Genomic DNA, 250047 nt, shown 5'->3' with positions numbered 1-250047 from the left:
CTAGAAGCTCGGGTTCATTGTGCTAGTCTACTTTTGCTTGTATTTCAAAAACCCTTGATATTTCTGAGAAACTGGCTCTGGCCATTGGCCAACTGGAAAGGAGATGGTTGCTTAGGACGTTATGACTCTATTTAAAAGAATAACTTTGCTTTGAATCCTAAAAAGAACGACATGTATAAGACTTCAGAAAGGTTGTTGCATATAATTCACACATACCTTGTTAAGTTGCAGGGCCGGGCTGGGGTGCCGGGGGCTGGTGTCCATAGGGTAGGAAGTTATGTGATTGTCTAGAATATTTGTTAGCACCATGTAAAACAAATTTTATTAAGCACATGGCATTGATTTGTACATGTAACTAATTGAGGCGAGTGAACCATTTCAGGCTTTACTGCTTCAGTAACTGTTTTCTTCATAATCACCAACCACTTTTGAGTTTATTTTTATCTTTGTTTTCTTTCCTTTATAGCTGTCAAACTAGAGCTGGAAACCAAGAAATATCTACCCTTTGAATAGTGCTCCTTACCCCATTGGCTAGAGCCTTTGTGAAATGAGGTAAGGATATGAAATCAAGCCAATTCTTATTAATTCAAGCTAGTCAATAAATGCAAATATTAGGTTTTACTCTAGCCAGACAGCATTAGTCAATAGGATTGATTATTTTTTTTTGTATTATATAAGCCCTTAGTCTCCTCACCTGATAAGTAGCTAATGCTTTTCCTGCAAATTTCTGGTTTTCCCCCAAACTATATAATACAGGTTTTCAAATCACTTGCAGAGTTGTAGGAATGGGGACAAACAAAACAAACACAAAAACAACTTCTATCCCAGCCTAATCCATTGCTGTTAAGTCAGTTCCAATTCATGGGAGCGCAGTGCCTTAGAGTAGAAAGAACTGTGCTTCCATGGGGTTTCAATGGATGGGGCCATCCATAATAGGTTGCCAGGCCTAATGTCCTAGACCAAGACACTAATGTTTTCTTTCCTTGCTGACTTACTAGCTAGTTCAAAGGGACATTATTTTGGGTTTGATCTTAAAAGCCATATTCAGTCATTTTGCTTGTTTCAGCATTTGACTTTGCTTGAATTTTCTCACATTGCCTTTAGCTCTGTAGAAATAGCTTCCAGCGAGAGTGGGGAGGGAGCATTAGAACTGACTATGATGATGGATGTAAATACAACTCTTGCTTCAAAGCGATTTGACTATGGAAGTGCATAATATGTGACTATTATATCAAGAAAACGGCTTTTTAAAAAAGGAAAAAGAAAACATACCAATTCTTACCATGGGTGAAGGAGAAAGTTGTTGCTTAGGAGGCATTGAGTTTATGTTAATAGAGGTGGAGTAATTTGGAAAAGGATAACAATAATGATTGTACAACAGGATAGTATGATCGATAGCACTGAATTATACATGTAGAGGTGGTTGAATTGGGGAACCTTTTGTTGTGTATATTTATCCACAATTGAAAAACATAATTAAATGCATAACAATTAGTACAAGGAAGAAAAAATGTTCTAAAACTGATTGTCATGTTCGTACAACTCTTCTTGATATGATCGAACTATCAAATTCTATGTTATGTGGATGAAGGGCCAAAAAATGTTTAAAAAATAGCTTTCACTATTCAATAAGCCCACCTCCCTTCCACCCCACTCCTGATTTTTAGGACGCAAACATGAAATCCACTTGGCTTTTGTTAACTTAGTTCCTCTACAGGTTATTTATGCTTTCCCACATTTCAATATGAAAAAATTTCCAGCGGCCTACAAGTTGAAAGCATGTGCAGCAAGCATCCATTTGTCCATCGCCTAGGCTCTGCACTGCATATTACTCAACCTGCGTCACATGTCTACTGATCCTTAACTTTGGATGCATTTCAAAGAAAAGACATTCAGTACAGGAGCAGGTAGATTGGTAACTAGAGTATTAACTGAAGTATATGCTAAAGGTTCTTTTAAGGTAATGTCCACAGGCAACAAATGACTGCAAATCTTGAAGTGTGTGAGTTTTGACCAATGCATACTCCTAGAAACCCCAACTCTTTGCCCAAGTGGCATTCGCATTTTTGTTGATCAGTACCGACTTCCACCCCCATCGTCAGAATTGTTTCTCCCACCATAGATTGTTATTGCCTACTTCTGAACTGTTGTTTAAAACGAGTCAAAGGATGTGCCCTTCTGTGCAAGGCTGCCTTTCGCGTGTGAATGCTTTTGTGATCCATCCACGCTGTGTGTGCCAATAGTTTGTTCCAGGGCATGGCTGAGTAATGTAGGAAGGGGCCTTCCCAAAATTTCCTGGACAACCCCATTATCTTTTCATTCCATTTCTACCGCACAAACTCTCTGAAGTTCCCTTGCATATATAGCTTCCTTCCCGTGGATGGATATCGGCCATTTGAGGTTTTTAAATATTGCGAGTATAGCTGCTGTGCACGTTGTTTTCGTTATGTTTTGGTAAACGTCTTTGCGAGCATTGCCATTCCTCTTGGAACGGAAGTGATAGATCCTCGGTGAGGCGAATGTTTCCTTTGTTAAGGGGCTGCCAACCGTTTTTCGAATGTGGTTGGACCGAATGACTTATACTAGCCCTGTCCTAGAATTGGTGCTCTTATGCTCATCACCGTTGGGTATTATGAGTCTGTGGATTCTGGCCATTCTGGTGCACGCCGCTCCCTCCGGAGTTTGGTTTGCATTTCCCTGGTGATGCTGAGCGCTGCTAGAATGGTTGAGTGCCAGCTGTATGTGTTCCTTTGTGAAGTGCGTTCTAATCATTTATAATTTTACTTGTGGGTTGTAGAAGATAATTTGCATTAATGAGTCACATGTCCTAGATGCCCATTGTTGCCTCACATATGACTACTTTTTAAATTGCCCTTATCTAACCAATGTGTCAATATTATATACAGGACCCTCAAAGAGTTCATGGAAAAATGGAATTAAACGATTATCCCACAGTTTTTGGAAGCACCCGCCGATACTCATGTATACTTAAAAATAAATAGGTGGCTTGCTGATGCGTTATTTAGATGAAAGTTCACTTGTAGCTGCTCGGCTTACCATTATGGTGTTCTAGTAGTCTGAGAATAAATGCTCATTATGAAAATAGGAAAAAATGCTGCAACCATCTGGATTAACTGGGATGAAGCTAATACTGAAAAATGTTGTTACTACAAAAATAATCTTGTAGTGTCCATTGATAACCTGGGAAAGTATTGTTTCAGTGTACTTAAATGAAACTAACTAAAAAATAACTAACTTAACTAGCTTAACCTCTAGTTCGCTGATCCATAGATTCAAAGTATATAGCATGTGATAAAGAATACCAAGTTGACTTCTGCTTCTACTCCCAGCTCTGCTGTGAAGAGATTTCCACAGTGGGTCTTCCTGCCTTTCTCCCTTCCCACCACCATCCTAGTGGTTGCTCTTCTTTGGCGGACTCCCCCCCCCTTCCTAATACAGGCAGATGGTGGCTGCAAGGAAGATGAAAAAGTCACTGGATCCAATCAACTCTAGGTTTCAACTCGTCATGAAAAGTGGAAAATACGTGCTGGGCCACAATCAGACCCTGAAGATAATCAGGAAAGGCAAAGCAAAACTGGTCATCCTCACCAACAACGGTCCGGCCTTGCGGAAATCTGAAATCTAATACAGAGGCCATAACATCGAGTTGGGCATGGCATGCGAAGAGTACTGTAGAGTATGCGCACTGGCCACCATTGATCCAGGTGATTCTAATATCATTAGAGGCATGTCAGAACAGACTGATGAAAAATAAATCCTGCAATATTTTTAATAAAACTAGCCAGAGCTTGCTTTTTAAAACAAGGGTAAAATTTTTCTAGAAGCAGGCCTGCAAGGTTTCCCAGTGTTGTAACTTTTATAGAGATTTATTAAAAATTTCAATACTTTTGTTTTCATGGGAACTATAGAAATTAGAATGATACTGTTTATGTTCAATCTACATTTCAAAATATATTGGACAATGATACATATTTAAATCTACTTTTCCTAGTATATTGGACTACAGCAATCTCTCCGGTGTTTCTACCAATGAAAGTATAGTGAAATCTGTTATTATAAACCTAACAACAACAACAACAAAAGCCCTGTATGGAGAACACTACAGAACATTACTACAAGAAACCAAAAGGGTTCTGCACAAATAGAAAAATATCCCATTTTCGGGATTGGAAGATCCAATATTGTGAAAATGTCAATACTACCTAAAGCCATCTACAAATTCAATGCAATCCCAATCTAAATTTTAGCATCACTCGTTAAAGGAATGGAAAAACTGATTACTAACTTCATCTGGAGAGGGAAGAAGCTCAGGATAGCTAAAGAACTCCTCAAAAAGAACAAAGCAGGCAGTCTTGCACGACCTGACCTCATAACCTACTCTACAGCCACAGTTGTCAAAACAGCTTAAAGACCAAAAAAAAACATTACATGGGAGGCAGATGCCCTCTTCAATAAATGGTGCTGAAAAACTGGACATCCACCTGCAGAAGAATGCAACAAGACCCATATCTCACCGCATGCAAAAAACCAAACTCAAAGTGGATCAAAGACCTAAATGTAAAATCTAAGGCTATCAGGATCATCTGTGAGAAAATAGAGACAGATCTAACTGGCCTAGTGCAGGAAATACACGAATAACAAATGAAACACACTCCATGCTGAGTGGGACTGATTAAAAATAAAGCACAGTGTACACTGAAATACTTCATTAAAAGAGTAACATGAGAGCCCATGGATTGGGAACAATTGTTTTGTAATGATACAATGGACAAAGGGCTAATTACTAAAACCTACAGTCTAAGCCTACAAAATGAATAACCCTCTGAGAATATGGGCAAAGGATCTGAATAGATGATTCACAGAGGATGACACTCGAAGGGCTAATAAACACATGAGAAAATGTTCCTTTTCACGAGCCATCCGGGAGAAGCAAGTCAAAACAACCAGGAGATACCATTTAACATTCATAACTGTAGCCCAATTTTTAACAAAAAAACAGAATCAAAATTGCTGCAGAGGGTGTGGTGAGACTGGAACTCTTATCCACTGCTGGTGGACTTATAAATACATACAGCCAATGCAGAAGGCGATATGGTAATACCTAAAACAGATGGCAATTGAAATACCATACGGTCCAGTGTGGGGTATAAAAAGGCTGGTCCCCATTTCTTCTCCCCCAAATATATGCCAGAACTAGGATACTGCTTGCAAACAATGGTAAATGATTGTCAAGTTATCTCCATGAAGGCATTCAGCCATGCCATGGGGCTCACATCCTAAGGATAGGATAGTGATTGTTTTCCTTAAGAGCATGGAAAAGGTCAAAACTGCTCAGTGGCATCCAAAGTTAGGCTGCCCTGCTGAATCTAGGATCCACCCATCTTGTCACATATGTGCCCCCAATCCCTCCCCTTCCTATTGCATATATACCCCTAGATCGGCCCCCTCCCATTTCTGTATTACCTATAGTACAGCCCCTTCCTGTGACTTATGTCTTTACCTGTAATCAGGGGCCTTGCACACCCCCAAAGATACATAAGCCTTGGTTAGAAATAAATCTCTCCTCTCCAGCCCTGTCCTCTCTTTTCTAGTCCTCCTTTCCTGCTAACTCTGCCTCTCCCTCTCTTCTCTCCTCTCTCCTGCTCGTCCCACCTTCCGCATCCCCATGTGAACCACCAAACAAGGCCGAGGTGAGCATGCTAGCATGAAATGTGTCTGACTCCTTTATTATACTCTTTCTCCTATCTCTTTTATTCTCTATGACTTTCCTATAAACTTTATATATTATAGCTGTACAATTGTGCCTACTGGACCTGTGATTATTTGTTAGGGGCTGGCTACATAAAGCACCCATCACATGGGGCCCAGTAGGAAAATAACTCTTTTGACTTATATCTTGTGTACCAATTGTATGGCCTCATCAGAGAGTGATGAATTGAGAAAAAAATTGTGTGTTTTCAGTCTGAGTGAGATATGGGTCAGGTGAAGAGCAAGGATACAGAGTACTGTATCACTCTTAGCCACCACTTGAAGAAACAAGATGTAGTGATAATGAATAAGAAAATGAAAGAGTTTCTTCAAGTGGTAAAGAAATTTAATCCTTTTCCGGATTTGATATGGAGATCTGGGACATGGCAGCTATTAACTTAAGAAAGGCCCACAGAGCATACCTATGGAGACCTGAGCCTTGTGGGTGCAGATTAAGACAGTTTTAGAAACTTTGCAGGAGGAAGAGAAAGAGGATTATCAGTCTAGTGAGAAGTCTTGTGTCTATCCAAATCTAGAAAAGCAAGCTGAAGTCTCCGAATGAGTATGACTCAGGTGATGAAATTTTAGAAAAGACTAAACAAGCAGGGACTGATTTGTTATCTAAAGCCTCAGATTCTAAAGGAAACCTCATGGCCAAAGCCTCTATGCCCTCAAGGACTGCAGCCTCTGAAGGTCTAAAGGTGAAAAAGCACTAGAGAAAGTGAATTCCAAAACCCAGAGTGAGGCTATTATGCAATGCCATGAAGCTCACTTGCTTTCAAAGGTAGAGAAAGCAAAGAAACAAAACCAGCAGAGTAGTGAGAAGCCTATACACTACCCAAACTTAAATCAGGTGAAAGGCAGGCAGAATGGGTATCAGACAGAAGAAGCGATTTTAAATCGAGCTGAGAAAACTTAAGCCTGAATCAGAAGGAGACATCAGATTAGAAGCATCTTCCCTGCCAGAATATAGTGCAGAGAAGCCTAGGAATCACAAAAACAATCAAGCAAGTCAGTGCTGGAGGGAGAGATGAGATTAAATCCACAGAAACGCAAACTAAGAGAGCTGACACAGCAGGTGAGGTTCAGAAAGTGAACTTTGGAGATATATCAGTCAAGAAAACCAGCGCAAAAAACAGAAGCAGACTATAGAAAAGTGCCTTTACTTTCAAGGGTAGAAAGAAGGCTTACAGAAGGAGACTTAGAAATTAGAATGCCTTCTTCTGGAAGGGAGTGTCTTTGGTGGTCTGCACTGAATGGACCACGCAGACCCAGGCTTCTGGTTGCATCCTGGGGACCCAAGCCAGGTGTGTAGAATGCTGGGACACTGAATCTTCGAGGTGCACAGCATTCTGCAGAGGCGGCATCAGTAAGATCCCATGCAGAAACCCAACTGGGTGAATAGGACTCTACTTCAGACACACTTGTAAACTGGGGACTTCAGTTGGAAAATGGTGTCTGAGGAAAAGGAAGAAAGCTGTACCCAAATTGTTGAACTGTTGGTAGTTGGACAAACATGGTCTTACAACATCATTGCCCTAACTGCGGTATTATCCCGGCAACCTGTAGAGGACATTCTGTTTTATTTTGTTTTGGTTTGTTCATATTAGAGTGTATCTCAGAGGTGTTATGTCATTGGAGGTCACCCTCATGAAGTTGTGTTATGTACTTTTATGCGTTTCAGTCTATGAAACCCAGGATTGATGAAACTATAGGAACAGCAAGTAGAATAAAGGTTTTGGGGGGAGAGGGGTATAGTGGTGGTGGTGGCGGTCATGTAAATGGAAGACAATGTCAAGGAGTCCAGGAAGAAAAAGACAGTTTGGAAACGGATTCTGGTAGCAATTGTATAATTCTGTTTGACATGATTGAATGATGGAATGATATATGTATTAACTCCCAATTAATAAAAAATGTAAAGATATCCATTATTCTTCATAAATGTTTATTAATAATAGGAGGCTATAAATGATTACATTGGAATACAGAGAAATGAAACATCTTACACCTTAAGAGCCATACAGAGAGGAGAGTAAATGCTTTATTTTTTTCTCATACTGAAACGAAAAATACACAAAATTACTTCATTGTACAAGATCCTTTTTCACACAGTTAAGGATGACACTTTGCACTGCTTACAGAAAACATTTAAATAAAAGTAATCTTTACTCAAGAAGTTAGTAGCTTTTAAGATGATAGTTTTTAAAGCCAAAATGCCGTTTGCACAAACACATTTAGAATTTTCCCTTCTCATGATTAAGCTCAGGAAATAGAATTTTAAAGTTGATAGAAACATTTTCTGTAAGGTAATGTCATGATTGGAGCTTCTAACTAATCTAAGAAAGTGAATCATTTACTTCAATGTAGGCTGTATTTTACTTATTTATTTTACTATTCTTTATATTTCCTGCTATTAGCCTGTTACCTCCAAACTACATTCATTGTTTTGCGTAGGACAAAACTTGCCATTCTCCATTTCAACCTCTTGTTCAGACAGAGGGAAACAATAGAATTCGCTGCAGAGTTTAAACGCTGCTACCTTCTTGAGTACTGTTACCAGGATGCATTCCTCTGTTGGTAATCAACCAAGGCAAGTCTACCTGTTTTGGGATGTGTTTATCCATATCTGAACTGAACCATCCACCCTAGAGATCTGTGTCTCCATAGTGTTGAAAAAGGAGAACAAAGGAAGTTGCTTTCCCTATGTTCAAAGACTGCTTTTTGACATTTAAAAATCTTTAAAGAATTTAAGAAATAAGATTTTCTTTAAGAAAACCACTTGCTGATGTGTTAATCGTTTGGATTTAGAAGTTTCCTCAGGAGCTCATACAATAGTAATTGTAGTGTCAGTAGTACAATGATCCTAGTCAACAACATACAAAAAACAGCAGCTGTCAACAGTTCAAACCCACCTGTCACTGAATGGGAGAAAGATGAAGCACCCAACTCCCATAAAGAGTTACAGTCTCAGAAGCACACAAGGGCACTACTGTCCTATAGGGCCACTGTGAGTCAGTGTTGATTTGATGGCAGAGGGTTTGGTTTGTGAGTTTGTGGGCAGAGACTCACAGGCCTTTTCTCCTGCCGGAAGCATCTCTGGTGGATTTGAATCACCAACCTTTTGTTCAGTAACGGAATGCTTAACTGTTTGCAACACCCAGCTCTCCAGTGAAAATTCTCTTTCCCCTCTCAATGTTAAATAAAAGGTTTCACTTGGTTTTTTGGGTAGTTACATAATTTCATGTCTACTGGTGAAGGTTAGCCCGTGAATCAAGTCATCGCCTGATGGTGACCCCTTGTGGACATGGCCCATAAGGAGGTTCCTAGGAGCCCCTCTGTCTTCACCTTCCTGCTGGCTGACACTCATTGCTGCTGGAGTCACCACCATTTGATCCACAGGACTTTGCACCCACTGGCCTCTGATCTTCCTACTTTCTGCATCATGCCATGTGACTGTGGGAGTCAGAAGAGGGACTTATCGACTAGTATCCGACCTAAAGACTTTAGTCAGACTGAGCTGGGCTGCTTTCCTGTTATGCAGAGCTTCTTGATCTAAACCTCTTTCTTAACGTATATAGTCCTTGGATTTGTTTCTCTACTTAACTGGGTCTACCATAGACAATATTGCTGTGATTATGTGGATGTGTCACTAACTATGTTGTGAGAGGAATTCCTACAAGGTGTGGCCACCTTGAGCAATGAGAGTGTACTTTGCCTAATATGACCAGATACAAGGAAGGAACCACCTCTTATGACTTTGAAATGATCTGAAAATTCAGCTAGCTGCTGTCATCCGACCACTACAACCAGCTCCCACTGCTTACTACCAGAGTTGCCCCTTCATCATTTCTCTGGAGAGGCTGTGACTTTTCTTTACTGCCACCTCTTTCAGTTCGCTGAGCCTCTGCTAGAGCAAGTGTCATTTGTCATGGGACAAGTTAAGATTGTAGGAACCCATTGTGAATTCATTGGCAACATAAGTCATTGGAAACCAGGATGTGTTTTACCATAGAAACACAACATGTTTCTGTGGCTAAGTCATTTTGATGTTTTTCCCGAATCAGTAGAGATTCTGAACCTACACACAGTAAAACTGCAAAAGATGGAGCCAGTGCAAGGCAGAAAAACTGGCAGAGAAGGAAAATGCAAATACGTTCTACCAACAGCAATAGGAACGTAGTGGGACTACATCGCATCAAAGGCAAAAAACTTGTCAGACCTGGCAAAACAAACATAAACAAACAAACCAACCCAGCAAATTTCGGGCTCTCAGATGTGTCACTGTTTGTAAAGTATCCCTCCCCTTTGGGAGGCAGTGTGTTTATTTCATTAAGACTGCCATTGCTCCAAGCATGTGTGATGTTCCAGACTACAAGGAAATGAGACGTATTTGGAGGGTGACAGCATTGTTTAGAATCATAGTCTTGATGGCTGTCCAGGGGTATATTCAAATGTCAAAACTCACTGAAGTGTATGCATTACTGAGTCCAGGAAATACTCCTCAGTAAATTTTATAAGGAAAAGCAAAATTTAAGACACACACGCAACTAGATGGCAAAGAGCTGTCTCAGAGGCCTCACTATTTTCGATTTCTACCCATCCAAGGGCCTTTTATGTAAGAACACTGGAAAAGCAATTCTCTTTGACCAGAAAAAGTATTACACCATTTGCTTAGCTGACATTTTATCAGCTAGGACACTCAGATTGCTTTTCACAATTTATAAAAATGTAATCAACTCCTTTTGATGGCCTAATATTAAAGAAATTCAAGGTAGAGTGTGGGTGTAGGAAATAGCCCCCAAAGCCAAAGTCTAAAAGTGGTCTGTGTATCAGCAGCAATATTAGAATATGGATGTAACTGCTTCAGGTTGAAAGACAGCATTCCTTTGTATGCATTCATTGTGGTAGGCTTCTGAGAATATCAAGCTCATCTTTTTATACCTTATATGCTTCTCTCACAGCTGTGAGGCTAAACTACCACACTACATCGGATCTATCTTTCTTCCTTGTGACCCCCCCCCCCCCGGTGCTAACTTTTATTTCTTTTATGACATTTGACAAACTCTTTTCCTTTCTTAGGTACAATTTGAAGAATTCAATCCTTTCCGTTAAGGATCAAAATATGCATATTTATGAAAGCCAGTCAGTGATGCTGTACAGTGTCAGCAGTGCTTGGCTGTGGGTCTGCTGCACTGAGTTGAGGAATAAAATGATGCCGAGGTGAAAATCTGGTTTAGCTACAATCTGAAATTTAAGCTAAATATGACCCCACCTTTGTAAAATGACTTACAGTTGTTGAGAGTTTGTTTGCATATACCTTTCCACTTCAGGGTCCTGTTGAAGGGGAAATGTTTACTGTTTTAATGAGGAAATGACATTTTCTCGGCCTTCACCTTGGGGAACGTCATCTGCATTTGGTCATCCAAAATGAACAATGTGGTGCTTTTGGCTCAGTTTGAAAGGACTTATTTATATTAGGTTTTACTTAGAATTCATTCCTGTGCCTATGGTCTTAGGTGACACCTGTGAAAGAGTTGTTTGACTTTCCAAGGGGTCACAAGCCACAGGTTGGAAACTGCTGTAATAGGGGATGTGACTCAAGTACTCACTACTATTTCTTGGGCACATCCTCTGAAAAACAAAGCAGGTCTTGTGGAGGCTTCCTGACTGAGAAGTGAGGAAACTCATTTTATAAAAGAAATTATTATTCCAATAGTCAACATATAAGAAGGTAGAAATGCCCTATCTGGTTTTTCTGGAAAGCATATTATGAGGTCCTCTTTCCATGGAATTACCAAGTACCTTTCAGTTATCAGACTAGCAATGAAGTTATTACACCATCAGGCTCTTTGCCAAATAACTAGGGTCTGGCACTTCAAAAATCAACTAAGTCGTGGTCCCTACCCTCAAAGGGCTCAGGGTATAGTAAGGAAACATGACAAATGAGTTTGGTATCATAAGACCTAATAAAAGGAGCGCAGTGCAATTCTCAGTCTGAGACACAGGCAACATAGAGGTAAGTGTGCCAGTTCAGAGGCCAGAAGGTTAATACAACCCACTGCTAAAACGTCGACTCCAATTCATGTTGACTCTAGCAGACAGATTTGATCTGCACTCCTGGGATATTTATGACCAAGGCCCTACTTTGTGATTTCTATTCCTTCCTAATGTGTTTCTAATTATTGAAAGCCAGTCAATCCTAAACAGGTTGAAAATGAAATGTATTGTGAGTCCCTGATTTTAATGTGTCATTAAGTCACTACCTTTTTCCTTGGTGGATTAGTCTGCAAAACTAAAAACCACACATCTAACGAAGCCATTCTTTTCATGACTTCCCTTTCCTGACTGAGCAGAAGGAAGGAGACTTGCTCATTATATATAAATGAGAGGGTACTGCAAAACAAACAAACAAACAAACTCCGCTGGGTACTTTTGTTGTACACATTTGTCCCGCTAGGTGAGGATCAAGCAACTTGCTCTGCGTTAGTGCACACAGTAGCGTCGCCTGGGAAGGTTCTCTCTGGTCACTGAATTTTTTCATAAAACCCATTTCGCTAGAATTTCTTTTTTTTGTGATGCCTGATTTCAGAGAACAGTGTGCGGCTATGAAATCTTGTTTCCTGCTCTGGGAAAATGCCACAGAAACTCCTGTGATGTTGAACACAGCTTACAAGGACAGCACTATGGGAAAAACTCAAGTGGTTTTCTCATTTCAAAAATGGTGAAATGTAGATGAGAAATTTCGTTCTAGACATCCTTCAACTTCCCCGATGGATGAAAATGTCAACAAAATTCACCCAGTAGTGCTCAAACATCGATGACAGACCATTGAAGAGATGGGGAAGTTAGCTGGACTATCTTGGAGCTTGCTAGAGCAAATTTTAACGGAAAGATTTGAGAATGAGAAGGGTCACTGACATTTGTGCCTTGGTTTCTGACTGACTAGGATAAAGAGTGCTGAGTGGAAACATGCCGTGCTGTAAAAGAATAGCTCTGAAGTGACCCAGACTTTTTTCCAAAGTCATTACTTGTGACAAGACAGGGTGTTATTCTTATGAACCGAAAGCACACATCAACCAAGCCAGTGAAAGACATTATCATCATCTCACCTAAAAAAAGTGAAGTAAAAGATCAAGATGAGGCTCATTTGTTTTTGTTTTTATGTGAGGGGGATAGTGCATTTATTGTTCATTCCACCAGGTCAGACTGTTAATCAAGCTTTCTATTGAGAGGTTCTGAAAAGATAGCATAAGGTCTGATTTGTGGCACATGGTTGACTGGATTTGCCACCACGACAGTGCACCTACATAGCCATCTCAGTGTGCCAGTTTGGGGCAGAAAGCAGCATGCTTCCGTTGTCCCACGCACATTACTCACCTGACCTTGCCCTCTGTGACTTCCTTTTGTTTCCAAGAATGAAGAGGGACATGAAAGGGCAGGTATTTGATGATGTAAAAAGAGGTGAAGAAAAAAAATGAGGGAGGTGCTGCCAGCCTATCCAAACAGATGAGTTTGAAAAAAAATGTTTCCAAGAATGGAATCACAGATCTGACAGAAGTATTAAATATAGTGGAGAGTACTTTAAGATGGTAAGATTGTTTTGTAAAAAAATTGAAATACATTGCTTTGGAAAAAATTGGGGTTTTATTGGGTACCACCTCATATATATTTTTGTAATAGTCATCATGTGACAGGGTTGCAATGGTCAAACTGGTGCTCTTAGAAAGGAAAAGGCCAGATCTGCTTTCTGTGGAATGACTGGGTGGATTCAAGCTGTTACCCCTTTCAGTTAGCCAACCAGTGATGAACCATGGCACTTTCAGGCTCTTTGAAAGATTGCTAGGTCTGGCATTACAATCATCACCTAATTTGTGGTTCTTAACTTCGAGGGGCACAGAGTACAGTAAACAAACATGGAAAAATGATGAGTTTGATATCATAAGACCTAATAAAAGGAGCATAGTGTGAGCCTCAATGTGAGAGACAGGGAACATAGCGATATATACACCAGGCAGAGAGCCCACTAAGTAAATCCAACCCACTGTGATAGTGTCAATTGCAACTTCTGTTGACCCTACTGGACAGATGAGATATGCCTTCTTGGGCTGTTTATGACCAAGGCCCTACTCAGTAATTTTCATTACTTTTTCTTTCATTCTAATTTTTGATTTTTCAAATCCTAAACAGACTCAGAATTAGATCTGTTTTACTTCTCTACTTGATCAAAAGTTGCGACAAAGTCACTCTGTTTTTCCCTATGTGGTATGATCTGTGTGTTAGGCTGGGACTGCCAGAGAAACAAATCCAGAGACACTCAGATGTGAAAGAGAGAGCATTATATCAAAAAGTAATTATACATCAAGCAAACATCTCAGCCCACTTCAGATCAAGTCCACAAGTCTGATACTCATCGATAAAGTCCTTTTTCAGATGCACACACCCATATGCAATGATGAAAAATGCAGGAAGATCACAGGCCACTGGCTGCAAAGTCTTGTGGCTCCAATGGTGGTGGTTAAATCTCCCGGGCTCACACAGGTCTCCCCATGGTGGCAACAGGAAGGTGAAAGCAGACAGACAGAGGATGTTCCCAGGATCCTCCTTATGAGAAGGCAACACCCACCAGGATGTTCCATCAGGTTGTGACCTGATTGACAGGCTACACTCCATATTTTCTTACAGGTGCCATGTTGGCACACACAAAAAAGCCTTTTCACTGTCTACCCCTGGCCAACTTGGCACTTGTACACAATTTTTAGCCACATTTAATTTTTAAAAGCAAGGGCAATAGTAAAATAATTGTGGCTAATAGGATAAAACTAAAATGCATACAACTCAAAACATGCTGACCTCATTTAAACATAATTCTCTATAAGTGAACAAAACAAAATAATCTATACTTTAACAATTGCAGTTATATGAACACTTATACCCTGATCCTATAATCCCATCAATATATTCCCCTGCCCATTAAAGTTTTTAAGCCAGCCACTTCTTGCCTTTATCCTCCCCAATTTGGATATCCAATTTCTATACTGCCCACTTATATCAACCCAGTGTTCTCAGGAGACAAGCATGTTTGATATGAAGAATTTTCATTCCAGTTGGAACCGTGTGAGTCGGCATCCATAAGCAAAGTCAAATCAGCACAGGCCATCCATAAAGTCAGCAGCAATATGCACCAGTTCACAGGCTCAAAAGTCTTACCGTTATCTGGTCGGGTTCTGATCAACTCAATATGGGCTGCTTCACCAGGGTGCCCATTGGCGGCCTCACCTTTGGACCATGGGTCCCTTCGCAAATTCTCAACAACCTTAGCCTCTTGGGCTAGGTTATGCTATAGGCTCCGGTTACTCACAACTCTATACATTTCAGACCAGCCAACCTGTTCTTGTCTTCTGGTCTAGTCCCTGTGAACCAGGTCCCCAGGTGTCAGTGGCCAGGCTCCACCCATCTCTTTATTGCTGCTTCTCTCCCACTTCCACTCAGCAAGTGGATCTAAGTGGTTACCTAGCCACAGGCTACCAAGAAGGCTAACGAGATGAAAATTTCTTCGTGGCTCCCAATTTTTCCAATTTCAGGCACATAGTTCTAGCTCAAAATGCCAAATAGCTCCTTTTTTCCCCTTCAGTCTTTCAACATCTCACTCAGCAAGTCTTTTCAATTGCAAATGTCTAGAGCTCACAAGGCACTGGGTGGGGCCTATCTTTTCAGTTTTCTTTACAAGCAACCCCTATACCAATTTAAAGATTGGGCTTAATGGCTTAAGGCAGTAAACTTACAAATTCTATTTTCATACTTCCTAATAATCATTTCTATCACACATTATATCAATAGCAATAAATAAAAGGAACCAATATAATCTTAGTACATCCAGATTTTAAACACATTCTTAAAACAGTCAAATTCAATTTTTCCTTATCTAAACTATCCCATTCATATGCAATATGGCCTCTGGCTGCCTCATGTCAGGGTGGGGCCTTCTGCCAGTTGTTTGACTAAGCAGCATGGCCTCAGAAGAAAAGTCCAAAGGGCCATTTTGCCACCTGAATTCAAATTTTAGTTATCACATTCATTGGCGTCATTGAAGGACGATTTAAATAAAGGCAAATTCTAGGAATCAAAACCTTCACATCCCATGACCTTTCCAGAAAACAAGTGAGTAAACAGGGTGGCTTTATGTGACTTCTGGCTTGCCCAAGAAGAAAAACTACCACAAAGCAGAAGTCAGATAAGTGTCCACTCTCCATGCTCATGATTTGTTTTGCTAGTACCCCACTCCAAAGGTACCATAAGGTGTTAGGGAGGGTTGACCAGAGAACAAAATTCAGTGACACTCAGATGAGTGAGGGAGCATGATATCAAGAAGTACTTATACATCAAGCAAATATTCCAGCCCACTTTAGATCAAGTCCATAAGTCAGATACTAGTCCATGAGTCTCACTTAAGATTCACAAAGTCACATGCAATGATGCAAAATGCAGGAGAATTACATGCCAGTGGGTGGAAAGTCATGTGGATCCAATGGCTCTCATGCATCTCCGGGGTTCACACAGTTCTCCCTTGGTGTCAACAGGAAGGTGAAGGTAGAGCAAGGGAGAAGTTCCAGAATGCTCATTATGAAAAGGGCATGGCCAGCTGGAGGTAACAGCATGCTCTGATCTGATCTACAGGCTACAATCCACCCATCTTACAGGTGCCATGTTGGCACTAACAAATGAACAATAAGGGGATGCAAAAACAAACCGCACACTGAGAGAGCCATATTTTATAGGGCCTCCTTTTCCTGACTGAGAAGCAAGGAGAGCTACTTATTTTCTAAAAAAATAAACCGGAAATTTCGCAGTAGTAAATATGTGACACGGTTGAAATGGCCAAACCGGGGTGCTGAGAAACTAACAGACCAGGTCTGCATTCCGTGGGATCACTGAGTGGATTTAAAGTGATGAGCCAATGCACGATTTGGATCTTATACATATTGCAAGATCAGGTTTAGACAACTGACCTATGTCATTGTCCCTGTCCTCACAGAGCTCGTGTTACCATAAGGAAAATGGGTGAGGGAAATGAGTTTGTCGTCATAAGACTTCATAAAAGGAGCATAGTGTAAGACTCACTCTGGGGGCCAGGGAACACGGGGATAAGGATGCCCGGCAGAGAGCCAGTAGGTTAACCCAACCCACTGCTATAATGTCAATTACAACTCATGGTTGACCCTACCAGATAGATTTCATCTGCACCACTGGGCTTTCTATGACCAAGGCTTCCTTGGGTAATTTCCAATCCTTCCGAATTGCTTCTAACTTTTTTGAAAGGCAATCCAACTGTAATAGGTTTAAGGTGGGATACGTTTTGTGTCTCCAGGGACTAGAGGGTGTGACTGAAGTCACCAACATTGTTTCCTCCATCATATGGTCTGAAAAAAACCAAAAGGACACATCTAATAAAGCCTGCAGCCTTCAGTTCCTGATGGCAAAGAAGAAAGGCGACATCTAAAGTTTCTAAAAGCAGTCACTATGGCAAGAGTCACTGTGACAGCATAGATATGCCCATCATGGTAGCTCTTTTTCCCAAGGGATTACTGAGTGGATCCAAACTGTCAACCTTTCAGTCAGCTGACCAGTGATCGACCATGGCTCCTTTAGGCTCTTCAAAAGATTGCTAGGTCTGGCATTACAAAAACCACCTAATTTGTGGCCCTTGCCCTCTAGGGGTGCAGGGTACAGTTACAACCATGACAAAATGAGTTACGGTCATAAGACCTCATAAATGGAGCATTGTGTGAGCTGTATTCTGGGAGGTAGGCAACAGAGTTATGCATGCCAGGCAGAGAGGCCACTATGGCAATCCGTCCATTGCTAGAATGTCCATTCCACCTCACAGTGACCCTACCAGCCAGCTTTGATCTGCACCACTGGGCTGTCTATGACCAAGCCTTCCTTGGTAATTTCCATTCCTTCTAAGTGTTTCTAATTTTTAAAAGCCAATAACCCTGATCACGGTTATGGAGGACAGTGGTAACCCAAAATCCATCCTCGAAGTGTCTAGTCAGATTACACCTCAACAATGGAACCAATGATTTTGGTGTCGAAAAACTTCATAAAGGAGCATAGTGTGAGCCTCGGTCTGGGTGCCAGACCACGCACAGGGCTAAGTTTGCCAGGCAGATTGCCAGTAGGTTAATACAAGTCCCTGCTATAATAGCAATGCCAACTCCTCTGGACCCTACCGGACAGATTTGATCTTGGGTGCTCTATGACCAAGGCTTCCTTGGTAATTTCTAATCGTTCCTAAGTGTTTCTAATTTCTGAAAGTCAGTCCATCTTCAATAGGTGTATGGTGGGATATATTTTGTGCCTCCAGGGACTAAAGTGTTACTCAGGTCACTAGCACTGTTTTCCCAGGTGTTTTGTCTGAAAAAAGCCAAAAGACACTAATAATGCCATTCTTACCAAGGCCTACAATTCCTGACTGAGAAGAGAGGAGACCTATTCATTTTCTAAAAGCAATTATTTTTTACAATCGTCACCAATTGTCTGCCTAAACACACTCGATTTTTTTTTCATTTCAAGAAGAGAATGTCTTCTTTCCATCGAATTACTAAGTGGATTTGAACGCAGACCCTTTAAGTTTTCTGACCATTGATTAACCATTGTGTCATCAGGCTCTTCAATAATGTGCTAAGTTCTGGTCATAGGAAAATCACCTACATCATCATCTGTGCCTTCAAAGGACTCATGGCATGGTAAAGAAGTAAATACAGAAGGAAGTGTTCATTTTTATAAGTGCTAATAAGGAGCATACTGTAGTACTGAGTTGGGAGTTAGGCTCAAAAGAGATGAATGTGCCAGCCAGAGAAATATCCCTGGTGGCATAGTGGTCATGTATTTAGCTGTGACTTGCAAGGCTGACAGTCTGAATCTACTAGCCACTCAACTGTAGAAAGACACAACTCAAAAGGGGCAGTTCGACCCTGTGCTGTAGGGTTGCTCTGAGTTGCTGTCAATGCAATGGCAGTGAGTGTGGCTTTGGTATGCCAAGTTAACCAGCAGGTAGTCTACTCAACTCACTGCTTTTGCAACCATTCCCATTCATGTTGACCCTATCAGATGTATTGCGACTGTTCAAACTGGGCTCCCTATTATTAAGGCAATATTTTTCAAGTACAGTTCCTTCCTCTCTGTTTCTAACTTTTGGATCTGTATCAGTCCTAGATAAAATTAGATTGGTCAATCTTCAAGGGAGCAGCAAGCATCATCTTTCTTTCTTGGAGGAACTGGTGGGTTTGAACTGCTGACCTTGTGGTTAACAACCCAACGTGCAGTCCACCATAGTGACTCTTCAACAAGCAAGGGAGAATAAATACTAATGAAACATAGTGTACCCATGTTGTATAGCAATTTAGTCCTAATGGCTCCACGTTTTTGAAACATGAATTATGCATTTGTGAACATTGATTAAACAAATGAAATAAGCACCAGTATAAAGTATATCATATCTCTTCACCCAAGAGTTTCCATAAGAAATATTCTCATGCTTCTTGTTTAAAAAAATAGTCAAGGGGCAGCAAAAAAAAAGAGGCAGACCCTCAATGAGATGGATTGACACAGTGGCTGTAAGTATAGGTTCCAAGATAGCAATAAGCGTGAAGACAGCTCAGGCCTGGGGAGTGTTTTTTTGTGTTGTACACAGAGCCATATGAGTTTGAACTGACTTGAGAACACCTAGCCACAGTCATGTCAGTAGCAATAATGATAGTCCCTCTGATGATCTCTTTAGGTATCATCTGAAATATGTTTTCAAACAACGTCTTAGGCAAGGATTTCTTGGTGAAGTTTGTTCTCAAAACATTGATCCTATTTCCCTAGATATGAGCTTTCTTCTTCAACACTTACTCCCACACCCCCACCCTGCTAGTTTGTCTTTTCTCCATGTGAAACATTTTGGGTATTGATCATCAGCACTAGTGATAGAAATGGTAATCAATCTAAATAGCACACACTACCGTCTAAAGGTAGTTGGGAGCATTCTGTGCCTTCAGTGGAAATTTCTCATTTCTCTTTTACCAGAAATTATATGAATTCAGACCAATTCCAATTATGACTGCTATTTAAAATAATAGGGTGGTACTTGATTAGATTAACTCTCTTCTTTTCCTGGGTAATGTACTGTTGTTATTTTAATCTCTAGAACTGTGTTGTAATTGAGAGTACCTTTTTGCTAATGTTGGTAAAAAAAACACCCTTACCTCCAAAACATTAACAACAGCACCAAGCTCGTTGCCATCAAGTGCTGTGTGGTACTGCGCTTGTGGGTTTCCAAGACTCCAAGTCTTCACAGGCGCACAAAGCCTCCTCTTACACTGCTGACCTTCCTGTGAGCAGCCCAGTTTGTAACCCCTCGTGCCACTAGCTCTTGTCAAGAGATACCCATTCCCAATATGGACCTCGGTTTTTAACGGAAACCTCTGTACTCTGCTGAGATATCAATAAGCTGTGGGGGGGGGGATTTGAATGTATAAATGCAGCTTTCTCAGAAGACAGCAGGGTTGGGCTCATGTTTACGCTCCCATGAAATCAGGGTAAATAATGTTAACTAGCAGTTTTACACGTGCAATTCCATTGCCCAGTGAGCACGAAAACTGCAACCTGAATTCGGTCCCTTACACCCAATTTCTTTTTCTTCAGAAAGTGTTCATTAAAGCGGAGAGCCTCCTTCTTCACCCAGATAACGACACCTGATCAAAATGTCATTTTTCCGATAAAGAGTTTCAAATCCAGGCTGTAAACTTAGCAAGGTCTTTGCTAGCAATAACGTTGGCACTTGTCAACAGTAGAGAAACTCCCTCACTGTCCTTGAGTTGACGCTGACTCACCAGTAGACAGGGCCCTGTCGATTGACGAGCCAGGCGTCTTTACCTGCAACTCGATGAGACGTAGCAGCCTTTGGTTAGAGTGCAGGAGAAGATTTCTGGGGGAAAATATACACATCCTAAATACTAATTTCACTACTGTCATCTTTTAAAAGGGAACAAGTTAGCAAAAATCACAAACACAGGAAAGGAAGTTAACTTATTAGCAAGGACATACACTATGTGGTAAATATCAAATTGGCACAAATCAGCAAACTAACACACTTTGAAGGAAGAAAGTGCAGAAAGAAGGGAGAAATAAGACAATAACAACAACAGCCCCCAGACTAAGAAGTTGTAATGTTTAGAAAAAAGAAAACAGAAGGCCAGTGATACCTAAAAGCCACAAATCGACAATTCTTTGGAGTCTGGTCAGTCTCCCTTTGACGCTATTGACTGAACCCGAGTGGGCTGCGCGTAGCATTACAGGGCAGCAAAGACAGGTGGGTTAGTTCACCTTCTGTGACAGCTGCTGGGCCTGCTGACCATATCCTCAGCCCTGGGGTTGGGGGAATGGTGGGTGCCGGCAGACGAAGGTGAGGAATCTGGGTGGCAGCAACAGTAGCTAAGTGGCACCTGGAGCTTCAAGGAGGCAAGGCTGAGAAGCAACGCAAATGGGTTAAGCACCTGACTGCACCTCTGCTGCTGAGGGGCAAAAAGCCCCTTGAGTTGCTTGTGAAATGAACTTAGTGTTTATAGGTATAAAAAAGCAAATCACCGTCCCAATCATTATCACCATCAGAACCATGAAACGAAAACAAAGTGGAGCATGTGGTTACAAAAGACGCTGCAAATCATAGGAGTGTTGCTCTCCTTCCTTGGGCCCAGTGAGGGAATCATATTCATCTTCTCAAGGCAGACCTCTGAGAGCAGAGACTTCACAGGTTTCTGGTTGAGTGCCAGAACAGGAGCTGGGGGCGGGGCAGGGCTGGGGTCTTGGTCTAGAGCCGAGTCGTCACTTGTTCTTCCTGTTCATCACCCCATTTGTGCATCAGCAAGTCACAGGCCTCCCCCCAAGTTTCAAACACATCCTCGGAGGAGTCTAAAAGTTTGGAATTTGAGGAGCAGATGCTAGAGGCGCAGTGAAGAGAGCTGGAACAGGCTAGCGGGCACGCCGGGCTTGGAGCAGCGCCGCGGGCTTCACCTAATTCTACCTCACTGAGGTTCATTTCACTTTGAGAACAAGCCTCGGCTGCCCCTTTCTCCATCTGAGAATATCTGATGTCCTGCCACATGTAGTGCTGCTGCGCGATGCCATCCGAAATGGTATACATTGGCTCAGAACTCGGTTCAGACATGTGACCATGAAACTTGGAGAACAAGAGACCCAGTTTCTTGAGCGGAGGACCCACGAAGGAGCGTTTGCCCGATGACTCAGCTTTTGCTTTTCCTTGGGCGCCACTGGCTCTGGGGATGGTTCTGATGAGAGGCGGACCATGGCAGGCCTTCTTCTTGCAGCCCAAGTTGAAAGAGACACTCTTGGATTTGGCCCGCGCCCCTCCACGGCCGTCGTTGGTATCATCCCGCTGAGAGAGTTCAGTGCTGCTAGTGGAAAGGCTTCTCCTTGGGTGTTTCCTATTTCCTAAGAGGTCAAGCACTTCATATCGAAAGCTCGAGATGTCCTGCTTTAATTCCTACGGCAAGAGAGAAGACATGTGATTGTGAGGAGCGTGACCGTCGCTTCAAAAGAGACATGACTGGCATGTTCTAGGTCTTGTCTGGTGACGAACCAACCCTAAAGCGCAAAGACTATCAGAAAAATCTCATCTTAAGTGCAAGAGAAGCACTAATTCCTGCAGTGGCAGAGCTGCCCATTGGAAAACAGCGCTGTTGCTTTGGTTAACTTCTGCCGATCCCCATCCAATACATCCCAGCATGCTACTTCATCCCTGGTAAAGTGCTAACTAACCGCCAAGATGGTAGATTTGGACACGGGACTTCCTAGACATAAACTGCTTATCAAACGATTGCAGAAGAGGAAGAATGCCTCCAGGACTCACAAGAATGAGACCCGAGAAGTGGAAAGTCAAGCGATAAGCCTCCTGTTGTGGAACAGCAGCCCTATGCTGTCAAATCCCTGATGCGATTTCTTGTATGTCTAAGGGCTGCCTAGTGAAGCTCGCTCCTGTAAAAAGAACTTTTAAAGCTTAAATCTGAGCATGTCATTTCCCTGCTCAAAACTCTCAAAGCTTGTTGCTGACCATAGGCAACCAAGATAAACATCCTACAATGGACTACCAGGTCTGTCAACGCTCCCTGCCATAGAGTCGATGAAGACTCAGTAACCCTACGGGGCAGGGGAGAACTGCTCCTGTGGGTTTTGGAGAGAGAAACTCTTGACAGGAGTGGAAAGCCCCATCTTTCTCCCATGGGACAGCTGGTGATTTACAACTGCTCTTCTAGCTGCAGTGAGCAGCCCATGGTCCCCACTCTACCACCTGGCCATCTCCCTCTACCCATTTCCCAGGCTTAGTGTCCAGCCTTATGGAACCGCATTCTGGACCTCTGTGTCTTGTACCCTCTGTTCACAAGGCTCTCCTTTGGTCTGATCTCTGCCTAAAACAATGCTTCCTCAGGTAAGCCTGCCTTAAGTCCCCAAGTCATAATTAGTGTCCATCCTCTCTGGGTTCCCACAGTACCTTGCACTCTCCCTGTCAGAACATTCAAGTCACCCATTCACCTCCTATTATCATTGGGTTTGTCACTCCATGAAGGCAGGGCCTCAATGTGTACTTGGCACATATGTACTTGTCTATGTACTAGGCCCTCAGTAGATGACTTCTGTGTCTAGATTAGGATAATAACCTTCTATGAGCTTTGTAAGATCTAAGAGGACTTTTAAAGGTTCATGGAAAAAGTGGAATGAGAAGATGATAGAGAGTTTCTCTCGGCTTTTTGAAGCCCCCTCATGCACACGTGATCTTGCATATGGCATTGTCAGCCTCGCTAGTGCGAACATTGTGGCTAATGATTTGTTTTAGCCCCCCCCCTTGTGCTTTGTAGGCGGTTCAGTAGTATCGCTAACCTGTACCCACTAGATGTGCACTCCCCCTGAGGTGACAATCCCAAATGGCTCCCGGCATGGCCAAATGTGCACTGGTTGAGAACCTCTGTTTTTTTTAATTAATAAATAATTTTATTCGGGACACTTGTAACAATCTATACATCAATTATACCAAACACTTTTGTACATATGTTGCTATTATCATTTCCAATACATTCTCTTCCTGCTTGAGCCCTTGGTATCAGCTTCTCTTTTTACTCCTCCTCCTATCCCCATGGACCCCTGATAAATGATCAACTCTTATTATTTTCATATCTTACAACGTCCGCTGTCTCTCTTCGTCCCCCTGGGTGGGGTGGTGGTGGGGAGATGGCCTCGGACTTGCGGGGACCCCTTATTACAGAGCTAAAGTGTTCCATGGGATGTTCTTGGCTGTAATCCTTAAGAATGGCAACAAGTTGCTCAGAACTTTTCTTCTGCAGAGCTGCTGGCTGGATTCACACTACTGGCCTTCCAGTTAGCAGCTGATCACAGGCAGATTCAAATATGAGAAGGACATGTCTTAGTGCTAAGTGTCTTAAGACCTTAGATTTCAGAACAATGCCTTTGGTCTTTATGTCTTTGGAGTAAAGCCGGTCCATAAGTCATGAGCATCTGCCTTTTGCTAGCTGGCAGCTTTGCTGCACCATTTCAAGTGCTCAATTCCAACACAGAGAATCACCCAGTATTTTAAGAGTGCCCAGGAAAGATTGCATTTAATCATAAAGCTGATCATGCTGTGACCGACATTAAGAAAAATCCCTCCATCTACTGAGTATCACACAATTCTACGAGGAAAGAAAGAATTGTTGCTGGGTTTGCTGTTATATAATTAAAAACCCAAAGCAGATCCAGGCCCATAGCAACAATACAAGGTAAGAGTCGAACTGCCACCTCGTGTTTCTGTGGCTGTCATCTTTACAGCAGTAGGATGCCCTGCCTTTCTCCTGGAGAGTGACTGGCAGAGAAGAACCACTGCCCTTCTGGCCAGCCGATGCTAACCACAGTGGCACCCGAAGTGCTTCAGAAATTCCATCATCAGAGCCCTAAAACTGTGAAGGTATCATGATGCTTAAGCAATGTGAAATGGAAAGTTAAGCCACTTTATGTTTAAATTACCTTAAAATTTTCTTCTGTCAATCCCTCATTGGTTTTGGAATTTCTTATCATAGCAGCCACATATCTCTTGACTAAATTCCGGATAACTTCCTGGAATTCAAAGAAAGGGGGGGGGGCATTAAGTTTCTTTCTCAGACTCTCAGTAAAGTTAGAACCCTACCTTGGAAAAAAACATGCCTTGACCATCTTTGCAAAAGAAAAATCTTACAGGACCCAGGCATGTTTCTGCATTAAAAAAAGCTAAGTTAATTGGCCAACTGAAGAATTACTTAGTCTATGGCAAATTTGATTGCAGACTGGGCCAGTTAAATTAAACTCACCTTAAAGTAAAAATACAAGTCCCCCAAACATAAGGTTAATATGAATTCACATTTGTAGAAGAATGAGAGTGAAATAATCCCTGTGACCATAGGCATGATTCTTTCCCTTCAGGAAGGATTAAACTTTAAACTCCAAATAAGATGCGTTTTTCCCTGTTTTTTTTTTTAATATAAGAGTTGATAGTCATTCTTCAAAGTCACTGTCTACTAATTTTAATACTTTTCTTCATCTACACATCTCCTCTATCAGAACGGTCTCTTATTGGATGTAGAGAAATTGGAAGCCTGTTACACTGCTGGTGAGATTATAGAATTGTGCAGTCGCTATGGGAAATGGTGTGGCGCTTAAACAAGTACAAATAGAACTATCATGTGACTCTGTAATCGCTCCTTGGTGTATCCTCCAAAGGAAACAAGGTCAAAAGAACAGATATGTGCACACCCATGTTCATCACAGCAATTCCTACAATAGCAAAAAGATGGAAACAACCCCAAACCCATCTATGGAGGAAAGGAGAAATAAATTCTGGTACACACACACAATGGAATTTTATGCATCTGTAAAAAAGCAGTGAAACCATCAAAGGTCTGATGATGTGGACAAATTTGGCATACAATATGCTCATCAAGGCGATTCAATCTTATAAAGACAAATACTACAGGACACCACTATTATCAAAGAAAAACCATGAATATTTTCTTACCAAAGAAGGAGACTTTGAAGGGGATAGTGAGATGATGAGAGGGGCATGGGGCAGGGAAATAATGAAAGACTGCTTTGCAGGGGCGCCACAGTCTTCTGATGAGTCGGGATGTACTTTTTGGTCAACCTGTGTTTTATATGCTTTCCTTTGTGTGTGATACACTCCAAAATAACAAAAGGGAAAAACAGGAAGTGATCTCTTATTTAGCATCTGGAGGAATGGTTCCTAGTGTAGGCAGGATGAGGGTAGCATCCACTGCTTGCAATGTGTCAGGCGCTGCCCCAGGCAGTCTATAAAAATGAATACAAACGACCCTTATTAACCCCACCTACAAAACCCTTACTAAACCCACTACAAAACCCATACTAAACCCACCTACAAAAAGAAAAAAAATCAATACAAACATGCCTAAATATTCACCACTCAATTCTTATACCACTACTTTCAGCTTTATCTTCTGTTTTGTGGATGAGGAAACTGAGGTTGCAGTGGGGTTAATGGGCCAGTCCAAGGTCATCCAACATGGGTGAATAAATGGCAACATTTAGTTCTAATTCAATTTAATTTCTAATTCTAGTTCAATCTGATTTCAAGGCTTACAGTAATAATAATAATGATGATAATGATAATAAACTCACTGCCATCAAGTTGATTCCAACTCATAGTGAGCCTACAGGACAGGATCTAACTGCCCCTATGGGTTTCTGCGATTACTAATTTACGGGACTAGAAAGTCTTGTCTATCTCCTCAGGAGCAGCTGGTGGTTTTGAACTGCTGACCTTGGTGTTAGTAGACAACTGGTAACCATCAGGGCTTCCTATTAATAATAGCCAGTTCCTATCTACCCTTGTTGTAGCAATGTTAATTTGAAGAATGCTTTAAGATTCCCAGGAACATTTTTATGAGGATGAGTGTGAAGCAAGCAATGAAATTAGTAATGAATTTCACACAATTCATCACAGCAAAGATAATGAGCGTTGGAGGCAGGAGAAGAGAACGCTTTCCCACCAAAGGCTGCTGCTCTTGTCTTCCTAGGCTCCTCTGCATGGGTTTGAACCACTTGGTGGCTAGCAGTAAAGGACTTCTCATTTGTGCCACTCAGGGGTTTCTGTCTCTGATGTTTGGAAGCTTGTTTTTTTTTTTCTTCCTTTTTTATACTGGTTGATGTGACAAACACACTCTAATGTTTAAGAGGATAATTACTTTGTAAAATGCTGAAGTGCTTATCTATTTCTTTGATTAAAGTCGTGTTTATCATTCATGGAGACCTAAGTTCCTAACATCCAAATAAGGTTTGACTTCATTAAGGTTAGTTTCCTCCTATCATATATTCTTTACTTAGTATGGAGTCTCATAGTCCTCTGTACAGGTTAGACTCCTGTAATCACTTACTATTTGTAATGATTGGCTTAATGGCTTTATTCTGTACTAGATAAATATTTTTCTAAGGGCAAAAACATGTGTTTCTTGTTCCCAGGGATTTTATTTCTATCTAGCCTAGATGTATAGTAAACCCGCCACCATGGAGTCAATTCTGCTACCTAGGGTTTCCAAGGAGGAGGAGACAGCCTCCTCTTTCTTCCATGGAGTGACTAGTGGACTCCAACTGCTGACCTTGTGGTTGGCAGCCAGCTACACCATCAGGGGTCCTAAGCTCACAGTAAGTACTCAATAACTAACCGTTGACTACCTAAACAGCTGTATGTGCTGTTTGCTGTGATCTCTAGTACCTCAGCTTTCTCAATCACAGGTATTACTAAACAAAACCAAGCCACTGTTCAAAGGGCTCACAACAGGATCCTACACCGGTAGCAAGTGTTCTCATGCCGAGGACATAATCATACATCAGCTTTTGATGCACTACAGCCCCAGTGGTGTAGTAGGTTACAAACTGAGCTGCAAACCAGGTCAGTGGTTCAAACCCACCAGTCTCTCGGGGGAAAAAGTTGAGGTGGTCTACTTCTGTAAAGATTTAAAGTCTTGAAAACCCCTATCGGGGTAGTTCAACCCTGTCCCTATAGGATTGCTATGCGTCAGAACCAGCTTGCTGTCAGTGAGGGTTGTCAGGGACATTAGTGTGAATGTGCCCTGTCCAGATACACGAGCCTAACCTAAACTCACTGCCAGAGTCAATGCCAACTCATAGTGAGTCTATAAGACAGGGCTGAACTGCCCCAGGGCATTTCTGAGACTGTTACCGCTTATGGGAGTAGAAAGCACCATCTTTTTCCCGAGGTATGGCTGATGGTTTCAAACTGCTGACCATCTGGATTGAAGCCAACCTGTAAGACTGCGCCACCAGAGCACCTATGTCCAGATATAGCCTAGCTCAAATTCATTTCTACTCAGGGCTTTGAATTGTTTTATTCTGTTTTAATCCTTCTTTTGAGAATTTGCCTTTCTACCCCAGATACACTGAATCAGAACTAATTTTAACGCGATTGCCCGGTTGATATGAATCTACTTTGATGTCACCCAACCAGCCAAGAACTACTGTGAGGAAGCTTTTTTACCTGGTAATGTTGGTTCTGTATCAGGCTGTCAGCATGACGCTCCTGTAATTAAAAATGGACAAAAGAGGTTATGTTCACAGTCTCGCAACATACAGCCAGTCCCGCCCATACATATCCAGACTGGAGGATGCTGCAGTAGTTCCTGCCTGCGAGACCCTACAAACCTTTGGAGGCTGGACTAGTTGTTGTTGTCTACTGAGTATCACAAAGGGGGAGGGAGGGAGGAAAAATTCATTCTTCAAAAAAGCAAACATTTAAAAAGCCTTACTGTGAAACTTCTTAAGTTGTGCCTTCGCCGTCTCCCATCAGGGTCTCTTTTGGGGCAGAAAGTGTTGTTGAACCAGTTACCAAGGTAGAGAAATGACTTGGGGCTGGGAATGATGTTAAAAGGAGGTGGTAAGGTGCCACCTTCATCAAAATAACTCATCCAGAGCTTGGTCCTTGCAAACTTCCATTCAATATCGGCATGATCCTATGAAAGACAGGAGTGCAAAGATTTAGGATGGGGAAATTAAAAAAATGTGCCTAGGGATCTCTAATTTCAAAAGCTCAACTTGTTTTTATAGCTATAAAAATGCACCATCATACCGTACAGGTGCCATATTTGTAACCCAGCAATCCCATTTGTAGAACTTTATCAATAGACCTGCACAAAGGTGTATGCACAGGGACATTCTCAGTCGCATGGAAAAACCCTGAAACAACCTCAGTTTCCAATGGTAGGAACCTGGCCAAATAAATGAAGTTACGCACATACATTATTATTAAAATTCAACTATAAATATTCTAATGCAGAACTTATATTCCACACACATTCTCTCTAGCTCTCTCTTTCTAGTTGAAAAGCAATGTAAACTACATATTGTGCATAATAATACCATCGATGGAGTCCGAAAACCTTCATATTGCATGCTTACATGTACTTAACATGTAACAAAACTGTCAAGCAAAAAAAACCCAAAAACCCATCCCTCCCCAAACCGATGAGTCAACACTGATTCGTAACAATCCGGTATGGAACTGTCGAAGCTATAATCGTCCTGGGAGCAGACAACCTTATCTTTCTCCCATGGAGCAGCTGGTTTGGTCTGAACCTGTGACTTTATCTTGCGGTTAGCAGCTCAGCACTTCCCAGTCATCTCCACCAGGGTTCCTTTGAACTGTTGTTCTTTTTAAGGGGTGGCTGGGGGAGACTTTCACGTTTCACTACAACTGTATTGGGGTGTAACTGACAGAAAACAAAATTCACCCATTTGAGAAGTTTTCGTGGTATGTGTTTATATATGGATATATACATATGCCTTGGCTATGGTGTGTAAAGAACACTCATACATGTAAATCTGGAGAGGAGTTTTAAGACCTGAATGGACACAAGTAACTATGAATACCATGCCGATTAGATTAATATCCCCCAAGTTGCATAGGGTTGCTCTTTTTTAATCAAACCATTTGCCGATCGCTACGCAGGCAACCACTGCTCTGTGCACTGTTCTTTCAGATTTTACCTTTTCTATATAAATGGAATCATATTGTAGGTGACCTCTCACATCTGGCTTCTTTTATAATGCCTAGGAGAATCCGTGTGGTGAAGTGTGCTGAGTGGTAACCATCATAAGGCTGTATCACAGTATATTTATTCATTCACCCACTGAAGGGTATCTGGGTTGTTTCCAGTTTTTAGCACTTATGAATAGAGCTGCTATAAACATTCTTGTATGTATTTTTGTGCAGACATAAGTTTGATTTCATTAGGTTAAATATCAAGGCATGTCATTGTTTGGTGATGCGTTCAATATATCCTTAGTCTTGCCAAATTGTTTTCTAGGGCGGCTGTACCATTTTGCCTTTCCACCTGTTTCTCTATCCTGGTCAGCACATGCCGTTAAAAACAACAACATTCTAATAGGTTTAGGGCAATTCCCCAAATGGCTAATGATGTTGGACATCTTTTCATATGTTTACTTACTATCCATATATAATATATCTTTTGTGGTAGTGTCCACTCAGATCGTTTCCCTGTTTTTAATTTTGTTAGTTTTCTTACTGTCGTGTGTTTAAATGGCAAGGATCAGGGTTTATTTCAAACACAGCCTGTTTCAACATGTCTCTGTGACCGGGGAATGGTTGTGGACAAGTTGTGTCAGTGATGCACATGTCTTAGTTTTCCTAGGGTGCCTTAAAAAAGGATACTTTCTTGTGTCGTGGAAAAGCATGGTTTTGAAGGCAGAACTAAGAAAAACTTTCAATAAAACTCAAATGACTATCCACTTCATTGTAGCTTTTCAACAAATCTACAGTAATGTTGCCTCACAAACAACAAAAGATTTTAGAGAGATTAAGCATTTTAAGGAAGGTCAGAAAGAACTCAAAGATGAACGAACACGGTGAAGACTGTTAGCCTTGACAAATTAATCTGTGGTAAAAGTTCAGAAACTGGCGGGAAAAGACTACAGAATCACTATTGGTGGGATAGATATTGAAGTTGGGATCACATATGGTACAGCATTTTCAATTTTAAGCAAATATAGTAAGTTTAGCAAGCTTTGGACTCAATGGGTGCCAAAAGTGTGTGAAAACCAGCTGCCTCACTGAGCTATTCTTTCCATTAGTCTTGGAAGCAAGAGATCTTCTCTCTTCCACCTTACAGCCCTGGTCTTGCCCCTTCTGATTACTTTCTGTTCCCCAAACTCAAAGAACATTGACAAGATATATAATTTGAGTCCCTCAAGGATGCTCAAACGATCATTTTGACCTGATATTAAGTCTAAGAACTTAGAAATCTTCTAGGAAGGGTTAGAGAGATAGTAACACTGCCTTTGGAAGTATATAGACCTAAATAGAGGATATGTCTAAAAACAACAATTTCACACTTTGAACTCTTTGTTTAATTAAGATGGGTATAATTTTTATAGTAATAATTTTTGACTTACCCTTGTGTGTATATATGCACACATATATATATTTATAACACTTACACACCAAAAAAGTCCACTAAATTTACAGCTCTTGAGTTGATTCTGACTCACAACCATTCTATAGGACATTGAACTTCCCCTGTGAGTTTCCAAGACTGAAAATCTTTATAGAAGTAGAAAGTCTTGTCTTGCTCCTGAAGAGCAGCTGATGGTTTCTAACTGCAGACTTGTGGTTTCCAGTTCAACTCAAGACCACGATTCCGGAGGGAGGGGAAAAAAAATAAGGAGACCTGATGCAAAGGGCTTAAGTGGAGAGCAAATGCTTTGAGAGTGATTGGGGCAAAGAATGTATAGATGTGCTTTATACAATTGATGTATATATATGTGTGGATTGTGATAAGAGTTGTATGAGCCCCTAATAAAATGTAAAAAAAGAAAAGAAAAAAATGATTAGAGAAAAGAATGTACAGATATGCTTTATACAATTGATGTATGTATATGCATGGATTGTGATAAGAGTTGTATGAGCCCCTAATACAATGTTAAAAAAAAGACCACGATTCCACCAGGGCTTCTTGTTCTATGTACATATATAGTGTATTGCATAACAAATTACATATGTTGTTGTTAGTGTTGGGTCCTGCCCCATCCTCACAACTGCTCCCATTTGTATATTTTCTGTAAAACCTTCAAATGGAAAAGAATCAGTGTGTGAAGATAAGAAGTATTAATTAAGAAATCTATGAAGATCAATATCCTGGACATTAGTGTGCTGAAATGGACTGATATTGGTCATTTTGAGTTAGAAATCTTATTGTTTACTATGTTGGGAATGACAAATTCAAGAGGCATGGTGTCACATTCAGTCTCAAAAAGAATATTTGAAGATCTATTATTTAGTACAATGTGTATTAAGACTATAGCTATCCAACTACAGGGAAGTCCAGTTAGTGCAACTCTCATTGAAATTTATGCACCAATTATGTCTGCTAATGATGAAGAAATTTTACTCTCTTCTTCAGTCTGAAATTAATCACACATACAATCAAAGCATCTTGATAATTACTGGTAACTGCGATGCCAAAACTGGGAACAAAAAGAAAGTATTGGTAGGAGCCCTGGTAGTGTAGTGGTTACATGTTGGGCTGCAATCTGCATGGTCAGCAGTTGGAAACCACCAGCAGCTCGCCAGGGAGAAACGCTGGTCTTTCTACTCCCATAAATGGTTCCAGTCTCAGAAACCCACAGGAGGGTCACTCTGATTCTGCATTGACTCAATGGCAGTGAGTTGGGTTTTTTTCAGGGGCGGTGGTGGAGGTTGCAAAATATGGCCCTAGTGATAGAAATGAAGCAGGAATTTATATGACGGAACTTTGCAAAGCCAATGACTTCTTAGTTGTAAATAGCCCCTTTTATGAACATAAATAGTAAGTATACTCGTGGACCTCACTAGATGGAAAACACAGGCATCAAACTCTGAGAAGAGATGTTGAGGAAGTACCATATCACACTTAACACCAGGTCAGGGGCTGACTGTGGAACAAACAATTGCTCATATGTGACTGAATAAGAAGAAAATGAAAACAAGCCTTGGAGGACAAAAATATGCCCTTAAGTATATCACACCTGCAATTAGAGAACATATTTGATGCATTGAACACCAAAGACGCTAGAAGCTATTGGATGATGTAAAAAAAAAAAAAAAGGAAAGAAAGAAAGAAAAGAACCAAAGTGGATGTCAGAAGAGACTGTGAAACTTCCTCTTGAATATAGAGTATCTAACACTGGTGCAAGAAGTAATGAAATTCACTAAAGAGAAAATGCCAGCTGACAGCTAAAGAAGAAAGTCACAGTGCTGGCTCTTAATACTGAAAGTACCATGGACTGTCAGAACAACAAACAAATCTGTCTTGGAGGAAGTGCCGCTAGCATGTCCTTAGCAACAAGAATGGTGAGACTGTCTCACATTGGGCATATTTTCAGATGGGATCAGGCCCTGGAAAAGGACAACATGCTTGGTAAAGTAGCGCATCGGTGAAAGAGAGAAAGTCCTTCAGTAAGATGGAATGACACAGTGGCTGCATCAATGGGCTCAAACATAAAAATCACCGAGGATGGGATAGGCCCAGGGAGTTTTGTACTATTGTGTAAAAGGTCACTACGAGTCACTGTAAGGCAAAAAGTACCTAATAATACACAGTGGTCTGGCCTGTTTACTTAATACCACCTGCCATGACACAACTGTAATTCACATGCGAACTCTGCATTGCCTCTGAGATGGGGCCATCTAGGGCATCATTTATTTTAATTATGTTCTCAGCAACAGTGCGATGTACTGTGACTATTGAACATACCTTCAAAGACTGTTGACTTGCTCAGATTCAGAGCACATGGCCATAGCTGGGTCAAATCAACACGTCTGCTCAATTTCACATTTCACAACAAATCCCAACTCAAGGTTATTTTCCTTGCAGTCAAACTATAAGGCCAGTTTCTGACCAGCTTTTGACAAAATCTTATGCACTCTCTCAGATCTCCTGCCAGCAACCATCTTGCCCTAGCAAATTGGAAAGCTGTATAGTATAACGCAAAGGAAGGGCGACAGACACAGCCACGGGAAGACAAGACCTAATATTAACCCTCAAGGAGAAAGGCTACTCCTAGGAATTTGGACCCTATGGTGGGTTCCTTGGGAAGAGGGCACCTTGATATCCTTTATATTCACTGGTGGTGTAGTGGTTACCTGTTAGCCTGTGATCTGCACGGTCAGCTCTGTGGGAGAAGACTGGGCCTTCTACTCCTGTAAGCAGTTACAGTCTCAGAGATCCACAGAGGGCTGCTGAGAGTCAGTAGTGAGTTTGTTTTTTTGTTTTGGTCATATTCACTAATAGCTGCTTACTTTGTTTAGGTGTAAGGGCACTTCTGGTTGCCTGTGGTGGGAAGACAACTGGCGGTGTTTTCCAGGGTGACAGACACATTGGACAAAGAGGAGGTGCGATAAGTCATTTTCCCTTACATGTAAAGTCTGCTTCGCTTGGACTGCTTTCTTCTCTTGGAGGAATTCTGGACATGCTTCTGACATGCTGGCATGCATTAGGATCATATGGAGCATTTGTCAAAAATTCTGATTTCTGGATCTCACCCGAAGTTATATATTGTATTGCAGTTTTGCATAAGGGTTACACATGTAATTGTTTTTAAAAAAGTAAGACTAAAAATATACCATAGCTTTGTACTACATTTTGGTATCCATTCATTTAAAAATGCATAGTAATCTTTCAAATATGGACTGATTCTGAATTACTCGCAACCTCTAGGGGGCTCTGAAGTAAAGAATTTCCCCTGAATGAATATTACTATACTGCTTCTTGCCTTCCCTTGCAACCTACAATTTCATGTGCAGTGATTTAGTGAGAAGCCAATTCTCTGTTATTAATCTTCCCTCCTCTACTGATAGTTACTCATTCTTCTAGTCTCACTAAAATGATGAGCTGGTTAGAATTTATGGTTCCCATTATTATGGGCCTGCTTGGAATGATTTGGGTATTGGCTTTTCTGCAGTAGATCCCTCATATCAACGACTGTTTAAGCACACACACTCACCTGCAGAGCATCAGGGCAGCAGAGAGTCTTTCCATCAGTTCCACCTATTTTCATCCATTTCCCCCTTGTGACTTTTCATCCAACATGCCCTTGTGACAGTACTTTTGCCTCCCAGTAGCCTAGTTTAACCTTGCCAAAACAAAGACTCCCTGAGCAGATATTACACACATGTCCTTGTCCCTTCTGAATATGTGCAGTCCTTATGTCTGTGTAACTTCAGTCTCCAGTCATGAACTGGATGATAATCCCTGTCCTCAGTTTATGTTTTCTCACTTCACTGTCATCGACTTAATTCCAACTCATAGTGACCTTATAGGACAAGGTAGAACTGTCCTGTGGGTTTCTGACACAAAAACTCTTTTAAAAAATCATTTTGTTGGGGGCTTGGACAATTGTTATCACAATCCATACAAATATCCATTGTGTCAAGCACACATATACATTTGTTGCCATCATCATTCTCAAAACATTTGCTTTCTACTTGAGTCCTTTGGTATCAGCTCCTCATTTCCCCCTCCCTCCCCCTTCCCCCTCCTCAATGAACCCTTGATCATTTATCAATTATTATTATTTTGTCATATCTTACACTGTCTGGCGTCTCCCTTTACCCACTTCTCTGCTTTCCGTCCCCCAGGGAGGAGGTTATATGTAGGTCCTTGTAATCTGTTCCCTCTTTCTCCCTCACCTTTCCGGTATCGCCACTCTTGCCACTGGTCCTGAAGGGATCATCTGTCCTGGATTCCCTGTGTTCCCAGTTTCTATCTGTACCAGTGTACATCCTCTGGTCCAGCCGGATTTGTAAGGTACAATTGGGATTATGATAGTGGAACTAGAGGAACTAGAGGAAAATTGTATGTTTCAGCATTGCTACAATGCACTCTGACTGGCTCATCTCCTCCCCGCAGACCTTCTGCAAGGGGATGTCCAATTGTCCAAAGATGGGCCCTGGGTACCCACTCCGCACTCTCCTTCATTCACAATTCCATGATTTTTTTTTTTTTTGTATTTGATGCCTGATACCTGATCCCTTTAACGCCTAGTGTTCTCACAGGCTGGTGTGCTTCTCCATGTGGGCTTTGTTGTTTCTCAGCTAGATGACTGCCTGTTTATCTTCAGGCTGTTAAGACACCAGATGCTATAACTTTTGATAACCGGGCACCATCAACTTTCTTCACCACATTTACTTTTGCACTCATTGTCTTCAGCAATTGAGCCAGGAAGTTGAGCATCTCAGACTGGTGAATTGTTAGAACAAAGTGTTCTTGTGTTGAGGGAGTACTTGAGTAGGGTCCCACTGTCCATCTGTTTCCTTAATACTAAACCTATAAATATATAGATCTATGTCCCCCTCGTTGTATATGAATATATTTACATCTGTATATGCCTGTAATTAGATCTCTATAAATGCCCTTTGCCTCCTAGTTCTTTCCTTTGTTTCTTTGTACTTTCTTCTGGTTTCATTATCATGTTCAGACTTCATTTGGGTCTAAGAAATTCTGCTCAGTCACATTGCTCTTGATCCAGCCCTGCAAGACCACCTACACCATCCTTGCCACTGATTTTGGATCAGTTGTTTCCTTGTCCCTGGGTTTGTTAAGCCCAACTTCCTTTACCCTGCCTCCTCCTCTTCAATGTCCCCCCAGAACTGTCACACTGTCTTCTCTCTTCCGGCTTGTTTATTCCTCCTATCCATTCCAGGTAGACATGCAGCAACAACAATGTGCACCATCACAAGACGGAGTACAATGAAGCAACAATAGAAGATAAAACAATAGCTACAACAACTACTAGAACAACAACAAAAAGCCTGATAAATAGTACCAGATCTATTTGTTGTCCTTGACGAGTGCTTTCCAGTCGAGTCTGATGTGTTGCCATGCCTTGGCCCCACATCAATTCCTGGAATTTCCTGGGGACTTCATTGCTTTGCTGCATGCCCCCAGAAGCTGGCTTCTGCGTAGTAGGCTCAGGGCGGGCACAATTCCTGTCGTGTGTTCTCTAATGTTGTCCCCAATGGTGCTATGGGTCAGTGAGGAACGCTGTGTCCTGTGGTTGTCTCTGTGCATTGCTGCTCTGAACAGAAACATTGTCCTCAGGGCTTGGTGAGCCAGGATGTACTTCACTCTTTTATTTTCTCTTCTTCCCCCTCGTTGGCTCCTGTGTGCTCTGATGAGACAAGTCCCTCTCCTTGAGCTATAGCTTCAGTGCTGTCCTCTGAAGGGAATTCTTCTGTGAGGAGTGTGGTGCTGTCAACTTAGTCGGTAATGGGGCCAGCCCCTGAGGCCTCTCTATCGGCTCCCTGCTTCATGTCAGTGTGTTGTGTTCTTATCAGGGTTGAAGTCTGGTCCCTCTTTCCCTGTGGAGATACCATCAACACCTACCCCATGTATGGATTAGTGCCCTGTTCCCCTGTCTATCCAAGTCTCCCCCCCCTTCTTTTTAGTGGGCTACCGTATGTATCCCTGATGTTAGTCTGTCCCCTGCCATATTACCTGGGCCTCAGTATACATACAGCATCTTCTTTCCCATGCTCCTTTTGAATTTTTTGAACTGAACTCAGCGGACTCTTGTAGTACTTGTCCTTCTGTGTTTGGCTTACTTCACTTAGCATAATTTCCTCCAGCTCTTCCCATACAGCGATGTGCTTCATACGTTCATCACTGCTTTTTAGGGATGAGTAATACTCTATTGTATGTATGGACCAGAGTTTTTAAATTCATTCATCTATTGAGGGAAATTTGGGCTATTTCCAACTTCTAGCAATTGTGAACTGTGCCGCGATGAACATTGCAACACAGATGTCTGGCTGTGGTGTGTTTCTTATCTCTTCTGGGTATATATGCCCAGTAGGGGGATTGCTGGATCATATGGTAGCTCAATTTCCCTTAGATATCACCAAATTGATTTTTATAATGGCGGTACATATCTACAGGTCCACCAGCGGACAAGAGTTCCTATTTCTCTGCATCCCCTCCAACACTTGTTACTTTCTGATTTCTTAAAGTGGGCTATCTTTCAGGGTGTTAGGTGGTATCTCATAGTTGTTTTAATTTTCATTTCTCTTATGGCTATAGATTTTAAACAGTTTCTCATATATTTATTGTCCATTTGTATTTAAGCCCTTGAGAAACTCTTGCTCAGGTCCTTTGCTCACCTCTTTAGTGGATAGTTGGTTCTTTTCTTGTTGAAAGTTATCAGAGTATTGCAGATTTTAGTAATAAGGCCTTAGTCTGATGTGTCATTGCTAAAGATGTTTTCCCATTCTGTGGTCTTTCTTATTACTTTATTGGCGAATTCTTTCGATGTATACTAGTGTTTTATCTTTAGTATATACCACTGGTCATTTTATGCCTCCTCTGTGTTTGTGTCCTTCCCAATTTCCGTTAGCCTATGTATTCCTTGTGCCACAGTTCTCAGGTTGCGACAAAAACTCTTTATGGGTATAGAAAGCCTCATCGTTTTCCTTCAGGGCAGTTGGTGGGTTAGAACTTCAGACCTTGCAATTAGTAGCCAAACTCATAATCCACTATGCCACCAAGGTTAGGCAGTTGAAATGTACTGACCATTTAAGGTTGTAGTATGTGCTGCTTTTATTTAATACTGGTTCAACTGTTTCTTGCCTTAAAACAATGTCAGATATAGCACACAAAGTGAGGTGTGAAGCCTCAGAGAAAAACCTCATAGCTCATATTTCAGCCTCATCCAATTTTCCTGGTACTTTGGTTGCCAATGCCCTGCCAATACTTTACCCTATTGCTCCTCCAGAGATCAGAGCTGTTTGAAGATCAGAGAAGGAATCAGAGACAATATCACAAAGGAATTTGTATTTCAGCTGAACTTTGAGAGAGTGCCACGATATCTTTAATGAGCAAAAGGGAGAATTTTTCAGAAATGGGAAAAGTATGACAGGCCAGGAAGAGTACAGAGGTTGAGCTTGGATTTGGAATAGAATGAACTAATAAAGACTGGTTTACAAAGCTCAGTAAGCAGATTCATGGGCTCTGTGACCAGCTGCTAAAATTGATGCTCTGGGCGTGTGATACTTAGCATATTGATCACTCAAACCCCAACCAAACTCACTGCCCTTGAGTCATAGCTGACTCATCGTGACCCCCTGTAGGTTTCTGAAAATGTAACTATTTATGGGAGTAGAAAGTCCAGTTTTTTTCCCACAGAGCTGCTGGTGATTTCGAACTGTCGACCATGCGGATCACAGCCCACCCTATGACGATTACACCAGGAAGAATCCTTGGCATGTTGATAGTTATCTTAAGTGCAGAGTTGAGTTACTGAAGCATGGAGAGGGAAATGTATTCAATGAGGATCACACTTCGTTTGGTACAAAACAGACCTAACATCTGAATTTTTTATTCCTTTTCCCACACGAATTGACCACATACTTGTTTCACTCACTACACGTAGGGATACTCTAGCGTTACAGCATCTCTGATAGCCATCAGTGGACTAGTACCTGAAAAGCTCAACTTCTTTAACATCTTGCCATACCTCACTCCCCATCTGTAGTGCATTGAATAGGGTCCCCCCTTTGAAAGGGCATGCCATACCCAGAACCAGTAAACGTGATGCCATTTGGAGAACTCTTTGTAGATGTAAAGAAATTCAAAATCTTGAATTGAGATCATTCTGGATTAGCTTTGACCCTGAATCCAATGACAAATCCTAGTAAGAAACAGAAGAGCCGAAGACATGGATAGAGGAAGAGAATGGAGTTACTGTACTGTTGGTTGCCACAAGCCAAGGAATACGGTGTCACCAGAAGCCCGAGAGGAGTGGGGGCAGGTCGGCTAGAGGCTTTAGATAGAAAGTGTGGCCCTGCTGATCCTTTCTTTCACATTTCTTGCCTCTGGAATTGTGAGAGAATGAATTTCTATTGTTTAGATTCATCTTGTTTATGGCACTTTAAAAATCATTTTATTGGGGGCTCTTACAGCTCTTATGACAATCCATCCATCCATTCATTGTGTCAAGCACATCTATAGGAGCCTCGCTGTGTTACAAGGCGCCATCAAGTCAGCTCCGACTCATAGCAAACCTGTAGACAACAGAACGAAAACACTGCCACTCCAGCGCCATCTGTACAATTGTTCTCACAATTGTTTCAGCTCCTCGATGCTGCCACTGTGTCAATGCATCTTGTTGAAGGTCTTCCTTTTTTTCCCTCCCTGCCCCACTACTTCACCCACTAACCACGATGTGCTTTTCCAAGTACTCGTCTCCTCTGCCACATGTCCAAAGTATGTGAGTTGAAGTCTCTCCATCCTTGCCTCCAAGGAGCGTTCTGGCGGTACCTCTTTCAAGACAGATCTTCAAGATTCATGATGGTCAGAACCATAATTCAAAGTTATCTATTCTTCTTTAGTCTTCCTAATTCAATGTCTACCTTTCACATGCATGGTGGACAATACCATGGCTTGGGTCAGGTGTACCTTGGTCTTCAAAGTAACATCGTTGCTTTTCAACACTTTAAAGTGGTCTTGTGCAGCACACTGACCCAATACAATGTCTTAATTGATCTTAAGTCTTAATTGACTGCTGCATGCATGAGTCAAGTAGCCTTAGGAAACTAATATACGGTTGAACATTCCAGATAGCCCAAAGTGCCTGTGTCCTCTCTCTCAGATCCATGTGCCTGGTCCTCACTCTCCTGCCAATGCTTCTGAACCTGTGTAGGAGTTCAGCCATACAAACAGCACAAATGCTTCTGTTCCTTCTCACATCCCCAATTAAATTGCAACTCAAGAAATGTCTTGAGTGACTTGAGATATTAAGGCCTAGAAAAAGGGGCCCAGGGATCTTGTGGAGTTTTTTTTCTTATAATCTTTTCATTGTTACTTTTATCTTCAGAGAATAGAGCTTGCTCATTCTTCTCGGCCAGTTCTCACATTCCCAAAGAACCCCTCCCTCCCCGAGGTCCCAACTCCAAGTGAGCTTCTCTCATCCATAGCACCCTGCTCTGTCCTGGCCGACAACATCAATCAGAAATCTGCACTGAATGTGTCCCTTTGACTCTGCTTCCTTAGTCTTAGGGTCCCCAACTAGAAGGAAAGGCTATGTCTTCTTCACTATGAAACGCTTAGCACCCAGCACTAGAGCCTGGTATTCAATAAACTTTGTGCAAGGAATTAATTGAAGATCCAAAGGGAGCACTACTATTTTGTTGCTCTTAGGTGTTGTCAAGTTGGTCTGACTGCTAGCGGCACTACATTCAACAGAATGAAACTAGGCCCCATCCTCACAATGGTTTGTATGTTTGAACTCATTGTCGTAGCTACTGTGTCGCTCCATCTTGTCAAAGGCCTTCCTCCTTTTAGCTATCCTTCTACTTCAGCAAACATGATGCCCTTTTCTAGGGACTGGTCTCAATTTATAACACGTCCAAAGTATATGAGATGAACTCTTGCCATCTTTACTTAAAAAAATCATTTTTGGGGCCTCATACAGATCTTATCACAATCCATATAGCCACCCACTGTGTCAAGCACATTTGTTGCCATTATCTTTCTTAAAACATTTTCTTTTTACTTGAGCCCTGGGTATCAGCTCCTCATTCCATCCTCACTTTTAAGAGGTACTCTGGCTATACTTCTTCCAAGACAGATTTGTTTATTGTTCTGGCAGGCCCTGTCATTTTTAACATTTTGAGCCAGTACCAGAATTCAAAGGCATCAGTTCTGCTGCTTTCTTCCTTACTATTTATCCAGCTTTCACTTGCACATGAGATCACTGACAATACTGACTTGGGTCAAGTACACGATAATCTTTGTGATAGTTAGGTATTGTTGTCAACTTGGCTGAATATTCAGTGGTTTGGCAGTTGAGGCCTTGTAGTCTGTGCTTCCAGCCAAGATCCATGTGACAATGGCAACGAGTGAGCTCAAATAGACTGGCATTTGTCACTTTGGAACAGACAATCATATAACCTAGTATGCCAGGAATGAGAAAATTCAAGAGGAATGGCATCGCATTCACCCTCAAAAGAACATTTCAAGTTCTAACCTTAAGTACAAGGCTGGCAGTGATGGATAAATCCAAATCCCTACTGCTAGGAAGACCAGTTAATATGACTATTATTCAAATTTGGACATCAACAAATAATGCCCAAGATTTTTTTTATCATGGTCTGTAATCTGAAATTGATCGAATATGCCATCAAGATTCATTGACAATTACTGGTGATTGGAAGGCAAAAGTCAGAAGGAAAGAAGGATCAGTCATGGCAAAAATATGACTTTGGTGCTAGTAACGCCTCCAGAGATAGCATCACTATATTACCGACATTTTCCTAGCATAACATCGTATTCAGTATTCATAACAGCCCAATGATACAGATTTTATTACCTGTTCCATTTATTCGGTGAGTCAACAACCAATAACAGGAGTCTTCGTAGTGTAATGATTATACATTGGGCTGCTAACTGCAAGCAGTTAGCAAACCACCAGATGGTCTGAGGTAGAAAAATGGGGCTTTCTACTTCTGTAAGGAATGCCAGTCTCAGAAAGCCACAGGGGGCGGTTCTATCCTATTCTATAGGATTGGTATGAGTGTTGATTGAATCGATGGCAGTGAGACTACTGTTGGATTGACTCAGACTCACGTTGACCCCAAGTGCATGAGAAGAGAACTATTTTATAAAGTGTTCAATGGTCTCATTTTTGGAAGTAGCTCACCAGGTTTTTCTACAGATGTACTGGGGTAGACTCAAACTGCCAACTTTTTGGTTAGATCCAAGCATCTTAACTGTGATGGACTAGAATTCATATCTAGAACAGCTATACTCTACAGCTCAAAGTCTTAACTACTCTCATGGATATTGTCTTCGTGAAGTGAACTGGATAGATTCACACAAGAAAGAACAGGCTCTCTGCTTTGTTTCAGACAGCCACCTTCGAAAGACAAAGAACCAGATCTAGATGAGGGTTTTGAGCCAGGAATGTATTCTGACATTTTAGCAAACAGATATTTCTGTCTACTCAGCCAGACCTCTAATTGTCTGATTTTCTTCCTTTCCTTTAAACATCATTTTATTGGAGGCTCATACAATTCTTATCACAATCCATGCATACATCCATTGTGTCAAGCACTTTTGTACATTTGTTGTCATCATCATTCTCAAAACATTTACTTTCTGCTTGAGCCCTTGGTATCAGCTCCTCAATTTTCCCCTCCCTCCCCACGACCCTCTCCCCCTTTCTCTCTTTCTCTCCCTCTCCTGCTTTTTTTCTCCCTTTTTCTTCAGCTTTGTCTATTTCAGAGTGAACTTTGCAAGTTTCTTGCAGTCAGCCATGCATGTTGTAGACTGAACAATTCTAGGAGTACGTGTCACAGTCTATGTGGAAATATTGTATGTGCAAAGCTGGAGCCCAGTGAACTGCTTGTCAGGTTTTGGGGTGGGTGGGGTTGGGGGTTGCATACTCCAGAGAGATAAATGGAGCCCTCCAAACACACACTGTTCTGTTGGCTTGTGTCTGTCAGCTGTGGAGCTAGGGAACTCTTTCTTTTGGGAAGGCAAAGCATTAGAGGTGGTGAGCATGTTTGCTAAGCTCAGTTTGCAGTTTTAAGAAATAACTGGGTTGTAGTCCATCTGGGCCTCCATGTCTGCGCCTAAGGAGAAGGGGAAGGTAGGTCTTATCATCAGGCACCAAGAGAAATCTACAAGTCTGTCCCCATTTGGGGGTATACCAAGTCATAACATGTGTCTTCGAACTTACTAGGAACTTACTTTTAACATCCCAGGTCATCCCTCTAACTTCCAAATAGCTTCTAAAAATTACTTCTGAAGTTACACGACCTGAGTTTACCCTGCTGTACATCTTTGTACACAGGAAAGTCTCAAGTGATTTTTTAAAAGAATGAATGGAACTAGTGATATAACCTAATGGCACTGGGCTGTTGCGAAGATTTCCTTTTAATGTAGAGTAGAGCAGTCTCTTTCCTCATTTGTAACCTGCAGGTAATGGTGTCTACTTCCACAGACTTCTTATGAGGATAAAATAAGAGACTCTATTCAAATGTGCTTTGGAAATTATAAAGGCACTGTATGCAAAAATGAAACCTATCACACCTCTACAGATTTCCGCCCCCCCCATTTTGTTAATGGCCCTAGCCATTGCTATAGTCGATTGATCTCTAAACATGAAACACTTGGATATATTTATTATATTTAATATATTATTGTGTGTTATGTTTAACATGGTTGACAAATCATTTTGTTGTTATTAGCTGCTGTCAAGTGGATTCCTGACTAATGACAACCCCAGGCACAACAGGGTCGTGGCAATGGATCTATACCATTTTCATTGGTTGATTTTTGGAACTAGATTTCCAAGCCTTTTTTCTTAGTCTGTCTTAGTCTGGAAACTCCATTGAAACCTTGCCAGCATCACAGCAGCATAGAAGCCTCCACTGACAGATAAGTGGTGGCCATACTTGAGAGGCATGGCCAGGGATCAAGCCAGGGCCTCCATCTTGAAGGTGAGCATTCTATCCTGGACCATCTCTGCCCTCTGACAGATAAAGAGCAGAGATTTCTTCCAAGCTTCACTCAATCAATCAGTAAAACGTAAGGGGCCTGGGAGCGGGGAGGGTGGGGGAAAATGAGGAGCTGATGTCAGGGGCTTAAGTCGAGAGTAAATGTTTTGAGAATGATGAGGGTAACGAATGTACAAATGTGCTTTACACAATTGATGTATGTATGGATTGTGATGAGAGTTGTATGAGCCCCCAATAAAATTATTTTTAAAAAAGTACAGCTGAGTTACCAAGGGCAGGTAGGAGGAAGAAATGGATAATGATGAGTGTAAGTAATGTAACATAAAATGGTTAAATGGTAATTGGTGATAGAAATTTTACCACCAAAACAATAATGATAATAATAAAGCTGAGATATCTCTCCTGATAAAAAATGTAAGGGGTCCTGGTTGCACAGTGGTTAAACATTTAGTTGTTAACTGAAAGCTTGGTGGTTCAAACCCACTAGCTACTGTATGGGAGTAGGATGTTGTAAACTATTTCCTTGAAGAAAGGTGATGAGGCAGTTCTACTCTGTCCTATAGGAGCAACACGAGTCAAAATGACTTCAATGGTAGTGGGTTTGGATGGTTGATCTCACATTTTATTAGACATCAAAGAGAATGTCAAAATGAAAGTGGAACCTTGACCTTCACGGAGGTTTGTAGGAAGAAGAGAGACATATTTTGAAACACCTGTAGTAGATCAGGAACCCTGGTGATGTAATGGGTTATGTCTAGGACTGCTAACCACAAGGTCAGCAGTTCAAAACCACCAGCTATTGCCTCAGGAGAAAATGAAACTTTCTAATCCTGGAAAAAGTTAGTCTTGGAAAGCCACAGGGTATGTTAGTCTAAGTAAACTAGGAAAACAGTTCCACAGAAACTCATAGGCATGACAGAGTTTTATATAAAGGGTAAGTGTACATTAAGAAAGCATTCCAACCCAGTGTTGTCCAAGTCCATAAGTCCAACATTAGCCCATATGTCTGACACAGATCTACAAAGTCTTCCTCAATCTCACAAAACACACACAATGCAGCCAACTGCAGAAGGAAAATTGAATCAATGAGTGTGTAAGCATCTCACCACTGGCAGGGGTCTCCACATGGCTGCTCCAGCACCCAGGGCTGCATCAGGGTAGGTCCATGTGGCTTCTCCTCAGGGATGTCTCACAAGAAGTGAGCCTTGCCAGCTGCAGCAGGGAACTGGCTAAGGCAGCTGCACCCTGGTCTGACTATCAAAAAGCAAGAGACCCAATAACTGGAAAGGTGAGGCTCACCTAGCTATTTATTCCTCTGCCCTTCAGTTAACCCCATATGTGTCTATCAGCCAGTTGGACACAATAAACCTTAACTATCTCAATCCATTCCTAATACATTATGGTACTGGGGTGCGTGTATTTTGTGAAATGGAGGAGGACTTTGTGATCTATGTCGGACATATGGGCTAATATTGGACTTATGGACTTGGACAGCACTAGGTTGGGGTACTTTCTTAATGTACACTTTCCCTTTGTATAAAACCCTCTCATATATATGAGTTTCTGTGGATTTGTTTCCTTAGTTTACCTAGACTAACATACAGGCACAGTCCTATTCTGTCCTACAGGGTCACTGTGAGTCAGAATCAACTCCATGGTCATGGCAGCGAGTTGAGTCTATAGTAGGGGATGGCAAAATACAGCGTACATGCCAAACATGGCCCAACATTTGTCCCGGAACTTGTTTGGGGGCGTTTTTTTTTAAGCAATGCAACTTTATTGAAAAGATTTGCCTAGCCATTGCCAGTACAAAATAATTTGCATCATACTAATATTCTTTTATCTTTTAACTCTTTTATTGACATGTACTATACAATTCAAAATTTTAAATATATTAAAAATGCACTTGTTTTTGTTTGAGCTGTGAACTAAGAACAGTTTTTAGGTTTTTACATGGCTGTGAAAAAAATCATGACCCATGAAAATGATATGAATTTCAAATTTCAGTGTCCATACAAACATTTATTGGCATGCAGCCGTACTCATTCATTAGCACCTTCTGTCGGATTGCTTTATGTTACAACAGTCCATTTGGGCACTTGTAGCAGAGTTTGGTCACTGTGACAGAGACTGTATCACAAAGTCTAACATATTCAACTGTGGACTTTCATAGAAAAAGAGTTGCCAGCCCTGAAGGAGAGGGCAAAAAGGATAGGTTTGATCCACTTTGTCATTTACTCTGTCTTCACACTTTAAAGTATTCTAGAAAGTTGTATCTATTCAAAATTCATTAATGTGTTCATTTACTCAGTGGTTATGAAGCCAGAGTCTACTGTGTGCTTGACAGTATATTCAGGTTTTAGAGAGAGGAACTTCAACTTCAAATATCTCTGAGAAAGTGAGTTTGCTTTCATGCCATGTACAGAAGAGAGTAGTCCAAAGAAAAGCCTTGTGGTATAACCTTCTGGAGAATCTTTCAAGTGATGGAAACTTCTCTGGACCTCCCAGAATCTTTGTTGCTATGGATGAGTGTTGTTGTGGATAAGTGACTCAGAATGACCTTCTGGACAGCACATTGAAAGGTTGCCTGGTCCTACACTACTCTCCCATCACAATGTTGTGCTTGGCCCACTCTTGCAGCCACTGTGTCAGTCCTTCCCCTTGCAGACCTTCCTCTTTTTTGCTGACCCTCTACTTTTGTACATGACAGTGTCTAATCCCTGTTGTCCAAATCCCTTTTTTCATTAATTGCTGTCCATTTCCTAATGAATGAGGAATCTTACTTTCATTTTCTCCCTCTAATGGGGATTCCTGTAGGAGGTGGAGCAGCGTTGAGACAAAAATGCATTTTCATAAGGCCTTTGTGATTTAGTTAACAATTTTATAGGCATGCCCAAGGGAAATTGCCAGAGTACAGAAGATAAAAGCAAAATCCTGTGAGGGAAAAGAAAGGACTGCATTTCCTCCCTTTTCATTTTTCACTGTTAGATCTGTTTGAACAAAAGCAGATTGACCTTGTCAGGTGAGATGAGGTACCGTATATACTTGATTATAAGCCGAGTTTATTCAGCACATTTTCTTTTTTTCCCCATTTTTTACATTTTATTAGGGCTCATACAACTCTTATCACAATCCACACATATACATACTTCAATTGTATAAAGCACATCTGTACATTCTTTGCCCTAATCACTCTCAAAGCATTTGCTCTCCACTTAAGCCCTCTGCATCAGGTCCTCTTTTTTCCCCTTCCCTCCCCGCTCCCCCCTCCCTCATGAGCCCTTGATAATCCACAGATTGTTATTTTGTCATATCTTGCCCTATCACATTTTCTTATGCAGTTTTTGTGGTAAAATTAGGTGCTTTGGCTGATATTCGGGTTGGCTTTTACTGAGTATATATGGTAATTCTCCCTTCAGATCTGAAATAAAAGACAAGGTAATGTAGCCGGTTGTGACTGCTTACCATACTTGTGAGGCATTTTGACTTCTATCTGGTAGCTACTAACCATAAGGTCAGCACTTTGAACCCGTCAGCTTGATCCATGGGAGAAAGATGAGACTTTGTGTCCTCTAAAGATTTACAACCTTGGAAACCACGGGGACGTTCTACCCTGCTTTATAAGGGTGCTCTGATTTGGAATCAATTTGATGGCAGTGAGTTTGGGTTTTCTGAGTTTATTCTGTAGCTAAAGAACACTTCTGGCCCATGACATCTCTTATATCGAATTAGGCTATGGCTTGGGGTTCTAGTGACCACAGGGAGAGAGAGAGAGATCTTATTTATAGTAATAATTTGGAACTTACGTGTAATTCTTAGTAGCTTTATATATCTCAAGCTACTAAGAATTACAGAATCTTTGTATCCCTTGGCTTTCCAGTCAACTGATTTCTGGCACCCAGAACGAGAGCCATGAGAACAAGACAATTCATACTCCTTGATGATGAGAAGAATCCCGTTCCTTAGCAATGACCCATGGACCACAAGCAATGGATTTTTCCACAAGTGGAATTTAGGTGTCTACACAGAGACCATCAAGAGACCAACCCTTAGGAAGGCCATATCTTCCTATATCTGAGCCCTGAAAGCTTTTGAAATGCAAAGGAAGTCCATTCTATTTGAGGAATGGTCGTTGCTAATTGTTAGTTTATGTAGGAGCTGAAGGCACTTATGCCTTAAGGACTGCTGCCCAGAGCTGGTCCTCTACAATATTAGGATGATGGTGACCTTTACCTTCAGCTCCTCTCATCCACCTCCCTCTCGCTTTCCTTGATGTGGTCCCCTGTCCAGTCTTCCTCAGGGACATTGGCCGCATGGTCTTTTCACTGGCTTGGCACCATATAAGAGACGTTCTCTCAGTAAGGAACTGCTGCCATTAGTTGCCGCGAGTTGGCTAAGGCTCGTGGTGACCTATGTCGAGCAAACAAAATGCTGCCTGCTCCTGCACCATCTTCATACCACTAGGAGATTTGGGTCCATTGTTGTAGGCTTACGTGTCCAACCATCTGCCTGAGGATTTCCTTCACCTTTGTTGATCTCTATTGTACCAAACATGATGGGATTTTCTATTCCCCTTACAATTGGCCTTTCTGATCACGTCCCCAATGTATATGAACCAAAGTTTAGCCAGCTTTGCGTATCAGTAGTAATTAATTTATTTATGAATCATTTACACTGAGTCATGAGTGACCTAGTAAAAGCATGACCTTTCCCAGAGATGTCTGCCTTATAACTGAGGACACAAGACTAAGGTGCAGGATGTCTGTCTAAGAACTCTCCGGGCAGTGCTCCCAACTTTCCATATGTTTATTCCAAGGGGCACTTTTCTTGGGTTCGGGTCCATCTTCATCAGAGTCCATAAACTAGTAAATATTAGGAGCAATCTGAAGGGACAGAAAATAGTTGCCAACAGTGGGATCTGCAATTGTAGATTCGTGATCATAGACTTCATGGGAACAGGGACGCAATCAATCTTGCTCACCTATGAACTATTGCATCTCCAGTGCCAGGAACATAGTGTGGTATCCAGCGCTCCAAAACAAAAACAAACCCAACTCATTGCCATCAAGTTGATGCCGACTCAGATGGACCCTGTAGAACAGGGTAGAGCCGTCCTCTGTGAGTTTCTGCGGCTGTAAATCTTCACAGGAGTAGGACGCCCCACCTTTTTCCTACAGAGCTGCTGGTAGTTTTGAATTGCTGACCTTGCCGTTAGCAGTCTAATGTGTAACCACTACACCACCAGGGCTCCTATGTGGGGTACAGTGGTGGCCCAATAAAGGTGACTGTAATTTACTTATCCACTCAAGAATGTTGGTGATTAAGTGAATTAATGAAAAGGTAATGGACATCAGCTAGCAGATGGGGAGCGGTGTTCTCTGGGCATTAGGTGGAGTCTCAATGGTGATGACGATTGTTCCGCACGAGCATCCAGGCCAAGTGCATCTGGGAGGCGGAGGAGCACTTAAGGCATCTGCCTTGTTAGGGTGCCCTTTAGCACAAGGAAGGGAACCCCGGTGGTGTAGTGCATACGGCTCCATTGGGCTGAAATTTGCATGGTTAGTCGACAGCTGAAAACCACCAGCCACTCCGTGGGAGATCGGGCTTCAATATCAGAAACCCATAGGGTTCTGTTGCTGTGAGTCAACACTGACGCCATGGCAGGGGGTGGGTGAGAGTCAGCACAAGGAAATAAAAGCCATCTCCTCTTCTTTGTCCTCTTCCCATGCCCATTGGCATCTCTGCCCAACATCAATGTCCTTCACTGCCAGGAAGCAGCAGGCGGCAAAGGCCATGCTGGTGTTAGAAGTATAGAGGCTGTTACTTAGCAGAGGCCTGGACATTTTGAAGTGAAGGGCTCTCGTCCCCAGTATCTGCAGGCTCTCAAACAGCTAACCAAACTGCCAGTAGGCAGGCATTGATGTACAACTGTGAAAAACAATTCTGTGTCAGACCACCAGAGGGAGGGCTAGGCCTAAGCAGAATGCAGACATCTGACAAATGAACCTTTGGGATTGCAGGCAACTTTTGCAAAGAGAATGCTTCTTCCCTGATGCCGGTCATTGGATAGTCCTATTTGCAGGTGTGGGTATAAAGTTAAGAGAGGCTTTACGCAGAAGCGGCATCCAAAAGTTCCTGGAAAAATGCCCTTATGATATTTTTGCTGAGAAGTCCCTAGGCTCAAACAGAAACCAAACTTCCTGAAATCGAATTGACTCATAGTAACCGTGTAGCGCAGAGTCAAGCTGCCCCTGTGGATTTCTGAGACGGAAACTCTTTACAGGGGTATAAAGTCTCATGGAATTCTTGTCATGCCAATAAGCAGGGTGGCTGTAGACTTTGTTAATTCTGGGTGGGGGGGGGTGGTGGCAACTCCTGTTCTCTTGCCTGAAAGTGTCAGGGCTGCTTTGAGAAGCAAGGTGGTATTTACAGACCTGATAGGTGGGCTAAAGGAGAACAGACAACTGAGCAGGAGGGCCCTTAGCTGAGGGAAATAGAATACAGAACTGAGTGCCCACAGCCAGTGCAATGGTCCTTAGAGAATCCTGCCCCTTCCAACCCAGGGGACGGGGGTGAGGGCAAGAACCAAGCGAAAGGGTGAAGCTGGGGAGACCCGAGGCTGTGAGGAGGATGGTGGGGTCTGTGTGTGAGGGGCTGGGGCAGGGGATGCAGGCATGCCAAGAATCCACTGACTGCCATTGAGTGGATTCTGACTCCCAGCCATCTTCTATAGGGTGTCTGAGACTGCTAATCTTTCTGGGAGTAGACAGCCTCATGTTCCTCCTATAGATAGGCTGGTGGTTTTGAACTGCCAGGCTTGTACTTAGCAGTTCCAAACCTTAACTGACAGTGCCAATGGGGTTCCTAGACAGGAAATGAATTGCCCCAAGTAACAGTAAGTGGCAAAGTATGATTCAGATCAAGGGGGTCTGACTACTCCCTTCTTTCATTAATGTACTTAACTTGTGAGAAGCGCAGGGTTGTCATTTTACTTACGGCGGACCTTCTCCAAGCTGGGCTTCACAAACCTCCATTATAAACGTTCGAACGCCAAGCCCCTGTATAGTTTATAGAAGCTAGCACACACCAACCAACCAAGGAGACAAACCTGTAGGTGACTGGTTTAAATGTACGATCAGTGGGTTTTCATAGGATCCACATCACCCAAGAGAATGGGCACTATTAAAATGGCCTCAGTGGTTCTGAATGTTTGCTTTCTCCTTAGTGAAATGTAGCAAGCCCTGATTGCATTCCTGACAATGGTTTGGCAACAGGGAAAAGTACAAGCTGTGATGAGAAAAAATCAATATCTAGATTGCTTGAGGGCATCCCAAAGGGAAGAGACAGTTATTAAAATTTGAAAGGGCGCTGTTCCAAAGTCATAAAATTTCTACAGCTGGAATCGAGCAACTCTTTCACTGCAAAGAGGCTATGCTGTTCATTAGACTGATTACAGCTTCTGTGGTTTACATTGTTGTGTGAGTCTAGAGGCTGGCAGCATTTATGGTTTATTGTGTGTGGGTTGGCTTTTATTTTATATTCAGAGAGACAGCTCTTGGGAGCTAAGAGAGAGACACAGGTATGTCATAAGCAGCATCAGCGAGTCTTGCTCTAGAAGTTAGGGCAGATATAAGACCCCTTTGTGTCCTGCAAATCATAATGAAACCTGAGTTGCTGGAAGTGGCAAGTTCAGAGAGAGACAGTTCAGTGTTACTAGGCCAGGAGCGAAGGTGTGCCAAGGACCTTGAAGTGAAAGTGTGTCTCAAGTGCTTCCTGGCCTCGATCTACATATCTATATGGGAACACACTTGTTCCTTGTGTGGGTCTTGGGCTTAGGTTCAAACCCCGGCTCTCCCACTGGCTAATAATGTCTAACCTTATCACTAGACTGTGTAGTTCTGGATGGTACAAAAAAGGGCCTGGTGATTTATGAGGGGACTTCAAAAAGTTCATGGGAAAATTCTATTATCTGTTCATTCCATTTTTCCATTAGCTTTTCGAAGCCCCTTTGTCCTTCCGATAGATCACAGTCATTGAAAATCATATGGAACACAGGTTGATTCTCCCACACATGGACCAGGAGTCCGAACTGAATTGCTGGCGACTGATACAGGTCCAGGCTAAGGAAGGACAAGGTGTGATGAGGGAAAAAAATGGTCCTGAGTTTTCTTCTACTTTGCTGGCTCTCTATCAATCTCCATGAATGGTTTATTTCCATCTTGTCCAAGCTCTAGATCAGGAGAAAAGACTGGGCTTTCTCTGCAGTGCATCGCTGTGAGTCAGCATTGACTGATGGCAGTAAGAATCTCTCAATAGTGGAATTGCCTGCGTCTCGAGTTTGGATCCTTTCTGTTTGCTGTCCCCAGTTACTCCCTTAGTGATTCCATCCAGTCTCCTGGCTTGAAGTATCATGTATTTGCTAAGGACTCCAGCCTGGAATGGGCCTTCAGACCTGTATCTCCTATTAAGCAATGGCAAGTCCCTAAGTCGAGGAGCTGACTCTTCTTGTCCTCCATCTTTCCTTTTACTTAGGCCCCAAACCTTGGCATCATCCTGGTCACTCACGCCTCCCATCAGCACCGTATGCCTTTCTTTCCAAGAGACTCAGAATCCAGCCAGTCATTCTGATCTAAGCTACTCTTGATTTTTGTTTGGTTTAATGCACTTATCTCATAACTGGACTTTCTATGTTGGCCCCTACCCAGCCTCATCTTTTTCTCAGTCAGTGCCTACAGTGATTTCTTCAAACACAAGTCAGGTTGTGCAGCTTCTGCTGACAAACCTCCTATAGCCCTCTACCACACTCAGTGTAGGAGCCAAAGTCCCCACTAAGTGCATTCCTATAGAGATTTCTCCTGACCCCAGTACCTCTCAGACCGTCTGTCCATCCTACTTCTATGCCCTTGGTTTATTTGACTCCAGTCCTGCTGGTCTTTACAGAGCGTACTCACTAAGGAGTGCAGTCGGAAGTGGAAATCCAGGTGTCAACATAACTGTAGACTCTGGAGAAGAATCTTCCTCCAGTTTGATGTCTGTTTCTGGCAAAATCAATTCCCTTGGGAAGTAGGACTGAGGTCATCATGCCCTTGCAGGTGTCAGCTGAAGCCACGACATTTATTTCCACATGGTTCTCTCCACCTTCACATCAGCAATTGGGTTTCAAATACTGCTTACATTTCAAATGTCTGACTTTACCTTCTGCCACCCGCAGGAGAAAACGGTGCTTTTAAAGCATCCGGGAGATTATAATAGGTCTGCCTACACAATCTTCCTGAATATTAATCTTAATTACATCTACAAAATTCTTTCCTGCCTTCTACCTACTGTATTCTTCAGTGTGCAACTGCACCATATATTCAGTCCTGAGGAGTGGGGTTGGAAATGTAGGACAGGGTCGGGGACCATCTTAGGCTTCTGCCTATTATATTGCTAGGAGCCCTCAAGTTGGCTCCAACTCATAGCGACCCTGTGGGCAAGAAAACAAAACCCTGCCTGGTCCTGTGCCATCCGCACCATTGTGGCGGCGTTTGAGTCCATGGTTTCAGCCACTGTGTCCATCCCATCTTGTCAAACTCCTTCCTCTCTTTTGCTGACCTTTATCAATCATGAGGTCTTTCTCCAAGGACTGGTGTCTTCTGAAAACATGTTCAAAGTACATGAGACAAACTCTCCCCATTCTCCCTTCTAAGGGGCATTCTGGCTGCACTTCTTCTATGACACTCTGGCAGACGCTGGTTTTTTCAATATTCTTCAACAGTGTCATTATTGAAATGCATCAAATCTTCAGGAGTCATCCTTATATATGGTCCAACTTTCATATGCATATGAGGTGTGTAAAAACACCATGATTGGGGCAAACACATCCTGGTCCTCAAAATAACATACTTGCTTTGCAGCACTCTAAAGAGGTCCTGGGCAGCAGACTGTCCAATGCCACACATCATTTGATTTCTTGACTGCTTCATGAGTACCGACTGGGGAGCTAAACAAGATGACATCCACAATTCCAACCTTTCTCTCCTTCTCTCATGATATTGTCTATTGGACCAGTTGTGAGGATTTTGGTTTTGAGTTGCAATCCATTCTGAAGGCTGCAGTCCTTCATTTCCTCAGCATGTGCATCAAAGTCCTCATTTTCAGCAAGCAAGCTTCTGTCATCAGATGTTTTTCTCAGTGTGCACATTAAGTACGGTGAAAGCTTACAACGCTGACACACACCTGTCTGAGGCAAGGGTAGCACCTGAAACCGAAGGTAGTTGCCCAACCCTGGTCCTGTGAGATAGCTGGTCTGAATATCATCATGCAAGACAGAATCCTTAGATTCTGGACTAGAGAGCACCTTGGAGACGAGGATAGTGAGACTTCGTCTCACGTACTTTGGACATGTTGTCAGGAGAGAGCAGTCCCCGGAGAAGGACATCATACTCGGCAAAGTAGAGGGCGGTGAAAAAAGAGGAAGGCTCTCGGGGAGATGCACTGACACAATGGCTGCAACAATGGACTGAAGCATAATAACATCTGTGAGGATGGCACGGGACTGGGCAGTGTTTCCTTCTGTTGCACATATGATCAATCCTGGTGAAAAGCAAAACAACCAAACTCACTGCCACCAAATTGATTTCCGCTCACAGTGACCCTAGAGGGCAAGGTAGAAATGCCCCTGGGGGTTTCTTCTTTTTTCTCCAGATTTAACAAATATCATTATATTGGGGGCTCATACAACTCTTATCACAATTCATCCATCCATCCATTGTATGTCAAGTATATTTGTACATTTGTTGCCCTCACCATTCTCAAAACATTTGCTTTCTACTTAAGCCTTTGGTATCAGCTCCTCATTTCCCCCCCTCCCTCTCCATCCCCTCCCTCATGAACCCCTGATAATTTATAAATTATTATTTTGTCATATCTTACACTGTCTGATATCTTCCTTCACCCACTATTCTGTTGTCCATCCCCCAGGGAGGAGTTTATATGTAGATCACAGTTATCGGTTACCCCTTTCCACCCCACCCTCCGGATATCCACCCTCCTGATATCACCACTCTCACCACTGGTCGTGAAGGGATCATCTGTCCTGGATTCCCCATGTTTCTGGTTCCTATCTGTACCATTGTGCATCCTCTGGAGACTTGAACTTTTTATGGTCGTGGAAAGCCTCATCTTTCTCTCATGGAGTGGCTGGTGGTTTCAAATTATTAGCCTTGTGGTTAGAAGCTGAACAAACAACCCGATACAACCTCACCCCTTATCAGTCAGGTTTACAGGGTAAGATATAATAAAATCATGATGTGTGTGTGAAGTTCTATCTTTTTCTTTGACCTCATAAGGTCTTAGGTTGATCCTCGGTACCTAGGGGTGGTAGGGAAACCACCTAACCTCTTGGGTCCTTTCTGTGCTAGTGTTCAGCAGGGCCTTTCACATGTATCACATGGACTTTGCTGCCTCAAGCCTTGCCTAGCCTTGTCAGCTGTGTCCCAGTGAATTTCATCATTGGAATAGCTTTCTTCTGCAGTGAGAGAAATCACCCATCCAGAGAGCCCCCAATTGCTGCTGTCCTGAAGGGGACACTCCTACATACCTCAGTTCTCCCCAAGCCACCTAGCTGATGTGGCTCTTGATGAGGCAAGTGCTGTCCATTTGCTCTTGGTGTTAAGAGTGAGCACTCCCCAGCAGCCAAAGAAATGAGCGCTCTTGTTTGCTGGCTGCATCAGGCCATACACAGACCATCCCGAGTCTCATGTTTTGCGAGGACCAATGTCAGGCAACATATGCCCCATGGGGAAGTGATGAGGATAAGATCTAAGGGAAATACACTATTTGAGCTTGTCTGTCTCTTCCACCTACTATTATTATTATTTAATTATTTTCGATAGTTTTATTGACATAGAATTCACATATCATACAATTCACAGGGATGGCAGGGGTGGTGGTGGTAGGAATGGGGATCTCATAATGAATGGAGAAAATGTTCTAAACTTGATTCGTGGTGATGATTGTACAGCTCTTCCTGATGTAACAGAACTATTGAATTGTATGATAAGTGAAGTATATGCCAATAAGAGTGCTGAAAAAAAAGGAGTTTTACAATCTGCCCCACAATTTTAGAACAGTTTCTCCTTTCTTGTACTTATTGTTATTAGCTTCCCATTTGTCCCCAAACTTCCTTACCAGATCCCTAAGAAATCATTAATCCAGTTACCGTCTCTATTGGTTTACGTATCCTGGATTTCAGAGACAGGAAAACATACAAAATCTTAACAAATGCAACCAACCCAACAATGACAGGGTAAGAGTAAAGAACCTCAATAGAAAAGAAAGTAAATATTAAAAACTGGATCAAAATAACAATGAGTCAATAGGGACATCAAATGGTGAGGTGTCACATTTTAACCTGACTGCATCTGCGTGAGTCCACTTTCCAATGAACTCCTGACAACAAGGCTATTCACGCCCCTGGTCAATGGTCAGAGGGGATTCCCCGGAGGCTTAGTCCACGTGGGGACCCTGCAAATGGATTTGGGGCTTTCAGGGTCATCCATAACCTTCTGCAAATTGGGTGGTACGAATTTAAGCTCTCATACTGTTCCCTCCTCTGGTTTTGAATTTTATTACTCAATCTGAAGGCATCCAGGGCAGCTTTCCTTGATGGGACTGGGAGCTTCCACAGCAGGAAGAGCACAAAGAAGGCACAAGAAGGGTCAAAAGAGGGTAATAAGCAACTTGAAGAGCGTAAAAGGGTAAAATGAGAAGTAAACTTCTGCTAATATATATTATATTTGGCTTTGAAAAATTATTAAAATTTAATCACTTAGGCTTTGCCATTAAAATACAACACACATTTTCATCTTCTTTGAAACCAGCAGGGTGAGGCGCCCTGGGGACATCAAACTCTTGCTCTTTTCCTGCATCACCTGCCCAGACCTTGCTGTGCCATGAAGCCCTCTTGCGAGCACTTGCTCCCCTTGTCCTCTGTGCAGCCCCACTGCTATGGCAGGCCCTCTTTCCACCCCAGGGATGGGAGCGCAGCACTTGGACAGCCTGGCTCCTTCCTCTCAGCCCCTATGTAGCTCACTGCACCCACCCAGGCCCCAGTCCTTCTGCAGGTGCTGAGTCTTTGGCTCCTTACCCAGCACACAGCTCTGCTTGCTCCCAAAGTATATCTTTCAGGTCAATACAGTGAACGCCCCGGGGATCATTGTCCATACCCCCTGGTTCAGCATTCAGGCTACAGAGGTAAGACGGGCCCTTCCCTGGTATTGGAGAGTCCTTGAATCAGATCCTAGGAAGCTAGTCCTTTTGGGCTCCCCCTGGACGACTTGGTCCCACTTGATGCTCTAGCAGCTTGGACTGACTTGCTGTAGGTGTACCCTTTGGAGCGTCTGAAGACGTTCTTACCCAAGAAGGCCATGCAGTGGATTTCCCCAAAGGGAATTCAGTAGACCTTGAGTTCCCTGGTTCCAGCCCCACCGTCCATGCTACTCACCTAGACAGACATGTGTTGGCTTTTCCCTTTGGGGGAGTTCCAGGGAACTGGGGTCCCCTATCTCATGACTCAGCAGCTGCAGGGCCAGCGCAGCCTGGACAACACATCCTCTCGTGGAATGTCCCACCATCACTACACAAGGAGGGTATTGCTGGCAGCTCCCTAGCCTGCCCCTGGCCCACACCTTCACTTGCTGTCCTGACCAGGTTTTGCGTACCCCGCCAGCTTTTCCCTCTCTGAGAGACAGAGGGAAGCATCTGTCTTTTTGCTTCTGGGCACCCCTTGGCTCCAGAGGGGCTTCCTGGTCCTACCACCAGCCTTAGGCCTGAGGGTCTGAGGTTACTCCCTAGAGTAATCTAAAGTGAGACATTAAACCTCGCCTAATCTAAACTACCCTCTCTCACCCAGCTATTAACCCAGCTATGGTCCTGGGTAAGTGACCATGGTGCTGGAATCCATGCGATGAGTATTTCTCCTGCCTGCAGGGTTAGCCGGGGTTGATCAGTGTCAGTGGGGCTGCTAGAATCAGACTGACTAGGAAGAAAGAATAGGGGGACAATTTCTGACAAACTGGCCCCTTGTAAACCTCATGAATAGAAGTGGAATACTGTGAGACTTCTATGAGGGAAGACTAGCTTCTGTTGGGTGGTCCTCCTTCCTATAACTTTCCCTCCTATCATTGCATTCACTTGCTTCTAAAGCGGAGACGCTGCCAATGGCATCAAATCTACCTGCTGCCCTTCGCCACTTCCCACCGATGCTTTTGGAACCAGATTTCTCAATATGAGGTGCCCAAATTGGTCCCATTTCCAATGATCCAGATACATTCTCAGAGGACCCTAAAGTAGCAGGCAGGATTCTGAATAAGTGGACCTGGCTCTAGATATTTGCAATAAAGTAGACTCCAGTCAGACGACCTCTCACAGCTCTATCCCAAGCCAAAATCTTTTCTTCAGGTGCAGTAATAAATGGAATGAAGAAAAAAAAACAGTCAAAACCCAAACACACATCTACTGTCAGCAGGTAGTGACAGAATAGCAGGAGCTGAAGATTTTCACCCTTCAAAGCAAATGTCACTGAGCACAGTGGGAATCACCAGAGCCCTGCATTCAGTGACAAGAAAATCTCTCCCTTTTCTCCTGTCACCAAGAACAACCAGCCACCATACACCCGAAGGGAAAATGACAGAGCCCTTGGCATACTGCCATCTGTAGGCTAGGACGTCAGGCACCAGAAGTGCACAAATCAAGCCCGGAAGTTCTTTGACTCTCTCTCTCTCTCTCTCTCTCTCTCTCTCTCTCTCTCTCTCTCTGAGAGAGAGAGAGAGAGAGAGAGAGAGAGAGAGAGAGAGAGAGAGGAGAGAAATGAGAAAGCTATATTTCTTCTCAAAAGCAACAGATGAGTAGAATTTCAGAGCTAGGAGGGAACTTGTGAGCCCATCCTGTTCATTGATCCACACTTAGCACTTAGGCTCACAGGCTATATCAGCTGACAGGGACATTAAAGATCATCATTTTCACATGTACTCTCCCTCACTTTCTGGATAAAGAAACTGAGGCCTAAAAGGGGAAAGTGAGTCATACAAGGTCACACAATATAAATGACAGAACTAGGACGACAATCTCTCACAGTCTAATTAATAGTATTTTAAAAAGCATGTATTCCCTTCCTTTCTATCCCATTCTTAGGATGTACACCATCCCAGTACAGGACTGAAAAAAGAAAAACTCTCCAATGAAAGAGATTTTACAGACCCACACAGGAGAGCACACTTCATTGCCGTTACAGTTGGAGTAGATTTCATTGTCATTTTCATACCAAGTAGATAACTACAACGTCTCCTGTTGCAACCGAAACCCTCTTGTCTTTGGTTCTGTCCTTAGTGGAAATGGATCACAGGCGTTCATGTGTTAACTAATCATATTTAACAAATATGGGCAGGATGTTCCCTCTCTCTCTCTCTCTCTCTCTCTCTCTCTCTCTCTCTCTAGCAATATAATACAAATAATTTAAGCTTCTCTTTATTAGGTTCAATGACTTTTCAGTAGCAAATCCAACCTGAGACATGGCATCTAGGAAGGCAGACATGAGTCTGGGCTCTTCATTCTGCACCTTCTTTGTGAATTTTTCCAAAAGCACATGGATTCATAGGAGTGAGACAACAACGTAGTAGTAACAGGACATGAAAATTATCTGATACAACTCTAAATATGACCTCAAAGAACCACAGACCCTCCTTTGCGAATATTCTTTTCCTAGAAATGATTGACAAGTCACTAAACAAGGTAAAGTTACATAATTTGGGTTCAAGTACCAGATCTGGCCCTAGCCTGATCCCATATTCTTTACCTCTACCATTGACAGTCTAAGGTAATGAACACTGTTAATAAGATGTTAAAACTGTCATAAAAAGTTTCACATCTAATGTCTGCTTGAGAGCGTCCCATTGTGGGGTTCAGTTGTTCAAATATTCTTGATGAAAAATAAATAAATAAAGCCAAACCCACAAACCAGCCACTCACTGTCTGAGGAGATCATCTTTGTTCTTGTCAAGGCAACTTTGGGAGGGAGGCATCTACAATGAGGAGGGAAATAGGGCCCCATGCCTAGAGAACACAATCAGCTGGGGCAACTGTGGTGAATAGTAAGGTGACAGACTTCAGCCAAATTGTGCTCCTAGCTTTCGAGTTCATTTACTAAGGCAAGTCAGTGAATGCAGAGATATTAAAAATATTTAATCAGGTAGACAAATAGTTGTATCAACTTGAACAGGTGTCCTTAAACTACGGCCCGTGGGCCACATGCAGCCCGCCGAGGACATTTATCCAGCCTGCAGGGTGTTTTTGCCCCATTTGGTTTTTTACTTCAAAATAAGACATGTGCAGTGTGCATAGGAATTTGTTCATAGTTTTTTCTTTTAAACTATACTCTGGCCCTCCAATGGGTCTGAGGGACAGTGAACCGGCCCCCTGTTTAAAAAGCTTGAGGACCCCTGAACTAGAACATCCTTTTGTAGATGATCAAGATTCAATGGCCTAAGAGCCTAAGCAAACACGGTTGCCTTGGCAAGCAACAAATAGTCTCACAACTAGGAATCTGCATGTAAAATAATGGAAGCATGCTGATGCTTTGATTGCGCTTCCAATGGACTTCGGGTCAACATGACCACTTTTAAAACCAAGGTAACCAGCCTTGAAAAGCAGCGAGCTACTCACAGCAATCAGTTGGTAGGAGTTGTTCATCATGGCGATCAGCATGTTCAGTAGCACTACCAAGGAGATGACGTTGTAGGTTCCAAACATAGTAGCTCCCACAAACTCTGTAAACTCGTGCCTGGCTTTCACATTAGTGACATAGAGATTCAAAAGGCCAAATACAGACCAGAAGAGTGATTGAAGAGTTTCAAAAAGCCTAAAAGAAAACAAATAACAGATTATTCAATTCCCATGGAAGATCACGAAAAGAAGGAAGTAGTGAGGTGATTTGCTTAATAGGGTAGACACCAAATTTGTAACTTGGCAGGTAGACTGATGTACTTGGATAGCTTCTCCCACACAAACCACCAAGGCCAGTCTTCTCATTCTTCCTAAGCTCTAATTTTTGTTTCCTACCTCTATAGCTTCTGTTTTGCCCTATTACCTGAAAGATCATTTTTCTTCTCAAAGCCTATAATTTTTCAAAGTTTATCTCATCAGCTACTTCCTCCACCTTTCGCTTTCATCTTGAACTCATGTGATTTGTCCTCTTTCCAATTACATAAAGGCAGTAGGTGCTGTAGTAAAGAATATATTGCTTGGGTTAGATTGTCCCAATTAAAAAATCTCAGCTCTGACATATGACAGTTTGTTGAGAATAAGCCAGTTACTTAACTCCCCGGTGTCTATTTCCTCAGTTTCTTTATAGGGTTGTTATGAGAGTCAAATGATAAATACAAGTAGAGTGTTTTCAATGCTTCCTGGCATATAAGCGCTCAGTAAATGGCATCTGCTCCATATGTAGGTCTTTCGACATAGTTCATTTAGTAAATCAGTTTATTGTGCTATTTTTCAATTATTCTATGTGCTTCTTTAAATATTGACCATAAATTACACTTAGTGTAAAGAAAATCCAAATTCTCACAACCGGACCAATAGATAACATCATGATAAACAGAGACTAGATTGAAGTTGTCAAGATTTCATTTTGTTTGGATCCACAAGCAATGCTTATGGAAAGAGCAGTCAAGAGATCAACTGACATATTGCAGTGAACAAATCTTCTGCACAAGACCTCTTTAAAGGTTGAAAAAGCAAGGGTATTACTTGGAGGACTAAGCTGCACCTGACCTATGCCCTCATAGCCATTTTCAATCAATTCATATGCATGTGAAAATTAGACAATGTATAAGGAAGATGGGAGAAGAACGGATGCCCTTGAGATACGGTGTTCGTGAAGAATATTTCAAGCATCATTGGCTACCAGAAGTACAAACAAATGTCTTGGAAGCAGTACAGCAAGAATACTCCATAGAGTCGAGGATAGTGAGACTTTGTCTCATGTACTTTGGGGATAGTATCAGGAGAGAACACTCCCTAGAGAAGGACATCATGCTTGTAAAAATGGAGTGTCCATGACAAAGAGGAAGATCATGAGATGGCTTGATACAGTGGCTGTAGCAGTAGGCTCCCAGGTAACTGTTGTGAGGATGGCATAGGACTGGGCAATATTGTGTGCTGTTGGACATATAGTCTCTGTGACTCTGAACTGATTCGATAGCATATAACTACAACAGAAATGGGCTACACAGGGAGAGGCTAGTTCCTTCTGATGAAGGCTGTACTCGGCACTGGCCTAACTCGCAGGAGCGCTCTGGATAATATGGAGATGGCTGTTTGTGGCCATGCTAATTTTCATCCACAGTTAATCCACAAAAATTTGAAAAAAAATTGATTTCTTGTTTGATGAATGTAAGTGCCATTTGACCAATCATTTGAGAATCAACACCAAGAAAACAATGTACAGTTCATAGGCCAGGGCACAGAAATCAGAGGATGGGGAGTCAGATTTATCAAAGGGTTTCCATTTCCAGGAAACATACCCATTAGGGCCAGGCAATACAGTAAATCATAGAGCTAAGCAGAGTGTCAAAGCCTGAGGCTCAGGAGTCCGGTCTTGCTAGGAGGGCACAGTTGGGAACTGGCAGTGCACACAAAGTATCAGTTAGACAGGATGGGCAGGAGGTACAGCCCACAGTGGCACACGCAGCAGGCATGGTAGGCTGGACAGGAGCAGTCAGGATAGATGTGGTTCAGAGGGGGAAAAAAACCCCAACAATGTCAGGCAGAAAGCAACTGTGGTTAATAGTAGGGGTATTCTGAAGTCCAAGTCTATGGATGTTGAAAGACCTTGACTATAGAGTGCATTCAATATGTTATTTGTTGATTGAATAACAGACTGCAAATGTACAGACAGGGCAATTGTGCCATCAGGATGTTGGCAGAGGTTTACCGAATCGGTTGACATTTCTGAAGGGATGATGTCATACTCCTTCCTTTCACTACCAGTCCAAGCTCAGTGGTTAATGCCTGGATGTAGAGTTTACCACTAGCTGTTCTGTTGACTGATACAAAGATTGCCTGAAAGTGAAAGTGATAATCTGGGCATTAAAAAATGTGGCCTCAACTGTGAAGGAGCACTGGTGGTACAGTGAGGTAAGTAATGAGCTGATAACCAAAAGGTCATTGGTTCAAATCCATCAGCTGTTCTCCAGGAGAAAGATGAGATATTCTACTTCTGCCAAGATTTAAAATCTTGGAAATCCCAATTCTACTCTGGCCAATAGGATCTCTATGAGTTGTATTCAACTTGACAGCAGTAGCTGTTGATTTTCTCAACAGTGGTGCTATTCTAGGCAAGGGAACCCTATAGGTATAATTGTGCAAGAGGGGAAGAAGTGGGGAAAGAGATTGTTCCTCAATCTCGGTGGTTGGTAGAGAGAAAGCACTCAACATGGTCCACAACATATCACAGAAAAGCTGGCCTGATGAAAATATGCCTAGATCAACTGGGGGAATGGCATGTGAGCAGGCTAAGAACATTCTGATAAGACATCTACAGAAAGTTTTGTGGTTTTCAGACTCAGTTGAATTCACAGGGCAAAAAGCTACCATTTAGGGGTAGCACATTTTTGGTCACTAGGTTTATAATAAAACCACTAGAGGAAGGGAAAGACTTATTAAGCATCTCTCAATGCCCTCATTCCAAAAGAATATCTTTTAATGTTTAAAGGAGGTGATCTTAGAGAAGTCGGTCAATCTAGTTTTATTTTACTGCCAGCAAACCAACATATGGAAGCTGCTAGCTCAGGTTAGGACACAGACAGAAAATACAAACATCTAAGAAGATTTGTTATTAAAAGGATGGAAGACACACCCATGCCAGGGGGAAGTCACACATGTTGGGAGCCACCCATAGGTAAATGACAACACTAAGAGGGGCAGAACAGAAGTGAAACAGGAATGATTGCAGTCATGTGGACATTTGCTAAAAGTCACATTAAAAAAATAATTCATCTTTCAGGAGGAGTATGGAGAGGATCTATTACTCTGGAATTAATTCTGAGCAGTGACATAGCCCTGGAGGGGGAAGTGCAAGGGGCAGCTTCTTTAGGAGAAAGCAGTGACAACATTGTGTATTTCACAAGCAGAGCGTTGGGACCCCAAATGGAGCCACAGTAAGTTTAGCTCACCAGCTTCAGTCCACAGTTCTCTAGAAACTGATTGGTGCTTCTGTTTTTCCATCTGTAAAATGAGGGAAGACTAATAGTAATTACCTCCTACTGAGGGGATTCAGTGAGTTAATTCAGGTGAGACTCTTGGTCAAAATACCTTATCCAAACATGCACTAAATGCTATTTTTATTACTAGGAAATCTTGTATTAAGTATAGCCTTGTTGTTTTACTTTATTTTCCTTTTTAGCTAGGTCATCAAGCATATCATATACACATCAAGTTGTACCTAGTTGGAATCACAGTATAGCAATTTTGTGGGTTTTAAAAAGAGATTAAACATTTTAATTTGCACTGTTAGTGTATAATGTAGTCCTCATATTTATCATTTTAATAGCGGTCTCATATTCCATGTGGTGAATACCAAACCTGACATTTTTACCAAATGCCTTGGATGTTAATAGATGGTATGTTTAGATCTTCAGATGATACAAGACTGGGGAGGGACAGCTAATAAAGTGGATGACAGGATCAAGGTTTGGAAGGATTTCAGCAGCCTGGAGCAACCGGTTGGAATTCACGACGCAATTTAATAGGGATCAATGTAGAGTTATGCTCTTGGGGCAAGTACCCAAGTACAGGCTGGGGAGTTAAAAGAAAGGTCACGGGATTTCACTGACAGAAAGCTCAATATGGACAAACAGATTGTCAGAGCTGGCATATGCAGATGATCTAGGGTGAATGACAAAACTGCTAATCAACTTCATTGTTATCTCACGAAATTGTTCAATACATATGCTGAGCACTGAATATGTCTTAAGCTCTTCTTTGGTAGGTACAAGGGGCACAAAAGTGGGGGTCTAGCTTGATAGTCAAAAAAGACAAGAAACAAAACAAACAGGATAGGTACTGTACTAGAGATGTGCTTAAGGTGCCATGAGATACAGAGGAAGAAACATGTAACTAAAAATGAGATCGGAGTAGGTAAGAAAAAGTCTTAAAAGAATGGGTAATATTATGGCAGAGCCTTGAAGGGCTCATTTATCAGGCTGGCCAGCAGGAGATGAGTATATTAGGCAGAGGAAACGGAATGTGATCATGCAAAGGACTGTAGGGCTGAAGCCCTCTCCTGCCGCTGAGGAACCACAGGATCTTGATTATGGAGAGGAGTGAGAAGCTAGGAGAGGCAGGGTCCCAATCACCAAGTTTCTCTGTTCTGACACAGTCTTTATTTATTTATTTAAAATTTTTGAGTCTTTTATACTGGAGAAGATTAGGCTATCAGGGCGGGCAATGAAGCAAAGGATGACCGGATGAGAGACTTGTATCTGGAAGGAATTTTCTCCATGGCAGATGTGAGATTGTGTAGAAGACAGCTAACACTGGAGACAGGTTGGCCAGTTCAGAGACTGTTGTATTAGCCCTTAGCAGGAACCTTAGGCTTGAACCTAAGCAATAATGTGTGCACGTGCACACGCGCGTGTGTGTGCATGTGCACATGCACGATGGATTAGTGATCAATTTAGGAAGTAGAACTGATAGATTTGGGTCACAGATGACACATGATTCTGGCTGGCGTCATTTACTGAGATGTGAACTTATAAGGAAAATAGGTTTGGGGCAAGACTATGGAGATGAGATGTCTAATTGTTCACAGTTTAAGTTTGAAGTGCCTATGACAAAGCCAGGGGTGTTCAGGAAGAACCTCAGGGTGAGGGCCGGGACCTCAGAGTGGGACTGGCAAGTTAGTGTCCTGCTGCTCCTATATATTTGTCCTCTCTCACAGGTTCGGGGCCATCAGAATTATAGCTTCTCAATGTATTGGTTCAATAATAGATAAAGGTCAGATATTCCCAGTCTGGAAGACTAAACTCCAGTGACCAATGGTGCTTGTATTTGCCACCAATAGTGCTTTGGTTGGCACCAAAGACAATTAGTTCATTTTTGAGTTGTATGCCTTGGGGATTTTTTTTCTTTACCTGAAGAACAATAATAGAATCCCCTTGTTCTGGTTGAACAACTATTCGTGATCTATGTATAGGTTCTGTATGAGCACAATTAAGTATTCTGAACAACCCATTCTTTGTGATGTTATCCATAGTTTGTTATGATCCACACGGGTGTTACATTTACATAGTCAACAAATGCGGGTCAACATCTTTTTGGTAATCTTTGCCCTCAGCCAAGATCCATTTGGCATCAGCAGTAGTATCTCACATTCCAAATCTTATGAGTCAACCTTGAATTTCTGATACTGCCCTGTTGAGTTACTACTGCAAATGTTTTAAAAAGACCTATAGCAATTTCTAACATGTGTGTTAGAGTAATGATATTGGTTATAGTTTTCTCATTATGTTAGATCATTGTTTTCTGGAAAGGACAAAAATATGAATCCCTTTCAGTTCGCTGGCCAGTAGCTGTCTTGGTATAGATAGGCATTGCATCCATTTACTGAAACACCTCAATTGATATATCATCAGTTCTTGGAACTTTGTGTTTTGCTGTTGCCATCAATGCTGCGTAGGCTTCTTCCTTCAGTCCCATGCCTTCTTGATCATGTGCTACCTCCTGCTAATATGGACTGTTGACCAATTCTTTTTAGTGCCGTGACTGTGTATTTCTCCCATCTTCTTTTGATGCATTTTACATAATCAAATATTAAGCCAATAGATTCCTTCAATATTCCAACTCTTAAGTTTGATTTTTTTTCATTCTTTCAGCTTGATAAATGCTAATGATGCGCATCCCTTTTGATTTTCTAACTCTGGGTCTTTGCATATTTCATTATAATATTTTATAAGGCAATTTTTGCCTTTTTCTGTTCAGCTCTTTTACTTCATCTTTCCTTCCATTTGCTTTACCTTACTTAAGAGCAAGTTTGTGAGACTCTTACAACATCCATTTTATTCTTTTATTTCCTCTCTTTTCTATGACCTTTTGATATCTTCATGTATGATGTCCTTGATGTCACCCTACAACTTATCTGGTCTTCATTCATTAGTGTTCTATATGTCAATCTTTCTTCCTTCTGTTCCTAAAGAGGGATCCAAATAGTTGAACTGAAGGAAGAAGCCTACGCAGCATTGATGGCAACAGCAAAACACAAAGTTCCAAGAACTGATGATATATCAATTGAGGTGTTTCAGTAAATGGATGCAATGCCTGTCTATACCAAGACAGCTACTGGCCAGCGAACTGAAAGGGATTCATATTTTTGTCCTTTCCAGAAAACAATGATCTAACATAATGAGAAAACTATAACCAAGTGTGTCAAATCGATTCTTGAGATTATAATGTCTAAATTCAGGTGAGATAAGCTCAAGGTTGCACTTTGGCATTTATAGAATTGCTTTCATTTTCTTCAGCTTCAGCTTGAACTTGCATCTGAGCATGTGATGGTGTGTTCTACATTAGAGCACCTGTCTTGTTCTGACATGGTATTGAGCTTCTGAAAATAGTCTCTTTTAACAGATATAGTTGAATCGATTACTGTGCGTTCTATTTTTTGAGAACCATGAGTATATTCAAAAAAGGTATTTCCAGTAAGCCAGTAAATGGGCTGTTGCTCTTCCAGAATTTTATTAAGCAATCTCCGGTGTTGTTTCTATCCACAAGAGTAGTGTTTTCCAACTACCTATTCTTATCTCCAACTTTTGCATATGAATAACTATTAATTGTTAATGCATACTAATTGCCTGCTTGATTATTTTGGTAAAAACCTCCATTTCTTCATCCTTGGCATTAAGGATTGGTGTGTATGTAAATTTGAACAATAGTTGTGTTAACTTTACTTCCTTGTAGGCATATACACACTAGTGTATCATTGACAGTATTGTACTTCAAGACAGACTTTGAAATTATTTTGACAATGAACGTGATGCCATTTCTCTTTTACTGTGCCAGTCTTGGCACAGTAGATTATATGACTGTCCAATTAAAAATAAACAAGAGATATCTATTTCAGTTCACTAATGCCTAAAGCTATCTTAGGAAATTTTCCAAGGTACAGATTTTTTTTATCACTCCCATGTTCCCTAGATTGATACTTTCTCCATTCTAATTTATTCATGGATTTTTGCACTAGTTTCTTTTCATTTTGAGTCATCCCATACCAAGAAATGAAGTCCTGGATACTTTATTCCATGCATGAAGTCTGGCTCTATTTTGAGGAGCAGCTCTTTACTATGTCATATTTCAGTGCCTTCCAACCAAAAGGGCTCATCTTCCAGAAAAAATATAAAACAATATTCCATGGTTATTCATAAAGTTCACAATGACATTTATAGCCCCCAGAAGTAGATCAGCAGGTTCTTCTTAGTCTTAGTCTGGGAGCTCTGATGAAATTCGTCTTCCATGGGTGACCTTGCTAACTTCCAGCATCACAACATGTGAAGCCACCACAATACATTGACAGATGAGTTAAACTCACTGATTGCCATCAAGACAAAGCTGACTCCACAGCAACAATGTAGGACATGGTAAGCCCGTCCCAGTGGATTTCCCTGGCTGTAAGTTTTGATGAGGCTTTCTACTCCCATAAAGCTGCTTATTAAAAAGTTCTAGTCCACAGAGGAACTTAAAAAAAAAAGCCTGCCTATCTACTTCTGAAGAACAGCTATTGAAAACTCTACAGAGCACAACTACACTCTGACTTCCATGGAGTCACTGTGAGCTGGAGGAGACCCACTTTGGACTCAATGAATGCTGGAATTGGTGCTTTAAACACAAAACCTAAATATGAGTCAAGCCTCGAGGGAGGGGAGCAAATAAAACTATCAACAGGTACAGAGGTCAAGTTGAGGTAACATTACTGCTGATTAGCCCCAGCTCTGGGATACTGTTTCATACTTGACACCCCCAGGTATCTGACAGGTACCCATTCTGGTCAATTGTCCCTGCTGGGCAAGCAATGGGAACAAAATGTCAATTGGCAACAGGGGTGTTAATAATCACCACAACCTTTCAAGGAGGTAGTGCATAGACTTTTCAGCACAATTCACATGAAAGGGTAATTGGTAGGGACCTGGCCTCCTGAAAGACATTTCATATGCAGGTGTTCAATTCTGCCTAACAATTTGATGGGGACAAATGCAGTCTCCTGGAGCGCAACCCATGATGGAATGGCACTTTATATTGAAAACAGGCTGATGAGCATTCTGTCTCTACAGCAATTCAGTAGAGGAAAGCAGTCCCTAGTCCACAGGGACTAGCAGGATGCAGAGTTTACCGTTGCGCATTCTTGGTTGCCAAGCCGTTTGGACCTATATTTCACAGAAGTCTGGTTTGTCCAGCCAAGATTTTTGTCCTGAGCGCTGGGCTAGTGATGGTACCAGGTGCTGTAAAAATGGCTCATTGGAACAACTTTGTGATGTGCTTTGCCAAATAAAGGGAGTGGTAACCTTGGCCAACATATTTTGGCAACATTTGGTACTCTATTCCTACTTTGTACATCACAATGCACAAATGTCTCTGCAGTGAAGAAACCTTTTAAATGTGTTCCAGCCATTTTCCCAAATCATTTGATCATAGATAGCATTTGCATCTCTAGTTACAGCTCATTGAACTAGGGCTATTTGGAAACCATTTTACGAAATACTCTTGGTAGGGATAGGCTAAATCATGTTATTTTTCTTCCGTTTGCTCTGGGTATAGCTAAGGAACCCAGGTGGTGCTGTAAAACAAGCACAAGGTCAGTGGTTCAAACTCACCAGCCACTCTGTGGAAGAAAGGTGAGGCTATCTGCTCCCATGAAAATTTACAGCTTCAGAATTCCTATATAGAGTTCCTACAAGTTGGAAAGGACTTGACGGGAGTAGGTTTAGTTTTTTTCAGTTTTAATCAGGGTAACTAAGGATTCTGCCCGGGCCCTGTTGGCATAGTGGGTTATTTATTGGACTGCTAACCAAAGGCCAACAGTTCAAAACCATCAGCTGCTCCTTGGGAGAAAAGTGAGGTTTCCTCCTCCTTTAATGATTGCCAGCCTCAGAAACCCACAGGGATATCCTATCGGGTTGCTTTGAGTCAGAATCAACTCTATGGCAGTGAGAGAGGGCAAGAGTGAGTGAGTGAGTGAGTGAGTGAGTGAGTGAGTGAGTGGACCCCAGTGGTGCTGTGGCATCAGTGGTGGGCTGCTAATTGCAAGGTCAGAGAGTCAAATCTACCAGGCATTGCATGGTGAAAGATGAGATTGTCTACCCCTGTAAAACTTTACAGACTCAAATACCCTCAGGAGCAGTGCTGCTCTATCCTAGAAGGTCACTATGAGTTGGAATTAACTGGGCAGCAGTGAATTTTGTTTCATCAGGGTAACTCACGGTCAAGCAGAAACCCTGGTATTTGCTATTACAAATGGTTCTAGAATATCTGAGTCCATTGCAGACTTTGTTTATATGTTAAGGAACAAAACATGTACCTTAGTTTTATGACAAAGAAACTTGCCTGGTCGTTATGGTGAACACCAGCTATAAATTGCACTCCCCAGCACTGAGGGTAGAGATAAGCAAGATTTAAGACTCTGAGACCACACACATTTCCTGACAGGTGCTTACTTTCAGTGTTGCTCCCTAGTTTTTAAAAAATGGATCAGTCAGAAAATGAAATGAAACCTGCACGTCCTACAGAAGCAGAAGTTGCCTTTACAAGGACATAGCACAGGGGTTTGGTGGACAAACAATCATGAACTATCTTCTGTGACACACATGGCAACGAGAGTCATTTCCGATCCATGCTGGTTGCTTCTCAACTTTCAGAGCTCTCATTCCAAGAGGGAAGCTGACTCTAATGCCCTTTCAGGTTTACTCCTGGGCAAGAGGGTGTGTTAGGCTACTTTTGCCCTGTTTCTTGGACTTGACTCAGAATACAGTTGAGTTAGCATTGGTCACAACTGGTTGCAAGAAGTGGCTTTGTTGTTCAACTTTCTTTGTGCTCCCCCCAAGTGACAAATTATTTACCTCATCCCCATTAGTTCCTTTAAAAATAGAAAGGATGTGACCAACATAACTTAGAACGAAATCTCCCAAGAGTCCCACGGTGCCCATGTGTGTGCTTGTGTCTCTTCCCCTCTCCTGTAGTCCCACACCTGATGTGCCTGTCCTGTAGTAAGAGGAAGACTTTCCTTTGCTTCAGACACCTGTGGGTTGATTCTGAAATGAGTGGTGCCCGCACTTTGTGGAGTGGCAGGGCCAATGCTGGAGACTGAACATAGGACCAGGAAGGAGAAGGCAGAACAACAGGCAAAACAAGAGAAGAGAGAGTCTTACGTGGAGAAGGCGTTGTTCTGTTTCTCACATCGAATCCCCTTGCAGTTGTTAGGCTCATCGATAGCTCTGGTCTCATAATAAAAGTAAAGCTGGTTCAATCCATTGGCAAAAGCTAGCAGTACCAGGCAGTAGATAAAGAGGAATTTGAGGATATCCAGCAGCATGCGCCCCAAAGAGATTTGCAGGGGTCCTAAGTGGGAGTTGGCTGTGAACAGGGATATGAGACGCAGGGAACTTAAGATGTTTGATATTGCAAAGAGGGCTTCTGCAATCAGAGTCGGATGCCACGTTTCCCATTCCTCCCTTGGACGAGAACCATTATACTGAAAGAAACAAGAAATGCACAACAAGAGGGACAGTGAGTAGTTATAAAAATGTTCTCCTCTTCTCTCCCTTCCAAATCCAAACAAAGCCACCAACATAGGATTCGAACATCCCTATCTATGACAGACCCTGCATCAGGCATGGATGGTTTATTCCCCCCCTCCCCTCCTCCTGGCAATCAATACATGATACTGGTGGACAGTGCTCATCCTTCCATGCCCATCATACACGCATATAAAAACGCACTTCTGAGCAATCACTTGTGGTTTATGAATGGACATTTTCTAATGGTGAGTGTCTAAGGTTGTTGGGGAGGTCCAATGATATGCTTAATATCATTGTGGATAACTTGACCTATTTCTTAATAAGTTTGCAAAAGAGATCTATGTCTTAAAATCCCCCGCTCCTCTCAATTTTGTCCCGAGTCCCATGAGCTTTTTATACAAGGACGTTTCTAAAAGCTCATGAGGAAAAAAAATCTGTAATCTTGTCATTCAACTTTTCCATGAACTTGCGGAAATCTCCTCAGATTCACTGCAGGGATCGAGTCATCCCGCCTCCCTTACCAACTGCGATTTAGGGCCAACATCAGCATCCTTAAGCACTTCCTACTGAATTTTTAGCAGAGGCTGTAATGCACACCACACTATTGCAAATGGTGTGGCATCTTGAAGGTAGTGAACTTAGTGCTGCCTCACACAGTGGGGTATGGATGTAGTTTTGTTTGTCATACTGTTGACAGCCCTACAAGACAGAAGGTCTCTCTAGAACAATGGTTTTCAACCTTCTTCATGCTGTGAACCTTTCAGACAGTTCCTCATGTTTTGGTGACACCCCAACCATAAAAATATTTTTGGTGCTACTTCATGACTATAATGTTGATACTGTTATAAATCAGGTGACCCCTGTAAAAGGGTCATTGGACCCTCAAAGGGGACGTGACCCACAGGTTGAAAACCACTGCTCTAGAACAAATGAGGCACCGAGGGTGAGGCTGCACATGAAGTAAGGGAAGAGTTAATATCTAAGTGGTTGATTTCAGTTTCTTTGTCCATTCCTCGACCATAACCGGGGCTTCTGGATCCTGTAATATTAGGGGGTAGCTTTGCAGAAAGATGACTTCATGCATCGTGGTACCCATATTCCAATTCAGGCTCTGCCCTTAAAACCGCATCTCCATTTCACCCTGGAATGAGGATAGTACCTATTCCTACACACTGAGTGCACTCAAAGGGCCACATCCACATGTGAAAGCCTGTGTGCTTCATAAGGAGTGATAGATGCTATAGAGATACAAGGAATGGCTTCATCCTTTCTGTGGGGGCAAAAAATGGGGAGCTTCTGCTTGGGTTTCGATTTGAACCACATTGCTTCAAGCTTTCACCTAAATATCACAATTTCTTGGGACTAAATGTAAACAACTGTCTTGAGAAGATGTTGCACTTGGGGCAAAATGAGAAGGCTAGCAAAACTAAAATGGGCTTCATTCCCAAGCAGAGGAGAAAGCTAGTGGGAAAGTAAGTGACGCGGATTCAATAGCTTCACTGTCCCTTTAAGGCTCACTTGTCCCGCAGCACTTCTGTCCTGCCTCAATATAAAGGTGATCCAAGGCGCTTCAAGGTACCGTTGGAGCAGCTCTTATAAGTCTCTTTCACATAAATGGGCTTCATCTGCTTGGGGAAGGGCATCTCAGAGAGGTCTGCTTCTGTAGCTGTATTAGCTCAGAGTCGGCCCAGTTATAAGTGCACTACAAATGCAAATCTGGCGAGTGGAATTTCTTGCTCTTTAAAATCCCATTCATGGACATGGGTGCCCTTCTTTGCAAAGGTCTCCTTGGAATTAAGTGTTTGTCCATTGGTAGGTCTATACTCAGTTTAATTGAGCTGACTTATTCTTGGACTCTGGGACGCGTAAGTGACAGACTCTGTGGAAGCCATACCACTGACGGTGGGTGGGTTACATGATTAAAGCTGGACACCTACATACATTTTTCACATCTCCAAGAATTAATTCTTTGCCACTTTTGTTCGCATTTCCCCGATTTAAATAAAACCCACCAATTTGATATTCTCTGGGCCCTGCGGTACATACATATATACTACTTCCAACCGAAGAAATATCTTTTTAGGCAAACAGGATTACTTAGTCAGCAGAGTGCCAGAATGACCTTGATTTTGCCCAGGTACATTAATCAGAGAGCCAGACGTTTTCTGCACGAGCTCTTTCTTGTAAGGCAGTTGTAAGAACGTGTTAAACCATCAGCACATATATAAGGCATACTTGTCAGCTCCTTTTAAAACTGTTTCATGACCGCACTCAATATTCATCTGCCACATAACTCCCAACACCTTAAAATTTATGCAACATGCATATTAGGAGAATAAAAATAAACGGAGTTGTTGGAGATTTGGGGAACAGCCATATTCCCATTCTGAGGGATTTCGTGCCAAAAAGCATGACTGACTAGACCAGCTTTGAGACAGAATTGCCAGCCTTTCCTCATGCTGGAGAAGTTAAACTCAGAGTGGAGGGAAAATTGCCATCCCACTAGTTAATCATCACGAAAGCTGAACTCCGAGGCTGTGAGTACCTAGTGTGGTCTCAGGCGTGTGCAATGCGCATGCGTGTGATTTGAATTGGTTGGAAAGCACAGGTAAGGTGACAAAGAGTGGGCTGCATAACTAACTGCTGGAAGAGTCAGTCGAGTGATGGAAGTGATGAGGGCAGCAGAGCTGATTAGAAGATGGTGTCTCTTTCAGGGAAGTTTGGCGAGTTCTGCTACCTGGCCTATCAAGAAGAGTTACAGGAAGTAGGAGTGTTTCACTTTGAGAAGAGATTACTCAGGTTAAGGAGAAGTGACTTCATATCAGAAAGCACCATTATGGAGAAAGACTAGCCATTCTGTGTGACCTTAGAGGGAAGGAGGATTGCTAATGAATGTGTCACCGGGAGAATGACATTGGGAAATTTCAAGTAGCCCTTCTTAATGGGTGGAAAGAGGCTTTTGGAAATAATGAATTGCATGGATTGCCTGTCTCCATCCTACGTAAGCACTAGCAGGTCATCTTCTTGGCAGGCATTATGTAGAGAGGCTTTAAACACCGATTGGCTGGGGAAATGGCTTTTTCCCAGAAAATGTAAGCAGCGAAGGGATTTGCTGATAATCGCTCCATTCTTCACTTTCTTTGGTTCTGTGCACTCTGATTTAAAACCAATGTAGTAAAGTCTATCTACATATAAAACCAAATGTTTATCTACATATTTCCCCTGAGCCTTTTAGGCTCCTAACACTAAAGGGTAATGCAACCCCAAACCATTGCTTTAGAAAGATGGTTGACATTCCAACGTACCTTGACATAGGCCACAATCTTCAAGGAGATAGTTGCCAGGTAGAGTGAGTTCATTGCAAAATCCATCAGGTTCCACCAGTCATGGATGTATTCAGTAAATCCACCATCCCACATCTCTTTAATTTCCCCCCAGATGAAACCTGAGCAATGGAGGCAAAAGTTTTCTTTTTACACAGGGTTTATCCTGGTCATCACAGGAGGATCCCCACAAGTCAAAAAAAAAAAAAAAGAAAAAAAAAGATGAAATCAATGAATTAACTGGGGCCAGTGAAGTCCCTAGAGATAGTCATCACTTAGCTTGCTTACTTTCTTACCCCACTGCCCAGTCTTGAACTTGACCAAAGATGATAGCTTTTACTGGATGATGAACACATGTACTTTTCTAAATATTACTCACATATAGCATCAACACCATAAATACTAGAATGCTGTTTGGGTGTCTGGCTCTACCCCATTCCAATTTGGGAGAGGGAGCAGTTTCAGTGGTTCTCAGCTTCCTAATGCCGTGACCCTTTAATACAGTTCCTCATGTTGAGGTGACCCCCCCCCCCAACCATAAGATTTTTTCCATTGCTACTTCATAACTGCCATTTTGCCACTGTTATGAATCAGGTGACCCCTGTGAAAGGGTCGTTCAACCCCCGGGGGGTCACAACCCACAGGTTGAGAACCCCTACTGTAGTTTCTTAGTTCTCACTGTGTGCTAAACGAACAACTTTTCAATGGGTGTTGATGTGAGCAAACTGACTATGGCCCAAATGACTGGATGGTGAACCTAACACAGTGGGGCTTCCAAATAATTTAGGATCCTCTTTCTTTCTCTCATTGTGTGAAGGTTTCACAGAAGCCCTCTTGGTGGCATAGCTTTAGCCTTGGCATGTAGAAAATAATCAAATGTGTAGCTGTGCTTCTGTGTACATGTGGATCACATGAGGATCATGGAAAAGTGCAGATTCGGATTCTATAGATCCAGGGTGGGACTTGAGATTCTGAACAGCTAACGAGCGAAGTTCGCAGGTGCTGCGATCCTGCTGGCTTGGTCACAAAACTGAGCAGCGAGGCGTGGGGGGTAGCAGTGCCTGGGAGACTCCAATGCAACCTAATTACCACATATATGCATGTATAAGTTGAGTTTTCCAGCACATTTTTAATGCTGTTTTTATGGTAAAATTGGGTGCCGTGGCTGATATTTGGGTATGCACAGTATCCCTGCAAACTACTGAGATAAGGCTATTATTTTTAAACCACGATGTGTGTGGTATGACTTTCCCAGGTTCACCTCTTGAATGTGGACTCAGTATCCGAATAGGATGGCGGGTCCCGAATGAATACCGAGTCAGTGTCAAGTTACCCAATAAGCAAGATAAACACAGGTTTACTTGTGGTTACTTACTGATCATGTTTTCACCCCATCCAACATTCTGTTTCGGGCATACCTCACAGCACCTTGCTACAGATTCCAAACCTCTGACAGGGATGGAGTTCCCAGTAAGCAAGGTAAGCATAAACTTCCTTGTGCTTATTTACTAATCTGAATTCTACAGTTTCACATGCTTGCTGTGGTAAAGAATTTATTTACCTTGCTTATTGGGAAATGCACCCCAGACTGAGGTGGCATGTAGTAACTGTGAGACGCACAGAACCAAGTGCTCTTGCTTATGAGTAAGTTCATCGGGACTTACTCTGCCTATGTCACTTGAGGCTAATCATGCCTGATACTTGGTTTTCCATTGTAACCAACTGACAGACCACTCCTCTGTCCCTGAAGGTTAACAGGAGCACGTTATACTCTGGATGTACTGCCAATCTCGCTACGGAGCATACAATATGGATGGACCAGGACATGGGGCAGAAGGGAAGGCATTTTCAAGACTCCTAACACAGGAACGCCCTACAGCACAGATGGCAAGCATCCTCATTCAGAGGCAGACTAACTCCCTGTCCCATTTCTTCAGGGGGATTGGGAGGAAGTTTGACCTTAGCTCCAAGGCCCTTGAGCTCACCTAGAACCCAAGGCAAGATCATCCATTCCACGACAGTTGGCGGTGGCCCTTGCACATGGAGGTCTGTTCTGACGATATGCTGAGAAGCCAGAAGAAGCATGAAGAGGAAGGTGAGATAGGATGCTGTGTGGCAGATAAACTTGATGAAGGGTTTCTTGATGAACAGTCCAAGGTTGCTCCTGGGTGAGATCAGATAGGCTATGGACAGCATGGGAAACAGGAACCCAATGGTCATGCAGGTCAGAAGCTTGACTACCCAGTGTTTCCGCCGCCAGCCCGGGAAGCCGTCATACCACAGGGTGGCAAGTAACTGTTGGCAGTTAGGCTGAGCAACAAACTAGGGGGGGGAAAAGAAACAAGTTAGGCATATGGGATGTCCAGAGGAAGTCTACATGTATTAATACTTCTCCTAGTTTATAGGCACACTGTGCAAACAACTACATAGATCAGAAAAAGGCTTGCCTCCAGGTTCCCATAAACTGGTCAACCCTGGGATAGCCCTTCACGTCAAGCTATAAGACTAGTTTTCTTTAGGGCTGATTTTTATTCCACATACTAAGAACCCCCTGTTCCATCTATAATATTTTGGCATGCCTTCTTCTTCTTCTGTCTTGATATTAGAGCAGGAATTCCCCAAGCTGAGCTCTCTGTGTAAGAATAAGCAGGGAAGATTTAAAAATTCTGGCTTCCCAGATCACACTACAGACTTCCTAAATCTGAATCTCCGGCAGGTAGAGCAGGAGCTGCAGCTTTACAAAGTTCTTCTGGGTTTTGCCTATCTCTTACCAGGGTCTCCTGGGGCGATTTCATTTCAGCTTGATTGACTATTCTCGCTCCCCTTATCTATATGGGGTTGCCAAGAACTTCACTGTGTCGGGGCAAACACACACGGACAGGGAAGAAACTCAAGCCTGTGGCTATGGTTTGAAAGACAAATGAGTTCTACTTTAATTTTTTTTCTCCCCCCACTTTGGTTTGCAGCAACTCTCGGTTGGCTCGCCATGAATTAGGTTGCCCCTTTGCCATCTATTTAGCACCCTCTCTAGTCTAGACCTGCAGAGGAGGAAGAAATATTTGAGGACCAACATTATAATATTGTATACTAACCCAGCTGGGGATTTTCCTTAAATGCAATTTACAAAGTGTCAGTGATTAATAATTAAGGAATCATCAGCACTGCTAGTCACTCTCCAGCTGCTACTTCCTGGTAAGTGACTCAACAGGGAGCTCAATGGTCTAGCAGGATTTAAAATCCTGCTTACACTTGACATATTTGTCCCCACCTATGCATGGGGCAAAGGAGCATTGACAGTGCTGTTGGGTTAAGCACTGGATCGCCAAGCGTAAGGTCAGGGATTCAAATCTACCAGCTGCCCCTCAAGAGAAAGATGAGGCTGTCTGCAGTACCCATACAGATTTACAGCCTTGGAATCCCTGTACAGTGGCCTTGGAAGTAGGATTCAACTTGACGGATCAATGGTATTGTGTTGGGTTTGGGTATGCATGGGCTAGGCTAAACTTTTGCTGTATATCTAAATAGCGTGCTAGTGCAAAGATCATGAAAGAAGCCTCTTCCATCATTTACCCAACACCCAAGGTAAACAGGAGCCCACGGTTCTAGTTAGTATATTGACAAATCTCACTAACTTCCCATCAAAACCATTTGTTCTCCTCTTGAACTGACGTTTGGACATCACCCAGTCTCCCTTGCAGTGAAGGATGGTCACAAGTATATCTTCTCTCCAATGGAAGTGGAAAGGAATGACGTGTGGCACTGCCAGGCCTAGTCTAGGCAAGTCTTCTGTGAGGGCTCCTGTAGCCTGGAATGCATTAACCCAGGATGACCTGGAGGGTCTGCCATCCTGTGCCCCTTAATGAATATGCATTTGAGCCATTCTGTATGTTGGAGTTTTACTAAAACAAACTATTATCATTGGCTCCAATAAAATTGATGGTAATAGTTTTGACGTTTTGGTTGTGGTTCTTCAGTGACTTCCACTATAGAATGGAAATCATAATTGAATCTACCTCATTAGGATAGTGCGAGGATTAAGATGAATTACTACATGGAATACACTCCAAACTATGCCTGGCAATACAGGAAGGACTCTGTCTTACTTCGCTAGTGTTGCTGCAATAGAAATATCACAAGTGGAGGGCTTTGATGGACACAAGTCTATTTTCCCACAGTTTCAGAGGCTAGAAGGCCAAACTTAAAGCTACAGCTTGCAGAAAAGGCTTTCTCTGCTGGTTCTGGAGGAAGGTTGCTGTTTCCTGAGGTTTCACTTCATATTTCCTTAGAGATATTGGCATCTATGTTATCCCATCTCTCTGCTGCCTTTCTTAATCTTTTTCTAGGTAAAAAGCAATCCACTCAAGATACACACTACATTAATCGCGCCTCATGAACATAACAAAGACAACACAATCCCAAATGGGATCATAACCACAGACATAGTGGTTAGGAATTACAACACATATTTTGTGGGACCATGATTCAATAGATAGCAGACTTACTACATCTTAGCCATATATATTACTCTACAGGTGACAGAAATAGATGTATATTTAGAAAGATTTTCCAGCTAGTTACTGAGAGATGAATTGGAGGCAGAGGGTGAACAAAACAAGAGGGTGGGAGATAAAAGAGAAAAGTGTTGTCAATCTCTTACAAAGTAATTGTGTCTTGAACTAATGTAGGGGCAGTTGACATTGAGAGACATAACTAGATTCAAAATATAGTAAGGAGATATAATTAGTAGGATGTGGTGATAGAAGGCAAGATGTGTAGGTAAAGGGGAATAGGTGTCTAGTTTGGGAGAATGATTGAAGACAGAATAGGTGTACAGAGGTGCATGCATTTGTAACCCTGTTGAACTATTATTTTTCCACGAGACCTGTAAATGGTGATAAAATAAGGAGCTGATATACTGATGTTATATAAGAGTCAGCAACATTTTTTCTGTAACGGGCCAGGAAACAAATATTTTAAGCTTTGTAGAATATATCCACCCTCTTACAACTCTTCAATGCAGTAATTCTATCACAAACTCAGCCATAAAGAAGACATAAAGGAGTAGGCTTTTCTTTGTGCCAATAAAATTTTATTTACAGAAACAACCAGCAAGCCATTGTTTGCCAATGTTTTGCTATGAGTTTGTTCCCACAGCTTCCAGAACAACAACAAAAAGTTCTACACAGATTTTCAATAATAGTTTTCATAACTACCTGGGGTTTCCCTTATGTGTCTCTAAAATCCACGACCTTTGAAATCATGGTATAGAAAGACGACTGCTTTTAACTTAGATGAATTTGTGTATCAACTTCTTTGTGTGTATTTTTAGGATAAAATTGTGTCTTTTGTAGTATAATTTCACTTTCCAAACTGGATTTATTCATTTTTTCTTATTTAATTGTCCTGACAAGAATATGCAGTACAACAATGAATAAAAATAGTGAAAGTGGGAACCCTTGTCTTTCTTCTTATCTTAGGAAGAAAATTTTCTGTTTTCTTTCATTAAGTATGTCAGTGTGTTCATCAATTGGAAGACTTGATAAGGTTAACAGAACTATTGTAAATATGTCAATAAGCAATCTCTAAATTCCTATTAGTCCTGATTAATATTCCAACAGTCTTCTTTACAGAAATGAAAACAAATAACTTATTTTAAATAGAAGAGTAAAGTAGAGGGACTCACACCTCCTGATTTTAAAACATACTTAAACAGCTCCAGTAATCAAAAGAGCTGGATACTGATATACCAGTACACCAATAGGCTAATGGAATAAAAGATACTTTTTGACAAGGCTGCATAATCCATTTTATGAGGGATAGAAGAGTCTCTTCAGTAAATGGTGCTGGAAAAAAATAGATTTTCCCATGCAGAAAAGTGAAATAGGATACATGGATTACCACATACACACAAAAAAATTCAAAGTGAATTAAGGACCTAAACGTGAAAACTATAATCATAAAACTCCTAGAAGAAAATGTATGGGTAACACTTTTAGATCTAGCTTTTAATGCTGGGTTATCTAATTTAAGAAAAGCATTTTTAAACAGACAAAATTAATATATGGTACCTTATTAAAATAAAAAAATGTTTGGTTCATTAAAATACATTGCCCCTCTTTCGCCCACCAGAGTTGACCTCGGGAAAGCAGTTCAGGTGCAGGCAGCGTGTCTTCACACAGTTGGACAGAGAGGGTAGAGAACCATGGAAAAGCAGCACAGCTCACTAGTGCCCCTGCATTGGTTTGGCTTTGGCTACGCAGCACTGGTTGGGGCTGGTGGGATCATTGGCTACGCGAAAGCAGGTAGTGCCCGGTCCCTCGCTGCTGGACTTCTCTTTTGGGGGTTAGCAGGCCTGGGTGCATATCAGCTCTCACAGAATCCCAAGAACATTTGGGTTTTGCTAGCTAATCTTGAACCTTGGCTGGCATTATGGGAATGAGATTCTACAACTCTGGGAAATTTATGCCTGCAGGCTTAATTGGAAGTGCCAGTTTGCTGATGGTTGCCAAAGGTGGAATAAGTATGATCACTTGACACCAATTTAGTCCTGTCCCAGCTTGAACCCAAGAAGAATTATTAAAAGTCTTCAGACTTCTATTTTTATTGTAAAAAATATGTGTAAGACTTAAGTGTTTTCACGTATTCTCTCCTTTTACTTTAAAAAAATAGCACTGAACTTTGCAGGAAAAAAATCTGTCATTATTGTTACTGCCCTACAGAGGTGATTATGTACCATCAAGTCAATGTCCACTCATAGTGACTCTGTAGGACAGAGTAGAACTTTCCCAATAAGTTTCTGAGAATAAGTCTATGGGAGTAGAAAGCTCCATCTTTCTCCTGGGGAAGTGACTGGTGGTTTTGAACTGCTGACCTTGTGGATCAGAGCCCAACTCGTAACTCTTATACCACCAAGGCCCCAGTTAGATACCCCAAGAGCTTATAATTAAAGCATCGAACAATTTGATTCTTGGATATTGACATCAACTCTTTCAGTAATTATATGTTGTTGCTTCTAAACTAGATGGCCGCTTGTTTACCTTCAAGCCTTTAAGACCCCAGACGCTATATCTTTTGATAGCCGGGCACCATCAGCTTTCTTCACCACAATTCACCCGCTTTGTCTTCAGTGGTTTTGTCGGGAAGGTGAGCATCGTAGAACACCAATTTAATAGAAGAAAGTATTCTTGCATTGAGGGAGTACTTGAGTGGAGGCCCAATGTCCTTCTGCTACTTTAATACTAAACCTATAAATATATGCACATAGATCTATTTCCCCATCCTCATATATAAATATATTTGCATTGTTGCACAACTCTTATGAATGCAATTAGACAGTTGAAATGTATGATATGTGAGTTGTATGTCAGTGAAATTGATAAAATTAAATAAAGTAATCATTAAATTAAAAAAATACTTTGCCTAGAATGTAAAAATGTAAGCTACTGACTGAGAGACTATCTTTGGATACCAGATAACAAATCATAATAGAATGATTACATATAGATGTGTATTTTACAATTTAGCAACAAAAACACAACCCAATTATAAAATAGGCAAAGGCTTGAATAGGAATTTCCCCAAAAAAGACATTTGAATGGTCATCAAACACATGAAAAGATACCATAAGAGAAATCCCAGTCAAAATCTCAAATGGATACCCTTCCACTCCCACTAGGATGGCTAAGAATCTAAATGAACAAACAAACAAAATCCTTGCATGAAGGAGAAGACAGTATACAGGTTGGTTTTTAAAAAATGATGGCAGATCAATGCATTGAGAGATTTGTAAGAGTTTAAGGCAACAGAAACAAATACTACTGTATACATGATCTTGCCATAGTGGGGATCTAGCATGCAAGCTGAACAGGTGTGGGAGGATGACTGGGACTATACCTATAAATACATAAAATATATATTTGACAGATATATTTTCAAATATATGTATATATTTGCTACAAATATATCCAAGAATATGGTAGAGCATGGAGGAGGCAAAGTTATGAATACTTCTTGATGTAACCAAACTCCTTGAAGGAATAAGTTGCTGTGGCTGGGGGATCAGGGCTATAGTCTTGGGGAACTCCAAAGTGTATGGGCACAAAAGAGTTCACAAAGACAATATTCTACAGTCCACTTGGGTGAGTAGTGACTGGGGCCTTAAAAGCACATGAACATCCATCTAGGGTTCAACCATTGATGCTTCTCTATCCAGAGGAAAGAAGAAAGATGGAAATCAGAAGACATGGAAACAATTTGTCCAAATGAGTCCAAATGACCACACAAACATCAGTCTCCGAGACCCTGAGACCAGAAGAACTGTTCGGTGCCTGGCTACTGTTAGCACCTGCTTGGAAAAAGGTCCGACTAGAAAGTCTAGGACAGAGTCAGAGAGAAATGTGGAATAAAACTCAGAATCAAGAGACCAGGCTTACTTGTTGGATAGAGACAGGCGAGATCCCTGAGATTATGACTGTTAGTCACCCTTCAGGCCCGCAATTGAACTCGCCCCTGTGGAAGACTAATGAACCATTTAAGATCCAACGGGCAGCATTAACCCAACGGCAAAGTTTAGAGGGTTAGGAAAGTAGGAGAAATAGAAACATGGAGAAATTGGAATAAGTAATGGTACATTGACAGGATTATAATGGATGAGTGTAAGCAAAACGTGTATGAATTGTTCAATGTTAACCTGATGGGATTCTTTGTAAGCCAACTAATCCACAATAAAATGCTTTGTTTTTTTTAAAAGCACAAAACAAGACCCCCAGAAAATTAAAAAATAGTGGTAAGGAGGAGGCGAGTACATAAATTAGAGCCTTTAGCCATTGCTAGTAGTTCTTATGGAAAACAATATGGTGCTTTCATTCAAACTAGAACTCCCATGTAATCTAGCCATTCCACTCTGTGGTCTATTATAGACCCCAAAGATTTGAAAGTTGAGACTCAAAAAGAGACTTGTACACTAATATTCATCACAGCAATTCACAATACCCCAAAGATGAAAACAATTTAAATGGCCATCAATGGATGAATGCTTACACTAAATGTGGTACATATATACAACGGAATATTTACTTCTCAGCCAGAAAGAACAATGAGGTCTTGATATATGCTACAATGTGGATAAAACGGACAGGCATTATGTGGGATATAAGAACCACAAAATATTGTATGACTTCACTTATTTACAAAGACAATGACAGGCAAATGTATAGAGACTGAAATGGCTTAGTGGTTAACAGGGATGAGTCAGGGGTTGGAAATTTATTGCTAATGGAGTGCTGAATTTTGGTTTAAGGTAAAGTAAAACTTATATTGATTAAGGGTAGGATTGTACAACTGATTAATGTACTAATTGCTGTCATAAGTTTTATACCGATAAGGAAGTTGTGTTATCTACATGAGTATTTATTACAATGAAAAACACAAGCAAGCAAGAAAGAATAAACAGGTATAGATATTAAGATTATGTATAACCAAATACTCAATGGGATGTAGTTTTTTAGTTTGGAGGTTTCATGGGCCATCACAGTTAATTGGCCTAATGTTGTGTTTAGTGCTTCTGTTCTATCTCCTCATTTGTTTTGTAGTGACCAAACAGAACAGAACTTGACTTGTTCACTGCCAAAGGTCTGCAAAGTCGATGTGATTCCACCTAGGCCTTTCACTGCATGTTTCTAAACACTTGCCCTGTGCCTAGCTGTGTGAGGGACTGGTGGTGAGGGGGCGGCAGTCACAGTGAGAGAGACTGTGAGTCTGGCCTGCAGGATCTCACTGGAAGACCTGCCTAACTGAAGGGAAACAAGAGACAGGGCAATCAGGTTTGTGTTCAGATGTCTGCATAAATAGTACAGATGGTAAACATGTGAGGGTCCCAGATGTTTGGCTCTCACAGGCCAGTGAAAGCCACCTCCTGCCAAATCAGAAGATTCCTTTGCCAAGTAAGGACATTAAATATACAAATAAAAAGCCCCCCCCCCCCAAGAAAAACACAAACTGGACACTGAGCACCCTTTAGATTTCCCAATATCATCGATTTATGAAAGAAAGGGTGGAATAAAGGTCAGCCTTTAAACTTGAGTACATTTTGCTTTAGGGAAAGCTCACTATTTTATCATGAGGCACCACGCCATGGACTAGAGACCTTGAGAATTCAGGGCATTCAGAGCTCAGTGAAATCAGCAGGCATTAGAGTATTAAGGAAAGGCTTCAGGGATTCAGCAAATCGGCAATGCTGTTTCCTTTCATGAGTTTTCCCTGATTGCACCACCAAACTTAAACCAAACTCATTGCCACTGAGTCGATGCCGACTCATTGCAACCCTCTAAGACAGGGTAGAACTGCCCCTGTGAGTTTCGGAGATGACACTCTTTATGGAAGTAGAAAGCCCCATTTTTCTCCTTTGAAGTGGCTAGGTTCATACTGCTAGTGGTTTAGAATTGCTGACCTTGTGGTTAGCAGCCCAACTTATAAATACTCTGCCACCCAGCCATGTGCTATATTCTTCTTTAAGCTGCAGATCAATTTGTGTCTTGCCTGTGGCACCCTTAAACACTTACAAGCCCTGTTGGTGATGCCGTGGCTCAAGAGCTCACTTGTTAACTGAAAGGCTAGTGGTTCAAGTCCACCATCTACTCTCAAGGAGAAAGATGAGGCAAGCTGCTTCTGTAAAGATTATAGCCTTGGAAACCCTAGTACTGTTGGTATTGGGTAAGTTGGTTCTGACCCATAGTGACCCTATGCACAAAAGAATGAAATAGTGCCGGGTCCTGCACCATCCTCACAAAAGTTCCTATGCCTAAGCCCATTAATACAGCCACAGTGTCAATCCACCTCGTTGAGGGCATTCCTCTTTTTCACTGCTCCTCCACAGGAAACCCTCAGGGCCAGCTCTGTTCTACTTGATGACAATGAGTTGAGAGCCTACCTTGTGTTACACATCTATGGAGAAACCATTACTCAGCCTTCTTAGTAGATTGTACCTTCCCCCAACCCCCCAGGGCTGTTATAACAAAGTACCACATATTAGATGGCTCATAAGAATAGAGGCGAGGATGGTGAAACTTTATCTCATGTACTTTGGATGTGCTGACATAAGAGACCAGGCCCTGGAAAAAGATCCCATGCTTGGTAAAGTAGAGGGGCAGCACAAGAACAGGAATTTATTATGTTAAGGTTCTAGAAGCTAGCTCAGTCAGGGGCAGCTTGGAGATGCTTCTGGATGATCCATCACGATGGCCGCCCAAGGGGAACCCAGAGTCCAGTTCAAACTCATACTGGTGGGTGACGGTGGTACTGGAAAAATACCATTTGTGAAATGCCACCTGACCGGTGAATTTGAGAACTATGTAGCTACCTTAGGCATTGAGGCCCATTCCCTTATGCTCCATACCAAGAAAGGACCTATTAAATTCAATGTGTGGCATGCAGTTGGTCAAGAAAAATTTGGAGAAGTGAAAGATAGCTATTATATTCAAGCCCAGTGTGCCCTTATAATGTTCGACGTAACCTCAAGGAATACTTACAAGAATGTGCCTAAATGGGATAGGGATCTGGTTTGAGTATGTGAAAACATACCCATCGTGCTGTGTGGCAACAAAGTGGGTATTAAGGACACGAAAGTTAAGGCAAAATCTATTGCCTTCCATTGGAAGAAGGACCTTCAGTACTATGACATTTCTGCCAAAAGCAACTACAACTTTGAAAAGTCCTTCCTCTGGCTTTCTAGAAAAATCATTGGAGGTCCGAACTTGGAGTTTGTGGCCATGCCTGCTCTTGCCCCACCAGAGGTTGATATGGACCCAGCTTTGGCAGCACAGTATGAGCACGATTTAAAGGCAGCGCAGACAACTGCTCTCCGGAGGAGTCTGGTTTTACAGGCAGCTGTCCTGTGATGTTAGTTGTGCAGTCTTTTGTCTCTCTTATTATAGAGTTCAGCAGAATGCACTCATCTTTGGGACGCTGAAGGAGATGGATTGGCTTCAGAGTGAGTGTGGCAGTTAAAAACCTTCTCTCTCTCTTCTCTCTTTTCTTCTTCTTCTTCTTCTTCTTCTTCTTCTTCTTCTTCTTCTTCTTCTTCTTCTTCTTCTTCTTCTTCTTTCTCTCTCTCTCTCTCTCTCTCTCTCTCTCTCTCTCTCTCTCTCTCTCTCTCTCTCTCTCTCTCTCTCTCTCTCCCTCTCCCTCTCCCTCTCTCTCTCTCCCTGTCTCTCTCTTTTGACTGCATATCTAGCTGCTTGGGAAAGCATTTTTCTTTCCTGAAATTCAAATTGAAGACTGCTACAGTCACATCAGTGGAGACGTTTTGTTTGTTAACTGTCATTCCCATTCCTTTTCGTTAGAATAGAGTTGTATTTCAAATATGTTTTAAAAAAAAGGTTCTAGAAGATAGAAGTCAGATTTCAGGTGAGTGGGGGTCATGTTTTCTGGAATTTCCAGGGGGAGATCTTGTCTTGCCTTTCCTAGTTTCTGGTAGCTGGAGGTGTTCCTGAGCATGCTGATGGCATCTTCCTTTGGCAGTTCCTCCACTGTCTGTGTGTTCTTCTGGTATTTTACATGAAACCACCCAGACTGGATTGAGGATCCACCCTACTCTGTTCTGACAGCATAGAATTGAAAAGTCTGCAAAAACCCTATTTTCAAACAAGGTCAAGTTCATGGGAACAGGGATTTGGACTGCATCACAAATTTTAGGGGGAGACAATTCATTGCTTAACAGATGGTAAGCTTCTTAAAGGAGAAAAACATTGCCTATATCATTTCAAAGCCCATAAGGCTTTGTAAGACTTTATCGTATTTGTGAAAATGAGGAAATCTTCTCTGCCTCTTCCCTAAACTCCAGACTGCCCAGTGACCATTTCTCCTTGGCTGTGAAAATGTACTGTAAACATAAAACCCAAGCAGAACTTCCTCCCCTGCAAACACCGTACACAAGCCTGTAGTTTTCAGCTTTCTTAAAATTTCTTGCTAATGAGTCTCTGAGATCATACTGTCTCCTTTGAGAATATCTATCAAGATGACTCTCTTTGGAGTCACCCCCCCCCCACACACACACATCCCTATAACCTTATGAGTTGGCATTTTTGCCTTGAATGTTAACTGGCCTTGTAACAGAACATCTGGCTGTGATTAGAAATAAGTCTGCATTTTATACAGTCTCTGTAGATCACAATCAGATTTTTCTCATTCAGACCTCTTATTTATAGTACATTTTATGAGAAAATATATATCTGACAAACAACTTGTAACAAGAATGTATGTATATGAGGGTAAGTCAAAATGCACTGCTACCAACTCATAGGAAACTAAATTAAAGAAAAAAATATCACAATGGGAATCTACTGTCTCTTGATATATTCTCTGTGATAGTTACAAAATTTTTATGTAAATCTGAAGATATATAGAAGTGTAGGGGTGGTATCTAAGCTGTCAATCAGGTCAGGGTCTGATGCTGTCTCCTTGTGCGCATGGCCTTCTCATGAGGTTGGCCCCAGGGGAACCCCCCCACCCACCCTGCCTTCTCTTTCCTGCTGGCTGGCCACCCTGAGAGCTGGCAGAGCCCTGCCATGTTTCCACTGACCTTGGATTCACACCACTTTGCACCCACTGCCTGCACTCTGCATCATTCATGGCATGTATCTGCATGAGTCTGAACAGGGGCTTATGGACCAATATGTGACTAAGGGACTTGAGTTGGACTGGACTGGGCTGGTTTCTTGATATATAATTACTTCTTGATATAAAGATCTTTCTTGCACCTATGTCTCTGGATTTTGTTTCTCTAGTCAACCCAGCCTCCCACATCCTATATCAAGGCCCATGCACTTCTGAAGGTGATGTTTACATCTCTCCAACCCTTCCCTGATGAATGTTGTGCTCTTTCTATGACAACAGCACAAAATGGCTGTTTTGGCAACTATTTGGGCATCAAGGAAACCAAAAAGGTGAGAGCGAGTTGCAAAAGGGGAGGCATAGCAATCTGTTAACTCTAAGGTCAGCAGTTCAAAACCACCAGCCACTCTACTAGAGAAAGATGGAAGTTTCTACACCTGGAAAGATTTACAATCTTGGAAACACACAGGAGCAGTTCTACCCTGTCCAATAGGGTAACTGTGAGTTGGCATCAACTGGATGGCAGGGAGTGAGTGAGGTGGAGACCATGGCAACTTTCTTTTCCCCCCTTTTTAAAAAAGGCCCATACAACTCTTATCACAATCCACACATGCATCCATTGTGTCAAGCACATTTGTACATTTGTTGCCATCATCATTCTTATAACATTTTCTTTCTACTTGATCCCTTGGTATAAGCTCCACATTTCCCCCCCTCCCTCCCAGCCCACCCTCTCCTTCACAAACCCTTATAATTTATAAATCATTATTATTTTGAATTGTCTTACACTATCTGATGTCTCCCCTCATTCACTTTTCTGTTGTTTGTCCCCCAGGGAGGGGGTTATATGTAGGTCCTTGTGCTTGGTTCCCCCTTTCTACCCCACCCTCCCTCCATCCTCCCAGTATCACCACTCTCACCATCGATCCTGAGCGGATCATCTGTCCTGGATTCCCTGTGTTTCCAGTTCCTATCTGTACCAGTGTACATCCTCTGGTCTAGCAGGATTTGTAAGGTAGAGTTGGGATCATGATAGTGGGGGTGGGCATTAAATAATTAGAGGAAAGTTGTATGTTTCATCATTTCTACACTGCACCCTGACTGGCTCATCTCCTGCCCATGACCCTTCTGTAAGGGGACATCCAATTGACTACAGATGGATTTTGTGTCTCCATTATGCATTCCCCCTCATTCACAATGATAAGATTTTTTTTGTTCTGGTTCTTTGATGCCTGATACCTGATTCTATTGACACCTCGGGATCACACAGGCTGGTGTGGTTCTTCCATGTGGGCTTTGTTGTTTCTCAGCTAGATGGCCACTTGTTTACCTTCAAGCCTTTAAGACCCCAGAAGGTCTATCTTTTGATAGCCAGGTACCATCATCTTTCTTCACTACATTTGCTTATGCACCCACTTTGTCATCAGCAATCATATTGGGAAGGTGAGCATCATGGAGTGACCATGGCAACTTTCATAGGAGAGCAAGTACCTGCGGGTAGTTTTTTGTCACTAACCTTTTGGTTTGTAGCTTAAGTAGGGCTGAACCTTTGCACCACCGGCACTTCTTGGAAGGGAGAATCCTGAAGGAAAAGGGTGGATTCCTTCTGGCTATGATAAGATCTGAGATAAGGGTCTTTCATGGTAGTTTGACAAAGTCTCCTTACCTTTCAAGAGTCTTCTCACACTCTGTCTCTATATGGCTGCACACTACAATAAATATGCCCAACCCAAGATATCAGCTCTTCAAAAGTGTGTGTAGAAAGGTGTTTTGTTGTTTTAAAATGCAGTGGAAGTGCCAGGAGATAGAAATGAATTGTGCTTGTGCTCTGATGAGGAAGGAAACTGGCAAAAATGAAAAATTTCCGGAAGAAGGAGATGTTCAAAGCACCTTCCTTCCTTCATCCTTGCTGTGCGTGTGCTGAGCTACACTTCCGTTACGCAGTGCAGGGAAATTTTTGTTTGGGAAACAACTGCAGCGGCTATTTGACAGCGAGAAATAGGTTTAGGCAAACGTTGAGGCTCTGATTACGGTTAGAAATAGGCCGTATAATTTGCATGTAGTCTCTGTAGACCAAAATTGGATTTTGACTCATGCAGATCACTCATTCCTGGTGAATTTTTTGAGACTAGGCCAAGTGTGCTTACCTAGGGAATACAGAAACATTTTGTACTCAGCTGCTTCTGTTGTTGCAATTAGCTAGCCCACTTGGTTCTCCAGCCTGGCTGCCAAGATCGCTGGCAACACAGGTGCAGATTCCGCAGTAAGTCAAGTGGAAGTGACGTTTCTACTTTGACCCTGCAGTGAGGTCACATTTTTGAGAAAAATGGGAGACAGACACGTCTAGAAACAAACACTTTCTTTTAGAAGTGGGTATGAGTTGGGCTGCAACCCTGAGGACCTGCAGTTTGAAAGGGCCAGTTTTCTACCCTCATAAATATAGGTAGAGTTTCAGGAACTCAAGTTCCACCCTGAATCAGCATTGATTTGATGGCAGTGAGTGGTTTTTGCTTTTTGGTCCCTGTTATAAAAATGGATGTAATTTTCCTTCTGTGTGCACGCAAACTTGCCTTTTCTGGCAGATTTCTACTTAACCTACACTAGAGATGATGGGCTCTGCAAAGCAATGAAAATTGAGTTGCTGCAAAGTCAATGCACACGAAGGGCACTTTTACATGGCTGAGAGTAGAACTGTACTTCACAGCATGTACAATGGTTGATGTCAGCCTTTTCTTCTGAAGTGCTTCTGTGTAAATTTGAACCTCCAACCTTCCCATGAGCAGCCAACCATGTGAACTGTTTGCACCACACACAGACTGTCACATGTAACTTGGTTTTGCTGTGCTGATGAGTCCAAACTGTTGCCCTTCCATTTGGCAGCCTAGTGCTTAACCATTGTGTCACTAGGGCTCCTTGACAACCAACTAAAACCCATGATTGTTGCCATTGCATCAATTTCAACTTGTAGCAAAGCCTACAGACAGGGATGAAGATTGCTACACCTCTATTCCATTTCAAAACGGCAACCTTTTTTTTTTTCCTGGCAACCTCTCTAACCACTGTGCCACTAAGGGTCTGTGACACGACTAACCCGATTGACTGCCATCCCAAGAGTTCCGACTCGTAGTGCCCATGGAGGATAGGCTGGAACTCCTCCCGAGGGATTCTGAGACAAAAGGCCCAAGCAGAATGCCTCATGCTGTACCCCCACCCCCAGCCCTGCTCTGTGGGTTGTTGGAACCTCAGGCTTTGTGGTTAGCAAGTGTTGTTTTAGGTGCTTTCAAGTTGGTTGAACCCAAAGCAACAACAGATAGATACAGTGCCTGGTCCTGTGCCATCCTCACAATTGTTTGTATGTTGGAGCCCATGGTTGCAGTCACTGTGTCCATCCATCTCGCCAAGGGTCTTCTTCATTTTTACTGCTTTTCTACTTTTACTAAGCATGATATCCTTCTCCAGGTGGTGCTTGAAGCAAAATTAAACCCAATGTTGTGAGATGGCAGCAGAAAGTGATTGGAGCTCGCTTTTTAATTTTCCCATAAAACGTGGAGGTTATCAGAGGAGGTACCCTGAAAAGACTCAATGCCAGCGAAAGATGTTGATTCATAGAGAACCGATAGGACAGGATAGAACTGCCCCATGGGAATGTCATACAGGAATTCTTTGATAGAGTAAAAAAAAAAAAAGAACACCCCCCAAAACCTGGACTTTCTCCCTTGTAGCAGCTGATGTTAAAATGCGTACCTTGCAGTTAGCAGCCCAACATATAAGCACTACACCACTAAGTCTCTTGGTATATTAGGAAGGAGGTTGGTATTAGAAGACTTCTCACCATTGAGGACCCAAGTAACATACTAAGGTAGCTGTCAGGCCAATTTTAGAAGAGAGCATAGAAATTCACTAAAGTCCAATAAGTTGGGAGTTGCAGTTCTAATGGTTTAAATCAGGAGGCTGGAGAAGGAAATATCTTGAGGTATATAAAGGGGTACCCAACAAACTAGATTTTTTTGTGAAAGCTATGTATTTAATTTTTTTTTTTTTACAAAACAACCTTATCACCTTCAAAGTCCTTTCTTTTTTTTTTTTTTTTTTTAAACATTTTATTAGGGGCTCATACAACACTTATCACAATCCATACATAGACATACATCAATTGTATAAAGCACATCTGTACATATTTTGCCCTAATCATTTTCTTTTTTTTTTTTTTTTCTTTTACATTTTATTAGGGACTCCAACAACTCTTACCACAATCCATACATATACATACATCAATTGTACAAAGCACACCCATACACTCCCTGTCCCAATCACTCTCAAGGCATTTGCTCTTCACCTAAGCCCCTTGCATCAGGTCCTCCTTTTTTTCCCCCCCTCCCTCCCTTTTCCCCCCTCCCACATATGCCCTTGGTAATTTATACCTCGTTATTTTGTCATATCTTGCCCTATTCGGGGTCTCCCTTCCCCCCTTCTCTGCTGTCCCTCTCCCAGGGAAGAGGTCACATGTGGCTCCTTGTAATCAGTTTCCCCTTTCCAACCCACTCACCCTCCACTCTCCCAGCATCGTCCCTCACTCCCTTGGTCCTGGAGGTATCATCCACCCTGGATTCCCTGTATCTCCAACCCTCCTATGTACCAGTGTACAGCCTCTGTCCTATCCAGCCCTGCAAGGTAGAATTCGGATCATGGTAGTTGGGGGGAGGAAGCATCCAGGATCTGGGGGAAAGCTGTGTTCTTCATCGATACTACCTCACACCCTAATTAACCCATCTCCTCTCCTAAGCCCCTCTATGAGGGGATCTCCATTGGCTGACACTTGGGCCTTGGGTCTCCACTCTGCACTTCCCCCTTCATTTAATATAATATATATATACACATACATATATACATATACACATAAATACACATACATACACACACATATTTTTTTTTTTTGCATGATGCCTTATATCTGGTCCCTTGGGCACCTCGTGATCGCACTGGCCGGTGTGCTTCTTCCATGTGGGCTTATTTGTTTCTGAGCGAGATGGCCGCTTGTTCACCTTCAAGCCTTTAAGACCCCAGACACTATCTCTTTTGATAGCCGGGCACCATCAGCTTTCTTCACCACATTTGCTTATGCACCCATTTGTCTTCAGCGATCCTATCATGGAGGTGTGCAGTCAATGATATGATTTTTTGTTCTTTGATGCCTGGTAACTGATCCCTTTGGGACCACTCGATCACACAGGCTGGTGTGTTCTTCCCTGTGGACTTTGTTGCTTCTGAGCTAGATGGCCGCTTGTTTATCTTCAAGCCTTTAAGACCCCAGTCACTATCTCTTTTGATAGCCGGGCACCATCAGCTTTCTTCACCACATTTACTTGTTCACCCATGTAGGCTCCAGCTGTTGTGTCGGGAGAGTGAGCATCATAGAGTTCCAATTTAATAAAAGAAGGTATTCATGCATAGAGGGAGTGTTTGAGTAGAGGCCCAAGGTCCTTCCGCCACCTTAATACTTGATCTATAAATATAGACACAAAGATCTATTTCCCCAACCTCCTATATATATTTGCATGTACATGTCTTTGTCTAGACCTCCATGAATGCCCTCAAAGTCCTTTCAAATACACGTCATAAATTTGTTAAATCTACGATTTCATTCTTGGAAACATTTTTCAAACTCATTTGTTTGTGTAGCTGACAGCACCTCCTTATTTATTTCTTCACCTCTTCTATGTCATGAAAGCATTGTCCTGTCATGTTCCTCTGCATTTGCAAAAACAAAAATAAGTCCCATGGAGTGAGGTCAGGTGAGTCAGGTGCTTGGGGAAAGCGAGGCATGCTGTTTTCTGCCCAGAAATGGCGCCCTGAGATAGCATGAGCAGGTGCATTGTTGTGGTTGCAAAACTAGTCCACAGTCCGGTAAAAATCAGGCCTTTTTTGTTACACACTATTTTGCTATCTTTTCAAGACCCCTAAATAGAAAGCTTAATTAATAGTCTGACCTGGTGGAAAAAACTTCAAATGCACTATGAGTCACAATTTTCACCCGGGAGGTTGACAGATGTTCAGAATGAGGTTTGTCATCAATTATCACTTCACCTTTTTTGAAACTAGAAAATCACTTGTACACTTGAGGTTTTTCTCCTAGTGTTGTCCTTGTAAACTGTGTTCAACCTCATACCAGTTTCTTCTGTGGTATTTTCCCTGAGCAGGAGAGAAAATATCACAACTGTATGCTCTTCTGTTAAATCAGCCACCACAAAAAACAAAACAAAACAAAAAACCCCAAGGTTTGAGGGGTCCTGGTTAAGATCTCGCCAAGGTAAGCAGCCCATTCGGGGAGTTCTGGTGAATCAGGTGTCCGGGAAGTCAAGTGGAAGTGTTCTGGTGAGTGGAACAGTCCCTATGAGGGGTCCTCCTTGTCTAGGAGGGGGCCCTGAGCCACATGTGCTTTTTTCCAAGCCCCGGAAAGCAGGTTCCATATATCAGGAATTTCCTGCCTGCGGTGCGACCCTTGTGCGCCTTGCCACCAACAAGTGCCACCTCCCATCCACCCCCTTGCCTGGTCGCTGCCCCAGGAACAGGACAGCTATTGTGAAGAGTTCCCCAAGGCCTGGTCTGACCACCACATAGCAGCTGTCCACTCGTGGCTTCCACTTGGGTCCCATCTCACAGGGTCCCCTTCCCTCCACAGGGCTAGCAGCGATTGTGTCTGTCAGCTCTGGTCCCTCCTGGCAGCCACCCAGGGCCTCAGGGCCTCACCCACAATAGGTTTGAGTGCCTGCGGCTGGGTGCACCCAGCACCAGTGTCTGGGTCACGTCCAATCCCACCCAGTTGAGCCCCAGCCACCGCCATTTCAAAGCTGCCTCAACTTATTGCAGTCCCAGCATCTTGCCAGCCACAGGGAATGACACCCACACTTCCCGGCCACCATTTCCCTTGCTTCTGGCAGCACCTCCATCTCCCAGCCCAGAGAATTGTACTGCACCCTGACTTGGATCTGCCAAAAAAAGAAATTTTCAGGCTGCTTGGAGTAACACAGGATATGAGGGAAGCCACACAGACTAAAGATGCAATGATAGAGGGAATTAAGAGGCCATGATAGAGGGGATGAAGTTCACGATGGAGGGAATGAAGTCTATGCGCCAAAGGGAAATACAGGAGCAAACGGGTGAAGTAGCAGAAGCTGCACACAAAATCACCGATCTCACGAACAGGCTAGAGGAGGCTGAGAAACGTTATTGGTGATCTTGAAGACAATCAGGCAGACCTCAGCAAATGAGAAAGGTAAACAAGATAATAAAAGAGGCAGAAGAAAACCTGAGATCAATATCTGATGCTATGAAAAGGGACAACATCCAAGTTATTGACCTACCAGAACAAGACACAGCGAAGATGTCACCAGCTATATTAGTAAGGGAATTTCTGGAAGAAAATTTGCCTACCCTAATGAATGAGAATCAGTCACTCATACAGGAAGCAGACAGGACACCAAGTAGATTAAACCCCAGGAAGAGCTCACCAAAGCCTATGATAGGTAAACTATCCAACTTTGAGGAAAAAGGGAAAATCCTAAGAACAGCAAGAGAAAGGAAGACAGTCATATACAAGAGTTCTCAGGTAAGAATATACTCAGACCTATCAACAGAAACCATGAAGAGGAGGAGAGAGTGGACTAATATCTTCCAAAAGCTGAAATAAAACAATACCTCCCCTAGAATTCTTTACCCTGCCAAATTATCTATTAAGATAGAAGTAGAGAAAAGGGTTTTCTAGGACTAGGAAAAACTTAAAGAATATGCTGCAAGACACCCAACCCCGAGGAAGATCCTTGCCAACTCAGTATGGCCAGAAGACCAACATCCACCAAGCACAAACAGGAGAACACCATATACCCAACGCCAACCAGAAGCCAACGAGCTGACACCAATCACCAAGATAACATGGCCACAGAGAGAAAGAGGGCAATAAAGAAGCCCCCTACTAAGACACAGCTCAGTGATAAGAAGGGTGATAGGAAAACACCCAAATCAAAAGGCAAGAGATGTCAGCAATGAATCCACAGATCACGTTAATAGCGCTGAGTGTCAACGGCCTTAACTCCTACATTAAAAGAAAAAAGGCTTGCAGACTGGCTTGGAAAACATAGCCCACAGATCTGTTGCCTGCAGGAAACACATCTTACACTTGCAGACAAGAATAAACTAATAAAAGGCTGGAGGAATATATACCAGGCAAACAATGATTCTAAAAATATAGGACTTGCGATCCTAATCTCAGACAAAACTGATCTCAAGGTTAAAACCATAAAAAGAGATAAGGAGGGGCACTTTACAATGCTCAAAGGATCACTTTACCAGGAACCAGTGAGCATAATAAATATATATGCGCCAAATGAGAGACCCGCAAAATTTGTCAAACAATTCATAAAACAAAAAAAGATATCACAGACTCAACAATTATAGTAGGGGACTTTAATACACCGCTTACAAAGATAGATCATTGGGAAGGAAACTCAGCCAAGAGACTATAGAGCTAAACACTACAATTAGGCAACTAGATGTTATAGACATATTTAGAGCTTTCCATCCAAATGCAAGAAATACACATTCTTCTCAAGCGTGCATGGCACATTTTCTAAAATAAACCACCTGCTGGGACACAAGTCAAACCTGAGTAAATTCAAACACAGGAGATTATACAGCCGTCCTACAATCACCATGCCATAAAGCTGGAGGTCAATAATAGGACAGCCAGGAATATGAAGGCAAACAATTGAAGAATGAATAATAATATTCTGCGACATGAGTGGGTACTGACCCAGATTAGAGGGGAGATCAAAATGTTTCCAGAAGCTAATAAGAAAGTGAATACTTCATATCAAAACCTATGGGATATGGTGAAAGCAGTTATCAGAGGTAGCTTTATTGCAATAGGAGCATGTATGCAAAGGCAGAGAGACTTATGATGGAGATACTCTCCCAAAACCTCCAGAAATTAGAACAGAGTCAACAGAACAATCTTGCCAACAGCAAAAGAAATAATAGAAATCGGGGTAGAACTGAACCACTGGGAATACAAAAGAACAATGCAGAAGATTAATGCAATAAAAAACTGGTTCTTTGAAAGGATCAACAGAATCGATAGACCACTAGCAAACCTAACCAATGAAAGAAAAGAGCAAACAACAATAGATAGGATGAGGAATGAAACAGGGGTAATCACAACAGACCCTAATAAGATTAAAAGGTTAATCACAAAGTAATATGAACGTCTGTACTCTAACGATCTCAACAAAGTAGAAGACATGGACCAATACTTAGAAAAACAATCCGTCCCAAAACTATACCAGATAGAGGTCAAGAACCTAAACAAACCCATAGCAAAAGAAGAAATAGATATGGTTTCAAGAAGCTACCAATAAAAAGAGCTTCAGGACCAGATGGCTTCACTGGAGAAAGCATTCTGGGAAGAGCTGCCACTGATCCTCCACAAAGTATTTCAGAGAGTAGAAAAGGATGGCAAACTGCCAAACTCATTTTATGAAGCCAGTATAACTTTGATAACGAAACAGGGCAAAGATTCTACAGGAATGAAGAACTATAGACAGATATCTCTATTGAACATAGATGCAAAAATCTTCACTGAGATATTGGCCAATAGAATTCAAAAGTAGATATTGTCAGTATCATAGAGCACCAAAGAGTCAATGATTCTTACATGCAATGATGATGAGACTTTGTCTCATGTAGTTTAGACATGTCAGGAGCGACCAGTTCCTGGAGAAGGTAATCATGCTTGGTAATGTAGAGAGGCAGCGAATAAGAAGAATCCCTTTGATAAGATGAACTGACACAGTGGCTACATCAATTGGTTGAATCATAATAACAATTGTGGGGATGGTGCAGGACCAGGCAGTGTTACACTCTGTTGTGTAAAAGGTTGCTATGAGCCAGAGCCCACAGCAAAGAATATAGCCTAGAAAACCCTATGGATCCCAGTTCTTTTCTGTCACATGGAGTTTCTATGAATCAGAATCGAGTAAACTGTACCCAACAATTTTTCAATAAATATTTATTCACAGAGATCTATAACTTGCTCATGCCTTCAGTATATCTAATTCTTTAGGGTCCAAGGCTCCTCCCATCTTTATTCAGTAGCTACAGATCCTGAGGGTTTAAGGTACCTGGAAGACTAAATCCTGTATGACTGAGTCATTTTCACATTTATAACAAGGTTTGAAGATTTCATTGCCTGCTGTGGGCTGCAAAGTGAACATTCCATTTCCTTGTAAATCTTCAGCATCAAATAACAATAAAGGAGATGAAGGAAACTAAACACCCACCTATACTAAAGAACAAGGCATTCATTCATGGCGGTCAAATATTCACCTTCCATTAGAGAAACAGGTTTTATTTTTGCCAGTTCACTTCATATACAGTTCAAACCTTCTCTGTCAGCAGAGGCTTATATGCTGCAATGATGCTAAACAGGTTTTAGAGGAACTTACAGACTAAGATAGACTAGGAGAAAAGGTCTGGTGGTCTACTTCTGAGGCTCAACCAGTGAAAGTCCTATGCATCCATCTATGGTGAAACTCTTATTCTCTCTCTGTCTAGAGGAAAGAAGAGTCACAAAATTCAAAGACACATGGAAATAATTGGTCCAATAGATCACAAAAACATGTCTCCTCAGCCCCGAAACAAGATAAACTAGAGATATTGCTACTAATTGCTCTGAAAGCGATTATATTTGAAGGTACTAGAAAGAATGGGAGAAAAAACTGTGGAGAAAATTCAAAATCATAAAAGAGGGAAAGTTTATTGGTCAGGTAGAGACTGGTGGGACCCCCAAGATTATGATCTTCACTCACCCTTCCAGTCTGGACTTGAACTCACTTTATGTTAGAATATTTATCATTGAAGATCAGAAGGGCAACATTTAACCAAACATAGAGGGTTAAGAAAGGAGGAGGAATGGAAACAGGACACACAGGAAGGAAGTGCGACATTGTGTGGATTGCAATGGATAAACTGAAATAAAATGAGTATAAATTGTTACAGATGAAGCTATGATCTGCTCTGTACACCTTCACCTATTTCAATATATATATATATTTTTTCTTAATTAAATAAATGAAACCCTATAGATCACAATGTTCAGATGCACACATGGATCATGGGAATGGTATTTTGTTCCACTCTGCATGGAGTCACAATGCGTGAGGAGGCTGACTTGACCACAATGAATAACCATTTTGAAAACATATGTTGAATGTTGACGCTGAATTGGTCTCTGTAGTGAGATGTGAAGGTACAAGTGGGTTGTGATAGTCGGGTTGGGGAGAAAGAAGCATTAAAGAACTAGAGGAATGTTGTGTGTTTTGTTGGTGCTATACTGCACCCTGGATGGCTTGTTCCTTGTGCTACTTCTGTGAGGTGATGTCTAATTGTCTACAGATGGGCTTTGGCTCACCAATCTGACTCCCCTCATTTGCATTGATATAATTATTTGTTTTGGATGCGTGATACCTGATCCTGTCTACACATCATGATCGCACAGGCTGGTGTGCTTCTTCCATGTGGGCTTTGTGGCTTCCCTGCTAGATGATCACTTGTTCAACTTCAAGCCTTTAAGACCCCAGACGCTATATCTTCTAATAGCCAGGCACCATCAGCTTTCTTCACCACATTTGCATATGCATCCATTTTGTCTTCAGTGATCGTGTTGGGAATGTGAGCATCACAGAATGCCAGTTATTAGAACAAAGTGTTCTTACATTGAGGGAGAGCTTGAGTAGAGGCCCAATGTCTGTCTGCTGCCTTAACATATAAATATATGTATATGGACCTGTATCCTTATCATTATATATTAATATATTTACATATATATGCCTATATTTATACCTCTATAAATGTCTTTTGTCTCCTAGTTCTTTCCTCTATTTCCTTTTACTTTCCTCCTGGTCCTAGTATCATGTTCGACCTTCATTCCTCTCAGCTACATTGCACTTGATCAAACCCAGCAGTCTTTCTATGCCATCCCCATCATTGATTTTAGATCTCTCATTGTTCCCTTGTCCCTGTGTTTGTTGGCTTCCCACTCCCTTTCTGCTGCCTCCTCCTTTCCTATATCCAAACCTGCTGTTCCCTTGTTTTTTCCTTTGGGATTGTTTATCCTATCTTATGTAGATATACACAAGAGAAAATAAAAGCCTATAATAGTTCCAGGCCTGTCTGCTGACCGAATATCTCTATTTAAAAAGAGTTTTTAATATTAATACCTTTTTGTTATCAAACAGTCTTTGTCTTTGGTTGTAAACATTACATATAGATTCATAGAGAATGATAACATCAGTAAATCATATGTTGCAATCTTATATGTAATATATATTAAAAATAAGCTGTACAAAAATAAGACACTCCCCAAAATTAGACAGTCATAACTGGAATACATCATAAATTGGGGACCCTCCTTGGGTTGCTGGAATGATTGAATTACTCTGCAACAATCGTTTCTGGATGCTTCACATATAATAAATGATTATAAATTATTTGAGGAGTAATGATACATGTTTGCTTAGCTATGTAATTGGCACGAAGTAAATTTTCACAAGCACAGCAAATACTTATTTTCTGTTCTAAGGCCTTAGATGCTGAAGGAAAGATTAGAGTGAAAGGCTAGTAAGCATTAAGGGTAGATGGGTTAGTGACAGTAAGAACTTCACCCCTGGAACAAGCTGTTTAATCCTTTAGGTCTGAATCATATTGCATGGTGGATCCCTGGTGGCACAAGGGTTCAATACTCAGTTGCAAACCAAGAAGTTGGTGGTGGTTCAAACCCACTCAGCAGCTCCACAGGAGAACAAGAATCTGGAGATGTACTACCATCACAATGAAAACCCGAACCTGACCACTCACCGCCATCAAGTCAAATCCAACTCACAACAACCCCATAGGACTCAGTAAGCCTTCTTCTTAAGGGTTTCTAAAACTATAAATCTTTACGGGAGCAGCCTGTCTCATCGTTCTCCCACGGAGCAGTTGCTGGGTTTGAACTGCCAACCTTGCAGTTAGCAGCCCAACTCTACCTATTATGAAACCAGGGTTCCTTCTATGTACAACAAAAAAAAATCAAAGTCCCTGCATGGAGTCAATTCTGACTCATAAGCAACCCTGTAGACAAGACTGTAAATCTTTACAGGGATAGAAAGCCTCATCTGTCTCCCTTAGAGTGACTGCTGGTTTCAAACTGCTGATATTGTAGTTATTAGCAGCCGAACACTATACCACCACTCGGGCTCTTTCCCTCCTATAAATGCCAGAAAAATCCCTATGGGCCAGTTCTGCATTGTAATTTGAAGTTGATGGCACTTAAGGACAATATATTGCATTGTCACTTGGACAAAGTGAGGAGTGTGTGTGTGTGTGTGTGTGTGTGTGTGTGTGTGTGAGAGAGAGAGAGAGAGAGAGAGAGAGAGAGAGAGAGAGAGAGAGAGAGAGAAAGCGAGCCAGACTCCCCAATCTTTTCTCTGTGTTTTTGTTATCTTCAAAATCTTTCCCCCTATGTTGCCTTTGAATAGACTCACATTCGTTCTTTTAAAATTTTAAAGTGTTCTGAAACATTTCAGTGCATGGTGTCCTCCTCTTTTCTAAGTACCTAAAGAAACTTTAGGGGGAAAGTATCATGGGCTCTATAGGGGAAAAAGTATCCCAGGAATATCTTTACCCTCTGCTACCATATGTTTAGTCTCCAAACTCATGCAGGGTAAAGACCATGGTTTACATCTCTCAGGTTTATGAAGAGGGTTGTATTTGCTACTAAAACACAGGTGTGTATATGTGTATTGCTTTGACTGGGAAAGCTCTTGTGGGAAATGGAAGAATGAATTATGGTTTGCACAAGAAAGGGTGTTGGAGGATAAATTAAATATCTCTACATTACACTTCTCTGTTGGTAACAGAGAAAAATTGGACAAGGAACATGGGTGAAAAAAGGCAGCCTTCTGTTTGGAGACTATATCTCTTAATGACATAGATGGAAGAAGATTCCCTACAGTGTCATGAAATTCCAGACCAGGACAGAGGAAAGAGTTTAACTATTAGTTCTGAGAACTGTCTTCTTCTAATTCTTCTGCAGAGGCCAGCCTTTCACTCCTAAGGGGACTGCCCTGTCACTTCATTAGCGTGTCCGTTTCAAGGTCTCTGAATGGAGCCACAGGAGAGTAATGTTTTGATGAAGGAGGAAGGGACGAGTTCTCTTTCCCCTTTAAGAAAGTGGCCTTCTCCCTCGTCTGGCAGCTTTCCCTTCTCATAATCTAGAATCACAAATCTCCCCAGTCTCCATTATGCAAATGGGATACATACTTCGTGCCACTCATAAACATCACACAAGTAAATTCTCTCTTTTTTCCCCTTCTCAGCTTGGGATGGAAAGTCTATGGCTTTTTGCAGCAGGGGTAATTTGGGAGAAGGAGTCTAGTTAATGCCTCCCTAGCAGTCTAAGGAAGCATAGGGATTCTTTTGACAATCTTAGTTTCTACATGTAACATCTTAAAAACGAACAAGTCAAACTCACTGCCATGGAGCCGAGGCTCACTCATGGCCACCCTAGAGGACAGGGTAGACTGCCTACCATGAGTTTTCAAGTCAGTTAACTATTTTCAAGTCAGTTAACTGTTTCCGGGAGCAGAGGGACCTGTCTTTCTCTCATAGAACCTCTAGTAGGTTCAAATTGCTGACCTAGTATTTAGTAGCCCAAAGTGTAACCACTGTGCCACCTGTTCCAGGTGTTTCCCATTCATTTTTAAAATTTTGATTTTGCTGTTTTTGAGAACACAGCAAAACATACACCAATTAAACAAGTTCAACATGTATAATTCGGCGACATTGATTTGTACTCTTCCAGTTGTACAACCATTTTCACCCTCCTTTTCAATTTGTCCTTTCTCTATTAAAGTCAACCCACTGCCTCCGAAGTTTATCTAATCTTTTGAATTGCTGTTGTCAATGTGATCCCATAGATAGATATTTAAAGGGCATAATGCTTAAGGTAGACATTCTTTACTAGGTAAAGAAATTACTTAAGGGGCCACGGTGGTGTCATGCTTTACATGTTGGAGCCCACCACCCCATCTGTTCCTCAGGAGAAAGGTGAGAATCTCATTTCATAAAGATTTTCAGCCTCAAAAACCTTAAAGAGTAGTTCTACCTTGACCTGCAGGGTTGCTATGGGTCAGAATTGACTGGGTGGTAGTGTTTGGTTTTTGGAATTATTTGATTTTAAGAAGAATTCTGGAGAATTGGATCAAGGTTTGAAGAATGTATCAGAGCAATTATTTCAGGAGTTCATGCAACCGCCTTGGTTACAGAAAATCTATGAGATTTTTAAATTCTGTTCTACATTTTCCATCTCTTCATAAAGATTATTCTTTTATGAAATGTTCAGTATTGTTAGCTGGGCACCGTGCAGTACTTCTGGTCTGCTGGCAAAGGAGGCAATTAGTCACATATTCCATGTTCTCTTCCTAATCCAGGTGAAGAGAGACCAGCTGCTATACTCATAGGGGTTTCAATCACTGTAAATTTAGGGAAGGAGATCACCAGTCCTTTTTTCTGAGGCATGTTTGGATGGACATGAACCTCCTATCTTTCTTTAAGTAGCCAATCCCAAACCATTTGCACCACCCAGGCACTTGAAATCAGATCTCAAGGTACTGACTGAAGAGTGAATGGGAAGAAAGGAGTATGAGCAATGAACAAAGATTCATCTTGTTCCAAGTGGTGAAGGGAAGGTAAAAAGGAGTAGCTTCCTTCAAATACTGGTCAAGGCCAAATTCTTCTTTGACGTTCTCCTAAGTGACTTCATTGCTTATTGTAGTTCTTCCCCTCAAATATCCTATAGAACCTAGGCACTGTACCACACTATATAGAAAATTTAATGATGTGATATATTTCTTTGTTCTATGGTTATCTGGTTGTACTTCTTTGGTCTCCCAATTAAACTCTAAGCTTCTATAAATGAGAAACAATGGCTCACTTAGTGCTACACAAGAAAGACCTTTAACATTTTTTGTTAGTTGTTAAGATGAGAAGGGTAGACAAATCCTCTAGGTCTGATTTGCTCACTCTCGGGGCTACTGACATTTTGGGTGAGATATTCTTTGTTATGGGAACTGTTTTGTACTTCACAGTATGTTTAGTAGCACCATTGACCTCTCCTCACTAGTGGCTAGAAGCACTCTTTCCCACCCTCTCATCTTAGTACCAGATGTGGCAACTAAAAATGTCCCCAAGAATGGCCAAATTAACAAGAGCAGTTATGAATCAATGTTCTACATAATTTGGGGCTACCATATTCATTTGTTTTTCAGCAGTGGCCATCCAAAGCTATTTCTGAAGGAGAAATATTGGTATCCAGCTCACAGTCTTCTGAAAGAAATGTGTAGCCTGCTTTACTTGCTGGTTTTCAGTTCTGATATGCTGAAACTCATTCATTTCATTGCCTCTCCCCGGACTAAGTAAATGATCCAGTACTTGCACTTAAACAGCAAGTACTGAAAAGATGCCAACACACTTCCCTTAAGATCCGTAGCAAAAGAGAGCTAGTGAAATCTCTTATTACAGTAGTATGTTGAAATATTTCTCCAGTGATAAGGGAAGTATTCATTTGTTTTCAAAGAATAACTAGTAGTACATAATTTTCCCTTTCCAAACATTATTCAAATATTAGATTGAAACTCTATCCATAACCTCCCCAAAGATTGGCCAGAGGCTAGGGAAATCAGGGGGAAAAACATACAACTTTCCTCTAGCTCTTTGCTGCTTCCTCTCCCCCACCCACTATCATGACCTCAATTCTACCTTACTAATCGATTTAGACCAGAGCATGCACACTGATACAAATAAGAGCCTGCAACACAGGGAATCCAGGATAGATAAACCCCTCAGGGTCAACAAGGAGAGTAGAGATACCAGGAGGATTAGGGGTGGGTGAGAGGAGAAAGGAGGAATCTATCACAAGGATCAACATATAACCCCCTCCCAGGGGGAAGGATAATGGAAAAGTTGGGGAGGGGTGATGGAGGATGATGTAATATATGGAAAAATAATCTCTAACTTATCAAGGGTTCGTGAGGGAGGGCTGGCGGGGGAGGAAGGGGGAAGAAATGGAGAGTTGATATCAGGGGCTCAGGTAGGAAGAGAATCCTTTGAAAATGATGATGGCAGCATATGTGCAAATGTGCTTGACACACTGGGTGAATGTATGGATTGTGATAAGAGATGTAAGAACCCCCAATAAAAGTATTAAAAAATAAAATAAAAAATTATTGTGAAATAAAGAAAGAGGTTTTAGGGCCAAACCAGAACAGAGGACCCTGAAGTTATTAGATCTCATTCTGCAGGTTAAATCAACTCCTTGATTCTTTTTTTTTTAATTTTAACAATTTATTAAGGGCTCATACAATTCTTATCACAGTTCATACATATACATACATCAATTGTATAAAGCACATCTGTACAGTCTTTGCCCTAATCATTTTTTTCTCCTCTTTTCTTTTTTTACATTTTATTAGGGACCCATACTACTCTTATCACCATCCATACTTATACATACATCAATTGTATAAAGCACATCCATACATTCCCTGCCCCAATCATTCTCAAGGCATTTGCTCTCCACTTAAGCCCCTTGCATCAGGTCAACTCCTTGATTCTTTAATACTCCCAATGGGACCCTGGGTTCTTAATCAGTTTCTTTTTTGTCACTATAAGAAATGAATGGATGTGGGTTTAGCTCAATAAGGGTTGAGAATAAGGATGAGGTGTGGGGTTTGTAATGTTTAAGAGCAACTCTGGTCCTTTTCATGTTCTATCACAACATTGCAGGCTTTCCAGATTTCTTGGTATTGCTTTGAACAGTGCCAGATTGCCCAATAGGCAAGATAAGTATGAGCTGACCTAGGCTTACTTACTAATCTGTGGTAAAAAATTTCACTTCCTACCCTCCCCAAGATTCTGCTTAGGGATGACTGGTATCTGTCTTTCTTTCTCCAATATAATCAGTCTCTTTTCAAATTGACAGTCGTTGAAAGGGATGGAGTACTCAGTAGGCCAAGTAATCACGGGCTTACTTGTGCCTCCTTATTCATCCGTAGAGAACAGTTTCACCTTTTTTTTTTAACCCACATCAAATAGATACTTAACTTGCTAGTAGGCTCTAAGTGGGGCTACTTTGGGGAGCTGCAGGATCTCCCAGAAAGATTGGTAAGACCAAGGAACATACTGTAATTTTCGATCAAGGCACTGAGCCAGAGTTTTGTTGCCATAAGAGAGATTTGCTTTAGGATTACTAAGGAGGCGGGGCACAGAGGAGCAACACAGAACAAATGACATCTTTCAACAATAAATTAAGACTGGTTGGAAACTGGAAACAACCATGGCCTTGAAACAGGTATCTTTCTTACACGCAGAAAAAGACACACATGGGAAAGAAGGACCTAGGAGGTCATGACAAGATTTGATAAAGAAATCTGAAGATGCCTACAGTTCTCTGTTTCCTTTCCTGAGATTCCTAGGGATGAAGAGCCGTCCTGGGGTGAGGTGGCACCGTGTGGGGTGCTTTCCTTTGAAGTAGGTCAGTCAGTCGCAGCAGGTTTTAGAGTCAGTTCTAGCTTGGAATCCTACCCTGATGTTTGGTCCTAATCCCATATGTATAAATTGAGGATAACATTTGTTACTGCTATTGACCTGAACACACAGTCACATGGCTAGATATAATACTGATAGCAGTGAGCCCTGGCGGCTTTTCAAAGCCGTAACTCTTTTCAGAGTAGAAAGCCTCATCTTTTCCACACAAAGCAGCTGGTGGTTTTGAACTAAACTTACACAAGGTTAGAAACCCAATATGTACCCACTATGCCACCAGCATTCTACACTCTTTGAATTATATCTAGGTAAACAACGAGACTTTCTCCTCCCCCGAAGAGTTGCTACTTCTTGTCTGCCCATTTTAAAAACTGTGGTAGCTTGTGTGTTGCTGCAATGTTTGAATTGATGTCAGGAATACTTCCAGGCTCAGAACAAGATGATGAAGAAAGGTTCCGTTGCCTACTTGGGAGGAAGTAGTCACTGAAAACCTAATGCATAGCATGGAAACATTGGCAGCTACTGAGGGCCCAATGAATGGAAGCAGAGCCTTGTGAGAGGACAGGCCACTCAGGTCAGAAGGCACTCAGAGTGTGACTGAGGAGGAGCTGCTTTCTCTGAGTGGAGTCCACCATGGTGACTTGAATGGAGTAAACGTGAGAACTTATAATGGACAAAATATAAAGTTAGGAAAATTTGAAATCATCAAAAAATGAAATGGAATGCACAACGATCAATATCTTAGGTGTTTGTGAGCTGAAATGGACAAATATTGGACTTTTTGAGTCAGAACATTATGTGGTTGACTATGCCAGGAACGACAGGAATGGTGCTGCATTCATTGCCCAAAAGGACATGTCAATATCTAAATAAGTTCAATGCTGTCCTTGGTAGAATTATGTATATCTACAATAATGGAAACCCGATCAATACAACTATTATTCAAATTTATGCACCAACCACCATAGTTCAGAGTTTTCCCCTTTTTTGGTGGTATCTCCTCATACTCCCATACATGTCTGGGTATTTTGTTGTGTTTGGTTCTCTGATCTCTGAAATCCATCAGGCATTTAACTGATGTTTGTATAAAATGTTCCCAGATAAGGCCGTGGTATAAGATCATCTGGGGACCAAAGAAAGAGACCAAAGAAAGAGGCCACCCTCCTGTGACCTTGGTCATGTGGGTTCAGTTGCCAGAAATATGAGAATTTGGCTTGCATTTTATCGAAGTATATGGAGTCCTGGTGGCTTAGTGGGTGTCATGTTGGGTTGCTAACCACAGGGCCAGCAGTTCGAACTCACCAGGCTCACCATGGGGAAAAGATGAGACTTTCTGATCACATAAAAATATACAGCCTCAGAAACCCAAAGAAGCAGTGATACTGATTTGAAAATTTCCCGACTGTGTCATTTCTGTCACCTTCTTTGGGTTTATCAGGGTTGAGAGACATCTCTGTGAACAAGTCTGTACAGGAGAAAATAGTTGACACCTTATTGAATGTGGAAGCCTCTAGATTGGATGCCGGTGGTAGCAGCATGGGAAGTATGAATTATCCAGAGCCCCTACCAAATAAACTCCGGTTTCCCATTTGATAGTACATTTAAAGGGACCGTCATCACTTTTTGCCCGGCAGTGGCGGAAGCAGTGGGGGAGTGCTTTTGCCACAGAAGGTTAATGGATTAGATGGTGATCCAGTGTTAGAATCCATTAGGACGTATTTTGGGTAGCAGATCCCTGCTTGCTTGTTTTGTAATGTCCCTCTTTTTGCTGTTATGCAGCTTTGGAACTGTTTAGTTCTAAGGGGGAGGCAGAGTTGGTTAGCAAGAAGCAAATGATTTATTCCTGAGCAGCTGGGATATTCAAATGGTGCTTTCGTTCTTGGAGAGAGTGCCATTTGGCAAATCGCCCACAGAAACTCACATTTTTAGATGACTTCATGTGCTTGTATTCCTGTGAGGAAGTGAAATACATTCAGCTTCCAGACACCAGGGTAATGGCATAAGCAGGACTTGGTCTCTGGCCTAACAAAGCATCAGAAAGCCCTTTCTCAAGGGTCTTTGAAGTATAAAGTTGGAGGCTTTGAGAAGAGAACACGAAAATCAGTTCCTGGTTCTTTATTGCTTCGACGTGGCTTAGGGTAGATCAGTTTACCTGCCTAGACTTTAATTTGAGGAGCCCTGGTGGCATGGCGCTTACATACTGGGCTGCTAACTGCAAGATCAGCGATTCAAAACCACCGGCTGTTCTGGGGAGAAAGACAGGGCTTTCTACTCCAATAAGGAGTTACAGTCTCAGAACCCCACAGGGGCAGTTCTGCCCAGTTCTCTAGGCTTCACTGTGAGTTGGCATCGACTTGATGGCAATGAGTTTGGCAGTGATTTTGGTTTTGTTTGTTTTGACTTTTAATTTTTACCAAATGGAAAGTGGAGATAAAAAGTTCTGCATTGCCCTACCCACATATGACAATCGTGAGGGTCAAATGAAATGTGATGTGGAAACACTAGAAAAAATATGCTGTTGTTCATTGCCATAGTCAGTCCCAACACTTACTGACTCCAAGTGATAGTAAAACTGACCCCCAAGGCGTCCTACACTGTCATCGTTCTGGCAGCATATTACCAGCGCTTTCTTCTGCAGAGCAGCTGTCTGGGCTTGAATGGCTGACCAGCACTTGGCAATTTCTCCAGTAGGACTCCTTATTGGTTTCTGGAATTAAAATATGTATATATGCAAATCGGGAGTCCTTGGGCGGAGCGAATGATCAAAGCACGAAGCTACTGGTAACTGAAGGATTGGCGTTAGAAACCAGAGGAACCTCCATGCCGATTGGGGGCGCAGTTCTTTTCTGAAAACACGCGAGGTCACCAGAACACAAAATGGATTCCTCGGCAACTTTGATTTTTAGTTCGAAGCCTTTTATATAACCTTATACAGTTTAAATCCTTTTATATACGCTCATATATTTTAGAATTATTTGGTTCCAAGTGCTCTTTATGAATGCGTTTGAACTTGGTAGCTCATTAGGCTCATACCACATGCTCTATTTCAAAATGCAAGAAAGGGTTGTCGGGTAAACTATTTTTAGTACCGCCCCTCTCTCCCCCCCGTCGCCCTTCCCCCCACTTCTCTGAAGTATCGCGAGGTTGTCGGATGTATTTTACCCTTTTAACCTTTTGCAATGAGCTCTACTGGGTGCGCAGAGTTCCGCTGAAAAACCAGCTCGGCTTGCGCCATGCTAGGAACTCCTGCCTCTGTGGCCTTTCAAGTTTTCTGTGCCTTCTGAAATCGCCAAAGGTCTGTTGATTTTTTCTTCTTATTAAAACCTCTCTGCCTAGGGCCAATCATTAACATACGAATTCTGGACTGGGGCCAGAATTATCGAATAAGGGCCGCGTGGGGGGAGGGGGAGCAAACATCTCCAGGGACAGCACGTTGAGAAAGCACTCTTGGTTCTTTCAGAGGTTAACTTATCTTGTCCTTTCTGTCTTCGCAGTTGGTGGAAAACCTTTAGACATCGCTTTTTTGCCACATATATAATGCTTTTGTTTTTATTTGTATTTTAGTTGTGGCAATATCATCCCGTTAGAAAGTGTAAGATTCCAGAAAATGCATCGATTGAAACGAGCCTTGGTCATCTCAGATCTCTCATAGGTGCGTAGTTTTCTGAGTATTTAGCCAATTTCATAGATCAGTGGAAGGACAGACTACATTCACCTCCCGGGCATTTCCAGTCATTGGTGTTAATCATCTCTTAGGCTCCCTCCATCCCTCTCTCTTAGGACTCGCAATCAACTTGGAATTCGGCTTGTTTCTAGGGCTAATACATAGTTTCCATTCTGTTTTTTTTTTTTTTTTTTTGGTTAGGAGAATGCTATTAGCTCAAAAAACCAAACAAACCACAAACTGAAAAAATCAGAAAAACCAAATTCACTACCACCAAGTCCCTCCCGACTCATAGCGACCCTACAGAACAGGGTAGAACTGCCTCCTTTGAGTTTCTGAGAATGTAATTCTTTACAGACGTAGAAAGTCTCATTTTTCCCCTGTGGAGTGGCTGATCCCTGAGGTTAACAGCCTAACACTTAGCTCAGGCCCCTAAAAATGGCAAATTGGCTCTTGAAAGTACCCAGATTTCTGTCCTTTACCATAGCGCTTTTAGAATTCAGACCTGATTTTAAAGTCCTGGTGGCCTCGTGGGTTCTGTGTAGGGCTGCGAACTGTGAGGCTAGCAGTTTGAAACCACTGAGCACCCTCTGTGTGGGAAATGAGTCAGAACTGGCTTGATGGCAACAAGTGCTGCATGTTGCTTGTCATCTGACCATGGATAAATTACTGTATCCCTTATGCGCAGCTCTGCCACCTGTAAATTAATGGGATAACTGGGAGGATTAAATATACTAAAAAAAGAAAAAGTGGTTTATCAAGTGTTTCTAGGACACACAGTACACATGTTAGTGTTTACTGGAATAATTGGGATGTAATCTCATCAGATGAATATTTTTTTGAAGCTGAGGATTGGGCTTGGGTTGTGTTTGAGGGAGGTGCACAATTTTCACATAGTCAAAATTTACAAATTCTGAGTCTTATCTAATGAGTTCCCCCTGGTGGTATAGTGGTTACGCTTGGCCTGAGGGCCGCAGTGTTGGCAGTCTGAAACCACCAGTCAATCTGTGGGAGAGAGATGGACTTTTAACTCTCAGGGACTAGTTACAGTCTCAGAAACTCACAGGGGCAGGTCTGCCCTGTGTTACAGGGTTTTGATGAGTCGGTATCGACTCAGTGGCAGTGAGTGAGTACACCCCTGTGTCACCCAATACTTTATCTAAGACAAGAGGAGCACCATAACTCTAGAACGTTCTCTTATGCCCCTTCCCAATAGTGCCTGGTGCTCCAGGTATAATCGCATTCTGATTTTTTCCCATCACAGACGATTTCATTGTTAAAAACAGTTTTCTGTGAGTTACATTGTGATGGTTATTGGTTGTGACTCACAGCGGCCCTATACAGCAGGAGGACCCACTGCCAATCCTTTGCCATCCTCACTAGTGCTATTAGGTTTGAGCTCATTGTTGCCACCACTGTGTCAGTCGATCTTATTTCAGGTCTTACTGGCTCTGCACTAAGCATGGTGTTCTTTTCCAGGGACTGGCTTCTCCTGAGAAAATTCCGAAGTCTCGCCATTGTTGTTAAGGATTATTCTGGCTGGGCTGCTTCAAAGACAGGTTGGTGAGTTCCTCCGCCAGTTCTCGGTACTTTTAATCATACAGTATGCTCTTGTGTCTCGCCATTTGTTTTCAGTTTACTGTTTTTGCCATTCCATCTATGCCGTTGCCTTCATCCGTAGTTCATTACTTTTTATTTCTGAAGAACATATTGTATGAATATACCACAGATCGTAACTCTATCCTGTTGAAGAACACCTTTTCCAGGTTTTTGATACTGCAGTCATTTTCACAAGAGGCTTTTGGTGAACATGCACTTATGGTTCTCTTAATAGTGGAATTGCTGACTCATCAACAAGGGTACGCTTAGCTTCAGAAGAAATTTCCAGATGTTTTCCCAAAGTGATTGTACCATTTTATATTTCTAACAACAGTGAGTGGGAGTCTACTTTGCTCAATTATCTTTATCAACATTTGGTTATCAGTCTTTAATTTAACCAGCCTGGAGTCTTTAATTTAACTGCCGCAGGGAAAGTGTTGTAGCATTTCCTTGTGATATTAATTCATGTTCCTTGGTGATGAATGTTGTTGAGTATGTTTCCATGCACTTATTACTTGTCAATTTTTCTACACTTGTGAAATATCTGTTCAACCCCTTTGCCCATTAAAATTATATTTTTAACCAAATACACATTTGGTTAATACATCATTCTCTTAGTCTCATTAGGGTACCTTGAAAAAACATCCAATCAAATCAGTGACTTCTGGGGGGAATCTGCTAGGTTACTTAAATTCAAGGAAGAGAATTCAGCTCAGAAGGATCCAGTTGCGACTGTTATTTGGGATCTTGATTGATTTTTTGTGAAGGACACAGGATGCTCACGGGGGTTTATTATGAAGAACTTTTATGAAAATTAAAAATGGTCTTGGTGGGGGAAAGGCCAGGAAAGTTGTCCCAAGGAAGATATCTTTTCTTTCTTTTTTTTTAACATTTTATTAGGGGCTCATGCAACTCTTATCACAATCCATACATATACATACATCAATTGTATAAAGCACATCTGCACATTCCCTGCCCCAATCATTCTCAAAGCTTTTGCTCTCCACTTAAGCCCTCTGCATCAGGTCCTCTTTTTTTCCCCTCCCTCCCCGCTCCCCCCTCCCTCATGAGCCCTTCATAATTTATAGATTGTTATTTTGTCATATCTTGCCCTATCCGGCGTCTCCCTTCACCCCCTTCTCTGCCATCCATCTCCCAGGGAGGAGGTCACATGTAGATCCTTGTAATTGGTTCCCCCTTTCCAACCCACTCATCCTCCACTCTCCCAGCATCTCCCCTCACACCCCTGGTCCTGAAGGTATCGTCCACCCTGGATTCCCTGTACCTCCAGCTCCCATATGCACCAGTGTACAACCTCTGCCCTATCCAGTCCTGCAAGGTAGAATTCGGATCATGGTAGTTGGGGGGAGGAAGCATCCAGGATCTGGGGGAAAGCTGTGTTCTTCATTGGTAATACCTCGCACCCTATCTTTTCAAGCCAACAATGCACCTGTTCATTTTTCAAGGATCAACACTCACACTAACTGTCATAGGTTCTACTGTGACTCATAGCAACCCTGTGGGACAGAGTAGAGCTGCCTCTGTGCGTTTCCGAGACCATAAATCTTTACAGGAGTAGAACGCCTCATCTTTCTCCTTCAGAGCAGCTGCTGGGTCTGGACTGCTGACCTTACGGCTGGCAGCCGAACACGTAACCCACGATCTTCAGAGAATTTTTTTTTGAAACTTTACCCTATCTATCCTATAGAGCCGACTTTTCTTGCCCCTTCAGAATTCTTTTTGCTCCGCAAACTCAAAGAATATTTAAAAGGAACACGATCTGAATCCCTGGAGGATGCCCAGACTGCCATTCTGACTGCTGTGGTTAAAAGGACACAGACTGAGGACAGCGGTAGAGAGATGAAAGCAGTACAGAGATGAAAGCAGTACCTTCCGGTGTGTATAAACCTAGCGGGAGGATATGTTGAGAAACAATTGTTTCACCTTTTAGTATTTTTGTTTATTAAAGGTATCTATGATTTAACAGCAAGACATTTAGACTTACTCTTCTGGTAACTAGTGGTGCTTGTTTTTTAACCAGCAGCTTGTGTGTTGACTTCATATATATATATTTGATTTCATTTTATTGGGGGATCTTACAGCTCTTATCACAATCCAGACATATATCCATTGTGTCAAACACATCTGTACATATATTGTCATCACTTTTATCAAAACATTTTTTCTACTTGAGCCCTTGGTATCAGCTCATTGTTTTTCCTCCTTCCCCTTAGTCCTCTTGATAATTTATAAATGATTAGTTCCCCCCCCCATGTCTTACACCAGCTGCTGTCTCCCTTCACCCACTTTTCTGCTGTCCATCCCCCTGGGAGGGGGTACATACGTTCAATTATTGTGATCGGTTCCCCCTTAACCACCACCCCTTCCCTTACCCTACTAGTATCGCAGCTTCCTTCATTGGTCCTGAGGGGTTTCTCTGTTCTGGATTCCCTGTGCTGGGAGCTCTTACCTGTACCAGTATGCATGCTCTGGTACAGTCAGATTTGTTAGCTAGAAATGGGGTCATAATAGGAGTAGAGGAAGCATTGAAGAACTAGAGGAAGGTTGTATGTTTCGTAGGTGCTATACTGCACCCTGACTGGTTCTTCTCTTCCTTGTGGTCCTTCTGACAGGGTGTGTCCAGTTGTTGAATGGTGGCCTCTTTTCCCTGTGTCTCCGTGAATAAAGGCTTACTAACATTTACTGAAGGAGCGACCTATAAGTTGTTCCTCTCTTTCTCCCTCATTCCCCTCCTTCCATCTGAACGCTGTCCCTGTGTAAATGGTACCTTTAAAACCAATCTCAAATGGTTGCGTGTTCTACGGAGGGTGCCACCAGCAATTAAAAATCCAACAAAACCCCTCTTCGTGGCTGCAGTTTTTCACCACTCCTCATCCATCCACAGGCTCCTGGGTTCCAAGGTGCTTTTCAGTTAGGCAATGTCTAAAAGGGTTAGTGGGTTCAATGAATTCCCAGTTAGGTACGGGAAGTTTGTTCCCTCCTCAATCAAAAGGGGTTTAGCCACTAAAAACCTTCATAGAAGGCTATATTAGTAACCAATAATTAAATTTGACGAGAAAAGAGCAAAATATGAGATGCTCTTTTGAGTTTTACATTTACATCATGAAAATCAGTAAAGATAATATTCATTTGATGAATGAAATAGAATCAGATTTCTCAGATTATGTAAGGAGATGGAAGACAAGATGATGGAAAGTATAGGGGAAGAGGTAAATATCGTGTGGGACAGGGTGAAATACAAAGGTGAATGTATTGACAAAGAGGGAGAAATAAAAGAGGTCTTGGTGGTGTAGGAGTTATGCACTGAGCTGCAGGTTGCAAGGTCCACAGTTAACAACCTCCAGCTTCTCTGCAGGAGAAAGACCCAGATTTCTATTCCCATGAAGATTTATAGTCTCAGAAACTCACAGGGGCAGTTCTGCCCTGTCCTAGAGTTGCTATGAGTCCACATTGACTCAATGACAGCTTTTTGTTTTTTTAAAGGGATGGTGCAGGACCTGGACGTGTTTCACTCTGTTGTGCAAAACATCCTTATGAGTTGGAATGAACCCGATGGTACCTAGCAAAAACAATAACATAGAGAGAGCAAAAGAATCCTGGTAGCACCCAGACAGCTGCTAACTGAGAGTTGCATAGTTGGAATCCACCAGCTGATATGCAGCAGAAAGATATGACAGTCTGCTTTTCTAAAGAATTATAGCCTTGGAAACATAGTGGGGCAGTTCTACTCTGTCCTATAGGATAATTGTGAGTTGAAATAACTCAGTGGAAATGAGATTATTTGTTTTGTATTTAAATAGGGAACTAGAGAAGCTGAGAAAAGCAAAACAAATTGGGGGAGGGACCCCAAAACTAACAAAGAGAAAATAATTGCTATAAGGGAAGCCAGAAGTTGCTTGCCGTCTTTTAAAACTCCTTACTGTTTAGCAATGCTTACACACCTTTCTTTTGTATTTTCTTTCTAATGTGTCAATACTTCACTGCAATGCACCATCCCTTTTCCTCTAAATCAGAAAAAATATAAACAAAAATAAACGATTATGCTGTTTAGTGCCCTTTCTCTCATATTTCATATGGAAAAGTTACTTCCATCCACAATTACGGTTTCTGGTCATCATGATTGTGATCCTCATCATCAGAGAAAGGCCCAAATGTATGTCTTGGATTTTGATTATCGACCAAAAATGTGGTTCTGAAAAAGACAGATGCTAACAAAAGACAGTATACTCATATAAAACACAAGTGCGTTACACCAGGTCCTGTGGAGATCAACAACAACTTCATGTGTAAGATGTGGATCATCTGTCTGGCTGAGAACTTACAGCATTCACGAAACATGTAAGAGGTTTTGGTAGACTTAGCTGGTTCAGTAGGTTTCCGTTTCAGAGGGTTAGTAGATTTCAGATTTCAGTAGGGTTACCTGAGTGTTAAATCTGTGCATTCAGTGCCGTACTCTGTCCCAAACTTCTGGATACTGGGCAATTAGAAACTTGGAAATATCCTGCCAGGATGAGAAAACTGCTTCTAAAAAATTCTCCACTAGGGAAAGCCTGAGTAAGGCTGGAATGAGGGAGGAGACAATCTGGCACCCCCCCCCCCAAACTAATATAGGCTCTGTAGCCTTGGGGAATCTTAAGTCGTAACTCAGCTAGCTACCTTATTAGTTCAGTTTAGAAATGCCAAATGGGCACTTGAACCTCAGGGCATATAAGGGCTTAAAAAAGATTGCATAAAAATTCTATTAGTTTTTTTTTCCATTTCTTCACGAACTTTTTAAAGTCCCTTCATATAGATATGGGTGCAAGAGAAAGTACGGGTGAGGGAGAAGCTATTTTATCCCTTAGAATAAAAAAATGGAGTAAGCAATATGGAATATGTCAAATTACTAAAAATTGGATATTGAGGATGGAGGGGAGAATTATGGGGAAATAAAGAGAAACCCATTTATGGAAGCATTTAATGGGATATTGTTGATTTTATTGGTTGAGATGGGCTTTGTAACTATATGTAGTTTGCTTCTTTAAAAACACACACACACACACACACACACACATATATATATATATATATATCCCTCTAATTTCCTTATTCCTCAGACCTAAATTTTGGTCTGACTTAAAAATAAAGGAAAATTTTTTTAAAAAAAGGACAAATAAAACTGAAATGAATTTGGACTATTTCATGACAAGCTTATTTCAAACATAATTAAAAATTACTAAAATTTATTGCTTAACAAACACATTAGGAGTGGAAGTAGACCAGATAAATATAATCGGTATAGTATATTGGATATATATATGTATATATGTCTATTCACACACTTGTATCATTGCATAACAGAAGTGCAAGAGGAGTTACATAGCATAGCAAACATGAAAATTTAACACAAATTTGGCTTTAGACAAAGAGGAACTAGCTGCAAAAATATGGAAGACTGACAATAATAGGAAATGACCAAGGATGCATTTTTATAGCTACATTGTCCAAAGTTTGTCAAATGATAGAGATTTGGGACTTTTATTAACCACATACTTCCTAGCTTGCAAGTGCAATTGGAAGAATGAATTCATGGATTATAAAAAATACCCAACAAAAGCATAAATGGCAAAGATGTTAATAAACAGAGAGTTAATTGTCAAACTCCAGTGAATGTACTTTCTTCAATAGAGATGTTTAAGAAAGAGAGAAAAAAAAGCTGGGTATCCTCATTTGCTCTCAAATCCCTTAACCTGAGCTACAGACCAGGAGAAGTTCAAAGGAAGGCATATCAACAATAGTGTCACATAAAGTCATCAGAAAAGGAGAAGTAATAAGTAGGGAAACTCCTTCAACCTTATGAATAACTCCTGATAAGGGGTATCCTGTACATAGACCCTGTAAGATGGATACTAATTTAAAAATACTAATGTTTATGCTTCTCTTTTCGATTCTTAGATCTGTTTTGCTGGTTTCTCTTGGCTGTGGCGATCTGACTGATGGGACTGCTGGCCTCATTCTCATCACGATAATAGTAACAATCTCTTTTCTCATCTAAACCAACCACAGAACTACTGCCAGTCCCCACAGGATTTCTTGTCACTAAGAGCCTATATACTACAGCTTTTAGTGAAAACAAAATAGTGATATAGTGTCCAACCAAGTTCCTATACTAGTTGGTGAGATTGTTGATTGTTGAGCCCAGTTAATAACATTATCTGAGAAGATTTTACAAATGTCTGCTAACGAACAGCAAGTGCTTTCAGTAGAACAAGATGACAGAGGGGAACCTGCACGTGCAGATGGCTCACACCTTGAGGAAGAGCCATTACCAGAACTTAGTGATCTTGATGCAATACTTACAAGAGACGATGAAGAGTTCACCTTTGATTTAGATCAAATTTTCTTAGACATAGATGACTTCCATAGTGATGGACTCACTGTTGTAAATGATAATTTACGAAGTGACTAAGGTACAAGTTGATCCCAGAAGCATGCGAGAACAGTTCATTAATCTGTTTCATACATATTCTTGTTTTTTCTCTATATAGAAAAAAGTTCTTTTTTGTTCAGGTCCTGTACATTTTCGTTAGCAATACCTTCTAGAACAAGTAGCTTTTGATTTGGTTCCAGCAGCAACTGTTCTCTTTTTCTTTTTTACCCTAAACCTAACCCTTTCATTTACCCTAACCCTACCACAAACCCTAACCTTAATCTGTTCTCTTTTCTTGCCCCACCCCCCAACCCTGGAAAGTTCTCACTTTTGTAATATGCTTCTTCCTTTGCATGTATTTATTGTCCATAGCAGAAGAAGAGAGTAGTAGCTAAGGCAATAAAATTTGCACTTAATAATGGGGTTTGGTGCTGATATAGGAGAACTTTTTAACTTGATCACGTTCCTCTTGTGATCTAATGTTACTCTCCTACAATGAATGAAACTTGAAACTCTCCAGAATGGCATTACCGTGAATATGTTTGTGTTTACCATACAATATTGACTCCTGTTTACCTGAAAAGATATAACTCCTGGCTGTGTCTTCAAGTGAGAATGTACTAAATGAAGGATGGATGTATTGACAAACTAAGGGAACTAATTCTGGGAAAGCAACATTTACTAAATAAACTGCAGGATGTCTCACATGATAGTTGTCAAGGAGAAACCTTTAAAGTCAATAGGTTCCAATATGCTTCAGGGCCTGTGTGATGTTACTATGCTCCCTAAATGACATTTGCAAATTATACCAAATCACAATGAGATACAAACACTGCTGTCAACATTAAGTGGTGTAAAAAATAAAAGAGAATGAAGTTAGACTGCATAACCAGAGCTTACTTAGGCGAAAAATAGTGGAAGAAACATAATATCTCTAATTCAGTTAGGTCACTGAATTTCAGGATCCTTAAACCAAACTAATTTAAGGAAAGACTACTGTATGATAAAATAAAAATACATGACTGAACACTCTTGGAAAATCACAAGAATATGGAACTTATAAAACATTAATGTGAAAGTAAATTAGAATCTCTCTGACTTGGGCCAAACAAAGAGACACATAAGAGAAATCAAACGTGTGTGACTACTCGAGATCTTACAACAAGATGAAGATCGGAACCCCACTGAAAAGCAACTAATGGCCAACACAGTGCTTAGATTTGAGAGCAGGATGATGGTGCAACATCATAATAAGTGGAGCTGGCTAGCCTTGTGCCAGATGGGTCACACACACAAAGTACCTAGCTAGATGAAATGGCACTTCACGCTGGATAAAATATGTGACAGCATTTGCCTCGATGCAATAGATATATTTAAGAATTGTTAAGACTGTGACAAGGAATGGATTTCTGTTATAAGTCTGCTACATGTAACATTTAGAATCAATAGTGATAAATAAGATTAGGAAATAAGAAAATACTTAGGAGCAAGAGCTAGTAAGAATATGTTTTTCAAAAGAGAAGAAAAATAGCTGGTTAACAATTACTAGTTAATGATTGTACAAAGTTAGTTTATGGTATGGAGTTAGTAGTTTCTAAGCCCTGGTTTTGTCATACAAATGAGCCAAATCCTAAAATGTTTATACTGGTAGAAACAGCTAGTTGGTATGTACCTTACTTCCTTAAAGGAAGATATATTAGTTAACTTGTGGAGTTACCACCTCTGTTTGGAATCCTGTATATATCCAACAGAAAAATTGAGAGAAATAGTGATACTCCACCCACATTAAACTCTTTCTGAAACTTGAGACAAATGCCAAAGTGTACTATTGTGTATAATGGACTAGTAAAGAGAGAGAGACAGGCTCATTATTTTGAGACAAACTTGAAGGTATAACAACCAAGGGAGATAGGTTGGTGGATGGCAGTGAATTGGACCGTACAAGTCTTTGCATGCTATGGCTGAAGTGTGTGGGCAGTTGTGACTACGTACTTGCATTCTTGAGACTTGTTTGGAGGTACTGTCAGGGGAGCACAGCTACTCGTATACCCCTGATGGAAGGACGGTCCTCTTTCTATCGGGGAAGATCGTCCTCTTCAACCGAGCCACATGGAGCGGTGAGGGAGGAAGGGGACACCCACCTAGCCAGCCAGATCAGCAGAGTCAACCCTGGCGATCAGTGGGGTGACAGATGTCACAGTCAGATTTCCCTCATATCCTGTACTTAAATTCTTATTCTGATCATTACTGTCATTTATTAGATGATGTATATTGTAGCCCTTACTATTGGTCCATCCCATTTTACTATTGTATGTTCAAAAGAATAAAAAAATGTTGTATGCAATAAACCTTTATTTTCTTTACAAATCAAAGAACTTGTGGTCATCTTACGTTACCTGGTGAATTTGAGGGTTACCACATCACTACTATATTTTATTTCACTTAATTGATATTTAGAGAACTCCATCCAACAATTATGAACCCATTGGTTTTTCAAGTAACACCTTCACTTAATATGTAGATTAAAAGAAATCAGAAGGAAAATCACAAAAATATTTTAAGCAGAGTTATAGGGAAAATGCATCATTCTTTGTGAAAGGAATCTAAAGCAGTACCTAGAAGACAAATTTAGATCTTATAAGTTTAAAGCAGAAGTCATCTATTTTCCTTTAAATTTTTAAGTTAAAACTGCTTTATTGGCATATTATGCACCTGCCATATAATTCAGTGGTTTAAGTATATTAAAAGAAGTTGTACAGTCATAATCACTAAAATATTTTTTTTCATTCTTGTACCATTACTTACCCTCCAACATCCCCTGCCATAACTCTTAAGAACTATTAATCTACTTCATGTCTTTATGGGTTTACCTCTCCTGGATTGCTTATGAAGAAAATCATACAAAACCCAAATGTCAACAAAGTCAGACACATAAACCTCAATCTTAGAGAAAGGAGAATATGATGGACACTAGAACATGTGAAAAATGGGTCAAAAGGTGAGGTTGTTAATGTTAAGGTTTATTGTGCCAACCTGGCTGACAAACACATGGGTTAATTGAAGGGTAGAGAGAGAAATGGCTCCATGAGCCTCACCTTTCGAGTTCTCAGGTCTCTTGCTGTCTGATGGTCTGACCAGGGTGCAGCTGCCTTAGCCAGTTCCCTGCTTCAGCTGGCAAGGTTTACTTCCTGTGAGACATCCTTGAGGAGGAGCTGCATGGACCTATCCTGATATAGCCCTGGGTGCTGGAACATCCATGTGGAGACCCCTGCCAGTGCGGAGATGCTTACAAACTCACTGATTCGGCTTTTCTTCTGCAGTTGGCTGCATTGCGTGTGTTTTGTGAGATAGAGGAGGTCTTTGTAGATCTGTGTCAGACATATGGGCTAATGTTGGACTTATGGACTTGGACAGCTCTGGGTTGGGATGTTGTCTTGATGTGCACTTAACTTTTATATAAAACTCTCATACATATGAGTTTCTGTGGATTTGTTTCTCTAATGTACCCAGACTAACACAAAAGGGAAAACAGATAATGGATTAAATTTTAACCTGACTATATCTGTAATAATCCACTTTCCAATGCACTCTGTCTCAGGGCAAATCTATTCACACCACTGGCCAATGGCCCAAATCAGGATCTTAGAATTGCACTCAGTGAAAGATAGCACAGTGTACTTGGGACAATATTGTATCAGAAGTCTAAAGTTCACCTTTGGGATTTTTCAAATGACTCTGAACAAATCTGAGCACAGTTCTTCCTCACGTGTAAATGAAAGCTATTATGGTTTTCTGCCCACTGTTAATGATAAGAAGAAAATGAAAGAATACAGATTTCAAAACCTTTGGAATGATCTGACAATTGAATAGACAATCTATGAAACCAGTGCTTTTAATGTATTTGGCACATAAAATGATCTAATAGTTTTATATCTTTAATTAGAATTTCTTGATTTTGTTCCATGCCAGAGTAATAGTTCAGAATCAGCCCCCTACCCGCCACCCCCTCCCACTTCTCCCAATCTCATTTTTCACCACGTCTTTTTTTTTTTTTGAAGTCCAGTTGGATTCCAGTAGAAATAATAGTGAAAACCTCCAACTCAAACTCACTGCCCTGGAGTCTGTTCCAACTCATGGTGACCCTATAGCACAGAGCAGAGGAGAATGGCCCCTGTGGGTTTCTGAGTCAGTCTTCACAGGAGTAGAAATCCTCCCCTTTCTCCCACAGAGTGGCTTATGGGTTTCATTCAATTGCCGACCTTGTCAACAGCCCAACTTGTAACCCACTACATACCAGGAGTTCTGGGATAATAGCCAGATGGAAAACCAAGTTTTAAAACCCTTGCAGATATAGGGAAATTATATTCCATTTAAGGCTACAGTTTTGTTCCTGAGAGGATTATGTAAGTATAAACCTACTATGGTCCAACTCGATTTATTGATAGTCTCATCATGATATAGATGCAAGGTATTTAGTGTTTCTTCGGGAAGAGATTTCTTGTTGTTTTCATTTCTCTCGGGAAACTCATTGCCTCCAATTCAAAACTAGCAGTTTCTTCTTTTATAATACCCAGCAAGCTCACAAACACCAAGCAAGCAACAAACCAACTAACAGAAAACCCTCAAAAAAATGAAATCACCCCTAGTACCTTAGGTTAAATAGGAGTTGTCTATGGCACCAATACAACTCTCCAATGGCTGTGCACATCACAGATTTTCAGGGTAATGAGGAATCCATGAAGGTGAGTGCCTAAAATGGTATGGGCAGCCATTATTGCTCTGACAGATGGAGCTACATTTTAGTAAGGTAAGGAAAAATAAATGCGTTCTTTACCCCTTGGAACAATTTCAGCTTAAAGATCCTGGAAATAATGAAGTTATCTCAAGGTGTTTTGTTTAGTTTAAGTTAAGGTGAATTGGGCTTGGGAGCTACAAGTATGAAACACCGCTTCAGTGTACTGCAGGTACCTTTCATCAAAGGTATCATTTATGAACTCTGTGGAAAGCACATCAGTACACATCGTTCTAGATTACAACCAACACTGGCAATATCAGTCATTTCTCATAATATGATTCTTACAGAACGTGGAGAAACATCAGGCTTTCTTGAAAGCATCTACCTTATACAACTTCGTATTGGTAACCCCGTAACCACGTGCTTCTTTTGTTGAAGCTCATTTACGAAAGTAAAAAAGTCTGCTGCCCCACCCCCCACCCCCTTTGGTGGCATGAACCTTCTTAGATCAAGTTTAAAGAGGCATGTCTGTTAGAAACATTAGGTATGAACATGTTTATTGTTGGGTACTTTCGCCTCATGCAGGAAGCCGTGATGCTGACTTCTCTCCCCCAATACCTCCTATTGGGAAAGTTTCCAGTTGTACAGTGTAAAGCTTTAACCACACTTTACAAGAAAATTGACCAGGGTATCAGCCGGAATGGCATCAGATAGTGAGTGGGAAAGTGACATTATCTGCTCTTTACTGTTTCTGCCTGTGGACATGGAGGAAGTAGCCTATCTGTTAACCCCCAGAAGGATGCTATTAACAGTAGCGTTGGTAATATTTTCCCAAGTTAAACATTTGGATATTGGTTATGCTTGAGTCATAAAATTCTAATATAGCAACAAGGCTTTAAAGTGGTCTGATGATTGACAGTGCCCTTTTCTCAATTAGGGTCACCAATTTGGAATTGACTCAATTGATAGTGGGTTGGGTTTGTTTTACACAATTAATATTTAATGACAACTTCAATTCTCAGAAAGTCTTACTATAAACCAAGAATTCATGTTGTTAAAAAAAATCCCTGGAAGAATGGAAGTACAGGGCTTCACTTACAGGAGAAAAGCACTTAAATCTGTGTTGCAGAAAGAAGCAAATCTGACTTGCTGGGACAAGAGGCGAGTGAGTAGTGCAGGGTCAGCTGATGATGGTCGCTGCCCTGGTTCCCTCAATCAAAGCAGTCTTTGTCAGGGTGGTGTCTGACTATTACTATAACCGCTCCCAACTCTCTTCCTTACTATTTCAATCGGGGAATATTTTTTCATTTATTTTTCTCCTATCAGTTAAAGTGCAAATGGTCCCTGAACTGGCAGGCTCAAAGAAAATGGATGCTTTATGATCGAATAGTCTGTCAGGTTATACTTAGCATTAATGGAAGGGTTTTGGGAAAGAGTAAAAGAAGCATCTTCACTCCCATGATATTAGGTAGTGTGATATGATGACATGAAAGTACATATTAAGGTAGTATCCTTGAATTAAGCTCTTTTTAATCCCTTGGGTAGCATCTACCCATGGCTACTGGACCTTTTAATGTTACTGCTTTAATCATATTATTTTGTTCTTTAGTGGTTTCCCTATGACTATGTAAATGAAGTATTAAGACACCAGGTGCTATATATCTCAATAGCCGGGCACCATCCGTCTTCTTCACCACACTTACTTATGCACGCATACGTCTTCAGCATTTATATGGGGAAGGTGAGCACACAATGATGATGTTTGTTCTTTGGTGTCTACTACCTGATCCCTTCAACACCTTGTGATCGCACAGGCTTGTGTGCTGCTTCCCTGTGGACTTTGTTACTTCCAAGCTAGATGGCCGCTTGTTCACCTTCAAGCCTTTAAGACCACAGACATTATCTCTTTTGATAGCTGGGCACCATCAGCTTTCTTTGCCACATTTGCTTATGCACCCGCTTGTCTTCAGCAATCATGTCGGGAAGGTGGGTATCATGGAATGACCATTTAGCCGAGAAAATTGTTGCTGTATTAAGGGAATGTGTGCAAGGAGGCCCAATGTACACCTGCTACCCTACTACTAAACATATAAATATATTCACATAGATCGATTTCCCCCATAATCATAAATAAATTTACATATGTATATGTCTGTAGTTAGGCTAGAATGAAGGCTGAATATGGTAGTGGGACAGGAAGAAAGCATAAGGAAATAGAGGAAGGGAGTAGGAGGCAAAGGGCATACATAGAGACCTAAATACAGACATGTACATATATAAATGAAGTATTAAGTTAGCTTGCCCCACTTGTTTTGGTTTTTCTGGGTCTGAGGAGCTCCCCTGGACATGAAACATTCAGCTGTAAAACGGGGAAAGTTATGGTCAAACTGGGTAAAGTTAGTCATTCTATCTTAACTTCATCCCCCTGACCTCACTTTTCCAGTCTCAGGGATGGTTCATTTGAGTCCCATATCCTAGGATGTTATGAATTCCCATGGTCTTATCCCATTCCCAATTAATTTTAATAAGATTCAAGCTATAGACCTGGGCTGTATTAGGAATCAGTGAGGGCTTATGAACCTCTAAGACAGATTCTGTGGTCCAATTGGAATCACATGTGAGATAAAAGGACAATTCTTTTTTTTTAACTCAGTCATCCCGCTTACATTTAGAGATTGCTACTCCATTGGTTAGTTCTGGGCCTGGAACTAATTTCTCTTCCATTCTACTACCAGCCAAGACCTGAGTTCATCTGAGAAAAATGGCCTTTGAAAAAATACTCTGCAGTGTGTTGTGAGAGCTACCAAGGAGCAACCCTCAGACAAAATGTGCTTCACTAGATCCTGAGGTGTGATCAATTTAAGATGTCAATATCTTTTTAATCCTGATGAATAGTACACAAAAACTGTATGCTGCCATGTAATTTGAGGAACAATATATTACTTGAAAAATTTGAGTTCACTTGAGGTAAATATAATGGGATGATAAAATTAGATTCATTTAAGAACAGAAGAACGTAAAAATTATACATATAGGTATAACTATGGATATGTATATATGCAAATATATAAATGAATAAAGATAGGTATATATACACACACCGAAGCACTGGACTTTGGGCCTCTACTTAAATCTTACGTCCGTACAAGAAAGGTTTGTTCCAATAATGTGGCACTGTATGATACCTTCCTGACATGATCACTGAAGACAAAATGGGAGCATACATGAATGGGGTGAAGAAAGTTGATGGTGCCCAGCTATTAAAAGTTACAGTGTCTGGGTTCCTAAAGACTTGCAGTTAAACAAGCGGCCATCTAGTAGGGAAGCAGCAAAGCCCACATGGAGAAAACACACCAGCATGTGTGATCATGAGGTGTTGATGGGGATAGGTATCAGAAGTTCAAAAACAAGCCATGAAAGTGATGTGAAAGCATGGGCAAAGTGGGGACTCAAAACCCACCTGTAAGATAATTGGACAGTCCCTCACAGAAGGGCCACATGGAAGGGATGATAAATCTAGGGAATAGTATAGCACTGATGAAACAAATAACTATCCTCTAGTTTTTTAATAGTTTCCTCCCCTTACTATGATGGTTTTTGTTTTACCTCATTAATCATGTTAGAATTGCATATGTTCATTTGTATATTTAAGATCATGAGGTTCATGAAAGCCAAGACAGAAACTAGAACAGGAGGAATGGCTCCCTGAGGGTCCAGGAGGAGCGGGGGATGGGAGGGGGCGCTGGGGAGCTGATGGTACTAATGGCTGTATAGCCCCACTCCACGGGAGTGGACAACAGAATTCTCTGTACATGGATATGTTGGATTGTGTAAGATATGGCAAAAAAAACCCCACAACCCATTATAGGGAAAGATAATTAAGCATTCCTGGGATGGTATGGTGAAGGAGGAAGGGGATAAAGGGGAACTGATATCAAAGAGTTCAAGAAGAAATAAAATGTTTTGAAATTATATTGGCAGCAATTGTATAATGATGCTTGAACTAACTGAATTATGGATTTTTATAATATCTGTAAGAACTCCCAATAAAATAATGAAAAATAAAGAAGACATGGGATGTCAAAAGAAAATGTTACAAAACATGGTTGGCGGCAGAGTTATAGTTACTAGTGGGACTCCTAAAGTGTGATCAGGCCCATGACTGGGACATTATTTTAGACACAGGTGCTTACAATATTGGTTCAAGGGCTTCTCTGAGGCAGCCAGGGCACGAGTCATGACTATGCAATCTCCAGCACAGTGATCTTCATGAAGGACACACCTAGGTAAGACCCTAAGGGATACTGCTCCTTCCTGGCCTGAGCAGAGGGCTGGAGGTAATCTACTTGCCAATGCAGATTCATAGACATGCCCAGTCCCAGCAAATTCAATGGAAACTTAATCTATGTGGGGACTCTGAAAATGGATTTTGGACTTATCTGTAATCGATACCCTTCTGCAAATCAGATGCAACAACATCTTTGCCTTACTCTGGGGGCAGGCTTTAGGACTGCTTTTCCATTGTCACTGACTATATTTTTTTAAAAATTAAATGGTGCTACTTTGCCATTGTCACAGATAAAATATGTTATTATTTGGATGCTTAATTCAGTGAATAAATGGAAATATACCCCTTGGCACATTCAAGGGTGTATAACGCTTGCTGAGAAATAACTGCCTGAACATATAGTAGTGTAGACATATTCTATAAGGGTAGTTTCAGGAAATTTAAAGGACTAAAACTGGAGAACAAAAGTGATGAAAACTTTAATGAACGTTGGAGGGAAATTAATGTAGGACCCAATGATGATTCCACAGTACAAATCCCCCACGAGATTGAAGAAGTCATGCATTGTTTTCTAAATGGAGCAATAATTTAAAATGTCGATTGAAGGTTATATGAGCAGAGGAAGCAAAGTGACATAGTAGTTGTGAGATGATCAATCAATACAAAGGCGATGAAATACTGCAGTGAAATTGTTGGAAAATAAATGCTAGGTCAAATTTTCAGGAGTATGTAAAATGCTGAAGTTAATCTATCCTGTGAAACAAAAAATGTTAACATTGGATTTTTAACACTTCTGTTTCCATGAACTATTTTGTCACCTAGAAACACTTTATGTTCTAAAATGCACTTGGAACTACAAAGAATTAGACAATACACTATGGGTGCTCTCTGTGTAGCACTGAAAATGAATAATAGCAATTCATATGTATATAGTGCTTACTGTACCTGGAATACTGTGCTATGCATACCAGCATTATCTGCTCTATTTTATTTTACCTTTACATTTCTCTGGGGAGATAAGTACTCTTGTTGTCCCAATTTTTTTTTCAGAAGAGGAAAGTGAGGTTAAGTGACCTCAGGCTCAGCAAAAGAACTGTAAAATATTAAGTGGCAAATGCAGAGTAAGGATATCCAGGGTTCTCCTTATAACCACTCTACCATACTGCATGTAAAAAAAAATCCCACACACTGTTAGATACATAGTTTTTAAAAATCATTTTTGGGGGCTTATACAGTTCTTATCACAGTCCATCCACCCATCCATTGTGTCAAGCACATTTGTACATTTGTTGCCATCATCATCCTCAAAACATTTGCTTTCTACTTGAGCCCTTGATATCAGCTCCTCATTTCCCCCCTCCCTCCCCGCTCCCCCTTCCTTCATGAACACTTGATAATAGATACATAATTTTATGTCAACTTGAAGATACAAAAATGCAGAGGTGCTAGCCAACCTGCCAATCAGATTACACAGCCTGATGGCTTGGGAGTGTGACCTTCTCAGAAGAAGGGCCTTCACTGGAGATCCCCTTGCAGAGGGGTCTCGGGGAGGAGACAAGCCAGACAGGGTGTTATGTAGCAACAATGAAAAATACAACTTTCCTTTAGTTCCTATATGCTCCCCCCCTATCATAATCCCAATTCTACTTTCCAAGTCTGGCTAGACCAGAGGATGGACACTGGTACAGATAGTAACCATAAAAACAGGCAGTTCAGGGTGGATGATCCCTTAAGGACTACTAGTGTGAGTGGCGATACTGGGAACGTCGAGGGGTGGAAAGGGGGAACCTATTACAAGGATCCACATGTGACCTCCTCCCTGGGGGATGGACAACAGAAAAGTGGGTGAAGGGAGACGTCGGACAGGGCAAAATATGACAAAATAATAATTTATCAATTATCAAAGATTCGTGATGGAGTGGGGAGGGGGGAAGGAGGGGAAAATGAGGAGCTGATGCCAGGGGCTTAAGTAGAGAGCAAATGTTTGGAGAATGATGAGGGCAATGAATGTGCAAATGTGCTTTACACAATTGATGTATGTATGGATTGTGATAAGAGTTGTATGAGCCCCTAACAAAATGATTTAAAAAATGACAAAAATAGAAAAGAAAAAAAAGAAGGGCCTTGGGAAACAACACCCCCCCGCCCCGCCGCCTTTCCCCTGATTGCTGCTGGAGTCCTGCCCTGTTTCTACTGAACTTGAATTCATGTGACTTTTCACTCACTAGCTGTGATGTCCCTATATTCTTCATCATCGCATGTGGTTGAGTGAGTCTGATGAGAGACTTATGGACTACTTCCAGACCTATGAGTTGGGCTGGGATGGGATGTTTTCTTGATAGATAACTACTCTTTGATATAAAGCTCTTTCTTACATAGAAATGAGTGACACTGGATTTGTTTCTCTAGTCAACCTGGCCTAATACATGCACAATACAGTATATTGAATACAGGAGCCTTAATGGTGCAATGCTTGAGTGCTTGACTGCCAACTGGAAGGTTGATGGCTTGACTCTACCTATCAGCCCACCCCAGCTGTGGCCATCTGCTTCCATAAAGATTATGGCATTGAAAACCTTACGGGACAGCTCTACTTTGTCCTATAGTTTTCCTATGAATCGGAATCAAATGGATGGTAGAAAACAACATACTGCATATATAGTACAATCATTTCCGACTCCTTGTAGCCCCTTTGTCCTTAAATATCGCTTACAAATACTTGTTGTGCCTCATTTCAAAGACATGGTAGTTGTGTGTGTGTTTGTGTGTGTGTGGGTGTCTAAGAGAAGGGATCAGGTTAGCACACAATGTGATTTGCATCCAAACCTAGACCTATGAAGAGATGGCGATGCCAGTTGCCCTTGAGATGACAAGCACCTGTGGACTCAATCTGTTCTGGTCTGATTCTAGATAGCATGGGAACGAGATTGAAATGGACATCAAAGTACTTTATAGGGCAGGCTAACAGTAGTTGGATCCTTAACCAAGTTTGCTCTACAAGGGACTTTGTGGTATGGTGAGGCCTCTATTTTATGGATAGCCACAGTAATACATGGCCTTTGAAGCCAAATAGAGTTCACTGTCTGTGTGTAGGAGCCTGTGTGGCACAGTGGTTTAAGGCTAGGCTGCTGACTGAAGGGTCTACAGTTTGAACCCACTAGCTTGTCTGCAGGAAAAAGATTTGACAGTCTGCTTCTCAAAAGATTTATAACCTTAGAAACCCTATGAGATAGGTCCCATTTTGTCTGATAGGGTTGTTATGAGTTGATATCAACTTGACATTAATGGCAGTGGGTTTTGATGCTGTGATAGTTATGTTTGTTTTTTTTTTTTTGCCAACATGGCATCAGTAAAAAGATATGCATGTAGTTTAGCCATATAGTTCTCTGGAGAACCCCCACCCCACCTCTCTCTCTGCCTTCACTTTACTTCTTGCTGGCTACCCAGAGAGCTGCCCAAGCCCTGCAATGCTACCACCAACATCTGATCCAAAAGACTGTGCACCATCCACCCACCCCCAGCCTGTGATACTCTTGCATTCTATAGCACTGCATGTGACTGCGTTGTCTTCAGAGGGACTTATGGACTAATATCGGCCTTATGGACTTGAGTTGGACTGGGCCGGGATGCTTTCCTGATATACAGAGCATCTTTATATAAAGCCCTTTCTCACACATAGATGAGTGCCACTGGACTTGTTTCCCTAGTCACCCGGCGTAACACAGGTGCCATGTGTTTGCTGCTGTACACTAGACTTTCTCATTTTGCCCCAACAGCCTATGCGGGCGAGGAGCTGCTATCATTTCCATCTTATAAAGAAGAATGATGCGCTGACAATGTGAGGGAATTAGCAAGTTGGAATTATGTCCTCAGTCACTCAGGAATCATAATTTCTGCTCTTTTTATTGTACCATGCTGTCCCCTTAAAAGAACCAAATTAAGATTACGATTTCCCAACATTTTTTGATAAAATACCATAGCTTGTAAATATGGAAGCCAAGCCTGGTTTTTCAGTGAGTTGTATGAACTGTTCTCCTGCCCCACCCTCAGCCTCAAGAAGGGAAGCTCTTTTAGCCTAGAAATCATGCCATCTCAGACAAAGGTACAGCCTCCATAGAAGATGCTACACTAACCTCAAACAGGAGTAGAATGCACTGAGTATGATTCCACCTTTCGAATGCATATTTTTGCCTTCCTGCTTAGGGACTTCAGTTGTGTGAAGATTTACCAAGTATTCAAACAGTGAAACTTCTCAGATCGCAAATACATAGGGCCCCAGTATTTAAGGTAGAATGAATTTTGATCATTTACATCATCTCTAACCACTAGCTTGTAAATTGCAGAGGCAGTTTCCTGTATCCAAACATCTAGAGTAGCACTTCATAGGCATTTGCTGAATGAATGCTTTCCTATCAAGGAACCAGATGACCAGTATTTTCCCCCACTTACCTGGCCATAATGAAAAAATGCAGAGGCTGTAGGTGCCTTGAATGAATGGGCCAAGTTGTTTTTAAAGCCTATCTAACCCTTTGTTTGCTAAGTGATAGAAACATCCTGACTCTGGCTCTTTTGTTCTGTGCTCTGGACAGCTGAAGTAAACTTCACCCAAAGCAAAATGCTCCACTTACCTCTTTCTGGTGGTATTTGATAGCCACCTTCAGTTTGGCCAGGTCATGGTACTTCTGAGGGTCAAGTTCTTCACTGTGGTCATCTCTATGGTTGAGGATGATTTCCAGTTCCCGAGAGCTCCGAGCTTGGTCAAGCAAGTCCTTGGCAAAGAGCTTGCATTGCTGGGACAGCTCTTCATATTCAGCTTTGAACTCATTCTCCACCTTGCTCAGCTCCTTGAGTTCCCAGCCCAGACGGAAGGCGGTTAGAATGGGATCCTCACTTGACAAGGCGATGAGTGAAGGACTTGCCAGAGCCTTATAGATGTTCAGCCGGGAGCGGGAGTGGCGCAGGCTGTCCACCTCAGAACTGGACACGCACTCCACACAGTTGCAGCGGATCTGGTGGGGCCGTGGGATGGTGACTCGTTTTTGGACAAGCAATTTGATGATTTCATAGTTATTGGTGTGGGCAGCCAGCATTATAGGAGTAATATCCGGCGTGAACTCTGAGAATTGGGTGTCCATCATCAGAGTGGGGACCTAGGTTCAAGAAAACAAGAAGCATCAAAAAGCAGGATAAAGGCTTCGAAACGATTACAAACACTTCCATTAAATTGATTCTAACTCACAGTGACCCTACAGGCCAGAACAGACCTACTCCTGTGGCTTTCCAAGACTTTAAATCTTTACAGGGCCAGATAGCCTCCTCTTCATCCCATAGAGCAGTTCATCTTTTGTGAACAGCTCAGCATATTATGCCCCTCTAGCTGCCATTGAGTCAATGCTGACTTAGATCGACCCCCTGTGGGGGGGGGGTTTCTGAGACAGTAACTGTTTCTGGGAGTAGAGCACCCAGTGTGTCTCCCTGAGAGCTACTGGTGGTTTTGAATGGCTTACCATGAAGATCGTAACCCATCTTCTATCCACTCCACCCCCAGGGCACCACCTGGGCTCCTTCGGGAAGCAACAATAACCACAATGCCGCCCAGTCCATTTCAACTCACAGCAGCCCTATGCTGGATTTTGTAGACTTTAGATTTTAATGGGAACAGATAGCTTCATCTTTCTCTCAGGGAGCAGCTGGTGGGTTTGAACTTGCAACCTTTCAAATAACTGTAGAACATTTCCCCAACAGCCTAACCAGAACCCCTTAGGGCCCATCCAAATATTGATAATTTAGGAATTGGAATCACCATTCACTTGGTCAATTCCCCTCTTTGACCATTAATTGCTAATGTAGGGCTTCGTTGCTAACTGAAAGGCTGACAGTTTGAAACCATCAGCTAGTTCATGAGAGAACGATGTGTCACAGTCTGTTTCTGTAAAGATTTATAGCCTTAGAAACCCCACGGGGCACCCAGATAGCCTGATTCTAAACCTTGGCTCAGAAACTACACAACAACATATCTAGTTAATTCTATCTTAGGCATAGTGGACAAATAGAGAACAAGGGATATTTTCTCTTGCCGGTCTGGTTCTTGATTGGGTAGATTACACTGATATAAAAATGGCACATTGCAGTACAGAGTATGTGTTCAGGTCCAATTGAGAAGTAGAGATTGCAGGAATATTTGTTCAAAGGTCTAAAGATCATGCCATGCCACTAAATAAAGTCCTGGGGAAGAAGAAAAGACTCCCTCAAATTGCCTTTGTCAATACCGGGGTATGGAAATAGTTTGTAGGAAAAATTTTTTAAATTATCATTTTATTAGTGGCTCATACAACTCTTATCAAAACCCATGCATCCATAAATTGTGTAAAGCACACTTGTACATTCATTTCCCTCCTTATTCTCAAAACATTTGCTCACAACCTAAGCCCCTGGCATCAGCTCCTCATTTTCCCCTCCCTCCCTGCTCGCCCCTCCCTCATGAACCCTTGATAATTTATAAATTATTATTTTGTTATATCTTTCCCTGTCTGACGTCTCCCTTCACCCACTTTTCTGTTGTCCGTCCCCCATGGAGGAGGTCACATGTAGATCCTTGTAATAGGTTCCCTCTTTCCAACCCACCCTCCCTCCACCCTCCCAGTATCGCCACTCACACTACTGGTCTTGAAGGGATCATCTGCCCTATATTCCCTGTGTTTCCAGTTCCTATCTGTACTAGTATACATCCTCTGGTCTAGCCAGATTTGTAAGGTAGAATTGGGATCATGATAGTGGTGGGGAGGGAGAAGAATTTAGGGACTAGAGGAAAGTTGTACGTTTCATTATTGCCACATTGCACCCTGACTGGCTCATCTCCTCCCCAAGACCCTTCTGTAAGGGGATGTCCAGTGGCCTACAAATGGGCTTTGGGTCTCCACTCCACACACCCCCGTCATTCACAGTGACATGACTTTTTGTTCTGATGATGCCTGATAAATGATCCCTTCAATACCTAGTGTCTCACTGGCTGGTAGGCTTCTTCCATGTGGGCTTTGTTGCTTCTGAGCTAGATGGCCGCTTGTTTACCTTCAAGCTTTTAAGACCCCAGATGCTATATCTTTTGATAGCCATGCATCATCAGCTTTCTTCGCCACATTTGCTACTATACCCATTTGTCTTCAACGATGGTATCATGGAGGTGAGCACACAATATTATGATTTTTTGTTCTTTGATGCCTGATAACTGATCCCTTCAGCACCTCGTGATCATGCAGGCTGGTGTGCTTCTTCCACGTGGGCTTTGTTGCTTCTGAGCTAGATGGCTGCTTATTTACCTTCAAGCATTTAAGACCCCAGATGCTATATCTTTTGATAGCTGGGCACCATCAGCTTTCTTCATCATATTTGTTTATTCACTCGCTTTGTCTTTAGTGATTGTGTCAGGAAGGTGAGCATTATGGAATTCCAATTTAGTAGGAGAAAGTATTCTTGCATTGATGGAGTACTTGAGTGGAGGCTCAATGTCCCTCTGCTACCTTAACACTAAACCTAAAAATATATGCACATAGTTCTATTTCCCTATCCTCATATATAAATATATTTACATATGTACATGCTTTTATTTAGACCACTATAAATGCCCTTTGCCTCCTAGCTCTTTCCTTTATTTTCTTTGACTTCCCTCTTGTAGCACTATCATGCTCAGTCTTCATATGTGTTTCAGTAATTCCTCTTGGTTACATTACCCTTGATCGCACCTTCCAGGCCTCCTACACCCTCCTGAACACTGATTTGGATCACTGATTCCCTTTTCCCTGGATTTGCCAACACCACTACCTTTTCCCCCACCTCCTCATCTCCCATGTCCCCCTGTTGTTTTCTCCTCCAGATTGTTCATCCAGCCTATCTTATATAGACAGACCTGCAGAGATAATAACACGCACAAAAACAAGACAGAGCAAAACCAAGCAACAATATACAACAAAACATCAACAGCAAACCAATGCCAAAAAACCCCAAAACAAAACACAATAAGAAAAGCTAGTTAGTTCAAGGACTGTTTGTTGGCTTTTAGGAGGGTTTTCCAGTCCAGTCTGTTGGGGCACCACGTCCTGGCCCCAAAGTCCACTTTCAGCATTCCCTTGCCACTCCAATCCCTTGCTTTTCTGTTGCACCCTCTTAGTGTTTTGCCTCGGTGTGGTAGGATCAGATCGGGCAAAATTCCGACACTGTGTCTCCAGTGTTGTCCCCTGTAGGGCTATGGTTTAGTGAAGGACGGTGTGTTTCATAGTGGGGTCGGCCATGTGGTCCTCTCTGTGGACTGGCTACTCTAATCAGGAACATCATCCTCAAGGCTTGGTGGGGAAAATTTTTCTTTTAATCCAATTTTTATCCCATTATGTTTTTGAAGTCCTTTCATATGTGGGATTTGAGAGGACCAAAGACCAAAGCCAGACAGTTTGTCCAACTTCCTGTAGGTCCCAGGGAGGTAGAGATAAGTCATTCTTTTTTGGAAGGTGTGCTCCATCAGCGAGGACTTCCTGGCTTAGAGAAGTTACTCATAGCAAAGGAACTTTTCTACGAGGCAATGCATGGTGTCCCTAAATGGTGTAGTTAAATGCTTGGCTACTTTCAAAAGAATGGTGGTTCAAATCCAACCACAGACTCTTGAGAAGGCAAGTTTGGCCAACTGCTTCTGAAATGGCACAGCTTGAGAATACAATGGACCAGTTCGACTCTGCTCTGCACACATGGACTGACAGCAACTAACAAGAACATGTGGCATAAATACCCATCAGGGGTGATAGGTACGGGGGTTCTTTGTTTACTCAGAGGCATTTCTGGTTGAGCGTGTCAGATGACCTTGCAGAGTCTCCTCAGAGACCTGGCAAATGCTCAGGAACTGAGGCAGATCATTAAACTAAAATCAAGCCCAAGCGCACTGCCATCAAGTCGATTCAGCCTCACAGCAGCCCTATGTGATAGAGCGTCTGTGGCTGTACATTCTTTATGGGAGCGGGAAGTCTCATATTTCTCCCAAGGACTGGCTGGAGGGTTCAAACTACTGACTTTGGACATGGAAGCCCAAGATATAGCCTACAAAGGCATCAAACCCACCAACCCACTCACTGCCAGCGAGTCGATTGTGACTCATATTGACCCTGTCGGACAGGATACAACTGCTCCTTTGGATTTCATAGACTCTAATTATTGACAGGATTCAAAAGTTTCATCTTTCTCCAACTAAGGCGCCAGGGCTCCATTCGATCCACAGAAGAGTTGAAATGTGGTTGGATCAAGAGCACCTGGCTGGGGAGAACTGGAAAAGTCAGGGCCAGGCGCCTGGAGGGGTGCAGCCCTTTAGTGCATGGGCCGAGGATGGTGGAAGGCTGATCAGAATTGATCTTAAGGGGGGCAAAAAGCAGTTCCAAATACTTCTTTTATCTGAAGAGACCAGGGGTAATTGAAATTCTCACAGAATAGATACATCTTGTTCCAATCAATAACTTCTTTCTCTTTACCCTCAAAACTGCCTCTTTTTCTTTCAGGTGAAACCCACAGCTGCTGGAGACCTGACAAACACATGAGTTTCGGTTTTTCAGCATAGGCGCCTCCTTCCCACCTTGGGTTAGGGCCTCCCCACCTAGGAAGTGGCCTGAAGCAGGGTGTTGGAAAAGGTAGAGGAGTGGGAGTTCGATTGGTTTCCTTGACTACCTTTTTGGATGGCTGGGAGCTGGCTGCACTTTGGTCATCAATTGTTTGGGTGAAGCAGCGAGTGAATGTTGTTAAGCATTTCGAGGAAGTAGATACCAACAAGACTGCCGAAAATGAGCAATGGGCTTGTAAAGTAAATGAGACATTGGAAAGAATAATCTAAAAAATTAGCCTAAACTACAGGCTAACCCAGAAGTCGTTCTGAGTGGACTTGGAAATGAAAATCAATACCACATCCAGCACAAAGTCTCAAGTTAAGAGCAATTCATCACAGTTTGTCCAGGAGGAAAAGAGCTTCGATCTGGGAATCTGCCCTATCTCAGTGAGCAGTGCCCTTCCCCAATCTCTGCCTTGGACTAGAAGGATGGGGAATCACTTGCAGCACAGGATTCTTTGCGATTTGAGGCGTGTGACAGTTCCCTACCACGGTTTTGTTCCATTCGCTCTCCTTCTTGGCTCTATAATGCTTGCTCTTTTCTACTATGTGCCAAGGATGCCAGGCCTGGCCCAGAAACAAAATGGTACCCCTGGATCCTGTTTAGTCCCACTTAAGTCATGAAGTGGAAAGGTTGCTCTTTAGACCTATGAAATGCTCTCTGGTGCCATCTAATCCCACTCCTTCATTCAGTTTCCTGGGTATGTGGCGCCAAAGTGGAACTCTTTTCTCAGGTCTGTGCTGATCCACTAAGTTCTCCATCCTACATTTTTTTCTCCTGAAATCACTTTGATCACCTCATGGGTTGGCACACCCACCTTATTGCTCTTTGGGTTCCCATGATCTTGTAATGCCCCGGGTAGAAAGGACCTCTCCCCCTTTTTCTCTGCCAGCCAAAGGCCATTGCCACCCCTAGCTCCTTTCATAGCTCTTCCTCCTCACTTTGATCTTCTCTCTTGCTGATCACTCTAATGTGAGTACTAGGTTGCACCTGCGCTCTCATGTCTCTGGCATTGCCTTTTACTCTTCTAATCGCCTTACACATGTCTTGGCCCTGAGTGAGAATGCGACCTCCTTAAAGGCAGAGCTGTCTTCGTCTGCTCTTATTTGCCCACAGCATCTGGCACAGGTCTAGACACAGATTTATAATTTAGCCAAAGACGAGCCCCTTTCCTCTTCGCAAATTAAGAAATCAACTCTCTTGCTAACCAATCTGGCCCCTACCATTTGTGTCTTTCTTTCCCATCGCCACCTCAGAAGGCAGAGATTCCAGGAATCTAAGGGAGAGTTATCAGAGGGACTCCGCATGGAACTCACTTGAGGTCTCGCAACCCAAGAACAATCTCTGCCTGACAGTTTAACGATTTTATTGCTTGAAAATGGAGATTCTGCTGGACTCCTGTAGAACACAGTTTTCTACTCCTTTTCCTCCTGATGCTTCTCCCTCCCCGCCCCCATCATCCTGTTGCTTTCATCTCCCCGTGCTGCAGGGACCATGAACTGTCAGGAGGACAGCATGGTAAAGAAAAGGCTGTGTAATGAGGGTCAGAGGCTTTTGATAATCATCTGGACTTCATGCTATGGTTTACAAAAAGGGCCCAAGAGGTCAGGGAAATGAGGGAAGAAAGCCAAGTGTAAGTATATAGAGCAGTGCATCGAAGGAAAATAGCATTTATGGCAATTTGTTTTGAATTGCTGAATTATATCTCATAACTGGTGATGGCAACAGTGAATGTCACTAGTAACTGCTCATTGATGCCCAACCTTCAGTTGGCATTCAGGAGAGGTGCCACACCTGTCACACTGGAGATATTGGAACTGGAACTGGAACACACTCTTGAAAGGGGAAAGTGGGTACTCTGTTCCTATCAGTGGTCATAAGAGGTCCAGTGTTTAATTTTTAAAGCGAAATAAGCCATCTGGACTTTGTGGTAAGAGCTCTTGAAGTTTTAAATGTTGGCTCAAAAAAAGAGAGACAATGTTCAGGACAAATGAAACAATAATGACAGACACCAAAGAGTAGCTGTTGAAGTTGCTTCCGGATTTTTATATATAGATTCCATCATCACCCACTACCATTGAATTGATTTTGACTCATAGTGACCCTGTACAGGTTTCTTAGATGTAAATCAATATAGAAGGAGACAAACTTCATCTGTCTCCCTTGGAGTAGCTGGTGGGTTTGAATCACTGACCTTGTAAGTCGCAGCCTATTCCATAGCACTACCAGGGCCTCTATATAGATCATGAAGCACTGGTAGCACAGTGGGTTTTATGTTGGGCTGCTAATTACAAGGTCATCAGTTCGAAACCACCAGTCACTCCATGGGAGAAATATGTGTAAATATAAACATTTACAGACTCAGAAACCCTTAAGGAATGCTTTACTCTGCTGTACATGGTCTCTCTCTCTCTCTCTCTCTCTCTCTCTCTCTCTCTCTGTAGTCATATAGGGTCACCATAAGTCAGAATCGCCTGTATGGTAGTGAGTTTGGTTTTTGTTGAATCATTGAGTTTTATCAAATTTCTCACCATGGAACATTTGGGTCTTCTAGGTCACTGATCAATTAACCTTGGAAAACTAACCCATTCCAAAGTGTTAATCACTGAAAACATCATCTAGAACTATACCACACCCATTCCACATTTTAGGTGAAGGTACTAAGAATACCATGAGTTTAAAATGTCAAGAATTAGTAAAAGTTTTCCCAGAGGCTATTATAATACACAGGAACCCTAGTGGCATTGTCAGGTAAGCGTTGGGACAGCTAACCACAGGGTTAGATGTTCAAACCTACCAGCAGCTCTGTGAAACAAAGAGGAGACTATATGGTCCCATGAAGATTTATAGTCTTGGCAATCCTCCACAAGTTTGGAATCTACTCAGCAGCATGAAGTTTGCATTTGGGTGTCACAAGACGCCATGCGGCATCCTTCCTATTCTCTGATCAGATGAGGGGGACCTTGACTACTAGTAGGGGTTCCATACATGTGCTTTCCCTAGCAGATGTTCACAAAAATTGTGAAGACTTGAGTTGGTTAAATACAAAGGCAAAATCAAAACCAAACCATTTACATATTGCAGGCGCTGCGGTTCACGCACCTCTGCCAGTTTAGAAGGAACATCATACACACTGATCAGATCAATGAATGGACCTGACTGTGCTCCAGTAACAATCTACTTTCAGAAATAGGTGACAGGCTGGCTCTATCCCACAGTCTGTTGTTTGCACACCTCCCTTGGGTAGTGGTGCTCTCACTGATGAATGGATTAAAATGAAATCTTAGATATATATATATATATATATGAATTGGTTATGATTTAACCTTAAAAATAACAATAATATCCTTTCGCTGCAATTTTCTGTTCAGATTGAGGTCAGCTGGAAGTGTTTATGTCATTCTTTGCTTATCCGGTTTTGACTTCTCTTTGAACTCCAAAATCATATTGAATGGTATTGAGCTCCCCATTACAAATCACGTATTAGAAATGAAAGGCAGAAAAAGGTGGTGCTTGGGGAAGGAGAATGAAGAACATCAACAGGCTAAGAAATTAGATTTGGTTCGTAATTATCAACAACTGTACTTCTAAAGCAACCTGGGGCATGAACCGACTTGATTGAGTTTTAAAATGTGCCAGGCTGCAGGCTAAGAACAGGTCCAGCAAAGCAGTAGCATTGCTTGCCTCTCCCTGGGGATTTGCCTTCAGGTCCTGGTGCACTTGCTCCTGGATCTACCCTAGGACAGCTTATTGAAAAGCTAGCAGTAGATGCCGGGATCATTTTGGATTAAGGAGCATGGGGCTAAGCTGCTTGGCTCAGACCACATCACATAAAACAATTGCAGCACAATGAACAAAGTGAGATAAAGTCAGCTCCTTTGTATTTTCAGCTAAATTCCGTGAGCAGAGGACACAAAGGAGGAGACAATTCTCTGCTCTCAGGACTGGTTAGAGCTTTTACAAGATTACTGTTCTCAAGGGGCCCCAACAATACATTCATTTCCATTAGCTTCATCACTGGACATAATCTAGTAATTGGAATTTGCCTGATCCCTATGGTTACCAGCTTTAGGCAGACACTCTTGGTGGAATTTATCACAGACATCTGAAATTAAACCCTCCATTTGTAATTAATGGATAGACCCTTATCAGGATCCACCTCATTCAGGCTCACAATGCCATCTGCTCTTAGAGTGAACCTCCCCAATTGGCACTATCTCCCACAGCTGGCCTGATAGCATCAATGTTGGAAATGAATCCCCCGACCTGTGCTTGGATTTAGTGAAATCAGTCTCTCCCTTTCTACCTAATTGGGTCTCCTCCTCTCCCACCTGGTCATGACAGAGAAAAATCAATGTTCAGTTGTTTGTTGTGTTTTTTTTTCTTCAGCAGCTCAATGAACTATTGGAAACCAAATTTCTTTTTCTTTGTTTGTTATTACTCAGAAATTGAGAACACTGGCATCTGATCAGGTCACGTTTCCAGCTGCCCACTCTGCTGACCTGTAAGGTCAGTGAGCTGGTAGTGGTGACGCATGAGCTACTTTGGAGCAGCCACTGGCATCAGATGGGAAAAAGCTGTTTCCCAGACTCTTGTAAAATAGAAACGATCAGAATTCAGGTTTGCCTATATATCAAAGGAGCCGGGGTGGCACAGTGGTTAAAGCATTCTGCAGGTAACCAAAGGGTTGGCAGTTTAAACCCACCATCCACTTGCCAGAAAAAGGTTTGTTTCCAACGAGATTGTCAGCCTTGGAACTCCCCTTAGGGAAATTTCTACTCCGCTTTACAGGGTTGTTCTGAGTCAGAGTATACTCGGCCATGCGTTATACTATCCTAGCTGATTTCAAGTTGTGTAATTTAGATCGGAAAACTAAAGTTGACAAAATTCACTTGGGGACAATGTCACAGAGCCTGGAGCCCCTGCAGTTACAATGTCTGCCTTCAAACCCAATAGTAGTTTGACGAGAGGAAGATGTGGCAGTCTCCTTCCATAAACACCCTAGATTCAGAAACTTTGTGAGGGTAAGTCTACTCAAAACAGACCCAATGGCAATGGGCTTTTGGTTTTGGTTGTAGAACCCACATTTTTGAAAAAAATAATACAAAATTGGTATGTTAAAATCAACTCTGTATATAATGACCAGAGTTAGCCTGAGTAACAGCTATACTAATGTCTATTGGCTATTGAATCGGAGCCCTGGAAGTATAATGGTTACAAGTTAGGCTGAAATGTGCATGGTCAGCAGTTCGAAGTCACCGGTAGCTCCATGGGAGAAAGTTTGGGTTTTCTACTCCCACAACCAGTTGCAGGGGCCTCTATGAGTCAGCATGGACTCCGTGGCAGTGAGCTTGGTTCCATTTCCTGATTTGGGGCTCTCTCCATATGCTAGACCCATATGCTGTGGTCACGGGCCACTGAGTTGGATCTGACTCCTAGGGACTGTGTGTATGACAGAAGGAAACAATGCCTGGTCTGTGGACGTCCTCACAATTGTTATGTTTAAGCTCATTGTTGCAGCCACTCTGTCAACCTATCTTGTCAAGGACCTTCCTCCCTTTCACGGTCCTTCTACTTTACCAAGCTTGATGTCCCAGTCACATAATGGAGTATTTCATTTGGCCCTCACAATGGCTTTTAGGACGTGGGCATACGAATTATCCCCATTTGACAGCTGGGGAAACTCTACGGACGAAGGCTAAGGGAATGGCCTATGATCACGTAGCTAGGAAGTACAGGAGCCAGAACTTGAACTTGGCAGTCTAGCTCCAAAGGTTGTATGGGGAATGAGCAAACTAGTCAGCAAAAGACTGACAATTTGATTTATTATACTAGCAAAGAAATCTACCATCAAAATATTGGGTAATCAGAGAGATCGAGTATTATAGCTTTATTGGATATTAATTAGCTTTATGAATGAATGCTTTCTCTCAAACACACATAAATATATAAGTAGCACTGGTGAAGGTTTTGCAATTCCCAGAACCAGTGTTGATTTCTCACTGGACGGGGGCACCTAATTCTTAATAAAACAGCAGCTAAGTCTAGGAGAAAATAATACGCGGCTAAACCCTCAGATGGCGAGTTTATAATTTCAGGGTTTCTTTCAGAGGAAATTTGGAAAGGCATGTTTCTCAAGTCTAGATTTTTCAAATAAGGGCTAAAGAAACCATTCCATACATTTTTTTAAATTTGCAAGCCTAGGTTTTAATGAGTGGCAAGGAACCACTGACTCCAAAATTAAAGTGCACGCTGGGAGGGGTATTTGGAAGCAAGGGAAGGGAAAAGCAGTCATGGTAAGAAAGGGTTCTGTGACAGTTCATCGCTGAGGAGCGGATCCTCTGCGCACACCTTTTGTATCATTAAGAAATGCTACGCTCCCAGGCAATTGAGAAAATGATGCAATGAGTGGAAACTCTGTAAATCACATGGAAATGGTTTCTGAGAACCTCTACTTCATTTCAAGAGATTCACAGTCATACTAGTGAGAAATGGTAGGTCTCACCGAGAGTCTCCGGTAAAGTCAAAACGAGCGTGGCTGATACAAGCTAAGCTCAGTCGGGCCTCAGAATGAAAAAAGAAAGTTATCAAAGGGCGATTATCATCAAGACTCTCGAAAGCAGCGTGAGATAAGAGAGCCTGGAGAAAAAGGCCTAAAGTGGCCTTGTGGTAGGTAACAGGCCTTCACAAAAGGCATAAAGGAAGGAAACGAAATCAGATACCTACAAACAAAATTCATGTTAAAATAATGTCATGAGTATTCTTTTGGTGAAGTGTGGTTTCCATCTGACGCTCCGCAGGTTACCTGCATGGCATTTTGTTTTAAGGTAGCTCAGTGCACACGAAGACATTCAGCCGAGGGGTATCAGGATGAGGCTGAAGAGAAGTGACTGACACATTCATCTAGCAATTATTGAGCATCATATGCCTGCTTCTCTCAATTGTCCACACCACCTGAGGTAAAGCAGACAGCAGGCAGGAGTCTCCCAAGGTAGACTTGTCTCATCTGTTGGCCCAAAATACCTCCTTGTCATTGAATCAATGACATAGTGACAGGGCACAACTGTCCCTGTGAGGTTCCTATACAGGGGAGTAGAAAGCCCCATCTTTTTCCAGAGGAGCCAGCCACTGGTGGTTTCGAGTTGCCAGCTTTGCAAATTGTAGCTGGAATCTGAGCCACTCCATCCCCAGTTGTCACTCCATGGATCTGTGACCCATTGGAAGCAGTGACCTTGTCTTTAGCATGTCATTGCTTACCCAAGAGCATGGGGTTGTCAGTTTTAGGCATTGGACTGCTAGCTGCAAGGTTGATGGTTCAAACCCACCAGCTGATCCCAGGGAGAATGATGAGACTGGCTGCTCCCATATGTTAATCATGTATACACTAGAGAGGAGTCAGAACTGCCTAAATGGCCTTGCTTCAGGTTTCTTCCTTTAAACCCTGTATAGGGAGCCTATGAGGCGGCTTGTCTTGTTGGCCCTGGTTCACCTGGTAGCAGCTACTTTAAATGGGGGTATAATGGGGGTAAGGGTGCAGTTATTTGGAGTTCATTTTCATGTGGCCAGCATTGATTTTTTTAGCCAAAAAACATTAGAAGGTAGGCAATTATCTTTCATCTTTCAAGTCTCCAGCTAGTGGTGAGGAATCTGCAGGATGGTCTTGGCTCTGCTAGCCTGGGTAGAGTTGTTCTGTGGATGCTTGTGGTATGTGGCTGGGCAAAGTCCAGAAGAAAGTAGCGGGTGATGATGAAAGAGAGTTCAGAGATTCCCCAAGTTCAGAGTAAGGAAAAGAAAAATGTGTTTATGATCTGAGTTATGCAGTTGGATACATGGGATGAATATGGTCACTTTTCAATGTTCTCCCTCAAGATCAAACCAGAGAACTTCTATTTATGTGTCAGCATAGACAATTCAGGAGAACTAAACAAACCTAGTAGCTCAGCCTCCTGGGTGAGTCAGCCTAGAGTCCTGTTTTGTTAGAGACTGAGAGACACTTGGAGGAGAATAGGAATCTCATTCATGCTGTCAGTTTCAAAGTATCTCATTATCTCAGGCTTCCATCAACATTTCTTCATGATTTAAGAGGCTGAAGACTTATCTCTATCCAAACCTTCCTTAGAACATCACCAACCTCTCTCACTCACCGTGCCACTGTTTATTATACACCATGGAAATCATAATGGACCAATTTTTCTAAATCTCTGATGAGATTCTTAAGCTCTCTTCTATCTGATACATTAGCAAGCAATGAATTAGACTCAGTTCGTCTCTGTAATCCATATAATTTGAAAGCTTCTCAGACTGCATTTTTCCTGATGGAAGGAATTGCTGCTTTGCTAGCCACCTATTTTGCAGTTCGATTCCATCAGCCACTCCTTGGGGAAAGAGGAGGCTTTCTACTCCTATAAACAGTTAATGTCTGGGCAACCCATAGAGGCAGTTCTACCCTGCCCTATGGGGTCACTGTGAGTCAGGATTTTCTCTAAGGCAGTGAGTTTTTGAGTTGGAAAACGAACATTTCCTTTCTGGTAACTTGAATAAACTGGGAGCAATGAGGCTGTTTGGGTTTACTGGTAGAATCTCACCCTCTTTACCCAGTAACAGGTTAGATTCCGTGACAATGCCTCTCATGCCTAGACCCCTGTCATTGGAAGGTTGTGTATACCAATAACACTGAACACGTTTCACTGGACTTTCCAGATTAAGATGGACTAGGAACAAAAACCTGGTGATTGACTTCTGGAACGAAAGCTTGTGGCTCACAATGGTCTTCTTTGGTAGAATTGGGCAACATTTTGTTCGACTGTCACCGTGAGTTGAACCTACTCAATAGCAGCTAACCACTACAACAAACTCTGTTTGTGTTTTTTCAGTGGGTGGGTAGGTAGTATAAACAGGCCAACAATTTACCAAATTCTCCAAGGAAGTTAGAGACCTGCAGCTTTTGAAAGTTTCCTAGAACATTTGATGCTCATAAAAATTTTGAGATTACTTAAGGATCTCTGTAGGATAATTTGTCACCCTCAGCATTACTGATATTGGGGCTGGGCAATTTTTGTCTGTTCTGTGCATTAGTAACATCCCTGGTCTCTGCTCAGTAGAGGCCAATAGCACCACTTTTCCATTTTGGACAGCCACAAGTATCTCCAGACATGGTCAAATGTACCTAGGACATAAAATGATTGCAGTTGTAAAAACACGGTGTTCTACGTTGTGAAGCTCATCTGTCAGTGGGCTGACTGGAGCTGAGAGATGAAGCACTAGCCAGAAGTAGTCACAGGAATCTTCACTTCTACCCAAACGCACCCGAAGATTGCACACACTCCTATCAGGACAGTCAACTAGGACCATGATTCTCGATGCTTGGAAGGAAAGAGTGTAGGACAACTCCTGTCTTTCCCAGGGGGGGGGGGGGTTATGGGAATTTTATTTTGAATGGGTACTTTGCTATCCATTACATTAGATACTGGCCATATTGACTATTTAAATATAAGTTAATTAAAATAGAACAATATCAAAAAATACAAATGAAAAATTAAATATTATAAAGGACAGCATAGAGGACATTTTCACCACTGCAAAAAAGTTCTATTGACCAATGATACTCTAGGATATTGATCATCACTGAACAAGAGAGACCTTCTGAAACAATCCAGCAAAATCTTAGTAATAGTAAATCACTAATATTTATCATATACTTAAAATCATGCTAGACATTTTACTAAGTAGTTGACATGCACTCCATTTATGAGGTAGGAACAACCATTATGTGTATTTTATAGATGAGGAAACGGAATCGCAGAGAATAACTTCTCTAAGGTTGTTCGGCTAGTAAACACAGAAGCTAGGACTTGAATCTAGCTGGTTTGGATCCAGAGCTTGGGTTGTCAACAATATGGACTCAAGATGATCAGGTGGAATGATCTTCAGAAGCAGTCAAGACATATTGGTAGTGTCTAAGAGAGAGGTATCTCCTAGGTGTGTGGAACATTGTCTCAAGAGGCAAGTGGTTGATATTCTGCAACTTGGAATAAACTTGATGGCTCTAAGTTTGTTGAGAGCAATATGCAGAAAAGTACTGGCCAGGCTGTCTGAGGGATTCAATTATTGGAACTGGTCAAAGGTTTATCACTCTTGGTGCTTTTGACATTTTAAGCCAAATGATCCTTAATTTTTTTGTAGGGGACTGTCCTATACATTGAAGGACATAGAGCAGTATTCCTGGCCTCTACCTCTTAGATGCCAGCAGCATATCCCTTTCCCTCAAGCGTCATGATAAAAAAGTGTCTCCAGATAATATCTCCCCCACTAAGAATTATCGAATGGTAGTGTAAGGCAGGGTCTTGGTGACATAACAACAAGGCAAGGACTCAGGTATAGATGTACAAGGGCAGTGATCTGGAAACGTCGTTGTGGATGGAGATCAGCTGTGATAATGGTAGGGTCTGTTAACCACAGATACACATAAAAGGAGGCAGAGACATGTATCATATGATAACGCCACCGTTAGGGCGCTCGTTATCATCAGAATGGAAATGCCATGGGCTTTGAGTTTTAGATGTTTCAGGCAAGTGTGGGGCAAATCAACAAGTGCTGCTATAGCAGGAAATGCAGCCATTCCTCCACTCCTTGTCTAGACAGATGGGTACTTTCCGAAGACCAGGGCATTATGCAAAAAGCATGATTATGCAAACAGAGATAACACAATGGCAGATGACTATATCATTACCCGACTGACAAATGACATCACACGTAACTGCCAGACCACTTGAGAATCCGGGATTAGCCAAGTAGACACAGAACCTCTACCACCACAGTTGCACAGCTGTTGCTACACAACTCTGCCTTTGTTGTTGTCAGCTGTGTCATGAACGCACAAGCTAGAGAGTGAATGTTTTACTATTGTCAGCAATGCAAAATGTGGGGTAGTAAGAGAATAGTTAAATGAGGAATGTGTGTAATATTTGAACAACGAGAGTAGGTGTCAAGGCAGAGAGAGAAACGAAGGGACTATTTCCTTGATTTGTTTTCCCCTCGCCAAAGGTGATAGAAGGCAAATATATGCGCATCCACAGTACATGAGTCTTGGCTTGTTGAAGGCACTGCATGCAAAGAACTTGCCTGGAATGGAATGGTGCCCACATGGGAAGCATAGGTTCAATGAAGAAGTGGCTTATTATTCTCCTTTCCCTATCAACCAGGATTGAATTCTGTTTTATAAGTGGCCCAGTAATTCATTTTTGGCCATTGTATTGGCAGCACATCATGATGTATGCAGTTACGGCCACCAGAAATATGTGAAGCCTGTTTTAATGCTAATGAGGGAAGAAATACTCCTGAAATGTGTCCCACTGAGCTGTCTCTCCTGGTGAGTTGACACTTCTTGCCAGTGTCCAGGCTTACACTCCCTTTCCAAAAGGCTATTCAAACCAACTTAAAGCCCTGCTGGAGAAGCCATGCAGAAGCTCAAGGTGGGCTGTACAAACATAGAGAATCTGACAACAAATTTCCCCAGCAGTATTTCCAGTTTTGAGCTGATTCATTCATTCTTTCAATAAAAAAAAAGAAAAGATACTTATGGAGCATTTGCCATATCCCAGAAGTCGGCTCAGGTACTGGGCATTAAAACATGAACAAAAGAAACCTTGGGTTTAGTAGCTGCCTTACCAGAGCTCCTACTTTTGAATAAAGGAGTCGTTAAATAAATGTGGTTTATTTATACAATGTAATCCAAAACATACCCAAACGCAAACCAAACTCACCACCATCGAGTCGATGCTGACCCATAACAATCCTGGAGGACAGGGTAAAACTACCCCTGTGGGTTTCAGCAGACTGTAGCTCTTTACCGGAGTAGAGAGCCTCATCTTTCTCCCAAAGAACATTGCCATATTCTTACAGGGAAAGGTGTCCATAATGTATTGTTAAGGAAGAGATTCAAGGTGCAGAACATTTGTGAAAAAGGAAAGTCTGTATGTATATTTAAGTGTGTGTGTGTGTATTTGAAAATACACAGAATGTATTGAGAGGGCTATGTCTACAGGGTTCACCATGATTATTTCTGAGGAATTGTTTCAGAGAAAGGCAATGGACCAATTTCCTTCATGTTTTTTTCTATACTGTTTACAGTTGTTAGAGTAAACATATATTAATTTTCTAACAAAAAAACTCCCAATTTACAAATTGAATGTTGAGTAAAGTGGTGGTGACCTCAGATCTTGTTGCTTGGATAATTTTACACTTCAGTTTGAGAGCTGAGAAGTTAAGATCAACAGAGGGAAAATATTGCTTGAGTAATCCTGACACATCTTCATTTTGGTTAGGTAGAAAATGTCCAAACTCTTCTTATCTCTGGTTGTCTGTGGGGATTTCAGCCTTCTCCGTGTAGGCACTGTGGAAGGTGGTGGGTGAGATATTGTCTGCCTGGGAGTCCGAGTAAAAGATCGATTTGGAGACAAAGGGATGGACTGGAGGCTCCCTGTAGTTATCTCTAGCTCCAAAGGTCTATTCATGATTCTGAGGTGGAAGATGGAGATGATGAGGGCTGCAAACAGTGAAGCACTCTGCGTTGGCTCTGAAGAGTTGAGGATGATCTAGACCAGAGGTTCTCAACCTGTGGCGTGACTGCTTAAGGGGTCAAATGACCTTTTCACAGGGGTCGCCTGATTTATAACAGTAGCAAAATAACAGTGATGAAGTAGCAACGAACGTAATTTTATGGTTGGGGGGAGGGGGGCACAACATGAGGAACAATATTAAAGGGCCATGGCATTAAGAAGGTTGAGAACCATTGATCTAGACATTCCATTCTAACCTTCAGGGCAGTCAGGGTAGTTGGTGTACCCATCACACTTTTCTGGGGGAAGGGTCAAAGATGGCATATACAGAAGCAATCTGTCATCAGAGGACCTGATGTGATGCTCTTTGGAATGCTCTCTCGGTGATTTTTTAAATTCTCTGTTTCCCAGATCTCTCAAATTCACTGTTGGGCAGCCCTGTGAAACAAGAGCTTTTCCTTTGTTCAAGTTCCTGCTAAATCTCTTCTACCAAAGACTTCAGAGAGCCAATGGATGCACTTCTTAGAACCAAGAACTGCTACTGGATTGGGGGAGGGGGTGCTGTCACTTAATCTTGCCAGAGGCAACAAGAGTGTTTGGCTTTTATCAGTAGACTCTTGGATCCAGAATGCCTCTTGTTAATGTGGCTCTCTGACTTCTGGTTAATGGGACAAGAAGCCCCTTTATTTCCTCTGCCTTGTCTGTTGACCTTGTCTGTTGGGCTGCATTTATTGGCAATATTTTGGAGTAGGTGGAGAAGGAGCTATGATGTCTTTCACCAAATATTCATTCTATGCCTATATGTGGAACTTGACTTTACAGCAACTAGGGAGAGCAGCTGCGATCTTTTGAGTGACATGAGCAGATGCCTATGTTCACACAGAGCACTTCACCTTTGTCTCTCACAGCTATAGAATATTGCCATTAATTGTTTATATATTTGCCTCCTTGTCTGAATGAAATCATTCCGAAGCAGTTGATATGCAAATGACTGTGGTGAGAGATGTGGAGATTGGAGATGAGAAGTTCAAGGTTTCTTACACTAAGACGAATGGAAAGATATTAACACCTAAAGGGACACCCACGATGAGAGGATTTAGAGGGTAAAATTAGGTTAGCACTGGGGTCCCGAGCACAAACCCTGCTATTAAACTGCCTGTGTTTGAATCTTAGATCCTGGACTTAGTAGCTAGCTGCATAAACTTAGGTAAGTTATTTTTTTTCTCCATTGATCATATTGTTAATTTAAAAAATCATTTTATTGGGGCTCGTACAACTCTTATCACAAGCCATACATAACATCAATTGTGTCAAGCACATTTGTACATTTGTTTCCATCATCATTCTCAAAACATTTGCTTTCTACTTGAGCCTTTGATATCAGCTCCTCATTTTCCCCATCGCTCCCCCTCCCTCGTGAACCCTTGATAATTTATAAATTATTATCATTTTGTCATATCTTACACAGATACTTCCCTTCATTCACTTTTCTGTTGTCTGTCCCGAGAAAGAAGGTTATATGTAGATCCTTGTAATCGGTTCCCCCTTTCTCCTCCACCTTCCCTTCATGCTTCAGTATCGCCACTTTCACCACTGGTCCTGAAGGGATCATCTGTTCTCAATTTCCTGTGCTTCCAGTTCCTATCTGTACCAATGTACATCCTCTGATCTAGCCAGATTTGTAAGGTAGAAAGGTAGAATTGTGATGATAGTGGGGTGGGGGGGCAGGGGGAGGAAGCATTTAGGAACTAGAGGAAAGTTGTATGTTTCATCATTGCTATACTTCACCCTAACTGGCTCATCTCCTCCCCATGACCTTTCTGTAAGGGGGTGTCTAGTTGCCTACAGATGGACTTTGGGTCTCCACTCTGCACTCACCCTCATTTACAATGATATGATTTTTGTTCTTTGATGCCTGATACCTGATACCTTTGACACCACGTGGTCACACAGGTTGGTGTGCTTCTTCCATGTGGGTTTTGTTGCTTGTGGGCTACATGGCCACTTTTTTATCTTCAAGCTTTTAAGACTCCAGACACTGTATCTTTTGGTAGCTGGGCACCATAAGATTTATTCACCATATTTGCTTGTGCACACATTTGTCTTCAGTGATCATATCAGGAAGGTGGGCACCCACTGATATGACTTTTTAATCTTTGATGCCTGATACTTATTTCCTTCTACACCTCGTGGTCACACAGGCTGGTGTGCTTCTTCCATGTGGGCTTTATTGCTTCTGAGCTAGATGGCTGCTTATTTATCAGCAAGCCTTTAAGACCCCAGATGCTATATCTTTTGATAGCTAGGCACCATAAACTTTCTTCACCACATTTGCTTATGCACACATTTGTCTTCAGCGATCATGTCAGGAAGGTGTGCATCATGGAATGCCAATTTGATAGAACAAAGTGTTCTTGCATTAAGTACTTGATTAGAGGTTCTATGCCCATCTGCTGCCTTAATACTAAACCTATAAATATATGCACATAGATCTATTTCCCCACCATCCTATATAAATATATTTACATATGTACATGCCTGCATGTAGACCTCTATCAATGCCCTTTGTCTCCTAACTCTTTCCTCTATTTCTTTTTACTTTCCTCTTGTCTCACTATCAAGCTCAGCCTTCATTTGGGTTTCAGTAATTTCTCTTGGTTACATTGTCCTTGCTGATCCCCTACCAGGCCTCTCACACCCTCCTTGCCACTAATTTTGGATCACTTGTTGCTCCCTTGTCCCTGGGTTGGTTAACACCACCTCCTTTCCCCTGCCTCCTCCTCTCCCATGTCCCTCAAGAATCACTGTTCTCATTGTTTTCTCCTCCAGACTTTTCATCCAGCCCATCATATCTAGATATAATAATATGATAATAATAATATAATAATATGCACGAAAACAAGGTATAGCAAGGTATAGCAAGACAAGGTGACAAAAGGGATCACAATGATGACAACAGAAAAGAAAACCAATAACCCAGAAAAGAATACGTTAATTAAAAGAAAACGGAAAAAAAGAAAAAAATCAAAATTTTAAAAAAGAAAAACCTGTAAATAGATCAAAGTCTGATTTTTGACCTCGAGCTGTGTCCTCCAGTCTAAGTGCCTTGATGATACCCCCATTCATCAAAATAAACAATCATAGCAGCCTTCTTTACCTGGTGGTTGCAACATCAACCATGCAAACATGCCATGTTCTTATAATGGTGCCCAAAACATAGGAAATGCTCAGTAAACATGTGCTACTACTATGGTTATTTTCAGTATTATTAAACCATGAATTTTAAATGTTTGAGTTGTGTCTAGATAAGCCAAGGTTTGTAACCTACTTTATGGATCTCATTAGAGATATACAACTACAAAGAGAAGTGGCAGTAGCCTGGGGACCGCCAATGGCAATGAGATGAGCAAAAGATGGGGATCTGAAAGAAGGGAGTCAAGAGACCATGGTCAGCGAAGAGGGCCATAAGCAGGCAAGCGAAGTACATAAGCCAAATGCATCAGCCAATGAAACAAAACCAGGACACTGGTATTGAGCCTAGATGAACCTATAGGGGTAATATGGGTCCTGGGAAGATGAAGGAGGGCGTATCAGCTAGAGAACTAGAGCCCTGGGGAACGTGGCAAGCATCTCACAACATTTTGCTAATGGAAGACCTGTCTAACCAGCACTGAGGGAAGCAATGAGTTCAACCTCTCCCTTTTCTGCATTCCAGAACTCTCTGCTTTGACTGTTTGCTAGCAACTAGTTAGGACGTTGGTGCCTATTCACCAAAACCAAACTCAAATCACTGCCATTGAGTCAGTGCCAACTCCTGCCTAGAGGACAGGGTAGGACTTCCCTTGTGAGTGTTTCTGAGACTGTAACTCTTTACAGGATTGGAAAACCCCATCTTTGTCCATCGGAGCTGGTAGTGGTTTCGAACTGCCGACCTTTAGGATTGCAGACCAACGTGTAACCACTACACCATCAGGGCTCCTACTGTTCACCAAGGACCCGTCTCAAAATCAGTGTAATCAGAGAATCTTTCCCCTTACTAAGACAAAAAGGCAGAGAGTCACCAGAACACAAGAAGTACTGTTTATAATCAGCCTCAGGGGCCACCTGGCGCAGTGTCTTGAGTCTGAGCTCAGCATCTAGGGCCTGCCTCCATGAAGGCAAATTTACAAGGGTAACAAAAAGCCACAAGCACAATACCTTTACTTGCATAATTAGGGCGAGCAAGTCCCCATCCTCCCCATGGTGTTGCTCATTTAATTCCTTTGTGAAACTTCTCTTTTTGCTAGTTCTCAGAGTGGGCTCCTTTATTGTCCACATTACACTTTTTACACCCTTTGGTGATTGACTAACTTCACTCAGCATGTTCTCCAGCTCCATTCATGTCCTGAAGTGCTACATAGTTTCATCATTTTTTTCTTTTTAGCCATGGATAGTATTCCACTATATGTATGTACTAAAGTTTCTTTACCTATTCTACTGATGGGCCTTGGGGGCTGATTGCAATTCTGTGCTATTGGAAACAGTGCTGTGATTAACATGGGGATGGGGAGTGGGCATCTGTCTGTTCATCTATGTCTCTTACTACTTTATTGTATACACCCACCTGATACATTGCTGGCTTGTATAGGATTTTTATTTCCAGAAGTGTTGGTTAGCGCTATCTTGCTGTCCATCATGGTTGCACATATTTGCAGATGCACCAGCAGTATATGAGCGTTCTGGTCCCTCACCAACCCCTCCAGATTTTCTTGTTTCTTGCATATCACACATTTTGGATTACATTAACACCAATTTTTTGTCCCATGTTTATTGTTGGCATGTGATATAGGGCAGTGTTGTGACTGAGATAGGACAGCTGAGAGGAGAGATGGGAAGGTGTTTACAATAAGGGCAATAAGCTGCTAAATCTCTAAGAGTGTAATCTGATGAAGGCTCTGGGTGAAAAGACCAAATGGCTTCTCAATAGATAAGTTACTGTACAGCCTAAATGAGGGGGAAGGGGGTGATGTTACGCACAGGGACTGACTTGCCCAGGTGCAGAGAACAGGATACTTCCTCAGTACAAATGCATGTGGGGCAAGCCTATGGAAAATCAGCAAGCCTGAGGCTCAGGAGTGGAATCCTGAGTTTGCAGTGTCCCTGAAGGGATGGAGGTCATGGCTACAAAACATTAGGGGTTGTCATTTAAAGAATTCCTTTCGAAATTTGTTCATGCTTGCTTCCTTGTTTAGGGTTGGGCAGCCAGTACCCTGGACCTATTTGAGACCAAGCTTACATATTTGTTATGTTTTCAAGTCAATATTGTTATGTGTAATAATGGTATTGAAATTGTGTAGAATATTGTGTGTATTTTTAGGGATCAAGTGTTCCATAATTTGTAAGTCTTTTGTCACCCTTGGCAAAGCAAAGGCCACACTTATGAAGAAGGGTGGTTGGGGTGGAAAGTCCCTATCTAGTCCTCCAACATGCCTAGAAACTTCTTGGGGGCATTCACTGTATCTCTCAATTATTTTGTGGGGCATACGATTAGTAGTAAAAAATATTTAGAAATGTGAATAGAATGAATTATCCTCTGCATTCCTGTCATCCATGAGTTGTTCTAACTAGACATTTTTTGTAGCTGCATTATTTATTTTCAGTTTTGTTAAAAACACTAACCCTTTGATAATTTCTCAGCGGCAGGGTGGGGTGGAAAGAGGGGATTTCATGATAGGAGCTCTTTGTGTCAGTACAGGCCTAGGTGAATGGCCTTGGGCAAGACCATTAAAATCACACGATCTCCAAACACGACAACTCCTGTCTACCTAAGTCAGCGCAGACACAGGTGAGCAGGGAACTTAGTGCACAGGGCTGGCCAAAATGATGCTGAGTGGTCTTCCCCCCCCCCTTTTTTCTCCAAATGTATACAGACCAATTCATGGTCATGACTTTATTGACACAACTCATTGTTTCGGCTTAGAATACAGGTTTTCAAATTTAATTTGGCCTGTTGCCCCCTTTCCAGAAAAAAAGATTCAGCCCCGGCAATTACAATCTTCTGTGTAAGCGCCCATAAGTTAGCATAAGCTATAGGTTATCTGCTTTTCCCACCTTTCTGGACAGTTCCAGGGCCCCACAAGGGGCGCTAATTTCCATTTTGGGAAACACTGGCCTAGAACATTGATTTTTGAATGGGAGTCGAAGTAAATCATAGAAGTAAAGCTGTTACTCAGTTTATTATAGAGGTAAAGATCAATTCTTGTATAGTTCAAGGAGTTAATAATATATGACTACTTCTTTTGTATGAATGATAAGAATCCAGGTATATCATATATTAAATGCTATATGCCACAGATTTTGTCAAGTGTTTTAAATATTCAGATAACTTAATTTTCATGACCTATGATAACCTTATTAAATAGAAAAGGAACCTGATACTCAACAGAATAAATAGCCTTCTTAAGGTTACCCACTCTGAACTACTGTGTGAGAGTCGGTGCTCAATACATTTTTTGAATGAATATATGACAATAAACAGCCGTGGTGGCGTAGTGGTTACAAGTAGGGCTGCTGACTGAAGTATTGGGTCTGTAGCTTGAAAGATCCACAGTTTGAAATCAACAGTCACTCAGAGAGTGAAAGATGGGGTTTTCTACTCCCATAAAAAGTTATAGTGGCAGTGATATATACCCTCCTGGCATGGTGGCTAAGGACAAAATAAGCAAATATGGTGAAGAAAGCTGATGTTTTCCAGATTTCAAAAGATATAACGTTTGGGGACTTAAAGTTTTGAAGGCAAACAAGCGGCCATCTTGCAGAGAAGCAACAAGCCCACGTGGAAGATCATGTGTGATCATGAGTTGTCAATAGGATCAGGTATCATGCATCAGAAGATCGAAAAGCAAACAAACAAAAACAAACCATACTGTTGACAGCAAGGGGGGTTGGAGCAGAGACCCAAAGCCCATCTGTAGACAATAGGACATCCCCTCACACAAGGGTCACAAGGAAGGGAGGAGTGAACCAGGACACAGTAAAGCACCAATGAAACACACAATATTCCTCTGGTCCCTTGAGGCTTCCTCACCTCCCATTATCATGACCCCAGTTCTTCCTTTCACTGCCAGCTAGACCAGAGCATGTGCACAGGTATGGATCAGATATAAGGGCTCATGACACATGGAATCCAGGAGCAAGAATGCGAGTAGAGATACCAGATAGGTAGGGGGAAGGTGGAGAGAGAAGGGGAGGAAGGAGGAACCGATCACAATTTTCAGCACATAACACCCACCTCCCAGGGGAACAAACAACAGAAACCATGGGGGAAAGGTAGACAGCAGTGGCTATAAGATATTAAAATAATAATAATTTATAAGTTATCAAGGGTTCACAAGGGTAGGAGTGGGGAGGGAGGGAAAAAAGAGTAGCTCCTATCAAGGGCTCAAATCGAACGTAAATGTTTTGAAAACAATGATGATAACATATGTACAAATATGATTGATACTTAACTATATGGATTGCTATAAGAGCCTCCAATAAAATGATCTTTAAAAAGGTGCTTGCTTTGGCAGCACATATACTAAAATTTGAATGATACAGAGAAGATTAGCATGGCTCCTGCGCAAGGATGACATGCAAATTCGTGAAGCGTATACCTTATTTTTTAAATAAGGTATAGAAGCAGAAATTCACAGGGACAATTGTGCCCTGAAGAATAGGGCCACCATGAGTCTGACCTGACTTGATGGCAGTGGGGTTTGGGGTGTTGTGATACGGCATTAGCTAGCAGATGATATCAATCTGGCTTAAACTTGTACTCAGACAGAACCAAAACCAAAACCAAGCTCACTGCTGACAAATTGATTCTCAATACACATCGACCCGATAGGACAGAGCAGAACTGTGTGTGGGCATCAGAGACTTTAAAGCTTTATGGGAGTAGACAGCTTCACGTTTCTCCAAAGGAATAGCTGGGGCCTTTTCAGGACTGACTTCACGGTTACCAGCTAAATGCATAACACACTATGACACCAGAGACTCAAACCCAAACCCAAACACTGTCATCAAGTTGATTCCCACTCAGATACACCCATAGAACAAGGTAGAACTGCCCTAGTGGATTTCTGAGACCTTAAGTCTTCATGGCAGTAGAAAGTCTCATTTTTTCTGAGAACAACTGGTAGTTTTGAACTGCCAAATTTGCAGTTAGCGGCTCAATGTGTAACCATCATGCCACCAGAGCTCCTTCCCATCAGCCAATAGCTACGATTTATCAACAATTTAGTACCTGTTGTCTTCCCCGGGTGGGGTAGTGATTAGTACACTTAGTTGATAACTACAAGGTTGGAAGTTCCAGTCTACCCTCAGGTGCCTGCGAAGAAAGGTATGGTGATCTACTTTTGACGATCCGCCATTCAACGTCATTTGGAGCCCATTTCTACTAGGCACACTTGAGTGCCACACGTCTGAATCAACTTGACCGCGCTTTGTTTGTTTACTAAGTGGCAGACATTTTTAAAGAGATATTGATATAGTCTTTCATTAAGTTCTTCTTATTCTATGGTCATTCCCATTTACTGACTAAAAGATGCATGTGTGGTGCAAGGAAGCGATTTTCTAGGAAACCGGCCTAATATTGGTGGATACCCAACCCCATGTTTCTTCTATTACTGCAGGCTGTCCACAAATATCAAGGTAGATTTTGTAATTCTTTCCTTTCTGTTCTCATACTGAGTGTTTGAGATGGGTAAGGTAGCCTCTTTAGGTCAGCATTCAATATTCTAGTCACCTTTACATGACCACACAGTGTGTCCTCCCCAACTCCCTCCTTCCTGGACCATCTCACCCAGAGGCCCTGGGCACAGTGGGAAGAGGAGTGTGTTGTTGCTGGTTTTCCACACTCTCAATACACACACTCTTCAGTGTTGTTGAGGTTTAATCTCTGTAGCTCATCTGTGAGACCAATATTAATTTGGAGACATCTGCCACAGACAAATGAGTAATCACCGTAGAGCACAGAAGTGCGGGCCATGGGGAGAAGGTTGGCTTAGCCTCTTTCCGCCTGCTTGCATTGACGCAAGTGACCAAGAAGGAAAATTACTTGGGTGGCTCCAAGTTGATGCAGAGGCCAGCAGTTCTACCGTCAGGTGCTCAAGTCCTTAGCCTCTGGTAGAAAAGGAGGGGTGACCTTGGGGCCTCGCAGACTGCCGGACAGTAGAAGGGAAGCCTTTTATTTCGGGGCCAGACAGGAGCTAAACTGAACCAAGCCAGCCCACTCATCAGCCATTCTCGGTCCCTGTACTGAAGGTGCTTTGGGATGAGTGCCACTTGCTAGCTAGCCTCTCCCACACAATATGACATGCGAAGTCAAACTGGCAGCACTCGAGCTGAAAATAATAGTCATCACTTCTGTGTGGTGTGTTTAAAAGCATTTCTCCTCTTCCGAAGACTTTGACATACCTTCATGTGATTTTCTTCCGTATAATAGGCTTCTGGAATAAGCACGGGAAAGATTATTTTTAACTTCATTTTGCAGATGAAGAAGTGGAACTTGAGAATAAATTTATGACTTGCCCAAGGTCACCTTGACAACTACAGGCTGGCTAGCACGGCAAACTCAGAATCTGGCTATGCCACTCTCACCAGTTGATTGTCAGCTACTCTTGTTCCTTCGAGACCAAGTGGGCACAGGAATATGTGTGTGTGTGTAGGGGGTGACAAGTAGGGCTTTGGGCTTCCATCTGCATTTAGAAGTGTATGATTAGCATGTGGACAGGATTTCTTTTAAAGGGAAGCTCTGCTGTTGAAAAGGCTTGAAAGCCACTTGCCCAGACCAGTATTTCTCCCGAGACCTCTTATCTAGGTGGGGGTGGGCTTGTTAAAATTCTGATTGAACATAGGAAGAAATAAATAAAGCAAAAGGCTGATTCCAAGCTTAAAACCCAAGATTTCGATTTTGTAGGTATGTAGCGAGACTTAGGGGTCTGCATTTTGACTTGCTCTCTACATGCATAACACTTAGTTTTGCGCTGGTTTTGAGTGCATGGAAATACAAATCTCTTTGGTGTATAGCTCGACTTGCTCTCTTTGCTGATAATGCTCCTCTCTCTCAAAATCCAACCCACCCACACAATAAACAAACCCACTGCCATCGAGTTGATTCCAACCAATAACGATCCTTCAGGGCAGAGTAGAATTGTCCTTGCGAGTTTTCCAGACTATAACTATGGGTGTAGAAGTCCTTGTCTTTCTCCCACAGAGCGGAGTGACAATGGAACCCTCACCAGTTGATGGTCAGCTACTCTTGTTCCTTAGAGACCTGGTCTCACAGTTGGCAGCCCAATGAGTAACCACGATGCCCCCAGGGCTCCGTACTATGCTCTCCTCTAGTGTCTCCCAAAGTCATTGCTCCAAAAGGGGCAAGCTTGATAGAAAGGAAAGAGCTAGCATTAGATTGTCTGTAGTCTAAAAAAAAACTAAGAATCAGTGTGTTTTAATTGTGGTGCTAGAGAAGAATATTGATAGTACCATGGACTACTAAAAGGACAAACAAGTCTGTCTTGGAAGGAGTATGGCCCATAGTGCTCCAGAGTGCTCCTTAGAGGCAAGGATGGCAAGACTTCACATGACTTACTTTGGACATGTAGTCAGGAGAGCTCAGTCCCTGGAGATGGGCATCATGCTTGGTAAAGTAGAGAGGCAGTGATAAAGAGGAATTCCTTCAACAAGATGGAGTGACACGGTGGCTGCAACAATGGGTTCCAGCAGAGCTGTACCGTAGGCAGTGTTTCATTCTGTTGTGCATCGGGTCACTAAGGGTTGCAACTGACTTGATGGCACCTAACAAGAAGGCCCAAAATGCTGAATCCTAAGAATATGAGTGTCAACAATCCTTTAGATCACCAAATCTACCGCAAGGTTATACGCTGTAGTGGTTAAGAAGCAGACACTGCTTAGCAGATTTGCTTTCTGAAGCACCATAAAACCCAGAGAATAATACACCCATGCGCACAAGAGCACACACACATATTCTTCCATTTTCAATCTTGTATAGAAAATTTTATCTTTGATAAAGCATAATCATTTTTACTTAAAATGTTATGCTTATTAAAAACTCAAGTCTCAGAATAGATGACTGGGCCCTCCTAAAACAAAGAAATATATGCATCAAAATATTGCACTGAAAGATTGAGAGGATAACCTACAGATTTGGAAAATCTTTTTTGCATGCGACAATGTCATAGTCGACAAGGAACTAATCTCTCAAAATCTATAGAAAAAGTCAACATCTCAACATGAAAAAGATGAATAACCCAATTAAAATAAAGGTAGAGGACATGAACAGGTAGTTCACCAATGAAGACATTCCAGCAGGCAACACACATGAAGAAAAGCTTGGACCATTAGCCATCAGAGAGATGCAAATCAAAATGATGAGAATACTAAGCCCACCCTCACATTGATCACAGTTAAATAACCAATGCTGGAGAGGGTACAGAGAAATTGGAACCCGCAGACACTGCTGGTGGGACTGTAAAGAAGGACCAAACACTGTGGAAAGTGATGTGGCACTTCCCAGACACTCGGGGGTAGAAATACCATCAGGGCCAACAATCGTGCTCATTGGTATATAAGGGGAACAGAAGTCAGGAGCAGAGCACGAGCAAATAGATATGTAGTCATGCGTGTGGCAGGATTATTCGCGACAATAATAAGATGAAAACAACCATCTGGGGAAGAACGGATAAGGAAACCTTGGTTACCTACACACAATGGAATCAAAGCGAGGCATCGTGAAAGAACAATGTCGAGATTGTGAAGCACCTCACTACACGACATGGATGGATTTGGAGGACATTACGCTGAATGATGTCCATCACAAAACAACAAATAGCGTATGAGACCACTGTTACAACCACAACAAGAACAACAAATTCAAGAAAAGGGTTTCATACCAACAGATGCCGAGTTGAATGGTGACCAAGAGTGGGAGAGGAGCAGAGGGAGGAGGAAGCAAGAGGCTAGAGGGTAGACAGGTGTTACCCTTGAGAGAAAGATAATGTCTAGCAGAGGGAGAAAGAGGGGAATGGGGCAGGGGTAGCAAACAGGGCAAGCTGTTGGGAGATTTGTTAAGTTGTTGGATACAAACATGATGATTTGATAGCAAACCTCCACCTAATTCAAACTAAAAAGGTTGGAAAAATAAAAGTAAAAATGCAGGTCTTTATGAGAGGGTTGATAGGCAAGAGGAGGAAGAAGAACATCTAGGGCCATGTGCTGGCTTGGGAATAAACTCCACAATACAAGTCAGGAGAGGTAAGGCTCTACCCACTCAGGATTGTTGGGCGTCAGCTAAACCCAGAGCCCAGGTGAGATTGGCAGGGCCTCTGAGAACATGGACGACTGTTTGGATTCTGCCTTTGCGAGCAGTGCCTGAGCGTGGCCTGCCCAGCTGGCTCCGGGCTCTATCAGGAGGCTCCTGTTTGCTCACGTCCTTGATTTCTCCCAGGTAAACAAAATCTTGTTTTTGTCTCCCAGAAAGGCACGGTCCCAGCACCGTGGAAGCCTGTTGTTATAGTTACTGATGTATGACTTATCACAGCGATTGTCAGGGCAATGGCAGAAAATGGGATTTAGCAGGGGCTGGGGGCGGGGGCTGGGGAGGAGAGGAGGAAGGGGTGAGAAGTCCGCTGATGACTCTGCAGGTTTGTATCTACGGTGGCTGTCTGTGTATAGGAAAAACTCAAAGCTCCCTGCCATCATGTTGATTCTGACCCATAGCAACCTGATGGGATAGAGTGGAACTGCCCCAAGGGTTTGCAGAGGCTGGGAGTTTTTGCTTCTCCCACGGAGTGGCTGACGAGTTCAAACTGCTCGACTTCCGGTGATCTCAACAACCCCTACCATGAAGAACCCACTATGCCACCAGAGCTCATGCATGGACGGAGGAGGTCTTATGTTGGCAGTGCGGCTGCAAGGGTCCATCTGGTAAAGCCTGCCAGCCCCAATAGCTTCACCCAGGTTCCTGCCACATGCTGGACATTGCACCACAAGCGGTCCATCCCTGGGAGTTAAGCTACACCTTTCTCCAGAATCCATCCTATAGATTGCACTCTAGTGGAACTGTTGTTGGTGCATTTTTCCTTGGCAGACAGCACCCCAGGGTTTGTCAGAGCACTGGAGAAGTAATGGGGGGAAACGGGACCACCACATGAGGATGTGGCCTCCTTTAAAAACAGATAGGGCTGCTATTGCTAGACCTCTTCCTTGTACCTCCTCTGTGATCTCCTCTGTCTTAAACTACTTGTGAAACTTCCGGCAGTCAGCAGGATATGAGCGCAGTCTGTCCAGGTGTCTATCACTTTCTAAGTAAATGAGAACAAGTGTGTCCAGAATGCAGGCACGCATGCACATGAGCTTATTGGAAGTGAATGTGGCCAGACTTCGTCGTACATACTTTTACCTTCTCCGTGTGATCAGGTGAGACTAACCAAACAAATAAAATCAGTTGCTTCCCACTCATGGTGACCTTATAGGACAGGGTACAACTGCCCCTGTGGGTTTCTGAGCCTGCAACACTTTATGGGAGTAGAAAGCTTTCAAATTGCTGACCTTGTGGCTACCAGCCCAACCTGTTACCACTAGGCTCTCAGGGTGGGGACCAGGTCCTGGAAAAGAATGTCCTGTTTGGTAAAGTTGAAGGGAAGTGGAAAAGAAGAAAATCATTGGTTAAGTGGATTGACACAGTGGCTGACAACAATGGGTTCAAAGTGGACCATGGGACTGTGTTTTGTTCTTTTGGACAGAAGTGCTCCATGGGACCGTGTTTTGTTCTTTTGGACAGAAGGGTCACTTGAGTTAGAACTGATGCAACAGCACCTAACAAGATCAACAAATGAGATTGTAAGTCTTTATGGTAACAGACAGTCTCATTTTTCTCCAATAAGTGGCTGCTGAGTTTGAACTGCTAACCTTGTGGTTAGCAGTATAATGCTTACCCAACAGTGAAAGCCTCAAAGCCTTTTAAGTCCTTTAAAAGTTGCCCATGTAGCAAGTGAAGGTGATTGTGATGAAGAATTAAGGATTTTTTGGTTCAATCATTTCAGAGTGAGGACAAGGTTAGTTAGTTACATAAGATTAAAGGGAAGTAGGAGTTGCCTGTAAATTGAAAGTTTATAACCTGGGAATTCACTGCATGGGATTGAACATGAAGGTCCACAAAGTCCTGTGCAGCCAACTATCCATGTGTTTTTTTCTGACAGGGACACTTTCATCCTCTGTCTAAATCAGTAGGTAGCTATATATCACCCATTATAGACTTGGCTCTGGTTTAGGTACCGATGAGGGAAAGGTGGAAGCAGTCAGGTATTAGATGAACGCTTGATTATTAAAAAAACAAGGTGCCCTGATGGTGCAGTAGTTACTCATTAGGCTGTGATCTGTTTGGTCAGCAGTTCAAAAACTACCAGCAGCTCTGAGGGAGAAAGTCTGGGCTTTCTACTCTCGCAAACTGTTAAACTCCCAGAAAGCCTCAGGGAGGGTCACTGGGATTCAGTGAAGGGCATGAATTTGTCCGATTTTTTGAGGATTCAAGAAACACTCCAGTTACAGAGACAAGGCATTTACACAGGTAAAGCTAACCAACAGTCAAAGTGGTAAGTGATGGGTGCTAAGTGAAAGGCAGAGGCTGTAAGACTTCCGAGTTAGCCAAGGTCATGAGGGAGTAAGGTAGTAAGGAAAGCATTAAGTCAGATTAGCACCTTAAATTGTGTAGGCACTTAACGGTGCTCAGAGGGAAATGGAGCCAACACAGCCATTTGATAGGAATGGTGACATGGAGCAAGCAGGGATGAAACATGCTCACATCTGTGATGCTATGTACCCATGTCCTCTAGGCTCATCCTTTCTGGGGAGAAATCCCACCCTCCACTGCTCTGTCTTGTCTCTGAACTCCTGTGCTGGAAATCCTAACACTTGTACAGGAGGTTAGCCGTATAGCCTAGTGGTTAAGGGGTTGTTTAAGGACATAGACCACCTGGGTTTGAATCATGGTTTTGTTATTTCCTAACAGGGGTAGTACTGTATATACTCGTGTATAAGATGTTTTTTAGCACATTTTATATGCAGTTTTTGTGGTAAAATTGAATGCCTTGGTTGATATTCAGGTTGGCTTATATTCAAGTACATATGGTAAACAATTAACTTCCATCATCCTGTGACTTGCTTAATCTCATTGGTAAAATGGGAATGGTGGTAATAGTGTCTATCTAACACATGCCTCTGGGTGGCACAAATAGTAAAGCACTCAACTACTAGGAGAAAGATTGGTGGTTCGTACTCATCTAAAGGTGCCTTAGAAGACCAGCTTGGTGATCTATTCCCAAAGGGTCACAGTCTTGAACACCCCATGCCACTGTTTTACTCTGCACATCTAAGGTCACCAAGTTACAATTGACCCACTAACATCAATAACCGATATGCTGGGAAGATTAAATGAGTTAAGTCCTGCAATATGTCTAGCATATGCCATTAACATTTTATTCATTTATTAAATAAATACTTATTGGGTGTCTGTGATGGTTCTCAGGCTTGGATAGCAGTGAACAAGAGAGACAAGATTTCTTCTCCTGGGATCTGTTAGATGCTGATGGGGAAGGGCCTGAGTGATTCAGGTCTTGTACCAAGGAACTGCTAATCTAGTATCTAACTTTCTGCTCTATCAATTCCAATTCATTGTCTGTGACTCATCACTTAACTTATTATGACTCCCTTGTGTTACTTAGAGAAGGATCGAAAGCTATGGTTGTCTTTCAAATCCAGCTTTGGCCATATCCTGTGAACTTTTAGGTTAAATGCTTCTCTTGTCAGTATTTTCAAAGTGCTTTGCAATTCTTATTTTATTTTGTATTATTTCTCCATTTGTGCATGTATTAAAGAACCCTTGTGGTGCAGTGGTTAAAGCACTTGATGGCAACCAAAAAGTCAGTGGTTCAAACCTGCTGTCCTGTAGGGCAGATATAAGTTGAAAGTGACTTGATGACAGTGGATGTTTTGAGGAGGAGGAGGTGTAAAGTGTTGAAGTAGTCCATTCCTGTTGATTCAGTATTTTCTTTCCCTCCCTACTCCATGTCCATTACTTTGCTCATAAAGAATAGACAGTGAAGAGACCTGGTTGTCTTGAGGGGTGGAAGACAAGAATGGGGAAGATCATTATATGTAGGAGATTATTAGGCTGCATGGCTTAGTTTCATATCTAATAAGGATCCATTGCATTTAGTGAAAGGATGGGTGGAGAGGACAGGATCATTATGATTCTTTAGGTAGGATAAACTAGCATCATTGTTCAGGATGCCGTGAAAGAAGGGAAGAGGCTAGAGACAAAGAGTACAGTTAGAAGATTTTTCTATGGTTCTCGAACTGTGGTTCTTAACTTTGAATAGACATGAAAATCCAATAGAGGGTTGGTCAAGGCATACTTCCCAGAGTTCCTGATTCAGGAGATCAAGTGTGGAAAAGGGCAATCTGCAAAGCCCATCAGTTCCAGGTAATGATGGGGATAACTTATGGTCTAAGAGAGTTAAAACAAGAATCAGATGCAGAGTGATGAGAACCGCCTTAGTGAGGAAAGAAAGGATGGGAAAGATACTGGAGGGAGGAGAAGCACAGCACGGGAGAGGGAGGAATGAAAACGGAGAGACCCAGGAAGTCAGGAGAATTAACGAGGCAAAAAAAAAAAAAACATTTTGGAGTGGAATGCTCAGATCTATGTTTGGTATCTTCTGCATGGTAACCCATGAATACAGGAAGAAAATGAAGACAAAAAGCAGAGAGTAGAGGAGTACTTGGGTGGAGCAAATGGTAAGCACTGTGGACTATGCACCCCAGAGTTGGCAGTTTCAAACGCACCCAGAAATGCCTCTGAAAACAGACCTCCTGGTAATTCATTACTGAAAAGGCACAGGCTTGAATATCATATTGGGCAGTTGTACTCTGACACACATGGAGGTTGCATTGCAGGAAGGTGGAAACTGAGAACAAAAACACCAGGAAGTTTGGAAGGAGTCTGGATGCTATGAAAACGGAGAGCACACGTTGGCACGACAAATGATCATTTGTAGATGGGCAAATCTTAATAATGAAAAAGCAAAACTATGCTAAACTCCTCAAGGACCAGGCTGGGTAACTCTATGAATACACTTGAGATCCCGCATGCAGTGTCTCAGGACAGAGGGTGGCTGGGATGAGGCCTTTTATATCCAGCCTTAGTTTCATAGCTGGTGACCCTGTTGTCCCTGGCTATTTCTCAGCCTCCAGGGGTTTTCTTACCTGCTTCTCTCCACTGGGCCGCCTGTAGCTAAGCAGCAACTCCACAGCGCCGACCACTTCCTTGCGGATGGCGTAGAGCAGTGCATCACCCACGTACACGCTGTGGTTCAGCAGCAGTTCCATGATCTCCAAGTTCTCGTTCTCAATAGCGATGAGGAGGGCGCTCCGACCCAGAGGGTCCATGCAGTTGATGTTGACATTGTAGTAGATTTCAGCCTCCTGTAGGGCCTGCTTCACTGAGGCATAGTCCCCCTTCTCCACAGCACTGAGAAAGGCCTTCTCCTCTGCAGAGAGCTCTGTCTCTGCCCTCACGATCTGCAGAGGGATGCGGTCCCGGTACGGTGAGTAGTTGACCTTTTTGTAGTACAGTTGGGCCATGATGGCGAGTACTTTGTACACCTGCAGGAGGAGAGAGAGGGAGAGTGCTGATGTGCTTAGATATCGGCAGGTGTCAAGTGGTCAGTTGTGGAGGCGGCTTTGACAAGTGCTTGGAAAATCTCAAACTCTCTCCACCTACCCCCTCTTTCTGTAACGTGGTGTAGCAGAAAAATCCCAAGTTTGGGGGATCAGCAAGCCCTAGGCTCAAACCCAGCCTTTCCCATTTACCATCTCTGTGGCTTTGGACACGTTATTTCAGGCCTTTGTGCTATCCATGTTGCTATTACCAGCAGTTATCATCATGCGGTTCCTTTAACTGTGTTCCAGGCATAGTGCTGAGCCTAATTCCACATGGCAAAGCTGCCGCCAGAGCTCAGTGAGATAATAAATACACTACCACATTGAGGACCACCTGGGAAACCTCTTGAGACACGCCACAAAGTTTAAGCCTTCTTTGTCTCCCTTTTGCTATCTGAAAACATTCCTTACAATACCTCTGATCCAGGGTACAAAGTAAGGGCTCCTCTTCGGTCCGTTTCCTTTGGGTCCTGGGCCTGCGGGCCTGGGCTCACTGTAGTGATTCTGTTTGCAGCTGCCCCAGACACAGAGACTGGACTGACATTCTGTTGCTCTAAGAGGAGAGGGGCTATTGGCCGCAGCAGACCCAGGTCACTCGCAAGGGCAGTCACAAGAGAGGAGGGTCGACCACTGTCCAACTCTCAATTTCCGAACCAAGAAGGTAACTGATTTGTTAATTTGTTTGATTTAATGCTACGGAGTGAATGGCCTGTTATATGTGGACTCCATCCAAAGCCACACTAGATGTAATGGGCTAGATTTCAAAGGGAAAACCTCTGTATTGCACTCTATCAAGGTGCTTCAACGTTCGGTGGGAGAGTGGAAAAGGAGGCAGCCTTTGGCTGCAATAGCATAGCCGGAGTCACAATATTTTGCCCCGTAGTTTACAAATCAAACTTCGGCACCTTCTTCAGTGAGTCCTCCAAGCAGGCCTTGGAGAAGTAAGGCTTATCCTCACCAGGGGAAGAGGCCCAGCTTGGACACGTGAGGTGATTAGCATTCCTGGCCCCCCATCCCTGGAGGAGCAGTGGATTAAGCTGCTGACTATAGGTCAGCAGTTCGAAACCACCAGCTGCTCCACAGGAGAAAGAGGCAGTCTACTCCTGTAAAAAGTTGCAGCCTTATTCTGCCCTGTCTGATACAGTTGCTATGAGTCAGAATCGATGGCAGCAAGAGAGTGTGTGACTTTTACCATGACCGAGACCTCCATGACCCTTGCTGTCACCACCCCCATCCCCACCCCCCAGACTGCTACAGATTGGCCCATTTAATTGTCTTTCCTTTCCAAACTTTCCTCAGCAAAAGGGATGGGGATTTGGTGGTTGGGGGGGGGGGGGGAGAGGATAGCTCCTTGTCTCATTTTCTGCATGTAAGAGAAGATGAAGACAAGAGGCTTCCACAAATAATTTCCTCCCTCTTCTAGGTAATTACCTCCAAGTTTTGACAAAGGGAGGAACACGCAGTAGTATACCAAGTAACATGAGCCTGTGATCTTTTGGGAAGGTAATATTTAAATGTGAGTATTGCTTCTTGCCCAGACAAGTCCAGAGAACAACTTTCTCCGTGCATCTAACATCTCAGGAGATCACGATGCTGCTTGGCTGCCTCAAGAAGTCCTGTTTATTTTCTTCTTGTACATGCAAGTAACGCCGTAATGGCTAAAGGAAAGCATCATTTAGAGTAAGCACTTGACCCTAAATAGCAAATGCGTTTAATAACACTGATTGTAGAATGACTCCCTGCCTCTTCTTGTAACCCAAAGGGGGAAGGAAGATGAGGCCACATGGCCTCCTGAAGAGTGATCCAACAACCTGACTCAATTTTGACTTTGGTACTGTAATCATCACATAGTGTAATGAATATATAGGAAACCCTGATGGTGCATTAGTGGGGTGCTAATCCCAAGGTATACAGTTCAAAGTCACCAGCCACTTTTGTAGACCTCCAAATTTTTTTTCTTATATCCTCAGAAACCCACAGGGGCATTTCTACTCTCATTCTATGGAATCACTATAAGTAGGGATCAGCTTAATTGCAGTACTTTAAAATAAAATTTTAAATCAACATATATGCTCTGAGTGTCTTCAGTGTGTCTAGAACCATGCTAGCTGCTATGGGTGGTGGGGAGGCTTAAGAAGAGATCCAGGCCTTGTGTTATCTTTCACCTGGACCATTGCCACAGCCTTTGAATGGATCATCCTAACTTCATTCTAGAAGCCCTGGTGACACAGTGAGCCCCACCAGAGGAATATGGGTTCTCTACTCCCATAAAGGCTCACAATATCAGAAACATACATGGGCAGCTCTACCCTGCCCTATAGGATTATGGAGTCTGAATCAACTCATTGAGGATGAGAACGAGAACTTCATTGCCCCTCCTCCAGGTCGTTTTCCACACTGCCCCAAGTGACCCTGTGAAACACAAGCCATTTCACTTCTGCTTGGTTGTTTTCCTGCTGCTTTTGTAAAATCAGAAGTCCATCCTAATGGCAACACTCCTTTCTGAGATCAAGGGAGAGTTCTAGTGGCACCGTGGGTTATACAATGAGCCATTAGCCACAAGGTCAATGGTTTGAACCTGCTCTAAGGGAGACAAATGGGGCTTTCTACTCCTGTAAAGAGTTACAACCTTGGAAACCTAGAGGCAGTTCTACTCTGTCCTATAGGGTATTTGTGAGTGGGGAATCAACTCAAAAGTATGGAGTTTGGTTTTTTTGAAGTCTACAAATTCTTGTGTTTTTCTCCAACCTCATCTTAAGGCTTTTTCTCAGTCTCATCCACTATTCTTTTAGCCTTATAGATCTTCTTTGAATTCTTCCAACTTGCCAATCTAACTCCCATCTCAAGCCCTTTGATGATGGCCTAGAACACTCTTCTATCTGCCCAGTCTCGCTTAGAGGCTGCTTCCTTAGAGCAGCCGTCACTGAAGCATTACCTTCTCTTCACTGTACCTGGTTTGCTTCCTTCTTAACAATTACCTCAATTTGTAGTTGCATACCATTTTATTCTTACTGACTGATTATCTTTCCCATACAATTAACCTGAAAGATCAAGTCCAGGGATATCACATTGCCTGCTACTCACTGGACACTTGATATAGAGTTCACAAATGAATAGACAAATTGCCGTACCAAACCTAAACCAAACTCATTGTCATTCAACTAATTCTGATGCAAAACAAAACAAACTCAATGCCACTGAGTCGATTCCGACTCATAGTGACCCAGTAAGACAGGGTAGAACTGCTCTTGTGGGTTTTCGAGGTTGGCAATCTTTTATTTTTTTTCCATTTTTTTAAAAAACATTTTATTAGGGACTCATACAACGCTTATCACAATCCACACATACATCAATTGTATAAAGCACAACTGTACATTCTTTGCCCTAATCATTTTCAAAGCATTTGCTCTCCACTTAAGCCCCTTGCGTCAGGTCCTCTTTTCCCCCTCCCTCCCCGCTGAGGTTGGCAATCTTAAAAGAAGCAGAACACCTTATCTTTCTCCTATAGAGTGGCTGGTGAGTTAGAACTGCTGAACGTGGGTTAGCAGTCCAACCGTAATGCACTGCGCCACTGAGGCTCCTAAAACCTTCCACAAAATAATATAAATGGATGAATGCACTCATTTCTCTCCATCCTACCCTGTTTTGACCATACTGTATTCTTTGAGTTGCTCACTATGACAGTGTTTTCATATATGACTTTGTCATGTTCCCTTCATTTAACAGACTCCTATCAATGCTGAAATACCTCACCCATAGGTCCCCTACTCTGTTACGAAGTTAGTCTCAGAAACTCCCAGGGGCAGTACCCCCTCTTTTGGAGGGGCTCTGAGTTGCCATCGACAGGATGGAGTGAGTTTGAGTTGAGGAGGCTTGCTACGGTCTTAGAGTGAAGTGCTAAGTTATGTGGTACTCATTTGATGCTTCAGGATTTCAGAAACAGGAATGATCTGTTAGGGCTGGAGGGGGTCTCAGATGATTTCTTGGGGAGGTGGCTTTTGTCATGTTTTAAATTAATCATTTTATTGAGGGGCTCTTACAAATCTTATGACTATCTATCGTTCAATTGTATTAAGGACATTTGTACCTATGTTGCTGTCAACATTTCTAAAATGTTTTATTTCTACTTGAGCCTGTGGTATCAGCTCCTCTCTCTTCCCCTCCCTTCTCAACCCTCCCACCGTTGTGTATCAATTGTATATTATTGTTATTTCGTGTCTTACTCTATCTGTTGTCTTCCTTCACCCACATTTCTATTATTCGTTCCCCCGGAGGGTGGGCTGTATATCTAATCCTGTGGTGGGTTCCCCCTTTCTCCCCTTTCCCTCCCCCACCCCCACCATCCCCTACCCTCATGATATCCCTACTCCCACTTTTATTTCTGAGGGTTTTATCTGCCTTGAACTTCATGTGTTGAGAGCTCTTATCTGTACCAATGTGTGTACTTCAGTCTAGCTGGATTTTTAAGGTGGAACTGGGTCAGGGTAGTGGTTGTGGGGGAGCATTCAGGAACTAGAGGAACGATGTGTGCTTCATTGGTGCTATACTGCACCCTGGTTGAATTATCCCTTCCTTGTACTATGGGGGGTTGTCCAATTGTCTACAGATGAGCTTTAGTTCTTCACTCCAACCCCGCTCAATCACATTGTTATAATTGTTTTGTATCTTTTGATATCTGATACCTGATCCCATTGACACCTCATGATCACACAGGCTGGTGTGCTTCTTCCATGTGGGCTTATTTTCTTCCCTGTTAGATGGCTGCTTGTTTATCTTCAAACCTTTAAGACCCTAGAGGATATATCTTTGGATAGCAAGGCAGTATCCACTTTCTTCACCACATTTGATTGTGCACCCATTTTGTCAGGTTATTAGAACAAAGTGTTCTTGTGTTTAGGGAGGCCTTGAGTGTAGGCCCAAGTCTGTCTGCTATCATAATACCTTAACATATAAATATATGTACATTAGCCACTATCCCTTTCATTATAAATTAATATATTTACATGTATACATGCCTATAGCTATACCTCTATGAATAGCTTTTGCCTACTAATTTTTGAGGAGGTGGCTCTTAAGCTCGTGTGTGATGGAGGCATTAAAATAGGAATAGGTGAAGAAAATCCAGGTACCATAGATTATAAGAACAAAGGCCTGGGGGTGAGATTGATCAGACCCTCACTGGGAGATAATTGCAGGAAAGTATACCTATTTTTCAGGCTCTAATTGAATTCAGGGATCAGAGATGAGATAAACTTCCAAGACTTTAATGTGTTCTCTTGTTTATAAAATGACCTCAAACACATGCTACCTGCTTGCCACTCAAGAGGCTATCATGAGAGGGAAGGATGGATGAGTTTGTCATCAGTGGTGTCCCGAAGTGAAGCGTTATGAATACGGAAAGATCTGCAGCCACGTTAGTAAAGCGCAGCTTCAGGGGAAACAGACGCAGAGAGATCCCAGGGAAAGGTGAGAAGGAAGGGAGTTAGCTCAACCAGTGCTCTGTGATGTTCCAGGCACAATGCCAGGAGCGGGCGCAATAAAGGTATAAAAATAATAATAATAATAATTTTTTGAATACTTAATATGTCCCAGGCATTGCGCCAGGCACGAGGGTTGTATTATTACGACTACTGCCTCTACCAGTAATAATAATGAAGGCAACAAGGACAGCCACTCAAGGAATTCACTACATGCCAGATGCTTGGGTTACAGCAGTAAAGCGAGAGGGCCATAAAGGCGTGGTCCTTTGAGACATGACATCAGTATAACTGGCAGATGCGCAGTCCATTAAAATCTAGCTTTGTTCATCTCTTTCATTTGGAATTAAGGTGGTCGAACCCACTGCCCTCAGAGCCCTGGTGGAACAGTAGGCTCAACAGTGTCTGGCGGTTCGAACCCACTTTCTCCCTGCTTATGTAAAGATTACAGCTTTGGACACCCGTTAGAGCAGTTCTCTATCCTGTAGGGCTGTGATGAGTCACCATTGACTAGGCGGCAAAAGATAGTACATCACCTCATAATATCTCCTTGCGGAGAAGAGTGTCTCCCTCAGAGGTGTGTCTGAGATCCTACAAACTGCACTTGACAGGATTAGCAAATCATGTAAGGAAAGATTCTGGCCTCTCAGAAGTACAGCGTTGTGTGTCTGCATGGACAGACAAGATGTGATGCAGGAAAGGGGATGCCTGGTGCCTGGACTTGGCAATCTCCTTTAAGCAGCCATGCCCACCCCTATACTACATATGTGGAAATGATCGTCTAGTTTCTTGCCTTCTTTTAATCTGCATACCTGGGGCCCCTTGAGCATAGCCTCAGCTTCCTTGCACATTCTGAGAGCAATGTGTTTTTTTCCAGACACTGCTATTCCTATTTTGTCATTATTCTGAGAATAAATAAGAAATTATGGAATTTCTGACATCTCTTGAGGATGTATTATTGGGAAGATTCTTTCCCATTACTCTATATCTTTATTACTGGCAGGTTGCGCTTATCCGTCATTCTCTTAAGCCAAGAGACAAGGTTGGTTTTCCCTTCATTCTGCCCTGGCCTTGCAGTATATTCTTAACTAAAGTAACCTAAACCAGCCAGCACTTCAGGCCATACTGCTAGTGGACCCCACACCTAACGTTGTTCCCTAAGCCTAAAAGATTACAAATGGTCTAACTGGCTGCCTCAGGGGGTTTATGTAGTTCTCTCCTTTCTGTGTTGCTGGCCAGAGAAGTTTATCTAATGGGATCTGTAACATTTGTGGGCTTAAATGATATGATTTAAAGAGCTAAATCAATGGGCTGGGCTGGTGGCCAGGGCATAAAGTGGCACTGCCAAGTCCCAGCCCAGATCACTGCCCAGCACAATACTTCATCGGTGAGAGCAGGCTGGGTTTTCACCTAACTGGGAGGAGCTAGATGGATGGTGGAGGAGAGAATACCTTTGAATCGCATGGTGTCCCGATGGTGTCCCTACACAGTTTATACTGTATGCCAAGGAGGCTGGAGTTTGATTGGTGACGTCCTTATGACCTATGACCTTTCAACCGGTATCCAAGCTTATCTGTCCCCTTCTCTATCTCTTGAGGACTCTTCTAAGGCAAGTGAAATTAAGCAGGTAAACTTGTACAATCTAAAGTTTGAATGGCTGATAAGCCCATCATATAAATAAGCCCTACTATATAAACCAAACAAGGAGCCCTGGTGGGACACTAGATTATGAGTTAAGCTGCTAACCTAAGGTCAACAGTTCAAAACCACCAGCCACACTATGTAAGAGAGACGTGGTTATCTGCTCCCATGAAGATTTATATCCTCAGAAACCCACGGGGGCAGTTCTACTCTGCCCTACATAGTGCAATCGAGTCTGAATCAACTTCATGGCCGAAATTTTTCTTTTTATGTACCCAAACACTGTAATAAAACATGCTGGTCATGGCTGTGTGGAAACAATTTGAACAGACCCCTTGAAGGCCAAACCACACAGGTGCATATTTCTTCTACAAAGGCATAGGTATAGGCTGGTCAGAGGAGGGGGGCAGGGAGGGAAGGAGGGAGGGAGGGAGGGAGGGAGGGTGTGTGTGTGTGTGTGTGTGTGTGTGTGTGTGTTACATTGGAATCAGCTGTGGATCTAAGGCAGCTCCAGAGATTCCGTCCGATTCCAATGGGGGCCAGGGATCTGTAGTGTTGCACCAAGTCCCCAGGTGCTTCCAATGATCAGCCAAGATTGGGAACCCAGATGCAAAGCAAATCCCTTCCCAATAAAAACGTTCCCTTGGCAGTCTCCTTGTTAAGTGGCAACATATTTCGTTCAGGATAACCCTCACTGAGAAGATTGTCATTGTCTCACGTGTCTTTTAGCAAGGGTTCTCTCTGTTCCAGTGGAATCCCCCTGCCTTCACTTTCTGTTCACTCACCCTACTCCTGTTCACTTGCTGCAGCAGAGAACAAAGTGTTCCTTTCTTCCACAGAGCAGCTTTAGACATGGTTGACTATCAGTCCTCATGCCACCTTCTCAGGTCTTTCCATCTCCACAGTTAGCATTCTCAGTTCCTCCCATTGTTCTTCATGTTAGCTTCTAGATCTCGGAGTATCCTACACTAGACATTTGTTTATGATGCTCTGAAATGAAGCCAGTTTTTCTGAAGTGGTTGGGCCAGCAGGCACTGTTCTCCTCTCCTTTCCCTCATTCCAGCGGTGCTTTGTGGAGGCCAGACAACCCTAACATTTGGCTTTGGACCACATGCAAACTAGTTCTGGCTAGTGATGCACTTGCAGCAGTATGCTTGCATGTGTATAAACTTTTCCCAACAATTTCACTGGTTTATAGGTATAATCATATATTAACATTTAATCACTGCCATCAAGTCAGTGCTGACTCATAGCGACCCCTGTGGGCTTCTGAGGTAGTACCTTTCTCCTGGGGTAGAAAACCCAGTCTTTTTCTCTTAAAGCTGCTGGTGGTTTTAAACTGCTGACCATGTGGATCCCAACACATAACCACTACACCACCAGGACTCCACCTTGTGACATGCTTATAAATACTAAATCAAAGGTTCTCTACCCTGGCTGTACAACAGAACCATCCGAGAAGCTTTTTAAAATACCCATCTTTAGGTCACAATACCAACCTCCTTTCCATGAACCCAAACTCACTGCCACCAGTCGATTTCAATTCCTAGCGACTCTTATAGGACAGACTAGAACTGCTCCTGTGAGTTTCTGAGATGGTAACTCTTTATAGGAGCAGAATGTCTCATCCTTTTCCCTAAGAGCAGCAAGTGGGTTCAAACTGCTGAATTTTCTGTTAGAGCAGCCTCCTTCCCCTACCCCAGCACTGATAATCAGCAGTGCTTCCTAGATGATTCTACTGTCACTATGGAAAATACAATATGCTCACTGTGTTGGGGCAGAATGACTCTTGAGTGTGAGGAAGGATCTGTCCAATATAATCACTACACGTATGTAGCTCTTACAATTGCAATAAATCAAAATGAAAACTCAGTTCCTCAGCTGCACCAGTCACCTTTAAAGTGCTCAATAAAGCACAGATGGCTCATGACGACTGTAGTGGACAGTGCATCTGTCAATCATCTTCACCAGCACAGAAAGTTCTCATGGGCAGTCCTGGGTGTCGCTGCCATCTTGGTGTCTCTGTGGAAGTTTGGCCCTTGTAAAGTTTCCATAATGTATGTCCATAGCTGTGTACATGTGGTCTTTGTATTTTCCAAGGCCTGTAGTCCTTTTCATCTACTTCATTTTGATGCACAAAGGGGTCATGTAAAACCTCTGGCAGCTGGATTAAATGAGCGCTTTTCATTTTCACTAGAACAAAGACAATATATATATATATTTGTCTCCCTCAAGTCACTCAGCTGCATGGGAGAGCTTAAATCTGTGGTTCCGTGCACTCATGATCACTTTGTCTACAGCATATTCCTTGAAGCAGCTAAAGAAAAGGCAGAATGGAATGACACTGATTACAGCAAATAATAGGCAGTGTAATTGGTTAAAAGTCTTGCATGCATCTGATTATTAGTCTTAGAGCTGGCTTTCATCCCAGATTTTGACGGCCAGGAGAAACAAATATATGTCCCTCTTCCTGGTACCCATTCACTTTGGGGTCTAGTAATAATATTCTCAGGGAATTTAGTGGCCAAATGATTCCTTAATGGGACATAGGGAATCTATTAAATACTTTTTAAGCTAACAATTGTGGGAGGTATGGGTGAAGGGTACATGGGAGGTCTTAGTCTTATTTCATTTGTTGATGTGTCTGAAATGATTTAAAAATGAAAAATATTGAAACCAGAAATCATGAATATATTTGCATTAAAAGTGTCAATATGGTTTAAGAAAATCTGCTCTTTTTGTCTCCATGTATTTATATATAATGTTTTCTTCAATATATATGTAATATATATATATATATATTTTCCCCTCAGCATTATTTCCCCTAAAAACACTCTTTGCTTCTCCTTGTCTCTATCACTTTCCTTTGTGGGGAATTGGCTCTTCCAGGTGATACTAAGAGACTATGTTAAAATATCAGGTTAAATGGTGACATGCTATGTCATTGGTTCAAGTCAGATATACCATAATGTGCTTAACTTGTCTCCAGTTTGGGAATCTTTAAGGTTTCTTCTACCTCCCCCATTGTTATAAAACAATCTGTAAGGTGTACTATGGTAAGTCAACATTTTTATGTGCATTTAGTATTTGGTCAGCATAGCTTTTCAGAAGCAAAATGAGTGGGTGAGAAAAAACAGCAACAACAAACCAGGCGAATTCATAAAGCTATCGATACAAACCACCAAGCTTCATTCTAAAACTGGTTGACCAGTTTTCTAGTAGTGGCTTCCTCAAGGAAAGAAAGCAAATAGGAAAGGCCCCTAACCAGTTGCCATGAAAGCAGTTCTGACCCAGAGACCTATCGGCAGAGAATGGCCCTATAAAGGTTTGCATGGTGGTAGGCATTACAGAAGCAGACCGCCACATCCTTCTATGACTGGCGGGGTAAAACCATCAACCGGTTGGTTAGCAGCTGCTTGCTTAACCAGTGTGCCACTAGGGCTCCTGATCAAAAACCCAGGAAAGTGAAAGATGTGGGTAGGAAATCCTGAAAACCATAAAAGACCAGACTTACTTACAGGTAGGACAGTGATTGGTGGAGTCTCCTTTTATTCTGGAAAGAAACTCACCTCGGTGGCTCAATTTTCAGTCAAACAATGAGATCTATAGGGGGAACAATACCACTAGTGAGGTGCACACACCTAGGAATTATCAAGTATTGGAGATCAAAACGGTAGAATTTACCAAAGGACAAAATTTGGAAGGGATAGGAAAGGAGGAATGAAAACCAGAAGCCGACCAGGGAGAAAGTGGGATCAGTGATGGTACATTGTGGGGATTGCTATCAATGACAGGAAACGAAATGTGTGGCTCTGTGGAATGGAAAAACGAAGCTTTGTCAACCTTCGCCCAAGCCACAAGAAACATTTTTTTAAAAGACAAACCCAAACCCAAACCAAGGTACTGAAAACGGATCACTATTTTCCCCTGTGTATATGCTTGTTGATCTCACCCTTCTCACCTATTGCAGACTGCTCTCATCTGTTAACACGTGGGCCATGTATCCTGAATGACGGACATTTAGATTTTAATACAAGCAGTCAACCCCTGGGTCATGAACACCATGTGTTCCTGACTGGGTCTTTAGGAGCAGAAGGCCTTTCAAGTGCAAGAAAAAACTTGAAGCCTTTTCAAGGGTTTAAAGGCTGCATATATTGTGTTAAAGTCATTGTGTTAAAAAAAACTGTTGTTGCCAGTAGGGGTTGGTTCAGTGGCTTCAAAGTGAGGGCAGATTTATATAATAGTAAAGCAGGACTTCAAAGATGGTCCTGCCACACTCAAAAAATGTTAGCTGACCTCACTGCAGTCAGTGGGTATGGCTCTTCACTGTCCTGCCAAAAATCCAATCTCATGCATTTAGATCTCAAGAAGGCTCACTATGACTCTTCCAAGTCAGTCTGCCATTCCAGGGCTTCAACTTCTAAGTTTTTCCATTCCAGTTACTGTGATGAACCACTCAAACGACAACCACCACCAGAGACGGCGTGCTAATGATGGCCGAGTATTCTTCATAGGAGCAGGATTATCGATCCATCCACCTGCTGCAGCAGTACTAAATCTTGTTTTCTTCATTCATCCACCTGTTCATTCCCCATCCCTCCCCATTGCTAAAAAAGCTAGGAGATCAGGGCTTTGAGCATAGATTCCATAGATCAATATTATTATCAATATTTGATATCAATATTAGTAGTTATGACAGGTTGGTTATGTGGAAAAGGCAGAACAGGAAGTGGGCCTTAAAGGTTAGTTCAGATTTAAATAGGCAGATGTAGAAGTTAGAAAAACAATTTTTAAGTATCTGTTATATGTGAGGTTGGGCTGAGAACCAAGGGTGGGAATTGGCATTGTCTGGGGTAAGGAAAGCATGACAACCTGCTTTTTAATTTTTTTTATAGATTACAGTCAAAGAAATCCTCTGGGGCGTTTCTACTATTAAATACATGTGGATGATAAGTTGGAATAGACTCGTTGGTGATGCGTTTGGTTTTGGCTTTGGGTGGGGTACTGTTTGGGAAAAGAGAGAAGTATTTTGGAGTAGATGAGCTAGATGCTTCTGTTGGAGGATACTGAACATTGGGTTGAGAAGCTAAGATTTGAACTTATAGGCATTGAGGGGCCACCTGGTTCTTAAACATAAACTGGTCATGAAAGTTGTGCATAATATGGTATTTCCATTAGCTGTGTAGCAAAGGATGAGGTAGCAGAGGAGAGAATGGGGTCACAATGACTGCTGCCATAAGATGATGGGATCACATCTCGTATGCTGGGAAAAGAAGATAATTGTAGAGTCATTTTGAAGAGGACCCCCCCCCCCGGAATCTGAGACCGAGTAAGAAATTATAAGGAGAACCCCAAGATGATATCCAGTTTCAACCTGTGTGACTAGTCGAACTGAACTGCTGCCAGCCTTGTGATGGAGAAGGGCTTTTTACTAGGCTGTTTCCTAGGGCCCTGATATTTTCAGGGTAAATCGAGTTTATGGCAAGGAGATTCTATTTTCTCATGAAGAAGATGCTTTTTTGCTTTTTTCTTGGTCTTTTTTTGACAGTGGCCCTACCATTTTAACTTTGTTTATCCGCCCCAGGGGATTGTGCCAAGTAATGATCTTAAATGCTTAGAAGCAGTCAAGACGTTCTGCTGAGTATTCCCTCAGAATGCAATCACCTTCAGTGTGGCTGTTTTGTAACTCTCATTTTGCATATTGGGTTCTCAGAAACCAGGTCACCGCATTGTCAGCTGGTGGCTGGCACTTTTGTTTGTGGTGATGTTTCCTGCAAAGTTGGCTGATTTCTCCACCTCCTTATTTGCCTTAACATACAAAATTAGGATTTAAAAGAATTCAGTGGTGGGTACAGTCCCGAAACAAAATAGAAGCATTTACCATAGGGCTGGCCTATCAACAATGGTTATTGTAGTTTTGTGCAATCCAGTCAATTTTTGTCATGCTAACTTTATATATGACAGGATAGAACTGCCCCACAGGGCAGATTGCCACATCTTCCTCTCTCAGAGCAGCTGGTGGGTTAGAACCGTTTACTTTCCAGTTCGCAGTCATGCACTTAATCATAGCACCGCCTGGGATCCTTGTAAGTAATGGTACCTACCTCTATGTGTGTGGGTGAAAGATGAGGTTTTCTCCTCTCCAAAAGGGTTACAGTCTTGGAAACCTACAGAGGTCATTCTACCCTGTCCTACAGTGTCATTATGAGTTGGAATGGACTCGAGGGCAGTGGCTTTGAGTTTTTGTGTTTGACCTCTATGTGTAAAGTGGTGTGGTTTAAAGAACTGTGTCTCTGGGAATGAGGAGTCCTGGATTCTACTTCTAGTTCTTTTGCTTATTTGAAGTATGAACCAAGGAAAGATAAATTACATCTTCCCTAGGTTTCTGTTTGCTTGTATATAAAATCAAATGGTAGACCAGGTGATTGCTAAGATCAATGCTGGTCCCCCAAATGAATTATCTATTAAATCAGTAAATGTCTGCTAAGTATCCACCTAGTCTATGATGGATAGGGGTCACTGGGTTAGATCAGCAACTGATGGACACATTTATTAGCTTGCTTACTTCATGAAGACAGGCAAACAAGATGATTCAGATTAACAACAACAATAAAAAGTTTGAAACTGACTTATTGGCTCAGAGTTTTATAGATGAAATGTCCCTTCCTTTTGACATGGGGATCCATTCAGCATTTTATGCCTGGACTCCTAAGGTAGAATGGAGTAGGATCCCAAATGGGTTTGCTCTCATTTTCTGAGGTCTGTGTCTATAACCTCTTGATGGCCTGTTTCCAGAAATAGCAGTTATGCTGCTTATCTTAGTGAATCATGGTGACTTCCATCATAAGGGGAACAAAAACCAAGATAGTTCCATTAGTGGGCTCTTCATAGAGTATATTGGAAGAAAGGGCTTTTCTGTATTGTGTCTTTTCCAAGGATTAGCATTATTCCCAATCCCAATCAATGGCTGCCCATGGCTCCACCATTCACAACTTCACCTCAAACACAAAAGCCACGGTCATCAAGTAGATTCACAGGGTAGAATTGCCCCTTTTGAGTTTCTGAGACAGTAGCACTTTAGAGTACAAAGCCTCATCTTTCTCCAGCCGAGTTGAGCTGCTGACCTATTGTGTGACAGCCCAATGCGCCACCAAGGCTCCTAACCATCATCTCTGTGGCTCTCAAATCTGAATGACTGACCCCCTGGGAACCAGGGTGTTCTCTGTGAACCACTATCAGTCATCACCATAAATCTGATTCAAGTGAAGCGTGTGTGTGTGTTCCATGACCTCAATATTCACTGAGCATCTTGTCAGTAAGGAGACATGTTAACATATAAAAATGCCTTCCTTAGCAAGGTTTTCATCTTCCTGTCTTTTTTTTTCTCCCAGCCTCTAATCCCATCCACACTTTCCTCTCTGGATTACATGCTGAGGTCAACTGTGTTGTTCTTAGCTGCAAATTGAGGCTTCTTTCCAGAGTTTCCCACCTCTCATATGAATTCAGGTTACCAATATCCTGCCTTGTATCTCCGTCCCTGCCCCTTACTACTTTTATTTGTGGGGAATGGCAGTGAGTTTTACCATCACATAGGGTCTTTTCAGCATGAGGTTTATTGGTGGTCGTGTAGTTTCTTTCCTTTGTCAAAAATCCTTGCAGTATTAGACTGTTTTCAAGGGCACGAACAAACAGAATGGTCAGCAGCCCATATGGCTTCCCCTAAGCTAGGGGAAGGCACTCACCATTCTTTTAGTGGGGTGAAGTGAAATTACTCGGTGTGGATCTTCCATTCGTAGTCTTTGTAACTTGCAGTAAACGATTGTGTGGAACCCTGCAAATAGGATGTGTGAACAACTGTAATAGAGGGGGTTGGCCACCAGGACTGAAAGACATCTGAGTTCCCTGTGTAGATAGGCAGTAAAGAGGCAGCATCAAGATCATGAGACAGAGCAAAGAACATTGCTGAGACCTGGCCCACAAAACAAGTGAAGCTGATTGTCTTTGAGCCAGAGGCTGCCTTGCAAAGTGGGATACCTTTTGGACATGTATCAATGCTAAAGGAGCTTGGTAGCACTTACACAAGCAGGCCCAAAGCCAAGAGACCACTTGGCCGAAAGCTCGGTGATCAGAGAGAAGTATACCTACCAACATGACTGAGAAGAGGCACTGGGCCGAAAAATGGTATCTTTAACATTTTGTAACCCGTTAACTTCCATCAGTAGACCTCATAATTGTGAACAGTGTCTGTCAGGGCTATGTAGCCAAAGCAATGGATTATTGAACCCAGCAGAAAAGTAGAATGCCGTGGGAGGGATGATTGGTGTCAAAATTATGCAAACAAGGTTGGAGGTTGGAAGCATGTCTAGCCTGTGCCTGTTGGGAATCTTCCTTGGGCAGATATGGAGCTGGATTCTCCTTTTCGGTTCTGTAGCCAGAGGAGGTCAGACATGGTTTCCACGCCATTTTTCACTTAATATTTAAAAACACAGTCCTAAATGTGGACATACTACAAATGGTCTACAGAAAGACTATGGAAAAGGTTATTTTTAAATATTGTAATCTTTCTCCTTTCCATTTTTATCCTCTTCCTATATCTACCCCCACCTTCCACTGCATTCAACAATCGCAGATCCTATGGGTCCATGACCCAGAGCCTTGTACTCTCTTAGCCGTGTAATCTCTCTAAAAGTGTAGTGTTACCAATGAACAGGATAAAAGTATTACTGCTCCCAGAAAATACCTCCCTATTTTTAAAGAGGATTCTTAGACATCAAAAAGACTTCAACAACCATAGTAATGCATTTGTAATGGTAGAATTTTGAGGGAAACTATTTTTGGTCTGGAGAGGAAAAATTGTTCAAATGCCCGCTTAAATTTGTTCAGGTGGGCTAACACCTCTGTTGAGCAGGGACTACTCCAATATATCTCTTGGTAAGTGAGTTCTTAGTTCTTATACGGGCTTATATGGGTGCGTCCACAGTGATTGTAATCTCCAGAGATAGAGGCAGTGGTGTGCTGCATATGGCTTGGACTATATTGTAAGAGCTGGTGATTAACATTTCAGGAATTTTACAAGCTGATTAATCAACACAGCAATTATTAAATGTTAAATTCTCTCAACTTAAAGCTAAATAAATTTATTTCCAGAATGAGAGTAATACCCCAAACGCAGCATTTCCTGAGCCGTAATCTATGCTCTCGAGCCAGCATCCATTATACTAAATTGACATAGTAGCTGCAACAATGGGCTCAACAGAGCAAGGAGTGTGAGGAGTGACTGGGACCTGGCAGTGTTTCATTCTGTTGTACGTGGGGTCACAATGAATCAGAACTGATCCGATGGCACCTAGAGATAGTACCAACAAACTCTTCAGGTTGGTTTCATCTATTCTACCTCTGTAATAAAAATACATATTTTGATAGCTTTTGATTGAACATAGTAGGAGTAATTACACCACAAAAATGGTCCAAATGCTACTTATCAGGGAGATTTATTGTGTTGCTGATGGTCTCTAATTAAGGATGTTATAGGTAAAATATTAAATCCTATAGATTAAACTTTACTTTGAATTATATTGCCACATCTGGTTTAGGGCCAAACAGCATCACAAAGACTGTATTTTTCCTCGCACTTGAAGCATTCAAAAATGAGTCAAAACATAGGGCACAGTGAATTTTAGGACACTGAACAGCAACCGGTAAAGAGCAGTGGTCTCTGCGATGGTTGTTGTTGGGTGCCACCAAATTGCTCCTGACTCGGAGAGACCCCATTTACAACAGAATGAAACACTGCCAATTTCTGTGTCATCCTCCCAATTGTTGTTTTGCTCGATCCTATTGCTGCGGCCACCATGTCAGCCCATTTCATTGAGAGTCATTTTCAGTGGTTTTCTGGTTGACCAAGCATGATGACCATCTCCATGGACTGGCCCTCCTGATAACACGATGTCCAGTTAGATGAGATGAAGCTTCACCATTCTTGTCTCTAGGAGCATCCTGACTTTTTTTCTTCCAAGACATACTCTTGTTTTCTTCTGGAACTTTTGATATTCTTGAAAACCCTATAAATTACGGGGGGGGGGGGGAGAATTAGGAGAATTGAACTGCTGTCCCAGTTTATTGCCCTCAAGAGTATCCGGGCTACAGTGCATGGCTAAGGAACTAAGGTAGGGTCTGACAGACATCTTATTATGAGCACAGAGAACTGAGACACTGAACCAATGTAAGAAGCTACAGATTGCAGGACAGACAAGAAAGAGGTGCACAAAGAGAAAATCCTGAATATCTGCATAGATGTCCCATAGGTATTAACACTGAACATTACATGCATGCAAGATGAAAACTGAAGACAGCTCTGGTAGATAAGCATTCTGTGATGCTCACCTTTCCAACATGATCGCTGAAGACAAAATGGGTGCATGAGCTAATGTGGTTAAGAGAGCTGATGGTGCTCAGCTATTGCAAGATATAGAGTCTGGGGTCTCAAAGGCTTGAAGTTCAAAAAGCTGCCATCTAGCAGGTAAGCAGCAAAAGCCACATGGAGGAAGCAACCCAACCTGTGTGATCACAAGTTGTTGATGGGATCAGGTATCAGGCATCAGAAGATCCAAAACAAACAACCATTTTGATGCGAATGACTTGGGTGGGAATGGAGGCCCAAAGCCCATCTGTATATCCCATCAAAGAAGGGTTACAAGCAAGGGACAAGTCAAACAGGGTGTAGTATAGCACCAAGGAAATATATAACATTCCTCTAGTTCTTTAATGTTTTCCCCACCCACCCACCCACCCTTCACTATCATGACCTCAGTTCTACCTTACAAATCTGACTAGACAAGAGCATATACACATACAGATAAGAGCTCTTGACACACAGAATCCAGGGCAAATAAACCCCTCAGGACCAATAATGGGAGTAGTGATACCACGAGGGTAGGGGGAAGGTAGTGGGAGAAGAGGGAGAAAGGGGGAACTGATCAGAATGATTGACGTACAATACCGCTCCCTCCTTACAGGGGCATGAACAACAGAAACGCAGGTGAATGGAGTCAGCAGATTGTGTAAAATATGGAAATAAAAAGAATTTATTAATTATTGAGGGTGGGAGGATGGGGAATGGAAGGGAAAAAGGCACTGACACCAAGGGCTCAAGTAGAAAGAAAATGTTTTGAAAATAATGATGGCAACATATATACACATGTGCTTGACACCATTGATGTATGGATTGCTATAAGAGCTATAAGAGCCCCCAATAAAATGATTTATTAAAATTATAAAAAAGAATAAGAAATAATAAAATATTGGCCCAACTGGCCATGGTAGTAGGAAATAAATAGCCCTGTTCTTGTTGTTCAGCGCTGTCAATTCTGCCTCCACTCATAGCGACCTTATGCACAACAGAAGGAAACACTTCCCTGCCCTCTGCTACTCTCACAATTGTTCTTAAGGTTGAACTCTATGTTGCAGCCATGCTGTCAATCCACCTCCTTGACCGACTTCCTCTCCTTTGCCGTCCCTCTACGTTACCAAGCATCATGCACTAATCCAGGGAATGGTCTCTCCTGACAACATATTCAAATGGGTAGAACAAAGTCTATCAATGCTTGCACTCTGGCAATACTTCTTCCACAACAGACTGGTTTGTCCTTTTAGCAGTCCATGGTGTGCTCAATATTTTTGGAAGGAACACACTGGAAATGCTTTGATTTTTCTTCTGTCTTCCTTATGCAACATCCAACTTTCACGTGCGTAATGGGGTGATTGAAAATATCAGGGCTTGGGTCAGGTTCATCTCACTCCTCAAAGTAACCCCTTTGCTTTCCAAAACTCTAACGAGGTCTTGTGCAGCAGATTTACCTAATGCGATGTGCCTTTTGGTCTCTTTACCACTGCTTCAAGGGCATTGATTGTGGACCGAGCAAGACAAAATCTTTGATAACGTTAAATCTCTGGGTTTATCCTAATGTTACCTATTGGTCCATTTGTGAGACTTTGGGTCTTCATTACACTAAGTTGTAATCCATACTGAAGGCTGCAATTCTTGAACTTCATAAGCAAGTACTTCAGGCCTCACTTTCAGCAAGCAAGGTTATGTCCTCTGCATCCCACAGATTGTTAAGATGCCTTCCTTCAATCCTGATGCCACATTCTTCTTCATATAATCCAGCTTCTCTGATGATTTCCTCAGCGTACAGATGTAACAAGTATGGTGAGAAGAGAAAATACAACCCTGATGCACACCTTTCCTGATATTCAACTATGCACTTGTTCTGGTCACATAATTGCCTCTTGATCCATGCACCGGTTTCTCATGAGCACAATGAAGCGTTCTGGGATTCCCATTTTCTCAAGTTTATCCATAGTATGTTATTATACACATAGTTGAATGAGTTAGCATAGTCAATAAAACACGAGTAAACATTTTTTGGTGCCCTCTGCTTTGAGCCAAGATCATTTTGACATCAGCAGAGATGTCCTTTGTTCTACTTTGTCTCCTCAGTCTGAACCTCTAGCAGCTCCATGTGAATGCACTGCTGCATCTTGATCTTCAGCAAAATTTTACTTGCACGTGGTATCAGTGACATTGTTCTATATAGTTTGAGCATTCAGTTTGGTCACCTTTCTTTGCAATGGGTACACATATGGATTTCTATCAGGCAGTTGGTCAAGTAGCTGTCTTCCAAATTTCCTGGCATAGAGAAGTAGATGCTTCTAGGGCTTCATCAGCTTGTTGAAACATTTCAATTGGTATTCCATCAATTCCTGAAGCCTTGTTTTTGGCTATTTTTTTCAGTGCAGTTTGAACTTATTTCTTTAGCACCATTGGTTCTTAGTTATACGCTACCTCCTGAAATGGTTGAATGTCAACTAGGTTTTTTTGGACAATGGCTCTGTGTATTCTTCTCACCTTCTTTTGATGCTTCCTGCATCATTCAATAGTTTTCCCAAACAAACGTTCAGAATTGCAATTTGAGGCTTGACTTTGTTTTTTGAGTTCTTTAAGACATGATGAGTGTCTTCTTTTCTGGTTTTCTAACTCTAGGTCTGTGCACAGTCATTGTAGTACTTTGCATTGTCTTCTCAAGCTGCCTTTTGAAATTTCAGTTGCAACCAGAACTTATATTTAAGCAACTGATGACCTGTTCCAGTTCTGGCTTTGTTTTAGCTGCGAATACTGAGTTTTTCAGCTTGCATTCTCATCGATGTAATCAATTTTATTTCTTATTTATTTCTCATCTGGGTGAGTCCATATGTATAGCTGCTGTTTGAGTTGTTGCAGAAAGGTATTTTCTATGAACAAGTTATTGGTTTTCCAAAATTCAATCGTGTAATATCCAGCTTTCTTTCTATCACCAAGGTCACATTTTCAACATTTGTTCCTTCTTCTCTGTTTCCGACTTTTGCAATCCTATTGCCAATAATTATCAATGGTTCTTGATTGCATGTTTGATCAATTTCAGACTAAAGATTTTGGTAGGATTTATCAATTTCTATAGTGGTTGGTGTATAAATTTTAATAATGGCTCTATTGATGGGATTTCCTTGAAAGAGGATAGGTAAAATCCCATCACAGATAGCATTGTACATCATGATTGATTTTGAAATGGATGTAACTCCATTCCTCTTGATTGTGTCCTAACTGGCATAGTAAATCATATGATTTTCTGATTCAAAATGGCCACTATCAACCCATATTAACTCACTAATGCTTTGCATATTGATCTTTATGTGATATATTTCATAACTGATGTCTTCCAATTTTTCTAGATTCATATTTAGCACATTTAAAATTTCGATAATTAGCAGGTATTTGCAGCTGTCTCTTCTTGAGTTGTACACCATCAGCAAATGAATATCGTACACCATCAGCAAATTAATATCCCAAAGACTCCCACAAGATGTATTCAACTCACATTACCAGGGTCAAATCCACTCAGAAATCAATTCCTTCTCAGAAAAATCTCCAGCCCCTCTGGCTCAAGGGGCCCATCCTCAGACAATGTGCTGCTTCCATTCATTAGGCCTTCCATTCACTAGGACAGTGCTTCAAAGCTTTGCATAAGGTTTTCAGCAGCTCCTTCCTTCGAAGTGGAGTCCTCATTCATTGTTTCTTCTTAGTCTGGAAGCTCTGCATGAAACCTGCTTCTCTGGGTGACACCACTGACATTGGAAATACCAGTGACATAGCTTCCAGCATCACTGCAACCCACACGCCACCACAGTATGACAAACTGACAGGCAAGTTTTGGATAAGTAGCCCTAGATGAACAAATATTTGGTTCCATCTAACAAATCTTAAAAGAATGGTCAGAAAAGATTGCTCTGTTCCTAAGTATTTTACCTGCATCTCAAAAAAACCTCAAGAATATGTATAGGAATATGAAAATACCCAGGAAAGGTGTAGTACTTCGGGAGTGTAAGAATGTCTCAAAACGTACACCATAAAATCAGGAACACTAGAACATTCTAAAACAAATGTTTTCATGGAGTTCTAGAAATTAATGCAAAGCTTACAAAAAATTTGATATGTTTATTAGGAAACAAACGAACAAAACATGAATCTTAGCAGGAATAAAAAATTTCCAGTTTTTACCTCATCCTATTCCCATCCCCTTCCTTCTAGATTTATCTTTGCCTTGAAAAGCACCAGCCTTGGAACCAATATCACCAAAAACTATAGCAATCTGTCAGTGACTAGAGAGAATGGAATGGGCTTGGAGCGTCCCAAGGGCCCACACCCAAGAGAACTGTCACTATTTGATCTGCTGATCAACTCTTTAGAAAATATCCAATCTTGGAGCTTGTCTCTATTTCATCTGACTTCAGAGCTCTCTCCAGGAGAAAACTCTTACCTGCATTCTTTCTATCTCAAAATAAACAAACACCTAAATCAATCTAAAGCCAGGCAATTGTTTAACACTAAGAAGAGGTTTTCTCCTTCTGTGAAGTGTTGTATTGGACACCCCCAGGGGAACAGCACTACTCTGTCCTGTAGGGTGACTCTAAGTTAGAATTGATTGCATGGCATTAAGATTTTAGTTTTGATAGTTGCCTGAGGAAAATGATAACAGTTGAATCAGCAGGGGCTGATAAAATTTAAAAGGAAAATATTGGTATTGAGGTATTATATGGCCCTTTGAAGAGCTCTTACAATTTCTGGGGAATCTAAAAGGCAACACACTTGTGCAAAACTATGTATGTACCCAGGTAAGACCAAGAAAGCACTAGCTCTCATTTACAAGCTTTTTTACAAACAAGAATGAAATGGTAAGGTCAATTTGTTAAATGCCATCCACAGTGCGAAAGGTTTCCTTAAACACACACTCAGAGCCACTAGATTTTTTTTCTTCTTCTAATCATTTAAAAAAATCTCTGTACAACATGTAGACCTAATAACAGCAATGAAATAGATGAAAGGAAAACAGACAGAATTTAATGTAGAAATACAAAACTTAACATTAATATTTGGGTACTTAAATGTCGTACTCCATATATTTTTCTACAGGGATAAAGAAAAATGAAGCAGAAGATCAAGAATGAAGTAGATCATTTGAATAACAATGTAAGACAAAGTAGGTGCATAAGAAAATGTGAAGAAAGTTGATGGTGCCTGGCTATCTAAAAATATAACATCTGGGGTCGTAAAGGCTTGAAGATAAACAAGCAGCCCTCTAGCTGAGCAGCAACAAAACTCATCTGGAAGAAGCACACCAGCTTGACTGAACACGAGGTGCCAAAGGGATCAGTTATCAGGCATCAAAGAACAAAAAATGATATCATTGTATGCTCACCTCCCTGATACAATCGCTGAAGACAAATGGGCGCATAAGCAAATGTGGCGAAGAAAGCTGATGGTGCCTGGCCATCAAAAGATATAGCTTCTGGGATCTTAAAGGCTTGAAGGTAAACCAGTGGCCATATAGCTCAGAAGCAACAAAGCACACATGGAAGAGCCATAGCAGCCTGTGTGATCACAAGATGTTGAAGGGATCAGGTATCAGGCACCATCATAAGAACAAAAAATCCTATCATTGTGAATGACGGGGAGAGTGCAGAGTGGAGACCCAAAGCCCATTTGTAGGCCACTGGACAACCCTTTACAGAAGGGTCTTGGGGAGGAGATGAGCCAGTCAGGGTGCAGTGTAGCAACGATGAAAAATACAACTTTCCTCTATTTCCTAAATGCTTCCCCCCACCCCGACTATCATGATCCCAATTCTACCTTACAAGTATGGCTAGACCAGAGGATGTACACTGGTACAGATAGGAACTGGAAGCACAGGTAATCCAGGGTGGATGATCTCTTCAGGACCAGTGATGTGAGTGGTGATACTGGGAGGGTGGGTTGGAAAGGGAGAACCAGTTATAAGGATCTGCATGTGACCTCCTCCCTGGGGGATGGAAAACAGAAAAGTGGGTGAAGGGAGACGTCAGACAGGGCAAGATCTGACAAAATAATAATTTATAAATTATCAAGGATTCATGAGGAATGTTGGAGCGGGGAGGCAGAGGAAAAAATGAGGAGCTGATGCCAAGGGCTTGGTGGAGAGCAAATGTTTTGAGAATGATGAGGGCAATGAATGTACAAATGTGATTTACACAATTGATGTATGTATGGATTGTGATAAGAGTTGTATGAGCCCCTAATAAATGATTAAGAAAATACTATTACAATGAATGCCTCTAAACTACTGAACGTGACTCAAAACCAAATAAACAATGTGAATAGACCTATAAGAAGTAGAGATATTAAATTCCTTATCATAAATTTACCCACAAACAATATGTCCAGAGGGCTTCACTGGTAAATTTCACATAGGTCTTCAAAAGAATTATTAGCATTCATCCACAAACTTACTAAAAACTGTGGGAGAGGAAATAATTTCCATCCTATTCTATGAAGCCATTATTACCTTAATACCCAAACCAAAGTCATCCCAAGAAATGAAACTTCCAGCATATTCAATAAAATACTACAAACTGAAGCTACACAACATATAGAAGGAATTGAACAACATGAAAATTGAGCGGTTCCCCCCCCCCAGGAACATAAGGTTAGTTTCACATAGAAAAATCAAATAATTTAACAATGTTTTACATCCTACTTTTTGAGTAGCTTTTGGAGTCTTAAAATGATTGCTCGCAGCCAAGATACATTTGTTGGTATCTACCCTATGAAAAAAAGAACCAAAGGAAAAGTAAATCCATGGGATATAGCCTTTTCCCTTCTGAGACTAGAATAAATAGATGATGACAGTTAGCAGTACCAACTGTGCTGGCAGAGAGACACAAGACACGTTCCTTTAAAGAATAAGAGAGAAACGTAATCTCAAACGCAGTTTTCTAAAACAGGCCCGACTCCAGTGACCCTAGGGAACATCTTTCTCCCATGGAACAGCAGCATATTGGTTTGAGACACTGATACTGTGGTTAGTATCACAATGATTCACTCCCTGTGCCATCGGGTCTCCTTGTAGAGATGAAAGAAGTTTTCAACAAATGAAGACACACCCTATATTCCTGTATCAGAAAACTACTATTATTCTTTTGGCAATTTGGACAGTCTCATCCTAAAATTCATATGGAATTTCAAGGGACCAAGAATAGCCAAAGCAATCTTGAAAAAGATGAACAAAGACAGAGGAATCATCCTCTCCAATTTCAAAATTTATTAAAAGCAACTGTTATGAAGACAGTGTGGAATTGAGCTAAGGATAGACCTGTAAATCCATAGAACATAATTGAGATTCAAGAAATAATACCCTATGTCTATGGTCAACTGGTTGTTGACTAAGGTGCCAATACCAAACAATTTGGATGATGTAATGTTTTCAACAAATGGTACTGGCATAATGCCATCACAGTTTGCAGATGAATGGTTTAAGTTTCTTACCTCATACTATACACAAACCTAAGGCAAAATGGATCAAAGACAGACGTTTAAGAGCTAAAACTAAAATACCACATACACTCGAGTATAAACCAACCCGAATATCAGCTAAGGCACCTACGTTTACCACAAAAATGGCATTAAAATGTGCTGATAACTCAGCTTATACTTGAGTATATACGATAGCTTAGGAGAAAACACATAGGTAAATCTACATAACTGTAGATCTGGTAAAAATGATCATTCATGTATGATACACAAGGCATAGTTATACTGGACTTCAGCAAAATTAAATCTTCGGTGCCTTGAAAGAAACCATAACAAAATGAAAAGAAAACTAATGGAATGAGAGAAAATAGTAGAAAACTATAGATCTTACAAAGAACTTACATCTAAATAAACAACCCTTACAACTTAATGATAAAAAGCCTAACTTAATTTAAACTATCTTTTTGCCAAAGAAGAAAAACTGCCATAAGGCCAAGGTCAAACGTTCATTCTCCCTCTTCATGATTTGTTTCTCTAGTAGCCCACTCCTGAGGTACCAAATATGTTAGGGTGAATTGTATGGAGAAACAAATCCAGTCATACTAATATATGCGTAGCAAAGAGCTTTACATCAAGCAGTAATTATATATCAAGAAAACATCCCAGCCCAGTCCAACTCAAGGCCTTAAGTCTGATACTAATCCTTCTTCAGACTCATTCCGTCACATGCAGTGATGGAGAATGCAGGAAGGTCACAGGCCGGTGGATGCAAAGTTCCATGGATCCAAGGTCAGTGGAAACATGGCAAGGCCCTGGCATTTCTCAGGGTGGCCAGCCAGCAGGAAAGTGAAGGCTGAGAGAAAGTGAGGTTCCCTGGGCCCATCTCATGGGAAGGTCATGCCCACAAGAAGGCACCATCAGGCCTTGACTGGATTGACAGGTTGAATACCACCCCTACACTTCTATAGATCTTCAAGGTGACAAAAAATATGTAAATACCACACCCAGGCTGGCTAAAAATAGAAGCTTCAGGAAAAAAGTATTCTTCTTCATGTAACTGGTGATGGGAAATTTATAATAGAGTATCACATATTTGATTGGTATATATAAGTTGTCTTCTGTAAGTTCTTTATAGCAGTAACTTTTGGAATAAATCTACAGAACTTATAAAGTAGCATGCATGTTTTATAACTGAAGACATAGATTAGTATTTTCACACAATATTGAACTAGATGGACAGCAGATACTGTATATACTTGCGTATAAGCTGAGTTTTTCAGCACATTTTTTTGTGTGGTAAAATTAGGTGCCTCAGCTGATATTCGGGTTGGCTTATATTGAAGTCTGTATGGTATTTGGTTTCTGGTCAGTTGCTCCTAAGTGTTGTTAGGATTTCTACCTCTCAGGCCGATGTTTTTCTTTGCTCTGGATTTTGAGAGGGGACAAACAACAACAAAGCAGCCCACATACAGACCTGCTGGCAATTCCTTTGCAAATTTGCTTCTTGTCAGAGAACAAGAACCTGCTGATCCATTATGTCACTAAGGTACCATCTGCCTGACAGTCAGCTGGTGAAAAACCTGGCTTGATATCCCTAGTTCTATTGATCAAACATATTATAAAGGACTGCATATTCGTGGGAATAATAGTTGATATTTTTGTCATTTCCTACCTATTTTCTCTTCCCTTCTTCTCGCACTCTCCTTGGCACAGATTTTCCCTTATACTCCAGAAGGCAAACAGCTCAGAAACACATGCTTGTCACTAGGACTTAGGTTCTAGGCTGGTGTGCAATAAGCACTATTAGGAGTAGGCACTTTCATTTTCATCTTTTTATTCCTCTACAGTGTTTAGCACGTTGCCTGCACACAGTAGCAGCTCAATATATGTATTTGTTGAATGGATAAGGGACTGAGACCAGAAGGCGCTTATAGCTAGTCAACAATTTATGTTTACAGTAGCCAACCCTAATGATCTGACAATGTATGCATCACTTTGTCAGCACTACAGAAGTTCTCATCATTTTAAGTACAAAAGGGCAGAAACTTGGTTGGTTATGTCCACGGGTATATTTCCTCACCTAGCACAGCATGTGACACATAGCTAGTAAAATGATTGCTCAGTAAAATTGCATTGCTGTAAAATTTCATTGACAATATGAAAGAAAGGTCAAATGAACACTGGCCAAGTTATTGTAACTCTGAGAATTTTTGTTTATTATTATGAAAAATAGCAATAATAATTCTGTTGTGATGATACAAGTTGTGCAGTACTCACTGTTTAACATATAGTAGGCATTCAATAAAGACCTACTTTATTCCAATATTTCTCCCTTTAATTTAGCTAGACCAGCTATTTTGTTGCCTATCTTGTGTTCATTTTCCAGAAAGATTTTGTTCTGAGCAAGCAAACTAGTAAACCAAGCTGTTAGGTATCTGCTGATGGAAAATATGACCTTAATTTAACTTTCAGGGTAGGCCCAGGGAATGTTTATGGGTGGAAAAACTTTCAAGATCCTGAGCTGTAAGTCTGAAAGGGAGGTTTATCACGACTCATGAAAGGTAGAGGGAACAGTGTGGGGTAAGGCATGATGCTTCTCAGAGCTTGCACTGTTCTAGTACACTTCCATTTGATCGGAAGTATTGCTCTGCTACTGTTATTTTTCCCAAGGGATGAGGCCTAACGCTGTTTTGTAAACATAGCCATTAAGTAGCAGTTCTTTGGCTTGCCAGCTTGGAGAGGTACAGATGTTCAGAATCTTTCATACTCTGTGAGCTTCAAATGCTATTTGACCAACTAAGACCCATATATGGACTTGGACAATCATCTTTTTTGAAAAATTCATCTACCTCTTATCTAAGATAGAGATTTTAGTTCTAAACATGTCAAAACCTACTTTGGGCCAATCATATACCTTGTTTGAGACCTCAATCTTCTCTCCGTAAAGCATATTTGTATATGCCCAAAAATAGGGAAGTGGATGAAGAAAAGTACAATTCCATGGAATACTGAGTGCAGTTAAAAATAATTCTCCAAAGAATGACATCTACGTGGATAACAAGCACAGGAGGAAATGCTCTTCCCTTTACTAGCCATCTGGGAAATGCAAATCAAAATAATGAGATGCCCTCTAGCACTCACAACCATAGCATGATTAAAAAAAAACCCAGAATAATGCATGCTGGAGAGAGTATTGAGAGATTGGAACGCTTATACACTACTGCTGTGCTTATAAATACTTATGGCCATTGTAAAAATTGATGTGGTGATTCCTAAAATAGCTGACAATATGAATACCATATGACCCAGCAACACCATTGTAGGGCATATACCCAAAGAAATGAGACACATGACAAACAAACACATGCTCTCTGACGTTCACTGCAGCACCCTTCACAATAGCAAGAAGTTGGAAATAGTCCAAATCCCCATCAGTAGAAGAATGGATAGAAAAACACATTTTGGTACATACATACAATGCAATAGTATGCATCCCTACAAAACAATGATGAAACCAGGAAAATCCCTCATGACATGGCAGGCTCTGGAAACCATTATGCTGAGTGAAGTTAGTCAATCACAAAACGACAGAGACAGTGTGAGTCTAATGTTGTAGGAATGAACCCCAAGATAGGAGCAGGCTCAGGCTTTCAGGCCATCTACTCTGCTGGCCAGGAGGCCCAAGCAGCTCGGTAGAGAGCCTGACTGGTGCCCATGAACCAGGCACCATCCTCTCTCTGTGTGTACCTTGAAGGTCACTTAGGCAGAGGGCTCTCACATCAGCTGGAGTCAGATCTTCCAGAGGCGGGGTGTTCTTGCATTGAGGGAGGATTTGAGTAGAGGTCCAATGTCTGCCTGCTACCTTAATACTTAACCTATAAATAATGGCACATAGCTCTATTTCCCCATCCTCATGTGGCGAACAAAGCGGATGGTGCCCAGCTATCAAAAGAGATAGTGACTGGGGTCTTAAAGGCTTGAAGGTGAACAAGCGGCCATCTTGCTCAGAAGCAACAAAGCCCACATAGATGAAGCACACCAGCCTGTGTGATCACGAAGTGCCAAAGGGATCAAGGATAAGGCATCATAAAAAAAAACAACATCTTACTATAGTGAATGAAGGGCGAAGTGCAAATTGGAGACCCAAAGCCCATTTGTCGGCCACTGGAGATCCCCTCACAGAGGGGTCTAGGGGAGGAGATGAGTCAGTCAGGGTGTGATGTAGCACCGATGAAGAATACAGCTTTCCCCAAGATCCTGGATGCTTCCTCCCCAACTACCATGATCAGAATTTTACTTTGCAGGACTGGATAGGGCAGAGTTTGTACACTGGTGCAGATAGGAGCTGGAGGCACAGGGAATCCAGGGTGGATGATAGCTTCAGAACCAGTGGGTGAGGGGTGATACTGGGAGAGTAGAGAGTGAGTGGTTTGGAAAGGGGAACTGATTACAAGGATCTACATGTGACCTCCTCCCTGGGGGACGGACAACAGAAAAGGGAGTGAAGGGAGACACCGGATAGGGCAAGATAAAACAAAATAATTATCTATAAATTATCAAGGGCTCATGAGGGAGGGGGGAGCAGGGTGGGAGGGGGAAAAAAAGAGGACCTGACGCAAAGGGCTTAAGTGGAGAGCAAATGCTTTGAAAATGATTAGGGCAAAGAATGTACAGATGTGCTTTATACAATTGATGTATGTATATGTATGGATTGAGATAAGAGTTGTATGAGCCCCTAATAAAATGTTTAGAAAAACAAAAACAAACGGGATCTTTAAAGCTTGCTTGCAAGCAGGCACACATCTGAGTGAGCTTTCAACTATGTCCAAATGGAAGAAGCACAACATTTGTGATTCAAGGACTGTAAATGATATAATTCAAATCTGAAGAAGGGAATAGTATCTGAACTTAAACGGTGAGATTCTGGTGTGTAGAACACGATTGTTGACAGTAGAAACCCAAAATACATTTGCAAAATCGCCACAGGGTTAAAAAAGCCTCTAGCAATTTCCTTCTAACCATAATTGATGGATGGGAATAACCTGCTGATCTCCAGAGAGTACTGGATAGACGACTATAGATTAAAATGATAAATTTGACTTGAATGGCTAAAATCGTGTCATTTGATCTCCCTGTTCTTACATTTTGTACTTGATCTGATATCTATAGTTTCTGTTTTGATTTTGTTCATATTAGGGCTTATCTTTGTTGTATTTTGTCATTGTTTGTAGCCTTCTTGACTCTATTTTACATTTTTCTATGTTTCTAGTATGTGAAACCCAAGATAGTTGAATCTATAGAGACAACTAGTGAGTGTTAAGGGGCAGCTGATATCAAGGAGTTCAGGAAGAAAGGAACTGTTTTGAAATTTATTGTTGTAGTGAAAGCACAACACTGCTTGATATGATTGAACTATGGAATGGTATAATGTCTGAATTAACCCCTAATAAAATGGTTTGGGGAAATAAAGCTAGATATATATATTTTTAAGTTGAGTGATGAATGTCAGATTTATAGCAGATATATATATCTGTACATTCATTGCACTCATCATTTTCAAAGCATTTGCTCTCCACTTAAGCCCTTGGCATCAGGTCCTCTTTTTTTAAAAACATTTTATTAGGAGCTCATACAACTCTTATCTCAATCCATACATATACATACATCAATTGTATAAAGCACATCTGTACATTCTTTTCCCTAATCATTTTCAAAGCATTTGCTCTCCACTTAAGCCCTTTGCATCGGTCCTCTTTTTTCCCCCTCCCTCATGAGCCCTTGATAATTTATAGATTATTATTTTGTCATATCTTGCCCTATCCGGCGTCTCCCTTCACTCCCTTTTCTGTTGTCCGTCCCCCAGGGAGGAGGTCACATGTAGATCCTTGTAATCGGTTCCCTCTTTCCAACCCACTCTCCCTCTTCTCTCCCAGTAGCGCCCTTCACACCCCTGGTCCTGAAGGTATCATCCACCCTGGATTCCCTGTGCCTCCAGCTCCTATCTGCACCAGTGTATAACCTGTGCTCTATCCAGACTTGCAAGGTAGAATTCGGATCATGGTAGTTGGGGGTGGGGTGGGGGGGGAGGAGTATCCAGGATCTGGGGGAAAGCTGTATTCTTCAATGGTGCTATATCACACCCTGACTGACTCATCTCCTCCCCTAGACCCCTCTGTGAGGGGATCTCCAGTGGCCAACAAATGGGCTTTGGGTCTCCACTCTGCACTTCGCCCTTCATTTACTATGGGAAGATTTTTTTTTTTTTGGATGATGCCTTATCCATGATCCCTTTGGCACCTCATTATCACACAGGCTGGTGTGCTTCTTCCATGTGGGCTTTGTTGCTTCTGAGCAAGATGGCCGCTTGTTCACCTTCAAGCCTTTAAGACCCCAGACACTATCTCTTTTGATAGCTGGGTACCATCAGCTTTCTTTGTAAACAGCTTAAAATTATATATTACCCATAATTGTACAGAAAAAAAGTGCCATGAGTTTTTATGGAAAAATAAATATCCAAAATGGTCCAGAAGGAAATATAGTAAAAGAACACAAAACTTTCTCTCTGGGGAGTGAGAAGTTTGTAGGGCACAAGGAGGTGCCTGTGATTAGAAAGAGGTCATAATTTTTATACCTGTTTTTCTTAAAGAAAAGTATTTTCTTTAACCTTTGTTGAAAATATTTATAAAGAAAATATTTTCAAAGGAAAAGGTTAGAACTAGGTAGTCCCAAGTGTCCCCTTGAGTTCTAATATTCTATGGTTCTTAGATGAAAGAATGGAAAATTGTAATAATTTCTCAAAATTCTCTTGGGATAGTGCTCCACATGTTTCTCCGGGGTGGATGCTGCATTTACAATGACCCTCGGACAGGGAAATGAATAAGACGACATTCAGGAAGTCACTATGTGTAATAATTCCCCCCTCCCCATGGAAATCAGGGCAGGCTATGTTTTAAAAATAATTATAGCAAATAAATTGTAGTAAACATATATGGCACAATATTTTATTTCTTGACATGGTACAGGGCAGAGACATTAGTTACAATCATATTATTCAAATATCATCTTTTTTGTTGTTTCCAGATTTTTTCTTACCTCTAACTGAAGGTCAATGTCCCCCTAAAAAACGAGTTCCACCTTTTCCCTCCTCCTGTCAGCCCTTGGCCACTACTGATAAACTTAGGTCTGTGCACACTTGCTCATTCTAGATATTTTATATAAGTGGGTGGTGCAAAGGGTTAACATGTTTGGCTGCTAACTAAAAGGTTGGAGGTTCAAGTCTATACAGAGACACCTTGGAAAAAAGATGTGGTCATCCACATCTGAAAAACCAGCTCTTGAAAACCCTATCATAGTTCTACTCTGACACTTCAAGGTCATGGGCATTTTTAGTTTGGGACAATCCAATTATCTTCTTGTGACTGACAGACACATTTCACTCAGCGTGACATTTAAAAGCTTCATCCAGGTGGCAGCATGCATTCGCACTTTATTTGGAAGTCTTTGGAGGTTTAATACTCCATTGTTTTATGCACCACATTTTATTTATCCACTGGTCAATGGCCAATTCTTTGCATCGTTCCCCTCCTTTGAATAGTGCTTGGGTCAGACAATATTTATGTTCTATTCCAATCCTGAGTGTCTTAGGAAATAAGTGGAGACAGACATTTCCCTCACTGCCGCTGAGTTGATTCCATCTCATAGCAACCCCATAAGGACAGAGTAGAACTGCCCAGGTGGGTTTTTGAGAATGTAAATCTTTATGGGAGCAAAAAAGTCTCACCTTTCTTCCGTGGAATGCCTGGTGATTTTGAACTGCTAACTGAGGTTAGCAGCCCAATGCATAACCAACACTAAGCCACTTGGTTCACTTAAATGATTCCTTGCATTCTGGGCTCTGACTGAGCTATATTTTGCCTTCAGTGAAGGAGTTGAAGATCATAAATACCTGACTACCAGATAGCTTCCTATAAAAAGGTCCAATTGTCTTAGATGTTTCCCACTACAGAATACATTTATATTTTTTGACAAGAATCAAGGAAAAATCTCTTCCCTGCAGAATGTCTTCCCTTGCTTACTTTTTCCTTCATGCTAATTACAGATTCTAATAGAAGCTGCTCTGTGTAGAATTGTTTCATCTGTGATGGGTAGGTAAGTGCTTGTTTGAAATGAAGCACTCAGGCATCTGATTGTTGCTGACAATGGTAAAGAGATAATAGAACTAACTGGCACCCACTCTCTTACCCTAGCCACTTGTCTTTTCTCTCTTTTCTCCCTTGGGTCTCCAGCTTTTTCAGGTCAGGAGTATAGTCCTGTTAAGGTACTTTCAATCTGAATGTCGGGATGTTTTCTTTCTCTCTATGCTCGCTGCATTGGATGCATTCCTTCCTTCCTCTCATCACTGATCAAGGTATGTACTATGCGCACCTGGAATGTTTCCCCTTTCCCCTGTAGACCAATGCCCAGCTCCTCCTACAAGACACTTGCCCCGTTGCTGTGGACCAGTGACTGGACCTCTGCTGTTTACTGATCCTAACTTGTGGTGAGCTCTTAACATCCCTAATAAAGCACGTTTTCAACAGGTAAAAACAACAAAAGAGAGAAACTTTCCCATGACCACTTTAGAGTGCAATGATCCCTCCTCTGATTGTTATGCTGATTAGCTGTGCTATGTTTACAACAAAAAAGCCAAGCCAAACAAAACACACAACTTATTGCTGTTGACTTAAATCCAACTCATAGCAACCCACCAATGGAACAGAGGGAAACTGCGCCGTAGGGCTTCCAAGGACATAATCTATCTTTATAGAGGATCCCTGTTCGGGCATTGAGTGAAACATTGGGAATTCTAGCAGAAAGGATAGTGGTTTGAAACCACGAGCTGCTATTCAGGAGAAAGATGAGGCGGGCTGCTTCTGTAAGCACTCGTCGCCTCGGGACCTCTAGGAGTGGTTCTACTGTGTCCTATAGGGTCACAGCAGATTTGGGTTTGGGCCTGCAGTCTTTATGGAAGCTGACAACCACATCTTTCTCCTACAGTATGGCTAGTTGATTTGAATTGCCCACCTTTTGGTTAGCAGCTGAACTCTTCATCGGGGCACCACCAGGGCTCCTATGCCACATAAAAGAGGGCTTCAAAAAGCTGATGGAGACATTCTGTTATCACTTAATTAATTTAATTAGTTAATCATGATAGCAAACTTCTTTGGATTCTCTCGCCCTTTACATGATGTAATTCATCTTTCACCATCATCCCATTGGGTAAACAGGGTAGGGATTAATTGGATGGGTGATAGAAGCAGCGGTGTGTCAAGAGACAGATGTTCACATTATCCTTTCTCACCCATTTTTCCCTCCCCACTTAGAGTGGAAAATGTTAGGATAATGTATGAGTGGAGGAAATACGCGAACAATGAGCAGGTTGGATAGATGAATCGATTTGGTAAAGAAAAGCCCTATAGGGCTCTCATGCATCATTCTCTAAGAACTTGTGACAATCTATCTCTTCTAGGTACATCCATCAAATAAATTGGTTGGGTAGGATTTATAAAAACTGAACTGAGCTGCTGACTGGCTGTGCTACCTTTGCCATGGCTGAGCACTCTCTCCACTGGGTAATGCAGTTTTCAGAAGCTTAGAAATACTAAGCCCATTTTTCCTTATACACTGAAGCCCAAACCTATCCCATGGGTTTCAGTCCATCTGATACGTAATCTACATGAATTGTTTCTAAAAAGAAATCAATCAGCTCAGCTGACTTCTGAGATTAGCTTTCTGTCTCCCAGAGAATTTCATCATCACTCTTCTAACTGTAATGAGGCTGGATGTCAGACTGAAGTTGAAGTTCATCAGCAACACTCCCGAGTTAAAGATGGAGAAACTATGATACTCATCAAATGAGCCCTGTCTATATTCGGGACAGAGCTTGCATGATCATTGGGCAAGCAATGGTTCTCCTCAAAACGAACTTATGCCTAGGAATGGAGCATGGGGCAAAGGGTGTGGGAGGGCTAGCTCACAAAAGGACTTGTAAACTTTTTTTTGGGGGGGGGGGGGGTGGATGTGAATTAACCTGATTGTGGTGAGCATTTCACCGATGCCTATTATATCAGTCAACATTAATCAAATTATACCCTTTAAATTTGTAGAAGACATTTAGTAAGAAAACTATTCAAATAATTTTAAAAATTAAAAATGCAAAAATTTGTCATCAAGGAAAATTCTCTTAGGATATAGCCATTCAGCCTCTCTGAGTGTTAGGTTTTTATATGGAGATACCAATATCTTCCTCCAAGTTTGTTGGAAGAAGTAGCATCTCAGCATTTAGCACAGAGCAGAAAACATAATAAACATATAATTGAAATGTGAACAGTTTCTGTCACTGTATATCCAAATCTCAGGATTCTTTCTTAGCTTTGTTCTGACGTGTTTCTTTTGACCACCTTGATGGGGGATTGCCACATAAGGATTCCAGGGAAATTTCCCTGACCAAAGCCTCTTGATTTACTAGGGCATGTGGCAGGTTCTCAGGCAGGCCTGAGAACTTCTTCCCTCTTGACTTCCGTGTAAGCATCGTAGAGGATAATGATAGCTATGTGCTATGGCACAACATTTTGTGTCAAACACAGGACCCTTTAGCGAGTTCTTGCTGGCCCAAGTCATTCTGGGCTCAGACTACCCAATTATGTTCAGAATCAAGCTACTGTAAATGGTAGATACATTCAGTCATTGCTCAGGCCCAAAGCCATGAAGTCCTGGAGTAATTCCTGCAGTACATGTGGGTGGTCCAGCATTGACGAAAGAGATGATGGGGAGGAGTGCTTTGAGCTCCGAGATGCTGGAACAGGATTTCTGGGGTTTGAAACACACTTTGTTGCGTAACACTGGCTTACTTAAGCTCTCTGTGCCTTACTTTCCGCATCTGGACAACAAAGTTGGTAATAGCACATCTTGCGTTGTGCAGAGGATTACATGAGTTCACTAAAAATCCTTGAAACAAAAGACCAAGAACAAAACCCCTAAACTCACTGGCACTGAGTCCATTTTGACTTGCAGTGACCCCTGTGGGTTTCTGAGATTGTAACTCTTCCCCCCCCCCCCCCCGTGGAGCTACAGGTGGTTTCAAACTGCTGACCTTGAGCGTAGGAAGCCCAGTGTGTAACCACTATACCACCAGGGCGACTTGGAACACAGGAAGTGTTTAATAAAGCTTAGCCATTATTATCTGTTCAGAGAGTTGGTGACACTGTGGGTTAAGTGCTAACCATAAGTTGGGCAGTTCAAAGCTACCAGATGCTCTGAGACTGTCTGTTCCTGTAAAAATGTACAGTCCCAGAACCCCTGAGTCAGAGTAGAAAGTAGAGGGGGTTGATTTTATTATGCATTAGAAAGTAACTCCACCTTCCTATCCCGCCGCCTCCTATGGCCCAAATCCACTGCCATTGCATCACTTCTGATTCACAACCACTCTATAGAGCAGAGCAGAACTGAGGGGGTTTCTGAGCTCGTGCATCTTTATAGGAGCAGATAGCCTCATCTTTCTCTCCAAGAGTAGCTGGTGGGTGTGGCCTGCCGAATTTGTTATTAATAGACCAATGAATAATTCTCCACACCACTAGGGCTTCACTGCAGTTTACTTCTTTGTCTGCTCACATATCACTATATCTCAAACACATAAAGCAATATTTGGCACATAGGTGCTCGATAACTATTTGTTGGATGAATCATTAATTCCCACCCCAAATTCAAACAAACTTCTCTACTTTCAAAATATATCCAGAATCTGTTCAGTTTTCCTCACCTTTTATTCTGCCATCTAACTTAATTATCACAATAGCTTCTTACCTTGCCTCTCTGCTTTTGTCATAACTCACTCTTCTCCCTCTACCCAGATTTGTTGTAATGAAGTAGCACTCAACATGATATTTCTAAAATCCAAGTTAGATCGCACAGCGCCCCTCGTTCATCCAGAGGGAATGGCTAAGTTTTCCCTGATGCTCTTAGCTACCTCTCTGATCTAGTCCAGTTGTTAGCTGATTCTGAGTAAGTTCTCACGCACGGCGAGTGGGCCATACTCATAATCATTTCTATATTTGAGCTGATTGATATAGCCACTGTGCCTATGTGTGTTTTCTTGAAACTTTTCCTCCTTGTCATTGACCCTCTACTTTACTAAGCATGATATTCTTCACCAAAGCCTGTTCCCTGACACATGTTCAAAGTATCACTGTCTTTGCTTCTAAGAACCATTCTGGCTCTACCTCTCCAAGACGGATTCGTTTGTTCTACTGGCAGTCCATGGTACTTTCAATATTCTTCATCAGCACCCTAGATAGTTCAAATGCATCGATTCTTCCACCATTCTTCCTTAATTTAAATTGTCCAGCTTTGGCATGTATGAGTTAATTGAAAAGGACCAGGAGGTTTCATCTTCAATGTGACATCTGCTTTTGCACACTTCTAAAACCTTTTACAGCTGATTGTCCCATGCAATATGCCATTTCGCTTCCTAACTGCTCTGTCATGTGCATTGATTGTCCCAAGTAAAATGAAGCCCTAACAACGTCAATCTTTTCTTCACTAATCATCATGTTGTTTATTGTTCCAGTTGTGAGGATCTTTTTTCCTGTTGAAATATAATCCAAGGCTGCAGTCTTTAATCTTCATCAATACAGGCCTCAAGTCTGGGGCATAATCTGCGAACTTGCGAAGTAGTGGAGTCTAGCCTGTCAATCAGCTTGCAGCTTGATGACCTCATTTGGAGATGAGATGGAGATAAATAGCTCACTGGAGGCCAGACACACACCCCTACTTGTCTCTCTCTGTGTGAGACATTCCTGTTAAGCCACATGGAGTTATGCTGATGACTGCCAGAGTCTTGACGCTGGAAGAGCCACATGGAAATCCCTGCCAGCACTAAGATGGTTCCACTGCCACTGGATCCACAAGATTTTCCAACCACTGACCTGTGTTCTTCCTGCAGTCAGTGTCACTGCATGTGTTGCATGAGTCTGAAGAGAATTTTACAGACTTGTATTGGACATATGGGCTAATATCGGACTTATGGACTTGATCTGGACTGGGCTGGGAGGTTTTCTTAATCTGTAATTACTTTTTAATATAAGGCTCTTTCTTCTACACTTATGAGTGTCTATGAATTTGTTTCTCTAGTCTACCCAGACTAACACAGCGCCTCACAGAGTTTCTTTCCTTTCAGCAACAAGGTTGTGTCACCTGACCTCACAGGTTGTTGATGAGGTGCCTTCCAAACTTGGTGCCATGTTCTTCATATAGTTCCTCTTCTCAGATTATCTGCCCACCTTCAGTAAGTATGGGAAAAGAACACAAAGCTGACACATGTATTCCCTGATTTTGACCACTCCGTATTCCCTGTTCAGTTTGAATGGCTGCCTCTTGGTCTGTGTATAAGTGCCTCATGAGCACAATGCGGGGTCCTGGGATGCCCATTCTTATGTCACCCATCATTCATTGTGATTCACAAAGGCAAATGCTGTTCTCTAGTTAATAGAACGCGCGAGTAATCTGGTAAAAGCATGTGAAGCCAGTGCCCAAATAAGGGAGGGACCATCAGAAAAGGAAAACAAATGTTTCCCACTAAAGAGAAAGTGATACAAAAGGGGGGGCTGCACCCCGTCAAAGGTAGAACCTTTGCAAAAGTGGGACAAAACCACACTCCATTGAGTGACCTTTCTGATCTATTTTTACTTGGATTCTTTTATTCCAGTCCCAGTGGAATGGAATAAACAAAATTCCTTTAGCACATCAAGCACACACTTCTGCCTCATGACTCTTGAACTTGCAGTTCCTCTGTCTACAAATGCTCCCGCCACCCCCAGATATGCCTGCTAGATCATGTCCTCAGTTCTTTTACCTTCTGCTCAAATATTGCCTCATTAGAAGTCCCATGCCTAACTGCCCTGTACAGAACCACACCTCCAATATCAAGAAATCCCTCAGCACCTCACGTACTTGGCTTCACTTTTTTCCATAGCATTTATCCCCACATGATATAGTTGGTATTTGTTTATTACTTATTTTTGGTCTCACTGCAGCAACATGATATCTCCCCAGAGCAGGGACTTTGGTGACATCTTTCACTGCTCTAGCCTCAGTTCCTGGGACTGTAACCTTTTACCTGACCCTTTACCCTCCCTCCCCACACTGTAACCTACCCCGCCGCAGAAACCCTTAATCGACTTGCTGTTGTATCGGCCCATCAACCCTCAGCTTCATATACCGAAAACCAGAAAAATAAAACATATATCACAACTTCAAGAGGGTGACCTCCTCCCCCATGACAGACCCTCTGTGAGATAAACCCTAATATGAACAAGCAAAAACATACAGGGAATGTTGAAAACCAGATCAGGTCCAGCATGCATCAGAGGGAGGTATCGGTCGATAAGGTTTTAACTGTTCTAGTCCAGTTTCTTCCTTTGATCTTCTATACTCATCTCTCCACTTGTACTCCGTTTAGTAACTGCCCTCCCCCCATCCTTCAGTTATGGGTAGAGGGAAATCACCGGAACTACATATTTCCTGTGTAGATCCCACAAATGTATCTTGGCCTCCCATGAACATCCATAGCCTTCTGCAAACCGGATGCTCTCAATTTAGGCTCTGATACTATTCCTCCACTTGCTTGGTGTGGTGTGGTGTGGCACACATTGGCTAGCAGAAAGTCCATGCTAATCTGCCTGAGGGAGAGACTCAGGGCAGAGCCTCCAAGCCTCTCTGGTCGGAGTCAGAATCACAACCTAAATACTGGAGAGGAGTGGTGAGGTGGGGAAAGCAAGTGACAGCCCATTGTCTAACCCTAAACTTACCTGAAGTCTTCTTGCTAGAAGTTCAGGAAATGTCCTCATAGTAAACATCCCAGTGACAAACACCAAACCCACTGCCATGGAGTTGACCTCAACTCATAGTCCCTCATAGGCCAGCATCAAACTGTTTCCTTGGGTTCCCCAAGCTGTAAATCTTTACCTAAGCCGACTGCCACAACTTGTCTCTTGGAATGACTGCTGGGTTCAAAGTGCTGACCTGGCAGTCAGCAGTCCAATGCTTAACCCACTCTGCCACTACTCCCCTCAACACCCCAATAAATACAAAAACAGAAACTCAGACTCACTGTCATCAAGTTGATTCCAATGCATAGTGACCCTCTAAGCTAGGGTACAATTGCCTCTATGGGTCTTTGAGACTATAATTCTGTAATGGATGCAGAAAACCTCGTCTATCTCCTGTAGATTGGTTGATGGTTTCACACTGCTGATGTCATGGTGAACAGCCCACCCCAACAGGGCTCCTAATAAAGGTACTTTAATGTAGATGTGGATTCCCTGTACTGCAGAGGTAGAAGTAAGGCACTTGGCTGCTCACCGAAAGGCTGGGGATTCAAACCCACCCAGAAGTGCCTCAGAAGAAAGGTCTGGCAATCAGCTTCCATAAACACCAGCCAAGGAAAACCTCACAGAGCACAGATCGCTTTTGACACACAGGGGGACATCATGCTTAAGAATTTGCTTCATGGCAGTGAGTTTGCTTTGGATAGGTTTACATATAGTTGTAGCTTTCTATGTTCCCAGCAAGCCTGTCAGGAGTGGGACCCTCGATCCCCTTTTGTCACTATTTTTCCCACTAATCAACGTGCTGTTCCACTTTTCTCAGCAGTTCTTCTCCCGCTATACAGCCCTACACACTTCCCACTCTTTCTTTTCCTCATTTGGATTGCCTCGAACCTTAATTAGACAAACCAATCACGCCTCAAACAGTGAGAGCTGAAGCAGCCTACCATGATTTCTAATGCAGAGTTATTCAGGGAACTAATCTCTAAGTAGCTCCACCACTTATAGTACTATGTTCCAAGATTCCTACACTTCTGACAAGGTGGTTTGCAAATTCTGACATATTGGACAGGCAACCTGTACATCTTAGAATCATCAAAGATAATGAATAGACCACATATATCACACAATCCTTCATTTGTTTTAATGTAATTAGATTTGGGAGCAGAGGATCAATCAGTATTTCTATTTGTAGCATTTTGGAATTCACAAAAAATTAGAAGCATAACCATCATAACTCCATTCTAATAAGCTGGAATGCACGCAGAATAATTAAAGGGATGCCACTGTCTACTCTACCCAGTTCTTCCTGCCTTAAAGAGCCCTAAAAGCAGGCCCCAGTGATAGCCACCTGCTTGTCCCTGGGGCTTGAGTAAGATTAAGGACTACTTAAGTGGGAATCCACTTTTTTTTGGCGGGGGGAGAATCCACTTTAAAGTTAGGGTGCCTACTATTAGCTAAGCATTGAGTCATGTTCTGGGTATACAAGGCAAAACCAGATATGATGCCTGTTTTCATGGAGTTGATGATTGCAAGGGTAAGGCAGACTGCAATCAAAGTATTTAACACATGAGTATATAATTATAAATGGAGAGAATTGGGTTGAAGAAAATAAGCACAATTCTTAGGAAACGGATACTACTATCCTGGGGAGTTAAGTAAGGCTGCTATGAAGAATCCCTTAAGCTGAGATTTGAAGGGTCAACTGATAAGTTCCTGGCCTATCAGAAAATAACTTTATTTCAAGTAGAAGGGACAGCAGGTCCAAGGTTCTGTGGAAGACTACACTTTGTGATAAGAGTGGCAAAGAGCAAGGGAGTGCAGGGAAGGGCGGCAGGGGGAAGATACAGCTGGAGAGTTAGATGGGGGTGTTTCTAAATGGGAATTCCATTGGTTTGGGGATAAAATGATTCTTAATTGTTTGGGCAGTAAACAATGCTATTTTCAATTACATGGTCACAGGACATTTAGCATTTTGGACACTTGCCCACGAAATACCAATAGCTGCCCCGTGGTATCTGTGACAGCTGAAAAGTGTGATTTTCCATATGCACACCATCTCCCCAGTTATGAACTATTGTCTGCAGGAGCTTCAAAGCAATGTAAGGATTTAGGTCTTTCTCCTAGGAGCAAGAGAGAAGTTAGAGGAAGCAGATGAAGGAAGTAATCTAATCTATCTTTGGAAAAAATCATGCACATACTACCTGTGGGTTCTGCAGACAGACTACCTGTGGGATCTGCAGACATGTTTAAAATGCAAAGGTTCTGAGCATCACAGTGACTGCAACTTGGAAAGAGTTGTTTGCTACCTCTTCTTGGAGACTCTGAGACATGCTGTCCCCACTGGAGGCTCATAGAACCTTAAGAAGCAGAACCCATTCTCAGTCTTTCTTTGGCTCTGCTGAGCTCCTGGACCTGGAGCAGAGTGACCTCCTTAACAAGGACCAAGAGCAGCTCAGAGCTTCTGTACCAAGGGTCTGGGTACTAGGCTGCCTTTCAATCTATGAGCTAGTAGGAGTGAACAGGGCAGGTGGGCAGCCAAAGATATTTTGGAGCAATTTTGACACAGCCACTTTGAACGGGTCAGGGTTCTCAGCTCGACGGCCCAAAGGGAAAGCACTGGCTGCCTCTAGGGCCGACACCTCGGTCTTCCTGTGCTGCACATTTTGTCTTATATTCAATGTAGCACTAGGTTAGATATATGGGGATTGCTGTTGCTTTCTAGTGCATCAATCATGTCTCGACAGCATCAGACTCCGCGCGAGCCACAGGCACACAGATGAGGTTGAGCTACATTACACTGATGGGCTTGTCAGAAAATGGGCAAATATTTCAATTTTATGCAATTCCACTTACTATTTCTTACCAATGCCTCACAGTTCCCTGCTCCTAGCTGGGTAGGTAGTAGATACTTGCTAAATCCATTTTGCTTCAGTTGTCCCCTACCTAACTCCCTTTGCTTTCGCGTGAAACTGTAATAGTATCATCCACCATTCATTGAGCGCTTAAGGTTTATTCTGAGTTCCACCCTGGGCCCTCGCCACATAGCCCGTGGTGGTCTCAGTAATGCTCACAAGAACCTTATCAAGAAGATGTATTGTCTCTTCTTCATAGAGGAGTTTGTGATTCAGCGAGGTCAAATGGCATGTCTAAATTCACATAGCTTCTGTGGGATTGAGATTTCAATCCAGGTCTGGCCATTGTCCTAGCTCTTTGATTGCATTCATTCCTGACAGCCTCAGAAACTCACAGGGGCAGTTCTACCCTATCCTGTAGGGTCACTCAGAGGCTGCAGTAACTTGACGGTGGCAAGTTGACCTTTTGCTCAGTTTTGTACCTTCTAATGTTTAAGGGTAATTGAGGTCACCCATCACTGTGATTCTCATGAGCACAAGCCACCAGCCCATCCTTTGTGAATAATATTTACCATCTACTCCCAACAGCCTTCTATCACTAAGAGTGATTCCTATGTACTATGTATATAATAAACAAACAAACAAAAAACAAATTAACTGCCAACTAGGCAATGTTGACTCATAGTACCCTATAAGACAGGCTAGAACTTCCCCTGTGCGTTGCTGTGACTATAGTTCTTTACGGGAGTAGAAAGCCACATCTTTCTCTTAGAGAGCAACTGGTGGTTTTGAACTGCTGACCTTGTGGTTTGTAGCCCAACATGTAACCACTACACTGCCAGGGCTCCAATGGAGAACTTTGATTATTAAATAGGCCAAAGCACTGTCTAATCAGGTGGATGCTTGCCACACTTTAATGATTAAACTGCATCCTATAGTAATAGTAGGAGCCCTGGTGGCATAGTGAGTTATGAGTCAGGCTTCTAATCACAAGGTCAGTAGTTTGAAACCACCAGCCACTCCTGGGGAGAAAGATGAGGCTTTTTGCTCCCATTAACAGTTGCAATCTCAGAAACCCGCAGGATCAATTCTACTCTGTCCCATCAGGTCACTATGAGTCAGAATCAACTTCATGGCAGTGAGTTTGCTTTGGTGGAATGCATTATGTGTGTGTGTGTGTGTATATATATATATATATATATATATATATATATATATATATATATATATATATATATAACACATTCTGAAGTTTCAGTAGAACTTGTGTTTTGATTGCTCTGTCTTTAGGAAAAGGAGCCCTGGTAAGGTCGTGGATAAGAACTGGTGTGCTAACCCATAGGTTAGTGGTTTGAATCTACTAGTTACTCTGTGGGAGAAAGCTGTGGCCACCTGCTCTAGGGAAGATTGACAGGCTCTCACTTTATGGGGCAGTTCGACTCTGTCCTAGAGGGCCACTTTGAGGTGGAATTAATTTGGTGGCAATGGGTTTGGGATTTTTTTAATAAAAAGAACTCCTGATGGTGCAGTGATTAAAGTTTTTAGCTGCTAATTTGATAAACACTTTCAGCACCTGAGATTTGAGCCAATCAGCTCTTTATCCTAATTGACTCCCTTGCCTGCTGCCCAGGGATTGCTTCCATTAACTCTACCTGCTCCAGTGTGTGTGAACTTAATGACTAGCTTAGTATTTGGTGCGTAACCCGATGCCAATGAGTGTTAAGTTCATTTCCTTCTTAGACTGGTAGCAAGCCCCTATTACTTGTGAGCATCCTGACATTGCTCTTGGATCATAGAGACTGATGTGCTTCTTCCACGTTAACTTAGTTAACACAACTCACTTAGCTGTTTGTTTGAAGAGAAGCTTTTAAGGACTCAGGAACTAGTCTTTCTGATAGCTTGGCACCATACTGTCAGTGATCTCTTAATGTAAGCAAGTATGGAGGAGGGCCCTGTCATAAGAACTAATTGTTTTTAGATGGGAGCTGGGATTAAGTCCAAGCCCCAAATCCATTCACATATGTGTGGTTTATACATGATTTTGATTCACTTTAGAGATGCAATTATCATTGTATGACAGAGAAAATTAAAATTCCTCCTACTGGGGCATGCAGTAATTGTATTGATATTGTCCTTAATTTAACCAATGGATAAAGAATTTAAAGTACAAGTTAACTTCAGAGTGTACTATATAAATTATTGAGTTGTACAGATTAAAATCTTAAGCAACTGAACACTATTTACATGGACACTGGAGGTTGGCGATAGGACAAAACTTTCTATAACACTCCTAAATAAAGGCAGAACTATGCCAACCAGATTCATACAAGTCATAAGGAAGCAAGGAGGGTATCAAAACAGTAAATATATGGTAGTGGGCACTCTCAAAGCAAGAGATCCAAACCAAAGCCCAATGACTCCAAGTCCATACTCTTGGGATAACAGTCATCTGCTTCTTCTCACACTAGGGCATTTCAGCCTGAAGTCCAAGAGAGGATGCCAGTGCCTTAAGTCTGGTACAGGTGAGTTTGGGGTAAAGCCTGATTCTCTTAGTGGGGTTTCCACATTGAATCATTCTGATGTGGTCTATATGTGGCTTAAAAAGACAAAGTCTAAAGCCCCAGTAATATAGACACCTGGTTTTCCATCAAGGACTGAAACACATTAAGAAGAAACAACCTTTTAAATAAATGGTGCTGGAAACTTGTCCATTAGAGAAAGACAAATCAAACCAATATGATACCACCTCACCCAACACTTGCAAATTAAAAGAAACCCAGAAAACAATGTATGGTATAGAGCATGTGGAGAGATTGGAATGCTCATACATTGCTGGTAGGATTGTGGGATTGTTCAACCACTATGGAAATCAGTATGGCACATTCTTAAGCAAATGCAAGTAAGTTATGTTCCTACCATATCTCAACTGGGTGTATACCCTAGGGAAATAAAGACGAAATACAAACAGTCATATGAACACCCATGCTATTGCAACAATTTCTGTAACAGCAGAACAATGGAAACAATGCAAATGCTGACATCAGAGGAATGGCTAAATAAACTCTGGCACATTCATACAATGGAATATTATGCATCCTTAAATACAACGATGAGTCTGTCAAACACCTTAAGACATGGACAAAATTAGAGAACAATATGCTCAGCAAAGTTAATCAATCTCATAAAGATTAATTTTTGATGATACCATTATTAAAAAGGAAAAATGGTTTTCATACCAAAGGATAAGACTTTAAAGACTATGATGAGGGCAGGGTCAAGTGATAGGTGTGACTGGAGGGGGAGAGGTAAGGGACAGGAATTTAAGCAGAGTGGAAGGATGAGAAAAATAAGCTAGGTGTGAGTGGTGTGTTGTATTATTTTTTAATAATTTCCAATGCACTTAATAAAATGTGAGCACTATGGCAGGGAAAGCTAATGGTTGTACATACCCCACTGTGTTGGGAATAACTGTAACAAAGTTACCAGGTTTCCATTTGCAAAACCGGATGAAAGGCAAGTAGGCTGCCTTAGGGAAACTAAGAAAATATTCTGGGCACTACGAGGCAGCCAGCAGTAGAGGCAGGAGTTAAATAATTAGATTGTTTATCTTGCTTTATTCTTCATAGGGATTGGGTGTCTGCCTCCCTTTATGCCAGTCATGGTTGGCACTGTCTTCTACTATTTAAAGAGTAGCAGTTTTTTGCTTTTTTTAAAAATGAAAGCATAAGGGCAAATTAGAGATCACAGACACCAAGAAAACGGAATCAAAACAAAGTCACCCCTAATATGGGGCAGCAGACCAGGAAGGAGATTGTTTGGGGTTGATTTTGAATATCGCAGTAAGCTTTTATGAGCACTGTGCAGTACTTGCAAGCTTTTATTCTCCACTGAGATAGAGGAAAGGGCTTATGTGGACAAAGGAGGCAGGTAGAGAGAAGGGCTGGAAAGCAATTGGTTAATCGTTCTGTTTGTTCAGAATGACTTGCAATAACTCCTGCATCCCTCTCTTCTCTAGTGGATCAAAGGCAAGAACAGAAGCAATAAATGAGTCCTGCAGCCCTAAGACACCGATTACATTAGACCTTGAAGAAAAGCATGTCTGGAAAGCTGAAGTGTGTGTGTACGTGTGCACACACGCACATTTGTATGTCAAGGGAGGGCATGCCCAACAATAAAAGGTTTTCAAGATAGTCTACCTTTCCCATTCCTGTCTCCCTTATACATCCCAGAATAAGGGTGAGTTAGCAGCAACGCTGCTCTAGCAGGGGGACTCAAAAAGCAGCGTTGGAGGGATAATCCTGAAGTCTGTTATCTTTCTCACCATGCAATGTGGTACCTTAAGGAGCAGAATATTCTATATATGTTCATGTCTCCTCCCTCAGGAATACCATGGCATGAAATCCTTCTTGTGATAGTCCCATCTAAGTACTATTCAACCGATGAAAGGCTAAACGAAGCATGGTTTATCAATTACACAATAGAATACTACACACTAAAGAAGAAGGAAGAATTTGAGAAGCATTTCATAACATGGATGGACCTGGAGGATACCATGCAGAGTGAAAGAAATCAGTCCCCAAAGGACAAATATTGTGTAAGACCACTATTATAAATTATGAAGAAAAGGTTTTCCCACAAACACAATCATTCTTTGATAATTATCAGATGTTGGCGGGACAGGGAGAGCCAATCACTAACTAGAGGGTAGATACATAATAACTTGAAGGCAATTATAATATGAAAGAAGTCCGCAAAAACGATAAAAGCAAAAGAAGATAGCTGGGAGGTGTACAAGGGTTAAAAGCAGCAGAGATACACTTGATTATAGACGCAACCCTACAAAAATCTGACTATGTGCATAGATACGAATTAATTCGATGTGCGAAAGACAATGAGTCTATATCCACGGATATATAGGGATTTGACAGAAAATATGTCTATGTATGTTTTTACCTCTGAAGTACATATATCCATGAATACACGAGTGGGCTTCAGAAAGTTTGTGGGAATGTAGTAATAAAAGAGAATGTGATTGCGGTAGAGTATAAAGGGTGAAAAGTTATGAAAACATCACAGAATCCCTTGAGGGAATGAGTCACTGGGCTTTGGAACTCAGGACCACAGTTGTAGGGGCTGCAAAGTTCAATAAAGACAATGCACTCTGCCTCCTATTGGTTGAGCAGCGGCTGTGGGTCTTCAAAGCGCATCATCTAAAGCTGGTCTCTCCCCATCAGGGAAAAGAAAAGGGATGACAATTGGAAGACATGGAAGCAAGAGGTCCAATTTACTACACAAAATCAGTCCCCATGGCCCTGAGGAACAGAACAACGTGAGAGGGCCTGCTGATCACTACCGACCATTCTGAAAGGGTGCACACTATGAGGTTCTAGATTGAGTGGCATAAAAATATGGAATCGAAATAAAAATCATGAGAAAAGACCAGGTTTATCGGTCAGATATAGAGTGGTGGATAGTCTCTTTTCAGACCTGGGGCTCAATTCAACCCCCTCATTGGATTTTCAGTCAAACTGCAGACAGGTCTATAAGGTGAACAATAGCACTAGAGAGGCATGCACTCCTAAGGAATTTGCTACAACTTGAGACCCAAACGGCAGCATTTATGAAAGGACACAGTTCACAAGGGTTAGGAAGGAAGGAGGAATGGAAACAGGAAACCCAGGGAGAAAGTGGAAAACGTTACCTTAAATTGTTTCATGTCGGGAGACTCCGGATAGGGCAAGATATGACAAAATAACGAGGTATAAATTACCAAGGGCATATGAGTGAGGGGGGAATGGGGAGGGAGGGGGGGGAAAAAGAGGACCTGATGCAAGGGGCTTAAGTGGAGAGCAAATGCCTTGAGAATGATTGGGGCAGGGAATGTATGGATGTGCTTTATACAATTGATGTATGTATATGTATGGATTGTGGTAAGAGTTGTTTGAGTCCCTAATAAAATGTAAAAGAAGAAAAGAGAAAAAATGATTAGGGCAAAGACTGTACAGATGTGCTTTATACAATTGATGTATGTATATATATGAACTGTGAAAAGAATTGTATCAGCCCCAATAAATTGTTAAAATAAAAAAAAATTGTTTCATGTCAAGCAATGACATGAAACAAAATGTGTATGAATTGTTGACTGGAGAACTGTTTTACTCTGTAAGATTTCACCACATTCACAAGCAATAGCTGAAAAGAAGGGGTTTATACACAGAAAAATATTCCTTGAGTGTTATCAGGGATGGGTAGGAAAATAGGAAAAGGAGGGTAAATCAATAACCAGACAGTAAATAGGCATTGATTTCGGTGAAGAAGGGAGATGCAATGGAAAATAAGAAGTGCAAAACCACCAACAGCTCTGTGGGACAAAGACTGGGCTTTCTATTCCCATAAAGTGCTAGTCTCAGAAACCTACAGGGGGTCAGAGAGAGAGAGAGAGAGAGAGAGAGAGAGAGAGAGAGAGAGAGAGAGAGAGAGAGAGAGATCACATATATGAGGGGTATGCAAAAAATATCGAACATTTTTCCAAAACTATGTATGTATATATGTATGTATTTACAAAATAACCTTATCACCTTTGAAGGTCTCTCCATTACAGTTATTAATACATCTGGCAAATTCTGTGATTCCATTCTTGGAAACATTTTTCAAACTCATTGGTTTGGATGGCTGACAGCACCTCTCTCATTTTTTTCTTCACCTCTTCTACGTGATCAAATAGCTGTCCTTTCATGTCCCTCTTCATGCATGGAAACAAAAGGAAGTCACACAAAGTGAGGTCAAGTGAGTAAGATGTGTGGGGCAAGAGAGGCAGCTGTTTTGGGCCCAAAACTGGCACAGTGAGATGGCTTTGTGAGCAGGTGCATTGCTGTAGTAGCAAAACCAGTCCCTGTCTGTCTGCCGTAAATCAGGCCTTTTTTGTTGCACACGGTTATGCAATCTTTTCAGAACCTCTAAATAGAAAGCTTGATTAACAGTCTGACCTAGTGGAACAGACTCCAAATGCACTGTAAATCGACATTGTCGACCACTTGGGAAGTTGACAGATGTCCAGAATGAGGTTTGTTATCAACTGACATTTCACCCTTTTTGAAACAAGAAAACCACTTGTACACTTATATTTTCACCATAGTGCTGTCCTTGTGAGCTGTGTTCAACATCACAACAATTTCTGTGGCATATTTGCTGAGCTGGAAAAAAAATTTCACAGCTGCATGCTGTTCTCTTAAATTGGCCATTACAAAAAAATGAGGTTTGAGTGAAACTGCTTTTACAAAAAAATTCACTGTGACCAGAAATAACTTTCCCAAGCAAGGTCACTGGGTGCTCTAACTCAGAGCGAGTTGCTTGATGCTCGCCTAGTGGGGAAAAATTCATACTATGAAAGCTTTGCAAAGCAGATCTTTTTTATTTTGGGGGGGGGGTGGGAACACCCTCATATAGAGTATACAGGGGGCAACGTGCTGTAAACTTTAGGCCACCTCGAAGGAGAAAGAGCTCACAGAGTCAATCAGCAGGCTGTTAAGCTGATTCCATAAAGGTGTTTGAAATTTCGTTTTCTTTACACACACTAATAGAAAGATCAAAATACTTGTAGTTGTCTGCAAGTGCTCTTCTCTTTCTTCCCTCTGATCTTTGAACATTCTTCATTTCTCAAATTATTTTTTTTGCTTAATTTATTCCTTTAGTGTGTTTCAGAATCACCGGAAGGGGGCACACTTGTACCCACTGTTCACAAGGGCAAACCAAACCCAGTGCTGTTGAGTTGATTCTGACTCAGTGACCCCGTACAATGTTTTCTGAGGTTGTCAATCTTTATGGGAACCGATGGCCTCATCTTTATTCCTAGGAGCTGCTGGTGAGCCTGAAACATTAACCTTGCTGTTCAGCATTTATTTGACAGTGCTACCACTTTGAAAATGATAAACATCCACTAACCCTTTCTTGCTCACTCATCTCACAAGTCTGAGCTCTAGGCCTTTTTATCATGTTCCCATTGCCCTCAATAATTTTCATAATGCAACATTTATCCCAAGGAGCACAAAAGTTAAGCACTTGACAGTTCGAACACATAAAATGGCTTTGAGGGAGAAAAGCCTAGAGGTGTGCTTCCAAAAAGATTAAACTTCTATGGGGCAGTTCAAGTGTGTCACATGGGATTGCTATGAGCCAGAATATCAGAATAAATTTAATGGCACCCAACAACAACTTTCATCCCAGTATATTATAGCACCAAGCAGACTTGTGCTGCTAGAGACAGCAGCCATGAGCATTTGCACTGTGGCTGGTAGAAACTGAGATAAGTTATACAACTCAAAAGAATGTAAAATATCAGCTCTACTAGGGCTCACCAAGATCCTCTGTGCCTTTTCTGATCCTCAAACTCAAGACCTTCCTTATAGTTTGGCTTCCTAAAAATGTCCAAATTATCAAATGAAGGAATTTAATTTGTACCTGAACTTGCACTGAACACTGAAACTTTGGCAACAAGGCACATGGAATCATCTTGATATTATTTTGTCCATTCCTTTTGGTAAATGGGGTATACTTTACTTCATGCCCTCATGACCAGAAGCTGTTGCTGTGGATAAGTGATATAGTACATGCCTTTTATAAATCTATCTTATACCAAAATCCTTCTGTCTTCTCTGAGGTGTACTTGAAGAAGAGGCAAAGTTCCAAAGTTCCATTCCCAAAATCAGGGAAATTACAAATAAGAGCAGTGGAGAGGCCAATAGGAGTAAGGATTTCATGAATCCAAGGACCTGTATTAATTTTCTAGTACAGCCAAGCAAACCATGAGAAAGCTAGTCATTAAAAAGAATATACATGTATTATCTCAACCTTTCTAGAAGTCAGAAATCAGAGTGTGGTCTGCCTGGACTCTGCTCAGATCTCACGAGACTGCCATCAAGGTGTAGATCAGGGCTGCTGTTCTTCCCGCCCCCTAGGCTTGAGAACTCTTCAAAGCTTATCCAGTCTCTTCTATTTGTAGGACTGAGGTCCCATTTTCTTTCTAGTGGCCAGCTAAGGCCACTCTTAGAGCCTAGAAATGTCTCCAAAGTTACTGCCCATCTGGTGCCAAAAAGATAGTTTACAACATGGATGTTTGCTTACTTCCAAACCATCCAGAGCTTGTCGCTCAGACTTCTTCTGTACCCAGTCAGAGAAAACTCCCTCCTTATGTAATTAGGTTGCATCTAACCATATAATAAATCTATTTTAATGGCAACTGATTTGTAAAATCCCTTCAGAGCAGTACCTAGATTAGTGTTTGCTTGCATGACCAGGAGAAGGTGTGCGCACACCAAGGTCTGGAATTATTGGTCCCTTAGAATTCTCCCGATCACAAGACTTCATGAAGGTCATGTCCTCCACTAGATGAGATCACGAACAGAGCATTTGAGTACAAAGGAGCCAATTCTCTCAGGGCTGGAAAAGGCTACGAAGGAAGTACTATTAGGACCTGTGGAAGGGACTTTGAATTTAGGAAATATGGGCATTGGAAGGCACGTTAAGGATAATGTAGACTAATCCTCATTGTATAGAGTAGGAAATGGAGGCCTGGGTCTGGAGGTCTTCCGGGTACGCTGCCTCATTCCAGCCATTTTGTCTTCCCTTGTAAGCCCTATGTAGAACGTGTTGACTATCAGAAGGACTGGCAGATGGAACATTTGAAATATGCTGAGAAGAAAATCTCTCATCCAAATTAACCTCATCTTTCCATGACTATATTCTGAAATAAGTGACAACCTAAAAATACTTACAGCACATACTTGTGTATAAGATGAGTTTTTCACCATAATGTAATGCAGTTTTTTGTGGTAACATTAGGTGCCTTGGCTGATATTCGGGTCGGCGTATACTAGAGTATATACGGTGTCCTTTGAGCTTTAGGAAAATAACTTCACATTCAATGAAATCATCTTCTTATTGATATATACCACTGAACATGCTGCTTATTAAATCATGAATTTTTCTGAATGCCCCATCTTTTTTTTGTCAGCTAATTCATTCTATTAGTGATTGGAGGTTGGGGCTAAGAAATGGCTCCTTTTTGCTTTCTGGAAAGCATAAAACAATGGCCTGATCGAGAACAGACTACGAAGGGCAGGACGTCAAAGCCCTGAGTCACTGAGGGTTGGGGTCTTGAGTGCTTTGGCCCGGAACTTACCTTTGAACCTCAAAGTCCTGCTGTGTACACCCTCCAAAATTGAATGGATGAGGCCCACAATGGGTTCTGTAACACCCTGGGTGCCTCAAAGGAACATGACCCGAGCAAAAGTCTTCGAAGCAATTTACAAAATGCACACATTCAGTTTATTCCTCCAGTGCTGAGAGTAAGTTATCAATGTGATGAGATGAGCAAGTATTATTTTTGCAGAGACAGAAAAAAATCAAAATGGAATCTCTGGGGGCCTGACTGGCAATGATCATATTTGACTTTATGAACAACTGAATTTAAAGGAACACTGCCTCCTATGTTCCTGATCTTTGTAGCGGGGTGAGGGCTTTATTTTGATCCCCGTCAAACCAGCTTAGCTTATTTATTGAAAATGCTGTCTTCATGTTTTCAGGGGCTCAGGCAGTGAGGACAATTTTTCTTCTGCAAAATAATCAATAAGCTGACTTTAGCCGACTCTTCCCACTCACAGCAAGCAGTCAATTCTCAATTCTTCTGGGGGTGATTATCTAGTTTCCTGGTGCTTTAAGCCACTTGATAACTTCCATTTGTTTCTGGCCTTTGGGGTCTTTATCATTGTCATTACCATTTTCACCAGCAGGTCACAAGAGGATGGAAAAAATTTGGCAGAAAATCAGTTTTCCTTGTTGTAAGGAGCTCACAGGAAAGGCCTCAGGGAAGCCGAGGGTAGAAATCAACTATTGATTTTATTGAGTTGGAGGGGACTTTGTCACCTGTCCCCCTCTCTGGCTTTCCTCTCTGCCCTGTCCAGTCATGACAATCACTAAGAACTGACTTGGGAGTCCAGGACACCATCTGGATTTACAGTAGCAAAGGGTGTCCACAGGCAGGTAAAAGCAACATCAGAGCAAAACAAAATGTAATGCAGAAAAGCCTCCACATAATCACCATCACCATCAGTGTTTCTATCTTATTAACCCCTCACGCCGAGTCAAAAACCGAAGATTTTTCTCCACTCACCAAAGCTACAGTAAAATATTCATACTTTTTTCTATCCTGTGTTTGCTTCCATCTCCACTGAAAACTGCCTCACCCTCACATTTCCCAATTCCACATGGAAGAGGGAGAGAAGTTCAAATGCTCAGTTGCAAGACAGTGACTTTACCCCCCCTCCCCCGCCCCACCACTACTCGATCATGGTTTCCCCCTGCAAACATGAACTTTAAAGCATCTAGCAACCACTGACTCATCAGGGTGGCTTACTATAGTTGTCCCAATGCCTAAGACTATTGTATATGCTTCATTGATGTGCATGTTTTGTGCACGCAGGCAATTTACAGGAGTAAAGAGTCCTCCATAAGGACATGAAGAGAAAGTCATGGAGTCAAAAGAACCATTTTCACATTTCAAATTGGCTACCTATGAGTCTTCTGACCTTGGGCAAGTCATTGACCCATTTTGCTGAGAAATTCAAAGTCTCAGAAAGTCAAAGCTAGCTGCTCTGCATCCCTTACTAAATTGCAAGGAGCGCATGGGATAACGTTGTGTCCAGCCAAGTGCCTGGAGAGACTTAATGGATACCCAGGAGAGGTTTGTCTTTCCTGAATAACGGTCCTGAAGCATTTGGCTTTCAGAGAGACAGGAGTTTGACAAATCTACCAGGGCTCACCTTTGGTGGCTGTTTGGAATCTAAGAAAATAGTAGGTGAGATGCTTCATGTCTTGTAAGAATTTGGAAATTCTAAGCCACTCTCAGCTTTCTGTTTAAGCCAATTCTGTCAGTTTTTGTAGAGAACAGGGCTACTTTTCTAGGACTCAAGATACTCCATTAAGCCGCCAAAGCACAAGAGCTTCCAGTTGAAGCGTGTGTACTGGGAGACGTCAGAAGTCTTGGTTCTCAGGCTCTCTAAACAGCGTGTTTGAGTGTTTACAAGAACACAAGCTTCACGAGCGAAGGACTACTGTGGAATTCCATTGCTAGGTTTCCAGTGTGTAGCCCCGTCCTGACACATAGTAGGAGCTCACTGAATAAATCAATGTTCTCATTCACCAGTCCAGATAGGACACCATGGGCTGATACCTGTACAGTGCTTCGCAGAGGAGGAATCATTCACGAGGGGATGGAATCTGGGCGAGGAATGGCCACTAGAGCAAGAAAAAACCACGGTAGTTCCAAAACTACAGCCACAAATGGAAAAGTGATGTGGGTAAAGCCTTCCAACTGGGCTCAGGTTCAGGACCAGAGGGAAAGAAAGCCATGAGAGAGATGTACAGAAGTCGCACTCTACTAGGGCAAGATCCAGTGACATGGATTTTACAAGCAGTTGCGATTAGCATTGATTTTTTTGCTTTTTATTATTTTGCTTTTTTGTAGTGGATTCCAACATAGGGAAACCTCCAACTAAATCTTTCCTTGGGGGTTGAGGAAAGTTTGTTACAAACAGGATTTACCCTGTTTCCTCGGAAGTAAGACATCCCCCGAAAATAAGATCTACTTATAGTTTTGCTTCTCGCTGAACTATACGGCCCCCTGAAAATAAGACCTGCCCCAAAATAAGGCCCCCCGAAGCTACTGTAACTCTGGACTCTGGACTGCAGAGGTGGGCCCTGTAGCACATCTCACTGTTGGCCACAGTGCAGGTGGAGCAGACAGGAAGTGCGAGGTCTCTTTTAATAAAATCAATAAACAAAAAATATGTACTGTATTCTTCATCATGGAAAAATAAGACATCCCCTGAAAATAAGACCTAGTTCATCTTTGAGAGCAAAAATTAATATAAGACACTGTCTTATTTTCAGGGAAACAGGGTAGTTGCTTTATAATAATTTCTGCATCCCTTTCTCTTATGCTTTGCTATTCTACTACCCACTCCTGGAATCTCTTTCCAACTTCCAGCCTCACGGGTTTCTCACCAGATTTGTCTGTCTAAGATCCTGATTCTGTGACTTGCAGTCATGTTGGTCATGGACTTGGCAGATATGCCAGGCTTTTTTGCAAAAGTTTGAGAGGCTTCCTGTCAGAGAAAGAACATGTCTGGCACCTAATGTCACTGGATCACTGTGTCTGGCTCTACAATCCTGACCCTTTTCCATGGACTTGCCGTGGCACTGAGTTTCTGGTATCTCCTATGGCTTTCTTGGCTAGCTCTGTTATATTATTCTCTCTACAGTCTCCATGGACTCCTGGGAGCTGGTCTATTGTCCTGGTATGTTCCATATTCTGGTCCTATCTTTTGCCAGGAGAAAGGAGTCATATTGGGTAAAGTGGAGGGTCAACAAAAAAGTGGAAGGCCCTCAACAAGCTGGAATGACATAGTGACTACAAAAAGGGGCTCAAACAAAGCAACAATTGTGAGGCTAGCACGGGGCCGGGCAGTGTTTCGTTCTGTTGTACATGGGTTGCTATATGAGGAACCGCCGTGACGGTAGAACCACCTCATCTGACTTGACCCACAGGCCGAGTTCCGCATTTCTTTGTGGTTCCTTGCTTGCTTGACTTGTATTCTTATACTGTTGATGCTCCCAATTCTGCGCAAGCTCCCAAAGCAGGGGAAAATGCAAGGCAGAACAATTCCAGATAAAAGAAAAAAAAAAAGACTTTTGCAATGACAGTGAAGGTAGCTTCAACTAGCAATTTTATACTCTTTCTCTATTCACAGATTCATGCATTCCAACCCCTGGAAATCTCTTTCTTGGAAGTGCTAAGCTTGAAATCTCCATCCCAAATAAACCACCATTCAAAGCTATTGAGTTGTTTCTGCCTCAGGGTGATCCTTGATACAGATCAGACTGGCCTCTGTGGGTTTCTCAGATTGTAAATCTTTAGGGGAGCAGGAAGCCTCTTCTTCTTCCCATTGAGAAGCTGGTGGTTTTGAATTACTGATTTTATCATTAGAAGCCTCACACATAACCAACTATGCCACCATGGCTCCTAGATCATGTCAAAAATCAGCACCGTCTTCTTGGAGATACTGGTCTAACATAGAGAGGAAGGAGCGATACCTAATTATTTCCTAAGGTCTATCTTCCCTGACATGGAGATATGAGTTTTCCCCATCCTTGCCCTTCCACTTTCTCCCTCCACTCAAAGTTTGACTACACCATGAAACCCAGCAGAATAAATGAAGAGACGTCCAGGTACACTTCAGAGAATATGGCAGACTAAGATTATTTGGGGGGGGAAAGGGAACTTTGTTATGAATTAGCAGATAAAATTGCCATCCAGACTCAAACAAACATTGACTTGTGGCACGACTTTGGATAAACTCACCTTCTTAGTTTGGCTTTACAGTGAGAGTAACTGTTATATCTACACTGGTCAACGAAGTCAGGAAATTCAATCATTGTTAATGAAAAATAATAAGTCCTGATAGCTTCCCTTTTCAGCAAGTATCATTTAATATGGTATGAATCTATTCATACTCAGAGACAATTTAAATGTCTTGCTTTCTTCAATATCTTTTCAAGAAAAAAAATAGGGGGAAATGGGTTCCAGAAAGAATTGTTTTGGTAGTCATGAACATTGAACAGAATTACTTGCAGGTAACGGGTACCCAGATCATATGAGAAAAGACTATCCACACTTAATCAGACTGCCTTGTTGTTTCTATGAGTCAGTTCTGACCCACTGTGACCTATGTACAACAAAAGGGAACACATACTGCCACCTCCTGCTCCATCTTCACTGCGCCCACAGGGGACCAACCTGAAACCCTAATTGAATTGAGGAGGAAGGCAGAGAAGACGATTATTTTTCACAACAGCTCCATCTAGGAACAAGAGCCCCTTTTCATAGACTATAGTGAATGTTACAATAGGAAGAAGGAGAAGGAGAACATTTCCAAGTTACTGATTATTTGCCCAACATTGCCCTAAACACATTACATGCATTGCCTATTTTTAATAGCCACATCAACCCTACAAAGCTTATAAAGGAAAACCCTGAGCCTCAGAGAAGAATGGGGACTCGCAGCGGGTCCCTAATTGGTAAGCGGGAGAGCTGGGCTTCTGAGCCACATCTGGATCTATACTTACTTGTTAAGTCACTATATCCTGGAGCCTCCGCCAGAGGAGGATAAGGCAACAACTGCTCTCTCTGCTTAGATGAGTTCACTGTGATTCATTCATTAATGAATTCCCCTTTGCTTACGGGATGTGGATAGCTTTGATTTCTTGTGGGGACCACCGAAAAGGCAAAGTGGAACTGCCTATCAGCTCTGCCTTTCTGTTATTCTGCTGCTCTCTCCAGGAGAAATTGGATTTTATTTTTCCTTATACATGGATGTTTGTGACCAGGGAAAAAGCCATTGCTTTGGATTTCGTGCTTCCTCATCTGATATAGTTGCTTTGATATCATCCGGAAGCGAAGTCTGGGTTTGTTATCCGACTGTATCAACCAATTCAAATTCTTTTGGGGGAGGGGATAACAAGCAAAGTGGGAGGCATAGGCCATCTGTACTCTGAAGGGGTAAAAAGAATACTGGCTACCTACTATGTGCTAAACACTGTAATGGGTACTTAATTTGCTTCTCGTTTAAGTTTTACAAGAATCCTGCAGGATTGTAGGAAAGTACGGTAGGTTAAAACAAAAAGTATTGCTGCAAAATCACAGACATCTTTATTAAACAGGAGTATCACAAGGTGAAGCCATGCTTTTCCTCAACATGTCCTCCACCTCAGTCTGGACCCCTCTGAAGGTGCTATTTCCACTTCTCTAACCTTTCCCCAAAGAAGACTACACTCTGATTGACACGTCAAAACAGCATCCTTTGACACCCTCCAGGGACTACAATTGTGCTTCTTTGAAATGTTCCTAGAGTTTGAAGAATGAAAAGAAATCTGAAGGGGCAATATTGGGGCTCTAGGGTCGATGGGGTAAGATTTCACAACAGAATTCTCATAGGACAACCTTTGCTACCTGGTAAGAATGAGCCAATGCATTATTGCGATGGGAAAAAAACATCCTTGGTGAAACTTTCCTGGTCTTTTTCTTACCAAAATAGTTTTCCATTTTTTGACATGTTCTTCCTAAAAAGCTCCCATGACCGCCCGATTTGGGTGATTCTTTTGGAGTTCCATAAATCCGACACCAGAAAGCCCTCGGAGCCGATCTCTCTCCCTTGACTTTTATTCCCCACTAGATTCCCATAGCAGGCACTGTTTAGATTAGACATTGGCCTTGTTTTAGAAGGCATATTAATGAGACCAAGGCAAAGGCATTATGAGTAAACTTATCTATGGCCATCCACTGATTGTAGAAACATGCTAAAACACCTTGTGGTTGGAGAAGAAACCGGCATGTATCAACAAGAACCCTGATAGCAATACTTTTGTTTTATTTACCCCTGTGAATCCTCAGTTAACTAAGGGTAAACTTAGGTTTGGAAAGACTATGTAAATTGCACGAAGTCCCATTGCTACTTTAGGGTCAGAGATGGAATTTGAACCCAGGTTGCTTTTTCTCCAAAACACGTCTATTCCATTACGATGCCCATCCTTCTGTCAGTGTCTTGATGACTGAGAAATCTCAGTCTTCCCCAGGTGCCTGCTGATCCTGCCTTCCACTCTCATGAGATTCCCCTATGCTAGAATGAATCCAATCTATAACGGTCTCCAAAAAAAAAAAAAGGACAAGAAGCAGAGCTTTTTGAGACAAGCAATTGAATGGTTATTTCCTGAATCCTCAAGTCTTATCACTGGAGCAAATTTGTATTTCCTGTCAAACCAAGGACAGGCATGTGGGGTGACTTCTTGGCTGTAAGACAGTATTTTTATTATTGCTTTAACGGTACCTCGTTCTTCCAACGGCCCTGCACGTGCTAATTTACTCATTTTGTTTTCAGTTTGCTTAAGCTTGTATATTCTTAATCACATCAATTGAGTACACTATTCAAAATATTACCATTAAAAATGTATACCGAAGACCTACAAAAGATCCAACTGGGCTTTAGATTCTAGAGGCTTATTCTGGAGAGCTTGGCTTAAGAAAGGAGCATTCTCTACTCATCTCAGACTTCTCCCCCATGGAGACCCTGGAAAAGAACCTCACTTCCCCTATTTTTCCCACACAGAAACCATTACTTCAATTTCAACCAAGAGATTACCAATAGGCACTGGAGTGCTGCTAGGGGATAACAGAATATTGAACTAATGAGCCAGCAAGGAGAAGTCAAGCACTTCACAATCTGTGACCAGAAAGGAAGTCTGTCCTCACAATGGTATCCCAAACAAATGACCTTCACAGATGGTTTTCCTCTTGCCTTCTTTTATAAAAAATAGGGAGTCATTTTATTCAGAGCTAACAAAGGCCTGAAACATTCTTATGATTCTAGGTAATTTCCCTGGTTGCTAGGTTTTCCAGATCTTACTTTCCTCATTCCATACTTCCCTTTTTCGGTTTGCCTACGTTTGCCTACGTGTCCCATCCTGGACTTCACAAATCCCCCAAATCACTGTTCTCCCTGCTTCTCCACCAAGAGCTGGGGAAGTTCATCAGATTTCCTTTATTTGGTCTGCACTGGGTTCTTTCTCTGGAATCTGACCATTTTCCTTATTGAGAAATCCATGGCCTTTTTCCTGCTCCCTTACTGTTACCTTTTTTCCTTCCTCTAAACCTTTTTCCTGCTCTCTTACTGTTTCCTTGTTTCCTTCCTCTGAACCTTTCCTGCAGCATTGTCCTTCCTTCGAGACCTCTTCGACTAGTTGCAACTGCATGGGTGTTTGTAAGCCCTTACAGCTGCTTTCCCTCCGTCTGCTTCGGGCCATTATTACCACCCTTGCCCACGAATTCTGAACTGCACCCCTTTCGTAGCCAGAGGGAGTTTCTGTTTCTTTGGTACATTTTCAGAAAATGTAGGTCTGGAACCTGACTTGCAAAGTGTCAACGCAGCCGTTGCTTCAGGTGAAAGGGGAACGAAATGCTGAGTGGGCAGTTGAGAAGTGGTACTAATTGCCTCCTAATCTAATTGAACCATCATTTCACTGCAAAGCTGCGTCACGGGTGATTTTTTCACTTGTGGTGTGTGTTTGCATTGGGGGGGGGGTGTCCTCTTTGGGTTAGGAAGTTTTATTGGAAACTGTCTGCTGATATAAGAGCAAGAAGTGTTATGCTCTCTTAAACGCATGCAAAGGATGCAACTACCAATAAAGATTCCCCCTTCGTCCCAGTTGCAAAGCTCGGCAAGATCAGGTGCGTGTATTCTTCCACCACAAAGGAAAAGCATCAGGATGCAAAAGGATCCTCTTCTTTGAGCAACAAGTGACCACGCTTATAAAGGCTGTTTGAAGCATGGCAGAGATGGACAGATCAGCAACACACCAGCGCCTCTGAACAGAAGACAAACCTCATAGGATGGGAGAGTTTTCTGGAATGTAATGATTTCTTCTTTGTGCCTCGTCTACTCCTAATTTAACCACTGCTTTGGGTGCATTGTTTTCGAGCACACACTGTACATTCCTTTGCCTCCTTAAACAGAATATAACCCGTGGAACCCTTTGCCATTGACTTGACGGTGACTCCTAACGATCCTATGGGACGGAGTAGAACTGGCCCCGTGGGTTTTCAAAGCTGTCCATAGTCACAGCAGCAGATTGCCTCGTTTTCCTCCTGCAGAGAGGCTGGGGGGAGGGGGGGTTCAAAACTTGCAGCTTGCTGGTTAGCAGCCAAGTATTTAACTGCTGCACCACCAGGACCCCTAAGCAGAAGGAACAGAAGTGCATCCTTTCTCAGTGACTCAGGGTCCATGGCACGGTTTTCCATTTCTCCCTGTGCCGTATCCAGTGACGCCCACAGGGCCTAGTGAGACTAGATGAATGTTTGTGCCGACACGCCATGTTCCTAAACTGCAGCGAGTTACTCTGTCAGCATTTCCCCTAGGTTTCCACTGTCGCTGCGCGCTGTCCATGTTCTGTTTCAACATCTACTGGCTAGCTTTTCACAGCATGCCTCTGCTGTCTGTTAGGCTTGGAAATGAAACATCTAAACGTGGTTAGAATTAGATGTAGAATGCAAGTGTTTGGGTTCAGAATGAAAGCCTTCAGTTACAATGCGTGGACTTGGCGGTCAGATTCCCTACTTCATTAGATCCTGGTTCTTAGATCTGTTACAGGGACGTGATGTTGCTAAGGTTGGTTAGGTGAGGTTTAGAAAGGTGAAAGGTCACTTTTCCCAGTAACATTCAAGGTCCTCTAATGCCAAGACATGGAGCTCTATGTTGCCCTCGTTGTTCTAAAATGACATCCTTATGATGTCACCTCTTTCAGAGAGGTGGATCAAAGTCATGCCCGAGGGCCATAATGGAAGCATTCCTCACCTCACGCTTTGTTCCTGAAACCTCAGTTTTCAATCCCAGGAGCACCTGAGTCCCAATGTCCAAGACCATGAAGGCTTTTACCTATAGGTCCTATGTCCTGCATATGGAGAAGATTCTGTGGACAGCAAGGAGCCGGATGGAGCCCTTTTCTTTCTTTCTTTTTTTTTTTGCACATGCTAAAAGAAGCTTCTGATTTGATGATATCCTACTTTGGAACATTCCCATGGAGGTGGCTTATCGCACAGCTCATCTGGAGACTGGGTAAAGAATGCTTCTTTTGATTATTGTCTTAAAGGAACACCCGTGATCGGCGGTTTTCACTTTTGTTTGCAGTGGCAAAGGCACGCACAGATCCTTTTGACAAAACGAAGAATCTTGTTCAGTTCATTTTAGCTATCCTGAAGCTGCAGGAAGCCTCTATTACTGTCACGCAGACCCTAAAATCCACTGGAACAACACAGGGACAATGAAAACAGCAGATCTGTGATGAATCAGATTCAGGTGAAAGGCATTCAGTTCTTAGCAAGTCCTGTGCCTGTCACTTAATTTAATCAGTGATTTATTTGATTCCCAACCTCTGGACCCCAAAATTTTTTTGGATAAAAATTAAAAATAGCCCAATGTGACTTTGGCATTCACCTGAGTACTGACTATACGGGAGGAAAGGAAGGCAAGTAAGACTGAATTCTTAAAAATTTCTTCCCCAATTGAAGTACTTTAGGGCAGACCAGGCCATTAATTATGCATAAAAAATCCCTCCAATGTACACAGCCTTCTGGAGATGGGCATCCAACAGGCAGACCTCCAGTCCACTAAGCCTTCCAGTTAGAGTAATAGGTGTCATGGGGTATCTGCATTTGGGTTAGCAGTCACAGAGCATGAAGAAGGCCCAGAAAAGATAATACATCACACCAACAAATTCCTACGACCAAGTAGTGCATTTGTTAGGCAGCCCTCACGACCCAACCCCTTTTATTTCCCTATGCTGATGAGAACTGAGAGAACTGACACATATAACCCTGGAGCTCTTTGAGACCCACATTGCCTACTGGAATATCAAAGGGGTTTGAATTCATGTCCCGTGTCACCACAGTTCTGAATGCATTTTTGTTTGTTTTTGTTTTTGAATGTTGAACATCGGTTTCAGGTTACTCAGAATTCTCTACTCATTAGACTGTTCGATAAGCTAGAACAATCCCTGTCTAGACTCTAACATTAGGCAGCTGACTAGCTAAAATTGAACACCTAAGACCAACTGATAAATATGTATGTCACCCATGGAGAGGCCCAATGATATAAGTCAGCTGGAGCATGGCCCTACCCTCTCTGGTTCTGTCTGGATTTTGAGAGGTCAAAAGATACACAATGAGGAGGAGGAAGATAGAGGACTACTGTCATTATTAATTGGTACACAGCTGGCAAAACCTATGATATATACACTAGTAACAGAAAACGGAATCCTGGTGGTCCAGATAACTGGGACATAAGCCCAACTCTGCCATTCACTACCCACATGACCCACAACTCATTGCGTCTTCTCTGAAAATGGGAGTGATGACATCTCACCGTTTGTGAGATCTTAGGTTGGGTTGTCCCAGAAGTAGACTTTTAGACAAGGATTGGCTTAGTGTACATAGTTGGCTTGAGAAAATAAGAGAACAGTGGTACAAGAATGGGGTCATTCAACCAAGGAAGAGAGCAGGTAATAAAGAGAGTTTTTATCAAGCTAGAAGTTAAACCTGAAAGGGTAAGTCTAGGAGGTGGTGTGAGACATCTACCTCAAAATTATCCCAACTGAGGGATGAGGGGATTGAGGTGTCTATATACCTTTCATTGGGTGAGGGCTGCCCCCAGGGGCCATAAATGAGTTCCTTGGCACATCCAACCTTCCACACAGATGAGAAAGGCAAGTTTCAACTGTCTGAGAAAATCCTCTGGAAAGACACACAGGTGCTTGCAGTAGGATGTTGGGGCACTCGTGAATGGTGGACTGACTACACCTGGTACAAAGGTGGGTGTAAGGGAATATATTTTTTATATGGAAAGACATGTTTAATGAATAATTACAATTGTACCGTCTAATGAGCATTGGCTATGTGTCAGATACTGTGTTGTATACTTTGACTAATGGAATCCTTTTTATGTGATAAATTGTATTACCTCCATTTCACAGCTGAAAACACAGAGACTCGGACCTGAAGTAACTTGCTCATCAAGGTCACACAGTTCATAGTGGCAGAACTGAGATTTGAATTTGGGTGCTCAAAGGCTTGATTATATACTCTTAAAACCACTAGTAACAAACCTGGTAGTATAAGGTGTGGACATAGCTTGTTGTGACCTTGAAGATCCTGTATCTTTGAATTTTCAGTTACTACTGATTTCCTGAGCTGGTAAAGAGAATTTAGGATATCCTTATGAGGTTGTGTTTGCTGGTTTTCAGACCAGTACCTTGAAAACGACCAAAAACTCTAATCTATTTTTGTCACAAAGAAATAAATATGCTTTATGAATGTGGTTCCCTTTATTGCTGAAAGCCATTCACTAGTTTGAATCTCTCATAGTGGGTGATCTTAGTTGGTCAGTTGGGCAAAAGAACAATTTTGTTTGACCTGTCACTTTATGGATGGTAGGGTGATTACTCAAATGCAAATCAAATAAACCAAGCTTAATTTACATGTCTCAGTCCAGTCAGGAAGAGCAGCATGGAGTGTTAGGGATTAGAAACTAATTCTCTATGTGCAGCCTATGCTGAGACTGACAGATGCTCACTGCAGATATGACAAGTACCTATATTATTTGAAAACTGTCTTCTGCGAGGACTTTGGTAGAAGCCTTCTGACTGGTGCCCATGAAATAACAGTGTTGCAATCAAGTTTCCTCTGTGATGTGTCAGCCATTAAATTCAGGATTCATGGGAAGAGAAGATAAATGGTGCTTGAATGTGTGGAAGAAAAATAGAAGGGGCTACACTGGACCCAAGGGCACTGATGTTATTGATGGGTTGTGCTCAGTGGCTGTAAAAGACCAGAATGTTTTTTGAAGATGTTGTTCCTCTGTGTGGAACCACATATTCAGTTGTCTCTTCTGTACAGCTAAAAGCCCAAACCAAACTCAATGCCATCGAGTAGAAGCTGACTGATAGCACTCCCCTGTAGGAGCTATGTTATAAACTTATAAACTATAACCGTTTAAGGGAGGAAAAACACCCAGTCTTTCTCCCGCGGAGCTGCTGGTGGTTTCAAACTGCGAACCATTTGGATCGCAGCCCAAATTGTAACCACTCCACCACCAGGAGTCCTCTTTAAAGTATACACAAAGGGGCTGAAAAGTAATGCTAATTATGATCACATTCAAGAGGAAAAAAAAACATTTTTTAAAAGTTTGTGGAAATTTCCCACAATCTTTTAATACTATTTTTCACAAAATTGTTTTGTTTTAAATAGTTTTATTGACCTGTACTTCATATAACATACAATGTAATCAGTGAATCATATTAAAAGTTTGTGCAATCATCAAAATTAGTTTCAGAACATTTTCTTCTTTTTTATACTCATTGTTAATTCCCTATTTCCCCCAACACCCACTGATGTGCCCCTAAAAATTCATCTAGTGACTGTCTCTATGGATTTGCCTCTCTTGAATTTCATATGCAGAAAATTATACAAAACACAAATAGGAAGTAAAGAAGCAACAATGACTAGGGAAAACACAGAATTATCTCAATGGGAAAAAACAGAGACTATTAAAAACTGAAACAACTTTAAACTGTGTGAAAAGGAAGCTCAAATTGGTAAGGTATTCCATTTTAACCTAATTGCATCTATCATAATCAATTGTACAATGTTCTCTCTCTGAAACCAACGTTATTTAGAGACCTGGACTGACATGGAAGAGGGCATAACCCCCACAATCTGGATTTTGCCTCCCAAAGGTATATATTTAACTTTTTCCCACAAAACAACCTTATCAGCTTCTAAGTACTCTCCATTCATCTGTTTAGATGGCTGACAGCTTTTAAGTGACTGTCCTGCCACTTCCCTCTTCATTCGTGACACAAAAAGAAGTTGCAAAGTGTGCGGTTAGGTGAGTCAGGTGCATGGTGCAAGAGAGAGACGCTGTTTTTGTTTTTTTGTTTTTGCCAAAAACTGGTGCCTGAGCAGGTGCATTGTTATGGTGATAAAACCATTCCCTGTCTGGCACAAATCAGGGTTTTTGTTTTTTTTGTGGCACACTTTTATACAATCTTTTCAGAAGGTTTAAATAGAAAGTTTAATTAATGGTTTGACCTGGTGGAAGAAACTCCAAACGCATTACCAGTTGACATTTTCATCCAATCAGGAAGTTGAGGGATATCCAGAATGAGATTTGTCATCAGTCAACATTTCACCTTTTTTTGAAATGAGAAAACCACTCGTACACTAGAGATTTTTCATAGCCCTGTCCTTGTAAGCTGTGTTCAACATCACAACAGTTTCTGTGGCATTTTTTCCCAGCAAGGAACAAAATTTCACAGTCACACACTGTCCTCTTAAATCACCCATCACAAAATAAAAGGTTTGAGCACAACTACTTTTATGAAAAAATTCACTGTGACCAGAGAGACCTTTCCCAGGCAACGTCACTGGATGCAATAACGCAGAGCAAATTGCTTGATGCTTGCCTAGTGGGGACAATGCATACCAAGAAAGCTCCATTTCACTCAGTTCAATTTTGAGGTTGTGCTTTTTTGTATCCCCTATTATGTATGATTGAGGGAACTGATTCACTGGATGTTTAATCCACGTGGGGCTCCTGCAAATGGATTTTGGACTTCCACTGTTACCCATAGCCTTCTGAAAACCAGATGTTCATTACTGAAGCTCCAATACCATTCCCTCTTTCAAATTTGGGTTTACACTCCACAAATTTTGGATGATGTCTTGTAGATCTATTACCCTCATACTCACTTATGATGCCAAATAGAACTTATCTCCCTTCTCCAATTCTTTGGGATTCTATTAGTGACAATGGCTTTCTGCTCTTTCTCCTTGGCTTACCTCTTAAAGGCCATGTCTCCCTCCTCCCTTATATACTCATCTCACTAACTGATCCTCATTAAACCCTCTTCACTTGAATTCCCTATCTCTAGTCTTACTATAGAATTTCTCTGGCTTTACCCTTAGTTATCTATCTAATAGTAGTTGCATGTATGAGTTTTTGCATTCTCTGTTTCTGTATGAACAAAAATCCGCATCTCTTGATTTTGAAAAAAAAAATTCTATGGCAGAAGGAATTCTGTGGTTGTTGCAGGTAGTTAAGAATTTACGAAAGAATTGTGTCATGTGTACACTTCGACTTTCCACTAAACTAGTAGTTATCTTTGGAAATGCCTGTTGGGAGGAGGGATGTTACTGTGGCTTTAGGATAGAATTAAAACCTACCTCTTTTAAATTACCAAGTAAATAAACAAACAGAATCAAAATCTATTGTACTACATACTTTCAGTGCCAACGTATTGTGTTTCATAGTTTTTCTACTGAAAAAAGAGGCATCAAATGAAGAGCAACGGAGCTTAAAAGGAGAATCCGTATCTTTTTTCTCTTATGTCCTTTCCATAAAAGCTTTGAGAGAAACTAGAGGAGAATATAAAGCTTTTCCCACTTGAGAAAAATAATCCATGGTTCTTTTGTTGATAAACTAAGTGTAAATCTTGAAGCCACATAATAATCAGGGAGAAATCTGATTAAAAATAAAGATTTAGGGTAAAATGGAACATTCTGATTATGGTATGAGGACAAGACCAAGTTAAATCATAATTGATAACATGGATTATTTTGAAAAATGCCAAATTTTATGTTTTTATTTTCTTAATAGACTCTGAAAAAGATTTTTGACAAAATTCAGTACCCAGAGGTTTCTACTTGTAGCCAAAATGGAGTAACAGGGACTGTATTTACACTGTTGCTTAAAACAACAGCAAAAACCACCTGGACTAAATATGAAAGGAAAGGGATTTTGAGTCAAGAAAGCATGCTAATACCCGGTAGACAGGCAAAATCTGTGCGGAGCCCTCTAATTGCCCCAAATTTGGGTCTGCAGAGAGTATCCAGATCATGGAGCAGGGAGGGCGGCTCGGTTCGAGCCCAGCAGTCTCTAGAAGTTTCAGAGAAGGAACTGAGAGTCTGGGGTGGCACAGGCAGGCAGAGTTCACAAGGCCGAGTGCCAGAGAGGGCAGCTGCACACGAAAAAGAACTCTGCGGAATGGCAGGACATCCTTGAGTATTCAGGGGAGTACTGATGAACACATGCATGGCGGCGGCAACTAAAGGCCAGAGAAAGGACCATCCAAACAGATTAGCCTGAATCATCTCCCCATATCACCAGTCAGAATGGAGAACCGCATCTTTAATGGCAGTCTGCATTGAGGACTCAAAGGCGGTTGTCCTAATAGGGAGGCACAATTAGCCCTGGGCACAACACTGATCTGGTCCTGCCTAACAAATACTGGAAGAATCAACTGTTTCAAATCACCTTCAGTGCACCCTGAAACGGAACAGAAAGTCACCGAAAAGAAGCGAAGGAATCATTTTGTTATACAAATGGTTAAGCACTCCACTACTAGCAGAGAGGTTGGAGATTCAGACCCATCCAGCGGAACCGCAGGAGACCGTCGTGATCTATTCTGAACATGCACAGCCTTGCAAACCCAATGGAGTTGTTCTATTCTATACACGTAAGATCACCATGACTTAGAGTACAATGGATGGCAAGTAACAACAACATTCTTTAAATGATTTGATGTGCTTGACCTTTAGGTCTCTCCAAATATGTGGCTTAAAGTAAGATGAACTAGCAAAGTTTGCTTTAAAAATGTAGATTCCTGGAATGGCATAGTTTTGTCTTAGTCTAGAGTGAGCACTCTTCAGTCGTTCAAACTTGATCATTCAAACCACTTCCCCAAGGCATTTGTTACCACCTGCTCATGGATCTAAATTACATGAAAAGTACCTAGAGGGTGTCCGAGTCTCTTGAGGGTTGAACTATCTCACTAGCCATGTCAAGTGAATTTTTCATCTATATCCACGTGCCAGAGATCATATGCCTTAATCTTGAGGCATATGTCATTCTTAAATGAAAGATGGCATTTTGAAGAAGAATGCTTGGCTTCTATGCCTATTTGAAAAAGCCACTTAACCCTCCACATCTTAGCTTCCAACCCAAACTCACTGCCATCAAGTGGATGCAAATTCATAGCAACCATATAGGATAAGGTAAAAGTACCCCCAAGTCTGCAACTCTTTACAGGAAGAGAAAACCCACAGAGCTGCTGGTAGTTTCAAACTGCCGACCTTACGGTTAATAGTGCACGCTAAACACAATACGCCTCCAGGACTCCTCACCTCAGCTTACTCACTTATAAAAGAGGAATCCTGATAATGATCATCCTTCCCACCAGAGGTATTATGAGGCTTGAACTGGGGGCTGTTTTGTGGAATTACTTTAGAAACTGTACATAATGAAACCAGCTCAAGGTGAGATGCTAAATGGCAGGTGAAACCGAATGCTGTCATGGGGGTGCTGAATGAATAGTCTAAACTCTAGCCTGTCACCCTCTTATCCTAGGCTAGAATTAATTTCACTTGCACTTTATTTTCTCATATCATGGCGAGTTCCATGAAGTTTCCCAGCCCTGAGACCCTGGGCATGATATGAAGCTTGCCGGCATCGTCTCTAGCTGGGAAACACCCCTTTCTAAACTCGCATCACTATATGAAGTGCATAAGGCATTCACGTACTTTTTCTGGAGGAAAAGGAAATGGAGTTTTGTCTTTTAGGTCCATAGCAAATTTGAAAGAGGAGCCAAGAGGCCTGGATTCTTATTCTTACACCATCTATGTCAATATCAGTTAACTTCTTTGTACCAGTTCCTCATTTATAAAATGGAAACGATCTTTTCTCTACCTGTGTCACAAGGGTACTTTAGTAGGAAGATCATGGCCTCCAATACATACCTTTATCTTAAACCCTGGATCACAGGGATGCCACTTTATATGGCAACACCAAAAAATGCCCTTGCCGATGTCATCAAGGTAAAAGATTTTGTGATGGAGATCGTCCTAGACGACTAGGGTGGACCCTAAATATAATCAAGCATGCTTGTGCAGAGAAAGGTAGAAGGGATTTTGAAGACCTACAGCTGAGGCGGAAGGCATACTACCCCAAAAGCAAAGATTGAAGTGATACATACACAGGCCCAGGGATGCTAGTGGCCAGCAGATGCCAGAAGAGGGAAAGGACAGATTTCCCCCTAGATTTCTGGCTGGGAGAATGGCTCTGCTGACATCTTGATTTTGACACCAAACTGCTGGCACATTTCTGATCTCTAAAACTGCGAATGAGTATATCGGTGGGGTTTTAAGCCACTACATTTGTGGCCATTGGTGACAGCAATCACAGGAAAGTAATCCACATGGTATGGATAGTAAAGGCCTCTGAAACATTGACAAATAACTGATGAAAGTTATTCTGAATCAAAAATGAAGTGAAAATGTAAAAAAAATGAAGCTCTATTTGTTGGGAGTAATAATCATAACTTGGTTTTGAACACCAAATTTATTTGTTGGCCATCAGGAATTCTTTTTTAATGAGTGAAATGTGGTTCTGATGCTATTGCAGTAAGTCCATAGCGCCAGCTGACAGTGCATGATGTGTGTCAACTCAACTCGAGTGGAGTCTTCAATATTTAGACTTAGTTGATATACCAGACCATGAAAATAAGAGTTGGGAGAGTCCCGGAATCATTATTTCCCCGGATCTTTAACTGTTCCTACTTCCTCGACAGTAATTTTCAAGTGCAGGTGATTTTGCCTCCTTCTCTCAGGGCACAAGCAGCAGTGTCTGGACAGAGTTTTGGCTGTCACAATGGAGGCAGGCTGCTACTGGCATCTGAGGAGTGAGGACCAGGGGCACTACTAAACATCTTACAATGCACCCCCCCTAACACTCCCACCAAAGAATGATTTGCCTCCAAATGTTAAGAATGCTGAGGTTGAGAAACCTGGTCTTGGGAGGGACAATGAGAGTTAACCTGGCAATTTTCCTGTCTTTTACACAATTTCTCCAGAATGGAATATTAAAATGAGTTCGTTCAAAGCTGGGTGTTTTGATGGGCAATGAACTCCTAGGCCCTGTCACTGGATGGCTTATTTGGCTTTTAGCCAGTGAAGAGGAAACTTTTGAGGCTCTTCCCCAAGGCACTACAACCAGCAGTTGTCCTGGGTAGAGAAGTTGAGCTAGAGCTTGGCTCTTCTTTCCACACCAGGGTTTGGATCAGCAGCTTCATTCCTGAACCTCGCCCTCCCTCCCCCAAGGTTGTCATGCTCTTGCAGTCACCGGAGCCCCTGATGTATTATTTCGCATCAGAGTGCTTGCTTACATGCCTACAGCAAATGGGTCTGGCCTTTCTGCTGCACTGCAGTAAAAGGTTAGGGCTGACATAAGCCAGATAAATGCGAAGTCAAGGTGACTCTATTTTATGTATCACATTAGCATAGAACTGCAAATCCATAGGGCACACATACGGAATTCAAGGAAGCTGAGGCTAAGCTGCCTAGAAAAGGAACAAAGATACATCCAATTTCAAGAAATCACTTGGTTAATAAGGAGGGTGGAGAACTTTAGCATTTCTCGCAACGCCACCGCTTCTGGGGAAGTCTATGGAGGAAACTCTGTAGGATTTAAGTGTACAGGCTATCTCTGTCCCACTTCTCTCCTTCCAATTTTCTCTCCCCGAACCTAACCAGAATATAGTTATGTCACAATTGCTCCATTTTTTCTGATCTTCAAGAGATCCAGAAATGGGCATGGCACGACTTCCTTTGGTCTTTTAACCCCTCTGACGAGGGATTCGCTCCTCCAGACAATGAGCTGTGTGAGGCAGGCGCCTTTGTCTGATGTCCTGATTGAGTCTTCAGTGCCTGGTCCCATGCTTAGTTAAGTGTTCAAGTAGATCTTTTCTATACAAATGAATGGTTGATCTAGTTTCTCTAGCCATGTTGCTTTGTCTTTAGTGAAGCACTTGGTCAACATACATCGTTGTCTGCTAGGTGAGTCTCATGGTTCCCAGACTTACTTGTAAATCTGAAGCTCCTGGAGGTCTGATTAAAATGCAGTTTTCTGGGCTCCACTGCCAGGGTTTCTGATTCTGCCCTGCTGAGGTGGAGCTGGTGAATCTGCATTTTAAACAAATTTCCAACTAATTCTGTTATAGGCTTGAGTTCCCAGAGTGCCCAGGCTTTGACAAGCACTGTCCTAGATGTATGTCATGGTTATGTAGAGTAGACAAAGTTAGGCCACTGCTGAAATCAAGGTGTTATTCATGAGAAGAAATAGCATGAGGTACAACTGAATGTTCAACCTTACAAATATCTTTTGAAATATCAATTAAGACAATCATAGTAGGCTATCAAAGCAAAATAAGACCGGTCTCTATTGGAAAGAGAGTGGGTATTTCAGATTGCACTTGTGAAAGGCTGGGTTGGGGCAGCTTTTCCTCTTATTCCTCACCTGGCTATGTCTTTCTCACCCATTCGTCTGACTGTAAATGTAGCTTCCCTCGATTGTGCTTTTCTTGATGGCCTCATTACAACAAATCTATTGCTCTGATCCTTTGCAATGCTTGATATTTTATAAAGTTATTTCTAGAAATATTTATTCATGTATTTACTTATTTAGTGCCAACTACCAACTCTTGGAGAGTTTGTCTAGTAATATTTTATTCATTACTACTTCTCTAGTACTCAGTGGGATGTCTGACACTTAGTAGGATGCCTGACACTTAGTAGGACGTCAAATTCTCAACTGATGTATCCTGCACAACGCTGTTTGTAGTTGAGAAAATGGAAAAAAAAAGCAATGGATGCTTTCTTTGAAAACTACATGTGCTCTATTTTTGTAGCCACTAACTGTGCTATTACAGCAATCTATTAATCGATACAGAAGGATTATCAGAAAATATTTGGAATAATAAAAGGCTTCAAATGAAGTCTGTCATAATTCTGAAATCTGTACATTGTGTGGATGTTAGGCACTGCCAAGTTGGTTCCGATTCCTGGAGACCGACGTAAAACAGCACACACACTGCCTGACCTCATGTCACCCTCACGTTTGTGGCACCCACTGGGTCACTCCATCGCATCAATGGTTCTCCTCTTCCTTTTCTCATCCCTTTCACTTCCCCAACCATGATGTCCTTTCCCAGGGACTATCCTCTCCTGATACCCTGTCCAAAGCATATGATACGAAATCTTGCATACACTTGGCTGTATTTTTTTTTTTCGAGCAGATTATTTGTTCTCAATGTTCTTCACCAGCTCCATAATTCATATGGATGGTTCTTCTTTCTCCTTCCTCGCTTTCACATGCAGTGAGTTTTGTTTTGGTACTTTCAGTATACTCCAACACCACAGTGCAAACGCATCAATTCCTCTTCAGTCTTCCTTATTCAATGTCCAACTTTCACACGCAATACCGTGACTTGGGGGAGGTATCAGTCTTCAGGGTGACATCTTTGTTCTTTGACACTTTACAGAAGTCTTGTACATCAGATTTACTCAATGCAACACATAGTTGGGTTTCTTGGCTGCTGCTTCCATGAGCATAGTCTGTGGATCCAAGCAAGGCGGAGTCCTTGACAGCTCCTATCTGTTCTCAATGCATTTCACTTACTTCGCCATTATTTGGAGACCTCGCTGTACTCCTAGCCAATAAGATGCCCATTATTTGTGACGGGAGTATTACCACACCATTCACGCTCACCAATGGAATGGTACATCCCAATTTAGAAAGACGAAAATATGGAAATCATTCAAACCCACCCAGAGAAGATCCTCAGAAGGAAGATGAGAGTTTCGGGTTCCACAAATATTTATAGGTTTTCAAACAGTGTATGAGTCAGAATCAACTCAAAGACATGGGGTTTGGTTTTGCTTTGGTCTGACAGTAAAAAGTTCAGCACCAAGTGTCCAAAAAATGTGGGTCATTACAAAGTGAAGGGACAGTTTCCTCTTCCATTCGGCGTTATACATTAAACGAATCCACCTGTATTTGAGTCCTATCTCTGCTAAGGAACCTTGGACGAGATATGCAACCTAAAAAGAGATGTTAATTCTCCTTTAACAGCATGTTGTAGGGTAAAAGGGAATCCATCATCCATTATTTTATTTGCGTCTCACAGTGCCTACCATGTACAAATTTCTAAATACATACAAAATCCGAATAGGTTAAATGATGAGCCCAAAGTCCAACAGTTCTGCTTTGTGTTCCCTGCTCTGAGCCCTTAGAGTCTAAATCCTGCAGAACATATGGTTCAGGCTCCCTTGCTGGCTGCCTTTCAGTTGACTTCAGCCAATGGAAGGCTCCTGTGGAAGACTGAATGGAGAGATGGAGTGATGGGGAGAGAGAGAGAGAGAGAGAGAGAGAGAGAGAGAGAGAGAGAGAGAGAGAGAGAGAGATAGCGAGAGAGAGCGCAGCCTGACTCCACTCTTTCTTCAAGTTTCCAGTTCCCATCATTCATTCCTTTGGCTCCTCCCCCCTAGACGTGGACGTGGACTCCAGCTGTCGCCGAGCTCTCATGCTTTCCTTTGTCTCCTCTCTTTCTATTTCTCCGGTCAATTCCGTTTCCTGCTGAAGCCCTGACTGATACAATTCATCTTCTCAACGAAACATCCACTGCTTTTCTGGTTCATCTTTTGCCTTGGTAATGTAAGCTCAGGAATAAGAGCTGGTTGCAAAGGAACAATTATCTGCTCAAACGCTGGCAGAAGTGGACCAAAAATCTGATCACAAATGAGCAAAGATGCTATCTGCATGGCTCCATCTGAACTTGGAGTCACTTTCCCCAGAGCTGTTTAGGGTGAACTCTAAATAAATGTTGGTGTAATATAAAGTTGGTTCCCTTCATTCACTGAGGGATAGGGCTGAGGGGTGGGGTAGTAGTAACAGAGACAGGGGAAGAATTGAATGGAACGTACCAAGCAATATGATGAACGCCTATCAACCAATAGCTACATTAACAGTAGCTTAATCAAGAAGAAAGCCGTCAATCCCCAACCCAAGTCACTTCCATGGACTCAATTCCAACTCATGGAAACCTATAGGACAGACTTAAGGTTTCTGTGATGATAATCTTGACAAGAACAGACAGCCTCTTCTTTCCCCCATAGAGCAGCTAGTGAGTTTGAACTGCCAACCTCCTGGGTGGCAGCTGAGCACTTTAACCATTGCACCACAAGGATTCCTCATACATGAGTACACATTTTTAAATGGTTCAAATAAATGGTGCCTTCCTTCTAAATACATATCAGAAACACTCATTTAAACAGAAATATATTTGAAATGTTAACTATTGGTAGTGAAAAATATGATAGACAATATTATTTTTCTCTTTGACTGATATGACCAAGGGTGTGTTTGGAAGGTAGTATGTGATTAAAAACAGACTTATTTTGAGGACCAAAGAGGGGCTGGTAAAGACTTATAGAGTCCAAAAGGGACCTTCACAGACAGTGGAACAGAGTGGGAACAGAAGAACTTTGTGGTCAGATGAGCTGGTTCTACTACTCTCTAGGTATGTGACATATTCTTGGAGCTTAAGTTTCCTCATCTGTAAAATGGTGTTATGTTCATGGGTTGCAGTGACCACCTAATAACATTCTGTATGCATTGCACATACCACAGTGCCTGGTACATGGTAAATAGGCCTTCAGTGAACACTGTCCCCTTCTATTTAAATGGCTGTACAGGTTAATGGCACTGGTTCTGACACCGGTATATCAAAAGAACTTTTTAAAAATGTAATTAAAAGAGGAAAAGCCATCTGGGCTTTGTAGGTTAATACTGGGGATCTTTTTCTGGTGTGGCCAATCAAGGTGTATGTGTGTGTATGTGTATTCAGATGAAAATATAATTTCTCGGTGGGATTAACCAAGTAGAGGAAAATGGGGAGCACTGAAAATCTACGCTTCTCCTGAGGGTAAAGAAAGGAGAGGGAAGAGGAGTGGACGTGGAATTAGCCATCTGTTTTCTGATAGATGAAGGATGAATGTACTTGACGCAGTCCCTGAGTGGCACAGTTAACTAGCTGACTACTAACCAAAAAGTTGGATGTTTTCACTCACTTCACTCAAAGGCACTTCAGATAAAAAGACCTGGTGACCTGCTTCTGAAAGGTCACACGCTAGAACACCCTGTGGAGCAGTTCTAGCCGGCACACACGGGCCCGTCAGGAGCCAGGGTTGACTCCACAGCAGCTGACGCCCTCAACATACTACTTCAGGAGTTCCTGGGTGCTACACACAAGGTATGTGTTCAACCAAAAACGGAAAGACAAGTGGTTCAAACCCAGCCAGAGATGCTTTCGTAGAAATGCCTGGTGCTCTTCTCAAACGTCACAGCCTCTAAGACCTTAGCAGCAGAATTCGAATTTGAACCATAGGAGATACCCTGAGTCAGAATGTACTCAATAACCACTAATCACACTAACTCACTGTATTGATATCACATGCATGTAATTTCTAACACTTTAGCATTCAAAAGTGTAAAGAACAAAAGATCAAAACCACTGCTGGCAGAGACATGGTTATAGACGTGGTTTGGAATAAACCATGTATGTATGAAGTGGAACCCTAGACACAAGGTTTTTTCACTTTGAAGTAAATACTTGCTTCATTTAGAAAGCAGCTCTGGGAGTGTAGTGGCTACGCACTGGGCTGCTGACTGCAAGGTCAGCAGTTTGAAACCCCCAGCTGCTTCTCAGAAGAAAGATGGGGTTTTCTACTCCTCTGAAGCCGTAACTGCCTCGGAAACCCACGGGGCAGTTTGACCCTGTCTTATGGGGTTGCTCTGAGTTGGCATTGACTCAATTGGGACAGATTTGGGTTTTGAATTTTTACTTTGAAACTAAGAAAGAAATAAGGGTTTCAAGTGTTTCAAATAAAGACAGACATACTCTCTTAGCTATTTTGACAGTCACTGGGCATGTAGACAGGGTGGCCGTTTTAGTATCAAGAAGGGTTGACGATGTCCCTGCCTTTCTTTATAGCCACATTACATCACTGCAGTGAGTATGCTCGCAAGGAGGTATAAATATTGTTCATATTTGGTCACAAAGTGGTAAAACTGCTTTTAAAATCTCCTGTTAAGAATCCAGGGATTGGGGAGAGATGAAATATGGGATAGGAAAACAACAATAGCTAAGTTAATGCTTTTCTTCTTCTAGAATGAACTCTGTCAGCTACATTACCTAGTCAAAATGACAACAATCTAATTCAGAAGCTGACAAGCAGGCCAGAGAGATGGGTTCATTTGTGAACCTGACCAAAAGTTACTGTGAATTATATTTTCCCCCTTTTTGATATGTTATTAATATCAAGAATTGAAAGCACTGAATTTAGAATCAGAATGTCTAATTACTATATCATGAAGGATGAAGCTAAGATTAAAAATCTTAAGCTTATTACATCACATCACAATCTCAAAAGACATTATTTTAATATATAATTTTAAACGAGGACAAAAAGGATTTTGAAAAGCATAAGTACATCTATAAATTTTTTGAAAATATGGTTACTTTCTTTATTGCACCCTTACATTTTCTTTTTGTGTTTGTTTTATGATGCTTATCAAGTATTAGTACAGATGTGCATGCTTTATAAATACATATATGAGCAAAACATATAATTATATTGGGGTGCAGTTTTAGATTTTCCTTTCTTAATAATCACATTATAAATCATGGAAACATAAAGGCCATGGCAGTATGCAACTGTTAATTTTCAATAAGAAGTAGTACCATTGATTGAAAGTATTTTTTTTAGTACATAGTGACACTGAGAGGCAATACAAAATTGAGAGTATTTCAGGCTTTGGAAGAGGATTCAAGGAATATTGGGATGTTGAGAGGCGTAGCAAAGAGTTGCAATGTTACTTGGGTGCCATGATTAGGCCATCACTAATCTATACTGTATATTTTTGTATAAAGTAGAGAAATGTATACCTTTCTACAGGCAGATGCAGCCCCACCCCCTTGGTAAGCCTGGCCACTAGCTCATGTAGAGCCTCCATTCCCCATGCTCTATGGGAATCCTCATGCAATGAACAACTTAGATAGCTTTATATAGCAGCCCTACATGACAATATTTAATAAGTAGCAGAGGCAATGTAAAATCCTCCACAGTTGATTCTGATAATAAGAGCTGTCAACTACTGACACACATTCTGTTTACTTATTATTAAAAAAAACTTTATGGAGTTCTTTATAAATATAGTTTATTGAAAAAAACAACTAGCGTTGAAGCCTGATATCTCACTGAATCTGTAACAGCCTTCTCATCAATGAGTTTGATTTAGAGAGGATTTATAACCAATTGTCTAGCCATGACCTTGAGCAAATCACTTTCCCTCTCTGAGCCTCCCTTTCTTGAGTTATACAATGAAAGTAGGTGTACTAGGATTAGATGACCGAGAGGGTCCCTTTATGCTCCATGCATTTTACCGTTTAGTGATGAAAATTCTCTGCCAGGCAGCCTGTGCAACTACATTTTACCTGCTGATTTTGGATCATTTTCTTGAGGGTTGAAGGCATATGCTCACCCTAACTGTTTTGAGAGAAGGGCCATTTTTACCACTACTTGCACTGTCTTCCTCTTGCAGACAGCTCTGAAGTAGGGGCGCAGCATAGGCAGTGCTTACAGTCAACCGGAGGGCAGTGCCATCCATTGTTTGATAACTCTTTCTACGATGGTATGTGCAATTGAATACGTGTTTGCTTATACAGCTTGTAAAATATGTTTTTCATGCTCAATTCCTTTCTGCTGCTGTAAATGGCGTTGAAACCAAGGATTTCGCGTCCGCAATTTGCAGGTTTGCTCAGGACATCTGAAGATGTGTGAACAGTGCTTTCTGAATCATTTCACTTTCCAGCTGGAGGCCCTGTAGACGTGCTAGAGATGGTACCACAGGGGGGAAGATGGGGCTTGCTACTCCACCAAGGAGTGATTGTTGCTCTCCTCCGTCCTACAGGGTTGCTGTGTGTTGGCCGGGCCTCGATGGCGGGGAGCTGGCTTTGGGGGTTTTCAGGTACTGAGTGCTCTGCTCTAACAAAAGCACCCCGAGTAGGTCGAGGGTATTATAGTCTCATTGTTCCAGAGACCGAGACGCAGAATTCCCTCTCGAGGACCGTTTCGGCAAGCTGTGGCTCTCGAGCCATACGCAGCTCTTTCGGTACGCGTATGTGGCTCTGAAGTCAAATCGACTAAATTCAGAGGAATGGTTTAGATAATGGTGATTCCATTTGTTTGGAAACATGTATTTTTTGGCTCTTGGATCGTTTTAAAATTGTGAGGGACAGAATTGGCTCTTCTGTGTTGAAAGGCTGCTGAAACCTGCTCTCAAAGAACATTCCTTGTCTCTTTCAGCTTCTGGTTTTAAAACAACAGTAACAAAGCCATTCCTGTCAAGTCAATTCCAACTCATGGATCCTTCATTTTTGTGACACTAGGACTGTGCGCCACAGGGTTTTCAGTGGCTGATTTTGCTCCTAGAGCGCACTGTCCGGTCTTTCGTCCGAGGCCCCTTTGGGGAGATTCAAATCTCTAACCTTTCAGAGAGCAGTGGAATTTGTTAACTACCTTCCAGCAGTCCTGGGTGTGTCTTGATGCTCCTTGGTTTGTAGATGGCTCTTCATATGTCCATATCTCACTCTTGTATTTGTACCTGCCCTCCTCTCTACAAGACAGCACTCTGAAGGGATTTGCTTTAAGATCCACCCTATTCTCCTATGATCTCATTTATGTAAGACAATAAAACCTATTTCCAAACAAGGTCACTTTCAGGTACGTTAGATTTCAATGTTTTTGGTTGTCACAATTCAATGCCCATCTGATGCCCTTCCTGCCCCCCCCCCAGGAGGAATTCTGCTGATAGACATTACAGCCTAATTGAAAGGCAAAAAAAAATGATGGGAACAACACTGTTTTCTTCTTATAAGAAACAAGTTTGATGTTTCCATTGAGTGGTTTTGATTTAATAAGGACTTATATCCAGTTAATTAATTGCATGACCTTGGATAAAGAAATCAATTTTCTCTTTAAGCCTCAACCGTATGTCAGTTGTAAAACAAGTACATCTGGGCTCAAGGAGCACGTGAGATGTACGGACTACAATTAGAGGGATTGTTGTATCACTCATTGTTTATTAAGAGCTAACTCAAATGTTTGACTATTCAAATGCACCAGCCATCTTTTTTATATCACTTTATTAGGTGCTCATACAACTCTTATCACAATCCATACATACATCAATTGCGTAAAGCACACTTGCACATTCATTGCCCTCACCATTCCCAAAACATTTGCTGTTCACATAAGCCCCTGGCATTAGCTCCTCATCTTTTCTCCTCCCTCCTCCTCCACCTTCTTCATGAAGTCTTGATAGTTTATAAATTATTATTTAGCCACATCTTGCCATATTCGATGTCTCCCTTCATCCACTTTTCTGTTGTCCATCCCCCAGGGAGGAGGTTATATGTAGATCCCTGTAATCAGTTCCCCCTTTCCAACTCACCCTCCCTCCACCCTCCCAGTATTGCTACTCCCACCACTGGTCCTGAAGGGATCATCCACCCTGGATTCCCTGTGTTTTCAGTTCCTATCTGTACCAGTGTACATCCTCAGGTCTAGCCAAATTGCACCAGCCATCTTATGGGAGAAAGATGTGGTTCAATTTCCTTAAAGATTCCAGGCTTGGAAACCCTATGAGAGGCGTTCCACTCTGTCCTATGGTGTTACTATGAGCCAGAATCAACTTGATGGCAATGGATTGGTTTAGTTTGGACACAAACGTGAGCCACCCTTCAGGTAGGCTTCTCTCTGAACTACCACACCAACCTACCTTTTTCTAGAGAGAGAAAAATGTGCCAAGAGTATCTATAGCTTTGATTGGTTCCACATTCCTATGTGCCTAATACCCAGAGAGAAAAAAGCGTCCCTTGTGCCCAATTCTCTCCAGCTTTAGTTAACCTCTATAACGTATTGCTCTGTTCATAACTAAGATCCCAAACAGAGGGTCAGTCTTTCAGGATGGATGCAGAGAGCTGGAAATTGATTAGACTAGTGGCTCTTAGGCAAATGTCACAGTGGGCAAAGGAGTAACTTGGGGAGCTTATTAAAATTCAAATTCTTGGGCTCTACCCTCCAGTGGCTTTGGATAGAGCCTGCTGTTGTTAGGTGCCAGTGAGTATACTCTGACTCATAAAGATCCCACCTGACAGAGTAGAATTTCCTGATAGGGTTTTCTCGGCTGTAATCTTTATGGGACAGACAGATTATGAGCTAGGAAGCTCTATATGACCCTATTGGGTTAAGGGTAGATTTCTAACT

General features: G+C 42.0%; 2 protein-coding genes, 1 non-coding gene and 1 pseudogene across 3 annotated transcripts; 3 read left to right on the top strand and 1 right to left on the bottom strand.

Moving 5' to 3' along the window:
* The first annotated feature begins 3463 nt into the window (after positions 1-3463).
* Positions 3464-3775, top strand: LOC142434023 (large ribosomal subunit protein eL30 pseudogene; annotated as a pseudogene).
* A 17847-nt stretch (positions 3776-21622) lies between these two features.
* On the bottom strand, positions 21623-168382 carry TRPC5 (transient receptor potential cation channel subfamily C member 5). The gene is made up of 10 exons (XM_075538842.1): positions 168005-168382; positions 133140-133661; positions 77540-77876; positions 75537-75676; positions 71863-72185; positions 61112-61307; positions 28650-28853; positions 28382-28423; positions 24844-24933; positions 21623-22315 (listed from the first exon to the last, which is right to left on the bottom strand). The coding sequence occupies exons 1-10, from the start codon at positions 168380-168382 to the stop codon at positions 21623-21625; spliced, it is 2925 nt and encodes a 974-aa protein (XP_075394957.1).
* On the top strand, positions 81757-82088 carry LOC142434723 (transmembrane protein 14C-like). The gene is given in 2 exon segments (XM_075539350.1): positions 81757-81866; positions 81959-82088. Coding segments are annotated over 2 exon segments (240 nt in total).
* Positions 158235-158341, top strand: LOC142435211 (U6 spliceosomal RNA). Its single transcript, XR_012781315.1, has one exon. It is a non-coding gene; the product is annotated as a U6 spliceosomal RNA (small nuclear RNA).
* Positions 168383-250047: the final 81665 nt, after the last annotated feature.

The sequence above is a fragment of the Tenrec ecaudatus genome, chromosome X (genome assembly GCF_050624435.1).
Source record: "Tenrec ecaudatus isolate mTenEca1 chromosome X, mTenEca1.hap1, whole genome shotgun sequence".
Taxonomy (NCBI): Eukaryota; Metazoa; Chordata; class Mammalia; order Afrosoricida; family Tenrecidae; genus Tenrec; species Tenrec ecaudatus.
Note: the sequence above shows the minus strand (reverse complement) of the source record. Positions and strands in the feature narration are given on the sequence as shown.

Coding starts and splice junctions, on each gene's coding strand:
- TRPC5 (XM_075538842.1), bottom strand. CDS start 168,382: ATGGCCCAACTGTACTACAAAAAGGTCAACTACTCACCGTACCGGGAC. Junction 77,877..133,139: donor TCAAATACCACCAGAAAGAG/GTAAGTGGAGCA, acceptor TCCCCCCCCTAG/TTTGTTGCTCAGCCTAACTG. Junction 72,186..75,536: donor AGATTGTGGCCTATGTCAAG/GTACGTTGGAAT, acceptor TGTTTCTTTCAG/TATAATGGTTCTCGTCCAAG.